This window comes from Mobula birostris, chromosome 17 (assembly GCF_030028105.1).
Source record: "Mobula birostris isolate sMobBir1 chromosome 17, sMobBir1.hap1, whole genome shotgun sequence".
Taxonomy (NCBI): domain Eukaryota; kingdom Metazoa; phylum Chordata; class Chondrichthyes; order Myliobatiformes; family Myliobatidae; genus Mobula; species Mobula birostris.
In genome coordinates, this window is record NC_092386.1 from 66,506,755 (window position 1) to 66,753,198 (window position 246,444).

At 42.8% G+C, this 246,444-nt stretch overlaps 2 protein-coding genes across 3 annotated transcripts; both read right to left on the reverse strand.

Moving 5' to 3' along the window:
- Positions 1-4,793: 4,793 nt before the first annotated feature.
- Positions 4,794-134,988, reverse strand: fbxo10 (F-box protein 10). 2 transcript variants are annotated; one of them, XM_072281858.1, is made up of 11 exons: positions 134,758-134,988; positions 112,750-113,340; positions 73,968-74,822; positions 64,951-65,100; positions 64,022-64,158; positions 62,974-63,044; positions 52,459-52,611; positions 47,272-47,547; positions 27,246-27,556; positions 19,594-19,775; positions 4,794-13,331 (listed from the first exon to the last, which is right to left on the reverse strand). In XM_072281858.1, exons 2-11 carry the CDS (start codon positions 113,332-113,334, stop codon positions 13,145-13,147), a joined length of 2,907 nt encoding a protein of 968 aa, XP_072137959.1. In that variant the 5' UTR covers positions 113,335-113,340; positions 134,758-134,988; the 3' UTR covers positions 4,794-13,144. The 2 variants fall into 2 exon arrangements, with proteins under 2 accessions (XP_072137959.1, XP_072137960.1); XM_072281859.1 differs by lacking the exon at positions 47,272-47,547.
- A 17,190-nt stretch (positions 134,989-152,178) lies between these two features.
- tomm5 (translocase of outer mitochondrial membrane 5 homolog (yeast)) lies at positions 152,179-153,860 on the reverse strand. Its single transcript, XM_072281117.1, has 2 exons — positions 153,672-153,860; positions 152,179-153,010 (listed from the first exon to the last, which is right to left on the reverse strand). The coding sequence occupies exons 1-2, from the start codon at positions 153,790-153,792 to the stop codon at positions 152,976-152,978; spliced, it is 156 nt and encodes a 51-aa protein (XP_072137218.1). The 5' UTR covers positions 153,793-153,860; the 3' UTR covers positions 152,179-152,975.
- Between the last annotated feature and the right edge of the window lie 92,584 nt (positions 153,861-246,444).

Genomic DNA, 246,444 nt, shown 5'->3' on the forward strand with positions numbered 1-246,444 from the left:
CTTAAGGAAACCATGCTGACTTTGTCCTATCTTGTCCTGTGTCACCAAGTACTCCATAACTTCATCCTTAACAATTGACTCCAACATCTTCCCAACCACTGAGGTCAGGCCAACTGGTTTATAATTTCCTTTTTGCTGCCTTCCACCTTTCTTAAAGAGTGGGATGGCACTTGCAATTTTACCATCCTCTGGCACCACGCCAGAGTCCAATGATTTTTGAAAGATCATTGCTAATAGAACATAGAACAGTACAGCACAATACAGGCCCTTTGGCCCACAAAGTTGTGCCGACCCTTAAACCCTGCCTCCCATTTAACCCCCCACCTTAAATTCCTCCATACACCTGTCTAGTAGTCTCTTAAATTTCACTAGTGTATCTGCCTCCACGACTGACAGGTAGTGCATTCCATGCTGAGTGAAAAACCTTCCTCTAATATCCCCCTTGAACTTCCCACCCCTTACCTTAAAGCCATGTCCTCTTGTATTGAGCAGTGGTGCCCTGCCGAAGAGGTGCTGGCTGTCCACTCTATCTATTCCTTTTAATATCTTGTACACCTCTATCATGTCTCCTCTCATCCTCCTCTCCAGAGAGTAAAGCCCTAGCTCCCTTAATCTCTGATCATAATGCATACTCTCTAAACCAGACAGCATCCTGGTATATCTCCTCTGTACCCTTTCCAATGCTTCCACATCCTTCCTATAGTGAGGCGACCAGAACTGGACACAGTACTCCAAGTGTGGCCTAACCAGAGTTTTATAGAGCTGTGACTCATTACCCTGTGACTCTTAAACTCTATCCCTTGACTTATGAAAGCAAACACTCCATAAGCTTTCTTAACTACCCTATCTACTTGTAAGGCAACTTTCAGGGATCTGTGGACATGTACTCCCAGATCCCTCTGCTCCTCCACACTACCAAGTATCCTGCCATTTACTTTGTACTCTGCCTTGGAGTTTGTCCTTCCAAAGTGTACCACCTCACGCTTCTCCGGGTTGAACTCCATCTGCCACTTCTCAGCCCACTTCTGCATCCTATCAATGTCTCTCTGCAATCTTTGACAATCCTCTACACTATCAACAACACCACCAACGTTTGTGTCATTTGCAAACTTGCCAGCCCACCCTTCTACCCCCACATCCAGGTCATTAATAAAAATCACAAAAAGTAGAGGTTCCAGAACAGATCCTTGTGGGACACCACTAGTCACAACCCTCCAATCCGAATGTACTCCCTCCAACATGACCCTCTGCTTTCTGCAGGCAAACCATTTCTGAATACAGCTGGCCAAACTTCCCTGGATCCCATGCCTTCTGATTTTCTGAATAAGCCTACCGTGTGGAACCTTGTCAAATGCCTTACTAAAATCCATGTAGATCACATCCACTGCACTACCCTCATCTATATGCCTGGTCACCTCCTCAAAGAACTCTATCAGGCTTATTAGACACGATCTGCCCTTCACAAAGCTATGCTGACTGTCCCTGATCAGACCATGATTCTCTAAATGCCCAGAGATCCTATCTCTAAGAATCTTTTCCAACAGCTTTCCCAACACAGATGTAAGGCTCACTGGTCTATAATTACCCAGACTATCCCTACTACCTTTTTTGAACAAGGGGACAACATTCGCCTCCCTCCAATCCTCAGGTACCATTTCCGTGAACAACAAGGACATAAAGATCCTAGCCAGAGGCTCAGCAATCTCTTCCCTCGCCTCGTGGAGCAGCCTGGGGAATATTCTGTCAGACCCTGGGGACTTATCCATCCTAATGTATTTTAACAACTCCAACACCTCCTCTCCCTTAATATCAACATGCTCCAGAACATCAACCTCACTCATATTGTCCTCACCGTCATCAAGTTCCCTCTCATTGGTGAATACCAAAGAGAAGTATTTATTGAGGACCTCGCTCACTTCCACAGCCTCCAGGCACATCTTCCTATCTTTATCTCTAATTGGTCCTATCTTCACTCCTGTCATCCTCTTTTTCTTCACATAATTGAAGAATACCTTGGGATTTTCCATTACCCTACTCGCCAAGGCCTTCTCATGCCCCCTTGCTCTTCTCAGCCCCTTCTTAAGCTCCTTTCTTGCTTACCTATATTCCTCAATAGACCCATCTGATCCTTGCTTCCTAAACCTCATGTATGCTGCCTTCTTCCTCCTGACTAGATTTTCCACCTCACTTGTCACCCATGGTTCCTTCACCCTACCATTCTTTATCTTCCTCACCGGGACAAATTTATCCCTAATATCCCGCAAGAGATATCTAAACATCAACCACATGTCCATAGTACATTTCCCTGCAAAAACATCATCCCAATTCACACCCACAAGTTCTAGCCTTATAGCCTCATAATATGGAGAATCCATTCCTGCCCTGGTGCCAGCCAAGTCTCTGTAATGGCCACTACATCATAATTCCATGTATGTATCCAAGCTCTCAGTTCATCACCTTTGTTCCTGATGCTTCTTGCATTGAAGTACACACACCTTAGCCCTTCTAACTTACTACCTCTACACCCTTTCTTCTGTTTCTCTTTCCTCAAAGCTTCTTTATATGTTAGATCTGGCTTTACTGCATGCACTATACTTGCAGTTCTCACATGACCTTTATCCTCCTCCACCTTACTATCTGCTCTAACAGTCTGGTTCCCCTCCCCCTGCAAATCTAGTTTAACCCCCCCTGGAGCAGCACTAGCAAACCTTCCCACAAGGATGTTAGTCCCCCTCCCGCTCAGGTGCAACCCGTCCCGTCGGAACAGGTCCCACCTTCCCTGGAACAAGCCCCAATTGTCCAGAAACATGAAGCCCTCCCTCCTGCACCAACTCCTTAGCCACATATTTAGCTGCATTATCTTCATATTCCTAGCCTCACTAGCACATGGCACAGGTAGCAATCCTGAGATTGCAACCCTGGAGGTCCTGTCCTCAACTTTGCACCTAACTCCCTAAATTCTCCTCCTTCTAATGCCTCCACAACCTTCACCACCACCTCTTTCAGAACCCTAAGGTGCAGTTTATCTGGTCCAGGTGACCTATATACCTTTAGGTCCTTCAGCTTTTTGAGCACCTTCTCCCTTGTAATAGTAACTGCACTCACTTCTCTTCCCTCACACCCTTCAATATCCAGCACACTGCTAGTGTCTTCCACAGTGAAGACTGATGCAAATTACTCATTTAATTCATCTGCCATCTCCTTGTCCCGTTATTATTTCTCCGGCCTCATTTTCTAGCAGTCCTATATCCACTCTCATTTCTCTTTTATTTTTAACATACTTGGAAAAAGCTCTTACTATCCACTTTGATATTGTTTGCTCGCTTGCTTGCTTTCATATTTCATCTTTTCCCTCCTAATGGTACTTTTAGTTGCTCTCTGTAGGTTTTTAAAAGTTCTCCAATCCTCTACCTTCCCACTAATTTTTGCTTTGTTATATGTCCTCTCTTTTGCTTTTACACCAGCTTTGACATCCCTTGTCAGCCACGGTTGTACTATTTTGCCATTTGAGTCTTCCGTTGTTTTCGGAACACATCTATCCTGCACCTTCCTCATTTTTCCCAGAAACTTACACCATCTCTACTCTGCTGTCATCCTCGCCAGCATCTCCTTTAATTTATTTTGGCCAGCTCCTCTCTCATACCACTGTAATTTCCTTAACTCCATTGAAATACTGCAATGTCAGACTTTACTTTCTCCCTATCAAATTTCAAGTTGAACTCAATCATATTTTGATCACTGCCGCCTAAAGGTTCTTCTAACTTTAAGCTCTCTAATCGCCTCCAGTTCATAACACCGAGTCCAGTATAGCTGACCCCCCAGTAGACTCGACAAACTGCTCTAAAAAGCCACCTCACAGGCATTCAACAAACTCACTCTCTTGAGATCTAATACCAGCCTAATTTTCCCAATCAACCTGCATGTTAAAGTCTCCCATGACTATCGTAACATTGACATTTTGATACACCTTTTCTATTTCCTGTTGTACTATACAAAGGAAACTAAGCAAGTGGTGGGGATTGAGGAGAAATTGATTGGGAAAATGTATTCCGTCCATTGTGACAGCTTTCAAAGGTCAGCCTTTAAAGAAATAATTGGCAATATCCATGGCTGACAGGAAAAATTAAAGATTGCACTTATTCCAAGGAAGATGTTTATAAAGCTGTCAGACATAGTGGTAGGCCTGAGGATTCAGACCACTTTACATCTCACCAAAGGTAGAGAGAAGAGTAAACTGACAAGAAATAAATAAGCTTCCATTTATGTAAAAATAAAAGACCATGGGGGATTTCAATATGCAGGTAGATTGGGTTGGTGTTGGATCCCAAGAGTAGGAATTTGTAGAATGTCTACCAGATGGCTTTTGTAGAGCAGCTTGTGGTTGAGCCCACTAGGGAAAACTTAATTCTAGATCGGATGTTGTGTAATGAACTATATATGATTAGGGAGCTCAAGGTAAAGGAGCCCTTAGGAGGCAGTGATCATATGATAGAATTCACCCTGTAGTTTGAGAGGGAGAAGATAAAATCAGACATTAAGTATTAGACAGAGCCTGATTAGAGATAGGCAACATAGCTTTGTGTGTGGTAGATCATATCTAACAAATTTTATATAGTTTTTTGAGGATGTTACTAGGAAAGCTAAAGGCAAGGCAGTGGGCATTGTCTAGCAAAGCCTATGACAAAGTACCACATGGGAGGCCGGTCAATAATGTTCAGAGTCCAACAGGCCAGATACGGGGAGGATAATTCCCCTGGCTAAGAAGTCATGAACCAGGATCCAAATCAGTCAAATTTGAGTTTATTGTCATAGTGCACAAGTACATGTATGCACAGGTGCAATGAAAAATGTGCGCTTCATATAAATTAGGTCCACATTTACAAGTACATCACATTCTGTGGATTTTCCACTGAATATTATAACTTTATTGTCCTTAAAGGTCTCTGTCCTGATTAATAGCAGATAGATAAAATGATCATTAACTTCTCTCCAGCTTGTGTTTTCATAACATTTCAAAAAGAACAGTAAAAAAAACTACTTTGTACACCTAGATTGGATTATAACTGATACCTTTTTTCTTGAATACATTCATTCAAGCCAGATCATGCTGCTCCTCTGAATTTCAGCAATAGAGCAATTGTGTGGAGGGAGGGTCCGTCAGGAGATACATCTCAAAGGGGGTTGTTTACCCCTTCCTTATCAATGGTAATATTGCACATCTGATTACTCACTGATTTCAGTACTGCTGTTTGTTGGGGTTTTTCAACAGGTGGATAGAGTGGGAGTGAAGGTGGGGGGGGTGGTCAGCAGCTGTTAGTAAAGATTGAGAGTTAGTCTTTTGATGTGTCATAAGAAACAAAGGTGTTTCATTTCTCTACCTGCTACCTTCAACTGCAAATTATTACACATCAAACTTGGCATCGCCTACACAAGGTGTTGAATTAAGTCACACTACAGCATTTATTACTAGTGAGAATGTGTAATATGCCAATTGGTTCCTATACATGCACAGTTTTATCAACTTTTAACTGAAATTTAGGGTGTCATTAAATACTCACAAAATAAATAAATCCATGGCTTATAAGTTTCAATTTAGCAATTTTGACCTCTCTTAAAACTTTAGTGTTTGATTTGATTTTGTGTATTTTATCTGATTTCATTTGTGTAATTCATCAGGTATTCAATAATGAGTTTTAAAGCAAGTGTGAAGCAGAATGAGAATAAATGCTTTGATTACACCTGTTTATTTGTTTAAAGTGCATTACACCGAGGAGAGAGAAGCAGAAAATAGTGCGTTAGTTAGATTTTGAAGCTGATTAATCTTTCTGACCATCAATAGATAAATAATGTCATTTAATACTCTTTGAAATAAGACCACAGACTCTGGGTTTGCAAGGAAGACAGCTAATGGTTTTCCTCAGTCTAATTTAGTACATCATATTGAATTAAAAGCAAGTTTAAAATATTCTAACCTTTTCAAAGTTTAGTCTTTGGTTCCTGCAGAGCTGACCTTACACTAAACTACAATTAACAGCAACTTCACCGATCCAACATTCTACTTTACCATCTGTTCATTAACCTAATAAGTTAACCTTCCATGGTGTACCTTGTAGATACACCCAGTTAAGCTTAGTACTGTGCTTCTAAGGATACATAAAGTACATACACATGAACAGTTTTGGCTTTAGACTGCAAGTTTTCTAATTATTTTTAATTTACTGAAAGGGCAGTGAATCCTTTGATGATGGGTCTTGTGGGAATTGGAGTAATATCTCTTCACTGGCACACCTCAAGATACGTGCTTAGCCCACTGCTCTACACCCACTGGCTAGGCACAGCTCAAGCACCATCTATAAATTTGCTGACAACTGAACTGTTGGCAGAATTTCAGATGATGAGGTGGAGCCATATGGGAGTGAGATGGATCAGGTGGTTGACTGGTGACACAGCAACAACCTTGCACTCAACGTCAGTAAGACCAAGGAATCGATTGTGGACTTCAGGAAGGGGAGGTCGGGGTGTCAGAAATGGAAAAGGTGAGCAGTTTCAAGATCCTTAGTGTCAACATTTCCGAGCATCTATCCTGGGCCCAACGTAGTAATTCACAAAGAAAGCAGCTATATTTCATTTGGAGTTTGAGGAAAATTGGTAGGTCACCAAAGACATTTGCAAATTTCTACAGATGTACCGTGGACAGCATTCTAACTGGTTGCTTCGCCATCTGATATGGGGGGCCCACTGAACAAGGTCATGAAAAGATGCAGAAGTTGTAACCTCTGCCAACTCTACCATGGGCACTAGCCTCCCAAGCATCCAGAACACCTGCACAAGGTGATACCTCAAAAAGATGGCATCCATCTTTAAGAATCCCCATCACCCAGGACCTTCCCTCTTCTCATTGCTACAAAAAAGGATGGTACAGGAGGCTGAAGACACACACTCAAGATTATAGGAACAGCTTCTTCCCCTCGGTCATCAGATTTCTGAATGGACATTGAACCCATGAACACCAACTCAGTATGTTTTTTTCCTTTCTTTTTGCATTAGTTTTTAGAATTATGTATTGTAATGTACTACTGCCACAAAACACATTTCATGACATATGCCAGTGATATTAAACCTGATTCTGAAGTTAAACATGATTCAGATATTCATTTCAAATGAGCTTCTCAATGGTGTGGTTCCCTCAGTTACAGCCTCTTGAGATGGAGTTGCAATCTATTTTAGAGCAATATTAAGGGGTCTGGTTATTAGGGCATATATTCTTCCATAAAATGTATATTAATGAATTCACATTTTAACAAAATAAGCCTTCTGTGAAATTTGTGGAATAGTATATACACTGAGCAGTCAATTCATGTCAAACTTGATTTCCAGACATTCGTTATTTATTATTTTGCCTTTCTTGTTCATCATGAATGCAGAATTATACACCTGTGTTCATAGAACAAACAAAAACAGATGTTGCAACTTGTAAACGCAAGATATTCATATTCTACTCAAGTTGCTGGGTTCTCCAAAATAAGATACAGATTTTGGATCCAACTCTAACTGACATTTTCTTCACTCAGATGAATTAACTGCTTGTATTTTAAGTAGCCTTTATATACATAACAATTTAACATGCCGCTAGGGGCTGTGCAAAGTATAATTCTGAAGCTTCTTTGTTCTACATTAAGTGGATGTGTTTTCTCATTGGTTTACTCTTATCTATAGATTTGAATGGAATTTTTCTTTTCTCTGGGTATAAAAGAAGCTAGATGCCATCTTTAGATTCTCTCTTCTTTAAGTAGTAAATCTCTCTCCCTATTTATTTCAGGTTCCCTTTGTTCTACCAACTCTTAATAAAACAATCATGAAGCAACAAATGTTGTGCCTCTTTCCTGACTTCTAAAAGTATTTTGGATTAAAACACCAGAATCCATCACAGATGAGCAACAGTCATCTCGTGAAATATTGTAGATTCCAGATGCCGGAATTTGGAGTGAAATTTACACTCAGTGGCCACTTTAGATACCTCTGGTTATTAATGCCAGTATCTAATTAGCCAATTATGTGGCAACAACTCAATGCATAAAAGCATGCATAGTCAAGAGGTTCAGTTGTTGTTCAAACCAAACATCAGAATGTGGAAGAAATGTCATCTAAGTGACTTTGACCGTGGAATGACAGTTAGTGCTGGATGGGGTGGTTTGAGTATCTCAGAAAATGCTGATTTCCTGGGATTTTCACCCACAACAGTCTCCAGAGTTTACAGAGAATGGTGCAAAAAACAAAAGCACCTTGTTAATGAGAGAGGTCAGAGGAGAATGGTCAGACTGGTTCAAGCTGACAGCAAGGTGACAGTAACTCCATAAACATGTTATTAACAGCAGTGTGCAGAAGAGCTTCTCTGAATGCACATATCGAACCTTGAAGCTGATGAGCTGAAGTAGCAGAAGACCATGAACATGCATGCAGTGATCACTTTAGTAGGTACAGAAGGTATCTTGCTGTCAGAACTCAGCAAGAGAAGAGTCATCTGTCGATAAAGGAGATATCTGACATTTCTTGTTGAGTCACTGCATCAGGGATCAGAATGGAGGTAGTGATCCTGGGCTCTGCAAGGTGACAGACGGAAATGCATGAACATGAGATGACAGATGGAGCCAGGTGGAGAATTGGAGAGTGTTGAGATAGTGATAGGGAATTGATCTACCTACCAGTGTCACTAACTCCCCTCTCCCCACCTAGCTCAATGTGCCCATTCTCCCTTGCTCAAATGTTTCCACCTATCACCTTCCAGTGCCTGTCTCATCTCTATCGCAGACCCCCCCTCCCATTTCAACAGGCTATCTTTTCTTTACAAACTATGTTCTGATGAAGTGACTTGAAAAAAATCTTCAAACATCCCTTTGCATCCACTGATGAAACTTCTGCTGAGTTCCTACAGCAGTTTATCTTCTGCAATGGTAAAAAGTCTTTACTTCTTCTAAAGGGGTGAGGGTAAGTGTTTTCACTGTGATTTACCATAGTTGAAGAGCTATATAATTAGAAAAAAAGTAGCTGAGTCACTGCATGCAATAAGGGAAATTAATGTGGAAACTCTGCTTTAGTCAGTAACCTTTACATTTCTGGAATCCCACATAGTAAAATACAGCTTCCCACGGCAGATTAGAAACATCCAAGCCCAAGCAAAAATCAAAGTACTTTCTGCATATTGGCCCGGAATTTAAATGACAGATTAAATTGGTAGTTTATAAGAAAGCACACTGTGCTTCAAAACCAGAACTTTGATAAGGTCACACTTGTATTGGACGGCTGGTCCAAGTGGAGCTTGAAATTATAGAAACCATAGAAACTACAGCACAGAAACAGGCCTTTTGGCCCTTCTTGGCTGTGCCGAACCATTTTCTGCCTAGTCCCACTGACCTGCACACGGACCATATCCCTCCATACACCTCTCATCCATGTATCTGTCCAATTTATTCTTAAATGTTAAAAAAGAACCCGCATTTACCACCTCATCTGGCAGCTCATTCCATACTCCCACCACTCTGTGTGAAGAAGCCCCCCCCAATGTTCCCTTTAAACTTTCCCCCCTTCACCCTTAACCCATGTCCTCTGGTTTTTTTCTCCCCTTACCTCAGTGGAAAACGCCTGCTTGCATTCACTCTATCTATACCCATCATAATTTTATATACCTCTATCAAATCTCCCCTCATTCTTCTACGCTCCAGGGAATGAAGTCCTAACCTATTCAACCTTTCTCTGTAACTGAGTTTCTCAAGTCCCGGCAACATCCTTGTAAACCTTCTCTGCACTCTTTCAACCTTATTTATATCCTTCCTGTAATTTGGTGACCAAAACTGAACACAATACTCCAGATTTGGCCTCACCAATGCCTTATACAACCTCATCATAACATTCCAGCTCTTATACTCAATACTTCGATTAATAAAGGCCAATGTACCAAAAGCTCTCTTTACGACCCTATCTACCTGTGACGACACTTTTAGGGAATTTTGTATCTGTATTCCCAGATCCCTCTGTTCCACTGCACTCCTCAGTGCCTTACCATTAACCCTGTATGTTCGATGTTGGTTTGTCCTTCCAACGTGCAATACCTCACACTTGTCAGTATTAAACTCCATCTGCCATTTTTCAGCCCATTTTTCCAGCTGGTCCAAGTCCCTCTGCAGGCTCTGAAAACCTTCCTCACTGTCTACTACACCTCCAATCTTTGTATCACCAGCAAACTTGCTGATCCAATTTACCACATTATCATCCAGATCATCGATATAGATGACAAATAACAATGGACCCAGCACTGATCCCTGTGGCACACACTAGTCACAGGCCTCAACTCATAGAAGCAATTCTCTACCACCACTCTCTGGCTTCTTCCATCGAGCCAATGTCTAATCCAATTTACCACCTCTCCATGTATACCTAGCGACTGAATTTTCCTAACTAACCTCCCATGCGGGACCTTGTCAAAGGCCTTACTGAAGTCCATGTAGACAATATCCACTGCCTTCCCTTCATCCACTTTCCTGGTAACCTCCTCGAAAAACTCCAACAGATTGGTCAAACATGACCTACCACGCACAAAGCCATGTTGACTCTCCCTAATAAGCCCGTCTATCCAAATGCTTGTAGATTCTGTCTCTTAGTACTCCCTCCAATAACTTACCTACTACTGATGTTAAACTCAACGGCCTATAATTTCCCGGATTACTTTTCGATCCTCTTATAAACAACGGAACAACATGAGCCATTCTCCAATCCTCCAGCACTTCACCCGTAGACAGCAACATTTTAAATATTTCTGCCAGGGCCCCCGCAATTTCAACACTAGTCTCCTTCAAGGTCCGAGGGAACACTCTGTCAGGTCCCAGGGATTTATCCACTTTAATTTTCCTCAAGACAGCAAGAACCTCCTCCTTTTTAATCTGTACAGTTTCCATGGTCTCACTACTTGATTCCCTCAATTCCATAGATTTCATGCCAGCTTCCTTAGTAAATACAGACGCAAAAAACCTATTTCAGGTCTCCCCCATTTCCTTTGGTTCCGCACAAAGCCGACCACTCTGATCTTCAAGAGGACCAGTTTTATCCCTTACAATCCTTTTGCTCTTAATACATTTGTAAAAACTCTTTGGATTATCCTTCACTTTGACTGCCAAGGCAACCTCATGTCTTCTTTTAGCCCTCCTGACTTCTTTCTTAAGTATTTTCTTGCACTTCTTATACTCCTCAAGCACCTGATTTACCCCGTTTCCTATACATTTCATACAACTCCCTCTTCTTCTTTATCAGAGTTGCAATATCCCTTGAGAACCAAGGTTCCTTATTCCTATTCAATTTGCCTTTAATCCTGACAGGAACATACAAACTCTGCACTCTCAAAATTTCCCCTTTGAAGGCTTCCCACCTACCAATCACATCTTTGCCAGAGAACAACCTGTCCCAATCCACGCTTTTTAGATCCTTTCTCATTTCTTCAAATTTGGCCTTCTTCCAGTTCAGAACCTCAACCCAAGGACCAGATCTATCCTTGTCCATGATCAAATTGAAACTAATGGTGTTATGATCACTGGAACCAAAGTGCTCCCCTACACAGACTTCCATCACTTGCCCTAATTCGTTACCTAACAGGAAATCCAATATTGCATCCCCTCTAGTTGGTCCCTCTATATATTGATTTAGAAAACTTTCCTGAACACATTTTACAAACTCTAAACCATCTAGACCCCTAACAGTATGGGAGTCCCAATCAATGTATGGAAAATTAAAATCCCCTACCACCACAACTTTATGTTTCCTGCAGTTGCCTGCTATCTCTCTGCAGATTTGCTCTTCCAAGTCTCGTTGACTATTGGGTGGTCTGTAATACAGTCCCACTAATGTGGCCATACCTTTCCTGTTTCTCAGCTCCACCCATAAGGACTCAGTAGACAAGCCCTGTAATCTGTCCTGCCTGAGCACTGCTGTAATATTTTCCCTAACAAGCAATGCTACTCCCCCACCTTTCATTCCTCTGCCTCGATCACATCTGAAACATCGGAACCCTGGAATATTAAGCTGCCAGTCCTGCCCCTCCTGTAGCCGAGTTTCACTAATTGCTGCATCATAATTCCACGTGTCAATCCACGCCCTCAACTCATCCGCCTTCCCCGCAATACTCCTAGCATTGAAATATATACACCTCAGAAGATTTTTACCACCACTCACAACCTTTCTATCAGCGGATTTGCTTAAACCTTCAACATCATTTATTTTCACCCCAGCCACACTGTCAGCCCTGGCACTCTGGTTCCCATCCCCCTGCAAATCTAGTTTAAAGCCTCCCCAATAGCACTAACAAACCTCCCTGAAAGGATATTGGTCCCCGTGGTTCAAGTGTAACCCGTCTCTCTTGTACAGGTCCCACCTGCCCCGGAAGAGGTCCCAATGATCCTGAAATCTGAAACCCTGCCCCCTACACCAGTTCCTCAGCCACTTGTTCCTCGTCCAGAGCATCCTATTCCTACCCTCACTGGCACCTAGCACAGGTAGCAATCCTGAGATTACCACCCTTTATGCTTTTTGTTCATTTGATTATATTCTATCCAAGGTCACCAATGAAGTTTAGCAGCTTTGGGTCTGTACTCACTGGAATTTAGAAGAATGTGGGGGGATCTCAATGAAACCTACGCAATGTTGAAAGGACTAGACAGGGTGGATGTGGGGAGGATGTTTCCTATTGTGGGAGTATCCAGAACTAGAGGGCACAACCTCAAAACTGAGGGGCGACCCTTTAGAACAGAGGTAAGGAGGACTTTTTTAAAACCGGAGAGTAGTGAATCTGTGGAATGCTCTGCCACAGACTGCGGTGGAGGCCAGGTCCGTGGGTATACTTAAGGCGGAAGCTGGTCGGTTCCTGATCGGACAGGGCTTCAAAGGATATGGCAAGAAGACAGGAGTATGGGGTTGAGTGGGACCCAGAATCAGCCATGATGGAATGGCAGAGCAGACTCGATGGGCTGAATGGCCCAATTCTGCTCTTATGTCTTATGGTCTAGGTACTGAATTAATAAAAAGTGCACACAAGCTTTGTTCATTACTGAAAGTGTGTGAGACATATTGAGGCTAATTTTATATCAAAGGTAACTTTAAATTATTAAAGAATGCAACAGAAGATGCTTCCATTGTCATGGCAACCCCTTTCAACTCTTGCAGCTATTCGAGTTGTCATGGATGCAACTCGCTGACTGGTCTGTACTATAGAGAAGGGTCGATTTGATCCATCGACAAGCGGCCTTGATGGAGGATTGTCCAACTTCCAAACTATGCCTGATCTGCAAGAACTAAGAAAAAAATATTCTGTTATGGACAAGGATAATAAATACTGTTTACTGGCCATTTATATCATAGAACATAACCAATAACATTCATTTCACAATCATTAAATCACCTGTAGAAAAACTATATAACACATCTTACTCTTCCTTAAGGCTGACACTTAAGAATCTATCGATTTTTTTTAAAGCTTTAATGAGCAGGAACACATATGACCCAGTAACAAATACAGCAAGAATGAGTCTAAAACAGATAAAAACGCTTTGCCTTGTTCACAGATTTGTATTGCACCATCAAAATTCAATAAAAAAAAACATGCCTGTAGATATATGGTGGCCACCCAGTCTACACAATCCCCAAATCTACAGCTCCATCCTTGTTGCCCTGACTTCCATGCATCACATTGAATTTGCAGTTTGAAGAGGGTAATCACCACTCCAAGGAACAGCACACAAAAGCAATTTCTATATTTTAAAGCTCAACGAGAACCTGTTCCTTCCAATAAAACAATCCTATTCACAGAAAATCAGATTTATTCCATCCAGACGTGTGTATTTGAACTCATTAGCGTGTATAATAATGGGCTGTCAATGGAAGTGAAGTAAATAACTACATAATTCAGTTCTTGCTCACAATGCAATTGTTCCTTTCATGTTTTCTTTATTCAGCTTTTCTACCCAATGTCACAGAAACTGGTTTACTTAAGACAAATCCACCATCTGGCACTGTCAATGGGGCTCTGAGCTCAAAAGGAGCATGGTCTAGGTTAAAAAGCCACACTGTTCTTGGGCATCTTTTCAATGCACATCATTACAAGGAACATCAGATCAGTGGACAATGAGACGTCACACCAAAGAGAGCCCACAGTGTTGAAATTCAGTATTAATTAGTTCTCCACTTCCGATAAGGAAATGTGAAGTTCAGACTACTGCACCCAACTAATACTCCACTGCCTGAATTTCTCACTTATACAGAATCACCAGCAATTTAGGATTCTGCAAACTGTGGTCAGCATGTGCATTCTTATCTGCTGAATTTTAGATGAATAATTAAAATTTTAATCTCACTCTCAAGCTAAACCATATAGAAACACAGAAAACCTACAGCACAATACAGGCCAGATGGCCCACCGTGCCGTGCCGAACAGGTACTTACTTTAGAAATTACCCAGGGTTACCCATAGCCTCTATTTTTCTAAGATCCATGTACCTATCCAGGAGTCTCTTAAAAGACCCTATCATACCCGCCTCCACCACCGTCACCGGCAGCCCATTCCACGCACTCACCACTCTGCGTAAAAGCTTACCCCTGACATCTCCTCTGTAGCTACTTCCAAGCACCTTAAAACTGTGCCCTCTTGTGCTAGCCATTTCAGCCCTGGGAAAAAGCCTCTGACTATCCACATGATTAATGCCCCTCATCATTTTAAACACCTCTATCAGGTCACCTCTCATCCTCCATCACTCCAAGGAGAAAAGGCTGAGTTCACTCAACCTATTCTCATAAAGCATGCTCCCCAATCCAGGCAACATCCTTGTAAATCTCCTCTGTACCCTTTCTTTTTTTTTTAATTTTATTTTTATTTGGATAAGGAATTCACAAGTATCATGTACTTTTTCCACACTTATAACCTTTTCCATTTTTTTATATGTATAAAACTATAATTATTTATACATTCTTAAGTACACATTGAGATGATATAAAAGGAAATTAGACACTAAAATAGATAATTATGTACAGTGGTAATTCTAATCTATTAGGCTAAGTAATGGTATTAATTGTTAAGAAACATAGTAACAATAGTTTCCATAAATCTCTTCTGGACCATTTCTTCTGGTCCAAAATTTTGTATGTAAGCCTATGTAACAACCATTGTAGGTGTTTATATCCTAACTTGTTCATGCTTGCTCCTGCCCCCAGACATAATTATCCAATCCCTATGTACTTATTTACTTAATTTTATCATTTTTTTTATCCATTTCCCAAATCTTTTCCTTTACTTGTATTAATTCTCTATTTTCCAAAAGAAAACAAAAACAGTAAACATTTAGACTAGGGGTGCTTACGTTAGCAATATTACTGTGTTGATGAGAAGAGCAGTATAAATCATTAAGAGAGTCATCTAAAGTCTGCTCGCATTGGGGTTATATATTCAATCCATTTATTCCAGATTTGGTAAAATTTTCTTTTTGAATTCTCAGGGAGTAAGTCAACTTTTCCATTTTAAATATTTCCAAGATAATTTCGTGCCAATCTTCTAATGTAGGTGGTATTGGATTTAGCCACTTTCTAGTGATTGATTTCTTACTTGCCGCTAAAAGGGCCTGCAGCAACTTTATATCTTCCTTCTGTTCAAGAAACAATACATGCCCCAAATAGAGCGTCTCAAAGTTCAGAGGTATCTGGGACCTAAGTACCTTAACTAATGTTCTATGAATACCTTCCCAAAATAGACTTAATTTAGGGCAATCCCAAAAAATATGAAAATGATTTGCCTCCTTGGAGCCGCACCTTCTCCAACACGTCACGTTTGTATCTCTGTATTTTTCCTGATATGGGGTCTTGAAGTATCTTATAATGTTTTTCCAACAGTGTTCTCTCCAAGTCAAAGAATTAGTCGAGGACCACTGAAAGCTGCAGATTTTCTCCCAAGCCTCCTCTGAAAGTACCAACCCCACTTCTTTCTCCCACTTCTCTTTAATATACAATGTGTTTACATTTTTAGCATGGGAGAGTGCATTATATAATCGAGAAACTGATTTACTAGGTATTGAACTGCAAGCCGAATTCAGGATCTTGAAAAATTCTAATTCTACTGTTGATAGGTCTGTATATCTACAACTCTGGTTAACATAGCTTCGTAATTAAAGGTACCTAAAAAAGTCATTGTGTTCTAGGCCATGTTTGTCCTGCAGGATTTGGAAACTTTGTAATACTCTTTTATCTATAAATGAGAGGTAGGTTGTAAGACCTTTCTTTATCCATAATTTAAATATTTTATCTCCTCTGTTGGGAAGGAATTCGGTATCATATGCACACCATCTGAAGAGTTTTAACATGTTATTAATTCCACACGAATTAATCACCTTCTGCCATACTTTTAATGTAAGATTTATCCAACTGTTTTTAAATTTTTCCAATTGGGCCATCAATCCTTTGTCAGCTATTGAGGCCTGTAGAGGAAAACTGTCAACTGATCCAAATTCTATTTCCTTCCATCTAGTCTTATATTCCCTATTACACCAATAAAACAGAGGGGTTATCTGTGAGGCATAAAAATAATTTCTCAGGCAAGGAAGAACCATACCTCCTCCTTCCTTCCCTAACTGTAAGGTGTTATATCGAATTCTAGGTTTCTTTCCTTGCCAAATGAAGCGGGAAATCCATTTGTCCCATTCTCTGAATTGATTATCATCCACCTCCACAGGTAAAGTACGGAAAAGATACAGTAACCAAGGAAGAATATTCATTTTTATAGTACTTATCCTTGAATTTAAACCTCTGTACCCTTTCTATGGTTTCCACATCCTTCCTGTAGTGACCACAGTACTCCAAGTGGGGTCTGACCAGAGTCCTATACAGCTGTAACATTACCTCTCAGTTCTTGAACTCAATCCCATGGTTGATTAAGGCCAAAACACCATATGCCTTCTTAATCACAGCGTCAACCTGCACAGCAGCTTTGAGTGTCCTATGGACTCGGACCCCAAGATCCCTCTGATCCTCCACACTGCCAAGAGTCTTACCGTTAATGCTATATTCTGCCATTATATTCGACCTACCAAAATGAACCATCTCACACTTGTCTGGGTTGAACTCCATCTGCCACTTCTCGGCCCAATTTTGCATCCTATCGATGACCCGTTGTAACCTCTGACAGCCCTCCACACTATCCACGACATATCCAACCTTTGTTCATCGGCAAATTTACTAACCCATCCCTCCACTTCCTCATCCAAGTCATTTATAAAAATCATTAAGAGAAGGGATCCCAGAACAGATCCCCGAGGCACCACTGGTGACCAACCTCCATGCAGAACATGACCCATCTATAACCACTCTTTGCCTTCTGTGGGCAAGCCAGTTCTGGATCCAGAAAGCAAAATCCCCTTGGATCCCATGCCTCCTTACTTTCTCAATAAGCCTTGCACGGGGTACCTTATCAAATGCCTCGCTGAAATCCATATACACTACATCTACTGCTTGACCTTAATCAATGTGTTTAGTCACATCCTCAAAAAACTCAAATCAGGCTCATAAGGCACGACCTGCCTTTGACAAAGCCATTCTGACTATTCCTAATCATATTATGCCTCTCAGGATCTTCTCCATCAACTTACCAACCACTGATAATTTCCTGGGCTATCTCTACTCCCTTTCTTGAATAAGGGAACAACATCTGCAACCCTCCAATCCTCCAGAACCTCTCCCTTCCCCATTGATGATACAAAGATCATTGCCAGAGGCTCAGCAATCTCCTCCCTCAACTCCCACAGTAGCCTGTGGTATATCTCATTCGGTCCCAGTGACTTATCTAATTTGATGTTTTCCAAAAGCTCCAGCACATCCTCTTTCTTAATGTCTATCGCAAAAACTACTTGGGTAAACTAGAAAAGTGGTTAAACACCACAGAACCTATTCTCGAAGCTCTCTCAATAGTTTCAGCAAGTGAAACTACCATATCTGATAACTTGGCAAAATGACAACTGATTAGAGATGACACAGAAACAGAGGTGCTGGAATTTGGCTCAGAATGTATTGGTCCTCAGTCTAAAGCCATGGAGGTAGAAAAAACAGTTGATGACGTGTAATAAAATATTAGTGTTCCAATAACATTGACAGTGCCGATGTGGATAGTAAGGGCACAGAGAAGGCCCATCTTACGTATTTTGTTGAAAACCTCATATGTTAAAGCCACTATTCCCTTTAAGCAAATGCATAGCTGTGCAGTAACTGAAATACTCCTGTGCACAGCTTTTGTTGCTGCATAGGTGGAACTGGATGCAGCTAGAAAACGTTTATGAAACATAAGATTTTCTTAGTTGAACAGTATTTTGTTTTACCCTTCAATTAATAATTCAGAAGTACATGATTTTTCAATTTTCTCTATAATATAGTATGTATATTAAAAAAAATCCAAAGTGCTGCGCAGTTTTCAGGCCGTGTAAAAATTTCCTGCTCAGAGCAATGGTTGGTCTGTGCAGCCGGAAATAAAAATTAGAGGGAACATCGGAAGCTGCAGTTCCAACAACTACCTTCACACCTCAGCTGCTGATGGGCTGCCACATGTTCCACAACTTTGACATCCACAGTTCCAATAACCAAGGCTGCCACAAACAGCACACTTATACTTCTGTCTCTATCCCAGAATCTTGATGTTTTTGAAAATGCAAAGTGAGTGACTAAAATATTCTTCAAAATGCAACAAAGAAAATAGCACTTCTCTGACATTGTTCTTGAATCTGGCTGGCTGAAGACAGCAGAAGTCTTTTTAAAGTTTTTTTTAAACCAATATTTATTCCTTGGCCAATATCATTAAAAATGTTAAGTTAATTTATCTCATTACCTTTAGTAAACTTTAGCCATGTACTAATAGGCTCTTGTGCCCTTTGCCTTTTCCATTTATCACCTCCCAGCTTCTTTCCTCAACCTCCCTCCCCTACTCACCTGGCCTCACCTTTCACTTAACTTGTTCTCCTTGCCCTTTGCCCATTTCCTTATTCTGGTATCTTCCCCCTTCCTTTCCATTTCTGATGTAAGATCTCAGCCTGAAACTTTGATTACCTATTCATTTCCATAGATGCTGTCTGATCTGCTGGGCTCTTCCAGCATCTTGTGTGACTGACTATAGTTCATTAGTAGCTATGGATCTGAGAATTAAAAGCAAACCTATTAACTGAATGGCTGTTTTTTCAACCTTTAGTACACAGTCTGTGTTTTTCACCTATTATCTAAAATTCGGATTGTGGGAGAGCATACCATTTTTCACAAGGCATCATACATGCTGAAATCTGCAGCAGCGATCTGTTGGAGGAACACAGTGAGCTGAGCAGCATCTGTGGGAGTAAATGACTGCTCAACCAGCCAAGTTGCTCCAGCTGATTGTTTAGTAGCCCCAAATAGAAGACACGTAACACACACCTAAAAAGATATATCAGCACAGAAATAAAAGTAAGATGAGGAATATAATTAAACAAATGGAGCCAACTAACCCATCAGGATTGTGCCCAAGAGAAATTTATATAGTATAGAGAAATACAAACTGCATACCTTTTGCTACATGTTAAAACTTCATTGCTCTGGACAGTACATTCCTCTGAATTTTCAGATTTTTCTAAAATGGTCTTTCCTAATTTTCCCCGGAATATTTGATTTTCTTGCACCAATCCTTTAGCCTGGTCCAAGATTGCAATCCCAAAGTCGTGAAGAGATTGGATTCTGTTCTTTGTCACCTGCAGCAAAGTAGATTGAAGAGATATTTCACAGCCTCTGTCTGTCTGTATCTTGTTTTACGGCAGTTGGCATCCAGCTTAATGGTGCATTACCGCCACCCTCTGCTCCAGAATGTGCACTAGACATACATTCTAAATCCCTTCACCCAATCGCACGCGCACACCCCCCCCCCACACTTCACCCTCCCATCTTTGACCATCCTAGTATCCTATTCCTGTTTATTCATCATATTCTATAAAAAACCCCTGTACCCCTTAAAAACGCTAAAAATACCCGGACTTGTGCTCTCTCACTCATGCCCAGCAACCCTTTTAATGTGAATTCCTGCATCCCCAACTCCCTTAATTTATTTCTCATCATCTCTCTCTGTATCCCATACTTCCTGCAATACAAAACTACATGTTCTACTGACTCCTCTTCCTGACATTCCTCACACAATCCTGTCTGGTGTTTCCCTATCATTTTCAATGTTTTGTTTAATGCACAATGCCCCAGCCTTAACCTAGTCCACACAATTTCCTCTCTTCTGTTTCCATTACCTAACCTAGTACCTGCAACACTCTTTTGTATTTGATATAAATGCCTCCCTTTCCCCTCCCTATCATTTCACAGCCTCTTCCCAATCCTAACAAGCCATTCTCTCTTCAATCAGCTATATTTACAAAGCTTGCTTGGTTAACAGGAAGCTGTTAACTCTCTTAAATTGCTTAACTCAAAGAACCTGCTCAATTGAATTATGTTCAATCAAACTAAAATTGAAGAAAAACAGTTCTTTTTCACTTTTATTTAGCGTTTAAATTTTAAATGAATACGTCACTGTAACATCAGGTAATTGCTTATGGAATGTTAAACACAAAAATCTGGAGCCTATGTTGATGTACAGCAAGGAAAGACTCTAGCTGAATGATTTTACATGTTCCACTCATATCATGATTTCAAATCTCCCTCCACAAACTTGTGCATGGAATTTAGACAGTGTAGTCAGAGGTATCATTTTTTGTGCAAAAGGTACTAAAACCAAGTATGTAGGATGGGTATAAAAGATCCTTTGGTACCATTCAAAGAGAAGAAGGCAATGTTTCCTAGGCCCAACTGCTCTCTCAACCAACGTAATTTGGATTATACTTTTATACTTTATTGTCGCCAAACAATTGGTACTAGAATGTACAATGATCACAGCGATATTTGATTCTGCACTTCACACTCCCAAGATTACAAATATTAAATATTAAAGATATTAAAAATAGTTAAACTTAGTAAATATTAAAAACTTAAATTATAAATCATAAATAGAAAATAGAAAAATGGGAAGTAAGGTAGTGCAAAAAAAAACCCGAGAGACAGGTCCGGATATTTGGATGGTACGGCCCAGATCTGGGTCAGGATCCGTTCAGCAGTCTTATCACAGATGGAAAGAAGCTGTTCCCAAATCTGGCCATACGAGTCTTCAGGCTCCTGAACCTTCTCCCGGAGAGAAGAGGGACGAAAAGTCTGTTGGCTGGGTGGGTCCTGTCCTTGATTATCCTGGCAGCACTGCTCTGACAGCGTGCGGTGTGAAGTGAGTCCACAGACAGAAGATTGGTTTGTGCGATGTGCTACACCGTGTTCACGATCTTCTGCAGCTTCTTTCGGTCTTGGACAGGACAACTTCCATACCAGGTTGTGATGCACCCTAGAAGAATGCTTTCTACGGTGCATCTATAAAAATTAGTGAGGGTTTTAGGGGACAGGCCCAGTTTCTTTAGTTTTCTCAGGAAAAAAGGCACTGGTGGGCCTTCTTGGCAGTGAACTCTGCTTGGTTGGACCAAGTCAGGTCATTTGTGATATTGACCCCGAGGAACTTAAAGCTTTTGACCTGTTCCACTTGCGCACCACCGATGTAAATTGAGTTGTGTGGTCCACTACTCCTTCTGAAGTCAACAACCAATTCTTTCGTCTTGCTGACGTTGAGGGATAGGTTATTGTCTTCGCACCATGCCACCAGGTTCTTAATTTCCTCTCTGTACTCAAACTCATCATTACCCGAGATACGGCCCCCAATTGTTGTGTCATTAGCAAACTTATATATTAAGTTTAATGGAAACTTGGCTACACAATCATGGGTGTACAGTGAGTACAGCAGGGGGCTGAGTACACAGCCTTGTGGAGCACCGGTGCTCAGAGTGATTGTGGAGGAGAGCTTGTCCCCTATTTTTACAGCCTGGGTCCTGTCTGTGAGGAAGCTGAAGATCCAGCTGCAGATCTCAGTGCTAAGGCCCAGGTTCCGGAGCTTAGGAATCAGTTTATTTGGAACGATGGTATTAAAGGCAGAGCTGTAGTCAATGAAAAGGAGCCTTACGTATGCGTCTTTATTCTCCAGGTGTTCTAAGGAGGAATGTAGGGCCAGAGAGATGGCATCTGCCGTTGACCTGTTGCTCCAGTAGGCAAATTGCAAAGCGTCGAGGTTGACCGGTAGGCTGTGGTTGATGTGTGCCAAAACCAATCTCTCGAAGCACTTCATAGCAATTGATGTCAGAGCCACAGTTCGGTAGTCATTCAGGCATGCCACCTTGCTCTTCTTCGGCACTGGGATTATCTTTGCCTTCTTAAAACACAAGGGGACCTTAGACTGAAGCAAGGAGCAGTTGAAGATGTCAGCAAACACTCCAGCTAGCTCGCTTGCACAGGCCCGGAGAACCCGTCCTTGGACGCCATCTGGGCCCGTCGCCTTCCTTGGATTTATCTTCAGGAAGGCCTTTCTAACGTCCTCCTCGGTGACGATGAATCTCGATGCCACCAGGTCTGGTTCATCCGGAGGGAGCAGGACACTCCTCTTCTGTTCGAATCTTGCATGGAATACGTTAAGTTCGTCAGGAAGAGAAGCGCCACAGTTATTGATATTTCCAGCCTTTTCTTTGCGCCCAGTGATCTCATTTAGACCCTGCTATAGTCTACTGGCATCCCTTTGGTTAGCCTGGGCTTCCAACTTGGCTCGATATTGCCTCTTGGCACCCTTAATGGCTTTCTGGAGTTCACGCCTGGATTCCGTGTAGCGACTGGTATCCCCGGACCTAAAAGCCACAGCTCTAGCCTTTAAAAGGGACTTGACCTCATAATTCATCCAAGGTTTCCGGTTAGGGAATACCCGGATCGTCTTGCGAGACACACAGTCCTCCGTGTATTTCCAAATAAAGTCCGTGACAGCTGAGGCATACTCATCAAGGTTAGCTGCCGAGCCCTTGAATACTAACCAGTCCACCGATTCAAAGCAGTCACAGAGGACCTCATCCGTTTCCTCCGTCCAATGTGACACTACTTTTGACACTGTGACCTCCTGCTTTAGTTTCTGTTTGTAAGCTGGAAGGAGGAGTACGGCCTGATGGTCCAATTTTCCGAAGGGAGGTCGTGGGACGGAATGGTAAGCATCCTTGACTGCTGTGTAGCAGTGGTCAAGTATATTCGGGCCTCTAGTGGGGCAGGAGACATGTTGGTGTAACTTTGGCAGCGCCTTTCTGAGGTTGGCCTGGTTAAAGTCCCCGGCTGTAATGAGCAAAGCCTCCGGATACCTGGTCTCAAGTTCACCGATGTTGGCATACAGTATGTTCAGAGCAGCACACTCCACAACCGCCTGCTGTCCGGACAGGTGTTCCAGGTATGGGCTGCAGGAGCTTGTCAGTGCCACTGTGTCTGAGCACCATGCAGTGTTGATCAGTCGGCAAACACCACCTCCCCTCGTCTTGCCCGAAGACGCCGTGCGGCCCATCCGATGGATCGAAAATCCCTCCGGTCGGATTGCATAGTCGGGGGTGGCAGGGGAGAGCCAGGTCTCGGTGAAACAGAATACACAGCAGTTCTGCATCTCCCTGCAGTAGGCGAGTCTCCCTTTAAGATCATCCACCTTGTTCTCTATGGCTTGCACATTAGCTAGCAGGATGGTGGGCATAGGGACCCTGAAGCCCCTCAACTTCAATCTGACCAGCAGCCCAGCTTTTTTCCCATGCTTCCTCGGTAAGTAGTGCATCCTTCCAGGTCTCCATCGATGCAGTGAGTTGTTGTCAGCTCTTTGCGGTTGGTGGACGCATCCTGCGGGGATTGATCGGTGGGTCACGTCGTTGGACCCTCTGGGTTGGGCCGAGTAACAAGGGAGGCTCCGCTGCCACTTCCAACTGCCGGGGGCCCAGGCCCCGAAGCCGACACTTAATCCCGGAGGGCTGGGCTCCTGGCTGAAACAAGTCCGTAAACTGAGTCGCGGTTGCGGAGGCCTCCGCTCCAGCCAAGACTCAGGCTCGATTTCTGAGGTCGGCGGCGGAGGCCTCACTTCTGGCAGCTGTGGATGGCCACCAATGGGGTTTTACAGTGCAAACAACAGGAATTCTGCAGATACTGGAAATTCAAGCAACACACACCAAAGTTGCTGGTGAACGCAGCAGGCCAGGCAGCATCTCTAGGAAGAGGCACAGTCAACGTTTCAGGCTGAGACCCTTCGTCAGGACTAACTGAAGGAGGAGTTAGTAAGAGATTTGAAAGTGGGAGGGGGAGATCCAAAATGATAGGAGAAGACAGGAGGGGGAGGGATGGAGCCAAGAGCTGGGCAGGTGATTGGCAAAAGGGATATGAGAGGATCATGGGACAGGAGGCCCAGGGAGAAGGAAAAGGGGGAGGGGGGAAAAACCCAGAGGATGGGCAAGGGGTATAGTCAGAGGGACAGAGGGAGAAAAAGGAGAGAGAGAGAAAGAATATGTGTATATAAATAAATAACAGATGGGGTACGAGGGGGAGGTGGGGCATTAGCGGAAGTTAGAGGAGTCAATGTTCATGCCATCAGGTTGGAGGATACCCAGACGGAATATAAGGTGTTGTTCCTCCAGCCTGAGTGTGGCTTCATCTTTACAGTAGAGGAGGCCGTGGATAGACATGTCTGAATGGGAATGGGATGTGGAATTAAAATGTGGGTCTCGGCCTGAAACGTTGACAGTACCTCTTCCTAGCGATGCTGCCTGGCCTGCTGCGTTCACCAGCAACTTTGATGTGTGTTGCTGTCCCATTCTGTGTGATTCTGGTCCTGTCCCGATCACGGTTGTGGAGGCCTCCGCTCCAGTTGAGCCTTGGGCTCGATTTCCGAGGTCGGCTGCAGAGGCCTCACTTCCAGCAGCTGTGGATGGCCACCAAGGGGGCTTTACGTTGGTCGCTCCGGGGAAGCGTCTGGGGTACCTTGAGGTCTCCGCCATCACTTCTGTGTGGTCGTCTGCTCCGGAGAGGTGCTGGTTGGACTGGGCCGTGTCTCCAAGTGCTCTGGTACGGTAGCAGGCCGCGGGTCTCCGGGAACGTGGTGGGCCTCGTTGGTCGGGTCCAGCTGCGGTCCGGAGTTTAAGAAGCAGATCTGGCGCGGTGGTCTCCAGCTCAGTCAGTTGCTTCGCCAGGGTGTTGTTGATCTTTACCTTGCTAAATTGAAGGTTTCGGAGGGTTTCTCGGGCATAGGATAGTGGAGAGGGCAGTTTGCTCGGGAGAGCACGTGCAAAGTCGCCAGTTACCGGCGCCATCTTTAACGTATATTACCTGTTCACTTATGTAGTTGTGCTATGCGGCTGCTTTTTTATGTACTTAGAACTACATACAGTACTAACTACACTTCAATAAACCATGTTGGTTGTGAAGTTATTCAATTCCAGCATAATTTCCTTTCATTCTAAATCACAAGCTTATAGCAAGTAGCCTTGATCTTAGATCACTGCAATTTAAAAAAGGTAAATGAAAGTAGTTCTCATTCATCAAAAGGCTTTTGGGTGTTGCTCCTGTAAAAGGCATTGAAACACCCTTATTTCAATCCATCCTAACTGCTGGTTTTAGAAAATGCAACACATGAAGCTCCTTAATGATTGACTCAGGAAAACTCTGTTAACTTGATCTCCTGGCAACAGCCTTCACTGCAGATAAACAAGTTACCAAACGAACACCCCAAAATAAATTCTGGAAGATATCCTACAAACTGTCAGCTGACCAGCACTTCCTTTCTTGTCTCCAACTCTGCTCTAAGAATCAGTCATCTCTCTACTCTCAACATCCATCAGCAGGTGTATATTGTACATCTACCCTTCTGACCCAATACTACAGTCAGTTTCCACTATGAGTTCTTACCCAGTGAGAGGTGGTGTGGTCATGGGACACAGTATTTTGCCAGCTGTGACCTAAAGTTTAAGATGTTCATTTACAACTGCAGTTGTTACAGTGAGGATTATTTTCCAATCACCAAACAACACAATGTAGTGCTACGCAGTGAGGCGATCTAAAATCCGGGCTAGTGGACCCTCCCCACTTCAGGAATGGAAGAGTGTTCCTCTCGCATTGCATGATGGGATGTTTAGCTTCCTGTGGGTGTTGAACTTTTCTAGCAACACCTGTGAATACAGGTGTGGCTCCGTAATGGCATTTATATTCATCTTATGGCCACGAGTTCATTCTAAGACTTGAAAGAGCATAAGCTTGGCTGACACTTCAATGCAATTCTGAGTTCAATTCCTGACAGATGCCATCTTTTAGATGCAACTTTAGGCACTATTTGCCATTTCAGGCAAATGGAACAAATTTGTTGGCACTATGGAAAATATAACCTCATTCTCCCCAACGCATAAGTTGGCTGGTGGTGTAGTGGCATCAGTGCCAGACTTCGGGGCGAAGGCTCCCGAGTTCAGACTCAGCCGGCTCCCCAGGCACGCTTTCCATCCGTGCTGGGTTGGGTGTCGAGCTAGCAACTCGGCCTCGTAGAAAAGAAATTCCCTGCTACAGAAACATCAACAGCAAAAAGTTGATGGCCTATGTTCTCTCGTGAGTTTAAAAGGCAATTTCCTTTTCTCCATTCCTCCCCAATGCATCCTGGCTTATATTTAATATCTATTGTTACAAGAAGCAAAAGTGGAATTCAAGAGACTTTGAGATGGGCACATGAATATTCATGAAACAGAGTGCCATGGATCACATACATGCTGAAAGCATCAGTTTAATTCAATAGTATGCTCGGCACAGACATCACGGGCTGAGGTGCCTGTTTCTATACCATACCGTTCTGTGCTCTGAGCACTTCATTGCCGCAATATGACATTTTGTGTAAAATAGAACCCCCCCACTCCCCCCGATTCTCTGTAAAACACAAGAACTACATTTCAGAATGAAACTGTTCACCAGAATTCTGAGGAGCCAAAATCTGATGTTTAAGTTACAGTGTTAGTGCAAAATTCATATACTGTAGTGAAGGACACAATCATATTGTACAATGCAACCAAATTAAAAGTGAACAAATAACTCTGGATTATATTCTACAACCAAAAATTGCACCTGTAAATACAATGTGTATATTATTATTATTAGACAATATATTACAATTATTACATATATTACAATATTTTATATTTTGAATATGTACAGCTATAAATTTTTAAAGTAGAAAATACTCTTTTCTATGGGTGAATAAAGATCTATTATAATGGAGTACCAACCTTCATATCTGCACTTTCGAGTAGCTGTAGCCCATAGCCATGGTTTCCCAGAATGTCATTCTCCAAGATGGCACCTTCTCCCTTCGAGGTAACACCATGGCTGTTGTTGTCATAGATACCGTTACCCCGAAGTTCAACTTTGCATCCTGCTTCTACAAGAATGCCACCTATGCTGTTACAGGTGATGCTGTTGTTTGTGATGTGGGTGAACTGACTGCTCTGATATACTGCAATCCCATTGTCATGATTGGCATGGATTGCGTTGGCTATAATGTTGAGTGTCTCATTGCTTTTTATATAGATACCAGCAGCTGATGTGAAAATAATAAAAAAAGACAGTTAGCATATCAAATACTGTTTATGCTGAAAATACACAGATTTGCAGTTTTTCATATGAAATTACATTAGTGATAGGCACATAGACTGAAAAAGCAATAAATAACTGGCTATGCAATTTGTCTCAACTGCATGAACTACTATCTAATTAGCATGGGAGTGCTACTTCCACAAGAATTGTTCAAGCCCCCCTACTAAATTCATTAGGACAATGAGAGTGGGTGAAAAGTGTGGCACCATCCACTATTTATCTGCCTTTACTTAAATCACTTGATACCCTCAGGCAAAGAAATTTTTATCAATTTCAATTAACTCAACATCTAGTCTTTTGCAAGACCGCTCCAGACTTTTTCATGAAAAGTGGCATAAAAACCAAGCCTGAAGAAATTTTTGAATACTTTTGGAACAAATTAATAGTAGTTATTATGCAACAACTGTGAAGCAGGTCACTCAAGAACAATAGTCAAATAACTATCCATGTACATTACCACAATATTAAAAGTTATCTCCAAGTCCACTGAAGAATTTTCAGTGAAATCAGTGAGGAGAGCCCTGATAAAACCAGTCTGACGTTGCTCAAGTTTAGAGTAGAATTCCATTTCAGCCCCATGGTTTGCTTCCAGGATCAGGGTCTATGAAAAACTGCACAATCATCTGACTGCAAACCTTCCACATCTCTACCAGAGAAACACTTAGCAAAAATATTCCTTAGCCACCACCTCCTGGTAGCAGAAGAGGTCCTCCCTGAGCTAAGATGCTGATTTGTTTTATCTAAAGACACAATGGACAAAATCAATGCTGCACAAAAAAATTTTAGGGACACCAACGCTGGAGAATCATACAACTTGGAAATAGGACAGTTGGCTCACTGTATCTACGTGGAGCATCAAGGACTCATGTATTAGTCTCACTTTCCAGCACTCAGCCCATTGTTATGATGCTTCAAAGTCATTTCAACTGTATACTTCTTAAATGCTGTGATGGTTCATGCGTCCACCAACCCTTCGTGCTGTATGCTCCAGATCTCAACAGCTCAAGTGAAAATTTCTTCCTCAAATCCACTCTGAATTTTTTCTGCCAGATTTTAAACCTATGTCTTTCGGCATCAAGATCATAGACATCTCCACTCAGGGGGACATATTTTCACTGACAACCCCATCTATACTTCTGAACACAAGACCATAAGACAAAGGAGCTGAATTAGGCTATTCAGCTCATCGAGTTTTCAATGAGATCCCTCCCCCCACATTCTTCTAAATTCCAGTGAGCATAGGCCCAAGGCTGCCAAAAGCTCCTCATATGGACTCTCTACAATGACAACACATCTTTTCTGAGATATGGGGCCCAAAACTGTTGACAATACTCCAAGTACGGCCTGACTAGTGTCTTGTAAAGCCTCAGCATTATTGCGTTGCTTTTATATTCTATTTTCTTGAAATAAATGCCAACATTACATTTGCCTTCTTTACCACACTCAACCTATAAAGTCATCTTCTATGAGTCTTGCACAAGGACTCCTAAGTCCCTCTGCATTTCCAATATTTGAACCTTCTTCCCATTTAGAAAGCAGTCTGCACTATTGTTTTTACCAAAATGCATTAACATACATTTCCCAACACTGTATTCCATTTGCCATTATTTTGTCCATTCTTCCAATATGTTTAAGTCTTGCTACAATAGCATTGCTTCCTCAGCACTACCTACCCTTCCACCTATCTTCGTCTCATCTGCAAACTTTGTCACAAAGCCATCAATTCCATTATCCAAATCACTGACAAACAATGTGAAAATCAGCGGTTCCAATACTGAGCCCTGAAGAACACCACTAGTCACTGGCAACCGACTGGAAACAGCCTCTTTTATTCCCATTCATTGTCTCCTGACTGTCAGCCATTCCTCTATCCATGCCAGTATCTTTCCTGTAACGCCATCAGATTTTATCTTGTTAAGCAGCCTCATGTATGGCATCTTATCAAATTCTTTCTGAAAGTCCAAGTAAATGACATCCATTGCCTCTCCTTTGTCCACCCTGCTTCTTCCTTCCTCGAAGAACTCTAACAGATTTGTCAGACAAGATTTCCCTTTACAGGAACCATGCTGACTTTGAGTTATTTTTATCATTAGACTCCAAGTACCTCAAAACCTCATCCTTAATAACATACTCCAACACTTTCCTAGCCACTTAGGTTAGGCTAACTGGCCTATAATTTCCTTTTTCTTTTGCCTTCCTCTCTTCTTAAAAAGTGGAGTGACATTTGCAATCTTCTAGTCCTCTGGGACTATGCCAGAAGCAAGTGATTCTTGAAAGATCATAACCAATGCATTATCTCTTCAGCAACCTCTCTCAGAATTCTGGGGTGTAGTCCATTTGGTCCACCTTATCCACCATAAGACCTTTGAGTCTGCCTAGCACTCTTTCTTTTGTAATAGTAATGACAATCACTCCTGCTCCCTGACACTCACAGACCTCTGGCACACTGCTAGTGTCTTCCACAGTGAAGACTAATGCAAAGTACCCATTAAGTTCATCTGCCATTCATTTGTCCCCCATTACTACTAGCATTGTTTTCCACTACCCCTAACACTAGCATTGTTTTCCAGTAGTTCAATATCAACTCTCACCTCCCTTTTACTCTTTATATAACTGAAGAAACTTCTGGCATCCTGCTTTATACTATTGGCTAGTTTGCCCTCATATTTCATCTTTTCCCCTTTGTATGGCTTTTTGGTTGCCTTTTGTTGGATTTTAAAAGCTTCCCAATCATCCAACTTCCCACTCACTTTTACTACCTTATATGCCCTTTCCTTGACTTTTATACAGTCCTTAACTTCCATTGTCAGCCAATGGCCTACCCCTGCCATTTGAGAACAACTTCTTCTGTGAGATATAACTATCCTGCACCTTGTGAACTATTCCCAGAAACTTCAGCCATCTCTGCTCTGCCATCATCCCCGCCAGTATCCTCCTCCAATCCACCTGAGCAAACTCTTCTCACATGCCTCTGTAATTCCCTTTATTCCATTACGATACAGATACATGTGAGTTATGCTTCTCCCTCTGAAATTGCAGTATGAATTCAATCATATTATGATCACCACTTCCTAAGGGTTCCTTTACATTAAGCTCCCTAATAAGATCTGGGTTATTACACAACATGCAATCTAAGATGGCCTTTCCCCAAGTAGGCTCATCCACACGCTGCTCTAAAAAGCCATCTCGTAGGAATTCAACAAATTCCCTCTCTTGAGATCCAACACCAACCTGATTTTCCCAATCCCCTTGCATATTGAAGTCCCCCATTCCAACTGTGACAATACTCTTATTACATGCCTTTTCCAGCTCTCTTTGCAATCTCAATCCCACATCATGGCTATTATTCGGAGGCCTATATATGATTCCCATAATGTTTTTTTTTTTACCCTTGCAGTTTCTTAACTCCACTCACAAAGTTTCAACATTCTCTGACCCTACGTCACCTCTTTTTAAAGATGTAATTTCATCTCTTACCAACAGAGCCACACCGCCACTTATGTCTTCCTGCCTGTCCTTTCAATACAAAGTATATCCTTTGATGTTAAACTCCCAACTATGCCCTTCTTTCAGCCACAACTCAGTGATGCCCACAATGTCATACCAAACAATCTCTAATTGCACCATGAGTTTGTTCACATCTCAGACAAATCCCAACCCCACCCCCACAAACCTACCTTCTCCTATCTCTTTTCAGGCAACAACCTAATGAATCTCCTTTGAACCCTCACCAGTCCAATCACCTGCATGATAACTTTTAGTACTTCATGCAGAAGAAAAATAGATCTCTTAGTACCATGCTCATTTGCAAATCCTCTTCAATTAGATAAGTCTGCCTCTTAACTGCTCCTACTGCTCTTCTTACTTGCTTAACTTAAGTTCCATTTGATTACTTTCACCTAGGACTAAACCCATTCATATCCAATTGAGGAGATCAAAAATCCTTAACGCAACATACCCTTGTCAGCAAATTTGCTATGAATATTGTAGTGTCTCCTTAGCCATTTTATCTACTGTACTGCAACTTTCAAGGATTTTTAAACTCAGGCACTAATATCCCATGGTTTCTTGATGCTTCATAGAGTCCTATGATTCATTGTGCATATCCTAGCCATAGATGTCCAGACAAAATGCATCACCTCACATTTTTCAAGATTGAATTACATTTAACTTTGCACCCATCTTACTAACTCTCCAATATTATTCTGCAGTCAAAGACTAACCGCCTCACCATGAACATTATCAATACATGCGTTGTCTGCAAAGTAGTAAAGATTTGTCAAGGTAGACTGGTCCCAAAGGTCAGAGGCTTTGGGAAATTTACCTATCACCACAATAGGTCAACAGCAGATGCAATCTCAATGGCTCTCCACACGGCTTTAGACCACCTGGACAACATAAACACCTATGTCAGGATGCTGTTCATTGACTATAGCTCAGCATTTAATACCATCATTCCCACAATCCTGATTGAGAAATTGCAGAACCTGGGCCTCTGTACCTCCCTCTGCAATTGGATCCTCAACTTTCTAACCAGAAGACCACAGTCTGTGCAGATTGGTGATAACATCTCCTCCTTGCTGATGATCAACACTGGCGCACCTCAGAGGTGTGTACATAGCCTACTGCTCTACTCTCTATAAACACAAGATTGTGTGGCCAGGCATAGCTCAAATACCATCTATAAATTTGCTGACAATACAACCATTGTTGGTAGAATCTCAGGTGGTGACGAGAGGTGAGATATGCCAACTAGTGGAGTGCTGCCGCAGCACCAGTAAGATGAGAGAGCTGATTGTGGACTTCAGGAAGGGTAAGACGAAGGAACACATACCAATCCTCATAGAGGGATCAGAAGTGGAGAGAGCGAGTAGCTTTAAGTTCCTGGGTGTTAAGATCTCTGAGGATCTAACTTGGTCCCAACATATCGATGTAGATATAAAGAAAGCAAGACAGTGGCCATACTTCATTAGGAGTTTGAAGAGATTTGGCATGTCAACAAATACACTCAAAAACTTTTATAGATGTACCGTGGAAGGCATTCTGACAGGCTGTATCACTGTCTGGTATGGAGGGGCTACTGCACAGGACTGAAATAAGTTGCAGAGGGTTGTAAATCTAGTCAGCTCCATCTTAGGTACTAGCCTACTAAGTACCCAGGACATCTTCAGGGAGCAGTGTCTCAGAAAGGTGGCGTCCATTATTAAGGGCGTCCAGCATCCAGGGCATGCCCTTTTCTCACTGTTACCATCAGATAGGAGGTACAGAAGCCTGAAAGCACACATTCAGCGATTCAGGAACAGCTCCTTCCCATCTGCCATCTGATTCCTAAATGGACATTGAACCCCTGGACACTCTTTTTTTAAAATATACAGTATTTCTGATTTTTGCACGTTTTTTAATCTAGTCAATATACGTCTACTGCAATTGATTTACTTATTTAATTATTATTTTTTAACATTTTATTTATTATTTTTTCTCTTCTATATTATGTATTGCATTGAACTGCTGCTGCTAAGTTCACGTCACATGCCAGTGATAGTAAACCTGATTCTGATTCAAACATTGGCATGGTAGGAGGAGGCAGGTAGTGGAGCATAGTTTTTCTGATTGGATGTCTGTAACCAGTGGTGTACCAGAGGGGTCAGTCATAGGACACTTGCTGTTTGCTTTATACATTAACAGTCTGGATACGAACATATAAGGTATGATTAGTAAGTTCTGAGATGACATGAAAATTGGTGGTGTTGTAGATCGCGGTAGTATTTAGGCTATGATTTTGATCAGCTAGGTAGTTGATTGGAGTAATAACTGATGGAATTTAATCCTGATAGGTGTTCAGTGATATATTTTGGAAGGTCAAATGAGATGAGGACATGCACAGTAAATGGGAGACCCCCTAGGCCAGGGAATGTTGACCTCAGAAAGTGGCAGCACTGATAGATAGAAAGAATGTGATTGCAGTGCAGAGAATGTAGGAGACTCACCAAAATGTTACCTGGATCAGAGCATTTCAGTTATAAAGAGAAAATGAATAGGCTGAGTTTGTTTTCCCAGAACAGAGGAGGCTGAAGAGTGACCTGACATTATGAGGGGGATAGATAGTTAAGATAGTATGAGTCTTGGTTGAGGTGTCTGGAAGAAAATGGGAGGCACAATGTGAGAGGTAGCAAATTTAAAGTGGATCTGAGAGGGTTGTTTTTCACATAGTGAATGGTTGGAGACTAGAATGTGCTGCCTGAAGAGGACTTGTGCAGGCAGACATTCACAATGCTTAAGCAGAATTTGCACAAGCACTTGAATCACAAGACATAAGAGATTAAATCCAAATGGGTAAGTACAATGGCCAGTATAAACATGATGGGTCAAATAGCACAAATCACCACATTTTTAGACAACCCTCTCAGAAACCTTCTACTTTGTCAACTTAGGCTGCCATTAAAATTCACCACCATCCACTGTTCTATTAAGACGTGTAAACTATGATCCTCACCAACAAACTGGCACAGACCCAACACCAGTGCAAACTGCAATCAAGAAAAAACTATGTCATTGCATCTGTGTGGTAACACTGCATTTTGCATTCAGCAAGAATAGAGGTGGTCTACAAAGGGAGAGAGAACTGTTCAACCCTTGCTGCCTTCTCATCAGAACCAAGATCACTCCAGTCTAATACTACAACTCAGCCTGCAGGTGACAGAGAGTACATGTACACTCGAACGCTGAGCTCCAAACCACACTTATCTTCCGCACAGCTGCAAGAGGATAGATCTTACATTAAACACCCGGAAGGCAAAGGTTCCCCAGATGCCTATTGCCAATGTCATTCTGACAACCAAGATCCACAAAAAGCCAACTCTCACAGGCACTGACAAAATTTGCCACTGCACACCATTTATCTGTCTTAGGGAAAAAGTGTTCAAAAATCAAGACCTCAAACATGACCCAAACTTGCAGTTTAGAATGTAGTAGTGATCACTGCTCCCACAACTGCTTCAGGCCATGGATAACTTACAGTTGACATCTCGAAGCGATGGTGGTATCAACTCTACTGCAGCACAATAGAAGTAATGAGTGGATCTGCAGGGAGCAGTTTGCAACAAGCTGTTACGCTCTGGCACGATAAGATGCACTCTTGATCTTATAAGCTATCCCATAATGATCTTGCACCTTATTATCTACCTATACTGTACTTTCTCTGTTGTAGCTGTTACACTTCATTCTGTATTGTTATTGTACCACCTCAATGCACCGTATAAAGAATTGATCTGTAGGAACAGTATGCAAGACAAGCTTTTCACTTTACCTCAGTATGTGACAAGAATAAACCAATTCCAAAATCCTTCGAATACAGCGGCAAGACAGATTAACCCACACTGGTGCCTCCTTCTGAATTTAATTCTCAACATCAAGGCTGAGATCACGCTCAACCCGCTCATACCCTAGACAAGGGTAACCGGATGCCTGAACAATAAATCCACTAGCAATGGTCCTGTGCCACCACTAATGTGGAATTTAAAACCTAATCCTTTAAATCTCACACTTACAGCTTTCTGATGCTGACTTAAACATACTTCCAATAGTCTGCAAAACACTTAAATATTTAAGGAAGGAAACTGATTAAAGAACTTTGAATGCTGTTGACTCATACAGGGTCAATTGAAATTAATGGAAATAAAACCTGCGGAAAGTGAAATAGATGACTGAAGGAATAATGTGTCTTACAGATCAGGATTATCTTCCACCAGACTGAAGGACGTGAGCAGATCTTAATTCAGAATTCATTACAGAAAGGGATAAAAACCCTGGGTTACATCAGGGTTCCCAAGAATCGTCATAACCTGAACTGTTTATAAGTTGAAAATAAACAAAAACAGTATTGGGGAGAGAATCACAGGAAAGCACGCAGATGTGAAAAGAGCAACCACCAAGCGGCCTCACCAACTGACTAGGTCTGCTCAGCTCTCTCAGCTTTGCTTGGTTCAGTCCCCAGTTTATGGGACTCGAGGAGAAGGCACACGGAAATGCCCTGCAACCACCAGAAGATGCCTGCAACACCCAGCAACTCCAGCACATTGGCCTCCCAAAGCCCAATCGTGTGTATTCGTCGGCTGCTCGTAACCTGATAAGGACCTGCACTGTGTTTTACACAAACTAATATCACTATTTTTGCAGCAAAGTCATCTTTAGATGCACAATAAGCAATATGTGACAAATAATATCGAAGGCATCTCCACATTTGAAAAAAAATGCTGCACAGAGTTAAGCAGAAGTTCAATGGATGGGCAGGTGTACACAGAATTATATACCTAGGGTTGATAAACATGAACAGAGAATTTGGACAATATTATTGCCCACGTTCATGCTGCACCCAAGCTTTCCCCTCCTCATTTCAAATATCCTTCTATTCCATCTCCCTTACACACTTCTCCAGTTTTTAAAGCCATCTATGCAATTTGGTTCAACTTCACCTTCTAGGGTTTTCCAGGTTCTAACACTGTTTCTGTAACAAAATCATTTACAGCACAGGACGTAGGAGAAAATTAGGCCATTTGGACCATCAAGTATTCCATCATGGCTGACTTATAAACCCTTCAAACCCATTCTCCCTGTAACCCCTGACTCCCTGGTTAATCAAGAACCTATCAAGTTCTGCCTTAAATATACCCAATGACTTGGCCTGCACAGCGTCTGTGGCAATGAGTTGTATAGATTCACCAGCGTCAAGCTAAATAAACTTCTCTCCCCATCTCTATTTTAAATGGATGTCCTCTGTTCTGAACCTGAGCCTGATGAAACTCCCCTGCTGTAGGAAACATCTTCTCCACATTCACTCTGTCTATGCTTCACAGTATTCAATATGCTTCAGTAAGAACCCCTCTCATTCTTCTAAACTCCAGAGAGTACTGGCCCAGAGCCAAACGCTTCTCATATGTTAACCCTTTCATTCCCAGGATCATTCTCATGAACTTCCTCGAAACCCTCTCCAATGCCAGCACGTCTTTTAGATAAGGGGTCCAAAAACTGTTCATGATACTCTATGAGGCCTGACCAATGCCTTATAAAGCCTCAGCATTACATCCTTACTTTTGTATTCTAGCCCCCTTGAAATGTATGCAAACATTGCATAGGCCTCCCTTATCATCGACTCAACTTGCAAGTTAACCTTTAGAAAATCCTGCACGAGGACTCCCAAATCACTTTGACCTCTGATTGTTTAACTTCGCCCTATTTAGAAAATAATCTATGCCTTTATTCCTTCCGCTGAAGTGCTTGGCCATACACTTCTCCACAATATCTTCCATGCCAACTTCTTTACCAATCTCCTAATCTGTCCAAGTCCTTCTGCAGACACCTTACTGACCCCTGCGGCACACCACTAGTCACCGGCAGCCAATCAGGAAAGAATCCCTTTATTCCCACTCTTTGCCTCCTGCCAGTCAGTCAATCTTCTATCCATGCTAGTATCTTTCCTGTAATATCATGGGCTTGTATCTTGTTAAGCAGCTTCGTGTGTGGCACCTTGTCACAGACCTACTGAAAATCCAAATAAACACCATCCACTAACTCTGATTTGTCCATCCTGTCCGCTATTTCCTCAAAGAATTCCAATGGATTTATCAGGCAAGATTTCCCCTAAAGGAAACCATGCTGGCTTTGGCCTATTTTGTCATGTGCCTCCAAGCAATGTTCCCTCTAATTTGTAATGACCAGTGTGCCGAAAAATCTTGTGCTGTGCAATTTCTTGCCCAGTGACAACATGTGCACACTGAATTTTTAAGCCGAAGTAAACCTGAAGCTATTCTGAAGATAATAAGCCATTCTGCTTTAAGTGAACTAGAAATTACTTTGTGCTTCACACCCTTTGCTTCTTTGGAATTCGACATAGTGAATCAATATTTTCTTCAAAACCGTACAAATAAGCCAATTCTGAAATTTGCAAACAAATCACAAACTCCAAGTTGTCAACACCATCCGCACCAGAAACTGGAAAAGGAAACGTGATTGTGTAATATACTGTACTTAAAATATTAAGTACAGTTCAAGAACTTGGTGGTTGAGGGGTAATAGCTTTTCCTGAACCTGGTGGTGGGGTCCCTGATAAAATTGTGAAATATACTTAAAATGCCAATGAGGTAGAGGGTGACAACCTTTTGTGTGTTAGTAGCAAAAGATGTGGGGGCACACACACCTTAGAGGGAACATTGTTTCAAGACCTTGGCCTCAATACCCCCTTATGCAATTGGATCCTCAATTTTCTCACTTGCAGACCCCCATCAGATCGGATTGGCAACAATACCTTCTCCACAATCTCCATCACCACAAGGCTGTGTGCTTAGTCCCTGCTTTACTTGCTTTACATTTATGACTGTGAGGCTACGCACAGCTCCAATGCCACATTTAAATTTACTGATGACATCACTGTCATGGGCTGAATCAAAGGTGGTGTTGAATCAGCATATAGGAGGGAGATTGAGAATCTGGCTAAGTGGTGCCACAGCAACCTCTCACTCAATGTCAGAAAGACCAAGTAGCTGATAAGTGGCTTCAGGAGAAGGAAACCAGAGGTCCATGGGCCAGTCCTCATTGGAGGACCGGAGGTGGAGAGGGCCAGCAGCTTTAAATTCCTTGGTGTTATCATTTCAGAGGATCTGTCCTGGGCCCAGCATGTAAGTGCAGTTACAGAGAAAGCACAGCAGTGCCTCTATTACTTAGTAGTTTGTGAATATTTGGCATGACATCTACAACTCTGACAAACTTCTATAGATGTAGTGGAGAGCACGTTGACTGGCTGCATCACAGCTTGGTATGGAAACCAATGCCCTTGAATAGAAAATCCTACAAAAGGTAGTGGATATGGCTCAGTCCATTACAGGTAAAGCCCTCCCCACCATTGAGCAGAATTACACGGAGCGATACTGCAGTAAAGCAGCATCCATCATCAGGGACCCCCAGCACCAGGTTCAGGAACAGTTATTACCCCTCAGCCACCAAGCTCTTGAACCAAAAAGGGTAACTTCACTTGCCCATCAATGAAATGTTCCCACAATCTATGGACTCACTGTCAAGGTCTCTTCATCTCATGTTCTCAATAACTCAGGGTTGTGTACGGTGACATACATGTACATAATAAATTTACTTAGAACTTAGACTCAAACGTCTTTCCAACCACTAAAGTCAGGCTAACTGGCCGAGAATTTTTTTTTCTTCTACATCCCTCCCTTCTTAAAGAGTGGAGTAACACTGCAAATTTTCCAGTCTTCTGAAACTATTCCAGAATCGAGAGATTCTTGAAAGATCTACCTTCAGACTTTTCAACTTCCCGAACACCCTCTTAGTAATAGCAACTACACTTACTTCTGCCCTGACACTCTTACATTTCTGTCATTCTACTAGTATCTTAAGTCCTTCCACCATTTGTCTCACATCAGTAGCTCTCCAGCATCATTTTCCACTCTCGACTCTTTCACTCTTTATATATTTGAGAAAACTTTTTGTATCCTCTTTTATACTATTGTCTAACTTACCTTAATATTCCATCTTTTCTCTCTTTTTTTTTTTGGTTGCCTTCTGTTGGTTTTTAAAAGCTCCCCAATCCTCTACCTTGTCAGGAATGTTTGCCTCAAGCTCCTTTTAGAATACTTCATCATCTTTGGAATGCATCTTTCCTGCACATCCAAATTGCTCCCAGAAACTCTAGCCACTGCTGTGCTGCCATCATCCCTGCTAGTGTCCCCAATCAACTTTGCCCACCTCCTCTCTCATACCTCTGTAATTCCCTCTACTCCACTATAATACTGATACATCTGATTTTAGCTTCTCCCATACAACCAGCAGGGTACATTCTAATACATTATGAACACAGCCTCCTAAGGGTTCCTTGTTATATAATCAAAACTGGTTCATTACACCTCACCCAATCCAGAATTGCTATTCCCCTAGTGGGCTCAACCACAAGCTGCTCTATAAAACCATCTCATAGGCATTCTACAAATTCCTTCTCTTGGGATCCAGCAATAGCTTGATTTTCCCAGTCTATCTGCATAGTGGAACCCCCATGACTATTGCAACATTGCCCTTTTTGCATGCTTTTTCATTCCCCCGCCGAAATTTGTAGCTCATATTCCAGCTACTGTTTGGAGGTCTGTAAATAACTCCCCATCAGGGTTTTCTTACCCTTACAGTTCCTTAACTCTACCCACAAGGGTTCTACATCTGATCCTATGTCACCCCTTTCTGAGGATTTAATTTCATTTTTTACCAACAGAGACACCCCACCCTCTCTGCCTATCCTTTCGATACTTTGTTTATCCTTGGATATTAATCTTCCAACTACTTTCTTCTTTCAGCCAAGACTCAGTGATGCCCACATGATATCTGCCAATCTCTAACTGCGCTACAAGATCATTTACCTTATTCCAAATATAGCGTGCTTTCAAATATAACACCTTCAGTCCTGTATTGATCACCCTTTTCCATTTTGTCTCCCCCCATTACATTTTATCTCATCCCACTGAGTGCAATTTTGCCCATCATCTTCCTGTTCTTCCTCACCGTCTCAGTACACACCCTGTCTAGTTGTATACCAAGTGCCCCATCCTTAGCTCTTTCCAATTCTTCCCAACATCCCTAGCAAACCTGCCCACAAGGATATTGGTCCACCTTGTTTCAGCTGTAACCCGTCCATTTTGTTAAGATCATACCTTCCCCAGAAGAGATCTCAATAATCCAGAAATCTGAAACCCTGACCCCTGCACCAATTCTTCAGTCACATGTTCATCTGCAATATTTTCTGTTAATATGATGTTTATTCCAAATTATCAGTATAGTGCTCGACCAGCCTTGGTAATTTAATGAATACTTATATGCTATTAATCTTTCAAACTTTGTTTACCCATTCTGGATATTTTACATGCAAGTCTAGCTTCATATATTCCTAATTACTTACGAATGTACGACTTAATTGCTGCATTGAGTAATTACAGTATTTTTCTGGTTAGTTCTCAGTTTTACTCTTACACAACTGTATGTGTGCATGCTGCCCAAAAAGCACCTGGGGTTTGGACAGTACATCCTGACTCCTGTGGAGTTGGGCTTACTTTTGAATTGCGTACTTCCCACTTCACACACAGGGAGAGCAATGCAGTAAAATGGTGAGAGCACAACTGGCCAAACAGTGTATGAACAGTCATCGGCCGTGAGTAAGAAGCATTATAGATGCGAGCCACTGAAAACACACACCACGGAAAGACAGAGCTCACCAGAGCATCTGACAACAGTTCTCACTGCAGTTCATTGTGATCGTGCAGGTCATCAGTTGGTGCCATAGCAACACGAGCCAGATCGAAAGCAGAAGCTGTGCGACCATGGGCTACGTTTGCAGAGAGGGAGATTCGTAAGGCCGGTGATGTTGTGGGGATGGAACTGGACTCTCTGACGGTGGTGTCTGAAAAGAGGATGCTGTCCAAGTTGCATGCCATCTTGGACAATGTCTCCCATCCACTACATAATGTACTGGTTGGGCACAGGAGTACATTCAGCCAGAGACTCATTCCACCGAGATGCAACACAGAGCGTCATAGGCAGTCATTCCTGCCTGTGGCCATCAAACTTTACAACTCCTCCCTTGGAGGGTCAGACACCCTGAGCCAATAGGCTGGTACTGGACTTATTTCCTGGCATAATTTAAATATTACTATTTAACTATTTATGGTTTTATTACTACTTAATTATTTATGGTGTACCTGTAACGAAAACCAATTTCCCCCGGGATCAATAAAGTATGACTATGACTATGACTATTAAAACAGCCAAAGCCTGGCTAGAGGCTCATTTGGAAGCCCTTCACCTTCTAAGAGGCTTCAGCTGCTATTGCCCAGGCAGAGATTTTGGAGGCAGCAGCAGAGCAAGAGGGTGAGAAGCTTTACAGCAGACAAAGCCACCCATACAGGGCGAACATATGTGTCAGAGCAATTATATCAAGGACCAAGCTAATCACGTTAGCCAGCAGTCTGAGTCTGCTTGCTACACAACACTCCATTCAGTTTACCTCTCACACTTCACCTAACCCTTTGGAAAAAGGCAGCAATCAGCACACTACAGCCAACAGTCAGCCCCCAGTAAGTTGCTTACAGAAAAGCTCAGAAATATTTAATTGTTCACATACGTTATGCAACTCTTACTTACCTGTCCAGCACCACACAAGGAATTCCCCAATGGTTAAAACTGAGGAGACAACAGCAAGATTTGACAGTAATGATCCACATTTACAGCCAAGGTTTAACATGCCTGAAAAAGGTAGTTTATCAGAAGGTTGTACAGAGTCTTCAGTCATGATGAACACGGCAAAGTATCTGGCTCACAAAGAACTCACGAACACTGGCCTATCACACTTCGATGACTGCCCAGAAAGTTTACAGAGCACGGAAGTCAAAAATTCATTTACAGGACGTGGACGTCACCAGCTAAACCAGCATTTATTGCCCATTCCCAGTTGCCTTCAGAACAATCAAAGACCAGGATCTTACTGCTGGTGAAGAATTGGGCTTGCTGTCAAAGCAAGTCAAGTCCCAAGACTACATAAGGTGCTTTAGAGCAGTTCATATAAGTGACCCAGATGCAACTTTAAGAATGACCTGGGACAGACTCAGTGAATGTCATAATGCGCTGGAGCTAACAGCACACTTCTCAAAAAGCTGGATGGCTTTCCAAAGATTTCAAATAAGGATAACTTAAAGTTAAGAGAACTTAGGGATCTGTAAAAATTGAGCAGCTTTCAGCAAAGGAAGATGGTTATCTGCCTGACTTAGCTCATTCAGACACTGCCAACAGCATTATTCCTATTGTTGAAAAGCTGCCACATTCCTTTCAAGAGAAATGGATTTCTCAAGGTTCAAAGCATAAAGAGGAGAATGAAATCACATACTTCTCTCCCCTGCCCCTTTTCTTTCTTCACTGATTTCGTCTGCCATCAAGCTAAAATAACAAATAAACCCAGTCTTGCTCTGTGCAGCCACAGCTTATCTTCGAGCAAGAAGACTCCTCTGAAGCAAACATCTGGATTCTAGTTTCAGTACATAAGACCAGTGTCTCCACACCCTCAGCTCAGAACGAATCTTGAAGAGGATGCAGCAAATCATTGCCCCTTTCATAATAAGCCTCACCCATTGTGAAAGTGCCATGGCTTTAGGTTAAAGGTCATTGAGGAACAAAAGGCTTACCTGAAAGAGCAAGGGATTTGCTTCAGATGCTGTTCTTCATCATCATCTCTCACAAGTAACTGCACGGTCACATTAAAGTGTGAAGAATGCCATGACAACATTCATATTACAGCCCTACATCCAAGGTTTCAGATCACACTTCAAAGCATGGCGGGGAGGTAGAGGAAGAAACTTTGCTCTCTGTAAACTCTTTATGCACAGATGATGGTAACAGCAGTGTAGTCACTAAACCCTATTCCAAGATATGCTTCGTTAAAGCACATCCTAAATACCATTGTGAGAATGGTTTCAAGAAGTATGCTATGTTCAATGACTATAGCAACATATCCTTAGCCCGATCAGAGTTATTTGATGACCCAAGGCAATTCAACACCCCACATCTTTAAGACCTCTGCTGGTATAATGGAGAGATCAGGTAGAACAGCAACGTGCTATCAGGCTGAAGCGTGGAATGGTGACACTAATTGAGCATAATGACATTCAGACAATCGCGAAGAAACAGCGACTCCTGAGGCTGCCCTCTATCACACCCACCTCAAGTGCCTTGCTGAACAGATCCCACCACTTAATAATAAAGCCCAAATCCTACTTCTGTTGGGAGATATCTTCACAGCATACAAGGTCCTGGCAATGAACACCTCACACAGAAGCTGCACTTAGGGTGGGTCCTTGTTGGTGATGTTCAGGGAAATTCTACAGGTCTACTATTCACAGCTCTAAAACAAACATCCTGGAAAATGGGAGGACTTCACTGTTTAGCCCTTGCACAAACCATGTTAACTGCAAAGAAAAGGTAAACTCCAGTTCACAGCCTCAACACGGTCTCTTGCAAAGCATCAGGATCAACCAGAATAACCTGCCTCCTGACAGAGATGTGGGGAAGGCATTGGACTTGGGCAGAGAAAAGAAATAGATAAATGCAGTTTCTCTAACCAACACACAATTGCTAGGTAAAACTGCAGGGTATGGTGGAAAATCCTGAAATCTTGAAAGACTAGGAACTGATCCTAGAAGGAAAAGACATCTGGGCAGCCACCAAGATGCAAAAGGCATGTAGAAAAACTGTGTGATCAGACAGCAGTGAATGGAGAGAGTGTCAACGCAGTGTCTTGTGTTCCCAACAACTTACCAACTGTATGAAATGCAGTGAAGGACTAAGGTGCAGAGCTCTATCAACACCAAGGTTACACTTGGGATGCTAATTCACCACACTCCCTACATATGGGCAGTGCATGGGAGCGCATGATTGGAGTGTTCAGGAAAATCTTGGATTCTATGCTGACGTGTAGAGGATCTTCCAGCTTGAATGATGACATTCTGTGCACTTGCGTGGCAGAAGTAATGGCAATTATCAACTTAAGGCCAATAGCTCCAGATGCAAGTTCACTTCTGATTTTTATTCCTGCTATGCTTCTCACATAGAAACACTGTGCAGCACACCCAACTGGAAACTTTACAGAAATGAACCTCTATAAACAGCAGTGGTGTCAAAAGCAGAATTTAGCTCATCAGTTCTGGAGGCAATGGAAACAAGAATATCTGCAGACACTGCAAGTTCGCCAGATATGGTGAGAGTTATGCTCTAACAGATGTTGTGCCTCTGAAAGACAGCAGAGTAGCCCAAAATGACTGACCCATGGCATTAGTAACACGTACCTTTCCAAGTAAATATGGGAGAGTTTGCAAAGTAGAGCTGATGGTGACAAAGCAAGAAATTCTTCAGGCCTGTGTCTGAGATTATTGTCGTTCTCAAAAAGTAGGACTGAACTTTGAAACTGTTCCATTAACTTGTTTGTGACATCTTTATAGATGGCAGGTAGGGAGCATTTGAAGTATAGCCCTGCCGACTTTAATTTTGAGTGTGCAGCTGCCCTTAAATTTGAAGGTCAGTTGGACCAAGTGAGAAGAGCAGCCATTTTGTTTTGACTGAAGCACCTTTACACAATCCTGCATTGTCTTTGCTTTACTTCCACCTTCAGAAATCATTGTCTGTAAGTGTTGGTTCAGTTCATAAAGGAGAACATGATCTGAGCAACACTTAGATTAGATTACTTTGTATTAATATTACCAAAAAGTTTATTTGTAATTATCAGCATAGTGTTCAAGCATCCTTGGTAACTTAATACTTACATGTATTATTGCATACTTTAAAACTTTGTTTACTCATTTTGTGTATAATTTTTGGATATTTTATATGCAAGTCCAACTTCATATATTTTTGATTTCTTATGACTGTGCGACTTAATTGTCATAAGTTTGCTGCATTAAGTACTTACAGTATTTTTCAGGTTCGTTTGCAGTTTTACTCTTAATTGTGTGTGTGTGTGTGTGTGTGTGTGTGTGTGTGTGTCTGTGTGTGTGTGTGTGTGTGTGTGTGTGTGTGTGTGTGCGCGCGTGCGTGTGTGTGTGTGTGTGTGTGTGTGCGCACGCGCGCGCTGCCCAAATAAAGCACCCGGAACATGGTCACAGTAACCTGACTCCTGTGTTCAGTTGAGTGGAGTTTGGCTAACTGCTGAATTGTGTACTTCCTACTTCACACACAAAGACAGCAATACAACCCTATTCTGAGGCTGTGCCCTCTGATCCTAGACTCCCCACAACAGGAAACAACCTCTCCACATCCATTCCATCTTGGCCTTCCAATATTCGATAGGTTAATAAGATTCCCCCCTCCCCCATTCTTCTAAACTCCAGCGAGTACAGGCCCAGAGCCATCAAACACTCTTCAAACAATAATGTTTTCATTCCCGGAATCATTCTCATGAACCTCCTCTGGACCCTCTCCAATGCCAGCACACCTTTCCTTAGATAAAGGGCTCAAAACTGCTCACAATACTCTGTGCAGAATGACCAAGCAAAATACTTGCTGATTTCAGATAGTTATTTAATTCCCATCATGTGCTCAATCAGCCAAAATTGATTAGTTTTTAAAAATTAAGCCATCCTATCCTAGCTTTGTGACTGATTGGCATACCTGTTGATATACAGTATTATTTCAAAATGAATTGGTCAATCTGGTAGATTCTTGGACCTTGTGGGAAACCATAGGCAAGTAAATCTGACATTGGTGGTGCCTAAGTTACACAAGGACGTGATCTATCAACATTTGGAGAAAGGGTCTGATTTGGGACAGTCAACACAGCTTTGCATATGAAAGTCATGTCTGACAGAACTCTTGGAGTTTTCACGTAGGTAACCAAGAGGATACACAAGGATAGGATAGGGCAGTGGCTACTGGCTATACGGACCTTAGCAAGGTCTTCAACAAGGTCCCTCATGGCAGGCTGGTCTGACTGTTAGATCACATGGGATCCGGGGGGGGTGGGGCTGGGCAGTGGAGTGGGGAGATAGCAGATTAACTTCTTAAATGGCTCGGTGATAGGAGGAAGAGTGTGATGGTCGAACATTGTTTCTCATAACAGATGGTTAGGTCTAGTCACAGGGGTCAGTGCTGGGACCTCTGTTGTTTGTAATTGAGACAAACGATCTGGATGTGAATGTACAAGACAGTTAGCAAGTTTGAAGATGTTTCTAAAATAAGTGATGTTGTAGACTGTGTAGAAGGTTCTAAGAACATAAGACATGAAAAATTACAGGGGGATCTTGGTTAGCTAGGTAGATGGGTAGAGGAATGGTAAGTGATTTCATTCCAGATAGGTGAGGTATTGTAATTTGAGAGTTCAAACAGGGTAGGACTTATTGAGCGAATGGTAATGGTAGGGCCCTGGGAAGTGTTATGGAATTGAAGGACACAGGAGCGCCAGTGTGTTGTTCCCTGAAAGTGGCATGGCAATTAGATCGGGTGGTGAGAGCCCACATCAGTCAGAGCACTGAGCACAGCAGTTGGGCATTATGATGCAGTTATATAAGGCTTTGGTGAGGCTGTATGGAGTGGTTTGTACAGCTTTGGTCACCCTGCTATAGGAAAGATTAAACTAGAAAGAGTGCAGAAAACAAAAGCACCTTGCATGGACCTGGGGGTCTGATTAACAGGAAGAGGTTGCATACACCAGGACTTTACTCACTAGAAACTAAGAGATTAAGGAGTGACCTAATAGAAGTGTATAACAACATGAGAAGCATAGACAGGGTGAAAGCACACAGTTTTTGTTTTACCATGGAGGGGGTGCTTTAAAATAAAAGGGCATAGGTTTAAGATCAGATAAGAGACATATAACAGGCAGCTTCTTTGTGCAAAGGTGGTGTTTATTTTGTAATGAGCTGCCAGTAATAGTGTTTGAGGCGGGTAAACTCCATCAAGGTAGCTGAATGATAGGAGAGCTTCAAAGGCCTATGAGCCAAAAGCAGGCAGATGGGATTAGCTCAGTAGGCAGCACAGTTGGCGTGGATGAGTTGGGTTGTGGGGCCTTTCCACGCTCTATGACGCTCTCCGAAGAGTTACTTTCACAGATCGCTGTAACTTTGATCATCCACTTACCACCATTGTGATTGATGTTGTTAAATTCAATTAGTGCTACAGTGATTGGCTTGTGCGAGGTGTGTCGCTCCTCATCACTGTCAAAGTCATTTTCCCAATTGACAATCTCCCATTCATCACTGAAATTCTCATTGCCTCCTTGGTCATTGAGGTAGTCGTTTGTGTCATCCTTACGACAGAAGACAGCCACTCCATAGATGTTGTTGCTGCTGATCTGGTTATTAGCAATGTGTGGGAGACTAGAGGACATAACCCACACACCGCAGCCCTTATTACCTGCACAGACATACCAGAATGAAATAAAACTCTTATCAGGTAAAGAAAATCCAAAAATACATTGTCCAAAATGCACTGAACTTTTGAATTTTATGCTCTCCTTTTTGTCTCTGAAGTCTGCTCCTGCTAAAGCCCTGCTTTTCCAGTATTTCATCTGGCAGCTGATATAATTGCAGACAGATCCTATTCACGGACACAAAAGATTCTGCAGATGCTGTAAATCCAGAACAACACACACAAAATGCTGGAGGAGCTCAGCAGGTCAGGCAGCATGTAGGGAAACAAAAAAACAGTTAATGCTTTGGGATGCGACCCTTCACCCCATTCCCATACACTCTCATGGCTGTTCTCTATTGCTATTCCACTGCATCAGTTGCTCTGCTACTAACAGCGGGCAAACACTAAAGGAGTCTGGTCTCTGTATTGGGGTAGGGAATGGTGGGATTTAAATTCTATCCATCAAGTTCAACAACTTTACAGGACAGTGGAAATCTGACAACGATAGGACATTACTGACACACAGATTTTGATGACTGAATCAGAGAGGATTTATCAATATGAAGCACCAAAATTATGACTATAATGGACAGATAAAAATTACCACCTGAAGCTTCAGAATAAAACGGATTTAACACAAGTTATTGTCAAGGGTTGAAAAGATTATCCAGAATCTAAATCAAATGCAGATGCAGGGCCTCATTATTTTGTAAACCTGAACGCAAAACAAATCAACAGATCATAACGTGCCAATACTCTCTGATCAAACAGAAACTCAATGTACAAATTCAGATATATTCAGATTCAATTCAGCATGATTATAAGTTCTCAGCATACTAGCCCCGATATTCACTGAGGTTAATTTCCAACTGAGATTACCTTGGTGTGAAGGATACTGGTAACAGAACTGACTCATTTAGAAACCAAGCTTTGCATTTGCAATGCAGTTATAGATTTGAGCTGTTCATGGTGGGTCTAATTGCATTAATTTGCTGCAATTAAACGAGCAGTGTAATAGCTGAAGTTGATGTGATATGATCACAAGATTCTGATTTAATATTCCCATTGGATTAGTTTATCAGTCATTAGTTTGTCAAAAAGGAGCGGGGGGGAAATACAGGCCAGTTTTGAGTCAGGTCTTGATGTTACCAGGTAAGGTACAGGACAAAATTAAAGGACTTTGTTCTATCTTATGGAAATAGCTAAAATATTCCCAGAATAACAAAATTTTACAGTACAGAGTGGGTTCATAGTTCCTGTGCCAATTCTTCAAGAGAGCAATACAGCTGCTTCCACCCCCCTATTCTATTCCCATAGCCATATAGTTCTTCTTACTTAATGAATCTGTGACTAATACTTTTGTTCCTTCCCCCCGCTGAGCAAATGTATGTCTTTATCATTTTCCTATTCACATGACTTACTTTGAGACTATTCTCCAATCTCTTGTCTACAATTCTGAGGAGATTTACAAGGTCTCCTCCCAAGATGCCTCCTTTCCAGAAAAAAATTTTCCATTATTTTGCTTTAACTTATATAGTACTGGGGATTAGCCTTGTAGGTTTCCTTTGCACTGAATTCAACTACTGTCAGTCTTAACTGGAACGCTATGCAATCATATCATTAACTCTTGGCTTGTACCCTTAAAGAGTTTGCAAGGTAATTTAACTTCAGGTCTTGACCCAGAACATCAACTGTTTACTCTTTTCCATAGATGCTAAGTTCCTTCAGCATTTAACATCCTATTGGCTTCACTGATCCAACATTTGCTTTGGAATGTTGAATGATTGTATTGTGGTGTATTAAATTTTGTAAAAATATTAGATTGAAGTCTGAAAAGTTCCAAGTGACACTTTAGCTCTTTGTGAGCTTGCAGCATGTAAGGTATCTGCACAAGTTAAGCACTGTAAATTTGTTAAATGTTTGTTAACAGTGGTTGTATTCTTCCATTATGGGTTTGTTAAATGTTTGCTGATAACCTCCAGATTCTTTCTCAGCCTCAGACATGACATGAAAACAAAAGACCAAAGAATGTATCTGCCTCTGTGTGTCTCTCAATGCTTATGGATTGAAGCCCTCTTTATTGAGGCACCTTTCACTCGGTTCTTGAGACTTCAACTAGACCAAGGATCATGATCGATAGGTGCCTAGGACAGATCCAGGGTGATTTCACAAGTCAGAATTTGCAGTTCCGCTGACAACGGTGACCATCAAATGGCGACTGAGAATCGCGAGCCCTGAAATCTTTGTGGAAATCTTCGTAACTTACTACGTAGCAGTTAGTGTGGTTCATTTACGCTTTCTCTTTTATGATAATAAATTTGGCTGAAGTTACTTTGTTGTGCTTGTATGCTTATTACCACATCTCCTGGACACTCAAATTAGTTTGAGTCTTTTGGGCCTGAACAACCCAGCCCATTACAATGAGGCATTTCAAGATCTCACAAAGACTTCCAACATATTCAAAGCAACACGGGGTCCTCCAGATTACAGTAACATCTAGAAATGAAATCAAGACTAGATAAATGTCTGAGCAACACACACAAGATGCTGGAGGAACTCCAGTAATTTTTGTGGTACTTTGGATTTCCAGCAACTGCAGATTTTCTCATGTTCAAGATAAATGACTGTTTCAACAGCAGTCGAGGTATCTGAATTGAAGACAGCTGAATGGGAGGAAACAATTAGCCTGAGAGCAACAGGGTAACATAGCCAGGAATGGGATAGATCAGAGAGACAGACTCAATGGATCAAAGTGCTTTCCGTCTATAATATTTGGAAATACAGAAAGTTCATGTGAAAAGAACTGATGCAGAGGCAACTTTAACCAAATGGACAGCTGCTGAATGTAAATTATGCCTAATTCTGCTTTGCATACAGTAAACCCATCTGCATAAATCCATTTATAATTGTGTATTATTATGCCATTTATACAGTCATAGAACACAGAAACAAGCCCTTCCGCCCACGCGTCCATGCCAAGTCATTAATCTGTCCAGTCCCATCGACCTGCGCCGAGACCATATCCCTGCATACCTCTCCCATTTACGTACCGCTTCAAATTTCTCTTAAATGCTGAAATCCAACTTGCATCCAACCATTTGCACTGACAGCTTGATACACACTCTCGCCACTCTGAGTGAAGATCCCCCTCATGCTCCCCTTAAATATTTCACCTTTTACCCTTAACCCATGACCTCTAGTTGTAGTCTCACTCAAACTCAGTAGAAAAAGTCAGCTTTTACCTCTATCAAATCTTCCCTCAATCTTCTACATTCCAGGGAATAAAGTCATAGCTTATTCAACCTCTCCCTATAACTCTGGTCCTCGAGTCCTGGCAACATCCTTGAACATTTTCTCTGCACTCCTTATTTACATCTTTCTTGTAGGTAGGTGACCAAAACTGCACACAATACACCAAATTAGGCCTCACCAACATCTTATACAATTTCAACATAACATCCCATTTCCTGTACTCAATACATTGAATTACAAATGCCAATGTGCCGAAAGCTTTCTTTACAACCTTACCTAACTGTGACTCTACTTTCAAGGAATTATTGATCTGTGTTCCCAGATCCCACTGTCCTGCCGCACTCCTTAGTGTCCTACCACTCACCGTTCAAGTCCTACTCCAGTTTGTCCTCCCAAGGTGCAATACCTCACTCTTGTCTGCATTAAATTCCAACTGTCATTTTGCAGCCTATTTTTCCAGCTGGTCCAGATCCCGCTGCAGGCTTTGGCAGTCTTCCTCACTGTCCACTACAACCCTAATCTTGGTGTCATTCCCAAATTTGCTGATCCAGTTTACCACATTGTCATATGTATCAGTGATCTGGATGATAAACAACAAAGGACCCAGCACGGATCCCTGCAGCACTCCACTAGTCACAGGCCTCCAGTCAGAGAGGCAATCATCCACAACCACTCTCTGGCTTCTCTCGCAAAGCCAATGTCTAATCCAATTTACTACCTCACCTTCAAAGTCAAGTGAATGAACCTTCTTGACCAACCTCCCATGTGGGACCTTGTCAAATGCTTTGCTGAAGTCCATGTAGACAACATCCACGGTCAACTTCATTAACTTTCCTGGTAACTTCCTTGAAAAGCTCTATAGGATTGGTTAGACACAACCTACCATGCACAAAGCCATGCTGACTATCCCTAATCAGTCTATCCAAATACTTATATATCGGGTCCCTTAGAATACCTTCCAATAACTTTCCCACTACTGATGTTAGGCTCACCAGCCTATAATTTCCTGTCTTATTCTTACAGCCTTTCTTAAACAATGCAACAACATTAGCTACCCTCCAATTCTCTGGCACTTCACCTGCTGCTAAGGATGTTTTAAATATCTCTGCTAGGGCCCTTACAATTTCAGCACTTGCCTCTCACAGGATCCGAGGGAACACTTTGTCAGACCCTGGAGATTTATCCACCCTAATCTGCCTCAAGAAAGTAAATGCCTCTCATCTAAAATCTGTATAGAGTCCATGAACTCGCTGCTGCTTTGCCTCACTTCTACAGACTGTGTGTCCATCTTCCAAGTAAATACAGGTGCAAAAAAGTCCATACTATACCGTAGCTAGACATCCCAAGACACAAAGATGAAAAATCATAACACATTTAACATTATTAAACATATCTGTTGCTTTACCACAAAAGTGGTATTTGGCTGGTGGTCAAAGCTTGGTTAGAGACGTAGATTTCAAGAAGCCACTTAAAGGAAGAAGATAGAGAGGTGTAAAGACAGAACATAATGGCTTTGGGTCTTAAATATATCATTAGAAAGGATATCTTAATTCAATAAACTTAAGCAACTTGCAATCAAACCAGTGTAAACCTAGTTGAAGGTTTGACTGCACAGGCCACTAAAATTTAATGAGCTGAAATACAACACTCCACACTCCTTACCATATATGTTGTTCCCTTCGATCAATCCTTTCCCTCGTTCACCCACAACAACGCCATCAGAATAACCATAGCAGATGAGATTGTTTCTCAGAATAGGATCTCCTCCTCGTCGTATATCTGCACCTCCCCAGTGATTTTCACGTATAATATTTTCTAAAATAGAAGTGAAACACATATAATTACAATAGCTACAAGACTGGATGAAATAATAAACCACTCCGTAGGAAAACCTATCCATTCATCAATTGAAAATCATCTTCTGTCATTTGATAATGGAAGAAGCAATGTTTAACTGTTGACATCCATCTGTAACAACAAGGGTTGAGACTCAACATAAATTGGTATTGTATCACCATACAGAACTATATATTACATCAAATTAGGAATGGTTTAGTAATCAAGGTGCATAGCACAGCACTGTGTCATTTATACATCCAAGCTCATCTCGGTAACTTTTTATGAAATCTCTTACGTTCTTCAAAGTCTTTGCTCCTTTCCCGAAGGTTGTGACCACTGCATGGACACAAGGCCACAGCAATTCTCCCTTTCCAAAATCAACAGTTTGTAAAATTGCAAACAGAAAGGTAAACCCCTATAACTGTGAACTGTTCCAAATCTCTTTGCAGCTCAGATCCTACCCACCCCACCTGCAGTCTCCTAGTTTCATGTGCTCCATCACCAGTAATTACCTTCACCCTGGACCTTGCAAGTTTTTCCCATCAGATATTGACCCAGCTTCCCTTTGAACATTACAGCTGCATGCACCACCACTGCTATCTTGCAGTGCATTCCAATCACACTCTGAGTAAAGATGTTTTCCCTCACTTTTGCCTTTTTTTATACCCCTTAGTTTTTGATCCCTCTGCCAATGGATTTTCAGAAGGTCTATGACAAGGTGCCATACATGAAGCCGTTAAACAAGATAAAAGTCCTTGGTATTACAGGAAGGATACTAGCTTGGATTGAAGACTGGCTGACTGACAGACAGACAGAAGGCAAAGAGTGGGACTAAAAGAGGTATTTTCTGGTTGGCTGCAGTGACTAATAATGTTCTGCAGGGGTTGATGTTGGGGCTGTTTCTTTTTACGTTATATATCAATGATTCAGATGATGGAATTGATGGCTTTTTGGCCAAGTTTGTGGATGATACGAACATAGTGGAGGGGCAGGTAGTGTTCAGAAAGGACAGAGGAATAGACAAAGAAGTGGCACATGGAATATCTTATAGTGAAGTACATAGTTATGCACTTTAGTAGAAGGAATACAAGCGTAGACTATTTTCTAAAAGGGGAGAAAATTCAAAAACCAGAGGTTTAAAGGGACCTGGGAGTCCTTGTGCAGGAATCCCTAGAGGTTAACTTGCAGATTGAGTCAATGGTAAAAGGAAGGCAAATACAATATCTGCATTCATTTTGAGAGGACTAGAATATAAAAGCAAGGATGCAATACTGAGAATTTATAAGGCATTGGCTAGATAGCACTTGGAGTATTATGAGCAATTTTGAGCCCCTTATCTAAGAGGATGTGCTGCCATTGCGGAGTGTCCAGAGGAGGTTCATAAAGATTATCCTGGGAATGAAAGGGTTAACATCTGAGGAGCGTTTGATGGTTCTGGGCTTGTACTCGCTGGACTTTAGCGAAATGAGATGGGGACATCTCAGTGAGGAATGTAAAGTATAAATGGAAGTAGTCTGGGGAAAGAGTACTACACACAAAATGCTGGAGGAACTCAACAGCTCAAGCAGCATCCATGGAGAGGAACAGTCAACATTTTGGACTAAGGCTCTTCATTAGGAGACAAACACCAGAGAATCTGCAAGATGCTGACTATCTTGAGCAACACATAGTTCTAATGAATCTAGCTTTTGAAAAGTTTGTGAATATCGAATGGGAACACGGCATTTTGTAATTAAGTATAGTTCATAAACTGGATTTCGGAATGCTTTCCAGTATTAAGCCAGATAAATTTATCTGTTTTATAATACTGCAGAAAGTACCCAATTCCTTACCACAAACATTGCACCAGGGTGCTTTATTTAAGTATTTACAGTGCCTATAAAAATTATTCAATCCCCCTTGGAAGTTTTCATTTTTTATTGTTTTACAACATTGAATCACAGTGGATTTAATTTGGCTTTTTTGACACTGATCAACAGAAAAAGGCTCTTTCATGTCAAAGTAAAAACAGGTCTCTACAAAGTGATCTAAATTAATTAAAATTATAAAACACAAAATAATTGATTGCATAAGTACTCACCCCCTTCGAGTCAGTATTTAGTAGATGCACCTTTGTCAGCAATTACAGCCTTGAGTCTGTGTGGATAGGTCTCTATCCGCTTTGTACATCTGGACTCTGCAATGTTTCCCCATTCTTCTTTACAACACTGCTCAAGCTCTGTCAGATTGCATGGGGATTGTGAGTGAACAGCACTTTTCAGGTCCAGCCACACATCCTCAATTGGATTGAGGTCTGGACTCTTGACTTAGCTACTCCAGGACATTAAGGAGTGACGTGGCATGTGACGTAACAGGACAGCGCGGAGAGTTTAAAAAGGAAGGTTGCTTCCAACGGCTTTCTTTTGGATCAGGACTACAGAGCGGCGTGGAAGCTGAATTCTAAAGGAAGGCAGCTTTTAAAAAACTTCTTCGAGTGCAAAAAGGACGAGACTGCGCAGGCACGTGACGTAATAGGACAGCACGGAGAGTTTAAAAAGGAGACCACCCTACAGCGGGCAGCAGAGTGTAAGGCTTTGGCTTCAAAGGGCTTCGGCAGTAAACGGGAAGAGACGAGAGCGAAGCACCAACTCTTTCCGCCCCACCCCCCAGGCGAATCGGCCCGGACAGACAGGAACAGCAGGGCTCACACAGCTAACGTTTTAAAAAATTCGTCTGTTTGGCGAGGTAAGTGGGTGAGTAGACCTGTTTCATTCCTGTAGAATTAGATAGCATGCCTGCAGGGTTAGTGCTTTGTTCAGGGTGTCAGATGTGGGAATCCTAAGAGACCTCCAGCCTCCCTGATGGCCACATCTGCGCCAGGTGCACCGAGATGCAGCTCCTCAGAGACCGTATTAGGGATCTGGAGCTGCAGCTTGATGACCTACTGCTTATCAGGGAAAGTGAAGAGGTGAGAGACAGGAGCTACGGGGAGGTAGTCATCCCTAGGCTACAGGAGTCAGAAAACTGGGTCACTGTCAAGAGAGGGAAGGGAAATGCCCGGATAATGGAGAGCATACCTGTGGCTGTCCCCCTCAGCAACAAATATCTTGTTCTGGATGCTGTTGAGGGGGATGACCTGACAGGGGATGCCCACGGTGACCAGGTCTCTGGCACTGAGCCTGGCACTGTTGTGCAGGAGGAAGGAGGGAGAAGAGGAATGTGGTAGTCATAGGGGATTCCATAGTCAGGGGAACAGACAGGAGATTCTGTGAGCCTGATAGAGATACCCGCATGGTGTGTTGCCTCCCAGGTGCCAGAGTACGGGATGTCTCGGATTGGGTCCAGAATATTCTGAAGGGGGAGGGTGAGCAGCCAGTTGTCTTGAACATGTTGGTACCAATGACATAGATAGGAAAAGGGAGGCGGTCCTGAAGAGAGATTTCTGGGAGTTAGGAAGGAAGCTGAGAAGCAGGACCTCCAGGGGAGTAATCTCGGGATTGCTACCTGTGCCACGTGCTAGCGAGGGCAAGAATAGTAGGATCAGGCAGATGAATGCGTGGCTGAGAAACTGGTGCAGGGGGCAGGTCTTCAGATTCTTGGATAATTGGGATCTCTTCTGGGGGAAGTATGACCTGTTCAAAATGGACAGGTTACACCTGAACTCGAAGGGGACCAATATCCTGACGGGAAAGTTTAATAGAGCTGTTAGGGAGGGTTTAAACTAATTTGGCAGGGGGATGGGAACCAGAATGATAGAGCGGAGGAAGGGGAAAACAGAAATAAATCTATGATAGTGAAAAGTAAAGATGTCAGGAAAGGCAGGCAGGTGATGGGACAAATTTGTAGCCATTGGGATGAGTTGCAGTGAAATTAAAGTGAAAAGTACCAAATACTGGTCTTAAGGCGTTATACTTAAATGCACACAGCATAAGGAATAAGGTGGATGATCTTGTTGTACAGCTACAGATTGGCAGGTATGATATTGTGGCCATCACGAAGACCTGGCTAAAGGATGCATGTCTCTGGGAGCTGAACGTCCAAGCTGTATTGGAAGGATAGGAAGGTAGGCAGAGGGGGAGGCGTGGCTTTATTGGTAAGAAATGATATTAAATCATCAGAAAGAGGTGATATAGGATCAGAAGGTGCAGAATCTTTATGGGTTGAGCTAAGAAATCACAGGACCCTGATGGCAGTTAATATCAATAATATGCAGTGATGTGGACTGCAAATTACAACAGGAAATAGAAAAGGCTTGTCAGAAGGGCAGTGTTATGATAATTGTGGGGGATTTTAACATGCGAGTAGATTGGGAAAATCAGGTCGGCACTGGATCTCAAGAGAGAGAATTTGTAGAATGTCTGCGAGATGGCTTTTTAGAACAGCTTGTTGTTGAGCCCACTAGGGGATCGGCTGTACTGAATTGGGTATTGTGTAATGAACCAGAGGTGATTAGAGAGATTGAGGTGAAGGAACCCTTAGGAGGCAGTGATCATAACATGATTGAGTTCACTGTGAAATTAGAAAAAGAGAAGCTGAAATCTGATGTATCGGTATTTCAGTGGAGTAAAGGAAATTACAGTGGCATGAGAGAGGAACTGGCCAAAGTTGACTGGAAAGGGACACTGGCGGGAAAGACGGCAGAGCAGCAGTGGCTGGAGTTTATGCGAGAAATGAGGAATGTGCAAGACAGGTATATTCCAAAAAAGAAGAAATTTTCGAATGGAAGAAGGATGCAACTGTGGTTGACAAGAGAAGTCAAAGCCAAAGTTAAAGCAAAGGAGAGGGCATACAAGGAAGCAAAAATTACTGGGAAGACAGAGGATTGGGAAGTTTTTAAAAGCTTACAAAAGGAAACTAAGAAGGTCATTAAGAGGGAAAAGATTAACTATGAAAGGAAGCTAGCAAATAATATCAAAGAGGATACTAAAAGCTTTTTCAAGTATATAAAGAGTAAAAGACAGGTGAGAGTAGATATAGGACTGATAGAAAATGATGCTGGAGAAATTGTAATGGGAGATAAGGAGATGGCGGAGGAACTGAATAAGTATTTTGCCTCAGTCTTCTCTCAGGAAGACATCAACAGGATACTGGACACTCAAGGGTGGCAGGGGAGAGAAGTGTGCGCAGTCACAATTACGACAGAGAAAGTACTCAGAAAGCTGAATAGTCTAAAGGTAGATAAATCTCCCAGACCAGATGGAATGCATCCTCGTGTTCTGAAGGAAGTAGCTGTGGAGATTGCAGAGGCATTAGCGATGATCTTTCAAAAGTCGATAGATTCTGGCACGGTTCTGGAGGACTGGAAGACTGCAAATGTCACTCCGCTATTTAAGAAGGGGGCAAGGAAGCAAAAAGGAAATTATACACCTGTTGGCTTGACATTGGTGGTTGGGAAGTTGTTGGAGTCGATTGTCAAGGATGAGGTTACAGAGTACCTGGAGGCATACGACAAGATAGGCAGAACTCAGCATGGATTCCTTAAAGGAAAATCCTGCCTTACAAACCTATTACAATTTTTTGAGGAAATTACAAGTAGGCTAGACAAGGGAGATGCAGTTAATGTTGTATATTTGGATTTTCAGAAGGCCTTTGACAAGGTGCCACATGAGGCTACTTAACAAGATAAGAGCCCATGGAATTACGGGAAAGTTACATACGTGGATAGAGCGTTGGCTGATTGGCAGGAAACAGAGAGTGGGAATAAAGGGATCTTATTCTGGTTGGCTACCGGTTACCAGTGGTGTTCCACAGGGGTCCGTGTTGGGGCCGCTTCTTTTTACATTGTACATCAACGATTTGGATTATGGAATAGATAGCTTTGAGGCTAAGTTTGCTGACGTACGAAGATAGGTGGAGGGGCTGGTAGTGCTGAGGAAACAGAGAGCCTGCAGTGAGACTTGGATAGATTGGAAGAATGGGCAAAGAAGTGGCAAATGAAATACCATGTTGGAAAGTGTATGGTTATGCACTTTGGCAGAAGAAATAAACGGGCAGACTATTATTTAAATGGGGAAAGAATTCAAAGTTCTGAGATGCAATGGGACTTGGGAGTCCTCGTACAGGATACCCTTAAGGTTAACCTCCAGGTTGAGTTGGTGGTGAAGAAGGTGAATGCAATGTTGGCATTCATTTCTAGAGGAATAGAGTATAGGAGCAGGGATGTGATGTTGAGGCTCTATAAGGTGCTGGTGAGACCTCACTTGGAGTACTGTGGGCAGTTTTGGTCTCCTTATTTAAGAAAGGATGTGCTGACGTTGGAGAGGGTACAGAGAAGATTCACTAGAATGATTCTGGGAATGAGAGGGTTAACATATAAGGAACATTTGTCTGCTCTTGGACTGTATTCCTTGGAATTTAGAAGAATGAGGGGAGACCTCATAGAAACATTTCGAATGTTGAAAGGCATGAACAGAGTGGATGTGGCAAAGTTGTTTCCCATGATGGGGGAAGTCTAGTACGAGAGGGCATGACTTAGGGACTGAAGGGCGCCCATTCAGAACAGAAATGCAAAGAAATTGTTTTAGCCAGAGGGTGGTGAATCTATGGAATTTGTTGCCACGGGCAGCAGTGGAGACCAAGACATTGGGTGTATTTAAGGCAGAGATTGATAGGTATCTGAGTAGCCAGGGCATCAAGGGTTATGGTGAGAAGGCGGGGGAGTGGGACTAAATGGGAGAATGGATCAGCTCATGATAAAATGGCGGAACAGACTCAATGGGCCGAATGGCCGACTTCTGCTCCTTTGTCTTAAGGTCTTAACTTTGTTGTTTTTTAAGCTATTCCTGTGTAGTTTTGGCTTTATGCCTGGGGTCATTGTCATGCTGGAAAACAAATCTTCTCCCAAGTTTCATTTCTTTTGCAGACTGCATCAGGGTTTCCTCCAGGATTTCCCTGTATTTTGCTGCATTCATTTTCCCCTCTACCTTCACAAGCCTTCCAGGGCCTGCTGCTGTGAAACATCCCCACAGCCTGCTTCACAGTGATGTGTAGTGTTTGGCTTTCACCAAACATAGCATTTAGTCTAATGGCCAAAAAGCTCAACTTTGGTTTCATCAGACCATAGAACCTTCTTCCAGCTGACTTCAGAGTCTCCCACTTGCCTTCTGGCAAACTCTAGCCAAGGTTTCATGTGAGTTTTTTTTCTAACAGTGGCTTTGTCACTCTTCCATAAAGCTGTGACTAGTGAAGCACCCAAGCAACAGTTGTATGTGCAGTCTCTGGTATCTGAACAACTGAAGCTTGTATGGTGACCTCCCTCTTCCTGCGCGGTCATTCAGTTTTTGAGGATGGCCTGCTCTGGGCAGATTTACAGCTGTGTTATATTCTTCCCATTTCTTGATGTTTGCCTCAACTGTACTATAAAGGATATTCAGCAACTTGGAAATGTTCTTGTATCCATCTCCTGACTTGTGTCTTTCAATGACCTTTTCGCAGAGTTGCTCAGAGTGTTCTTTTGTCTTTATGGTGTAGTTTTTGCCGGGATACTGACTCACCAGCAGTTGGACCTTCCAGATATAGGTGTATTTTTACTACAATCAATTGAAACACTTTGACTGCACTCAGGTTTATATATAGCTAGGACACTTTAACTAATTATTTGACTTCTAAAACCAATTGGCTGCACCGGTGATGATTTGGTGTGTCATATTAAAGGAGGTGAATACTTAAGCAATCAATTAACTTTGTCTTTTATATTTGCAGTTAACTTAGATCACTTTGTAGAGATTTGTTTTCACTTTGACACAAAATAGAGACATTTTCGAATGAGGTTGGAGGCAACATCGGATGCATGGCAACTCTAGCAGGGTTTGCAGGACATTACTTCCTACAAAGTGAAATCCAATAGCATAAATGACAGTGATGCTTCACTACCAAATTAACTTAACGCCTTCTATGCCCGCTTTGAAAGGGAGAACACAACTACAGCTGTGAAGATCCTTGGCTGCACCTGATGACCCTGTGATCTGTCTCAGAGGAAGACGTCAGGCTGTCTTTAAAGAGAGTGAACCCTCGCAAGGCGGAAGGTCCCGATGGAGTACCTGGTAAGGCTCTGAAACCCTGTGCCAACCAATTAGCAGGAGTATTCAAGGACATTTTCAACCTCTCACTGCTACGGGCGGAAGTTTCCACTTTCTTCAAAAAGGCAACAATTATACCAGTGCCTAAGAAGAATAATGTGAGCTGCCTAAATGACTATCGCCCGGTAGCACTCACATCGACAGTGATGAAATGCTTTGAGAGGTTGGTCATGACTAGATTAAACTCCTGCCTCAGCAAGGACTTGGACCCTTTGCAATTTGCTTATCGCCACAAGAGGTCAACGGCAGACACCATCTCCATGGCTCTCCACAAGGCTTTAGACCACCTGGACAACATAAACACCTACGTCAGGATGCTGCTCATCGACTATAGCTCAGCATTTAATACCAACATTCCCACAATCCTGATTGAGAAGTTGCAGAACCTGGGCCTCTGTACCTCCCTCTGCAACTGGATCCTCGACTTCCTAACCGGAAGATCACAGTCTGTGCAGATTGGTGACAACATCTCCTCCTCGCTGATGATCAACACTGGCGCACCTCAGAGGTGTGTGCTTAGCCCACTGCTCTACTCTCTATATACCCATGACTGTGTGGCTAGGCATAGCTCAAATACCACCTGTAAGGGGGTTTCGATTTTTATGTTACTGCGGAGGCTAATTAAAATGGCGTTTTTGTTATGTTAATCTGGGGAATGCGGCTTTGTTGTGCTTTAACGCTGAGAAAGTTTGCGCTAGCAGCTTGTTTTGGTTTAGAGGGTGATAAGAGGGTGCTATTAACCAATTGGGATAGTTGTTATGGTTTTGGTGTATTTGAAGATACTGTATGCACGGGGTTTTGGGGGAGAAGGCGGGAGAGCGAGACAGAGGATGGACCAGGTGCTCTGAGTCCGCTAACGGGGTCGGACCCCGAGCGGGACGTTCGGCGAGGAGACGGAGACGGACTCGTGTGGAGCGTCTGGTCGACCACCATTGTTGGTCCCAGGCGGCCTGTCGAGGTGGTCCGAGGGGTCGTAGGGTGAAGAAGAAGGTCCTTGAGCTCCAACAGTTTTTGTGCACGAAGAGATTGAACTTTGATAAGTGTGGCGCCTTTTATTTTCCTTTTATATTTTATTCTCTTTTAATTATATAGTTCCAGTAATATCTATAAACTGTAAATCATTTAATTGCATCTGGTGTAATGTCTGTTATTTGGGCGGGGTGGGGTACCTCACACAGCATCCACACAAACGAATTACCCAGTTTGGCGGGGCTGAGGCTGTTTCCCTAGACGACAGCGAGCTGAGCGACCCTGAGGGTGGCCAGGGGGGCTGCACATCTATAAATTTGCTGACAAAACAACTGTTGTTGGTAGAATCTCAGGTGGTGACGAGAGGGCGTACAGGAGTGAGATATGCCAACTAGTGGAATGGTACCACAGTAACAATCTGGCACTCAACGGCAGTAAGACAAAAGAGTTGATTGTGGACTTCAGGAAGGGTAAGATGAAGGAGCACATACCAATCCTCATAGAGGGATCAGAAGTGGAGAGAGTGAACAGTTTCAAGTTCCTTGGTGTCAAGATCTCTGAGGATCTAACCTGGTCCCAACATATCGAATCTTCTATAGATGTACCGTGGAGAGCATTCTGACAGGCTGCATCACTGTCTGGTATGTGGGGGGGGGGGGGGGGGGGCTACTGCACAGGACCAAAAGAAGCTGCAGAAGGTTATAAATCTAGTCAGCTCCATCCTGATTACTAGTCTGCAAAGTACCCAGAATATTTTCAGGGAGCGGTATCTTAGAAAGGTAACATCCATTATTAAGGACCTCCAACACCCAGGGAATACCCTTTTCTCACTATTACCATCAGATAGGAGGTACAGAATCCTGAAGGCACACACTCAGCGATTCAGGAACAGCTTCTTCCCCTCTGCCATCTGATTCCTAAATGGACATTGAACCCATGGACACTACCTCACTTTTTAAAAAAATATACAGTATTTCTGATTCTTGCACGTTTTAAATCTATTCAATATACGTATACTGTAATTGATTTACTTTATTATTATTTTTTTTTCTCTGCTAGGTTTTGTATTGCATTGAACTGCTGCTGGTAAGTTAACAAATTTCACATCACATGTCGGAGATAATAAACCTGATTCTGATTCTTCTTCTGTTGATCAGTGTCAAAAAAAAAAGACAAATTAAATCCACTGTGATTCAATGTCGTAAAACAATAAAACATGAAAACCTCCAAGGTGGGTGAATACTTTTTATAGGCACTGTATGTCTGGTTAAAAATGTCCAGTGCTTTGCAAATTGTAAAGTGTCATACTGACCTAATATTTGGCCCCTTCCATTTTCATTCACTGCAACACCTGCAGCAAGTCCTTGATAGATGTGATTTCCACTGTAATAAGATAGATGACCAACTAAATACATACAAAATTAGTTAGTGCTTATTTTATTTGCTTGGAGAGACAGTGTGGAATTTTCTATTTCACCTGCATAGTAACTACTGGAATATACCTGGATTCCTGTCATAGACACTTTTTTCTTCTCCTTTAGATGTTTCTCATCTGAATCATGCATTTCAAAGACACTGGGCAATTGACTGAGCAAGTGAATGACGAAAAAAGCATCCATCTACATGTCACCTTTCCAAAACTGAGAACATCTTAGAAGCAATGATGTACTTCAGCCCCAACCCAGGCTGCAGGAAATATGGTACTGAACAAACTTACCAGCTGCACAAATTTCTAGAATGCACTCATTATTTTCTTCATATCACTATTTCTGAAGGAAAATTTTATGACTTATGATTATGTTATGCTTTATTATCTCAAGAAATAATTCGTCGTTGTTTTTTTTTAATAAGTAACTATTCCGTATCCAAGTCAGAACTCAGTTTGGGAATATACCATTGCATCTTTTCCAAACAAGAAAACATCAATGCTTTAAACCATCCAACAAAATTCAGTGAAATGGCTATCATCAAGACTCCCAGACTTTGCCACAGGTCTAAATGCACATCGCACCTTTACTCTGATACTTGAACAGTAGGTAAAAGAAAACAAGAACACATCTTGTGCAGATTACGTTTAACTATTTATGATGTACAGAAAACAGGTAATACAGCTGGAGATTTGTTGGTTTAGTATTTATTTGCAAGAAAAATATGATATTGATATTTGGACACTAAGTACTAAGCAATAAGAGAAAATTCTGAAGTACTGTAAATTTGCTTTAAAAAAACTCCAGATCAAGCAAGAACATATCTGCAAGCATAATCGGACACTACACAGACTCTGGGATCAGAGCAGTGTTCAAGAGATCAGGATCAAGTTGAAAGAAGCTGCAAGGGACACATATTACTGGATTACTCACCTTACCACTGGGTTTCCATTATACAAAATGTAGATCCCAGCTTCTTTATTTCCATAGATACGATTACTGCGAATAATGCCTTTTCCATTCCCAAGCACAACAATTCCTGAACGATGGCCACTGTGTATCTGGTTGCACTGAAGAGCAAGTTAAAAAGGGGTAAACACCATAAATGAGAAGCATTGGTTGAATAGTATCACTTTGAGCTCTCTGTGCTGTTTCTTCCAAAGATACAAAACCTTAATTAAATGCATTTTGGTCATTACAAATTAGTTCTGATACGGGTCTCCAAAAGCTCTTTGATTAAATCTTCACAAAGAATCATTGAAAGGCACACTGTCAACGCCAGAATGGAACACATTTAGGGAACACATGAGACAAGGAATAATGGTGGGAGAACAGGGATATTAGAATGTACCTAGAGTGTGCATTTAAATTAAAAGCAAGCAAGTAACAACATGCTGAAGGAACCCAGTGAGTCATACAACATCTGTGGGAGGAATGAAACTGTTGACAGTTTGGGTCAAAACCCTGCAATATGACCAACTGAGCTCCTCCAGCTCTTGTTTTTTATTGCTCCAGGTTCCAGCATCTGCTATGTCTTATGTCCCCATTATACAACACAAGCAAAATTGTTTTTTAAGTCAGTTTGTGAAAGTGTTAACAAAGAGCCTCAAAGCCTATTGGTTCCTGTGGCCAGTCACTATCCAGGGTAATTCTTCCAAATATCATATGATATAGAATTAGATTTGTCTGCAATCTAGCACCACACAAAATCATAAATAACAATCAAAATATTCTTACATACTTGAAAATAAAGCTGACAAAACAGGTTAAATAATTTCTGCTTAAGATCAAATATTATTAATATTGATTCAAGACGAAAAGCAATGGAAACAAAGAATAGCACAAAATCAAGTATTAATTACCAATATCAATGGATTAGCTCCCTTCCGGATATCAATGCCAGCCTCTGAATTGGAATGGATGTTGTTGTCTGCGATTAGACCTCCTGCCTCCAGTCGTAAAAAGATTCCTGATGCTTTGCATTGACTAATTTCATTCCTTATCATTATAATCTAAGGAAGAAAGTCAGGATTATTGCTAGCCACTAATATGAGGATATTTTATTAACAATAAGACACAAGAATTATCATGATAACAAGTTATTAACTGCATACTGTATCAAAACATTAATTTTGTGAAAATCCAGCAGTCAGTTTTGACTAAATGAAAGTCCTCTCACAGCCAATTCAGAAGGTTATTGTTTCTTGTGCCAGTAATTTAAGCCCGTGATCCAGGTTGGCATCAGTGCCTTACTGTGCTGAACTCCAACAAGAACCATCTCTTACATAATATTTCAAACCAAGGTCCCCTCTGCAAAACCATTTCAGTCTTATAACCCAATGAGAACTCATATTCCTCCTATATAAAAAGGCCGATTTAAGATGATGCTGCAAAAGCACAGCGACTACTTATTGGTGGCAAATACAACAAAGGAAACAACTAAATACTTTATTAACACCATTTCTGGTAAATGATCACTGAAAACAATCTTCCCTTTGGACTTGGGAGAGCTTTGATGAGGCAGAACCAAGGCGAGGCAAGGCAGAGTTGAGGCAAGCAGAGACAAGGCAGCATGCCTCTTGCTGAGAGCAAGAAAAGACCCAAGGTTCGATCGACTGAAGCGCTGGGCCAAATTGGAAAGGTTGGGTCCAGGCCAAATTGAGGCAGCAGGGTCCAGCGTATCGAAGCGACAGAACCCGATGTCCGGATGTTGATTTAAGTAACAGGCCAGATTGAAAGGTCAGGGTGTCAGGGCCAGCGGTGATATGGGCCGGTTCAGCTAGCCGCTCTGCAGCACTTACTTGGCTCTGCGCTGAACTGAGGCTGTGGCTTCGAGCCTGGATGGACTGTCCTTCATGAACTTCAGTCTTGAAGGCCATTTACTTGCTTTTATTGTTTGCACGATTTGTATCTTTTTCTCTGCAAATTGGGTGTTTTTTTTAAATGGGTTCTTTTGGGTTTCTTTGTTTAGAGGCTGCCTGTTAAGGAGACGAATCTGAAGAACACAGAACAGCACAGTGAAGGAACAGGCCCTTCAGCCCACAATGTTGTGCCAAACAAGCTAAAAAGTGAATCAAAACCCCCCCAAATTTAATCCCTCCTACCTACTCAATATCTCCCCATCTTCCTCACATTCATGTGCCTATCTAAACATCTCTTAAAAGCCTCTAATGTGTTTGCTTCTACCAGCAAACCAGACAGCGCATTCCAAACATCTACCACTATCTGAGTAAAAAACTTAACCCTCTCATCCCCTTTGAACCTACCCCTTCTCACCTTCAATGTATGTCATCTAAGTATTAGACATTTCAACCCTGAGAAACAGATACCCCCCATCTACTCTATCTCATTATCTAATAAATCTCTATCAGATCTCCCTTCAGCCTCCACCACTCCAAAGAAAGCAGCCCAAATTTGTCCAGCCTCTCGTGATACCCCATGCCCTCTAAACCAGATAGCATCCTGGTAAACCTCTTCTGCACTCTCTCCAAAATCTCAACATCCTTCCTATAGTGTGGTGACCAGAACTGTGTACAATACCGCAGATGTGACCTAACCAGAGTTTTATAAAGTTACAACATAACTTCCTGACTTTTGAACTCAGTGCCCTGACTAATAAAAGCGACCATTCCATAAGCCTTCTTAACCATCATCGACCTGAGTAGCCACTTTCAAGAAGCCATGAGCTTGGATCCCAAGATCTCTCTGCTCAGCAAAACTGTTAAGGATCTTGCCCTTAACTGTGCAGAGTCTCCTTGCATTTGCCCTACTAAGGTGCAATGCCTCACATTTAACTGGGTTAAACTCTATCTGCCATTTCTCTGCCCACATCTGCAATTGATCTATATCACACTGTATTCTTTGCCATTCTTCTGCACTATTAACAATTCCACCAATCTTGGTATCATCTGCAAAATTACTAACCCACCATCTACATTTTCATTCTGGTCATTTATATACATCACAAACAAAGGTCCCAGCACAGATCCCTGCAGAACACCACTAATTACAGACCTCCAGCTTGAACAAGCATCCTCTGTCTTCAAACCAGTTCTGAATTTAAACAGCCAATTCCCCACAGACCCTGTGCATCTTAATCTTCTGGATAAGCCTCCCCTGAGGGACTAAAATCCATCCACTGCCCTACCTTCATCAATCTCATCATCTTGTCAAAAACAAAGGTTGTATAATATATACATACTTTGATAATAAATGTACTTCGAACTTTAAACATCAAAAACTCTTCCTTTATGTATGGCAGCTGCTCCTTCAAATGTTAAACTCTCTTCCTGATGAAATACTCCTCCTTTCAGACCTTCTTTAAAGCCACCTCTTTGGTGTAGTCTTTGCTTATCTATCATAATAGCTATTTCTTTGGATCATCTGTAATTGTTATGTGATTATCGTGCTGTCAAACACTGGGAATAGTTGGGATAATAAAGTACTCTTCCTATTCAGACTTGCCAAACCCCCTTCCTGCACACATTAGCAGCTGTAGCTTCAAAGTGCTGTTTCTGGGTATTGGCAGCTTGCTGGATAAAACTGACCTGAGATGAGAATATCTTATGTATGAAAAGAACATATAACAGTGCAAAGGGCCGTTCAAATCAGCTGCAAAGAATGCCTCTGTAACCAGGATTGTTGTAAAAATTTTGTAATAAGCATAATTTTTTATTAAACCTCAACTGTGCCATGGTATCCTAAAATTACCAGTGAACAGTAAAAAGCTCTTTTAATGCACACTGATGAGTTATAGACTTGTGTACAGTACATAATTTCAAATTATTTAGAAGATATAAAATTTCAAAAAACAATTACTGCAAGGCAGTAAAAAGAGGAATAACGAATATGAAGCAACACACATAAAAGTTGCTGGTGAACGCAGCAGGCCAGGCAGCATCTCTGGGAGGAGGTACAGTCGACGTTTCGGGCCGAAGACCCTTCGTCAGGACTAACCGAAAGAAGAGCTAGTAAGAGATCTTGGCCCAAAACGTCGACTGTACCTCTTCCCAGAGGTGCTGCCTGGCCTGCTGTGTTCACCAGCAACTTCTATGTGTGTTGCTTGAAGTTCCAGCATCTGCAGATTTCCTCATGTTTGCAGTTTTAAAATAACAAATATGAGATAGTGACGAGGATGAGTACCTGAATGAGAAAAGATCAGTAGGAGTTGCAACCACCTTGCACTGAACTTAGTTGGGACTGAGGAATTGATTGTGGACTTCAGAAAGGGGAAGTTGGGGGAGCACATATCAATCCTCAGCAAGGGATCAGAAGTGCAAAGGATGAGCAGTTTCAAGTCTCTTGGTGTCAACATTTCTGAAGATCTATTCTGGGTCCAACTTATTGATGCAATTACAAACAAGGCATACCAGTGGCTATATTTCATTTGGAGTTTGAGGAGATTATCTCCATTATGGGCACTTACCTCCCCACTATCGAGGACATCTTCAAAAGACCATGTCTCAAGAAGTCGGCATCCATCATGAAAGACTCTTACCATTCAGGACATCCCCTCTTTTCATACCACCAGAAAGATAGTACAGAAACCCAAGATGCACACACAGTGTTTTAGGAACAGCTTCTTCCCCTCCACCACCAGATTTCTGAACGGCCCATTGCATGCCAACTCACTGTTTTGCTTGCTTTTTGCACTGTTTATTTGTTATATATTCTTGTTAGTGAATTTTATGTATTGCACTGTACTGCTGATGCAAAACAACAAATTTCCTGAAATATGTCAGTAATAATAAGCCTGATTCTGATATTATTGAACAATGTTGAGTTTGGCACCTTGTCAGAGGCATCTGGATAGATTGACGGATATGGGGCTTTGGGGTTCTAACATTGTTCTGTCATCCATTCTTTGGTTTCTTTTTCTCTCTGTTTCGTGGATGTCTGCATAGAGTAAGAATTTCAGGTTATATACAGGTCGACCTTCTAAAATCCGGCACCATTGGGACCTGAGGAGTGCCGGATTAGTGAAAATGCCGAATTACAGAAGGATCAAATTAAGCATAATCAGTGCCGGATTATCGAAGGAACTGGATTACAGGTAGGTGGATTAGTGAAGGTCGACCTGTACTATACAAATTCTCTGACACTAAATTCAACCACTGAAAAATAGCCACTGTTGAGCCTTCATTGTAATTGCATCAACGTGTTGGGTGTAGGACAGATCCTCAGAGATGATGACACCAAGAAACTCGAAACTGCTCACCCTTTCCACTTCTGATCCCTGATGAGGAGTGGTGTGTGTTCCCTCGACTTCCCCTTCCTGAAGTCAATAGGATTTACTGGCAACCATCAACTATTAAATTAGCTGATCACCCGTACAGTGCTGCTCCTGAGATACTGCTGGTAAAAACTGGCTGCAGTTATCAAGATTACCTTATAACAGTCACTGTACTACAAAAGTATTCCAATTACTTATGTGGCAAGAGAGACCATGAGACTATGATACCATGAGAGAAAGAAAGAAGTTTGATCAATTCATTTAATAAATACACTGCTAGTTTTAAAATTCTAAGGCTACGTCCACACTACGCCGGATAATTTTGAAAACACCGGTTTCCAGTAAAACCGACAGGCGTCCACACTAAACGTTTTTCAAAATATCTCTGTCTTCATTAGAACGGATATTTGGGCGAATCTCCTCCTAATGAGCATGCGCAGGACACACAGAAAACAAGCGAAGGGGAAACAGTATACTTGGTGCGCGTTTGTCCAGTTACAGAGTAGAAAAACTTAAAAAGGAATTGCTCTTGGCTCTCGCGGAGGACTTAAAACTGAAGAAAAAACAAATACTGGAGCGTATGGAGGCAACTGACAGGGAGTTCACAGACAGTATGACCCGGCTGACGACGAACATTTAAAAACTGACTAACTCTGTTGCATTAATAAAGCACCTTGTTAAATGTATAAAACATGTCTGCATCAGTGTTACCTTGTAATTCCATACAATGTTACATTAGGTTGTTACACATCTATTGTCAGAGAAGTACTAGCATAAATAGGTAAACCACCTTCATACAAGCAAGGACAGAAAACAGGGCAAAGTGAGTATACTTATTTATTCAGTAAGCTATGGGTCAAAGTATTTGGTGAGTACATTTCTAACTCTTCTGGCTTCAGTCTCGTTGCCGTCTGTTCTGAAACTGTTAGGTTCTGTGAAGAGCAGAATCAAATATCGCTGTGATGATTGTACGCTCTAGTATCAATTGTTTGGCGACAATAAAGTAATAATAATAATAGAACAATGAAATGCCGTGCTGCCGCCATCTGTTCCGGCACGTCATGACAGCGGTTTTAAAAAGCTCCGGTTACCCTGTCCACACTGCAATAGATATTAGGCGTTTTCAGATTTATTCACTCTGGAGACCGCTTCTGAAAATCTCCGTTTTTGGGGGATGGAAACGCCGTTTTAGTGTGGACGGAGGATCAAAACGAAGAGAAAAAACTTCGTTTTCAAAATTATCCGGCATAGTGTGGACGTAGCCAAAGTCACAGTACACATTAACCTTTTGAACTTATCCTCTACCAATGTAGCACTGAATGGACCATCTCCTCAGATTATCAACAGCTGCCTTTTGCCATTAAACCATATGCTCAATGTTTGGTACAGATCAGACAGACAAAATCCTGGACTTTAGAAACACCTTTCCTAAATGTATTAACCTATTAAGTTTCTTTAATGTCAATATAATTCACAACCCTGTTCATCTGCTCGTAACACACCACTTTAAATATTTCTCAAGTGCTCCTTAATGCTCTTTCCAATTTTCTTAATTCTGCATTGCCATAATATTTTCAACATACAGTAAGTCCCTGGGTTAAGAACGTCCGACTTACAGACAACTCGTACTTACAAACGGACTGCCATAAAGCCTATTATATTAAAAATCTGAAAACTGCGCAGCTTCAGCAGTTTGTCGGCTCGAGGAAGGAGAACACCATCCACCATTTTAAGTCAGATCATGTTGCCATTAACACTGTGTTGATTGTGTAACTTTGTATTTGGCTTAAATTTTTCTCTTATTTACCCTTGTAACCATGCCTCCAAAGCGTAAATCTGATGCACGTGCTGGTGATGCATCAAAGAAAAGGAAAACGATCACAATTGAAAATAAAGTGGAAATAATAAAGCAATTGGAAAGAGGTGAAACGCCATCGGTCATTGGAAAAGCGTTAGGCTACAGTCGGTCAACGATCGGAACTATTTTAAAGGATAAAGTGAGAATAATGGAGCATGTGAAAGGCCCTGCCCCAATGAAAGCTACAATTATTACTAAGAATTACTATGTTTAAGATGTTTTAGTGTATTTCGAAGTGTTTCTTAAGTGTTTTATATGCATAGAAAGGTAAAATATATACTATATACTAAGACAAACATTTGACTAACTGACACTAAATAAGAACTGTATGTATCTGTTCCAACTTACCTACAAATTCGACTTAAAGACAGACTTAGGAAAGGATATCGTTCGTAAGCCAGGGACTGCCTGTATTTCCTCATTTATGATATCAAGCCACTCAATTTCAAATGCCTCAATTATATCACCTCAGCCTATTCTAAGAGAAACAACCCCAGCTTTTCTCGAGGTGTGCAGCACAGAAATGGGCCCATTGGCCCACAACATCCAAGCCGGCCTTTTCATCCTTCTACATCAATCGCATTTGCCCATATCAGGTACAGATCCTTCTATGCCTTGCCTAATCAAGAGCTTGTCTAAACGCCTGTTAAATGTATAATTGTATCTGATTCAACCACCTTCTCTAGCAGTGTTCTCAAAATCAACCAATCTCTGTAAAAATAAAACTTACCCCTCAGATTCCCTTCAGAACTCTTTCCTTTCACCTTAAACCCATGTCATCTGGCTTTGATACTCTTACCCTGTGAAAAAGACTTTGACTATCTACCCTCTCTATGCATCCTATAGTTGAGAGACCTCTATCAAGTCATCCCTCAGCTTCCTTTGCTCCAGGGAAAATAAGCCCAGCCTATCCAATCTCACCCCATAACTAAGACCATCATTCCAGGCAACATCCATCTGAAACAATGACATACATGACCAAGAAAGTGCACCAGTGTCTCTATTTCCTCAGGAGACAAAAGAAATTTGGCATGTCCCCATTGACCCTCACTAATTTTTAATGATTAACCATAGAAAGATTCCTACCTAGATATATCATAGCTTGATATGGTAACTGTGCTGCCAAAGACCACAAGAAACTACAGAGAGTTATGGACACAGCTCAGCATAGTCATGGAAACCAGCCTCCCCTACATGGTCTGTGTCTACACTTCTCACTGCCTTGGTAAAGGAGCCAACATAATTAAAGACCTCTCTCATCCCAGACATTCTTCTCTCCCTTCCCATTGGGCAGAAGATACACCAGGTTCAAGTACAGCTTCTACCCCACCATTATAAGGCGACTGAATTGACCTCTTGTATGTCAAGATGGACTCTTGACCTCACAATCTTCCTTGTCATGGCCTTGCATCTTATTGCCTGGCTGTACTGCACTTTCTCTGTAACAGTAACTGTTCTGATTCTGTTATTGCTTTTCTATTGTACTACATCAGCATACTCATGTAATGCAGCAATCTGTATAGGTCAAATGCAAAACTGTATCTTGGTACATAACAACAATAAATCAATATAACAATCCTGGTGAATCTCCTCTGCACTGTCTCTCTAGACCACCACATTCCTCCTATGGTGTGGTAACTAGAAATGCACACAACAGTCCAAGTGTGATCTAACCACTATTCTGTAAAATTCCAATGTCATGTCCCAATTTTTATTTTATATAGTCTGAGCAATGAAGGCAAGCATGTCATATGACCTCTTCACTACCTCATGTACTTATTCTGCTTTTCTGCAAGAAACCCGGATCTTGAACTCTAAGGTCCCTCTGTTCATCAATATCCCTTAATGAACACTCAGTACTTCCACTACCTGCCCATTCTCAGTTCTTCGGATCAGATCAAGTGCTGCCCTATCTATATTAGGACTATCTCTATATTGTGCCACAAAACATTCTTTGAAGGGCTTAACAAATTTTGCCCTGTCTAGCCCCCTGCACTAATGCAATTCCATTCAATACAGGGATAAATAAAATCCCACACTATAACCACCCAATTGATCTTACACCTTTTCCCTCCTCACCACATAACTTCAACACCTCATTAATAATGTTCAACTAAATGCCCTTGGAACTTTTTCAACTGTTTTACGTTTGGTGTAAATTCCTTTGCTTTGTATTCTACTCTTGTACTAACAAAGTTAAAAACGCAATTTGATTTTCTTTAAAATCAATTATGTGTGACATGCTCAAAGATTTGGATATACAATTCCTTTTATTTCTTACTTTCCCTTCTGTTCTTTCACCTCACTTTCACCAGGACACCCCCTCTGTGGTATTTTTTCTCCTTCCTCCTCGCTGTTCACATTGCATTTTTTGTGCCATTAATACATGCCGAAATTTGTAAATAGCAAGTATTGACGATGGCCTCATGCATCCATAGCTTCATATCAAATTAAATTTTTTTCTTGTATCTCCAGAGTAACGAAATGAATCTTGGCCATTCAGTTGATGTTCTAGCACTAATGTAAAACATCACATCTGAATCATTTCCTGACCTGCAGACAAGAATGGGTACATTCTATCTCTTCCCAGTACAGGTTTAAAAGCTGTGTGTCCTTTCCTTCTTAAGTAAAAGGAGCAAAATCTATCAAATGACTTGAGATGAAAAGACTAGAAGCAGACTGTTAAATTGTCAAAACATTAATAATATTGATTTAAGAGCTGGAGAATCAAGATATCAAAACTTACAACCTTATCCAGCTGCTCTTAAAGTCTTTACTCTCAGTCATACCTTAGCATTTTGGATGCCCCGCACAGCATAGCTGAGGTTTCTGAAGATGTTGCATTCCAGTCTAGCTTGCCCTTGACTACAAATAAACACTCCACCCTTTCCATCCCGAAAAAGGCACTTTCGGATTAAACAGCCCTGCAGGGTGCTGGCAAGAATCTGCGCCTCTTTATCCTTCTGCAACTCCTTCTGCAGAGTTTTCAACTCTAAATCCATTTGCAGAAGATCTGTTCCCTTCTTCTGAAGTCTGGGTGGATTAGTCCTTGACAACAAGCGACTCAGGCCATGGGACTGGTAAGAAAGTTTATACACAGATTGCTCCTCATCTTCATTCTCGCTGCTTGTGCTCATTTCACTGTCACTGTAATCAGTGTCCATGGTTACCACCTCCCCATCACAATGATTTCCTTTCAGAATACATCTTTCCCTGTTGTAATGACCATCTTTTGTGTAGGACATCTGGAAATTTTGAGTGGAGGTCTGCTGTAAACCAGTCACGTTCTCGTTGGATTGAAAAGTTTCAAAATTGCTTGGTGGATTCTGACAATGATTTGTGGAGTTACAAGTAGCTGATTGAGCCTGGCCTGGCGAATTCAAAACAGATTTGGATTTGGCAGCCACTGCCAAGTGTTTGCAGGCCCAATTTCTGTCAGTCGCACCAGGACCTGCCACACTCACCGATGTACTCTCACTCCCAATGAACTCCGAGTTTTCAATTATGCTAAGGGCTACATTGTGGAAATTGATGCTGGACTGGCTAAAAGTACAAAACTTCACCTGGCAGGTCCCGGGTGCATGGATATGTAGTTGCCCATTCTCTACATTGCAGTTATCAAGTTGGACGTGGCCGGAAAATGTCTGTTGATTAAAAAAAATGACAGTCAGTGTGTGCATATCAGTCATTTCATATTAAGTTACTAAGATTGCTCTTCTCAAATTTTTTTCTGTTCTCAGAATGAGGTGACACAAAGCAACAATCCTTGCCCATGTTTGGCTGTTTTGAATTAACCACACTAGATGCTGCTGAAGCCATGCTAGTCCATAATTTATTGGGGTGGCAGGCTGCCCTTCCCAAAGGGGAACCCACTTGTTTTCTAAACAAACTGGCATCTTTGGACACTTTCGAGGCTCACACCCACAGAGGATAATGTTTAGAAACACTGAAAACCTGCAGCACAATACAGGCCCTTCAGCCCACAATGCTGTGCTGAACATGTACTAACTTTAGAAATTACCTAGGGTTACCCACAGCCCTCTACTTTTCTAAGCTCCATGTACCTGTCCAGAAGTCTCTTAAAAGACCCTTTCATATCCGCCACCACCACAGTTGCTGGCAGCCCATTGTACGCACTCACCACTCTCTGCATAAAAAACTTAACTCTAACATCTCCTCTGTACCTACTCCCCAGCACCTTAAACCTGTGCCCTCTTATGCTAGCCATTTCAGCCCCGGGAAAAAGCCTCTGACTATCCACATGATCAAAGCCTCTCATCATCTTATACACCTCTATCAGGTCACCTCTCATCGCTCCAAGGAGAAAAGGCCAAGTTCACTCAACCTATTCTCATAAGGCATGCTCCCCAGTCCAGGCAACATCCTTGTTAATTTCCTCTGCATCCTTTCTATAGTTTCCACATCCTTCCTGTAGTGAGGTGACCAAAACTGAACACAGTACTCCAAGTAGGGTCTGACCAGGGTCCTATAAAGCTGCAACATTACCTCTCAGCTCTTGAACTCAGTCCCACGATTGATGAAGGCCAATGCACCATATGCCTTCTTAAGCACACAGTCAACCTGCGCAGCGGCTTTGAGTGTCCTATGGACTCAGACTCCAAGATCCCTCTGATCCTCCATACTGCCAAGAGTCTTATCATTAATGCTATATTCTGCCATCATATTTGACCTACCAAAGTGAACCACCTCACACTTATCTGGGTTGAACTCCATCCACTTCTCAGCCCAGTTTTGCATCCTATCAATGTCCTGTTGTAACCTCTGACAGCCCTCCACACTATCCACAACACCCCCAACCTTTGTGTTATCAGCAAATTTACTAATGCAACCCTCCACTTCCTCATCCAGGTCATTTATAAACATCACGAAGAGAAGGGGTCCCAGAACAGATCCCTGAGGCACACCACTGGTCACCGACCTTCATGCAGATTATGTCCCATTTACAACCACTCTTTGCCTTCATGTGGGCAAGCCAGTTCTGGATCCACAAAGCAATGTCCTCTTGGATCCCATGCCTCCTTACTTTCTCAATAAGCCTCACATGGGGTATCTTGTCAAATGCCTTTCTGAAATCCATATACACTACATCTACTGCTCTACCTTCATCAATGTGTTTAGTCACATCCTCAAAAAATTCAATCATGCTCGTAAGGCACGACCTGCCTTTGACAAAGCCATGCTGACTATTCCTAATCATATTATGCCTCTCCAAATGTTCATAAATCCTGCCTCTCAGGATCTTCTTCATCAACCTACCAACCACTGAAGTAAGACTCTCTGGTCTATAATTTTCTGGGCTATCTCTACTCCCTTTCTTGAATAAAGGAACAACATCTGCAACCTGCCAATCCTCCAGAACCACTTCCCTCTTCAGTGAAGATGCAAGGATCATTGCCAGAGGCTCAGCAATCTCCTCCCTCACCTCCCACACTAGCCTGGGGTATATCTCACCCGGTCCTGGTGACTTGTCCAACTTGATGCTTTCCAAAAGCTCCAGCACATCCTCTTTATTAATGTCAATATGTTCAAGCAGTACATTTTTGCAGTACATTTCCCTGAGAACATCTGTTCCCAATTTATACTTCCAAGTTCCTGCCTGATAGCTACATGACCAGGTTCATTTCCCAATACCAAATCGAGTACAGCCTCTTCTCTTGTAGGCTTATCGACATGTTGTGTCAAGAAACCTTCCTGAACACACCTAACAAACTCCACCCCATCTAAACGCCTTGCTCTAGAGAGATGCCAATCAATACTGGGGAAACTAAAATCTCCCACCACAACAACTCTTATTATTGCACTGTTCCAGGATCTGTTTCCCTATCTGCTACTCAATATCGCTGTTACTATTGGGTGGCCTATTAAAAAAAACACTATACTATATTAGTGGTAGTTTAACTGAACACAACTGCTAAGTAAATAAAGCCAGTGTATATAACAACACAGCATCAATTATATTTTATAGTTCCTCTTACCATGGCTGTGTATGACAGGAATATCTACTGGAATTGGGTGGAAAATTCAAGTGTGCAGTACTGTATGTACAATGTCTCTCTTTTCTGGTGGATAATCCCAGTTTTGGAGGATCATCATAATGACTGTTCAATCAACCATTGTTCTTCACCATCCCCCACTCCGAAGAAGTACAAAATAATTATCTTAATTTCTATTGTAGAAAAATAAGCATTTAACTGTTTCTTTCCATTTTTGATTAACTCTGGTCTTCTGGCATCATACATCATTTAAAAGAGGTGTCTTCCCACAAATATGGAGCTCTCAGGCTCCAGAAAACCTGACTGTGGACATCCGAATTTACAAAAATTTTCTCATTTCAAAATAAAGGTTGTTCATTCTCTCAAAACAGATCACTTCAACCATTAATGGACACTGAACTTCTACTCCCAAATCAGAAATTCCTGTATCAGTAATAGATATTACAGTGAAGGGAAACTGTAATTGTTTGTACAGAATTCTAAGGATACTGTTAATTCTTTCTTAGCTCACATAAACAAGAGAAATGATAATATTACCATCACACAAGAGAACAATTTGATATTTTCTCCCCCAGAGCAAAAACATCCCCAGAGTTCAAACATCAACTAAGAATGTAATTCAGAAGTTAAAAGTCTAACTCAACTATGGAAGACATTTAAAATGGAAATACCATTAATCAATTAATAACTGTTTACATTATACGTCAAACGAAACTTTCTGCCAAGGTTGCTCACTCCTATTGATTGCATGATTCATTTTGTTTTGTTTTCCCTTTTGTCTGTGGGCACTGAGGGTTGGTCTTATTTTCTGGGGGATTTTGCGTGTTCCTAGCTTTGTGACTGCATCTAAACAAATAAATCTCAAGATTGTATAATTTGTACATTCTTTGATAATAAGTGTACTTTGAAACTTTGAGGTACTTTAGTGTACTTAGTCTATACTAGACAATGGGGTGACCCCTTGGGCACCCTTTGAGAGAAGGGTAGTGCAGTATGATGTGATCAGAATGTACATTATATTTTCCTGAATGCTATTGGTATCGCTTTAGAAACTGAAGTAGAAAACCTCAGTTTATTAAAGAAGAATGACGGGTAGCAAGGTAAATATAGCTCCTCCTCATTTAACGAAGGAATCTTCCGATGGCATCATTTCTGGTTTATCTGCCGCCCTTGTGTCTCTCGTTGTCATTCTGCAGACGTGCAGTCCTTTCATCCACCCGTCTCTTCATCTCTTCTGCTGTTTGTTCTTTGTCTCTGATCTTGGAGATGTGAATTTCTCAGCTCCTTTGTCCCTTCCTCTCTCCTCCTTCTGTGCCTGAAGGAGACGTGCAGCCCCTTCATCCCGTCTCTTCATCTCTGCTGCACTGTCCCCGTTCTCTTACCACGTGGCCTAATTAGGCTGACTATTTTTATTTTACCCTAATGTTGGATAAAAGATACCAAGTAGTAACATCAAAGGATGCTTATTATTCTTGATGATGTGGTTGGTGCTCTCCTAAATGGACGTGATATAGTTACCACTGTCCTTTGACTGCAGCAAAGGGTTTTATGGGTGTCTCGAAGTACGTCATTACAATAAGATTTAATTATCTCTTATTGATGGGTGGCAATCAGATCTGTCCCAATCCTGCACATGCTGATGGTGATGAGAAGAATGTGACCCCTCGAAATAGAGCTGCCCTGCCCTTTTGCTCCAGTAGGTGTCGCTGCTGAGGCTGGCCATGCGCATGCGTTGGGCTGTCGCATCCCGATTTCCATGATGGCCAATCGGCTCTCGGGTTAAAAGGGAGCCTGCTGATTTTTGCAAATGAGCAATTTTATACAAATATATAACCCTGAATTCTGTAAGTTAACGCATTTTAATTCGATTGAGCAAAAAAAAGTGCCGCCGTAATGCACCGTTTGCACTAATTGGAGGTCACAAACAGACAGACAGAGCATGAGAGTTTTAGTAGTATATAGATATCAGATTGTAATATCTACACATATCTTGACTTCAGGAAAAATTACTTTGTCTTGTAGAAAATTCAATCTATGGACTGTTCTCAGGAACAGAACTGGGCACTTCTGTAATCACTAATGCTGTTAATGCCATTTGACCTTTTCCGTTATGCGCAAGGGTAGGATGGGGAAATAGAGAGAGGACAGGTTCCGTCCTCCTAAGTAGCATAGAAACAGGGACAGACGTGTACTATTCACCTAGTGATGCCCAGCATTGAACCCATGCCTTTTGCAATAATAAACAGTATTTAACTTTGAATAATTATCTGAAGCACCGTGCACTTTGTAAAATAATTTATAAAGTGAATTACAGTACAGAATTCTTTTTGGCCAATTATGTATATGTGCTGTATTTAGGTTTCTCCTATCCTTCTTCATTTAACCCAATAATGACCCAAAGACATAGGAGCTGAATTAGGCCATTTGGGTCACTGAGTCAGATTTGCCATTTAATCTCGGTTGATTTATCATACTTCTCAATCTCATTCCCCTGCCTTCTCCCTGCAACTTCTGACACCCTCACTGATCAAGAACCCATCAACCTCTGCTTCAAATATACCCAATGACTTGATCTCCACAGCTGCCTGTGAGAATGAACTCCACAGATTCACCAGTCTCTGGCTAAACAAATTCCTCCTCATCTCTATTCTAAAGTCATTCTTGTATTCCTAGGCTATGCCATCTGGTCCTAGACTTCTCTACTACAGGAAACATCCTTTCCAGGTCCACTCTATCTAGAAATTTCAATATTAGAAAGGTTTTACTGAGATTCCCCTTGCCCCAATCTTCTAAATTCCAGTAAGTACAGGCCCAGAGCCATCAAAACACTCCTCATATGTTAACCTTTTCATTCCCAAGATCATTCTCATGAACCGCCTCTGGACCTTTTGAAATGCCAATACATCCCTCATGAGGGGCCAGGACTACTCACAGTACTCCAGCTGCAGTCTGACCACTACCACAAAAAGCCTCAGCATTACATCCTTGCTTTTATATTCTAGTCCTCTGGAAATGTACTCATATTTCATTTGCTTTTCTTACCACTGACTCAACCTGCAAGTTAACCTTTAGGGAACCTGCACAGAACTCCCAAGTCCTTTTGCACTTTCAGAACTTTCTCCCTGTCCAGAAAATAGTCTACACCTTTACTCCTTGTACCAAAATGCATGACCATATACTTCTCTACACTGTATCCCATCTGCCACTTCCTTGCCCATTCTCCTGATGTGTTTAAGTACTCCTGCAGACCCATGCTTCCTCAACACTACCTGCTCCTTCACCTACCTTTGTATTATCTCCAAATGTGGCCACAGACCCATCAATTCCATTATCCAAAGCAGCAATCCCAACATCCTCATGATTTTCTTTTCAAGAGAAAAAGCTCTCTCTTCTTAGGAATTTCAGTACTACTCTATAAAGAATATTTATATCTTCTCCTTGGGAATAAGGACATCCATAGATCTTTAAGTGAAGTCTAATCAAGGTTGTGAAGAGTTTTAAAATGCCTTCTCTTCTCTTCAAGCTTATCCTTCTGGAAATGAGCACAACCCTTTTAAGAAATCAATCAACTTAAAATTCGTCTTCACTGCCTTTATTGGCAATACATTATTGATGTAGTGTGTCTGAAGATCTTGCTTCCTGTTCCTCTGCTTCACTTTCTTAGTATGTTGCCTCATTCTTCCACTGAAAATGAACCACCTTACACCTAGTTCATTTACCACTTTGTAAATTTATTAAAATATTCTTTTATGTCATTAACACATAATGACTACATTCTCCCAATTTAGCGTTAATCTCAAATTTTGAAATTTGCAGTTGCAAGAAGATGTCAGAAATTGCAGTGATCAACTCAAAAAAGACACACAATGCTGGAAACCTAGAGTACCACACAGAAAATACTGGAGGAAATCAGGTCAGGCGGCATCCATGGAAAGGAATAAAGGGCCAGTGTTCTGGGTCAAAACCCTTTATCAGTCCTGTTGAAAGATCTTGCCCTGAAATGTCGACTCTTTATTCCTTTTCAAAGATTGACTGAGCTTCTAATTCCCCAACCTTCTTCCACCATCTGAAGGGCTTTAACAATACTCAAAGATTTAAACTAACTGTGGGGGGGGGGGGGGGGGGGGGGAGGGGGAGCGGGAGAGGCTTTAAGAATGAGATCTTAAATAAATCTTGGCCGGCTGATGGTGTAGTGGCATCAGCGCCGGACTTCAGAGCAAAGACTCCCGAGTTCGAATCCAGCCGGCTCCCTTGCAAGATTTCCATCCGTGCTGGGTTGAGCGTCGAGCTAGCAACTCAATATGAAAGCCTGCTAAAAAAAAACGCCATCATGACGGCGTCCCGATGACTCCACTCGGAGTTAAGGGCTTTCTTCTTCTTCTCTTAAATAAGTGAGAGAGCAGTGGCATGGGATATTGAGAAGGAAATTTGCAAGCAATAGCATGAGCAAATGCAGGGTTAGTAAAATCTTTAGTAAAATCTATAAAAAGTGTAAACATTTTATGGCTTTCATCTGAATGCAGTGGCATCTGCAATAAGATAGATAGCAACATTCAAATATAATCTAATAGCCATTACAGAAATTATTGTTGCAGTGTGACCAGGACTTGGTGCACAATATTCCAGGCTATAAAGTATTCCAAAAGAACAGGGGGGAGAAAGGGAAAAAGAGGTGGGGTAGCGTTCCTAATTAAATAATGTACCAGAGCAGTGCTGTGTTGAGATAACAAAGGTAGAGGATAGTAACATGCAACTGGTTGGGTTGAAATCATGAATAGCGGGGGAAGACAACACAGGTTGAGGTAACCTATAGGCCCCTAAAGTGTTATATTATGGAGAAATGGCGCAAAGAATAATGGGAAATACACAAGATATGTTTGAAGAAAAATGTTGTGAAAGAGTTTAATCTACATATTAATGAAACTGGCATGGGGTATCACAGAAAACAAATTTATGCAGTGCGTCAGGGATTGCTTCTTAGAATAGTATGGTATGGAACCTACTTGGGAATAGGCTGTTTTAGATTTGGTCATGAGTAATGAGGAAGGATTAATAAGATTGTGTGGTTAAAGATTTCCTAGTAGAAAATAGTGACCACAATTTGAAAGAATTCCAGATGCAGTTTGAGGGCAAATGAGATAAGACCAAAATCACTGCCTGCAAGTTACATAAATGAAATAATGATTTTATGAAGAAGAAATTGTCTAAGGTGGACTGGAAAAATAAACTAAAAAGACAGGTCAGTAGATGAACAGTCACATATATTCAAAAGCTGGTCTATAATGCTCAGGAAGGGCTTTATCTTAATTAGGAAGAGGGATTCCATGAGAAAGAGGCACACCCATGGTTAACAAAATAAATCAAGATTTAATTAAGAGTTGAGATTTGGTATGTCACAAAGAGTTAGTCAGGGACTCATACAGCATGGAGACAGGCCTTTTGGTCCAACTCATCCACGCCGATTTGTGTTGCCCAGCAGGTTAGAGCCATCTCACCAAGCATTCCAATTGGTTAAATCATTGTCTGATATAGAGGTGCCAATCGTAGGAATCTAAGAGGCTTTAAAATGCTGTAGGCTCAGCCAGCTCCATTACAGGCACCAACTTCTCCATCATCAAGCGCAACTTCAAATGGCGGTGCCTCAAAAAGGCGGCATCCATTATTAAGAACCTTCACCATCCGGGACATGCTATCAGTATGGAGGTACAGGATCCTGAAGACCCACACTCAACATTTAGGAACAGCTTCTTCCGCTCAGATTTCTGAACAGTCTATGAACTCATGAACACCACCTCACTATTCTTTTGCACTAATTACTGCAACTTGGAGTAATTTGTTATGCTTGCGCTGTACTGCTGCCGCAAAGCAACAAGTTTCACAATGTATGTCAGTGACAATAAACCTGATTCTGAAGAATTGTGTTATATCATTCTTGCAGAGATAAAGGAGAGGTTCTGGTCATTTCTCTTTCGTTCTTTACTAGTGCACAGTTTTTGCAGTGGGAAAGGCAGTGGTGTGAAGTCAGGGAATCCTCCTGTGGCCCCGATGACTACATCTGCGAGAAGTGCATCCGGCTGCAGCGCCTTGCAGACCATGTTAAGGAGCTGGATGACCAACTGATCATTCGACAGACTGAGATGTTGATAGACAAGAGTCAGGGGTTGCATCATACAGAGCAATCTGGGTAAACATCAGAAAGGACAAATAAGCAGATGATGCAGAGTACCCCTCTGGCCATTCCCTCAGTAACAAGTATAACGCTTTGGATACTGTTGGGGGGGGGAGGGGGACAAACTACCAGGGGAAAGCCACAGCGGCCAGGTGTCTGGCAGTGGGACTGGTTCCGTAGCTCAGGGGGAGAGAAGAGGAGCATGATACTGATAGGGGATTCACTGGTTACCGGAACAGACAGGAGATTCTGTCAATGAGAATGTTGCCTCCCAGGTGCCAGGGTCAGGGGCTCGGATTGGGTCCACAGCATTCTTAAGGGGGAGGGTGAGCAGCCAGAAGCAGTGGCTAAGGAGATGGTGCAGGAGGAAGATAATTGTGCTCTCTTCCAGGGCAGGTGGGGCCTGTACAAATGGGACTGAACTGGAGGAGGACCAATATCATTAAGGGAAGGTTTGCTAGTACTGCTTGGTGGAATTTAAACTAGAGTTACAGGAATCAAAGTGGCACAGCTGCAAGTGGAATGACTGTGGGCAAAGTAGATGATCCACCTACATAGAGTGGGCAAAGTAGATGATACGCCTACATAGAAAGGCAGGAATCGTCTGGTTAATAAGCCTGGTGGGACTAATTTCCAGAGATGAGTCTAATTCAAAGCAAGAGTTATGTAGTGAAGGCAGATGGACTTTGAGCATAGATCAGTACATGGAATGTTTTTGCTTTTAGTGAGACTTGGCTGCAGACTGGCAGCTCAATGTTCCAGGATTCTGATGTTTCAGACATGATAGAGGGTGGTGTATTAAAGAGGAGGGGTGGCATTACTCATCAGAGAAAATGTCACAGCAGTGCTCAGACAGGACACACTGGAGAGCTCATCTATGGAGGAATAAAGCAAAGATGTCCATACTATTCAAACAGTCAGTAGAATTTAGTGAACCAAATTTATAGAAAGATAGCAGATAATTGCAAGAAACACAAGGTTGAGATAGTAGGCTATTTTAACTTTCCACATATTGACTGGGACATACTGTAAAAGGATTGGATGGGACAGAATTTGTCAAATGTGTTCAGGAAAGTTTCCTTAAGCGGTATGTAAAGGTTCCAACTAGAGACAGCACAATATTGGATCTCCTCAGGGAATGAGACAGAAATGTGTGTAGGGGAACACTTTGGATCTAGTGATCATAATTCCATTAGTTTCAAGACAACTATGTAGACCGAAAGGGCTGGTTCTCGGATTGAGATTCTAAATTGGAGTAAGCCAATTTTAATGGCATCAGAAGGCAAATGGCAGGGATACACCGGGATGGGCTGTTTTCTGGCAAAGAGATGCTTGGAAAGAGGGAGGTTTTCAAAAGACAAACATTGAGAATACAGGATCTGTATGTTTTTGTTGGAATAAAAGGCAAGGCTAACAAGTTTTAGAGAACCTTACTACAGAGGGATATTGAAGTCCTGGTAAAGAGAAAGGAGGCATACATCAGGTATAGACAGTTAGGATCAAATAAAGGGCTTGAGGAGCTTAAGAAATACAGGATAACACACAAGAACAAGATCAGGAGGGCTAAAAGAGGACATGAAGTTGCTCTGCCAGATAAGGTGATTGAGAATCCCAAGGGTTTCTATAGCTATATTAAGAGCAAAAGGGTAGCAAGGGACAAAATTGTTCTTGAAGATCCGCATGTTTATCTATCCATGAAAACAAAAGAGGGGTAATAGTACTGTAAACGTGAAACGAGCTACCAGTATAAGTGGTAGATGTGGGCACAACTGTAATGTTTAAGATAGGTCTGGATAGGTAAATGAATGAGAGGGGTTTGGTGAGATATGATCCTGGTGCAGGTAGATGGGACTACGGAGAAGCCAGCATGGACCAGTTAGGCCAAAGGCCTGTTTCTGTGCTGTAGTCCTCTAGGACTCTAAATTGAAAAGGATGGGTAGATCTGGTGGTAGACTAGACAACTGGAGTTTACAGCATCTAGAGCAAAAAGAATAAAGATGCTCAATAGGGTGGAACAATAAAGAGCAATACCAAAACAAATACTAGAGTTTCTAGGGATATACAAATAAGGCGCAGTGAAGGGAAGTGTAAGAACTCTAGAGAACAAGAATGGCGAATTATTAACAGGAAATGAAGAAGTGGCAGATACGTTACCTAAACTCAAGAGGTTCTGCAGATGCTGGAAATTCAGAGCAACACACGCAAAATGCTGGAGGAACTCAGCAGGTCAGACACATCCATGGAAATGGATAAACAGTTGATGTTTCGGGCCAAGGCCCTTCTTCAGGACTGAGAAGGATGGGAGAAGAACGCAGAATAAAAAGATAGTTGGGGGGGGGGGCTAGGAGGACTAGCTAGATGATAGGTGAAGCCAGCTGAGTAGGAAAGGTAAAAGGTTAGAGAATAAGGAATCTGATAGAAGAAGAATGGACCATGGGAGAAAAGAAAGAAGAGGCACCAGGGGAAGGTGATAGGCAGGTGAAGAGAAGAGATACTGTAAGAGGCCACAGTAGGGGACAGAAGAAGGGGCAACAGGGAGGGAATTTTTTACCAGAAGGAGAAATTGATGTTCATGCCATCAGGTTGGAGACTACCAGGTGACTATGAGGTCCTGCTCCTCCACCCTGAGAGTGACCTTGTGACAGAGCAGGTCTGCCACAAGTAATTTCTTCCTCCGTACCCCCCTGCCCCCAGTAACCCCGTAATTCACAATTCTCATTATCCCTGTATGGCAATGCTGAGATTATGCTTATCGGGTATACTTGCCAGGCTAATGCCAGCATGGACACTTCTGTCTGTACTTGCACACTCCAGGACAGTGAGATTGATGCGCCCTGTTTACTGCTGCTTCGGGGTGGGGCATCTTAAAAAGGTGCCTGTTTGTGGTGGCACATGTTTTGTGCTGGCTCAGCGGCAGTGTTCATTTTGGAAGATGGGGAAGAGTGCTGGCTAGTGGAAAATGGTTAATTGTTGGTTGACTTTGTTGTGGAATGTCACTGTGAGGAGTGTATTATGGACATTTGAGAGTGTGAAGAAGGGTGCGAATTCCTGTGTTTTGGTTTTTGTGTAATTATTTTGGGCTCATGGTAACAATTCCCCCTGCATTCCAAAGAATGGACTACCTCTCTCTCCCAGAGTAAGGAGATCTTTACTAAAGAGTTCATTTGGTGTAACTGGGGAGGAACCTGCATTTTCTTTTTTGTCATTTTGCAATTTTTTTGTACTTTTCCCAAAAAGTTTTCTACCACTGGCACACAATAAACACCACTGCACTGACTGTGCTACTTGATCTTTAAAGTCCACTCCTTCGTAAGGGAGGGGTTTATCTGTGTCGTCTGACTCGTTGCAGAAAGCTGAATCTGGCAGCATTGTTAGGCTTTCATGCCCTGTGTTAAACCAAGCTCAGAGCAAGGCTGGCTTGAACCTTTACTTCTTGTTTGTGACAGCTTGTCTGGGGGAGGTACGAAGGGCCCTCGGAAAGCACGTAGTCAGCATCACCTGGAGAAAGCTTTCAGTGCACCCACCCTGACACATGACACCAGACACCTCAGCACTGGTCCACTTCAGGATTCCAGTACCATAAGTGAACCCCTAAAAGCTGACTTGTCTCTATTCAATAGTGTACGGTGGTGGAAGGAGGGGAAGTAAGGGATAATGCCTGGGAACAGATAAGTTATTGACAACAACGTACTCTATCTTTCCAGCTCCCCTGAAAACCGCATAGTGGTTCCAACGATGTGCAGACCCCTCGTGCTCCATCTAGCCCATACCTCCACTGGGCAGGCCATATGGGTCAACAGAAGATCTACTCAAGAACTGGGCGACAGTTCTAATGGCCCACCATGAATGCTGATGTGCATAAGTACTGCCACACCTGCCCCAAGTGTCAAAAGACAAGTCCAGCCTCAAAGTCCGACCAAGCCCCTCTTCAGTTGAGGCCCATCGTCACAACACCATTTAAACACATCACCATGGACACTGTGGGTCCCCTTGAGAAGAGCAGCAGTGGGTTCAAGTACATCCTTGTGGTCTGTGATTATGCCACCAGATTTCCGAAGGCATTTCCTTTATGCTCCATAACTACTACTAAGATAATCTCTGCCCTCATCCAGTTATTTTCCAGACGAGATCAAGGCACCAATTTCACTTTTTGGCTGATGTCCTGGCTACACAGACAGCTTGGCATCAGTGGCATCGCTCAAATCTCTGCCATCTCCAGACTGATGGACTTGTAGAAGGATTTAATCAAAACCTGAAGTCCACGTTGAGAAAGTTTGTTTATGACACTGGGAGGGACTGGGACAAATGGCTGCCGTTTCTCCTTTTTGCTTACCGGAGGTTCCTCAGGCCTCCACTGGGTTTTCATCTTTCGTCGACTGTCCAAGGTCCTTTGGATCTGCTCTGCAGCAACTAGGAGGAGAAGAGCCAAGATACAGTAGAAGGCGTTGTCTCCTACATTCTACAGATGCAGGGTGGTCTTGACCAGCATAGTGAGAGAGCCTACCAGAACATGGTAAAGGCACAGAACAAAACAGAAGCTCTGGTTTGATGTCACAGCTCCACAAAGGGAGTTCTGGCCAGGTCGAAAGGCCCTGCTTCTTCTACCTGCCTCCAACAACAAACTGCTGGCCAAATGGCAGGGTACTCATGAGGTTTTGAAGAAGATGGTTCCTGTGACGTATGAAGTGTCCCATCTCCAAAAGGGCAAAGAGTCCTCGGTCTACCATTTAACCTCGTGAAGGAATGGAAAGAGAGAGAGGAGGCCAAGATGTCCCTGATAATCCTAAGGCTGGAAGCAGAGGAAGATGGTAATCAAGATCTCCAGCCATGGGAAACCTCAACTCAAGCTCATCTTGGCCACCTTGAACCTAAAGATAACACCAAAAGATAGCCCTAAAAGGTCTCTTCTCTCAGCATTTGTCCTTGTTTAAACTATAGTCTGGTGTACCAACTTGATCAAACACACCATCCACATAATGGATGACCAACACATTCATCAGAGACCATACAGAGTGCCCGAGCATCTTGTCAGTGCCTTGAAGGCAGATACAAACCATATTGAAACCAAGTATCACTGAGCCATCAAACAGTGAATGGTGAAGTCCTTGAGAGTCTATATTGACTTTAGTAAGATCAATGCCATCTCCAAGTTTGATGCTTATCCTGTGCCACAGATAAATGTGCTACCGGAGAGGTAGGGACATGTTCAGTATATGGCCACACTGGATTTACGTAAAGGTTACTGGCAAGTTCTGCTGGATGAAAAGACAAAAGAATACACTGCTTTCCTGACCCCACTTGGCCTTCTCCATTTCACGGTCATGCCATTTGGCCTGCACAGAGCTCCAGAAACATTTCAGCACTTCATGGACTCTGTATTGAGGGGGTGTGAAGAGTTCAATGCAGCCTACCTAGATGATGTAGTGATTTTCAGGAGTTGGGAAGACCATCTCCAGTGTGTCAACCAGGTCCTCGGTCAACTAGCCTCAGCAGGTCTCAAGCTTAACCTAAGGAAATGCGAGTGTGCAAAGACAAAGACCTGGTACTTGGGGTATCAGTTTAAGAATGGGCTGATACGCCCTCAGGTGGACAAGGTACAAACAACTTGAGACAGCCACCGCCCTTGCACAAAGAAACTAGTCAGGTCTTCTCTTGGAGAGGTTAAATGGTATCAACGTATCATACCACTGTTTGCAGTTTGACCTTAAAGTCTGCTAAGAATCCTGTACATTGGACAGAGGAGTGTGAAAGGGCCTCTGTAAATTTAAAGGGGGCATTCTGTGAAGAACCGGTACTCATTATTTCTGATTTCAACAAGCTGTCTTGGCCCAAGAAGAAGAGGGCAATGAGAGGCCCATCTTATACCTGAGAAGGAAGCTGCTACTCCAGGAAACTCAGTATTCGACTGTTGAGAAAGAGGCTCTGGCTATCATATGGGCCCTAGACAGTCCATGCTATTACCTCCTTGGCCAGGAGTTCATTTTGGAGATAGACCTCTGTGCCTTGACCTGGATCCACACCATGAAGGAGCAAAAAGGCTCCCATTACCAGATGGTATCTAGTCCTGCAACCCTTCCCCTTCAAAATCTGTCACAGAGCAGGCAGCCAAAATGTCATTGCAGATTCTCTCTCTTGTTTAGCCAACTTAGAGAAACTAGAAGAGAGGGGAGGATACAGTGACAGACCAGGTGTGCACAAGTAATTTCTTCCTCCCCAAGTAGTACCGTAACTCTCATTATCCCTGTCTGGCAGTGCTGATGTTATGCTCATTGGGTGCACACACTAGGCTAACGCGCAGCACGGACACTCCTGTTTGTACTTACTCCAGGCAGCGGCATTTTTTGACATGTTCTGTTTGTTGTTGCTTCCAGTTTCAAGGAGAGGACCTGACAACTACTTCTCCTCACTTTTAATGGCTGTTGGCAGTCCAACGTAAAGCTGCATTACCGCCACCAATTAGACTGGAGTGTAGTGTAGAGAACTGGGAAATAAAACCTTTACTACTTCTTTTCCACATGAAACAAAATTACCCCAAAAAGCCCTATAGACTGTAAGTAGTGAAAGACAACATTGTGAATTAAAATCACTCCCATAACTTAATAAATTTTTAAAATTACAACCATCAACCACCAAGGATTGTAATGAAGCCTGCATGATTTCTTTCAACTTTATATTATTCACACTGTAATAATGTTAAGCTGTCTCATAATGATGATAAAACCTGCACACCCCAGAGTGATGTTTTCCAACGAGTTACAAGGAAATAATAAGCAAAGAATGTCCAATTCTAAATCGAGCCAATATAATTCCTTCCCTTCTTGTCTTACCCCTTTCTCCCATCAATCCAACAGTTTTATATATTCTATAAAGGTCTTATGCCCATTAACCCACAGGTCTTGTCAAAACCCCCTAATTCTTAACCCTACAATCCCCTTAGCTTCTGATTTGCTAAGTGGAAGGTTTATATCTACAGCTGAACTTTTAACAGCTTTTTAGCTAAACAATCAAACCCACTCATTCCCCTCAACACCCCTATGTGCAGGAACCCCTTAAGAAGCAGAAATATAACCAATCCTTTGAGTACGAAATAAAGTTTGAAGAGCTTTATGACCTACTGCTAGAATGACTCATTTAAAGACTCAAAACCGAAAAGGAATCTAAACAAATTACAACTTTGCAAGGACAGATTTCCTCCACCCACTGTAAACCCAAAATGATGGCAGCCAATTCTGCAGTATATACTGATAAATGGTTAGTAAGAAGTTTCTTTATTGTTACCTGTAATTCAGGCACATAACCAGCCACACCAGCATTCCCAGTTAAATTATCTTTTGTTCCATCTATGAACACAATTAACATATCATAATAATTTTCCTTAATACATTGATGGACCAACAGACTCTCAGGCATATCAGAATCCTTAGACTTTGTTAAAACAAGTAATCTAAAATCAACTAAAGCCATTGGAAAAAACCAAGGTGGGGTTACCGAGAAAGCTACAGTGGAACATATTGCATAATCCAGCAAACCCATAATCCTAGCGTGACAAGAACCCAGCAACTCAAAACTAAAAACACTCTCCTTGTGATGTTGCTAACAGTCCTGCAGCACACCTTTAACAGGTAATCACTTCTTTGCCCCTCTAATTATTCTTTCTTTATCGCTGATTGGACGTATTAATTCTATTAAAATGTATATTTTGCCTAAATTTTTATACTTATTTCAAGCCCTACCTGTCTTTATTTCCAAATCCTTTTTCGACTCTTTAGATTCGATTATATCTTCTTACTTATGGAAGAATAAAACCCCCCGATTAAACGAAGTTCGCCTTCAGAAAGCTAAAATAAAAATTGGGGATTAGCCCTACCCAATTTTAGGTTTTACTACTGGGCAGTCAACATACGCTACCTTACGTCTTGGATATACTACATTAATCGTGAAGACTGTCCGGTTTCTTCAGAAGTCAATTCTGTTAATAAATTTTCCATTATTTCTCTTCTTGGTTGTTCAATTTCCCTATCTTTAAGCAATTTAACTGATAATTTTGTAGTTAAACATTGTTTGAGGATTTGGTTACAACTTAGAAAATTCTTTGGGTTATTTGGTTTTTCACTCTCTAGTCCCATTTTTTCTAACTTTTTTTAAACCTTCTTTGACTGATGTAGTTTTTAAAGAGTGCAGTAGACTAGGTATTAAATGTTTTCATGATCTGTTTGTTGGAGGTAGTTGATCAAATGAGGAAAGACTATCTATTAAATATAATCTTATAAATATAAAAAATCACTTTTTTAGATATTTACAAATTAGAGACTTCTTGCGTTCTCAACTTTATACATTTCCTAAATGTCCAGATAAGAATTTAATGGATACAGTTTTTACTTTGAAACCTTTTCATAATGGATCTATATCTAATATTTATAATATGTTGTTGGCATTGAGAAACATTCTGTTAGACAAAATTAAAAACCTCTGGGAACATGACCTACAGATTTCAATTGATGAGGATACTTGGAATGAAATTTTTAAACTTGTTCACACCTCTTCGTTATGTGCGCATCACTCTTTTTTACAATTTAAAGTGGATCATAGAGCCTATATGACTAAAGATAAGCTCTCTCGTTTTTACTCTGATTTTTCTCCATACTGTAATAGGTGTAATGTTGAAGAGGCTTCTCTAATTCATATGTTTTGGTCTTGCCCGCGGCTTGATAAATTTTGGAAAGAAGTATTTCAAACTTTCTCAGAGCTTTTTAAAGTAAATTTTAAACCCAACCCTCTGACTGCTTTGTTTGGCTTTGTTGGAGGAAATGATTTTATTCTTAAGCTGAATGATTTGCATATTTTGGCTTTTATTTCTCTTTTAGTCAGAAGAGTTTTGTTGCTTAAATGGAAAGATGCCGCTCCGCCTACTCATGCCCATTGGTTGATTGATGTTATGTCATGTTTAAATCTAGAGAAGTTTAGGTGTTCTATTTCTATACCTAGACAAGTTTTTTTTCACATTATGGGGACCTTTCTGGAACTACTTTCACAATTTTCGATTTGGTCAGCAATGATGATGGCTATTATATGTTTGAATTTACCACTATATGTCAGAGATTTTTTTTTCTTTTCTTTTAACCAAACAGCTTTTTTTTCCCTGTTTTTTTCCTCTTTTTTTCTACTTTGTTATGGGGTTTTGATTTTGCTTTAGATTAGAATAAAATATACCTTTTCAATATTATGGTTAATTTACAATACATAGTTATGGGGAAATTCAATCTTATTTCTGTTTCCATAATACCATAATGTATTTTGTATTCGTCTATGCAAGTAATTAATAAAAATATTGAAAAAGAAATTAATCTAGTATGTTAACATCAACCTCAACCTCCGCAACTGTAAGGGTAATTGTCCAAATTCAACCAGTAAAGCTGAAACAGAAGACGACCTTGCTACACCACAACATAGCCTTAAAGCCTGTGCTTGTATCACATCCAAACATGTTAAAGTTGAAGATAAAGCTGATCCATAACCCACAGTCATAATTATGCACAGATCTAGTTAAATATAAATGGTCAACAAAGATTTTTGTGAAGCACCCCAATAATACCCACACAGATACCAGAGGATATTTAATGCCCCTTTACACTTATCAATTATTTTACTAATATGGTGCTTCCATGTCAGCTTGTTATCCAGCCACATGCCGAGAAATCTTAGCACTGGCACTTCTTCCAGAGTTTGACAATACAAATTCATATCAAGTGCAGGTCTATGGATCCTCTTTGTAAAACTTGTGTTTTAGCTACTGAAAGCTTAAATCCCAATCTATATGCCCACAGTTCGACCTTCTTAATTGCTAACTGCATCCTATATACAGTTAAATTTGAGAGTTCTACCTTTGACCCATAAAGATCCATCATCTGCAGAAAGTGATTTACTCACCCAGCACCAATCTCAGAGGAAATATCATTACTCATAATAGTAAACAACAAAGGGCTACAAATACTGCCTTGTGGGGTCCCATTCTCTATCTCATAGAACAGGGGTCCCCAACCTTTTTCGCACCGTGGACCGGCTTAATATTGACAATATTCTTGCGGACCGGCCGAGTGGGGGAGTGTTCAAGTAGGGTTAAACTCACCTCAACATGTCTTTTACAGTTAGGGTTGCCAACTTTCTCACTCCCAAATAAGGGACAAAAGTAGCAGTCAAATCCCAGGACACTTCTGTTTACCCCAGGAAAGATTACTATGACCATGAAGCCTTGCGTGGGCACCTGTGTGTGCATGCGTGACGTGCGCATGCTCATACGTGCTGATTTTTTCCCCACAAATCGGTTTTGGCTTAATCTTCCCGACTATACTGTACATACATTATTTCTACTTTATATAGGCTTTGTATTTATCATATCATTCCTGCTTTTACTATATGTTAGTGTTATTTTAGGTTTTATGTGTTATTTGGTATGGTATTTTTTGCATCTGGGAACGCTCAAAAACTTTCCCCATATAAATTAATGGTAATTGCTTCTGCGCTTTACTCCATTTCGGCATGAAAGGTTTCATAGGAACGCTCTACCTTAGCAGGGAAAATACGGGACAAGGGCGGTCCCGTATGGGACAAACCAATTTAGCCCAATATACGGGATGTCCCGGCAAATACGGGACAGTTGGCAATCCTATGTTCAAGTTCAACAGTGCGTGACAGGGAATGAGAAAAGGTGCAGCTGACTCGTATCGTTTCCTCGCAGCCTGGTAGCACATGCTTTGCGGCCCAGTACCGGTCCGTGGCCTGGTGGTTGGGGACCGCTGTCGTAGGATTCAGAATATACCTTACCCACTCTTAGCTGCACAGACCACCCAAATAAAAAACTCAAAAAAATTATACAATCTTCTTTTCACTCCTAATTTCCATAATTTAATCAAAAGACCCTCCATTCACAACATATCATGCTTTCCTATATCAAAGAACACTGCTGTTCCAACATCTTTATTTACCTGTGCTTTCCTAATATCATCTTCCAAATATATTCTGCCCTTCTGAAATCCACTCTGATGAAACACTATATCACTTTCCTAAATGCAAACAAATGCTCTATCACCATATGTTCCAGAAGTTTACTTAAATGGGACGTTAATGATAGTGGTCTATCTATAACTAGAAAGACCCAACGGGGGTTTCCCCAGGTTTTAGAATAAGCACTACTACTGCCATTTTCCACCGGGGGAAAAATGGCCCAACCTCCAAATATGATTCAAAAATTTTATTATCTTGAGAGTTGTTAGTTTTGTGACGAGAATACACATAAATTAAGATGTTTGCTGGCCTGGGTTAGCATCAGTGGCATCAGCAGTTGGTCTGCCACCTGTCCTCAGGGGAGGGAGAGATAAGGAACAATGAAGCAGCATTTGGAGATGTTAATGAAGGAGCCATCAGTCTGGGTATTGTCAAGATCGGCTCCCCCTTTGAACCCTGAACTGTTTGAAGTGATGAACAGGCGATCTGGAGATGCGTAATGAAGGGACGGGAGAGAGAGCTGTCTACAGCGGCTCCCCCTTTGAACTCTGAACTGTCTGAAGTGATGGACAGGCGATACTCCAGCAGGGGGATAAAAAGGGACAGGTTCGCTAAGGCAAGACACACACGACACCCGAGGTAACGAGACTCTGGAAGCGGTGCGCCTCTCACAAGTCGGTGGGAAGTACCGGGCCATAAACGCACAGGGTGGAAAGGTACGATCAGCGGGAACCTGGTGTGTGTCCACCCTCGCTTGGGTGCCGGGTTCACTGCAGAGGATCGACCGCATCTGGAGGAGGGGTCACAGTCGGTGACCTCAGGTGACATCACAAAGGACCCGCCTGAAAGCTGCTTGTGAACAAAATGGTGGAAGCCGTTCTGAATGATCAGTCGTTCTCGTTCTCTCTCTCCCTCCCCCCACCTTGTCCATCGCCATGGCAACGATTACTGCGAACTGAACTAAATTGAACTGGACTTTGTGTGTCACTTTGAAATTGGTCATTTACTCCTAGACAACGATAGAGCTTGATTGATCCTGTTTTCTTAATTCTGTGTACATGTGTGTTTATCATTGCTGAACTGTTGCATTTATTATCCTTTCGATTACTGTGTTGCTTGCTTCTTTAATAAAACTTTCTTAGTTCTAGTAATCCAGACTCCAACTGAGTGATCCATTTCTGCTGGTTTGGCAACCCAGTTACGGGGTACGTAACAGTTTGTTTAAACGTACAATAACATATCATCCTTTCTTGCAGTTGTCGGACCTGTATTATTAATAGCCTTCTTAAATTCACACAAAGAAAACTTGACATCACTAATACGATCATGGCTACAGCTAGCTTCCAAGACATCAGGGTATTCACTGAGAACCCTGTCCCTACATGGCTTAGCCTCTTCACTTATATTGCCTTGATTATGAACTGCAGCAAATGCCCGTGCCAGTAACTCAACCTTCTCCATTTCAGTAACAATCATATTACCTTCTTTAATCAATACTGGAATGCTATTAACCCTATAGCAGATTTCAACTCTTGTTATTTCAATGGGATTGATGGAAGAAAGCTGTTCCAGGTCAAATTTAAACAATATCTTGAAGTCTCCTATCCTTTTTCTTTCCCAAAAATATCCCGTCCTTCCTGCCCATCACTTGAAATCACTCCAATATTATGCTTCTTTTTTCATTTTCAAGATCTAGATTCAACTTCATTCCAACCTCCTCCCGCCAACCCACATTTACCCACACCCTCCATTTGTAGTTCGTTTTCCAGGTCCTCCCTCCTATCTGAACCTACACTATTTCCAATATCTCCACACCATTCACAGTCAATACCACCAACCACCACTCCTCTATTTCCAACACTGAGCAACCGGGGCAAGACCAGCCCTCCATAACTTGTGTTTTAGCTCCTGAAAGCTTTAGATGCCCATCCATTTGCCTGCTGTTTGACCTTATCAATCACTTCTTGCATCCTATATACAGTAAAATTGAAATTTCTACCCCTAATTAGGGGACCTGACTGATGGGTAGGCGTTTTAAAAGCTGCCTGTTTGTGGTGGCTTATGCTCAGTGGGAGAGTTCATTTTGGGGGATGAGGAAGAGTGCTGGCTCTTGGAAAATGGTGAGTTGTTGATTGATTTTCATGTGCAATGTCATTGTGATTTCACTGTGAAAATGTCTTTGTGGACATCTGTAACTGTGAAGAAAGATGTGAATTCCAGTGTTTTGTTTTTTGTATAATTGTTCAGGCCCCCCATTCCAAAGAATGGGCTATCCCTTTTCTCCTCCAGTCAGGCGATCCTTACGTAAAGGTTCATTTTGGTGAAAGTGGGGAAGGAGAGGAGTATTACTTCAGACTGAGGGTTTTGAGCTATAGTCTTAAATGAAAACGGCCAGTGAAGGAGTGGAGCTTTGAGGCTCTGACTTGAGAGATTCTGGCAGTTTTGGCAGTTGGTCTGTGCAATCAAGTCAATCAAGATTTGAATAGATCAGCAGAAAGCCGTTGATCAGACAATCAAGATTTGAATAGCTTAGACTCAGCAGAAAGCAGCTGACTGGGCAATTGAGGTCAGGTGACCAAGCAGTTTGAAAAACTCAAACAGATAAATAGAGAGATAGCTCAAGTGAAGCAGCCAGCCAGCGAAGCTTTGACCCGAGAGGCTTTAATAAGAAGAGGCGGAGGACAAGCTTGTTCCCAGTTAGTCTTTACAATGTCTCCTAAGACGGTGATGTGCCTCTCATGTGAGATGTGGCAGTCTTGGGGGAACGCCCCTCTCCCACAGAGTCACATCTACCAGAAGTGCATATGGCTGGGCGATCTGGAAGACCATGTGAGGAATCTGGAGCAGCAACTGGATGACCTTTGACTCATAAGGGAGAATGAGGCAGTCATAGATGAGAGCCACAGGGAGGTAGTCACACCTAGGCTGCCGGAAGCAGGTCGTTGGGTGACAGTCAGAGGGGGGAAAGTGAAGTTGAGCAGACAGGTAGTGCAGAGTACCCCTTTAGCCATCCCCCCTGAATAATAAGTTTACCGTCCTGGATACTGTTGGTGGGGACGACCGACCAGGTGTGAGCCACGGTGACAGGGCCTCCGGCACTGAGTCTGACCCTGTGGTGCAGAAGGGTGGGACGGAGAAGAGGAGAGCTGTCGTCTGGAGACTCTATAGTTGGGGAGCAGACAGGAGATTTTGTGGATGTGAGAAGGACACCCGCATGGTTTGTTGCCTCCTGGGTGCCAGGGTCCGGGATGTCTCTGACCAGGTGCATAACGTCCTGGTATGAGAGGGAAAGCAACCAGAAGTTGTGATACATGTTGGGACCAATGACATAGGCAGGAAGAGGGATGAGGTCCTGAAGTGTGAGTTTTGGGAACTAGGCAGAAGGCTGAAGAACAGGACCTCAAGGATGGCATTCTCAGGATTGCTGCCAGTACTACGTGACAGTGATGGTAAGAATTGGAGGAGATGGCAGTTGAATGAGTGGCTGAGGAGTTGGTGCAGGGAGCAGGGTTTTAGATTTTTGGATCATTGGGATCTCTTCTGGGGAAGGTGGGACCTGTACAGATTGGATGGGTTGCACCTGAACTCAAGGGGGAGCAATATCCTTGCAGGTAGGTTTGCTAGCATAGTTTGGGAGGGTTTAAACTAATTTGCAAGGGAGATGGGACCCAGAGTGATAGAGCAGTGAAAGAAGTGCATGGAGTAAAGCCAGATCTAACATAAGAGAGGCTTTGAGGAAAGAGAAGCAGAATAAATGGTGTAAAGACAGTAAGGTAGAAGGGCTGAAATGTATGTATCTCAATGCAAGGAGCATCAGGAACAAAGGTGATGAACTGAGAGCTTGGATACATACATGGAATTATGATGTAGTGGCCATTACAGAGACTTGGCTGGCACCAGGGCAGGAATGGATTCTCAATATTCCTGGATTTCAGTGCTTGAAAAGGGGAGGAGGGGGCAGAAAAAGGGGAGGAGGGGGCAGAAAAAGGGGGGGAGGGGTGGCATTACTGGTCAGGGATACTATTACAGCTATAGAAAGGGTGGGTAATGTAGCAGGATCCTATTTTGAGTCAATATGGGTGGAAGTCAGGAACAAGAAGGGAGCAGTTACTCTATTGGGGGTATTCTGTAGGCCCCCTGGTAGCAGCAGAGATACAGAGGAGCAGATTGGGAGGCAGGTTTTGGAAAGGTGCAAAAATAACAGGGTTATCATCATGGGTGACTTTAACTTCCCTAATATTGATTGGCACCTGATTAGTTCCAAGGGTTTAGATGGGGCAGAGTTTAAGTGTGTCCAGGACAGATTCCTATCACAGTATGTGGACAGGCCGACTAGGGGGAATGCCATACTAGATCTAGTACTAGGTAATGAACTGGGTCAGGTCACAGATCTCTCAGTGGGTGAGCATCTGGGGGACAGTGACCACCGCTTCCTGGCCTTTAGCATTATCATGGAAAAGGATAGAATCAGAGGACAGGAAAATTTTTAATTGGGGAAGGGCAAATTATGAGGCTATAAGGCTAGAACTTGTGGGTGTGAATTGGGATGATGTTTTTGCAGGGAAATGTACTATGGACATGTGGTCGATGTTTAGAGATCTCTTGCGGGATGTTAGGGATAAATTCTTCCTGGTGAGGAAGATGAAGAATGGTAGGGTGAAGGAACCATGGGTGACAAGTGAGGTGGACAATCTAGTCAGGTGGAAGAAGGCAGCATACATGAGGTTTAGGAAGCAAGGATCAGATGGGTCCATTGAGGAATATAGGGAAGCCAGAAAGGAGCTTAAGAAGGGGATGAGAAGAGCAAGAAGGGGGTATGAGAAGGCCTTGGCGAGTAGGGTAAAGGAAAACCCCAAGGCATTCCTCAATTATGTGAAGAAAAAAAGGATGACAGGAGTGAAGGTAGGACTGATTAGAGATAAAGGTGGGAAGATGTGCCTGGAGGCTGTGGAAGTGAGCAAGGTCCTCAATGAATACTTTTCGGTATTCACCAATAAGAGGGAACTTGATGATAGTGAGGACACTGAGTGAGGTTGATGTTCTGGAGCATGTTGATATTCAGGGAGAGGAGGTGTTGGAGTTGCTAAAATACATTAGGACAGATAAGTCCCCGGGGCCTGACTGAATATTCCCCAGGCTGCTCCACGAGGCACGGGAAGAGATTGCTGAGCCTCTGGTTAGGATCTTTAGGTCCTCGTTGTCTGTGGGAATGGTACCAGAGGATTGGAGGGAGGTGAATATTGTCCCCTTGTTCAAAAAAGGTAGTAGGGATAGTCTGGGTAATTATAGACCAGTAAGCCTTGTGTCTGGTGGGAAAGCTGTTGGAAAAGATTCTTAGAGATAGGATCTATGGGCATTTAGAGAATCATGGTCTGATCAGGGACAGTCAGCATGGCTTTGTGAAGGGCAGATCGTGTCTATCAAGCCTGATAATTCTTTGAGGAGGTGACCAGGCATATAGATGAGGGTAGTGCAGTGGATGTGATCTATATGGATTTTAGTATGGCATTTGATGAAGTTCCACATGGTAGGCTTATTCAGTAAGTCAGAAGGCATGGGATCCTGGGAAGTTTGGCCAGGTGGATTCAGAATTGGCTTGCCTACAGAAGGCAGAGGGTCGTGGTGGAGGGAGTACATTCAGATTGGAGGAATGTGACTAGTGGTGTCCCACAAGGATCTGTTCTGGGACCTCTACCTTTCGTGATTTTTATTAACTACCTGGATGTGGGGGTAGAAGGGTGGGTTGGCAAGTTTACAGACGACACAAAGGTTGTTGGTGTTGTAGATAGTGTAGAGGATTGTCAAAGATTGCTGAGAGACATTGGTAGGATGCAGAAGTGGGCTGAGAAGTGGCAGATAGGGTTCAACCCAGAGACGTTTGAGGTGGTACACTTTGGAAGGACAAACTCCAAGGCAGAGTACAAAGTAAATGGCAGGATACTTGGTAGTGTGGAGGAGCAGAGGGATCTGGGGGTACATGTCCACAGATCCCTGAAAGTTGCCTCACAGGTGGATAGGGTAGTTAAGAAAGCTTATGGGGTGTTAGCTTTCATAAGTCGAGGAATAGAGTTTTAGAGTTGCGATGTAATGATGCAGCTCTATAAAGCTCTGGTTAGGCCACACTTGGAGTACTGTGTCCAGTTCTGGTCGCTTCACTATAGGAAGGATGTGGAAGCATTGGAAAGGGTACAGAGGAGATTTACCAGGGTGCCGCCTGGTTTAGAGTATGCATTATGATCAGAGATTAAGGGAGCTCGGGCTTTACTCTTTGGAGAGGAGGATGAGAGGATATGTGATAGGTATACAAGATAATAAGAGGAATAGATAGTGGATAGCCAGCGCCTCTTCCCCAGGGCACCACTGCTCAATACAAGAGGACACGGCTTTAAGATAAGGGGTGGGAAGTTCAAGGGGGATATTAGAGGAAGGTTTTTTTTTCCTCAGTGGTTGGTGCGTGGAATACACTGCCTGAGTCAGTGGTGGAGGCAGATACACTAGTGAAGTTTAAGAGACTGCTAGACAGGTATATGGAGGAATTTAAGGTGGGGGATTATATGGGAAGCAGGGTTTGAGGGTCGGCACAACACTGTGGGCTGAAGGGCATGTACTGTGCTATTCTATGGTATTCTATTCTGATGGTGTGTGTGCGTACTCACACATTTACATTTTCCCTTTCTCATTTTGCTATTTTTTGAACTTTTTCTAAAGTTCTCCATCTTTGGTACACAATAAACACCTTTGCACTGAATGCCTATTGTGGCCTGCCATTTGTTCTTTAAAGTCCACACCTTCATAAGGGTACGCGACCCGCACCAAAACCCAAAGGTGTGCCAAACCTCAATGTGGCCAAAGAGGCGGCCGTGGACTGACATGTTGGAATGGGAATGGGAATGGGGATCGGAATTAAAAATAGTTGGCCACTGGGAAATTCTGTTCTTGGCAGATGGAGTGGAGGTGATTGTCAAAGTAGTCCCCCAATCTATCTTGGGTTTCACCCGTGTAGAGGAGGTTGCATTGGGAGCACCGGACACAGCAGGTGCCCTCAACAGATTTGCAGGTGAAATGTTGCCTCATCTGGAAGGACTGTTTGGGACCCTGAATGGAGGTAAGGGAAGAGGTAAGTGGGCATATGTATGTTACATGTTGTCTTCCACAGCAAGTGAACACATGCAAAACAACGTAAATATTCACACCCAAGGTAACAAATAGGCTAATTTCAAGTATCATGGAGCAATTTGTTTTTTTAAAAAAAAAAAGAAAAAAAATTACCACTCATAAGGGATAAAGCATTAGAGAAACTCATGGGGCTAAAAGGTGAACAATTCACTTGAATTCAATGACTTGCACCTGGGGTTTTAAAGGAGGTGGCTTAAGAGATAATGGTTGAATTTTTCAACATTTGTTACATTCCAGGAGGCTAGCTGAAATTTAATTGTCAGCCATTATAGTTCCCTTTTCAAAAAGCAGGAAGGCAAATACTAGAATCTACCTGTCACATGTACAACAATGTTCTGTAAAATATAATCTTAATTACATTGTACACCAGGATCGTCAAATTCCAGGTTTCCTGGACTTGCACATCAAAGTTCCTCTATACCAGGGGTTCCCAACTTGTTTTATGCCATGGACCTCTACCATTAACTGAGGGGTCTGTGGACCCCAAGGTGGGAACCCCTGCTCCATACCCAAGGATGGCATGGTGGATCTCCTCAAGTCATTAGTACTACCAAAGTGCACATTTCACATTTATCAGGATTAAAGTCCATCCACCATTTCTTAGTATTCCATTTTATTGAACACTTTGATATCACCCCTGTTAGCTACCACCACCAATCTTCATGTCCTCTGCAAATGTGCTACTCCTTATGCAATCTGTATCCATATCCAAACCAGTCACACATTACAACAGAAAGGAATGCAACACCAGCCCCTGTGATATACCACTAGATGCAGGCAGACATCCAAACAGAAAACTATCACTCTACCATCACCCACTATCTCCTATTGCATGAAGTTTACCAATCTGCCTTGGATCCCATGGGCTCTTGCTACTGGACCAGACTTCCATGTGAGAACTTTTCCTTGCTGCTAATATTAGGCTTGCAGGACGGAAATTCCCAGGTTTTACTCCTGCGGCCGTTCTTGAAAAGGGAAACCACATTTCCTGTCCTCCAGTCATTTGGTACCTTATTTGCGGCCTGCAAAGTGTTCAGAACCCCAACTAAAGCCCCGGTGATCTTTTTCTCTTGTCTCCTATAGCAGCCTAGGACAAATTTCATCCACCCTAGGCTTTTATCCTCCTTTAAGCTTGCTAAGATACTAAGTACCTCTTTTTTTTTTAAAAATTGAGACTTGCACTAGAATTTCACCTTCTCCTTTGCAGAATTCTCCAGCTATCAGGCCTCTTTCCCACATGAATACCAATGAAAAGTGATTATTTTGAAACTTGTACCTTAGAACCACACACTCAAGGGCCCTAATCATCTCCCAATATTTTGTGCTCTATATCCTTACAAAATGCCTTAGACTTTCCTTAACTCAATCTCCCCAGTGACATTTTTTAGCCCATCTTTGCCTTCCTAATTTATTTCCTATGTGTATTCCTACATATTTTATACTTGACAAAATTTCCCCCTTCTTTTGTTATCAGTATCTGCCATATGCTTCCTTCCCCCTCCCCTTAACAAATCCTCAGATTTCATGATTCCCTGCATGCTATCCTTGGTTTCACCCTTACGGGAACTCTTGTCAATTCTCCTTTGAATGCTCTCCCTGTGGAGATGTACGGTTACTTGTAAGTGGATACTCCTAATCTAACGTTTGTCAGCTCCTGAGAAATAGCCCTTCCCCCATCCCCTATTCAACTTAAGATGTTTATTCCTGGTCTATCCTCATGTTTTTCCATAAACACTGAAATTTATGGAGTTCTGGTCACTGTCTCCAAAACATTCCAACCCCCTGACCAGCGATATTATTGGAAAATGTGAATGCATGCATTGTATTTTCTATGTATTGCAGTATTTACTCAAATGTACATATTGTATTTTCTATATTTACTATGTAACCACTGCTAGTTCAATAGAAGGTATTCACTATGTAGCCATGACTTTTGAATCACTATTAATTCATGAAGAGAACTAGAATGAAACCAAGTAGAAAGATAACGGTGGCGAGTAAGGTGATGAAATATGTGGCAGTATGTCAACTTAAGACTAATTAAGAAATAACTGTGGTTAGGGATGAGAGGACATATGGTCTAAAATGTAAACTAGGACATAATTAAGTTGGGGAGTAAAACAATAGTGGAAAGTCGAGAGTGGATATATTGATGATATGTAATCACAGGCCGACTGGATATGAGAATGTAGCTAAGATAGGAAAATTGCTATAAAAAATGCTGTATACAAGCCTCAATGGGCAGTCAGCTACTAGCTTTCTGATTGTCTCAGCTTTGATTTGCAAATTAAAGTTTAAAATGTCTTGTGTTTTCTGCGTCTCCTTGTCGTTTGTGAGAAACGAGAAACCGTGACAAAATTGGCGTCACAAACAGGATCGGATAGAGACCCGCAAGGAAGGGAACGGCAGATTGGGACGTTTCCCAGTCCCTCGGGGACCCTCACGGGGCTAACAGAATTAAGGGTGCACCCAAAGAAAAAAGGGGAGCGTTTTTTGCGATAATTCGGACTAAGAATTCTGTTGGTTTTGGGGGGGGGTCTCGGGGACTCAGAAGTGTGAAGCAACTGCCGAAGGGTCTCTCCGATCCAAAGAATCTGGCAGAATTGGGGATAACAGGAGGCTCAGAGGATTAATCAAGAGCACGGCAGTGGGGGTAAGTACGAATAAAGTAATAATAAGTAAGAAAATTCCACGTGGTGTTGGTAAGTCCCTGTGGATACCACTTCACACGAAACAAAGGTCTGAACAGGCAGGGAAGGAGAATTAAAAATCCTTGTGAATACTGCCTTAAGAAGTGTAAGGGTCTGCATAGGCGAGGTGTAAAAGGAAAAGGTTCTGTGGATACCGCCCTAAGTAGGGGTCTGCACGGGCAGAATATAATAAGAGATAAAGATAGTTTAATAGATAATTCAGACGCTGGTGAGATAAACCATAAGGCTAGGCATAGAAATAGAGTTAGAGAAATAGTATTATTAAATAGGCAAGTCGTGAGATTCTAAAAATACCATAATAGAAAAAGGAAAAAGAGAACAACATGACAGAGAAAGGAACAGCAGTAGAAATATTGAGCAGAAAATTCCTGGTCTGTCAAGGTAAGATCGTGGAAATTTCAGAAAAATGGGAAAAAAGAACTAAAAAAACTGGTCACGAAATGGCCAAGAGAAGGAACGTTTGATGTAAGCTTATGTGAGGAAATGGAAGCGCTAATTAAAAATCACAAACCCAAAGATAAATCCAAGAGGGGAAAAAAAGGAACAAGAAATGGAAGTGTTAAAACTCTTTAGGATGGAGGGAGAAAGGTTAAGAAAGATGGGAAGTATATTAATAGTAAGTAAAAAAGACACTGAGAAATGAAAAGAGCAGTCTGATAAAGAAAAGGAAAAGCATAACAGGGAGCCGGCTTCGGCTCTATACCCAGATCTGAAAGATGTAGAAAAACCTCCTCCCTATTATGAGAAAGAAACCCTTAAGCAGTGTCTGATGATAACAGAAAGAGTGGATCTAAATGGAGAAATTAAAGGCTGGGATACTGAGGAGGAAAGAATGAAACCCCAAAAGGAGCAGGAGGAACTATGGATGGTAATAGAAGAAGACAGGGCAAAGATAGAACAGGAAAAAAGGGAAATAGTAGAAGAGATCAAAGGGTTACAGGAATTAAAAGCGAAAAGGGATGAAGAGAAATCTTTGTTATATGGGCACGGAACTGAACAGGCCAGAGCAGAAGGTAACTTGTTGGGAGAGCAAGAGTTAAGTAGTGAAAGAGAGGGTGCAGGAGAGTGTAGCCAGAGGATAGGAGATAGGAGCCTTGAAGGGGAAAAAGAGAGTGAAAAGGCAGATATTAGAAACAGAGGGAGAGATTAGGGAATTACAGCGGAGACTGAATTTCCAACGGGAGTTTGAGGATTTCATATGGGCCCAAGCAAATGCTAGCTCAAGGCAGAAAAGAAGAACTCCACGAGGAGGCCAAGGGAGAAAGGAAACCCTGGAAAGAATCATGTGGCCGCCAGTAAAAATGTGCTCAAACAGATGGGGAGTCAGGTGAGGAGGAGGGTCAGGAGATGTGGGAAAGGAAAGGGAGAATGATGCCATTGTTAGTAAAAGGATTGGGACAAGTACAGTATATTCTTTGGGGATCCCAGGACCTGGAAGGGCTGAAAAACACCCTGCCCAGCCTACATGAGGGTGCAGGGAAATGGATTAGGGCCTTTGAGGAAGAGACCACGGGACAAATGTTGGCTATGGGAGATTTGAAGGTGCTGCTAAGGCTGATGGGAACCTCCAAACTACAAGAGCTGATGGAAGTGGCTGGCATACAGAATGTGGACAGTGCACTGATTGACGGGGCCAGATTTGACACAGTGAGGCAGAGGGTATGGGGGACCCTCAGGGAGCTCTATCCACCCAAAATGGACCCCAAAGCCATGAAAGGGGATCCACTGGGAGACACTGAAAATCCAGCAGCCTATATAGAAAATCAGTTGAAAAGGTGGAGACTGGAAACTGAACAGGAGGTGGAAGGCAACCCATTTATGACCTTGATGTTCTGAAATACCATTTTGGATGCAATGCCTCCCCAAGTTGAGTCTAAACTTGAGGAAGTGGTTGGACTGATATCAATGACCCCACAGGAATTCAGGGACCATGTAGTCCATGCGGTCGAAAAATACCGAAAAGACAAACTAAAGTTGACTGAGCAGCAAGAAGTGCAAAGAAAGCTGATACAAATGCAGCTTGAAGAACTTAAAAAGGAAAAAGAAAAAGGCAAGAAGATGCAGCCAGCAATGACCGATTTAAGCACAGCCGTTGAAATGAATGAAATGCCATTATATGGAGGGGCCAGTCGTGCCATAAGACAGAGCCCAGAAAACCCCATGCCAATAATAAATGTCCTTGGGGGAGCTTTTCTGCAAATTCCCTATCAGGGACAGGTTAAATTTAAACAGCAGCACAGACAGGACTGGAAATCCCAAGGAGGGGGGCAGAGAGGTTATGGGCAGGAAGGGCCAGTAAGGAAACAAGGGAAAAGAGATACAAAGACTGTGCTGGGGATGTAACCAGCCAGGACCCATGAGAAGGGACTGCCCACATAAGCCATGGGCTGTCACGTACCAGCAGGAACCAATGAGATGGGAACCACAGTCTAGCCAAGGACCAGTCCCCGCAGGGCCAAGTGGACCCATGAACCCCTATGCAAGACATTAGGGGTGCCCAGAGAACCCAGGTGGGAAGGGACACTACCCAGTGATAACAAGGGAGGCAGCAGAGGAACCCATTGTTCAGGTTGTGTTAGAAGGGCAGCTGACAGTACAGCTTGGGTACAGCCGCAGTATGCCCTTCACCTTCCCATGTCAGGAAAATTTATCAAGACTGTAGGGTTCTCAGGAAAAACACAGTTGACACAATGTACAGCTACAGTGAGATTAAGGATGGGCAGCAAAGGAATAGTTTTGCTGATATTAGTGTCCAAAGGAACTCTGATGAATTTGCTAGGCAGAGATGCCCTATTAAAACTAGAATTAAAATTAGAATGTACCAGAAGTGGGCTGAGTGTGGAAAGAGTAATTGCTCAATTACTAGTGCGGCAAGTCAAGAAAGCTAATGTCTTCTGGATAGGATCTGGGAAACCTGGGAAAAATGGAAAAAGGGCGTGCAGGCTATACTGCCCCAGGCTGTAGCACCCAAACCCGAGTTACACTGCACAGTGATTTTTGACGAAACTCAGAATGAAGAGCTAGAGGAGAGATGGCACAAGGAGGCAGGCAACCAGTGGCACCTAAGAGGAGAAGCTATAATAATTGGGAGACGAGGGGCAGCCCTGCAAGTCCGGTGGAATACCTTCTTGGAGAAATGGTACAGGATACCGGAAGCTGAGTCCCTCATAACGCTGCTGGTAAATGAGGGACATCAGTCTAAAGACCTGGGACCCTTAGTAAAGCATGCTGGAACCGTAGCCGTGTGGAGGAAAATTATGCCACAGGTGTGGGTATCGGGAGACAAAAACTATTTTAAAATAAATATAGATATAGTAGGAACAACAAAGGAGGTCGAAATAACTCCCCAACCACACCTGATGTTATTGGGAAAGGAGGAAGGCCAGCAGAGAGATAACAGGCTGGATAGGTTACCATCTATACTGTGGTCACAACATAACACGGATGTAGGAGAATAAGAACAGCCAGTCTGGTAGAAATAAAGCCGAAAAAGGGAGTGAGGGCGATAGTGCCGGATCAAATTGAGGCTATAACTAAAGCTTCCAAGCCCCAGACAGTGAGACAGATGATGACGTTTCTGGGACTGACAGGATATAGTTCAGATTGGACTGGGGAATATGCTGAAATTGTAACACCACTGAGGAAAATAATGAAGGAAGCAGGACATGCAAGCTTGAGGAGTAATCTACAGTGGAATGATGAGGCAGAAGTGGCTTTCAATACTATAAAGCAGGACTTGCAGTCAGCCCCAGCATTAGTTTTGCCTGACTACGAGAAGGCCTTTCATCTGTACGTATCCAATCGACAGGAAGGTTATGCCGCAGCAGTTCTAATGCAGGAGACTGGCACAGGTAAAGCAAAGCAACCGATAGCGTACTACAGTGTGAAACTGGATGAGGTGGCTCAGGGGTACCCACCTTGTTACCAGGGATTGGCGGTACTATGCATATGAAAAGGCATCATCCGTAACCATGGGCTACCTGTGATTCTGTACACACACCACAAGGTAGCAGAATTACTGGAAAGAGGGAAATTTCTGTTGACACCAGCCAGGATAGCCGCATATCAGATGCTACTGACATTTCCAGGTATAACTATACAGAGATGCACCACCAGTAATATAGCCGATTATGTCCCTTTAGGGTATGAAGGAGAACCCCATGATTGTGTAGGGAAAACAATGACATTCGCCAAACTAAGAGCAGATTTATAATCAGAACCTTTAGAGGACGAAGATAAAAAGGTCCTGTTCGTAGATGGCTCTTGTTACAGGGATCACGATGGGAATCACGCAGGGTTCTCAGTAGTGCAACAGAATCAGGCAGACTTCAAGGTCATCAGAATAGAGGCATATTCCCAACCGTGCTCCGCCCAGCTAGCGGAAATCAGAGCTTTGACAGCAGTGTGTGAAATGATGGAAGGAGAGAAAGTAGATATCTATACAGATTCAGCATATGCTCATAGTGTGTGTCATTTGTTTGGGACAGTGTGGAAACAGAGAGGTTTTAGAAAGAGCAATGGAGATCCCATACCGCACTGTCAGCAGATTTTAGGTTTAATAAAAGCGCTGATGAACCCTAAAGCACTGGCTATAGTAAAATGCCAGGCACATAAAAAAGGAAATGATGCAGTAACAAAGGGAAATCAAGCTGCAGATGAAGCAGCCAGGAAAGCGTCTGGGTGTACATCCGTTGTCAGCGCACCCCAGGTAAGTCTAGAGCCGGAACCTATGGTAGAGGACCTAATTGAAATACAGGGAAAGGCAACTTTGCCAGAACAAACACTGTGGAGACGAAGGGGGGCCAAACAGAACCCAGAAGGCCTATGGACCACGGAAGATGGCCTACTGGTAGCTCCCACCCCTTTACTGACTATCCTGATCTCAGAAGCACATGGGATGGATCATTGTGCAAGGGGGGGGAAGTAATAAGGAAAATAAAAAAGGATGGATTTTGGTCGCCTTATTTACAGGCTTCAGTAGACCATGTATTCTCACAGTGCGAGGTATGCGCGCAGAATAATGTTTGGAAAGGAATTACAACCCCAATAGATCATATACCCGTACCTGAAGGGCCATTTAAACTCCTAGTGATTGACTATGTAGACATGATAAAAACAGTAAGAGGAAAAAGATACGTGTTGGTGGTAATCGACAGATTCAGCAGATGGGTAGAGGCAGTACCCTCGAAAGATCAAGGGGCAGGAACAGTGGTGAAATTCCTGACAAACGAAGTGATCCCAAGGTTTGGGATACTGACAGAAATTAGCTCTGACAATGGTTCAGCTTTCATCCAAAAAGTGGTCAAGTTAGTACTGCAAGCACTGAGAGATTCGGATGTGTGTATCACCCTCAGTCGCAGGGTATGGTGGAAAGAATTAACGGGACCTTAAAAACCAAACTAAACAAAATCTGTGCAGATACTAAACTCAACTGGGTCGATGCACTACCGATAGCATTAATGAGTTACCGCATGCAGACTAATTGGATGACGTGTGTAACATCGCATGAAATGCTAACCGGAAGGCCCATGCCAGTGCCCCAGTGGAGAGAGCCTAGTTTGGAACAACTGGAATTGGAATTAAAACAATACATGCGGCAATTAACTATGATACATAAGTCTATTTATGCACAGGAAAAACAGAAAGAGCCAGAGATTGATCGAGGGGAAGGACCAATCAAGCCAGGCGATCAGGTCTACGTGCGAGCGTTTCGAAGAAAGTGGAACGAACCCAGAAGGGAAGGGCCCTTTACAGTAACCAAAGCATCACCCATCGCAGTTCAAGTGGAAGGACGCTCCACCTGGTATCATCTCAGTCACTGCACTAGAGCAATCCCGCAGGTACAGTCAGGTGGGCCACCCGAGGTAAGTGGTGAAGAGGAACAAACAGTAGGGGGCAGGCAAGAGCAACAAGAAGCTGACACTGAACCGCAGGAACTTGACCAAGTAATAAGGGAAATTTTTGGTCCTGAGGACAGGCCCGAAGACCCTAAGGATGGGGTTATGGATGGTAGTACTCTTTCAGATAATGGGGATGACTTGGGGGCGACCAGTCCCGCCCCCCGGGGATGATACACTCAGATACTCTTGTGCAGATTTGGAGATCATTAATTTGGCAGATGTGGCATGGGACTGTTAGGATCCCACAAAACCTGAGAGAAAGGAGTAAGAGGAGCACAACGATTACCTCCGTACCATGGTACCAGAACATGTGGTACCAATGGGCAAATTATACAGCAGGGATGATGAAGAGACAGAATTGTTATCTATGCTCAAGGGCAAGTCCAGTGCAACACGTAGCCCCCATGCCATACAACTCCTCCACCTGCATGCAATGGCGAAAGGAGCGGAGGGGGCAGTGTGCGCGGCAGTGTCCAAGTGTAGTCAAGACCTGCAGTATGGGAATTTGTAGCGGGACGGATCCTTGTTATCAGAAATGTATTGATAACACACCAATGTGCCCTTATTGGTGTATGTTATACCAGGCTTCCTCGCAGTTTGATCAAAACAAGCTTGCCTGTAACTGTAATTACAGCAGACCGTGGGCTATAAAGAAAAATCTATGCAAAAGAACAATCTATGTTCCGTGCCTATTCTGGTATCTCTCCCCCACTTTTCCTTCACTACATCGACGACTGCATTGGCGCTGCTTCCTGCACGCATGCAGAGCTCATTGACTTTATTAACTTTGCCTCCAACTTTCACCCTGCCCTCAAGTTTACCTGGTCCATTTCGGACACCTCCCTCCCCTTTCTAGATCTTTCTGTCTCTGGAGACAGCTTATCCACTGATGTCTACTATAAGCCTACTGACTCTCACAGCTATCTGGACTATTTTTCTTCACACCCTGTCTCTTGCAAAAACGCCATCCCCTTCTCGCAATTCCTCCGTCTCTGCCGCATCTGCTCTCAGGATGAGGCTTTTCATTCTAGGACGAGGGAGATGTCTTCCTTTTTTAAAGAAAGGGGCTTCCCTTCCTCCACTATCAACTCTGCTCTTAAACGCATCTCCCCTATTTAATGTACATCTGCTCTCACTCCATCCTCCCGCCACCCCACTAGGAATAGGGTTCCCCTGGTCTTCGCCTACCACCCCACCAGCCTCTGGGTCCAACATATTATTCTCCGTAACGTCCACCACCTCCAACGGAACCCCACCACTAAGCACATCTTTCCCTCTCTTCCCCCCTCCCCCCTGCATTCTGCAGGGATCGCTCCCTACGCGACTCCCTTGTCCATTCGTATCCCCCATCCCTCCCCACTGATCTCCCTCCTGGTACTTATCCGTGTAAGCGGAACAAGTGCTACACATGCCCTTATACTTCCTCCCTTACCACCATTCAGGGCCCCAAACAGTCCTTCCAGGTAAAGCAACACTTCACCTGTGAGTCGGCTGGGGTGATATACTGCGTCCGGTGCTCCTGATGTGGCCTTTTATATATTGGCGAGACCCGACGAAGACTGGGAGACTGCTTTGCTGAACACCTATGCTCTATCTGCCAGAGAAAACAGGATCTCCCAGTGGCTACACATTTTAATTCCACATCCCACTCCCATTCTGACATGTCTATCCACGGCCTCCTCTACTGTAAAGATGAAGCCCCACTCAGGTTGGAGGAACAACACCTTATATTCTGTCTGCATAGCCTCCAACCTGATGGCATGAACATCGACTTCCGCCATTGCCCCACCTCCCCCTCGTACCCCATCTGTTACTTACTTTTATACACACATTCTTTCTCTCACTCTCCTTTTTCTCCCTCTGTCCCTCTGAATATACCCCTTGCCCATCCTCTGGGTCTCCTCCCACCCCCTCCACCCTCCTTGTCTTTCTTCCCGGACCTCCTGTCCCATGATCCTCTCCTATCCCTTTTGCCTATCTCTTGGCTCCATCCCTCCCCCTCCTGTCTTCTCCTATCATTTTGGATCTCCCCCTCCCCCTCCAACTTTCAAATCCTTTACTCACTCTTCCTTCAGTTAGTCCTGACAAAGGGTCTCGGCCTGAAACGTCGACTGCACCTTTTCCTATTGATGCTGCCTGGCCTGCTGTGTTCACCAGCAACTTTTATGTGTGTTGTTTGAATTTCCAGCATCTGCAGAATTCCTGTTGTTCTCTACCTTTATCAATCACTTTTGACTGGCCATGGGAGAGTGAACTGCATTGCATTACACAGACTATGGAAATTGGTACAGCGTCACAAAGTACCCCAGGATCAACTGAGTTTTTAAGACATGTTTTTATGAGGTGAAAGGGTTATTTTTATAACAGATACATAAACCTTGCTTAATCCATGACAAATCAAACATCTGAAACACAGGTCATGCCAAGAAAACCTATGATTGCTGAAGTTCCAACGCCTTGATATTTTTCTTCATCTGTCTGGATCAACTATTATTACTGTATCATGCAACTATAGAAAGTAAGGTACCTGATGGAACTTGGCAATTTTTCATCTAGAATTTTCCCACATTCCTGCTAAGCATTTTAGAATAAGTACTCACCTTGTACACAACAGGTGTGAACCACGCAGGCATGAGGACCAAATTGCACAACCGTGCTGTTGGACAGTGTTGATCAAAGCTCACAAGGAGTGCCACATCCCCTAGCTTTCCAAGTCCAATTATTTCTACAGGGACCTTTAAAATCACCTCATTCTGCTCTTCATAGACACCAGGGCAAACAAGAATCTTATCATACACGTTGGCAACAGACAAGGCACTCCTGAGGTTCAGATGCTCACTTGTTGGACCGACAAAAATAGTTTTTCTATCCTTCTTCCGCCGAAATAAATGCAAACAGTTAGAAGATTCCACGTCCTGGGCATTTTTGGTCCAAATTTTAGAAGCTAAGTGATGTTGCCTAAATGCTTCCCTCCAAGAATGTGGTTCAACGTCAGGTTGATTTGGCCAGTTTGGGTGTTTGCAATCATTGCATCCAAGACACAGCTGCCTCCATCGAGTATTATCCAGACTGATTACCAGTTCGTACCAAGCCCTGCACACCACACAGCAGCGACCCAGATCTGGGAGAGGCAAATATGCAAGGATCAGGCGCCACAGCTCCAGTGGGAGACCGCTGATCTCCATTGTCACCTATGAATTAAAGAAAATATTAGGCAAAGATTAAAATCTGTGAAGGAGGAAATATTTTGGTGCAAGTGCTGTCTTTATTTTCAGAATACCATTAATGTCAATAAATTACTCAGAAGTGCAGTCAAGATTTTAATTCAGCATGAATTAAACAAACATGAAAATTAGGGGCAAGGGTAGACTACTTAGTTCATTCAACTTAATTCTACCATTTAATATGATCACGGTTTATTTGACAGTAATCTTATCTCTAAGATTCTTCTAACTCTGGTAACCACTCATTCTCTTGCTGATTATGAATTTAACTTGGTTGAAAATATTCAAGAACTCCACTTCCACTGCCATTTGAATAATGCCAATGACTTATGGTTCTCAGGGGAAACACTTTGCCTTAGCTGTCTTAAATGTTTTTAACAGTGAATCCAAGTGCTATATTCTTCAACAGAGGAAATATTCTCTCTATACTTACCCATCCAAGGCCCCTCAAAATCACACTCACTTTTTTGAACTCCAGTTGATATAAACTGAGTCTTCATTTCCTTTAATCAGAATCAGGTTTATTATCACTGGCATATGTCATGAAATTTGTTGTTTTGCAGCAGCAATACAGTGCAATGCATAAAGAATTACTATGAGCTATAAGAAATATATGAAAAAGAATAGTGCAAACAGAGAGCAAAAAGTGAGGTAGTGTTCACGTGTTCCAAAATCTCATAGCAGAGGGGCTATCAGGCTCCCATAGCTCCTTCCTGATGGTGGTAACGAGGAGAGAGCATGTCCAGGATGGGGAGGGTCCTTAATGATGGACATTGCCTTCTTGAGACATTGTCTGTTGAAGATGTCCTGGATGGTAGGTGGGCTGGTGCCCATGATGGACTTGGCTGAGTTTACAATCCTCTGCAGTGTTTTCCCCAATCCTGTGCATTTGTTAGTCCATGAGTAATGTGCAACCAGTCAAAATGTTCTCCATGGTACAGTTGTAGAAATTTACTACAGTCTTTGGTGACATACCAAATCATTTCAAACTCCTAATGAAATATAGCCACTGGTATGCCTTATTCATATTATCAGTATGTTGGGTCCAGGATTGATCTTCAGAGATGCTGACACCCAGGAACTTGAAGCTACTCACCCTTCCCACTGTAGACCCTTTGATGAGGACTGGTGTGCATTCTCCCAATTTCCCCTTCTTCAAGTCCTCAACCAGCTCCTTGGTCTTACTGACATTGAGTGGAAGGTTGTTTTTGCAACATCACTTATCCAGCTGATCAATCTCACTCTTGTACACACCCTCGTAACTATCTGACATTCTGCCAAGAACAGTAGTGTCATCAGCGAATTTATTGATGGTGTTTGTGCTGTGTATAGCCAGACAGTCACGAGTACAGAGAGAGATCAGCTCAGGGCTAAGCATGTATCCTTGAGGTACAGCTATGTCAATTGTCACCGAGGAGGGATGTTATTTCTGATCTAGACTGACCAGGAGTTCCCAACCTGGGGTTCATGGACCCCTTGGTTAATAGTAGGGGATCCACAGCCTCCTCTACTGTAAAGATGAAGCCACACTCAGGTTGGAGGAACAACACCTTATATTCCATCTGGGTAGCCTCCAACCTGATGGCATGAACTTTGACTTCTCTAACTTGCATTGATGCCCCACCTCCCCCTTGGACCCCATCTGTTATTTACTTACTTATTATTATTATAAACTTTATTTTTTTTTCTCTCTCCTTTTCCTCCCTCTGTCCCTCTGGGTCCCCCTCCCCCGCCCTTTCTTTCTCCCTAGGCCTCCTGTCCCATGATCCTCTCATATCCCCTTTGCCAATCACCTGTCCAGCTCTTGGCTCCATCCTTCCCCCTCCTGTCTTCTCCTATCATTTTGGATCTCCCCCTCCCCCTCTCAAATCTCTTACTAGCTCTTCTTTCAGTTAGTCCTGACGAAGGGTCTCGGCATGAAATGTCGACTGTACCTCTTCCTAGAGATGCTGCCTGGCCTGCTGCGTTCAATGTCAGAAGAATTTCAGTACTTGATCAGAATCTTGCCTGTAATCAAATTCATTACCAAAGTAATTTAACTTGGGTTGGTATAATACATGGGCCTGCAAGGAGAACTCACACTTTTGCCTCAGTGTCAAATATATAGTCTGCTTCACTTGATACCAGTGTCCAGATAACAGCTGACTGATAGAAACCTGAAGAATTGCTCGCTCATTTCCAATTCAATGATCAATTCATGAACTGATGGGTCACAAAGTGATTAAGAGGCATAAACTAGTAGTCTGGGCTCCAGAGCAACAGAAATGGTTTACAAAAAAAATTCTTTTTAGACAGCACTTACTTTAACGCAAACCACTCCACACCAGAAAGAATTACACAGTGCTTTTCACAGCCTCAGCAAAAATTACTTTTATGGAAACTTAATCTGACATATGATTTGAGCAATAACAACAACTCCATATTTATCAGCAACCTAATAAACACATTATCCATACCTCCTTTAACTTTTCCATTGTTATCTATCCAGTACGGCCACATCAGTACCTACAAAAGCTTCATTATCCATTTCCTTCCTGCAACATCCTAGGTTCCTATGATCTATCATTGGATCACTATTTATTACAGACACGATCGTTTTAATGGACCCAACCAAAAAGAACTTTAAGATTTCACACAATGACATCACCCCACCAGCCTTCTGCCCATCTTCCCCAATAATGCTCATTTACGAGAATACTTACTTCAGTAATAACTAAAACTTAAAGCAGTCAACATCTGTTCAAATTTCTCTCTGGTTTCACACCTCCCGATTTCTGTAAACTCACCAAGCATACATAGAAACATAGAAAACCTATAGCACAATACAGGCACTTCAGCCCACAAGGTTGTGCCGAACATGTCCTTACCTTAGAACTACCTAGGCTTTACCCATAGCCCTCTATTTTTCTAAGCTCCATGTAGCCATCCAGGAGTCTCTTAAAAGACCCTATCGTTTCTGCCTCCATCACCGAAGCTGGCAGCCCATTCCACGCACTCACCACTCTCTGCATAAAAAAAACTTACCTGACATCTCGTCTGCATCTACTTCCAAGCACCTTAAAACTGTGCCCTCTCATGTTAACCATTTCAGCCCTGGGGGAAAGCCTCTGACTATCCACACGATCAATGCCTCTCATTATCTTGTACACCTCTATCAAGTCACCTCTCATCCTCCGTCACTCCAAGGAGAAAAGGCCAAGTTCACTCAACCTATTCTCATAAGGCATGCTCCCCAACCTAGGCAACATCCCTGTAAATCTCCTCTGCACCCTTTCTATGGTTTCCACATCCTTCCTGTAGTGAGGCGACCAGAATTGAGCACAGTACTCTAAGTGGGGTCTGACCAGGGTCTTATATAGCTGCAACATTACCTCTTGGCTCTTAAACTCAGTCCCATGATTGATGAAGGCCAATGCACCGTATGATTTCTTAACCACAAAGTCAACCTGCATAGCAGCTTTGAGTGTCCTATGGACTTAGACCCCAAGATCCCTCTGATCCTCCACACTGCCAAGAATCTTACCATTAATACTATACTCTGCCATCATATTTGACCTACATCAACTGAAAATTCTTCCAATTCGAGCTTAATAAGCATCTGCAATTCCTTTCACGCCACCAATTGCAGCCCTACCATTAGGTTCCTGGCCTCAAGCTTTGACTTTCTCACTGTACATCTTGGTTAAATCACTTCGTAAAACTTCTGAATCTTTCTTACTCTTTGGTGTCAAGTTGGCAAATATTTCTGCAACAAACTGTACTTGTAAACTTCCTATCATGTCAGTTAAAAGCCTTGCAAAATGCATACTGTTTTACTGGTTGAGAGGACAACTGGCTGTTCATCTAACCTTCCACCTAAAGTAGGAGCAGGAAGAGTATGAAAATACAAAAACTATCTTGATATTTACCATCTTGTAAATAGTCTGTTAAGATCCTTGCAGTACAGAAAACCTTTAATGGGTCCCAAAAGGCATTATATAAAAGGGCAAACTATTCAACAGCAACTGAACAAAAGTGGTTAAAGATAGCCTGGATTGTTCATTTGGGAATTACGTCAGAGAACTTGTGATTTTCCCCTCCCCCGCCATCATTCCTGGAAAATATGCTTTCACAAGACTGGACGGGGTGGACAGATAGAAATGGTCATTTCAAACATCGATAGCCTGGGCACGGCTGTCAATAACAGAGCAATTTTAACAGGACATGTACTGGGATTTAGAAATGGAGATGGAGTGCAGAGAATACAGAGCTTTGCAGGCCTAGGAGAGGTTGCAGAGAAGGAGGCATGATGAGGCAGGAGGCTAAAGAAAAAAGGATCAGAATTTTAAGTGAAAGTGTTGCTTAACCAGGAGCCAGTACATATCAGTAAGCACAACTGGTAGTGGCTGAACAGAACTTAATGCAACAGAAGCAGCAGAATTTTTATCGAGCTCCTAATTACTGCATGGAGGATTAAGGTTAGCCTGGAGTGTCAGCCAATCTTAATCTTATAAAGGTATTGAAGGAATGGATGAAAGTTTTGGTAACAAGATGAGGCAGGTGGTGTCAAGTGATGTTCAAGGGTGAAAGAATCAACCTTGGGTTTTGCACAGATAACAGAACCAAAAATACTAATTCACATTACTGCTGACTTAGTCACAATTTAATGTTATTGTCAATTTGTGAGCTCAACTTCACTTTTCCACCCGATCTTCATAATCTGATTCTTTAAATGTCCTAGCATTTATTAAACTTACCTTTGGATATATTTAAGAATTAAGCATCCACAGCCCTTGGGGTTAGAAAAAAAAGGGAAACGTATGCTCCAGTTTTTGGCTTTCCCCTTAAGGCAACAGCTTCTCTGTGAATATTGTTAACTACCAAGCAGTTTAAGAATTCTATGCACTTCACCGTTTGTTTGTAAAGCAGCCACTTTTCAATAATTCCTCATTGAGAAAAACCTGGTATTTGGTGAATCTTCCTTTGAAATAGACACTAAAACAGAACATACTTTTCAGATGTGGTCTTGCTAAGACTCCATATGTGGCAGCAACGCTTTTCATGCTCTGATTAAACCAGTGATTTGCTGCAAACTTCTTGATGCATCTACATTTTAACTTTACATACTTTATATACCAGTACACCCAAATCACTCAATAGACCAATATTTATTAGTTCCTAAATATTTAAATTCTATTTTTCATTCTTCCTACCAAAATGAATCTCACACTTCCCCTCATTGTACACCATCCGTAATCCATTACTCTCTTTTAACCTGTCTTTCTATATTCTTTTATACCCTTTACATTTTCCTCAAATATTACTTTCAAATCACATTTGGAAGCATGCTACCTTTTCCTTTCAGTTGAAGACTGTGGGTAACCCAGGCCCCTGTACTCATTGTTGTTTACTTCTGCAATGAACAGCCAAAAACTTGAAAATGACCCAATTATTTACTTTGGTTAAAAAGTTTGATCCAATCCTCTAGTGACCACAAGACCCTATTCTCAATCTCATGACCTTTGGATTTGTGTAACCACTTTTTTGTGTAGGACCTTATCAAAAACATTTTCAAAGTTCAGGTATGCAATATTCCATGGTTCCTCCCTACCTGCCCAATAAATGCACCCTCAAAAACTATTGCTTCTCAATCTCTATACACTTCCCATAACTTCCACCCCCCCACACACACTACTTAATGATGATTTTCTAAATGTCCTGTTACCACATCCTTAATAATATTTTTGAGCATTTTCCCCACTCCTGCAGCAATCAATGAATCTACACTCGGTGGCTACTTTGAGTTACCTCCTGTACCTAATAAAGTGGCCATTGAGTGTATGTTCATGGTCTTCTGCTGCTGTAGCCCGTCCTCTTCAAGGTTCGACATAGAATAGTACAGCACAGTACAGGCCCTTCGGCCCACAATGTTGTGCCGACCCTCAAGCCCTGCCTCCCATATAGCCCCCCCACCTTAAATTCCTCCATATACCTGTCCAGAAGTCTCTTAAACCTCACTAGTGTATCTGCCTCCACCACTGACTCAGGCAGTACATTCCATGCACCAACCACTCTCTGAGTAAAAAACCTTCCTCTAATAGCCCCCTTGAAATTCCCACCCCTTACCTTAAAGTCATGTTCTCTTGTATTGAACAGTGGTGCCTTGGGGAAGAGGCACTGGCTATCCACTCTATCTATTCCTCTTATTATCTTGTACACCTCTATCATGTCTCCTCTCATCCTCCTTCTCTCCAAAGAATAAAGCCCTAGCTCCCTTAATCTCTGATCATAATGCATACTCTCTAAACCAGGCAGCATTCTGGTAAATCTCCTCTGTACCCTTTCCAATGCTTCCACATCCTTCCTATAGTGAGGCGACCAGAACTGGACACAGTACTCCAAGTGTGGCCTAACCAGAGTTTTATAGAGCTGCATCATTACATCGCGACTCTTAAACTCTATCCCTCGACTTATGAAAGCTAACACCCCATAAGCTTTCTTAACTACCCTATCCACCTGTGAGGCAACTTTCAGGGATCTGTGGACATGTACCCCCAGATCCCTCTGCTCCTCCACACTACCAAGTATCCTGCCATTTACTTTGTACTCTGCCTTGGAGTTTGTTCTTCCAAAGTGTACCACCTCACACTTCTTCGGGTTGAACTCCATCTGCCACTTCTTAGCCCACTTCTGCAACCTGTCAATGTCTCTCTGCAATCTTTGACAATCCTCTACACTATCTACAACACCAACAACCTTTGTGTCGTCTGCAAACTTGCAACGCACCCTTCTACCCCCACATCCAGGTCATTAATAAAAATGACGAAAAGTAGAGGTCCCAGAACAGATCCTTGTGGGACACCACTAGTCACAATCATCCAATCTGAATGTACTCCCTCCAACATGACCCTCTGCCTTCTGCAGGCAAGCCAATTCTGAATCCACCTGGCCAGATTTGCCTGGATCCCATGCCTTCTGACTTTCCGAATAAGCCTACCATGTGGAACCTTGTCAAATGCCTTACTAGAATCCATGTAGATCAAATCCACTGCACTACCCTCATCTATATGCCTGGTCACCTCCTCAAAGAACTCTATCAGGCTTGTTAGCCACGATCTGCCCTTCACAAAGCCATGCTGACTGTCCCTGATCAGACCATGATTCTCTAAATGCCTATAGATCCTATCTCTAAGAATCTTTTCCAACAGCTTTCCCACCACAGACGTAAGGCTCACTGGTCTATAATTACCCGGACTATCCCTACTACCGTTTTTGAACAACGGGACAACATTCGCCTCCCTCCAATCCTCCGGTACCATTCCCGTGGACAACGAGGACATAAAGATCCTAGCCAGAGGCTCAGCAATCTCTTCCCTCGCCTCGTGGAGCAGCCTGGGGAATATTCTGTCAGGCCCCGGGGACTTATCCGTCCTAATGTATTTTAACAACTCCAACACCTCCTCTCCCTGAATATCAACATGCTCCAGAACATCAACCTCACTCATATTGTCCTCACCATCATCGTTCCCTCTCATTGGTGAATACCGAAGAGAAGTATTCATTGAGGATCTCGCTCACTTCCACAGCCTCCAGGCACATCTTCCCACCTTTATCTCTAATCGGTCCTACCTTCACTCCTGTCATCCTTTTTTTCTTCACATAATTGAAGAATGCCTTGGGGTTTTCCTTTACCCTACTCGCCAAGGCCTTCTCATGCCCCCTTCTTGCTTTTCTTATCCCCTTCTTAAGCTCCTTTCTGGCTTCCCTATATTCCTCAATATCCCATCTGATCTTTGCTTCCTAAACCTCATGTATGCTGCCTTCTTCCACCTGAATAGATTTTCCACCTCACTTGTCACCCATGGTTCCTTCACCCTACCATTCTTTATCTTCCTCACCGGGACAAATTTATCCCTAATATCCTGCAAGAGATCTCTAAACATCGACCACATGTCCATAGTACATTTCCTTGCAAAAACATCATCCCAATTCACACCTGCAAGTTCTAGCCTTATAGCCTCATAATTTGCCCTTCCCCAATTGAAAATTTTCCTGTCCTCTCTGATTCTATCCTTTTCCATAATAATGCTAAAGGCCAGGGAGTGGTGGTCACTGTCCCCCAGATGCTCACCCACTGAGAGATCTGTGACCTGACCCGGTTCATTACCTAGTACTAGATCTAGTATGGCATTCCCCCTAGTTGGCCTGTCCACATACTGTGACAGGAATCTGTCCTGGACACACTTAACAAACTCTGCCCCATCTAAACCCTTGGAACTAATCAGGTGCCAATCAATATTAGGGAAGTTAAAGTCACCCATGATAACAACCCTGTTATTTTTGCACCTTTCCAAAACCTGCCTCCCAATCTGCTCCTCTGTATCTCTGCTGCTACCAGGGGGCCTATAGAATACCCCCAATACAGTAACTGCTCCCTTCCTGTTCCTGACTTCCACCCATACTGACTCAAAAGAGGATCCTGCTACATTACCCACCCTTTCTGTAGCTGTAATAGTATCCCTGACCAGTAATGCCACCCCTCCTCCCCTTTTTCTGCCCTCTCTATCCCTTTTAAAGCACTGAAATCCAGGAATATTGAGAATCCATTCCTACCCTGGTGCCAGCCAAGTCTCTGTAATAGCTACTACATCATAATTCCATGTATGTATCCAAGCTCTCAGATCATCACCTTTTTTCCTGATGCTTCTTGCATTGAGGTACACACATTTCAGCCCTTCTACCTTACTGTCTTTACACTGTCTATTCTGCTTCTCTTTCCTCAAAGCCTCTCTGTATGTTAGATCTGGCTTTACTCCATGCACTTCTTTCACTGCTCTATCGCTCCAGGTGCCATCCCCCTTGCAAATTAGTTTAAACCCTCCCAAACCATGCTAGCAAACCTACCTGCAAGGATATTGCTCCCCCTCGAGTTCAGGTGCAACCTATCCAATCTGTACAGGACCCACCTTCCCCAGAAGAGATCCCAATGATCCAAAAATCCAAAACCCTGCTCCCTGCACCAACTCCTCAGCCACTCATTCAACTGCCATCTCCTCCAATTCTTACCATCATTGTCACGTAGCACTGGCAGCAATACTGAGAACATCACCCTTGAGGTCCTGTTCTTCAGCCTTCTGCCTAGTTCCCAAAACTCACACTTCAGGACCTCATCCCTCTTCCTGCCTATGTTGTTGGTACCAACATGTATCACGACTTCTGGTTGCTTTCCCTCTCGTACCAGGATGTCGTGCACCCAGTCAGAGACATCCCGGACCCTGGCACCCAGGAGGCAACAATCTTCTCATGTTCACGAAATCTCCTGTCTGCTCTCCTGACTATAGAGTCTCCAATGACAACAGCTCTCTTCTTCTCCGTCCCACCCTTCTGCACCACCAGGTCAGACTCAGTGCCGGAGGCCCTGCCACCGTGGCTCACACCTGGTCGGTCGGTCGTCCCCGCCAACAGTATCCAGGACGGTAAACTTATTATTCAGGGGAATGGCTACAGGGGTGCTCTGCACTACCTGTCTGCTCACCTTCGCTTTCCCACCTCTGACTGTCACCCAATGACCTGCTTCCGACAGCCCAGGTGTGACTACCTCCCTGTAGCTCTCATCTATGACTGCCTCATTCTCCCTTATGAGTCGAAGGTCATCCAGCTGCTGCTCCAGATTCCTTACATGGTCTTCCAGATTGCCCAGCCGTATGCACTTCTGGCAGGTGTGACTCTGCGGAAGAGGGGTGCTCCCCCAAGACTGCCACATCTCACGTAAGAGGCACATCACCGTCTCAGGAGGCATTGTAAGGACTAACTGCAAGCAAGATTGTACTCCGCCTCTTCTCGTTGAAGCTCCACTCCTTCACTGGCCCACTCACTCACTGGCCGCTTTCCAGACTTTTTGTACCCGATTTCTTCACTCCCTTCTTCTCAGCTGCTTGCTTTGACTGAAACAAGAACCGCTGAAAATTCCTCTTTTTAAACCTTGGCGCGCTACGTCAATTCAATTCCAGGAGCCGAGGCCAGTCAAGTCCAGGAGCCGAGGCCAGTCAAGTCCAAGTCACGTCCGGGTCACGTCCAAGCCAAGTCTGAGTCAATTCTAAGCCATGTCGGTGTTCTTGTCAAGAACTAGGTCTAGACCCAGGTACCCAGTCCCTGCCAAGACCCGAGTTCCGAGTCATGACCTGAGTTCCATGTCCAGTTCAAGTCCCTAGCCAAAGTCTAGGTTTTCTGGTTTGTTTCTCTTCGTGTCATCATTTTGTCCTCGTTCCTTGGTTTACCTAGCATCCTTAATAGACATAGACCAGTTCCTAGTACTTTCAGTGCCTGTGTCTTGCATTTGGGTCTGCTACCAATGCCCCTACTCAGGTTGGGTGGAAATAGAATTAGGAGTCATGGGTTAAAGATGAAAGGTGAAAGGGAATATAAGGGAGTATTTCCTCGCTCAGAGGTTGGTGACAGTTTGGAATGTGCTGCCATCGGAAGTGGTTGGTGTGCATTCGATTTCAAAATTTAAAGGCAATTTGGTTAAGTACTTGGATGGGAGCAGTATGACATTTCCAGACTGGGTGCAGATCAATGGGGCTAAGCAGGATATTAGGTCAATGTGCACTAGACTGGACGAAAAGCCTGTTGCTGTACTGTGGAGTTCAACTACTATGACTAGGTCGGACTGTAATAGGGTCACTGCCGATTTTTCCAGAGGTAATTTCCTGGTGAAAAGCTTAACAATTCACTGCCAGGAACCATGAGAGTCCAGTGTCAGTCTACAGATAGGAACTGACAGTGAAGTGCAGGCAGCAATCACAAGACTTTTGTGCATGTGTGTGAGACGAAAGCCAACTGTTAATAATACCGAGAAGGAATTTTGGAATGAAACTGTCAGCTGTCTCATGGAAAATGTTATGGCCTGGTACAGTTTATATTCAGTTTGGGTGGCAACAGGTGAATGTGCCTGTGTTATCTATGGATGTTTGGAATATTTTCAATGATTCTAATTTTTGCAATTCTCAGTGTTAACATTACATGCTGTGGTAATTACAGACGCAAAATGGAGCTGTCACATGGAACAGAAGGTTACTGAACCACGAGGCATGATTGGATATTTGATCAAATGAAAGAGATTCAGTCGGTCAAACTAGAGATACTACTCAAGTACTGTCTGTTCAAATGATTCTGTGGCATCCCATGATGGGTGAAGGCAGACCTCAGAGATGGGTGGAGAATGAACACAATCAGATTGTGGGATCCCGGGAGTCTTCAAGGCAACACTGTTACACGGTCGCTGAGGTCCAGCAATAGGAATGTTGGGAAGTTGAACAGAGTAATATAAAGCCTTTTTCTGTCCATTTGCAGACTGATCACGTGTCATATCACGAATAACCTTTCAATCATTGACTGTATCCTAACCCAACTAAAAGTGCATGTGTTCAGATAGTTAGACTCCGGTCACATCTTGTATCTGCCAAATAAAGGCTCAGCGTGGCTGCAGCCCTGGTCTGCCTTGTTTACCACACAGACCTGTTCCCTTACATCTGTTCAGACAGTCTGTCGAAGAATCTGCTTTCAATTGGTATCTTTTTCACTTACTGATACGCTCGTCCAGGGAATTGATCCTCGCCTGTTAACATGGCGCAAGTCCCTCCACACCCTCTTCAATCGCCTGCTCCAGTCGCTCTATGTAGAATGTCGTCAACTGCAGCAGCTGGTGATCGGAACAATTTGAAAGGAAGGTGGAGATAGCGGAATTCAGATCTGTAGCCATTCTGATTCACGTTGTGCGTTCAGAGATGCTCTTCTGCACACCACTGTTGTAACACGTGATTATTGAGATACTGTTGCTTCTTGTCAGCTTGAACCAGTCTAGCCATTCTCCTCTGACCCCTTATTTACAAGGTATTTTTGCCCATCAGAACTGCCACCCACTAGATGATTTTTTTTTGTTTTTTGCACCATTTTCTGTAAACTCGAGAGACTGCTGTGTGTGTGAAAATCCCAGCAGTTTCTGAGATACCTGACACCAATTCCACAGCCAGTCACTTAGGCTGCATTTCTTCCCCATTCCAGTCAGAACAACAACTGAACATCTTTATTTATAATTTTATTTTATTTTATTTAGTGATACAGCGTGGAGTCAGGACACACAGCAACCCCAATTCACCATAACCTAATCACCAGACAATTTACAATGACCAATTAATCTACACGGTACATTTTTGGACTGAGAGAGGAAACCACAGCACCTGGGAGGATGTACAGAGACTCCTTACAGACAGTGTCGGAACTGAACTCCGAACTCAGACGCCCCGAGATCTAATTGTGTCGTGCTAACCATTTCACTACTGTCACCATGTCTGCACTGAGTTTCTGCCACATGATTTGCTGATTGGATACTTGCATTAATGTACTGGTGGACCTAAAAATGTGGCCACTCAAGTGTATTTTACAACCCTCAGATATAGATCCGAGATCCAGAGAACTTCACAGGTTTTAGTGCTACCTAGTCAGAAGCACATCTACAGCACATACAGTATGCAGCAAACCTGAATGGACTGGTTCAGTCTCAAATATTTGCAATGTAAATGCCGACAAGGGAACAGACCTCATGGTGGGAATTTAAAGGCCATAACCTGGGCTTTATCAACGTGTATTAGCAACATAATGGCAACTCTTCTACTACTAGTTAACAATGCACAGTATGAGAGGAGTTTAAAAAAAGTTCAAAGTAAATTACCTATCCAAGTATGTCACCATAAAAGTGAATTTATTATATAATTATCATATTACATGTCACAATATACAGACGAGATTCTGAGATACCCTGAGCAGCAGTGAGATGCAGCTAGAAATGTTCACCCTACATGCAAAACTAGTTTTTCATTGATTATATTGTATTTCTCTCTTCTGAAGTGAATGCCTGCAAGAAAATAAATCTCAGGGTAGAATACTGTGGCAAATACATATTTCAGACTTTGAAAATAGATATCCTAGATCATTTTGCTGAACAATTACATGTCGCTAATGTAAAAAAATAGCCTAGAATAAACCTTAGAATCAGAATCGGGTTTCATATCACTGGCATATATCATTAAATATGTTGTTTTGCGGCATTATTGTAATCAATAATAATAAAAACTATAAGTACATAGATTAAAAAAAAGAAAACTAAATAAGCAGTGCAAAAAGAGAGGGAAAGAATATTGAGAGTGTTCATGGGTTCCTCGTTCATTGAGAAATCTGATGGCAGAGGGGAAGAAGCTGTTCCTGAAATGTCATGTGTGTGTCTTCAGGCTTCTGTATCTCCTCCTTGATGGTAGCGATGTAAAAAAGGCCACGTTCTAGCCCTTAATAATGGATGCTGCCTTTTTGAGGCATTGCCTTTTGACGGTGTCCTGGATGCTGGGGAGGCTCCATGATGGAGCTGGCTGAGTGTACAACTTCCTGCAGCTTTTAATCTGATTCTGTATAGTGACCCCTCCATACTAGATGGTGATGCAACCAGCTACAATGCTCTCTAGATCTGTAGAAATTTAGTGACATACCAATTCCCCTCAAACTCTGAATGAAATATAGTCACCATTGTAAATGCATCAATATGCTAGGCCCAGGATAGATCGACAGAGATGTTGACAGCCAGAAACTTGAAATTGCTCACCCTTTCCACTTCTCATCCCTCTGTGAGGACTGGTGTGTGCTCCATCGACTTCTCCTTCCTGACGTCCACAATCAATTCCTTGGCCTTACTGACATCGAGTGCAAGGTTGTTACTGCAATACCACTCAACCAGCTGATCTATCGTGCACCTGTACACCACCTCGTCACCATCTGAAATTCTGCCAACAATATTTGTGTCATCAACAAATTTCAAGATGGCCTTTGTGGTGTCCCTAGCCACACAACTGTGGGTGTAGAGAGTAGAGCAGTGGGCTAAACACGTGACCTTGAGGTGTGCTACTGTTGATTGTCAGCCAGGAGGAGATGTTACTTACGATCCGCACAGACTGCGGTCTCTCGGTGAGGAAATCTGGAACACTGGTGGTAATGTTACAGTGGATAATATAACATTAACATCAATGGGTAAAAAGCAGCTGTTGGCAATTTGCTGGTTAATGAATAGATTAAAGTGGAATATGCAAGTGTAACCCAAGATAACAGGATGGGAGAAGCAGTAAAGATGAACCACACCGAAGGTTGCTTGACAGATCAAGAACACTCATATCAAACATTATTTGCAATTCTAAGTCCTGTAGGAGGGATGAAAACTGATTAAGAGAAAAATAATAGGCAGAATTGAAATTGAAAGTGGAGTTCGTTGTCATATGCACGAGTACATGTACACACAGGTGCAATGAAAAACTTACTGCATCACAGACACATAAAACATCAAATAAGCAGCATTCACAAATCAAAAACATAAATTATACAGAATTTTTAACCGTAAATACAATTAGAACACAAAAGATTCATTTTAATGCAGTGTTCCTAGTGCTAGTGATCTGTCGTGCCCGAACGTTAAAAGTCTGAACGGTAGGAAAATAGCCATTCTTAAACATGGTAATGTGGGACTTCAGGCTCCTGTAACCACTACCCAATGGTAGCGCAAAAGGATGGCATGGTCCAGGCGGTGCGAAAACAGAAAAACAAAAAATGGATTGTAGTAGATGGAAGATGGGTTTGAGCGAAGACAAAACAATTATCATGGATATGATCATCTCAAAAGTGGGCAGGGCAAGATATAGGGTGGAAACTGGAGAACTACGTGGGGTTTGCTCTGGAAAGCTGAAGAGAAGGTTTGGCTTGTGCAGGTAATTTGTGGCAGCCAGTGCTATCATGTTTGCTGTTGCGTGCTGGGGCAGCTGGCTGAGGGTAGCAGACACCAACAGAATCAACAAACTCATTCGTAAGGCCAGTGATGTTGTGGGGATGGAACTGGACTCTCTCACGGTGTCTGAAAAGAGGATGCTGTCCAAGTCGCATGCCATCTTGGTCAATGTCTCCCATCCACTACATAATGTACTGGGTGGGCACAGGAGTACATTCAGCCAGAGACTCATTCCACCGAGATGCAGCACTGAGCGTCATAGGAAGTCATTCCTGCCTGTGGCCATCAAACTTTACAACTCCTCCCTTGGAGGGTCAGACATCCTGAGCCAATAGGCTGGCCCTGGACTTATTTCATAACTTACTGGCATAATTTACATATTACTATTTAACTATTTATGGTTCTATTACTATTTATTATTTATGGAGCAACTGTAACTAAAACCAATTTCCCCCGGGATTAATAAAGTATGACTATGATTATGACTAATTTTAAACAGCAATTTTGATATTTATTTCAATAGCTGCTGAAATTAAGAGGATTAGTCTAAAAAGTAAATGAGGTCACCTAATATTACTGAGGTAAACACAAACCACATCAACCATGATTGTACAACAGTTGTACTGTATTTGCTGATTCTAATCTCACTTGCCTCCGGGCCCAATGGGACAGTTAGCAAGGATGCACATTGACCCAGTTAAGACAATGTAATTAGCCACCTTATTGCAGAAGGTAATTCATATCATTTGCTGCCAAGTTTATAATAGCTTGTACATGCTTCAAATGAATCGCCTTTCCCTTGACTTCATCTCAGTCTATCAGCTCAACTTCTGATAAGAACATAATATCATTGCCCCTTGTTTATCAAGTATCTCTTGACATTTGCCTTAAAAATAATTGATGACTCTGTTTCCATGGCTCTTTGAGGAAGAGAATTTCAAGATAAAGTCCCAAGTAAGAATTTTGCTTCACCAGTCTTAAGTGGGTGGCAACTTATTTTTAAAACAAATCCTCTCCACATTGATCCTGTTGTTTTTAATCACCAGTCTTCTAAATTCAAGCAAAGCCTCTCAACTTTCCCTCATAAGATAACCTACCTATTCTACCTACCAGTGTCTTTACTGAACCGTTTCCAACAATTCAAACACGTCCTTAGAGAATGTTGCATGTGGTGCCACCATAGCCCCACCTCCCTACTTTTGTATTCAATTCTCTTCTTGATAAATGATATTCTTTCAGCTTTTATAATTATTCTTTTCATGAATCAGCACGAATAACTATAGACGCCTCTGCATTTTAGAACTCTACAATCTCTCACTATTTAGATAATTATTTTTTGAAATTCTGTCAAAAGGGATGATTTCATCTTTTCCCACATTATAATCCTTACCAATTCTGTGCCTACTCACTTATCTTAGCTATATCTTTGTGGCCAATTTAATGTCCAGTTCAAAACTTACTTTCCTATACTTCTGTGCTACTAAAATATTTAACAAACATTGCCACTCGTCTTAAAAGTTGAGGCCCAACACCAATTCCTGCGGCATAACACTTGATACAACTTGCCAACTGACAAACCATTTGTGCCTACACCCTATCCTCGTTATATGTGTCTTCAGATAAAGCGGATTCACAGTTATACGAGGAACCTATTTGTACCAACGCCTCCTTATATGCGTCCAAAACTCACAGTTATGCGAGGAGCACTGCTTTCCCGCCAATACAAGTCAGGTGCGCGTGCCTCACATGCTCATTCCCGCCACTCTCGCACTGGTTTTGGCAAGGTGTGGATGCACGATCTTAAACTTCTGTTGGTTTTACCTACGGTGCAGTGATTTTGCGCTTAAAATATTTAACTATGCCTCCTAAGTGTCCGATGTCATGTCCTGGGCCATCAGCCGAGCGGCAGAGAACCACTTTAACACTTGAAAAATAGTTGGAAATTATAAGCAGCGCAGCATCATCTGAAGGTAACACAGTTCTGGGACGCTACTGCCGGGAACAGAATCTTGCCTTTAAAGTTCTTTTGTTGCTTGACAATGCGCCAGGCCATCCTAAACATTTGGACAGCATTCATCTTAACATAACAGTGCGTTTCCTGCCGCTTAACACAAGATCGCTGATTTAACCATTCGACCAAGGCATAATCCACATTCAAGGCGTACGTTTTTTTTTTACAGTGAACTATCTCTCAGATGCTGCAAGCAACAGACGATTTTGAAAATCCCGGGAGTTTACCAACAGTGAGGGAATGGTGGAAGTCGGAACACTTGGCATAAATGGTGACATGGACCCAAGTTTAGAACGGAGTCAGCACTGCAGTCATTCCCTGCTGTCAACCCTTCTTCCCTACAAGCAAATTTATGCTGAAAAATAAAATGCTGCCAAGCAAACAACCCTCACCACTTTCTTCAAATTGGTGTCATCTGCTGCCGGCAGTTCTAAGAGTTCTGTGAGTCTTCCTTCACGCCTTGCTGTGCTTAATATTACCCTGATGACCACAACCATCCCCCTTATCCATGTAAAGTTGCCCGACACCACAACCACTCATCTCCCGGAGCGAACACACCTGCCACTGTTGGTAAGTACTGTACACCAGAGGATGTTAACTTTCTATGATTTATTACATTGAATATTGCCTTAAATTGATGAAATATAATACAAATGTTGTCTTGTGGTACTGCTTTTGTGTCGCATTGGTATGAAAATGCGAATAAATTACAGATAAAATATATTTAGGAAACCCTCTGGAACGCATCCCTATTTTCTCCATTTAAATAATTATTCACGTTACGCAATTTCACATTATGCGTCAACTGCGAGGAACGTACCCCCGCATATAACAAGGATAGGGTGTATTTTCCTGTTGCCAGTTAGTCTTTTACCCGCACCAATAACGTTAACACAAATTAAATTAAAACTGCAAATACTGGAAATCTGAAACGAAATGAAAAAGTACTCTCAAAACCCCACATGTATGACAGTCTCGAACTCTTCATCATTCCTGAGGAAAGGGAGAAGGTGCAACACTCAACCTTTCCTCTTCCTGTCACACTGTGCTGCCCTTAAGGCATTTATTTGACTTTGTTGGGTCTACGTTTTAAATGATTTGTTTGTAACTATTTTCTAGTTAAAGTTAAAGGTTGACAATTAAGTTACAGTGTAACAAAGGTAAATTCATTGTCTACGGTATATCACGGCATGTGATGACATCACTTCCAGTTTCACCGCGTCTTATGTGTAACCTCCGGTTCGGGAAGGTGTGAAGGTGGGTGCCATGCGTGCAGCATGATCGTGAAGAGCTCCATTTCTACCCACAAAGAAACATTATAGAAGCAACGCCGTAAGTTCATAAGAATATATTTGAAGTAAAAATATTAACGCGGTTGCTGTTAAGGAAGTGGCAGTTGGGGCGGTGCACGTGCCGGCTTTTCAATTTCAAACGCAGGTTGGGCTCGAGCCCGATGGCGGTTTGACGCGACCCCCTCGCCTGCTACTCGGGGCGACCGGAGACATTCGCTAAAAGAAGAGAGTGCCCGTGGTCTCCAGAATGAAACAGACACTGTATATGTTTGTATTTTTTTATCAACAGCTTTCACCATACGACGTTCATGTGGAAGAGTGCACAGTAAATGGTTAACCTTACTACGACTCTGTCTTCATTGGCTCCAGTTTAACTTGGTGTTTAGTCAGAGTTTCAACACACTGCACAAGAACACTACGCACACCATCCAGGGAATAAACTATCTTTCCAGATAAGGCAGTAGTTCACTTGCTCTTCTTCCAATCCAGTACAATGGATTTCACGATGTATCTTCCACTACATTAAAGAAATCAAGCATAGATTCGAAAAAAGATAACCTTATGGAGCACCAAGGTTTCAACTGCTGGACTGCGCACGTGCGTGCGCGTGTGTGTCTGTGGCCTCCGTCGGTTATGGTCGACCACGGGTACTGCGCCTCTGGTAGAGTCTCCAGGGTGCAAGCCAGGGCAGAGTTGATATGGAGATCCGTCTGTTGCCCATGCAGTGGGACCCCCCCCCCCCCCATGCTGATGACAAGTCCAAAGGAACGACGAAAGTCAATACAGTTTAGTGCCAGCAGCCTTTGGAACTCCAGCTCTAGATTTTTCCTCGGGGTTTACTCCCAGAGCCCTTCCCGTGAGCGGAAATAGCCGCAAGGCAGCGAAGGTTTGAAATTGGAATTTTCCCTCTCCTAGGTGAGCTACCTCCTGTCGTGAAGACGCATACCATGATGAGCATTTGTTTAGCAGTGGGAGCTCGTCCCCACTACCACCCTTTGGCTATGACTACCTTTGGAGCCAACTCCTGGACCAAACACTTTTAATTCACCCACCCACTCTGACCTCTCACTCCATGGCCTCCTGCACTGTTAAAACAAAGCCCAATATGAAGTCATGAACGACATTTCATTATTCAACTGGGCCTGCAGAACTCCCTATCAGACTCTCCAACTTTAGAAAACTCACTCTTTTTCTACTTGCATCAGGATTGGCCATTCCTGCTTGCCATCCTCTTCCTCCCACTGCTTTTTTCTTTCATTTCCGAGCAAGCTAAGCTATACATCTATGCTCAACATTACACAGAGATTTGCAACACATCATACAGATAAAGCTTAACTGCCCTTCAATGTCTAACATTATTTTGCAGAATCTGAGAAATTCCCTTTATTCCACCCATTGCCCTTCCTCAAACCTTCTATTAGCTTGATTAATTTCTCTCACTCTTTCTCAGACCTGAAGGGTTCTATGCCTGAAACATTAACTATTTAAATTTCCACAGATACTGTCTTACTTGCGTAGGGTTTCAGCATTTTCTGCTTTCATTTCAAAGTTAACTCTTACACCATGAGCTACTTCCAAATACCTTCTAGAACATTAATTGTTGCTTTTAATCCACACAAAATATTACTTCAAAAAATTCAATAAACTGCTTGACTAGCTTGAATTTTTCCCTAAGTCCCCTATCTTTATTAATAGCTCATAACATGCCCCCAATGACAGATAATAAGCTAACCAGATTGTAGTTTCAAGCTACGTCTCCCTCCATTCTCAGGAAAGAAGTTACATTTTCTATTTCACAAGCTTGGAACCTTCTCCAAATACAAAACAAACACCACACTGCTCACTTATTTTAAAATGTTGGATAACATCCCCCAAGTGCTGGAGACTTGTCTGCCTGCAACTCTGCCAACTGCTCAGTACCACTACCCTGACGATTGTAATTCACAAAGTTCCTTCCTCTCTCGCAATTCCACGTTTACAGCCATCACTCTTTTTCAGCCATGCCTTCGCCTTCTCTTAGATAGAAGCACCAACAAGGCTTTATTGCAAAGAGTCCTGATGAAGGGTCTCGGCCCGAAATGTCAACTGTTTATTCATTTCCATGGATGCTGCCTGACCTGCTGAGTTCCTCCAGCATTTTTGTATGTGTTTTGTTGCAAGAAGAATAATTGGCCATATCATCCACAAACAAGCAGTAAAGTGATACAGTAAATTATTCAAATCAGGACAGTGCCAGATTGCATTGTAGTTTGAAAGATACTCATCTCTAATGCTATAGTCAAATGGAGAAGACAGATACATTACTTTAGATATCTAAATGACAATGGAAAGCTTGCACTGTAAAGTATCACTCAGAACATGCCAAGTCACAACTACTGCAACTAATTGCTACCACAATCAATATTTTACATTGGGAATTCATAAACTGACCAATAACTCATTATTGAGATGACAAAGGTGTTTAAAAGTTCTCAATTTGTGAAGGCCCTACCTGTTCCCTTTTCAAACTACCTAACGAAATTACCGCTCTAAGTATTTGGACAATATAAATGAATATTATTCCCAACACAAAACAAAAAAAACGTATTTCTGCAAACAAATTTTCTACCCAGACTGTTTTTTTTTAAAAAAAGGAAAGATCTACGGCTGATCAAACATTGTGAAACACTATTTGGGTCTAACCTAGAATACGGCGTTAAATTGTGGAATAGTATGGAATCTAGAGTCCATGCCTCAAATGGGCGTAGCTCCTGTAAGAGTGAAGAAACTGAGATAGCAAGTTAGGAGATTATAGTATACAAAGTGGTTCAAATAATAAAAGGATTTACCTTAATAAATAAGGAGAACATGTTCGCTATAACAGAAGATGAGGCGGATTAAAACTGATACCGGAGGGATCCCAGGAAAACACACTAAGTTGTGATCTGAAATATTCTACCGACGGGGAGGTTAGAGCAACAGCGAACTGGAAAATATTTTTGAGGGAGAACATTTACAGTGCCTCGGGGACTGAGAGGAAAGTGGGAACAGCCAGAAACAAAACGGACCCAGCGATCTGCCATTCCGTTTATGAAAACTATCGTCAAAAGGAAAAAAAGAGCAGAAAATGCGCGCATTGTAATTTAGGTTTAATTATTCAAACACCTCGATTTTCCAAAAGAAGGGTTCTAAAAAGCCCGAGAACGTTTGCATCACTTTGCGGTGGTCAGCCCGAGGTAGGTTTTCACGCGTACGGGAGAGAGCTGCTGGCACTCCCCGGGGAAAGGAATAACTTTACCGCTTACCTTCTATATCTTCAGCGCTGCTGAGAGACAAGCGTCCGCAAGCACAGCTCGAGTCCGCGGAGTTCCACTCTCCGTTCGGTCACATTGCAGCGCCGGGGGCCTGGCCACGACCAGCGCGTCCCGCCGCTTCATCGAGCCCGAAAACGGCCTAACCTCCGGCCGCCACGGTCCACCAGCGTCCCGCGCCGTCCCGCGCCGTCCCGCACCGCGCGCCGCGCGCCGGCCGGAGCCCGGGATTACGTCACGTAGCAACCGCACGGTCGTTAGGGAGGAGAGATGCTAGTCTGGGAAGCAAGGCATCGCTAGGATAACCTCCTGTAAATTCGCTGGAAGCAAAGAGGAATATAATGCGTACTGCAGGTTCGTCACAACTTGAAGACCAATAAAATGGCACTTTAATTCCAACAGTGAAAATTAGAATGGACATATTTCCCAAGTAAATAATACTCCGATGTATAGTGAACCTTTTCCCCCCAAGAATATTAATAGATTCAGAAGTTCCTTTAGCCTTATCCTAAATGGAAAACGAAAATTATAAGATTGAAAATCCCCCAGCGAAACAAAGTTACAAATGTTGTTAAATTGGAGATTACGTAACTGGACGCAGCAATTTGTTCCACTACCTGGCGTGTTTCAAAGTATTAATTATGCAGCATTTCATGCAAAGTTATGCAAGTAGCATAGGACATAATTATCTTACTGTATATTACACCTGAAAGTTGATTGATTTCAGAAGCGGGTTTATAATCACTGACATGAATTTTGTAATCTTGTGGCGACGGTACGGTGCAAGACATGAAATAAATAGCGCGAAAGCAGAATATTGAGGTACCGTATTTGCATTCATTCAAGAAATCTGATGGCGGAATGAAGATGCTGTTCTTAAAACGTTGAATGTGTGCGTTCCTGTACCTCCTCCCTGATTGTACTAATGAGAAGAGGGCATGCCCAGATGATGAGTGCTCTTAATGATGGAGGACGCTATTTGAAGATGCCATGATGGTCGGCAGGGTTGTGCCAGTGATGGAGCTGGCTGAGTCAACAACCCTCTGGCAAAAGGCGTTCCCAACCCTTTTTACGCCATGGACCCTCACTATTTACCCAGGGGCCCACGGGCCCCAGCTTGGGAACCCCTGCTTTGCAGCCTCTTTCAATCCTGTGCGTTGGAGCTCCACACCAGACGGTGATGCCCAGTCAGAATGCACACCTGTAGAAGTCTGCTAGAGCCTTTGGTAACATACCAAATCTCCTCAAACTCCTAATTTGCCGTATTACTTGGAGCTCCACCTACTGCTTCAAAAGAAGTTCTCACAATAGAAAAAATATTTGTCAGAGTACAGCTCCCTTAATTTCAACAAAATAATTAAGAAAAGAGTGGAGGAACAAATTTTGGGATATTTATTATAGGTAAATTTGCTCTGTTGGTTCCTAGAATAACAGGGTCAATGACAGGGCATTTACTTCTCATCCTCCTTCATGCAATACATTTATAGCTCTTCAAATTCTGCTTTCTAGTTTTTACTAGTTGGTAAATTGCTGATGACAGCAAAATTAATAGGAAAGGTGGATGGTGACAAATGTTATTTATGGTTACAACAGTATATTAATCAATTGAGAAAGCTGGTGATGCAATGCAGGAAATTTCTCAGACAAGTACAAAGTGATGCATTTTGGGAAGTTAGACCAGGTCAGGGCAAACACAGTGAATGGCGGGGCCCTTGGGGGTGTTGTTGAACAGAGACCTTGGAGGTATATGCATACAGTTCCCTGGAAATGGGAACACAGGAATGCAGCATGGTGAAGAAGGCATTAGCCATGCCCGCTTTCATTGGCAAGTTACTAAGTAAAAGATTTGGGATGTCAGGTTATGATTGAACAAAATGTTGGTTAGGAAGGGCAGAATTCTGCTAGAGAATGTGCAGAGAAGAAGTTGCTGGGATTGGAGGGTTTGAGTTATCAGGAGAGACTGAATACATTACACTGGAGTGAGAAAGACTGAGCATGATAGAGTAGGTAGCCAGTATCTGTTTCCCATGGTCAGGACATCTAAAACCAGAGGACATACATTTAAGGTGAGAGGGTGAAGATTTAATGGGGACCTGAGGGATACATTTCCACACAAGGAGTAGTTAGAATCTGGAATGAGCCGAAGTGATAGTGATGGCAGAAACAGTGGCAATATTTATGAAGCAACTTGATGGGTCCTTGAATGAGTAAAGAATAAAGGAATAAGGATTTAATACTGACAAGTGACTTTAGTATAGACAGGCATTAGAGTCCATCACTATCACTCTTTCTGTTCTCAAAGCCTGATACATGTAAGCGTGCAAGCAAAGAGAATATGTCAGAAAAAGCTCAACTGGTCAGAAGGTCAACACTAATGAAAGATTTATGAGCTGCAACATTCCTTTCCACTAATGCTACTTGACCTGCTGAGTTTAAAAGCATATTTTAAAAAAAACTTTGGATATAAGAGCAGTTTTGTTCATTGACAGCAAACATGTTTCTGGAAATGGATGAGTCATCAACAAGTATACAAAAATACAAAATCAGTTTGTAACGAATTCTCATTGCTGCTATCAGGAAGAAGGTACAGGATCCTCAGGACCCACCACAAGGCCAGGAACAGGCCATCAGGCTCTTGACCAGAGAGGATGACTTTTCTCAATTTCAGTCAGCCCAACAATGAACTGTTCCCACAACCTATGGACTCACTTTCAAGGACTCTTCATCTTTTTTTTGTACTTGCACAGTCCTTTGCACAGTGGTTGGTTGTTTGTCCATCATGTTGCATGTTCATCGATTCTATCGTGTTTATTTGTACTGTTATGTACCCCATAACTGGGTTGCCAAACCAGCAGAAATGGGCCACTCAGTTGGAGTCTGGATTACTGGAACTAAGAAAGTTTTATTAAAGAAATAAGCAATACAGTACTCTAACAGTAAGGATATAAATGCAACAGGTTAGCAATGAATAAACAGACATGTACACAGAACTAGGATAATAGGATCAATCAAGCTCTATCGCCGTCTAGGGGTAAATGACCAGTTTCAAGTGACGCAAAGTTCAGTTCAATTGAGTTCAGTTCAGTTCACAGTAATCACTGTTATGCCGTTGGGGGCGGGGGGGGAGGAGAGAGAACGAATGAATATTCAAATTGGAATCCAAACAGACCTTCGATATTCCTCACAGTCAGCTTTCGGGCGAGCCCTTTGTAATGTTTTCTGAGGTCACCGACTGTGACCCCTCCGTTCCAGACACGATTGTTCTTCAGCGGTGAACCCGGCACCCAGGCAAGGGCGGACACACACCAGGTTCCCGCCGACCGTATCTGTCCACCCTGTGCGTCTATGGCTGGTCCCGCGACCAGACCTCCAAAACTCCCACCGACTTGTGGGGGGGGGGGCGCACCGCTTCCAGGGTCTCGTTACCTCATGGTGTCGTGTGTGACTTGGCGAACCTGCCCCTTTTTATCCCCCTGCTGGGGTATCGCCTGTCCATCACACTTCAAACAGTTCAGGGTTCAAAAGGAGCCGGTCTTGACAATACTCAGACTGGTGTCTCCTTCCGTTAAACTCTCTCGTCTCTTCATTAACATTTCCAAATGCTGCTCCATTGTCTTACTTATCTCTCTCTCCTGAAGACAGGTAGCAGATCAACTGTTGATCCCACTGGTGCTAGCACAGGACAGTTAACATCTTAGTCTATGTGTACTTTTGTAACCCTCTTTCGTCACAGTACTTACTGCGAATGACTGCAAGTAAATGAATCTCAGTGTAGTATATGGTGACATATACTGTATGTACTTTGATAATAAATTTACTTCGAACTTTGCCTAAGTAAATTTACAAGGAACTTGCCAGTGGGGGAAAATTTCAATTATCACAAAAATTACACGCGACTCTTTTGTCTGAAACACAGGAGACTAAGAGGAGATTTAACTGATATGTACAAATCTAAGAGCCGTAGAGAAAGGAAAAATTTACATTCTGTAGCGGGGAGGTCATTACCTAAGGTGCATATAGATTTATGATAATTGGTAGAAGAATTATCAGGAGGGAAGAATAAAAATTGTGATAGTTTGAAAGGGCAGTAGAGCCAAAAATCCTATCACATTTAAAAAATGGTTGGGTGAACATATGATATGTTGTAACCCACTGGTCTCCAAAGGGTGAAGTAGGATTAGTCTAAATAGCTTTTTTCTTGGCTTCTTTAAGCCAAATTACCTAGACCTGTGCTTAAGGTTTCCAGCATTCTATGAACATAAATAAAGAAAACAATTTAAAGATCAACATCAAAGAAGGAATGAGATTTTTCTAAGATGTATTGGCTTCAGCATTCACTATTATTGCAATAAATTCAGCAAAACAACTCTCTCCTTAATTTTTTAAAATAATTTTAAAACTAAAATCTCCACGCCAGAGAGTGAGCCTATGGATTAGGAGAGATTTGGAAACCAGTAAAGGATGACAGAAGTGTAAGTAAAGAGAGATCAAATTTGAGAGGCAACCGAAATTACAGTGAAATAAGGAGATACCTGGCATCCATCTATAAAGTACAAAAAAATTATAATGGACACTATGGGAACGTAAGGATATAAAGAGACACAAGAACTTCAAATAATTAGTAATAATTAGGAAGATTACCAGAGGGTTAAGCGAACTAAAAGCAGAAAGATGCAATGGTTTCAACCTCGGAGTCCAGAGAGAGAGGCTGAAGGTGCATTCCAAGTTCTGATTTTGGAAACCGCCCCATTCGATTAGTTATGTATCATGCACAACCTTGAGGGATAACATAAAGCTCTATCTATTGGTTAACCTGACGTCCGATGTTGAAAAATTGTTAGATGTTAGGGTAGTGTCAGGAAATGTAGAGGAGACTTCACTCAAACACAGGAAGAGATACAGCATAGTGGTGAATGATAAGTTTAATAACAAACTGCAAAATAACAAGCCATGAGAGGCCACAAAACAAATGAGAACAGATACTAAACGCCACAGGCAACAAGGTAACTGAATGCTAGGAGCAAATGGTTGAGGATGGCCGGTTTAATGTATGAACAAGGACAGTGAATGACAGCTGGGTTTAAATAGGCTGCAGGTGATGATTTGGAAATGAGTGGGAGGGGACACATGTTAGCTGGGTGGAGACTGGGAGGTGCCTGCCTGTGCAGGCCAGACAAGATAGTCCAACAAGGAATTCAGAAAACCATAACATGATGAGTTGGAATTGACCTGATTTTATGAAGGGGCAATTATAAGACCATGAGAGCACAGACATAGGAGCAGAATTAGGCCATTTGGCCCATCAGGTCTACTATATTATTGCTGATCCATTTCCTTCTTAGACCCAATCACTGACCTTCTCCTTGTATCCATTCATGCCGTGACAAATCAAAAAGTGATCAACATATGCCTTAACTATACCCAACAACTTGTTCCCCATAGCCACATGTGGCAATAAGTTCCACAGATTCACCACTTCTAGCTAAAGAAATTCCTTCTCATCCTTGTTCTAAGTGGACATCTTCTATTCTGAGTCTGTGTCCTCTGGTCTTAGACCCTCCACCATAGAAAACATCCTCTCCACATCTGCTCTGTCAAGGCCTTTCAACATTCCATAGGTTTCAATGAGATCCTCCCCTCATTCTTCTGAATTCCAGTGAGTACATGCCCAGAGCCATCAACCACTCCTCATATACTCCTCCTTTTAATCCAAAATAATTTTCATGAACTTCCTTTGAACCTTCTCCAATGTCAGCACATCCATTCTTAGATAAAGGGCCCAAAACTGCTCACAATACTCCAAGTGAGGCCTCATCATTGCTTTATAAAGCCTCAACATTACATCTTTTCTTTTATATTCTAGTCCTCTCAAAATGAACGCTAACACCTCATTTGCCTTCCTCATCACCGGCCCAACCTGCAAATTAACCTTTAGGGAATCCTGTACAAGGACTCCCAAGTCCCTTTGCACCTCATATTTTTGAATTTTCTCTCCATTTAGAAAAGACTACACACTTTTATTTCTTCTACCAAAGTGCATGACCATAAACTTTCCTACACTATATTCCATCAGCCACTTCTTCGCCCGTTCTCCCAATTTGCCTAAGTCCTTCTGCAGACTCTGTGCTTCCTCAACACCACCTAGCTCTCTTTGTATCTCCCACAAATCTGGCCACAAAGCCGTCAATTTCATCATCCAAATCATTGACATACACATGAAAAGAAGTTGTCCCAGTACCGACCCTTGTGGAACACCACTAGTCACCGGCAGCCAATCATGAAAAGACCCCTTTACCTTTATTGCCACATTTAGGCCTCCTGCCAGCTGGCAATCTTCGATCCATGCATGTGTGGCACCTTGTCAAAGGCCTTCTGAAAATCTAAGGAAATAATATTCACTGACTCTCCTTTGTCTATCCTGCTTGTGATTTCTTCAAAGAATTCCAACAGAGTTGTCAGGCAAGATTTCACCTTAAGGAAACCAAACTGACTTCGACCTATTTTATCATGTGACTCCAAGTACCCTGAAACCTCATCCTTAATAATGGACTCCAATGTCTTCCCAACCACTGAAGTCAGGCTAACTGGCTTATTTCCTGTCTTTTGCCTCCCTCCATTCTTAAAGAGTGGAATGACATTTGCAATTTTCCGGTCCTCTGGAACTATTCCAGAATCTAGTGATTCTTGAAAGATCACTACTAATGCCCCTACGATCTCCTTAGCTACCTCTTTCAGAACCCTGGGTGTAGTCCATCTGGTCCAGGTGACTTATTTACCTTCAGACCTTTCAGCTTCCGAAGAACCTTCTCCTTAGTAATAGCAACTACACTCACTACTGACCCCTGAAACTCTCAAATTTCTAGCATACTGCTGGTGTCTTCCACAGTGAAGACTAATGCAAAATACTTATTGAGTTCTTTGTTTCCCATTGCTCCCTCTCCAGAGTCATTTCCCAGTGGTCTGATATCCACTCTTGCCCTTTTTACTCTTTAAATACCTTTAAAAAACTTTAGGCATCCTCTTTTATACATATTATTAACTAGCTTACCTTCATATTTCCTCTTTTCTCCCCTTTTTGCATTTTAGTTGCTTTCTGTTGGTTGCTAAAACTTCTCAATCCACTAGTTTCCCACTATTTTTTGCAGTACTATATACCCTGGCTTTTGCTTTTATGCAGTCTTTAACTTCGCTTGTCAGCCACGGTTGCCTCATCCTCCTCATAGAATACTTTTTTGGAATGTATATATCCTGCACCTTCTGAATTGCTCCCAGGAACTACAGCCATTGCTGTTCTGCCATCTTCCCTGCTAGTGTCCCCTTCTAATCAACTTTGGCCAGCTCCTCTCTCATGCCTCTGTAATTCCCTTTACTCTAGAGTCTACTACCCCAACCACCGGGCCGCAAAGCATGTGCTACCGGGCTGCGAGGAAACAATATGATTTGGCGATGTGAAACGATACGAGTCAGCTGCACCTTTCCTCATTCTCTGTCACGCACTGTTGAACTTGAACGCACGCGAGGTCATCAGTCGGTCATTAACCTACAACTACTCGATAAGTAAAAAACAAATGCCGCCTGAGAGTTTCTTTGGAAGAGATGGTAGGGGACATAAAAGGCCTAACGATGATAATAACGCAGAGACAGCTGAGGCCGAGCCTGCAAAAAAAAAGAAAGCTTCCTTCAACAGAAAATACAACAAATCGTACATAAAATATGGCTTTATTGCGACCGGTGACTCGCACGCTCCAAGCCCGCTGTGTGCGATATGTGGAGACAAGCTGTCTAAAGAGGCAATGAAGCCCTCAAAACTGCTTCGGCACCTTGAGTCCGAGCACCCTGCACTTAAAGACAAACCCGTTGAGTTTTTTGAGCGGAAAAAACGTGAGCAAGCGGGACAGAAGCAAGTGCGACAGAAGCAAGTGCTGAGAGCCACCACCTCCACAAATGCTGCTGCTCTGAAAGCATCGTACTTAGTGGCTAGCCGTATTGCTAAGGCTAAGAAGCCTTCCACTGTTGGTGAAGAATTAATTCTGCCTGCTGCCAAGGACATGTGCCGTGAACTGTTGGGAGAAGCTGCAGCTAACAAGATGGCACAGGTTTCTCTTTCAGCTACCACAGTTTCAAGGAGAATCGATGGCATAGCGGAGGACATCGAAGCACAGCTGTTGGAACGGCTTAACAAGACACCATGGTATGCTATCCAGGTCGATGAGTCTACCAATGTCGACAACAAGGCAATACTGCTAGTTTATGTGCGATATATATTTCAAGACGATCTGCACGAGGATACGTTGTGTGCACTGCCGCTGCCAACTAACACAACCGGGGCAGAACTATTCAAGTCTACATGTCAGGCAAACTGGACTGGTCATTCTGTGTTGGAATATGCACAGACAGGGCTGCAGCTATGACTGGACGACTGTCTGGTTTCATTACCCGAGTCGAAGGGGTTGCTCCTGAATGCCAGTCTACATACTGTGTCATACACAGGGAAATGCTGGCTAGCCGAAAAATGTCACCTGATCTTAACAGCATATTGAGTGACGCTGTTGAAGTTATCAATCACATCAAAGCACAAGCCTTTAACTCACGTCTGTTTGAGCAGCTTTGCGAGGAAATGGATGCAGAGCACAAACGCCTTCTCTTACACACTGAAGTCAGGTGGCTATCAAGGGGAGAGCCCTGGCCAGGGTTTTTGAGTTAAGAGAGCAGCTACAGAGATTTCTTTCAGGAAAAAAGTCACCGCTGGCAGCACACATCAGTGACGAGGAGTGGATAGCAAAACTCGCTTATCTGTGTGACATCTTCAACTTTACTTCCATTTCCAATATCATATCTCTGAGAAGCAGGGTTTTCTGCAATGAGTGCAACGAAAACTAAATTGCGGAACAGACTGGACATAAGGAACCCCCTTCGAGTGTCGCTGTCTCCCATCACCCCTCGATGGGACCGTCTTGTTGCAGGGAAACAAGCCCAGGGCTCCCACTGATTCAGCGATATTTGTGTGTTGCAATAATTTTACATGTTCATATGAGGAAAATATGCGCTGTGTTTAATATCCAAATGTTACTTAAAATGTTATGATGCTATTGACTTATAAGTGACTTATAATTGACTTATCACTATATTCATGCGAGGAAAATATACGCTGTGTGTTTAATATTAAATTCGTTAGATAAACCCTTTTAGAAACGAAATTGAGTGTATTAGCCACTTCTAAGTGACTTATAGTTGGCTTATCACCTATATTCCGCTCGTGATTAATACCTCCTCCCCATCCCCGGTCGGCCAGTCCGCAGGAATATTGTCAATATTAAACCGGTCCATGGTGCAGAAAAGGTTGGGAACCCCTGTTCTAGAGTAATACTGACACATCCGATTTTAGCTTCTTCTTCTCAACCTGGAAGGTGAATTCTATCCTATTATGATTACTGCCTCTTAAGGGTTCCTTTAGCTCTCGAATCGAATCTGGGTAATTTCATAAAGTGCAACCTAGAACTACCATTTCCTAGCGGACTAAACCACAAGCTGCTCTAAAAAGCCATCTCGTAGTCATTCTACAAATTCCCTCTCTTTGGATCCAGCATCAACTTTATTTTCCCAATTTACCTGCATATTCAAATCCCCATGACTATTGCAACATTGCTCTTTTTACATTCGTTTTCTATCTCCCATTGTAATTTGTAGCACACATTCTGACCACTGTTCGGAGGCCTGTATATGCTGTAACTCCCATCAGGGTGTTTTTACCCTTACAGTTTCTTAACTCTTCCCATAGGATTCTACATCTGACCCCTATGTCACCTCTCCCTGAGGATTTGATTTCATTTTTTACCAGCAGAGATAACCTACCCTCTCTGCCTATCCTTTTGATACTTTGTTTATCCTTGGACATTAAGCTCCCAGCTATTATCTTTCTGCCACAACTCAGTGATGCCCACAAAGTCTTACCAGCCAATCCCTAATTGCACTAGGTCATCTTTAGTCTGTATACTGAGTGCAATCAAATATAACACCTTCAGTCCTGTATTCATCCTCCTTTTCAATTTTGCTCCCATATTACCAGAAATTAAATTCTTATCCCTTTCTAAACTACACATTGCTAATATTTGTTTACCAACAGCCCCATGCTCTGCCTGATCACTCCAGGTCCCATTCCCTTGCCTATTAGTTTAGACCTTCCCCATTAACTCTAGCAAAGCTGCCAGTAAGGTTATCGGCCCCCCCTCAAGTTCAAGTGTAACCTGTTCTTCTTGTGCAGGCCATACCTTTCCCAGAAGAGATTCCAATGATCCAGAAATCTGAAACCCTGCCCCCTACACCAATTCCTCAACCATGAATTCATCTGCTAAATCTTCCTATTCTTACCCTCACTGATGCATGGCACAGGCAGCAATCCAGAGATTACTAACCTGGAGGTCCTGCTTTTCAGTTTTCTACCGAACTGCCTATATTCTCTTGTCGTGACCTGATCTCTTTTCTTACTTATGTTGTTGGTACCAATATGTACCAGAATCAGAATCAGGTTTAACATCACCAGCACATGTCAGGAATTTGTTGTTTTGCAAAAGCCACATCTTTTGTCTGCTCACCTTCCCCTTTTAGCATACCGTAGACCTCGTCTGAGAATTCCCTGATACCATCGGGGCATCTCTTTCGCATTTACAGAATCTTCTGTCTGCTCCACTAACTGTAGAATTCTCTGTCACTACTGCACCTCGCTTCTGTGGCCTTCACTTCTGAGCACGGAGCCAGACTCTGTGTCAGAGGCCCAGCCACTGCAGCTTTCTCCCAAACAATATCCAAAATGGTATACTTGCTATTGAGGGGAATGGCCACAGGGGTACTCTGCACCTTCTGCCTATTCCCTATCTTTCTGACAGTCACCCATCTAACTGCATCTTGTCTACCTCCTTGTAGCTCCCATCCATCACCTCCTCATTTTCCCTAAAGAGCCAAAGGTTATCCAGCTGCAGCTCCAGTTCCCTTACAAGGTTTGTAAGGACCTACATCTAGATACACTTGTGCAGATGTCATTATCAGGGAGTTTGATGCTATAGATCATGTTGCTAAAACCCTAACCTGACCCCTACCTCCTTTCTCTATCCCTAAAACCATCCCGACGAACCCCTAAAACACTAAAAAAGTTAGAGGAGAGCTGCGACCTCAATGAGATCGCAGCTTGTCGCTATCTTGAGCCATATTTACACATGATCAGACATGTTGCAACATTATACATCTTCACCCAATTTGAAGCTTCGAGTCAATCAGGTAGAAATGAGCTTGTGATTTACATTGTCCCTCCTGTCTTGAAACCATCATCTTGCTTGTTTTCTGCAGTCCTTCTTGGACTAATTGCCAACTTACTGAAGACAGTGAATAAATCCCATCAATGTCTTTATTCAGGCTAACATTTAACCCTTTACACATCCTTGTATATTTACTATTCCCTCTAAAGACACACATAATTCTAAGGGGGATCAGGAGCATAGGCATTGAGAAACTTTCCTCCATCTGGAGGTTCTGAAACAATGACAGTCTGTGTTTAAAGTATTGATCCTCCAGAGCTGAGACTAGGAGAAACTTTTTTACGTACAGTCAACTTCTGAAATTCTCCAACCACTGGTGTGGGATTGCTCATCATTTAATATATTTTAGGTTGAGATTTTTTGTTAATGAGGGAATCAGGGCGAAGGGGTTTTGAGTAGCAATGGGCTTGAGGCACAGTGTTAAAGTGACAGTGAAGTAGGCTTGACTGGGGCACTGTGCAGCATGCTCCTGCTTCCTCTGCTCTAGTGAGAGAATATGATTCAACATGAAATGACAAATACAAGCTATATTTAAACTATTGCTTTGTTTTATATCTTTGATATTAATGGGCTTGTCTTGTAGGACTGTACCAAGTGAACTATTAATAAAATCACCTTACAGAGTTACTAATTTGAATTTTTCACTGTAGATGGTGGGTGTTTGGAATGAGCTGTCAGTGGAAACAGTGGAGGTAAGTACAGTACAATCACATTTAAAAGGCATTTGAACAGGTTTGTGGATAGGAAAGAAGAGAAATGTGGGACAACTCACCCAAGCAACTTGGGTGGCATGGATAAATTAGGACAATTTGCCGTGTTTCCACGTCGTATATCTCTATGATTCCAGTTGTCCTCTTTCCTCTTTTTGATAAACAAGCCGAAGGGATTTACTTACTCCAAACGGAACAAAGTGCAGGACCTGCTGTCCTATGTCTAGACTAATGCAAATTTTGACATGGTTATTACTGTCTTGCCCAGTATCTCTAATAATGAACCAGGGAAGCAAAAGGAACCATTAAATGGAATGATTTGTTTGTTAAATACATTTCAGACTATTGGTTTGATTGATGAGGATAACCAAAGAAAGATCACATAGACTGAACCCCTTCAGGCTTTAAATATGGGAGCAGTTTCAATTCAGCTCAGCAAATGCCCCACAAGGTTGACAGTTCAGTCATAGTGAAAACTCCTCTTCTCATTCCCAGACTTGGTAATTTGTTAATATCTGATCATTTATTAGGTCAGTTTTATTTTACTACAATTTTCACTTTAGTGCAGTACAATACCTCCAGTAGGCAATAAGTGAGACACCAAAACATACAAACTCATGGTCCGAAATATATTTTGAGCATCTTAAAGGAGGAAGTGAAGTACCGAGAGAGGGAGGGGAGGTTCCAGGATGGAATTCCAAAATTTAGGTCCAAAGCAGCTATTAATGATGGAGTGATTCAATTTTGGAGGTACAAGTGACCATAAATGGAGGAGCACAAATAAGTCACTTGCATGTAATATTGTAGAAGATGGGGCAGGGGGCGGGGTGTGGAATTAAAAATAAGGATGATCACTTAAAACTGAGGCATTTTCACACTGGAAGCCAGTAAAAATGATGGACAAAGAATTGGTGTTAATTTATACAGACAATACTTTATACTTTATTGTCGCCAAACAATTGACACTAGAACGTACAATCATCACAGCAACATTTGATTCTGCGCTTTCCACTCCCTGGATTACAAATCGATAGTAAATATTAAAAATTTAAATTATAAATCATAAATAGAAGATAGAAAAATGGAAAGTAAGGTAGTGCAAAAAAACCCAGAGGCAGATTCAGATATTTGGAGGGTACGGCCCAGATCTGGGTCAGGATCCGTTCAGCAGTCTTATCGCTGTTGGAAAGAAGCTTTTCCAAATCTGGCCGTACAAGACTTCAAGCTCCTGAGCCTTCTCCCGGAGGGAAGAGGGACGAAAAGTGTGCTGGCTGAGTGGGCCGTGTCCTTGATTATCCTGGCAGCACTGCTCCGACAGCGTGCGGTGTAAAGTGAGTCCGAGGACGGAAGATTGGTTTGTGTGATGTACATGAGCTTAGTTGAGCAAAAGTTTACATAGGATAGGTGGATGGAAAACTTCCTTAAGAGCACTGGATTAAGCAAATTTAATGATAGTAAAGAGATGAATAAGGATGTCAGCTGAAAGATGGAGTTTACAATTATCCTGAAAATTATCAGGGTCAGACACAATACTTTGGTTAGGACAGTTTGGTTATGCCTTATTTCCTTCTGGCATAATTTACATATTATTTAATTATTTATGGTTTTATATTCCTATATTTATACTCTATTCTTGGTTGGTGCAACTGTAATGAAACCCAGTTTCCCTCGGGATCAATAAAATATGTCTATGTTGTAAGATCATTAGTGAACTAGGAATAGAGTTAATGGCAGGGACCAAGGATAGTTGTGGGGGTGATGGTCATACTGCGAGAATGTTGAAACAAAAGAATGGAATAACTCTCTGGACCTTATCTAGCATTTAACAAGATCATGGCTGATTTGAGATCACATTTTTCCTGATAATGTCTTTGGTTAACATTATCTGTCAACTCTAGATTTAAAATTACATTTCACCTAACATAAATTGCTATTTGGATTGATTCCAACCTTCACTATTTTGTCTGCAAAAGTTTTCTGATTTGATACAAAGACCAGGCTCAAAAATTCTGGCTCCACCTGGTTCTAACCATTGGAATGTTTCTGCCTATTCAATCTATCAGTTACACTTATTGAATTGAAAAATTCCAGCAATTATCTTCTAACTTCCAGGTGATATAAATCCGGAGTATTTAACCTGTTGAGATCTTATGCAGATTCATGTGGGATGCTACTCATCACACTATATATTATATATTATTTATTTTATTTGCTATATATTATGCACATGAACCAATTTTCCAAACAAATAAATAATCGGACATAATTCAATACTAGAAAATTAGTCTCATTAAGCGCAACCTCGCTGTTTCTAAACTTTGCAGGTATTTGGTAACATTACATCTCCTCAAAGTCATGCCTTCTGCAAGACTGTGTCAGTGTGTTGGGCCCAGGATAGATCCGCCGATATGATGATACCCAGAGACTTGAAGCTGCTCACCCTTTCCACTGCTAATCTTTCAATGAGAATCCAATCTAATCTTCAACAATTGAGATATACTTCCTGTTGTGCAGACCGAGGGACCTAGTTTCCTTGCATAGCTTGACGGCATACAATGGCCAATTAACCTTTATGTAAAAAAAATCTTAGTTCTTGATCCTCCGAAATATTCCGCATGGAATTTAAACTGGAGGTGGCGAAAGGTGGGCTTAAGAAGGAGATTTTTGAAGAAGAAAGGCTGCTTAAATTTAATTGGGTTTGGTTGTGTGACTGTGTTAGGAATAAGATTACTCCATGCTTTAATTGTGTGGGGGAAAATGAATTGCTGTACATATCTGACTTGGTAGTTAGTATTTCAAATTGAATTGAGTGCCCTCGTCTGCTCCTAATAGGCTTGGGTTTGATGTGGGATTGGTAGTCTATGTCGAGTTGACCATTTAGCATTTTGTAAAAACAGGTCAGGCGGTGTGCTCCACGTCCATCTTGGAAAGAGTTCCACCTTAATGAATTTAAAAGTTGAGTAACACTCGCTGCTCTCTCACAGGTATTTGTGACAAATCGGGCTGCCTGTCTTTGGCCTCGCTCGATCTAGCCATCAAACTTTACAACTCCTCCCTTGGAAGGTCAGACACCCTGAGCCAATAGGCTGGTCCTGGACTTATTTCATAATTTACATATTACTATTTATGGTTCTATTACTATTATTTATGGTGCAACTGTAACGAAAACCAATTTCCCCCGAGATCAATAAAGTATGACTATGCCTATGACTAGTGCTTTCCTGGCGTATATGGCAAGTAAATTTATCACTGGTTTCCAGCCGAGTACAGGTACTGTATCGATTTTAACTGACGTTTTGATGACAAACTCTGCCATCTTCATCAGGGTTGATGGCTGGGCTTATCTAGTCTGGTGGCATTTATAACCCCTTGCCATCCCTCGATTGGCTAGTCCTCCTCCAAGCAGGTTTCCGCTGCCCCACCTTGTTTACAGTCAAATTCCAGTTCTTACCTAGAGCGAGACTCTGTTAAAATTTTTTTCCTCTCCTTGTATTTCAATGGCTTTCAGTGGTACAAGTCCACGTCAGTGGGTTTATCGGAAACCCACTTACAGACTTGTAACTCAACAATGACAGCCAGCATCATAGAATTTTTTTTTCTACTTTGCTTAACCGTGCGAAAACTATTTCGTGAGTCTCCTCAAGGAAATAAGGCAATTACGCACGACGTTCCTACAGAATGGCTACAAGTTGAAGGAAATCAATCGGGCCCTTAAAAGGGTTGACGGAAAATCCAGGGAACATCTCCACGCGGAAACTCTCACTACCGCCTGTCCACGGTTTCTGGAAGTATCACCAGGATCCTGAAGAAATACCGGATTAATACTATCCACAAACCCGTAAGGAAACTCGAATCAGTTTATGCAGGACAAAGATGACATGGGACTCAGAACGGCTGGCGCTTACTGGATTCTCTGTGAATCTGGAGCCGTGCCTATCACCCAGACGGGACAAGGAGCACAGGAGGTGTATCCGTTTGGGCTACCCAGAGAAATCGGCAGTAGCAGAACACTGCATCATAATGGCTTTAGAATTGACTTCAATGACATTAAACTACTGTGCCGCACCAATGGCATTTGGGACTCTCTGGGTCTGAAATGGTTTTCAAATGGTTAATCAAAGTAGAAAAAAATTCTATGATGGTGGCTGTCGTTGTTGAGGTACAAGTCCGTGAGTGATTTTCAGATAGGCCCACTCACGCAGATTCCTACCACTGAAAGTCATTGAAATAAAACTAGAGGAAAAGAGCTTTAACAAAGACCAAGGTCTCACTCTAAGAACTGGAATTTGATTGCAAACAAGGTGGGACAGCAGAAGCGTGATTGGATGTGGACTAACCAATCAAGAGGGACAGGTAACAGGTGTATAAATACCATCGAACTAGACATGCCCAGGCATCATCTCCGATGAATATGGCAATTTGTCATTGAAATTGATACCTGTATTGAACTGGAAGCCAAAGAGTTTATTAACCATAATGAAATTTACAGAGTAAATGGCAGAAATATGAGGGGATATGATTGGTAACAAGTTGCAAAACTACTGAGAAAGTAAAGCCAGAACTGATATGATTGGGCAAGTGTAAGATCTCATAGACCCAATGGCCTGACTGGCATTCCATCATCAGTTAAGATATTTATCACCTACCTACCTCCACTACACTGCAGCTGTTTAGGGAAGCAATGAAGGTCTTCCATCTCTCACGGTCTTTATGGCTTCTGTCATGTCTATGTGGAGAATCAGGAAGACTGTCACAATCAAATGTAGACGGAGTTTTCACTGCTGTTTCCATAACAATTTTGGTTTACCAGGCAGGGTTGTTAGCCCTGAGCTGAACCAAGATATTTGTCAAGTTATATTTAAAGTAGATTTTGGTAGTTTTACAATGAGTAAACTTTGTGGCCGGTCAAAGTAAAAAAAAAAAATTCAGTCTTAAGTCCAGAAGATACAGGACAGCAATTCCATCCAATACTTATTCTACTTAATCCTTTAGCCTTGTCAATGACTGCACATTAACCAGGAAGCCTGTGAGGAATCTATTTAAGAACTGCATGGTAACTTCACTAGCACCAAGGTGTACACATTTTGAATGAAAATAATTCAAACTTTCAAACTGACACAAGATTTGAACCTGGCAATCTGTATTATAGTCCTGTAGTCCTGCAAGTACTTTAGCTGGAGGAACAAGAATTGGATGTAGTGCCTCTTCTATTGAAACAATATCTTACTTCCTCTCCATATGATCAAGAATTTCACATGGGGCTGGTATAACTCCACACAAGAAATCCATGATTTGTTCATCAGGTTGAAACTTGTCCCCATACATACCCGACCCAGATTGTCCAGTTCTTAAGTCATCAGCCAATGAAGTGGTTGAATGTCAACTAAAACCTGTGGTTCAGTTCAAACAGGCCAGCTGAGCTTTATTAAGTTGTTTCCTTTGAAACAATACTGTTTAAACAGAACATAATCCAATTTATATTCTTCATAAGGGAAACGTAAATGTAACCAACAAAAATCTAAAGTTCTTCACACTAAACCACTGCACAATTTAACTTTTTATAGTTTGAGGAGGAGGAAGATTAAAATGTCAGTCCATAGCTTAGACAAGACAATAACAAAAATAGAAAAAATCTTAAATGCTTAAAAATTTCAGTGATATATTACCCAAATTCAAGTAATACAAGATCATACAATCTTTAACCGAACTGAAAATGTAAATTTTTTTAATACAGATCATCCAGTATGGGAATCTATTTAAATCTTTTCATGCAAGAAAGCAAGCTTCAATTGAACCCAGTCAGGTACTAACCTAAGGTTCAAAACAAATTATGCATTATTGAAACATTAAACAATTGTTACAGTAAATCAAGAGAAAACTCTTCTGTAAACAAACTGGAACATAAATCACATTGAAATTCAGAAAACAAATATAACAAATTATACAAAGCAAACAAGTTTTTAAAAAAGATTTGTAAATAAACTTTGCCCTGTAAATGAATAGCTAATATATATCAATACCAAAAGAAATGCATATTTGAAACAAGTCATTGAAAAATCAATTGTAATAAATCCACTTGTATAAATAGAACAGCTTTGAAATATGAGCGTTGAAATTTTGTCCATTAGCCGAATATAAAAAATCTTTATGATGGTGGCAGCAGCATCTTCTAGGAATCCGTCCGCAACGAAGCTCAAATACTATCCAATTTTTTTAGGATAAAAGGGGCTGGAAAACAATTGACAGAATTTAGTACAACTTGAAGGCTAAAACATAAAACAAGTAGCATGTAGATGCATATCAGTACCGCTAACGTATAGGTTACCAACTTAATGTAGCCGCATAGAATTAGTGTAAAATGAATCAATGGATATGGTGCGGCAGAAGGGTCGGTTTCTGTACTGCACCACTCTGGAACTTAAATATATGTGGGTCTTTAACCTGAAAGTTTACTGTTTCTTTTTTTAGATACATGGCCTGCTGAACGTTCACAGTATTTTGCTTTTATTTCAATATAATATTCCGCAGGACTCACAGACTTCGAGACTGCATAGGACTCCGTTTCTTAACCGGGATGCATGGGAGGAGGGAAGGGAAAAGACCTTGCAACTTTCAAATAATGTAACGCCGTCTCACATTGCAAGGTCGGTCGATAGATAATCGCTCCAGACCTAACTCCCGCGTACATCTTTTCGGTCTGGAACAATCCGCAAACTTACAGCCCAGCTCAGGCCCCCCTGACACCCTCCCCCTATGTGGCCAGCCTGTACAGCGGAGCGGACCGGACCGGACCACGTCCACGTGTGAGCGGTTCAGTGCGGGTAACCAGGCAGGCCGAGCACGGGGACGGCAGGCCTCCCCGTTGTCCTGTTCTAGCTTGGTCACTCACTCGCCCGCAGGATGGCGACGTAAATGAGGAAGTAGCGGAGGGAACGCCATACGTCTGCCCTCATCTTCCTGCGCAACTCCTCCGGATCCATTTTCGGTCCTAAGGCTTCCATCCTGAACATGGCGGCGACCACACAGCTGCAACCGGGACACCTCCGTCTGCCGCACACACGCACAAACACGCCCCCTCAAAACCACATGACCGCTTCCACCTGATCATCAACCATCGGCCCAATCAGAGACCCGCTTATCATCAACCGGGCGGGGCTACGTTCCACCACTGAACCAATCAGCGACCAGCTGCTCATCAATAGGGCGGGGCCACATCCCACACACACCGAACCAATCAGCGACCCGCTGTTCATCAACCAGGCGGGGCCACGTCTACGCAAATACGTGACCACTTTCCACCAGCGATACACTTCTTATTAACTGGGAGGGGCTACGTCCCACCAGCGAACCAATCAGCGTTCCCCACTAATCAACCGGACTACGCCCCTCCCTGCCCCGCCCCATCGTCGTCATGTGACCAGCATTCTCGTTTGAAGCAGCACTCACAGCACGCTGGGTGAACTCAGCAGATCGGGCAGCATCCGTGGGAAAGATCGGTCGACGTTTCGGGCCGGAACCCTTCATCAGGACTGTAGAGGGAAGAGGCAGAGGCCCTATAAAGAAGGTGGGGGGAGGGTGGGAAGGAGAAGGCTGGCAGGTTCCAGGTGAAAAAAACAGTAAGGGGAAAGACAAAGGTTAGATTAGATTAGCCTTAACATTATTGTCATTGTGCCGAGTACAGATACAAAGCCAATGAAAAGCATTTAGCATCTGACCAGAAATGCAAAGAATAGTATTATTTACAAAATAACTGTGAATAAAAAAAGTGCTACAGTGCACAAATATAAAAGTACTGAGATAGTACAATACGGGTGCAATACTGCTAAGCACTGTGATGACAGGTACAGCAGGGTCACAGCCTTGGGGAAGAAGCTCTTCCTGTGCCTGCTGGTTTGGGAGTGAAGGCTCCTGTAGTGCCTACTGGATGGGAGGAGAGTAAAAAGTCCATGGTTAGGGTGAGATGCATCCCTGATAATGCTTTTCGCCCTGCCCAGGCAGCGTTTATGGTAGATGTTCTCAATGGTGGGCAATTGGGTGCTGATAATTCACTGGGCAATTTTCACCACACACTGGAGTGCTTTGCGGTCCGATACGATACAATTGCCATACTACACTGAGATGCAGTTGGGATGGGGGAGGGGAAGCAGGGAGGTGATAGGCAGGAAAGGTGAAGAAGGAATAGGGGAAAGCACAATGGGTAGTAGAAGGAGGCGGAACCATGAGGGAGGTGATAGGCAGCTGGGGGAGGGGGCAGAGTGAAATAGGGATAGGGGAAGGGAGGGGGAGGGAATTACCAGAAGTTGGAGAATTCTATGTTCATAGCAAGGGGCTGGAGACTACCTAGACATTCATTTCTAGAGGAATAGAGTATAGGAGCAGGGATGTGATGTTGAGGCTCTATAAGGCGCTGGTAAGACCTCACTTGGAGTACTGTGGGCGGTTTTGGTCTCCTTATTTAAGAAAGGATGTGCTGACATTGGAGAGGGTACAGAGAAGATTCACTAGAATGATTCCGGGAATGAGAGGGTTAACATATGAGGAATGTTTGTCTGCTCTTGGACTGTATTCCTTGGAGTTTAGGAGAGTGAGGGGGGACCTCATAGAAACATTTTGAATGTTGAAAGGCATGGACAGAGTGGATGTGGCAAAGTTGTTTCCCATGATGGGGGAGTCTAGTGCGAGAGGGCATGACTTAAGGATTGAAGGGCGCCCATTCAGAACAGAGATGCGAAGAAATTTTTTTAGTCAGAGGGTGGTGAATCTATGGAATTTTTTGCCATGGGCAGCAGTGGAGGCCAAGTCATTGGGTGTATTTAAGGCAGAGATTGATGGGTATCTTAGTAGCCAGGGCATCAAGGGTTATGGTGAGAAGGCGGGGGAGTGGGACTAAATGGGAGAATGGATCAGCTTATGATAAAATGGCGGAGCAGACTTGATGGGCCGAATGGCCGACTTCTGCTCCTTTGTCTTATGGTTTTAGACGGTATATGAGGTGTTGCTCCTCCAACCTGAGTTTAGCCTTATCATGGCAGTAGAGGAGGCCATGTATGGACATATCTGAATGGGAATGTGAAGCAGAGTTGAAGTGGGTGGCAACCGGAAGATCCTGTCTGCTGTGGCGGATGTAGCAGAGGTGCTCGACGAAGCAGTCCCCCAATCTGCATCGGGTCTCACGGATGTAGAGGAGGCCGCACCAGGAGCACCGGATGCAATAGATGACCCCAACAGACTCACAAGTGAAGTGTTGCCTCACCTGGAAGGACTTTTTGGGGCCCTGAATGGTGGTAAGAGAGGTGGTGTAGTGACAGGTGTAGCACTTACGCTTACAGGGATAAGTGCCAGGTGGGAGATCTGGGGGGAGGGACGTGTGGATCAAGGAGTCGGGGAGGGAACGATCCCTGCAGAAAGCAGAGAGGGGTGGAGAGGGAAAGATGTGCTCAGTGATGGGATCCTGTTGAAGGTGGCAGAAGTTGCGGAGGATAATGTGCTGGATTCGGAGGATGGCGGGGTGGTAGGTGAGGACAAGGGGAACTCTATCCCTGTTGTGGTGGCGGGAGGATGGGGTGAGAGCCGAAGTGCGGGAAATGGAGGAGATGCGGGTGAGGGCATCATTGATGATGGCAGAAAGGAAACTATGATCCTTAAAGAAAGAGGACATTTGAGGTGTCCTGGAACGGAAAGCCTCATCCTGGGAGCAGATGCGGCGGAGACGGAGGAACTGGGATTAGGGAATGGCATTTTTGCATGTGGTGGGGTGGGAAGAGGTATAGTCGAGATAGTTATGAGAGTCAGTGGGCTTGTAGAAGATGCCAGTGGACAGTCTGTCTCCAGAGATGGAGACCAAGAGATCGAGAAAGGGGAGAGAAGTGTCCGAGATGGACCAAGTGAATTTGAGGGCTGGGTGGAAGTTTGAAATAAAGTTGATGAAGTTGACGGGCTGGGCATGGGTGCAGGAAGCAGCACCAATGTAGCCGTCAATGTAGCAAAGGAAAAGTTCTGGTTTGAAGGCGTCCGGTCAGTGGGTACATTCGTGGAGTTTGCAATGGGGGTGTTTCAGATTGCGTACAGATGAAATATTTTTGTCACAACTGGTTTTCCTGCTCAAAAGTTGATAGTGACCCTATCATTTTCTCTCTACTCAGGATAGGGATATAGAAACATTGAAAACCTATAGCAAAATACGGGCCCTTTGGCCCACAATGCTGTGCTGAACATGTACTTATTTAGAAATTACCTAGGGTTACCCATAGCCCTTTATTTTTCTAAGCTCCATGTACCTATCCAGGAGTCTCTTAAAAGACCCTATCGTTTCCGTCTCCACCACTGCGGCCAGCAGCCCATTCCACGCACTCACCACTTTTGGAGCAGGTGTGACCTGTATGAAAAGGACGGGTTGCACTTGAATCCCAGGGGGACCAACATCCTGGCGGGGAGGTTTGCTAAGGCTATTGGTGAGAGTTTAACTTAGAATTGCTGGTTGGTGGGAACCAAACTGAAGTGACAGAGGAAGAGGAGGTTGGCTCACAAATAAGAGAAAGCTTGGAGACAGTTCAAGAGAGGATAGGCAGGTGATAGAGAAGGGATGCACTCAGACCGATGGTTTGAGCTGTCTATTTTAATGCGAGGAGTATTATGAACAAAGTGTGAATCAGCACTTGGAGCTGTGTTGTTGTGGCCATTACAGAGACTTGGATGGCTCAGGGGCAGGAATGATTACTTCGACTGCCAGGCTTTAGATGTTTCAGAAAGGACAGAGAGGGAGGCAAAAGAGGTGGGGGCGTGGCACTGTTGATCAGAGATAGTGTCACAGCTGCAGCAAAGGAGACAGATTCTGGAAAGGAGTAATAGTAACTGGGTTGTTGTGGTGGGAGATTTTATTTCCCAAAGGGTGATTGGCATCTCCCTTGAGTGAGGGGTTTAGATGGGGTGGAGTTTGTTAGGTGTGTTCAGGAAGGTTTCTTGACACAACATGTAGATAAGCCTACAAGGGAGGTTGTACTTGATCTGGTATTGGGAAATGAAGCTGGTCAGGTGTCAGGTCTCTCTGTGGGAGAGCATTTTGGAGATAGTGATCACAATTCTATCTTCTTTACCATAGCATTGGAGAGGGATAGGAACAGACAAGTTAGGGAAACATTTAATTGGAGTAAGGGTAAATATGAGGGTATCAGGCAGGAACTAGGAAGCATAAATTAGAAACAGATGTTCTCAGGGAAACGTACATAAGAAACACGGCAAATATTCAGGGGATATTTGCGTGGGGTTCCAGTGAGACAGGGAAAGGATGGTAGGATACAGGAACCATGGTGTACAAAGGCTGTTATAAATCTAGTCAAGAAGAAAAGAACAGCTTACGAAAAGTTCAAAAAAACTAGATAATGATAGAGATCTAGAAGATTATAAGGCTAGTAGGAAGGGGTTTAAGAATGAAATTAGGAGAGCCAGAACAGGCCATGAGAAGGTCTTGGTGGACAGGATTAAGGAAAACCCCAAGGTATTCTACAAGTATGTGAAGAGCAAGAGGATAAGACGTGAGAGAATAGGACCTATCAAGTGTGACAGTGGAAAAGTGTGTACGGAACCGGAGGAGATAGCAGAGGTACTTAATGAATACTTTGCTTCAGTATTCACTATGGAAAAGGATCTTGGCAATTGTAGGGATGACTTGCAGAAGACTGAAAAGCTTGAGCATGTAGATATTAAGGAAGAGGATGTGCTGGAGGTTTTGGAAAGCATCAAGTTGGATAAGTCACCAGGACTGGATGGGATGTACCCCAGGCTACTGTGAGAAGTGAGGGAGGAGATTGCTGAGCCTCTGGTGATGTTCTTTGCATCGTCAATGGGGATGGGAGAGGTTCCGGAGGATTGGAGGGTTGCGGATGTTGTTCCCTTATTCAAGAAAGGGAGTAGAGATAGCCCAGGAAATTATAGACCAGTGAGTCTTACTTCAGTAGTTGTTAAGTTGATGGAGAAGATTCTGAGATGCAAGATTTATGAACGTTTGGAGAGGCATAATATGATTAGGAATAGTCAGCATGGCTTTGTCAAAGGCCGGTTGTGCTGTACGAGCCTGAATGAAATAAACACATTGATGAAGGTAGATGTAGTGTATATAGATTTCAGCAAGGCATTTGACAAGATACCCCCATGCAAGGCTTATTGAGAAAGTAAGGAGGCATGGGATCCGAGGGGACATTGCTTTGTGGATCCAGAATTGGCTTCCCCACAGAAGGCAAAGAGTGGTTTAGACGGGTCATATTCTGCATGGAGGCCGGTGACCGGTGGTGTGCCTCAGGGATCTGTTCTGGGATCCCTTCTCTTTGTGATTTTTATAAATGACCTGGATGAGGAAGTGGAGGGATGGGTTAGTAAATTTGCTGAAGACACTAAGATTGGGGCTGTTGTGGATAGTGTGGAGGGCTGTCAGAGGTTACAGCGGGACATTGATAGGATGCAAAACTGGGCTGAGATGTGGCAGATAGAGTTCAACCCAGGTAAGTGTGAAGTGGTTTATTTTCGTAGGCCAAATATGATGGCAGAATATAGCATTAATGATAAGACTCTTGGCAGTGTGGAGGATCAGAGGGGTCTTGGGTTTCAAGTCCATAGGACGCTCAAAGCAGCTATGCAGGTTGACTCTGTGGTTAAGAAGGCATATGGTGCATTGGCCTTCATCAACCGTGGGATTGAGTTTAAGAACCGAGAGGTAATATTGCAGTTATATAGGACCCTGGTCAGACCCCACTTGGAGTACTGTGCTCAGTTCTGGTCGCCTTACTACAGGAAAGATGTGCAAGCCATAGAAAGGATGCAAAGGAGATTTACAAAGATGTTGCCTGGATTGGGGAGCATGCCTTATGAAGGCAGGTTGAGTGAACTCAGCCTTTTCTCCTTGGAGTGATGGAGGATGAGAGGTGACCTGATAGAGGTGTATAAGATGATAAGAGGCATTGATCGTGTGGATAGTCAGAGGCTTTTTCCCAGGGCTGAAATGGCTGCCACAAGAGGGCGCAGGTTTAAGGTGCTTGGTAGTAGGTACATAGGAGATGGCAGGGGTAAGTTTTATACACAGAGAGTGGTGAGTGCGTGGAATGGGCTGCCGGTGGTGGTGGTGGAGGCGGATACGATAGGGTCTTTTAACAGACTCCTGGATAGGTACATGGAGCTGAGAAAAATAGAGGGCTACGGGTAACCCTAGGTAATTTCTCAGGTTAGGACATGTTCGGCACAGCTTTGTGGGCCGAAGGGTTTCTATGTGTCTATGAGGAGTAAAAATCTTTACGTTGCAATGTGCAATCATAGTAATTTAATTTATAATAAATAGAACAGTCAATTCACAATGTATTCTCCTCTGTACTGTGGAATGTCAAAGAAGAATGGGTAGAACATCTTAACTGAGATCACATTTAGAAACGGTAGTTGTTTGTGTGCCTTCTCATGCTTGCATCACTACTCATGAGATGATTTCTGATTCTCAGTGTCACTTTCTAGCTCTAGTTCCATGTCTCAGTAGTCTGAATATTGAAAGCCTGTCGATCTCTGAATGCATCACGGTAGCCTAGCGGTTAGAGCCCAGGGCAACACACAAAATGCTGGAGGAACTCAGCAGATCAGGCAACATCATGATCATCATGAAGGGTTTCGGACTGAAATATCAACTGTACTTTTTCCATGGATGCTGAGTTCCTCCAGCATTTTGTGTGTGTTGCTTGGATTTCCAGCATCTGCAGATTTTCTCTTGTTTGTTACATGTCAGGGCGATCTTTGGAAGTGCGTTCAGCTCTACTCCTCATCAATGATGGAAGACCTTTCTCCCCATTCCAAAGTGTGGAATGCGTCATTGTAAGGGGGCCTAAAGGGATGTTAGTGTGCATCATGGCGGAGGAAAACAAACGAGGTGGAATGTAGGTCAACAGGAAGACAAGAGTGTTGTACGCCAGGATGGGAGTAGGAACAGGTGCAAAGGAATTGAATTTACTGAGAAGGGGGGAATGCTGTTGAGACGCCGACAAGGCAGACGTGGCATCAGGAATAAAATCACCTGGCACTCGTACCGGCTGCCCGTGTACCAACTCAGCCGCAGATGGCTCCAGGTCCTCTTTTGGAGCTGTTCTGAACCCCAGCCTAACGCTGAGATTCTGGGCCATCGCAGCCCAGATGTCTGATATGAACTGGGGACCGAGGTCAGAGGAAATATCAGATGCCAGACTGAGCAATTACGTACAGATGAATGACCAAGCCACGTATGCAGCTATCGTTGATGCAAAAGGGATGAACTCTGGCCACCTGGAGGTACGGTCCACCATGGCAGGGAGGTTTGTGATACTGCAGGAAGGGGAAAGAGGACCGACATTATCCACATTGACATGGTCAAACTGTCACTCAGGGACCTCAAAAGGTGCCAATGACACCTAGACGTGACAGTTAATTTTTGCCCACTGGCTGTCCACACAGGCTGCAGTGCTAGCACACCGTCCTTTCTGAGGCCGTGCCACACAAACTTTAGTGCAACCAGTTCCTGTGAGGCCTTCTGGCCTGCATGCGAGAGGCCATGTATGTAGTCAAAAGCAGTCCGTCTCCAGTTTGCTGGCACAATGGGGGAGGGTGACCAGTTGAGACATCTCACAGGAGGGAAGCCCCAGCTTCCAGAACTTAATGTCAGCCAACAACATGACTGCTGTTCGGTAAACCTGGACCTCTGGGTCAGTAGCTTGGTTGCCTGCCATTCCTGCATAGTCAACCCCTGTGTGTATGGCCTCATCGGCTGGCCTTGAGAGGCAATCTGCCACGGGATTATTTTTCCCCTTGATATGTTGTATATCAGTTGTGAACTCTGATATGAGGGCCAGTTGACGTTGGTACTGTGCAGACCAAGGATCTGATATTTTGGCCATCGTGTGCATGAGGGGTTTGTGGTTAGCGAATGCTGTGAAATGGCAACCCTCTAGAAGAAGATGAAAATGGCATCCAGCCAGATAGAGACCCAGAAACTTACGGTCAAACGTGCTGTACTTTGTTTCGGGGGACGGAGCTGGCAGCTGAAGAAGGTGAGCAGCTGCCACAGGCCTCTGACCAACTGTTCGTGCACAGCACCCACAGCACAGTCTGAAGCTTCAGTACTGATGGCCATGGGTGTGTTCGTGCACAGCACCCAGAGCATACTCTGAAGCTTCAGTAGTGATGACCGTGGGTGTGTTGGGGAGTGGGTGCACCCATACCCATCAGTACTGATGGCCGTGGGTGTGTTGGGGAGTGGGTGCACCCGTACCCATCAGTACTGATGGCCGTGGGTGTGTTGGGGAGTGGGTGCACCCGTACCCATCAGTACTGATGGCCGTGGGTGCGTTGGGGAGTGGGTGCACCCATACCCATCAGTACTGATGGCCGTGGGTGCGTTGGGGAGTGGGTGCACCCGTACCCATCAGTACTGATGGCCGTGGGTGTGTTGGGGAGTGGGTGCACCCATACCCATCAGTACTGATGGCCGTGGGTGTGTTGGGGAGTGGGTGCACCCATACCCATCAGTACTGATGGCCGTGGGTGTGTTGGGGAGTGGGTGCACCCATACCCATCAGTACTGATGGCCGTGGGTGTGTTGGGGAGTGGGTGCACCCATCAGTACTGATGGCCGTGGGTGTGTTGGGGAGTGGGTGCACCCATACCCATCAGTACTGATGGCCGTGGGTGTGTTGGGGAGTGGGTGCACCAGTAGGATCGCATCGAAAAGAACTTGTTCGGTATCATCAAATGCCCTGGTCATGTCCGCTGACCAGTCAAGCTCGTGATTAGAGGTATTGCCTTTAAACGCAGTATGCAGGGGCAGCACAAGTTCAGCAGCTTGCAGAATGAAACAGTGATAGAAATTCACCATGCTTACACACTCATTTAGTTTTTTAGTAGTGTGGGTGGTGGGAAATCAATAGTCGTGACTACTTTTAATGGGAGGGGTTTCACACCTTTTGTGGAGATTTGATGGCCGAGAAAGTCAATGGTTGACAACCCAGACAGGCATTTAGCAGGGTTAATAATCAACCCGTGTTGCCTTAAGCAGTTGAAAAATGTGCAGGGTTGGAATACATATTCAGATTTGGATGCACTGGCAGCAAGGTAAACAAGTGAAAACCTGAGTCTTTTAATACACAGTCATCAGCTGTTTGAAAATCTGTGCTGCATTTTTCAGTCCAAATGGCATGTGCAGAAACTCAAAAAGGCCAAATGGGGCTATCACGTCTGCTTTGGGAATGTCCTCCGAGCACACAAGCTCCTGACTGTAGCTCCTAACTAAACTGACTTTGGAAAAAATTAACTTCATGGCTAAACGTGCTGAAAAGTCGTGGATGTGTGGGACCGGGTAACGACTGGGGATGGAGACCTTGTTGAAGCATCAGTAATTGCCACAAGGAGGGAAAGGACCATCAGGCTTAGGGATCATATGGAGGGGGAAGCCCAGGGGCTATTCGACAGGTGTACAATGCCAAATCTTTCCATGTTGGCAAACTCAGCCTTCGCAGTTGCCAGTTTTTCTGGGTCCAGTCTATACGCGGGTATAGACTGGCAGGCCAGTTGTGAAAATGTGGTGCTCAACCCCATGTCTTGTGACTGTAGTGGAGAGTGTGGGCTTGGTGAGGTCAGGGAATTCACCCAGCAGTCATGTAAACTCACATGGGGTAATGACTGTGCTTGACAGAGTCATTGTGGGGAACTTACTGGGGGAGCAGGTTAACGACCCAAATGTTCTTGACATCCACAAGCTGTCAATTCTTAAGATTGACTAACAGTCCTTGGGCACACAGAGAATCTGCACTGAACAGAGCTTTAGCCAGTTTATCCAGAACGAAGTTCCATGTGTAACGTCACCCACTGAAACAGAGTGACACCCGTCAGGTCCCATAGGGCTGGATCCTGTGGCCGTTGGCGGCCTCCAGTAAGGTTTCATCACTCTCTGTCTGCTCATCAATAGGCAATGCTGGCTGAACACTCACTTGAGCCCCCGTGTCACATGAGAAGCGTCGCCCTGTAAGTGTGTCTGTAATGAACAATAGAGCCCTGGCAGGTGGAACCCACAGTGTTCACAGACCTCTGATGTCCTGATGCAGTGGCACTGTCGAAGCTGCAAGGCGGTCGGCACTTCCTAGTGTTCGTACCGAAATGAGCACGGTAAAAACACAGGTCTGGTGTCTGTTTCACAGCCACAGGCTTCGTTATGTTGAGGGCCTTACTGACCGGGCTTATTAAGGCAGAGAAAAGAGGAGAAATTATGTACCTCTGCCTGGCCCAGTGTAGTCTTTCAGCCATTTTAGCGAGCTTCCTATAGTTCTTCACGGGTGCATTGGTGAGGGCTATGCAAACTTGATCAAGCATTTGCTACATGAAGAATTCTTTAAAAATAAAACTAGGATGGTGATTACCTAGGAGAGACGGCAGGTAGTCCATTAGCTCCAATGTCTTAACATTGCCGAGGCCAGGCAACTGTTTGCTGCACTCTGACTCCGATAGTTCAAAAGTCTGTAAAAGGCAAGTTTTCAGCAGTCGGTATTTATTGTGTTCAGGTGGGTGTTCAAGCAGACTCATAACTCCCACAGCTGTGGAGTTACTGAGTGAAGCTACCACACAGAAGTATGTGGTGGTGTCAGCGGAGATTCCTCGAAGCGTGAATTGGGTCTCAGCTTGTACGAACCAAGGAATGGCATTTTGCTGCTAGAACTCTGGTAGTTTCAAAGCAACTGCATTGACCGACATACTTAATAACTCTGGAATTGTCCTAGAGCATCAGGGTCACCAACGTAGGTTTTCACAAATAAAACCAAGTGAGGCATTTCATGTTTAAGAAAAACCGTAACACGTTTTATTGAACTGCAAAACTTGAACACAAAAGCACCCTAAAGAAACTCTTCATGTAATTATGTCATCATATCAGACTGGCCTCTTAAAGTGAAACCTCAACTCAATGTCGGTGGTTGTGAATTATGTACATTTCCACCAATCACATCACCCTACAGGGGTGTTCCAGAGTTCAGAGTTCAATTCCAGTGTAAGGAGACTCTGTACATCCTCCCTGTGGAATTTTTCTCAGGTTCTTCCCATTTCCTCCCCACAGTCCAAAGGTAATTGGTCATAGTAAATTGTCCTGTGATTAGGTTAGGGTTAATTAGGGGTTTGTCAGGCGTTGCAGCAAAGGGCCTATTCTGTGCTGTTTCTCTAAATAAATAAGTATACCTAAAACTTGGCTCTGCAGCCATCTAGAGTAAAGAATTGCAAAGACATAAAACCGTTTGGGTGAAGAGATTTCTTCTCTCTGTGATCCCTCTGACTCTGTAACCCCAGTTCCTAGTTCCCACAGACTGAAACATCTTTCCATTGTCAATGTCCATTCAGAAATCGATGACAGGTGGGAAGAGGTTGTTCCTGAATGATTGAGTATGTACCTTCAGGCTCCTGTACCTCCTGGATACTACAGAGGCTAGTGCGCATGATGGAGCTGATTAATTTTACCACTCTCTGCAACTTGCTTTGATCCTGTGCAGTAGCCCCACCCCCATACCGGACAGTGATGCAGCCAGTTAGAATGCTCTCCACAGTACATCTGTAGACATTTCCCATTTCACATGAGCACCTCTTATTTTTCTAAACTTTAGAGGGTATGTGGGCCCAACCTGTTTAAGCACTCCAAATTAAAATGAACCATTTAGCTGACTTTTTGTTTTGTTCTTACCCCAATGCTCAAACCATGCCTGAAAATTATAGTGGGAATTTTTAAAATAAGTTCTTGCGTGGCATCTTATGTTAGAGGAATGAATTGGTTTGATCTTATCTATTACATTGTTTATAATATCATACAGATTTCTCCTTCCTAAATCCATGTTAACACTGCCCAGTTTTATCATTTACCACATGCACTTTCACGACTTGCACAGTAATGGATTCCTGCATTTTCCTACTACAGAAATCTGGGGAGTCAGTCTGTAATTCTTTACTTTCTCCCTTCTTCCTTTATACAAAAGTGAGATTACTTGTGCTAATCTGTAGGCATCTATCAAATTTTGTAAAATGACAACTAGTGCATCCATTATTCCAAAACCAACTCTTTTAAAACACATAGGTGCAGGTCAAGAGTTCTTGAGGATTTATTAGCGTTCAGCCCCATTAATTTCACCAGTTTACTTTCTAATGCAAATGTCTCTGGGCTCCTCGTTCCTCTTGACCTTTAGAATTCTGTTAATTCTACAAGATTTTCTGTGTCTTCTTCCTTGGAGGCAGATGCAAAGAGATTTTTTCATTTTTTTCCATTTCCTAATTTTTCAATGTAGTTATCCCATCTCTGTTTGTAAGGTACTAACATTAAGTTTTACTAATCTTGTTCTTTTTACATATCCAGAAGCTCATAAAAATCAGTTTTTCATGTTCCTTACCACCTTATTCTCATGCTATAATTTCCTGTTCCTCATAAACTCCTTGGGTTAATTCAGCCTTTGTGCAGAATCCCAAAATTTTTCCCATCCTCATTGGGCAATGTTTTGTGTCTTACTTTTCCCCTCTCCTGATAGCCATGGCTGGATCTCTTTCCCTGTTTGTCTCTCATGACTTAAAGGGATATCAATATGGTCTTTGAATGTTAGCTATTGCTTGTCTACTGTCCTGTCCTTTAACTTAGATTCCTAGTCCACTATAACCAACGTATGCTTCAAGCTTTATTTTCAGGCCTAAGGTTCAGACTGAACAAAATTACTTTCAATCTTTTCAAAAATAAATCCATATGATTATCATTGTTCCCTTAAGAGGCCATTAACCAGGTTACTAACCTTTTTTCATTACATAATGTCAAGTATAAAAATAACCTTTTTCCTTGTGTTGGTTCCTTATTGTATTGATCTTGTAAACCATTTCTTTTACCCCTAGTGAACTCATCCTCCACAGTATTTTGCTCAGTTGGTTTTGCCAGTTCATATGCAGCTTAAGGCAATTGCAACCCTTTGCAACTGGGTTCTTGACTTCCTAATCAACATGCCACAATCAGTAAGCATAGGCAGCAACACCTCCTCCACGATTATCCCCAACATTGGTACCTCAGCCCTCTACTCCATGTATACCCGTAACCGTGTTGCCAGATTCTGCTGTAATTACATCTACAAGTTTTCAGATGGCACCACTACAGTGAGCCAGATCTCAATTAGCAATGAGTCTGAATACAGGAAGGCGGTAGACATGATCATGGCAACAACCTGTTCCTCAGGCATATCAAGGAGTGAACTGGATTTGCTCCAATTTGCCTCCCATCACAATAGGTCAATAGCAGACATCATTTCATTGGCTCTTCACTCAGGTCTGGAACACCTGGACAATGAAGGTACACACATCAGGATGTTCTTCATTAACTGCAGCTCAGGATTTAACACATTCATCCCCTTGGAACCCATCACTAACGTCCAAGACCTGTGCAACTGGATCCTTGATTTCCTCACTTGCAACCCCAGTCAGTACAGGTTGGTACCAAAATCACCATCATCACAGGTGCACCACAAGTCTGTGTGCTTAGTCCCCTGATACAGTCCAGTCCATCACAGACAAGGCCCTCTCCATCATTAAGCATATTTACATGAATTGCTGTCATGAGAAAGCAGCATCCATTATCAAAGACCCCTACTGTCCAGGCCATGCTCTCTTCTCACTACTACCACCAGGCAGGAGGTACAGGAGCCCAAGGCCCCACACCACCAGGTTTAGGAACAATTATTACCCTATGATCATCCGGCTCCTGAACTAGTGTGGATAAATTCACTGACCACAACTCTGAATTGATTCCACAACCTTCAGATTCACTTTCAAGGATTCTACAACTGGTTTTTAAGTAATATTTAATATTTTTTTATTTACTATTTTTTATTTGCACAATATGTCTTCTTTTGCATGTTGGTTGTTTATAGTTTTCATAAATTAGAAACATAGAAAACTTACAGCACAATACAGGCCCTTCGGGCCCACAAAGTTGTGCCGAACATGTCCCTACCTTAGAAGTTACTAGGGTTACCCCATAGCCCTCTATTTTTCTAAGCTCCATGTACCTATCCAAAAGTCTCTTAAAAGTCCCTATCGTATCTGCCTCCACCACTGTTGCCGGCAGCCCATTCCACGCACTCACCATTCTCTGCGTTAAAAACTTACCCCTGACATCTCCTCTGTACCTACTCCCCAGCACCTTAAACCTGTGTCCTCTTGTGGCAGCCATTTCAGACCTGGGAAAAAGCCTCTATTGCATTTCTTTATTTTCCTGTAATTGCCTGAAAGAAAATAAATCTCAAGGTACTATATGGTAACATATATGTACTTTTATAATAAATTTAGTTTGACTTTTGCATTGACTCAGTGTTTGCAAAACCGAAGAGCTGGTCATTGACTTCAGGAAGGGGGTGGTCCACACACTCCTGTTTACATCAGCAGAGCTGAGGTTGAGAAGGTAGAAAGCTTCAATTTCTTAGGAGTGAGCATCACCGATAGCCTGCCTGATCCAACCATACGGACAAGAAAGCTCATTGGTGCCTTTACTTCCTCAAGAAGCTAAAGAAATTTGGCATGTGGACTTTGACTTTCACTATTTTGTGACAATACACCATAGAAAGCATCTTATCCAGGTGCACCAAGTCTTGGTATGGCAACTGCTCTGCCCGCCCGAAGGAAGTTGCATAGGGATGTAGAGACAGCTCAACAGATCACAAAATATTGTGGGCAGAGCTGGAGGGCGACTTCTCCCAGCTCATCGGAGAAACAGTTAAGACCCCTACTCCTATTCTAATGTCTCTGGTTTCTTTTTCAGGGTGACTGGGTTTCTGCCAGGATCTTTGATCTACACTGGCACTCAAACTGTGGTTCTGCAGGACAGCATGTTCCCGTTCTTGGAGCTTGCCAATTGGCCGTGTGGCGATATGTCCAAGTTCAGCCTGAAGTTGGGCGCCTTTGGGGTGTGGCCCTGTGGAAACAAATTCTCGGCAGTGTTGCGAACTGAAGCATAGCGGGAGCTGGAGTGTCGAAGACAGCGAGAGTGGCTGTCAGAGGGCTCTGCACTTGATGATCAATGGCTCTCTATCTCTCTCTTGATGGATTGCTTTCTCTCTCTCATGATGGTGAGGGAGAGTTTGCTGCTGATTCTCAAGTTGGGAAACTCGAAATAAAAAGCAACAGACTGACTGTAATATCAAAATAGCGACTGTAGTCTTCCCTCTCGCTGTGGAAGGAGCGACATCTGTTTCTCCTTTGTTGGAGTGAACAGCTAGCTTTTGATGGACTGTAGACCATGGTCTCTCTTTGGGGGCTTTGCTGTTGCTTGCATGGTGGGTGGTGGGAATGCTGATGCTTTATGCCAGAATAAGTAGGGGGAGGGGGGAGGGTTGATACTGCCTACGGCTACATGTGCATGGGAAGGGGAAGGGGGCTTTAGGGTTCTTATGTTTTTTTCTGTCATTGGGGTTTTGCTGTTTCGAGAATGTACGTTTTCGGAACCAGTGGACCATCGGAAAACCAGCCTCCCCTTTATGGACTCTGCCAACACTTCTCATTGCCGCAGTAAAGCAACCACCCCAGACAGTCTTTTCCCCCTGTCCTGTCAGGCAGATGATAGCACGTTACCACCAGACTCAAGAACAGCTTCTATCCTGATATTTTAAGATCATTGTACAATAAGATGGATTCTTGACCTCACAACCTGCCTGGTTGTGGCCTTGCAACTTATTGCCTGCCTGAACGGAGCACTTCTGTAACTGTAACACTTTATTCTGCATTCTGTTTTTGAATTCCCTTGTACCATCTCAGTGCACTGTTGTAATGAAATGATCCACACAGTTGGTATGCACAACAGATTTTCACAGTACCTCTGCATGTGATAATAATAAACCAGTTTACCAACTTACCAGTTGTGATTATTATGTGACCCTTGTTACATACATTTCTAATTTCCTGACTATTACTATGTAGCAGCCTACATTCAACTCTGCCTATATTGTCTCTTAGTTCCAAACTGATTTTGTTTCTTGGTTTTCTGAACTAAGATCCTTTCTCTTCATTGCTTTTAATTCACCTTTGGATTCAAGTGTAGACTGCCTCCTTTTCTAGAAACATAGAAAACCTACAGCACAATACAGGCCCTTCGGCCTATAAAGCTGTGCTGAACATGTCCCTACCTTAGAAATTACTAGGGTTACCCATAGTCCTCTATTTTTCCAAGCTCCATGTACCTATCCAAAAGTCCCTAAAAAGACCTTATCGTATCCGCCTGCACCACAGTTGCCGGCAGCCCATTCCACGCGCTCACCACTCTCTGCGTAAAAAACTTACCCCTGACGTTTCGTCTGTACCTACTCCCCAGCACCTTAAAACTATGCCCTCTTGTGGCAGTCATTTCAGCCCTGGGAAAAAGCCTCTGACTATCCACACAATCAATGCCTCTCATAATCTTATACATCTCTATTAGGTCACCTCTCATCCTTCGTAGCTCCAAGGAGAAAAAGCTGAGTTCACTCAACCTGTTTTCATAAGGCATGCTCCCCAATCCAGGCAACATCCTTGTAAATCTCCTCTGCACCCTTTCTATGGTTTCCACATCCTTCCTGTAGTGAAGTGACCAGAACTGAGCACAGAACTCCAAGTGGGGTCTGACCAGGGTCCTATATAGCTGCAACATTACCTCTTGGCTCCTAAGTTCAATTTCATGATTGATGAAAGCCAATACACTGTATGCCTTCTTAACCACAGAGTCAACCTGCGCGGCTGCTTTGAGTGTCCTTTGGACTCAGACCCCAAGATCCCTCTGATCCTCCACACTGCCAAGAGTCTTCCCATTCATACTATATTCTGCCATCATATTTGACCTATCAAAATGAACCACTTCTTACTTATCTGGGTTGAACTCCATCTGCCACTTCTCAGCCCAGTTCTGCATCCTATCAATGTTCTGCTGTAACTTCTGACAGCCCTCCACACTATCCACAACACCCCCAACCTTTATGTCATCAGCAAATTTACTAACCCATCCCTCCACTTCCTCGTCCAGGTCAGTTACAAAAATCACGAAGGGTAAGGGTCCCAGAAGAGATCCCTGAGGCTCACCATTGGTCACCGACCTCCATGCAGAATATGACCCATCTACAACCACTCTTTGCCTTCTGTGGGCAAGCCAGTTCTGGATTCACAAAGCAATGTCCCCTTGGATCCCATGTCTCCTTATTTTCTCAATAAGCCTTGCATGGGGTACTTTATCAAATGCCTTGCTGAAATCCATATACACTACAACTACTGCTTCTCCTCCATCAATGTGTTTAGTCAAATCCTCAAAAAATTCAATCAGGCTCATAAGGTAGAACATGCCCTTAACAAAGCCATTCTGACTTTTCCTAATCATATTATACCCCTCCAAATGTTCATAAATCCTGCCTCTCAAGATCTTCTCCATCAATTACCAACCACTGAAGTAAGACTCACTAGTCTATAATTTCCTGGGCTATCTCTACTCCCTTTCTTGAATAAGGGAACAATATCCGCAGCCCTCCAATCATTGCCAGAGGCTCAGCAATCTCCTCCCTCACCTCCCACAGTAGCCTGTGGTATATCTCATCTGGTCCCAGTGAATTCTCCAACTTGATGCTTTCCAAAAGATCCAGCATATCCTCTTCCTTAATATCTACATGCTCAAGCTTTTCAGTCCACTGCAAGTCATTGCTACAATCACCAAGATCCTTTTCCATAGTGAATGCTGAAGTAAAGTATTCATTAAGTACATCTGCTATCTCCTTCAGTTCCAAACACACTTTCCCACTGTCACACTTGATAGGTCCTATTCTTTCATGTCTTATCCTCTTTCTCTTCACATACTTGTAGAATGCCTTGGGGTTTTCCTTAATCCTGCCGCCAAGGCCTTCTCATGACCCCTTCTGGCTCTCCTAATTTCCTTCTTAAGCTCCTTCCTGTTAGCCTTATAATCTTCTAGATCTCTAACATTACCTAGCTCTCTGAACCTTTTGTAAGCTTTTCTTTTCTTCTTGACTAGATTTATTACAGCCTTTGTACACCACGATTCCTGTACCCTACCATAACTTCCCTGTCTCATTGGAACATACCTATGCAGAACTCCACACAAATATCCCCTGAACATTTGCCACATTTCTTCCGTACCTTTCCTTGAGAACATCTTTTCCCAGTTTAAGCTTCCAAGTTCCTGCTTAATAGCCTCATAATTCCCCTTACTCCTATTAAACGCTTTTCTAACTTGTCTGTTCCTATCTCTCTCCAATGCTATTGTAAAGGAAATAGAATTATAGAACATAGAACATAGAATAGTACAGCATAGTACAGGCCCTTCAGCTCACATTGTTGTGCCAACCCTCAAACCCTGCCTCCCATATAACCCCCCACCTTAAATTCCTCCATATACCTGTCTAGTAGTCTCTTAAAATTCACTAGTGTATCTGTCTCCACCACTGACTCAGGCAGTGCATTCCACGCACCAACCACTCTCTGAGTAAGAAACCTTCCTCTAATATCCCCCTTGAACTTCCCACCCCTTATCTTAAAGCCATGTCCCCTTGTATTGAGCAGTGGTGCCCTGGGGAAGAGGCGCTGGCTATCCACTCTATCTATTCCTCTTATTATCTTGTATATCTCTATCATGTCTCCTCTCATCCTCCTTCTCTCCAAATAGTAAAGCCCTAGCTCCCTTAATCTCTGATCATAATGCATACTCTCTAAACCAGGCAGCATCCTGGTAAATCTCCTCTGTACCCTTTCCAATGCTTCCACATCCTTCACCTAGTGAGGTGACCAGAAATGGAGACAGTACTCCAAGTGTGGCCTAACCAGAGTTTCATAGAGCTACATCATTACATCATGACTCTTAAACTCTATCCCTCGACTTATGAAAGCTAACACCCCATAAGCTCTTAACTACCCTATCTGTGGACATGTACCCCCAGATCCCTCTGCTCCTCCACACTGCCAAGTATCCTGCCATTTACTTTGTAGTCTGCCTTGGAGTTTGTCCTTCCAAAGTGTACCACCTCACACTTCTCTGGGTTGAACTCCATCTGCCACTTCTCAGCCCACTTCTGCAACCTATCAATGTCTCTCTGCAATCTTCGACAATCCTCTACACTACCTACAACACCACCAACGTTTGTGTCATCTGCAAGCTTGCCAACCCACCCTTCTACTCCCACATCCAGGTCGTTAATAAAAATCACGAAAAGTAGAGGTCCCAGAACAGATCCTTATGGGACACCACTAGTCACAACCCTCCAATCTGAATGTACTCCCTCCACCACGACCCTCTGTCTTCTGCAGGCAAGCCAATTCTGAATCCACCTGGCCAAACTTCCTTGGATCCCATGCCTTCTGACTTTCTAAATAAGCCTGCCATGTGGAACTTTGTCAAATGCCTTACTAAAATCCATGTATATCACATCCACTGCACTACCCTCATCTATATGCCTGGTCACCTCCTCAAAGAACTCTATCAGGCTTGTTAGACACGATCTGCCCTTCACAAAGCCATGTTGACTGTCCCTGATCAGACCATGATTCTCTAAATGCCCATAGATCCTATCTCTAAGAATCTTTTCCAACAGCTTTCCCACCACAGATGTAAGGTTCACTGGTCTATAATTACCCGGACTATCCCTACTACCTTTTTTGAACAAGGGGACAACATTCACCTCCCTCCAATCCTCCGGTACCATTCCTGTAGACAACGAGGACATAAAGATCCTAGCCAGAGGCTCAGCAATCTCTTCCTTCGCCTCGTGGAGCAGCCTGGGGAATATTATGATCACTATCTCCAAAATACTCTCCCACTGAGAGATCTGACACTTGACCAGGTTCATTTCCCAATACCAAATCAAGTACAGTCTCTTCTCTTGTAGGCTTATCTACATATTGTGTCAAGAAACCTTCCTGAATACACCTAACAAACTCCACCCCATCTAAACCCCTTGCTCTAGGGAGATGCCATTCAATATTTGGGAAATTAAAATCTCCCATCAGGGCAACTTTGTTATTACTACACCTTTCCAGGATCCGTTTCCTATCTGCTCCTCGATATCCCTGTTACTATCGGGCGACCTATAAAAAACACCCAGTAAAGTTATTGACCCTTTCCTGTTCCTAACATTTTCTATGTTGCCTTTTCCTTTAAAAGACAAATTTCCTCAAATACTACAAAGCTTACGTTAGTCACCTATTAATCACATCACATTGGAATAATCTAACACAAAAGTATTAGATTATTGCCATGTATTTCTATTGATGCCTTTAATTTACCCAAATGCATTCAATTAAAGGTACTTTAAAATTTTCTTTTCTCTGCTGCAGTTATACTCTCATGTGTTTATGCATGATCTATTCCTAAAATACTCTAATTATAATCACCCATTTTCCTATCTCTTTGTGCTTTCTCTTTAAACTTTACATCAACAGAATGCACCTCTTTACAATTTAAAGCCTTTCGTATAACTTCATTTATTCAATTTGCTAAGAAGCTGGTCCCAGTTCAATATAAGTGTAACCAATTTGAATGGAACCACTCCCTCCATGCATAGTACAGGTGCCGAAGCCTCACAAACTGGTAAACAGGAGATCTGTGGGTGGGGAGGCACGGTAGTGTAGTGGTCAGCACAACGCTTTACAGTACAGGTGGCCCAGGTTCAATTCCCGCTGCTGACTCCTGTAAGGAGTTTGTACGTTCTCCCGGTGACCGCGTGGGTTTCCTCGCACAGTCCAATTGTGCATTGTAAATTGTCCTGCGATTAGGCTAGGGTTACCTCTGGTGTGTGCTGCAGCTCAACAGGCTGATTCCACACCGTATCTCAATGAATAAATAAACTGAAACCCATCTCACCCACAGCAGCCTTTGAATCGTGTATTTGCCCTGCTCTAAACTGCACAGTATTCAGTTAATAACCCAGTAATTCATCCATGTCTCCATGTGCCTGCCTTTTAATTTGGACCCTGTTTTACTTCTAATTCCTTCAGAAAGTTCTCTTATTTTGTTTTATCAGTGGCAGTAGTTACCACATAGACTATGACAATTAGCTATTTCCTCGTTTCTAAATTCCTTTCCTGCCCTGAGGATATGGCACCCGCCAAGTAGCACAGCCTTTGGGAATCACGTACACTATTACCTATTATTACAACATTCTTTTCAATCCCCCAATTTGAATAAAAAGAGACATATGAATTTGGAGCAAAAATAAAGGCCACTCAGGCCTGTGAGCCTTCCAGGCTGTTCAGTAAAATTACAGCTGATATTACAGCAGGCTGGGAGACCGTTTCGCTGAACACCTACACGCTGTCCGCCAGAGAAAGCAGGATCTCCCAGTGGCCACACATTTTAATTCCATGTCCCATTCCCATTCTGATATGTCTATCCACGGCCTCCTCTACTGTCAAGATGAAGCCACACTCAGGTCGGAGGAACAACATCTGGGCAGCCTCCAACCTGACAGCATGAACACTGACTTCTCTAACTTCCGTTAATGCCCCTCCTCCCCTTCTTACTCCATCCCTTACTTATTTATTATTTATTTATTTATTTATTTTTCTCTCTCTCTCTTTTTTCTCCCTCTGTCCCTCTCACTATAACTCCTTGCCCATCCTCTGGGCTCCCCTCCCCCTTTCTTTCTCCCTAGGCCTCCTGTCCCATGATCCTCCCCCTTCTCCAGCCTTGTATCCCTGTTGCCAATCACCTGTCCAGCTCTTGGCTCCATCCCTCCCCCTCCTGTCTTCTTCTATCATTTCGGATCTTCCCCTCCCCCTCCCACTTTCAAATCTCTTACTATCTCTTCTTTCTGACGAAGGGACTCAGCCCAAAATGTCAACTGTACCTCTTCCTCTTGATGCTGACTGGCCTGCTGTGTTCACCAGCATTTTTTATGTGTGTTAGCTGATATGATTGTAGCCTTAATTATCAATAATCTATCTCAAAGCTAAATATTGACTACAGGAAGAAGAAGCTAGAGGTCCATGAGCCTGTCCTCATTAGGAGATCGGAGGTGGAGAGGGTCAATAACTTTAAATTCCTTGATGTTATCATATCAGAGAATCTGTTCTGGGACCAGCATGCAAGTATCATCACAAAGAAGGCACGGCAGCATGTCTCCTTGCTTAGAAACATAAACATAAATAGGTGCAGGAGTAGGCCATCTGGCCCTTCGAGCCTGCACCGCCATTCAGTATGATCATGGCTGATCATCCAACTCAGAACCCTGTACTGGCCTTCCCCCCCAACACCCCCTGATCCCTTTAGTCACAAGGGCCAAGAAGTTTGTGTGGATTCAGCACATCACCAAAAACTTTGACAGACTTCTGCAGGTGCGCAGTGGGGAGTATCCTAACTGGTTGCATCATGGCCTAGTATGGCTAAGAACAGAAAGGGCTACAGAAAGTGATGGATACAGTCCAGTCCATCTCAGGCGAATCCCTCTTGACCATAGGGTACGTTTACATGGGGCTCTGCCACAAGAAACAGGTATCCATCAACAAAGACACATGCCATTGATTGAGTGATTGATTGATTGATTGAGAAGTGGTGCATCTTCTGGCACTTTGAGCCACACTGCCCAGCAATCCCTGGATTTAATGCTGATCTAATCATGGGAGAATTTACAGTAACCGATTAACCTACCAACCAAGACATCTTTGGACTGTGGGAAGAAACCAGAGTTCCCAGAGGAAACTCACATGGTCACGGGGAGAATGGACAAACTCCTTACAGGCAATGGTGGGAATTGAACCTGGGTCGCCTGTACTGTTAAGTGTCTGTGGAGAAGAATAAATACCCTCTCATCCAGGCCTTGTGGTCTTCTCACTACAACCATTGGGCAGGAGTTACAGAAGCCATAAGCTTCCACACTACCAGGTCCAGGAACAGTTAACACTCTACAGCCATCAGCACCACTCTGAACTGATTCTGCGACCTTCTGACTCACCTTCAAGAACTCATGTTCTCAGTATTATTTTTATTTGCACAGATTGTCTTCTTTTGCACATCGTTCGTCAGTCTTTGCTTATGTGCAGTTTTTCATAAAGTTCTACTGTATTTCTTTTTCCCTGTGAATGCCTGCAAGAAAATGAATCTCAAGGTAGTATATGGTAACATATAATAAAGTTACTTTGAACTTCAAAGATATGTATTGTAGCTCTGCATTCATATGACTTCAAAAAGGAAGGATGCAAGGACACATGAATGATGCTGAAAAAAAATCTCATCCCTTATCTTTAAACAGTGACCTCTAGATTCTTGATTGTCACACAAGAGATACTATCCTTTTTGCGTATCTACCCTGTCATGACCTTCTAGAACTTAATACTTTTCAAGTCAAGTTTAGTTTATTGTCTTGTGCACAGGTACAATGAAAGACTTACTTGCAGCAGCATTAGAGATTAACGGCAAATAATTCATAAATTATGAATTAGTTATTCTTAAATTATTCAAGAATTGTACAAGAGGGAACACAACCGGAACAAAATAAAATGAAGTTTTTTTGTAGTGCAAAGTGGTCAAAGAGGTTATAGTGTTACTATACTGAGTGTAGTTTAATTCAAGAACTGAATGGTTGAAAGGGAGTAGCTGTTCTTGAACCTGGTATTGTGAGACATAATTTTCTGTGTCTCCTGCGAGGAGATGCATGGCTCAGGTGCTAACACCACTTGTGGTCTCAGCCCGATCAGAAAAAAAACTTGCCTTCCGTACTTTCTTAGGCTTCCCAATTATTCAACAAATTAAAACTTGTTTCATTTATAAATTCTCTCATTTTCGTTGAGAGGATATTGAGCTGAAACATTAACTCTTTTTCTTTCTTCACAGATGTTGCCTGTCTGCTCAGTATTTCTAGCACTTTCTGTTTCCCCCGAAGGACAGACGAAACCCAGCTGGTTGATGCCAGTATTCAACTTCCTCGGGTAGCACCTCAGGGTCAGGGATGACTTACTCTACCTCTTCTGCAGCTTTGTGGGTTCTGGGGTGGCTGAAGAGGCGAATGTGGGACCTGTATATATTGTCATAGAGGGACAGGAGTTACTTGAGTGTATGAGTGGTGGGTGATTTACGTTTCTTCTGCCGTCTCCCCTGACCACCTGGCAACCTTTATGTCAAGGTAGAACTTGGAACATAGTGTCTTGTGTCTCTGTGCCAGCAATGCAGTCTGCCAATCAAAGTTTACAACTACTGCCTCAGGTCCTTTATCATATTATACCATTACCCTCTGCTGAGAATTTGAAGTAATTGCTGTAGCATGTACATGAAACTACTTTTCAGTGAAGTGTAATTTTATTTTGGTGTGGTCCACGTGCATCAAGCGTTAGTACATGATCATTTACTGATGGGCAGCTTTGCTTACCTACCATTGTTGTTGGTGGTTAATGGGACTTTGAAAACTCACACTCATTCCTCAGATTTTATTTCATTGTGCACAAGGAGAACAGCCTGACTCTTGTCACCACACTGTTCTGAACCCTGAACAAAAAAGTGCTATTTTTATACAGAGAATGACTAGTGAATACAGATATTGACCACTTGGTAACCTTGTGTATGTTTGACTTACTTATCTGCATAATCAATCACCACTCACACTATGATAATACAGGTATTAATAGCCAAGAGAGTCGCCGTGTTTAAAGACCAATAATACTTCAGAATTAGTAAAATAACTGACCAATAGGAAGTGTCACTGCAGAATCCTTTGGTTGCATCCTTATCTCATCTTGGTATGCCAAATGGCTCCAGTCCCCTGCTGAGCAAAGGAAAGCTATACTCTTCAAAAGCCTCTCTTCAGTGATTGCACACTATCTGTAAACTATCCTTGTCTGGATATGACCTTATCCCAGTTGATAAGATGTATTTTTGTATTGCACCAAGGAAGGAATTAAAAAAAAGGTTTAGAGCAGGTTCTGACGAAGGGTCTTGGTCCGAAACGTCGACGGTACCACTTCCTATAGGTGCTGCCTGGCCTGCTGCATTCACCAGCATTTTTTGTGTGTGTTGCTTGAATTTCCAGCATCTGCAGATTTCCTCGTGTTTGCGTTTAGAGCAGGTTCTCAAACTAGTCCAGGAAAACTGCACTGGTTAATATTTTACCTCGGTGTCTCTTTGCTGCACGAACCCCATTTTTTCCTTGATTTCGTTAATATCTAAACTCCTATTGATCTTTGTTTTGCATATAGTCAGTAATTGTTCCTCCACAGCTCCCATAGAACATCAATTTAAAAGATTCACTACCTCTGGGTGATGAAATTTCCTGTCATTTCTGTCCTGAATAGCTGACATTTCATTTGAACAGAGGCTCCTTGTTTTAGACTGTCCAGCCAGGAGAAACATCAGCTCCATATCCACCCATCAATTTCTTTATGGGTGGAAGTGTTATGGTCACAGCAACAGTGACATCCTGTACCTACCAACAACAATGGATCAGTGAAGGAGAGTCGAAAATTAACTTTCCCCAGTCCATTTTATTTGTTGAATTTCAATTACCTTAATTTTTACTTGGACTATGTCAATAGCTACTTAACGTGAACTCCCATTCAATATACATTGGATTTTAAGTTTGATTCCTCTGTTCTTTATGTCACCAGAAGACACAGTTCTTACACCATTTCATGGTATCATCTATCCCATTGAATTCATTAAAATTTTTAAACACCTATCTCAGATTATTCTTCGTTCAGCAATACTCAAGGGAATGGAAGCCAAGGTTATGCAATATCTTCACACTAGTCAATCCTCTGAAGTCTTTGTATCATCAAAAAAAGATACTGACTGTGGTATGGCTAATGAGTACCATGATGAGCTTGCTCGCAAGATGGTGACTAATGATCTTTGAGAACTTTAGTATAAATTGATCACAGTTTAATGAAACTAACTGGCAAATTATCCCATAAAACACAATTTAATGAATTTTTTGCAGAGGTCAATGGATCCCATTTCTCTATAAACTTAGAAAATTGAATAAATAATTGGAGGCCACCAATAGAACTTCACAGTCTTTGAATGAGCTGCAGTAAGGAAGTCATATTCCATGCATAAGCCGAGGGCAGGACAAGACAGTACCTGTATTTGTATCCTGCAGCCCAGGAAGTGAGGGAAAGGGGGAACTAGAGCTGAGATTATTTGAACTTATTGGTTCAACTTCAACTTGAATTTATTTGTTATGATCAAATTCACAGCTGTATTTGATACATCATAAACATAAATTGTCACAGTTGAATGAGCACAGATGCAACAGAGTGGATTTTGGTTACCATCTCTTGTAAAACATAGGGTTTCAAACCCAACCCTTGTCCAAAGCTCCCAGAGACATAACACTGGCCTGGCTTTATGTTAAGGAAATATTGCTGAAGGGGCTAGTGTGTTGACCAGATGGTACACATTTTAACAACACTTACCCCGTCCTTTTCCTTCCAATTTGCTTTGAAGCCAAAGGTATTTGGAAGGAGCTAATAATTAAAAAAGCACTAAGTTTTCACTGAGCTGAAATAATATCGCAGACACAGCAAACCTTCAATAGTCAGTGAATTGTTTTTTTTTGCTCAGCATCATTAGGGATATGCATGAATATCAATTTGGTTTATTTTTTTAATCGATTGCTTTTTTTCAGCATTCTTTAATGTGCTCATAATTGCTTGGTAAGTGCTGTATTGGGAGGAATGTTGGCTTTTATCAGAATATATACTCCAACTCCTAAATCTATGAGTTAGTAAATGGCACTTTCTGAAAAGAAATCATACTTGGGTTGAGGATGCTGAGAACAGGTTCAAAAAGATATTGGGAGAAGTGACCTATTAGTCATCAGGGTTGCTCTGCTATCAGTCAGTTTGTGGACAATCTGACAACTCCATTTGTGTACTCTTGATCCATATCCCTTGAAGCAACCACCACCCAACAACAATCAGTTGATACCAGTTTTGAAAATTTCAGTTGACTCCATAACACAACATTTCAGGGGAGAGAGTTCCATACTTACAAACATGGTGAATGAAAACAATGCCTCTAGATTTTAGTCAAAATAAGCCCAAAATTGTGTTCCTATTGTTTTCAATCTCCCTCACCAGAGAAAACAACTTCCAACTTACAGTATAACCAATCAATTGCTTCCATCTTTTTAAATACCTTTGATAGATCACCTCCAACCTTCTAAAGATACTGACCTGTAAGTTCAATTTTGCAATCTGAACACAAAATTTAACTAATTAAGCTTGAATTTAAGCAACACACATCAAAGTTGCTGGTGAACGCAGCAGGCCAGGCAGCATCTGTAGGAAGAGGTACAGTCGACGTTTCAGGCCGAGACCCCTCGTCAGGAGTAACTGAAGGAAGAGTGAGTAAGAGATATGAAAGTGGGAGGGGGAGGGGGAGATCCAAAATGATAGGAGAAGACAGGAGGGGGAGGGATGGAGCCAAGAGCTGGACAGGTGATTGGCAAAGGGGATATGAGAGGATCATGGGACAGGAGGTCCGGGGAGAAAGACAAGGGAGGGGGGAATCCAGAGGATGGGCAAGAGGTATATTCAGAGGGACAGAGGGAGAAAAAGGAGAGTGAGAGAAAGAATGTGTGTATAAAAATAAATAACAGATGGGGTACGAGGGGGAGGTGGGGCATTAGCCGAAGTTAGAGAAGTCGATGTTCATGCCATCAGGTTGGAGGCTACCCAGACGGAATATAAGGTATTGTTCCTCCAACCTGAGTGTGGCTTCATCTTTATAGTAGAGGAGGCCGTGGATAGACATGTCAGAATGGGAATGGGATGTGGAATTCTCCAACCTGATGGCATGAACATCGACTTCTTTAACTTTCGCTAATGCCCCACCTCCCCCTCGTACCCCATCTGTTATTTATTTTTATACACACGGTCTTTCTCTCACTCTCCTTTTTCTCCCTCTGTCCCTCTGACTATACCCATTGCCCATCCTCTGGGTCCCCCCCCACTTGTCTTTCTCCCCAGACCTCCTGTCCCATGATCCTCTCATATCCCCTTTGCCAATCACCTGTCCAGCTCTTGGCTCCATCCCTCCCCCTCCTGTCTGGATATCCCCCTCCCCCTCCCACTTTCATATCTCTTACTAGCTCTTCCTTCAGTTAGTCCTGACGAAGGGTCTCGGCCTGAAACGTCGACTGTACCTCTTCCTAGAGATGCTGCCTGGCCTGCTGCGTTCACCAGCAACTTTGATGTGCGAAGCTTGAATTTAATTTTGGATAACTCTGCACTCTCACTGTTATTAAAGATGCATTACCATTTCTTCTTTTAGCCTGACTCAAAACTGGTAGAAGTCAAGTAGCTTGGTGTCACATGTTAATATGTTACATGACTGCTTCTGGATCAAGTGCATCAGAGGGGAGGTCAATGCAGAAAGTGCATTTTTGGAACTCAGACATACTGAAGTGAAGAATAAAATTGTTGCAATCAACTTGATTATATTTCAGTTTAATAGCGTTAAGTCAGAAGTTTAATAGTGTAAAGTCAGAACTTAATGGAAATCTTATTAATAAATATCATAGCCTTGGTTTGGAAAAAATCTTGCTAATTCTTACTGGTCATTTGATTACTGATAAGGACAACACCAAAGCAATGAAAATCAAACTCTCTTGTATGCTCCCATAAAGAGATGAGGAGGAATTTTTTTAGCCAGAGAGTGGTGAATCTGTGGAATTCTTTGTCACAGGCAGCTGTGGAGGCCAAGTCCTTATGTATATTTAAGGCAGAGGTTGATACATTCCTGACTGGTCAGGGCATGAAGGCATACGGGGGGGGGGGGGGCGGGGGGGGGAAGGCAGGAGATTGGGGCTGAGAGGAAAATTGGATCAGCCATGATGAAATAGCTGAGCAGACTCGATGGGCCAAATGGCCTAATTCTGCTCCTATATCTTATGGTCTAAAGCTTATTTGCAATTATCTCTAGATGCTGAGGCTATTCTGACTGTTTATAACCCAATCACAATTTTACCTGGTATTTTAGACATCATAAAATTATTATGAAAAGTCCTTCTGATCTTTGTGGAAGAGCCACATGTTTGAAAAATATAATTATGTTTTCAGCATTTTGTAATTGAAAATTATTTTTCCCATTTGGCATCTTTGGAAATTTGACCGTGCACATCTGGGTGTTGTCCATCATTGTACTCGATGCAATTTCCACATCACAGGGTGCATGGTATGATATCATCAACCATACAACACTTACTTTGAAGCATGCAAGAAAACATGAGCCACTTTGTTCTGGCAGTACCTATCGATGGCCAAATCAACAGAGTCTTTCTGACACAGAAAGCCAGTCAAGTTAGTAAATTACTTACCTTCACTAGCCTCCCACATCCACAACTTCACCCCAATCCCAGCTGACATCCTGATATCATGAGCACTGGGTCTGAGGTAGCAATCTGCTGCGGGCTCCAACCTTCACCCCTGTTAGTGAAGATAACCAATCCATTGTTACTTTTCCTTAGTATGCTAATTCTGATTCTTTTTTCCCTTCGTCCCATCCAAAACCACAAAGCAAATGCTAGCCCCTAACATCCCTCAGCTTCCAAATTAGAAAGCTCAAATCCCACTGCAAACACCCACCCCCAGCTTAGCCACGGCACAAACCATCCCTTAAATTGCCTGCTCCATTAAACACAGATTCAGAGAGTAGGATTGATGACATATGTTCAGTTCCAAATATGCAGCAATCAATTCTTTACATCCAAGACTCAAGCTCTAAGTGCGGAGCCAAGAACTGAAACAACCTTCCTCTTCAGCTATTTTCTGAACATACTAAAGTCTCACAAAGGTGAAGTTTATTCCATGAAAAAAACCCACTGTGTCTGTGTTATTAAACCAGTTTGGAGTTATCCTGTGATTAAGATCAGCAAGTGCTCATACCCTTTGCAGACACAACCAGCAGGTATAGTCCAGGTTTAGGATATCATCTGCCCTACCACGTAGTGGTGTGACTTTTTTTCCCACAGGATGAATCTTACCTGAGTTACTCATCTTGTAAATGGGATAAAACAATGAACAAGTAGTTCAAATAAGAAAAGGGAAATATTGGCTTATGTTCAGCAACCAGCCTTCCTTCCATGGACTCTGTTTGTCCTTCTCACTGCCACGATAAAGCGGGCAGCATAATCGAAGACCCCATACTCTCCGTATATTCTCTCTTCTCCCCTCTTCCATTGGACAGCTTGAAAAGCACTCATCACCAGGCTCAAGGACAGCTTCGACCCATCTGTTATAAAGCTATTCAATGGTTCCATTGTAGCACAGGATGGACTCACAGTCTTGCACTACGCTCTTTATCTGCGCTGCACTTTCTCTATAGATGTCATATTTTGTTCTGTATTTTATTATTCTGCCTCAATGCACTGTGTAATGATTGAATCTGTATGAACAGTATGCAAGATGACCTTTTCACTGTACCTCGGTGCCTGGGACAACAATAAACAATTCCCATTCCAATACTGATGAGAACATTAAACAGGCAACCACCAAGGCAGTGTAACATCTTAAGAGATGTATCAACCAAGATCTTTCAATTGTCAGCATCCTCAAAGGTATTACTAATCAACTCTCTTGGATGAATACTATGCAGGGAATAAAACTAATGAGCAATAAAATGACTGAGAAAACATTGATGCCTTGCGTGTGCAGATGTATGCTTGACTTTTAGCATTCATTAATAGCATGAAGCATTCGTTGGTCAGGCATGTCATGAGTGACAAAGAATATTGCTCCATCTAATTAGTTGTGAACAGTATTCCCAAGACCAAAAGGCATCACCATTGTAGTCAAAAAGAACAGCTGGTTGGCATGGACAAAGTGGGCCACTAGTTTTTGTATGGTACTAGAACTTGGTGATTCTAGTTGTGCCACTGGGCTCTACCATCCATCCAGAACACCTATAGAATGCAGCAAAGTTCATGCAAATATATCTGTACTCACAGGTTTCTGAGGAGTAGACAATTCCAGAGGTTTAGAACCATCTGAGAAAAGAAATTAGTTTCCGAGCAAAATGATTGGCTCGTTATCTTGATTTCTGCTGAATTTGCTCTGTCAAGCCCTCAGAGTCTCTTAATTCATCTCTCAATCTTCTAAATGCTGAAAGTTATTGATTTACTTTGCTTTATAAAAAGGACACTTAGTTCAGTTAATTTCTGAGATGTGGGTGTTGTTGGTAAGACCAGAACTTATTGCCTGTCCTGAATTCCCAATGAGAAGATGATGGTGAACTGCCTTCTGAAACTGCTGCAGTCCTTCTGCTGAAGGTTTCTTACATTGCTGCTGTTTGGAGAGAGTTCCAGGATTTATTTTATTTTACTTAGAGATACGGCACAGAATAGGCTCTTCTTGCCCTTCAAATCGCACCGCCCAGCAACCACCATTTAATCCCAACCTAATCATGGGGCAATTTACAATGGCCAATTAACCTACCAACCGGTACATCTCGGGTCTGTGGGGAGGAAACTGGAGCACCAGGAGAAAACCCAAGCATTCCACTGGGAGGACATGCAGTCTCCTCACAGTCTGAACTTTGAGCTCCAACGCCCCGAGCTGTAATAGCCTCATGCTAACCGCCACACTGCTGTGATGGCCAAGAACAAATGATGATGAAAGGCTAGCAAAGTACTTACAAATCAAGATGATATATGAGTTGAGTGAGGGGGCTGGGGGACCTGCAGCTGATGCAGTTCCTATTTGTCTATATGATGCTCTTATTCTGCTTTGTGAAAAGACTGTGGATTGCAGCAATGCAGGAGAGTGGCAGCAGTGCATTTTGTAGATGGTGAACACTGTGCTTGTGAAGGAATGAATGCTGAGAGTTGAGGTTGGGCAGCCATCAATCTGACCATTCAGTCATTTCATCACATCCTTGACCTGTGTCATGTGATGACCGAAAGGTCATGAGGTGCAGAAACTGAATCATTTGCATACCCAACCTCTGGCTTGACCTTGTAGCCACAGTTTTCCGAAGCTCTTGTCACTGATGACCCGCTAAGATATTGATGGTGGGAGATTTGCAGTCAAAGATAAGCGTTCAGATTCCCTCTTGTTGGAATAAATGCCAGACATGACCATTTATGTGTACAAATGTCACTTGCCATTGATTAGACCAGGCCTGAATGTTATCTACACTTTGCTGAATGCAAACATTATCGTCTTCGCATCAAAAACAAAAAAAATAAAATTTGGTGATATTTTTACATATCAATGTAGCCCACCAGGCCAGCCTTAGGGTCGCTCGGCTCGCTGGCGTCTAGGGAAACAGCCTCGGCCCCGCCAAACTGGGGAATCAGTTTGTGTGGATGCTGTGTGATGTACCCCACCCCGGCCAAATAACAGACAATATACCAGATACGATTAAATGATTTACAATTTATAGAAATTACTGGAACTGTATAACTAATAGAGAATAAAATATAAAAGGAAAATAAAAAGGTGCCACACTTATCAAAGTTCAATCTCTTCGTGCACAAACATTTAGAGCTCAGGACCCAACTTCTCCTTCACCCTGCGACCCCTTGGACCACCTCGACCGGCCGCCTGGGATCAACAACAGTGGTTGACCAGACGCTCCACACGAGTCCGTCTGCGTCTCCTCTCCTCGCCGAATGCCCCATTCGGGGTCCGACCCCTTTAGCGGACTCACAGCACCTGGTCCATCCTCTGTCTCTCTCTCCCGCCTTCTCCCCCAAAACCCCGCACATACAATATCTTACAGTCACACCAAAATCATAACAACTATCCCAATTGGTTCGTAACATCTCCTTATCAGTAACGTGATCCAAACAAACTGCTAGTGGGACGACTTTCTCAGCAGTTAACATAACAAAGAAGCCCTTTCAATTATAACATAACAAAGAAGCCATTTTAATTAGACTACGCAGTGACATAAAAAAAAGAAACCCCTTACATCAATATACTGGTGGTGTCGTATGCATCATTTGTGCAGAAGTGAAAATTGGGGTAGAAGCTCAGTAGTTGAAAAAAAGGGGAAGAACAGAAGTTAGATGGCTTAAAATGACATCTTAACTAGAGAATTCACACAGATGCAGTTACCAAATTAGGAAATGTGGAATTATGCACATATTAACTGAAACTTGAAAAGAGCGGGAAGCAAGAGTAAAACAAGGTGTGTGAAAGAAGTCCAATATGGTCAAAGTGGTAACTGACAACATTATTTTTGCAATTAAAATTAATTCTCCTATGCATTCTGTGAAAGAAATTCACGTACGTGGCCAGATACATAAATATAGCAGAGAGCTGGTGCCGTAAGAACCATGGGTTTGAATTTGATGAGTGAATCAGCTTTGTGCTTCAGAAACAGATCATTAAAGAACTGTGTAAATCTCATTTCCATATGCTAATTGTTAACAGATGTACAGACATTTCTGTACAGGCAATGTTAATTTTGTACTTTAAGTTTTGACCAGAAAATGAAATTTCCCAAGAGACTGTGTTTGTGGGTATTTTAAGACTATCTGAATGTGACAGTGTCACTATTGTTAAAGCACTAAGGAAGTTTTACAGTATGTCAACAACACCCTTGATGCTCAAAAGACAGGGCAAATGTTTGGAAAGAGCAATGATGTGGCAGTAATTCTTCGCCAAGTAATAAAGCATCCGTCTGAGCAACATTGTGTTGTACACAATGAAGACCTGGGATCAGAAAACACATGAAACAGTATTAATTATGCAGGTGTTGCAATGAGCGAATGAAGTGAACCGAAGTGTAGGACACAGGCACGGAGATTGAGTTAGGATGCTTACCCGGACGTGAACGTAGAACAGCAAACAGGAGGGATCTGGACACACAGCCTTGACACAGAGAGACAGAGTTTCATAGGTAAACCTAGAAACTGGAGCAAAACTTGGAACACACGGTCCCAAGTGGCCGGGAAAGGTTAATCACCACACAGGCAAAACCAACGATCTGGCGACTAGTGGTTGTGACGCCGGGGTTCTTATGCTGCAGCTCTTGATGGAAACCAGGTGTGCCGTCATCAAAGAGAATTAGAAGCAAATAGGAAATTAACGGTCGGAACTGTGGCACAATCAAAGGAAATTAGGAGAAAGGGAATTAACGATCGGGACAGTGACAGTACCCACCTCTCAACGGGTGCCTCCAGGCAAACCACCAGGCTTGTCCGGACTGTCTCAGTGGAAATCACGGATGAGGAAAGGGTCCAGGATGAAGGAGTGGGGAACTCAGGAGCATTCCTTAGGGCCACATCCCTCCCAATCGACCAGGTACTGGAGGCCCCTGCCTCGGCGGCGCATGTCCAGTATTCGCTGGACGGGGTACACTGTGTGGTCGTCAATGATCTGGGCGCGAGTGGAGGAGGTTCGGCAGGAGGGCACAAAGGGCTGACAGATACAGGTTTCAATTGGGAGACGTGGAATGTAAGATAGATGTGCATAGGTCTGGGCAGTTTGAGTTGGACTGCCAAGGGGCTGATGACACACTCAATCTCGAATGGTCCCAGGTAGCGAGGGGCAAGTTTCTTGGGTTCATTCTTGAGGAAATGTCTTTTGATGGGAGCCAAACGTTCTGCTCAGGCCGATAATTTGGTGTAGGAATCCAATGGCAATCGGCAATCCTCCATTTGCGGTCGGCTGAGCGGAGCAGGGCCGTGCGCGCATCCTTCCAGACCTTGCGGCACCGGCGGAGATGGGCCTGAACTGAAGGCACAGCAATGTCATCTTCATGAGCAGAGAACAGAGGGGGTTGGTAACAAGTGCATTGGCTTACCATGCATGCTGCCGGGCTGTCTCCGTCTACTCCACCACGTGCGCACTTCTGTGCCCCCCAGGACCCCTCAGCTGCCCAAATGCCTGTATAAGCTTTGCCCCTTGTAACCAACAACCAACCCACTAAAATATTACCGTTGCTAGTGCAACTGAACATTAATCAAATTGTGAATGAACAAAATAACAAGCCAAAGCAATAAAAAATAATATGAACATAATATAAGAAAATTAGGGGGGTATCCAGTGTCCATTAATATGCTTCACATTACTATGGGTCCCACAAAACCTATATGGAGTACTGCAGTGTAGCTGTATTGACTAAATCCATGTCATTAGCAATTTCTCCATATCTGATATAGGTCCCTCTCGCATTTTCGTGAGCTTTGTAGTTTTCAGTGAAGCCGGTCCTTTAACAGCTTCCAGAATTTTTTCTTTGTTTTTCAGGATCGTCGTGATTGTCGAGTGTGACATGCCTAAATCCCGAGCAATAGCATTCACTGGTTTTCCACCTTCATACTGTTTAATAACCTTTTGTTTCACTTCCAAATCAATACTTTTCCTTTGCCTCTTGCTGCTGCTATCACTAGGAGTGGGTTTTGCTGTGTTTGGAAGCCATGGTGTATTTTACGGTTATATTTTCGAAAGAAAGTTAAACAGAGAGATAACACTACTACACTCAAGAGACGCGCGATACACGAGATTGGTTACGTCCGCTACGTCACGTTCTCCGATCGGGACTACAGACGTATATGCGATCAGACATTGTCTGAATGGACGTTAAGCGGCGCACACCTGTAGAACATACTGTTAGACTTCGCTGTGCAATTACAGAATTGTCCGTTGCATTTCAGACTAAGTATCTGTCCAAATAAACATCTGCAGATGCTGTAAATCTGCAATAAAAACAGAAGTCAGGCAGAGTTTGTGGAAATGAGATCAGAGAGTTAATGTATAGCTCAGAGGCTGGTGTGAGAGAAGTGTGTTTGAATTCGCGAGATATTAGCTCTGGCATTGGGGAAGTATAGGTGTTCCGATGGGACGCGCTTCACCTGAACCATGCTGGGAACAAAGTTCTGGAAAACCGCATAACTAGGGCTGTGAATATGGTTTTAAACCAGGTGTTCCAACCTTTTTTTTTAATGTCATGGACCAATACCATTAAGCAAGGGTTCTATAGACTCCAGGTTGGGAACCCCTGCTTTAAACTAGATCGTAAAGAGTGGGTTCAACAGCTTGGAAAATATGGATAATGTCAAGGGGAAGGGGAGTGCAAGAGGGGTATTGAATTCTCCAGAATGAGGAGTTACAGCAAAATGTTTAGAAAGGAATAGCAATTTAACTTCAGGCAAAATAGAGACAACTTTGAAAAGAAGGGTAATGAATACAGGGCTAAGGGTGTTATATTTGAATGCATATTGAAATAGGGTAGATGATCTTGTAGTGCAGCTAGAAATTGGCAGGCATGATGTCATCACAGAGTCCTGGTTCAAAAGTCACAGCTGGGAGCTGAACATCTAAGGACACACATCTAAATGAAAGGATAGGTCGGTGGGCAGAGGGGTTGGGGTTGCTTTGTTGGTGAAATAATGAATTCAAATCCTTAGCAAAAAGTGACATAGGATCAGAAGATGTGGAATCCTTGTGGGTAGAATTAAGGAACTACAAGGACAAAAAGACGCTATTGGGAGTTATATACTGGCCTTTAAACAAAGAAATTTTAGGTGAACAGCAGAAATATTTTGTGTCCATCTTCACTGTGGAAGAAATCAGCAGCATGCCAGAAATTTGAGAGTGTCAGGGGCCGGAAATGAGTGTTTTTCGTTATTACTAAGGAGAAAGTGCTTGGAAAAGTGAAAGATCTGAAGGTGGATAAGTCACCAGAACCAGATAGGTTACACCTCAGGGTTCTGAAGGAGGTAGTTTAAGAGATTGTGGAGGCATTAGTAGTGATCTTTCAAAAATCAATAGATCTGGAATGGTTCCAGAGGACTGGAAAATGACAAATGTCATTCCACTCGAAGAAGGGAGAGAAGCAAAAGACAGGAAATTATAAGCTAGTTAGCCTGACTTCAGTGGTTGGCAAAATGTTAGAGTCCATAACTTAAGGATGAGATTTTTGGGTACTTGGAGGCCCACGATAAAATAGGCTGAATTCAGTATGGGTTCTTTAAGGCAGGGGTTCCCAAACTTTATTTATGCCATGGACCCCTACTATTAACATGGTTAGGAACCCCTGCCTTAAGGGGAAATCTTGCCTGAGAAATCTGTTGGAATTCTCCATTTAAAGCAAAGTTTGATAAGTTCTTGATTAGTAAGATTGTTAAAGGTTATGGGGAGAAGGCAGGAGAATGGGGTTGAGTGGGAAAATAAATAAGCCTTGATAGAATGACAGAGCAGACTTGATGGGCTGAATGGCCTAATTCTGCTCCTATGTTTTATGATCTTATGAGACAGATGAGAAAAAGTTTATGGAACGTGATAGATTTTCTTTGTTGTATTGTTTCTCATTATACCCTTCAAATAATAAATAAAATCAAAAGTATGTGATTTTTCATTTCCATTCTAACTATTCAGAGTATACATATTTCAAAACAACATTTAAAGAGCCGCACAGTTTTGACCATGTAAAAGCTTCCTGCACGGGAACGTAGAGGGAACGCTGTTGCCTGCTGTATCTAGTACTTTCCACCATTTTAAAATATCATATGGAAACAGTCAAGTTGGTTGGAAATTGTCTTCTTTGATGGTGGGGATCTCAGAGAAAGCCAAGGTGCCTATTCAGCAAAATTAAGCTGATAAACCTTTTCTGCTGTACCTCTGAGCCTAGTCTGTCCTTCCAGATCTGAAATGTTAACTGTTTCCCTTTCCACAGATATTAGTTATCTGCTCAGTGTTTCCAGCACTTTTTGTTTTTATGTTAGGTTTGCAAGTTTATCAATTTTCTTAAGTACCTTCTGTACTAAATAAAGTGGCCACTGAATGCATGTTCATGGTCTTCTGCTGCAGTAGCCCATCCTCTTCAAGGTTCAACGTGTTGTGCATTCAGAGATGCTCTTCTCACGCCACTGTTGTAATGCGTGATCATTTGAGTTACTGTCACCTTCCTGTCAGTTTGAATCAGTCCAGCCATTATCCTCTGACCTCTGTCACTAACAAGGCCTTTTCCCCCTGTTAGAACCAATGACATTCACAGGAAACTCATTGGACTCCAATAGGTTTCGTTTTAGTAACTGGGGAGGTAACTAAAAGTAGGGTTTCAAAAATAGTCATCTCTAAATTATTTGGTTGCCAGGTGCCTGGGACTACAGGAGGAGAAAGATAAAACAGATTAATGAGTGGCTGCAGAATTGGTGCAAGAAGGTGAGCTTCAGAAATGTAGGGATTTCAGTCTATTCCCGGGGCAGGGGTATGTAGAGAAATGGGCAATGTAGCTTCGAGCCACCAATGATAATGACTGTGGAAACAGGTAATACTGAGAACACCACAACCTGTGTGTTAACTTTCTATTATAGATTAATAGCAATTACCAGGCGTGTTTCTGTCATGTGAAACATACTTAGAATCACAGGCAGGCTGAGATTAATCTTCTCATAGTGAAGTTAGTTATTGGTGTGGAGGAGGGTTGAAACAGTTATCAAATTATGAGGAAGCAGAATGAAACATTAGGAAAGAGATTACAAAATGTGCAGAGGACAATTTGCATTAGTGCTTTGGAAATGGGAGAAATCGAATGGGGAAGTGCAACGCTGATTAAGATGGTTTGCAGTTTATCTGTGTAAATGTACAGCAACTGGTAAGTAAAGTTGGTGAACTACCAGAACCAATCCATGACAACATGGAATTATACTATATGTGGCACCATGGAAACTGGCTCAGGCAAGAAATGGGCATAATATTCCTGGCAATACAGGAAAGAAAGGGAAGGGAAAAAAGAATGGGTAAGGCATTACTGAAAAGGAGTTGAATTGAAAAGATACATCACCCTTGTGATTAAAGACTGACGGATGAAAAGAAACTAAAAAAATGGAAATCTTTTGCAAGATGAGATAATTTGACTGGATGCATTGCTAAGGAGGATGGGGGATGGACGGAAGGAAGAAAATCCAAATCTAGAGTTTCCCAGTGGACTAGGAAAGTTACAGAGGTTAAAATGAAATTGAAACTATTGGTTTTTGATAACAACCAAATACATACAAAAATTCCAGAGGTGAAATGGAAAATGGAAGGAGAGGCAGAAGTGTGTATGAGAATAGATGAGTGGATAACAGAGGAAATGGCAAAATCTTTGAAAATACACATAATTTCAATGGATATTCAAAGAAATTGGAGTGAGAGTCAAAGGAACATTTTTCAAAGGGTCAGGGCATTTGTTTAAATACCAACTTAATAGTTTATATAGTGCCTATCAACCCCGTCCTCCTCACAATGTTTCAAGAAAATTTATTCTAAATTCCAGTGAATGTAGCACCAACTCAATCAACATTTCCTCAGAAGGAAAACTCCTTCCCAGAAATTGACTTGGGTGAATCTTCTTACAGAATGTTGTAAAGCAAATTCACAGCCAATGAGTTACTTCGCCAGACGTCATTTGTAGGAAACAACACAGTCAATGTACTTTCCATCAAAATTGTTGATTGAGGTTTAATCAATAATGGCAAGGAAAACATCCCCAATTTTTCTTTGAAAATTGGGGCATGGAATTGCAAAGATTCTTGCTACGATATTTTGGTCTTTCTTGAACATGGGAATGGTGCAGTAATTTTCATTCCCCAGTCAGAAAGCTAATGGCTGCATGTGTGCAAAGGTTGTCGGGAACCTTTTAAAGGGAACAATATGAGAAAAACAATAACCACTTTAAGAAATAGGAGTCAATAAATGAAAAGTGATTTGTGAGTCCTACTTCAGTGGTGGGCAAGTTGTTGGAGAGGCAGAATTTATGAATGTTTAGAGAGCTATAATCTGGTTAGGGATAGTCAGCATAGCTTTGTCAAGAGCAGGTCAAGCCTTCCAAGCCTGATTGAATTCTTTGAGGATGAAAGTAGAGCAGTGGATGTAGTGTATATGGATTTCAGTAAAGCATTTGATAAGGTTCCCCATGCAAGGCTCATTCAGAAAGTAAGCAGGCATGGGATCCAAGGAGACCTTGCTTTGTGGATCCAGAATTGGCTTGCCCACAGAGGGCAAAGGGTGGTTGTAGATGGTTCATAGTCTGCATGGAGGACGGTGACCAGTGGTGTTCTGCAAGGATCTGTTCTGGGACCCCTCCTCTTTATAATTTTTATAAATGACCTGGATGAGGAAGTAGAAGGGTGGGTTAGTAAGTTTGCTGATGACACAAAAGTTGGGAGTGGTGTAGATAGTTTGGAGGGTTGTCAGAGGTTACAGTGGGACATTAATAGGATGCAGAACTGGGCTGAGAAGTGGCAGATGGAGATCATCCCAGATAAGTGTGAAGTGGTTTATTTCAGCAGGTCAAGTTTGAAGACAGAATATTATGTTAATTGTAAAGCTCTTGGCAGTGTGGAGGATCAGAGAGATCTTGGGGTCCGTGTCCATTGGACACTCCGAGCTGTTGCGCAGGTTGACAGCATTGTTTAGAAGGCATATGGTGTGTTGACCTTCATCAACAGTGGGATTGAGTTCAAGAGCTGTTAGGTAATGTTACAGCTATGCAAGAATTTAGCAAGACCCCACTCGGAGTACTGTGTCAGTTCTGGTCACCTTGCTACAGGAAAGATGTGGAAACTGTAGAGGGAGTGCAGAGGAGATTTACAACAATGTTGCCTGGATTGGAGGGCAAGCCTTATGAGAATAGGTTGAGTGAACTTGATCTTTTCTCCTTCAAGTGACAGAGGATGAGAGGTGACCTGATAGAGGTGTATAAGATGATGCCAGAGGCTTTTTCCCAGGCTGAAATGGTTAACGTGAGGGGGCATAGTCTTAAGGTGCTTGGAAGTAGGTATAGAGGGGATGTCAGGGGTAAGTTTTCACACAGAGAGTGGTGGCTGCATGGAATGCACTGCTTGCGACGGTGATAGAGGCAGATACAACTGGGTCTTTTAAGAGACTCTTAGATAGGTACATGGAGCTTAGAAAAATAGAGGGCTGTGTGGTAGGGACATTCTAGGCAGTTCGGAGAGTGGGTTACGTGGTCAGCACAACATTGTGGGCCAAAGAGCCTGTAATGTGCTGTAGATTTCTACGTTCTTTGTTCTAAATCAATTTTTGACTAACTTTTGATGAAATATTGGGGTGAGTTAACAAGACTGATGGGGTTGATCTAGGCTGTATACATTTACATCAGAACTACTGCTTTCTGGGCTCAAATCAATCTTGTGGTGTTGATACACTTTCTACATCAGTGATATATCTAATGATGACAACTCGATAAAATACTTCTCTAGATGAATTTGATATGCAATTCAGTTGATTCCTCTTTAATGCCTGAACTGCATTCCCTTATGTTGCCACTCACCCAGCTTATGGTTCATTGCTAATCGCAGTTGTTCACTGATATCCCACCTGCCCACCCAACAATCTCTCCACTCCCAGCCCTACTGTGACGGGAGACCGAGGCGAGGATGGTTATAACTCAAGTGCTAGAGTATCCAAGACTAGAATGGAAACAGTTTACGAGACTGAAATAAGGACAGGGTTCTAAACTAGATGCTAGATGAAAATCTAACTTAGAGCTGACAACTGAGCACTGAACCTCCGTTCAGGTGCTCTTTAAATATTAAAATCCTGGCACCAAAACATGGCTGCCAATTAGTGGGGCAGGCCCGAGTCTTTAAAGGAGCCTCACCTGCTCTCCATATCCTGGAGAGTTGGAGTGTCTGAACCCCAGAAGATGGCATGGTTGAGTGCATATCATAACAACGTACAACCCTGAGATTCTTATTCCTGTGGGCATACTTAGCAAATCTATAGAACAGAAAACAGGATCAATGAAAAACTAACTGTGAAAATGCAAATATAAATAAATAGCAATTAACGTGATGTAAATTGAGGACCACAATCCGATACAATGGCCACCGGAAATCCATGGATCCTGAGGACCAGCTGATGGACAATCTCAGCTCCTCTGCCGTTCATGGTAGTTTGTCCAATGCAATGGATTTCCAAGCTTTCAGGAAGCAATCCACAATCACCATAGTGACGGCCTTCCCCTTGGAAGGTGGAAGGCCTGTGACCAAGTCCATGGGGATGTGCACCCCTGGTCTGCCCAGAACAGGTGGAGGGTGAGGAGCCCCTGAGGTAGGGTGTGTGGCTCCTTGTTCTGGGCGCACACCTCGCATGCCTGCTCGTATTGTTGGACCACCAGCATCTAATAAACTCAAGATCTCTGGCAACCCCTGGGTGAGCAGTCATCTTAGATGCATGTCCCCATTGAGGTACCTTAGATCTGACAGAACTTGGGATGAACAGACAACCGGAGAACCATTCTTGGGAATCTCTCCTTTCACCTGGCCCTTGTGTCAATTGTGTCAACAAGTGTGTCAATTCCCCGGTGAATGGTCACAAAATGGTGGTAGGCTGCTCCTCTCTTTCGGCTTCGTCAAACTGACAAGACAAGGCTTCCAGTTTCTAATTCTTTGACCCTGGTCAATGGGTCAGTACAAAATTGAACAATCTATAGAAAAGAGGCCACCTGGCCTGCCTGAATTTAGTCTTTTGACCTCCTGAATATAAGCCAGGTTTTTGTGGTCTGTCCATTCTATAAAAGGGTCCTTGGCCCCCTCAAGACAGTGACGCCATTCCTCCAATACTTACCTGACTGCGAGCAGCTCTCTATTTCTGATGTCATAGTTCTCCTCTGCTGCAGACAGTCACCTGGATGCAGTTTATTGTCCGAAGGTGTTCATTGAGACAAAACTGCACCCACTCTGATGTCCAACATGGCCACCTCCATGACGAAGGGAAGGTCCAGGTTAGGGGAGACCAAAATGGGAGCTGTCATGAGCCACTGTTTGAGTTAGGTGTATAAGATGATGAGAGGCATTAATTGTGTGGATAGCCTGAGGCATTTTCCCAGGGCTGAAATGGCTAGGACAAGTGAGCATAGACTTAAGGTGCTTGGAAGTAGGTACAGAGGGGATGTCAGAGGTAAGTTTTTCACACAGAGTGGTGGGTGCATGTGTAACACCTGTGTAGCACCAGTCTTATCGTGTGTGACTAGTCGCTGCACTCTTTAGAGAAAATCAAATTACACTAGGTACTAATAGGCCATCAGGAGAGTTCAAGTATTGGAAGGAGGCAGTGAATAGAAACCAGACACTTCTGGAAATAGGGTTTTGTTTATAAGAAAAAAAAATGTACGAAATGTTTACATGAGCGAGAACAATTCAAAATTCAAATATTCTGTTTACATTCCAAATCTTAGATATCAACAAAAGCCAAATTCCTGTTTAGTTACAATCAGTGATATTCATTACAATAACCTTTGTTACTCCAAATTCTCTAACTAATTAGATCTAGTGTTATTCCCTATTTAAAAGTTTACAGACTAAACTTTCCTTTTTACTTAACACTAGTTAGTTAGGAAACCAAATATAATTCCTATTCTCAAGTATTATTGTTAATGTCAGTTTCAGTTCCAGGCAGTATATCTATGTTCAAATTCAAATTCAGAGATTATATATACACAGTTTAACTCCTTTCATGACAATTGTTCAATATCACAACTGTTAAACAAAGTAAATCTCATTCAGTAACTTATCAAAGTCTTTGCAAAAATAATCAGTTCTTGCAGAAAATTAAATTCGGATCCTGCGAATGAAAATAATTTATACATCTAACCATATTAAATCCTCTGCGTCATGAAACATTTTATTCCTACACTGGTTCTTCATCTCAGGTGGCTTGCCATCTTGTTTCTTGTTTCGTGGATGAAATAGTTGATCATCCACAGAAAATTGATTCACAAACTTAACAAAAAAACCCCTGACCAAATCCCTTGGTGCGATTTAACAGAACTACTTCCCAGTTACATGGTAGAGATCTTGGACACTCGTCTCTACCGATATTGTCTCGTTACAGCTGCTGTGTGTTATAGCTGCAGCTTCAATAAATCTTTTATCGCTATTGTCTCACCTCCAGGGGTTTCACCCTGAGGGTTTCAAGTAAGCAGGGACTTTATGTCAAGCTGGAAAAATCAAAATTTCACATAACAACGTGTAAACGAGGTTAATTAAACCCAAAGATGTATGTTAAAAAGCTCCACCTGTGGAGGGATGAAAACGAGGTTTACCAAATTAAAACAAAAGAACTTGGAAATGAAAAAAAGCTATGTGAGAAAGAGGCATGGCTGATGCAGCACGGGAAAGAGAGGGAAATGCAGCAAACTATTAGAATCTAAAGATATAAATGGTTAATGGAATTAGTAGTGAATATCTCTTTTATGTACTCCTCCCTAGCGCTTCTCTTTGGGCCTGAGAACACGTATAATCAACCAGGCAGTAGATCCATTGCACAGTCATGGAGTTGGTAGGGTGATAGAGTCCAGGCTTTTCCCTTGCTGAAGGCCTCTTCCAAATCCTTGTATACTGAGGGGATTTTGACTGACTTGGGTGTTGCAACCATCCCCAGACATCCCTCTGAGGACAACTCCTGAGGCTCCTTAGGTAGCGGAGGTAATTCAGCAGATCTCAGAGTCTCCTCCATTGGTTCACTAGAGTCTTTAGTTGAAACAAATTCCAAATCCTCAACCATTTCCTCAGATGACGGCAACGAGGCACTATGAGCAGTTTTTGTCCTCCTGGGACTTGGCTCCAAGGGTTTACACCTTCGAGCCTTTCACTTAGACCGAATCTGGTGAATGGTTCCCTTAGGCTTGACTGCTTGGGCTCCAGAATCTTGGCCACATCCTGGTGAGCTTTTTGGCTTGCTCCTGAACTGGAGACCCTCTCTCTCCAGTTCCAGCACATCCCTGACTAGACAGAGTCAGGACTCTCACGGTCTGATTGATCGAAACTGGCTTGCCTGCCTGTGGGGGTAGGACTGGGTCTCCCGAAGGCTCCAGGTTACTCGTACAGAAGTCTGCCTCCTTGACAGTTGCAGGTCTCGGGAGAGACTGGGGGGGTCGGAACACCAAACTGAAAACATTTACTCTTGCAATAACCTGATTGTGATGACTCTCCTTTCCTTCCAGTTCACGGAAGGATTATGCTTGGACAGCCAAAGGTGTTGAGGATCAAGGAGGAGAATCCTCTGCATGTTCCCCTATCCTCATTTGCAAAACCGACGTCTAGAACATAGAACATAGAAAATCCACAGCACATTACAGGCCCTACGGCCCACAATGTTGTGCTGACCATGTAACCTACTCTAGAAGCTGCCTAGAATTTCCCCATCGCATAGCCCTCTATTTTTCTAAGCTCCATGCACCGATCTAAGAGTCTCTTAAAAGACCCTGTTGTATCCGCCTCCACCACCTTCACTGGCAGTGCATACCACACACCCACCACCCTATGAGTGAAAGACTTACCTCTGACATCCCCCTTGTATCTACTTCTACTGCAGGATCTGCCCGGATCCAAGATGGAGACCAACCAGGTCAGTTAGGGTCATGTGCTAGCTCAGCTCCTGCAGGGGTACATTGAGCTGGTGGGCCGTCCCCAAGTCCAGTGATTTAGTAGCTGCTCTAGGGTACACAAAGGCTCTCAGCTCTCGCTGGTCCTGTCCCCAGGAGATCTCTGCCCTCAGCATGGCCCCAGAATCAGTAGTGTTGGGAGTAATGGCTGCCCCCGTCACAGTCCTCCCGACACTGGACAGCCCTAGCAGTTTCCTGACAGCTGCAGCTTCGGACATTCGGCCCACAGGTGACCTGCTTCCCCGCAGTAATAGCAGCAACCTCGACTCCAGCACTGGCACCTCTCATCAGCACGGAGTCTTCTGCAGCTGATTTGCATTGGCTCAACTTGAACTTGTGCAGGAGACGGGCTGGTCAGTGTCCAAGGTTGGGACATGGAACTGTGATGCGTTGAGGCCCAGCTTGGGCCCGCCCTCTTCAATTTCCTGAGAGAGTCTCACTTAAGCTCCAGCAAGCAATTATCAAGGCGGGTAGACTGATCAATCAGAGCTTCGGAGTCCTATACTGGCTCTTGCATGGCAAGAGCATTCTTTATTCAAATCCATGACAGTACAGAGTGGCCAAGGCATCCCCGTCCCAGCCAAACGCCTTGGCCAAAGTCCGAAACTCAACAGTGCAGTTGGCTGCTGACCAACTGCCTTGACACACCTTCATCAGGCAGTCTGAAGCTCTGTTTGCTCCAGTGGGAGGATGGAACAACCTCTTCTTGGCATTCATGAGTTCTTCCAGATCAGAGCAGACCTCCAACCTCCACTCCCAATGTGCAGTGTCCTGGGCCAGGGCTCTCCTGGTCAGGGGAGGGACCTTTCCACGCTCTGAAGGAAACCAGGACAACTGGAGTTCAAACACCAATGAACACTAAGTGAGGAAGCTGTGGCAAGAACCTGGGTCACCACTGAGTCTTGCCAGGGTGAGACGATGGACTGACTCTGCAGAGCAACCAACAGCCGCACCTGAGCGATGCTAGCTTCCTTCTAACAACAGCTTTGCTCGTGGTCACCTGGAGAACATGTATCTCCCAGCTCTGTCTTGAAGCTTTCTTGCCATGACTGCCCACAACTGGCAAAAGCTCCGATACCCCACTGGGTCCATGTTAAGTTTAATTGTACTGTGACAAGAGACCTAGGCAAGGACGATTGGAACCCAAGTGCTGCAGTATCCGAGACTAGATTCGAGACACAGTCCGAGACTGAAATGAGAACAGGGTTCTAAACTAGATGCTAGACAAGAATCCAAAGTGGAGCTGACGATTGAGCGTCAAACAACACATACAAAATGTTGGGGGAACTCAGCAGGCCAGGCAGTATCTATGGAAAAGAGTACAGTCGACGTTTTGGGCTGAGACCCTTTATCAGGTGGTCTTCCTGAAATGCCACCTTTTCCTATTTTTGGCTATCTCCATTTGTTTTTGTGTGCTCTTTTGTAGTTATGGTTCTGGTAGCTTTTCTAGTGTTGGTAGTGAAGTTGACCAACTCATAAATCTCTGCACAGGGTTGGGATATTGCACAAGGTTGATCAACCCTAAAGGGGGTTGGACGCTAATGACTTACCCTTCTTCATTAGCTTCTTAGAAGCTCTTTGTGTCTTATGCCTTTCTATTACTCTGTTTAAAGTATGGATGCTTGTGGTCTAACTGTCAGTTCTTTGAGAACCTCACAAATCCCCTTTGTGAACTGTGGTCCATTATCTATGATCATAGTTCAGGTATGCCATCACTGGCAAACTGATATTTGAGTTTGTAAATGATCTCTATCTCTCAGGAGTTTTGACAAATAATCAGAGGTTATCAGATACTGTATATTCTCACATCTAGGTGGAGCAGATCTGACCTGACATGTTAATGAGAAAATACTATTTATTTTGGTTGGGTCTTTTCTAGAGAATCACATTATTGTGCATGGTTCTTGAGTTCCCCATTTATCCTCAGCCACTGGATACTTTGTGGGACAATCATGCATTTTTGGATGCAAAGGGTCTTAACATATCATTCCCTTAGGTAATTAATCTTTTATCTCTGAATGTCAGGTCATGTTATCTCTCCAGTTCATCTCTCACATGGGTGAATTGTCTGAGGGAAGGTTCAACTCCACTCTATGTTTCTTTCCATCCTGATATAATCACTGGATTTAGGTGCTGAATTGCATTAGCTTGTTTGGTTGCATCCCAAATTAATGGAGTATGAAGCACCATGATGATTGTCTCAGGTTCAGTAGGTTTGACATTTCTTGCATCCTTGAGATAGGCTTGGATGAACATGTCATCTATATGCCTTCCTTTGCTTGGATGGTATCAAATTTTCTTATATTGTATGCCTGCATGCTCCCTAGCATTCTCTGCATCCACTTGATGCTCTACAGACTTCATTAAAACCTGTGTGGATGAGTGTGTGCCTATAACAACTTACTGTACATTCCCAAACCAAAAGCCGTCGATGAACCAGAAGGCATGTTGTCTGCTGAAGGCTAGATCTGTGGCATTCAAGTCTGGTGACCCAGGCCTGTACCAGAACACCAGGTATGATTTGTGGAGGGCTATTTTAAGGGCAAAGAGGCAATTTCTTATGAGGTTGGATGTGATATCGGATGCACGGCAACTCTGTTAGGGTTTGTAGGTCATTACATCCAACAAAGCAAAACCCAAAAGCCTGAATGGCAGCGATGCTTCACTACCAGATGAACTCAACACCTTCTCTGCCCGCTTTGAAAGGGAGAACTCAACTACAGCTGTGAAGATCCCTGCTGCACCTGATAACCCTGTGATCTCTGTCTCAGAGGCCGATGTCAGACTGTCTTTAAAGAGAGTGAACCCTCACAAGGCAGAAGGTCCCGATGGAGTACCTGGTAAGGCTCTGAAAACCTGTGCCAACCAACTAGAGGAAGTATTCAAGGACATTTTCAACCTCTCACTGCTATGGGCGGAAGTTCCCACTTGCTTCAAAAAGGCAACATTTATACCAGTGCCTAAGAAAAATAATGTGGGCTGCCTAAATGACTATCCCCCAGTAGCATTCACATCGACAGTGATGAAATGTTTTGAGAGGCTGGTCATGACTAGACTGAACTCCTGCCTCAGCAAGGACCTGGACCCATTGCAATTTGCCTATCGCCACAATAGGTCATCGGCAGATGCAATCTCAATGGCTCTCCACACGACTTTAGACCACCTGGACAACATAAACACCTACGTCAGGATGCTGTTCATTGACTATAGCTCAGCATTTAATACCACAATCCTGATTGAGAATTTGCAGATCCTGGGCCTCTGTACCTTCCTCTGCTCTACACTCTACATTCACATGACTGTACACTTATACAATTCTTATGTGTACCAGCAAACTTCTTTGATAAGAAGATCACAGCCAATGGCTCTCTCAGAGCTTTGCCTGTATATGTCGACAACTGACTCACTTAAGTGATAGTTTCTCCAAGACCTATTTCTGAGCTGTTGACTTAATAATTAATGTGTCACAATGTGGCTCTGATGTGGTTGTTATTTAATAGGTTTGGCCAATTGCTAATGAGCATCCAGCAAGCATCATCCCACATCTTTCATGAGCAGCTGCTCAGATGGATTGCACATGTCACTCAGACTGTGCAGGAACTTGCTCAGATCCTTGAAGAATCCCAGATGAACTCAGGCTAGTGAACCCAGGTGTGGATAATTGGAGACTCGCGTGTAAAACACTGAGAAGAGCGCCAGGGTCAGGGGCCTTCGGGGACCTCTCACTGACAGTTTGTAGTCCCACAAAATCCATTGCAAACAGTAACTCCTTCTGTGTCCTGACAATAGCTGGGTTTGGCTTCAAGTGACCTTGAAGGACACCTTATGAGTAACAAACTTTTTTTCTTGTTCATTTTCGTTCTTCTCCCTGCAACTGTCCATCAAGGGCCCACAGTTTTAGTTCATGGTATTGCTCAGTTTCTGTACCACTTTTCCTTCTCCAAAGTCACCTCCTATAGCCTTTCTCCCACTAAAATCTTCGAGTGCAACATCCAGTTTTTGCTGAAATTCCTGTTGCAACACTAGCTAATAGTTTGTCAGTAAGAGCACACAAAATTGTAGGAGAAGTAGGCCATTCAAACTCTCCCACCTGTCCCATATGTTCCTTAAGATCACACATTAGGTTCTTTTAATATCTAAATATCCATCTCTCTCTTGATTATACCAGGTGATTAACCCTCCCCCCCCCCCACAGAGCATCTGGATAAAGAATTCTAGCAACTTACTATGCTTTGCATGAAGAAATTTCTTCTCATCTCTTTTCTCCACATCATTGAGCATATCTACAAAAAGTGTTGCCACAAGAAAACAGCATCTATCATCAAGGACCCCATACTCCCCTGTCGCTGCTACCATTGGGCAGGAGACCCACATCACCAGCCTCAGAAAGAGTTATCATCACACAATCATCAGGCTCCTGAACCTGTTTGGATAACTTCATGCTGAACTTTCTCAACAACCTATGAACTCACTGTCAAGAACTCTACAACTCATGTTCTCAGTATTATTTATATATTTCTGTTTGTGTTATTTGCATGATCTGACTTCTTTTGTGCATTGTTTATTTGTCAGTTATTGTTACTTACAGTTTTTCATAAATTCTATTGTATTTCTTTATTTTCCTGTAAATGTGTCGGCTGGTGGCGCAGTGACATCAGCGCCGGACTCCGGAACGGAGGTTCCCGGGTTCAAATCCAGTCAGGCCGCTCCTGAGTACGCTTTCCATCCGTGCAGGGTTGAGTGTTGAGCTCACAACTCGACCTCGTAAAAATAAAGAAAAATACTGCGAAATGTCTGTGTGAGGAGTGACGCGCCACACAGTCTCTTGTTCTGTGCCTTGTAAGGCATGAAAATGCCCGGTGCTGGCCTTTGGCCTGAGTCGACATCATCATCTTTCCTATAAGTGTGTCACAACCATGGATTCGGCAGCGGATTCCACGGATCTACGGATACGACAATTGCGCTTGTGAATTTGCACGTGTCAGCTAATTATTATTTAATCGTGATAGTATTTAACTCCATACTTGTCATTGTAGTGCTTATTGAGACTTGGACAGAGCACGGCAACGCTTCGCTGCCTGTTTGCATTCGGCCTAGCCTCAGAAATTTCAAGTCAACTGACTCTGAAGACTAGCAGCTTAATGTTTCGATGTTCTTTGCAGCCGCAGTGTAGGCTTCGTGTTCCTTTTGAGAGTTTTAGTTAATGACCCTGTTTGGCCTAGCGTTTATTATTTATTTTCCCTTTAACACTGTTCATATTAAAGTCTGTGAACTATTGACCTGCTTCAGTGTCTCTCACTCCGCACTTGGGCCATATCCTGGTAACCTGGTAACAAAATGCCTGCAAGAAAATGAATCTCAAGGCAGTATATGGTGATTTATATGCACTTTGATAATTAATTTACTTTGAACTTGAGTGATTGGTGCCTTGTTTAATTCTGGCAATTCAAGTGTTTGTCCAAATACTTTTGAAATGAGCTGCCTCCACCATCTTCTTTGGTAGTGTATTCCAGATCGCATCCTCTGGGTGAAAGAAATTCCCCCAGAGCTCCCTCTAACCCTCTTACTCTCTTACTCCTCACCTGGAACCTATATCCTCTAGTTTTAGATGTCTCTGACATGGCGAAAGATTTCTCATTATCTACCCTATCTACGCTACTCATAGTTTAGTTTACCTCCATTAGTTTCTCCTCATCCTCCTCAGCTTCAAGGACGACAAATCTATGTCATTTAGTCTCTCCTCATAGCTGCACCCCAGACAAGAACCTCGTAAATCTCCACTGCTTTCTCTGCAGTATCATCATGCCTTTCCTATAGTGTGGTAATTAACGCACACACACTACTCCAGTACCATTCAAGGTGTCTGCCCTATCCTTATTAGACCTCCCAAAATGCATCACTTTGTACGTATTGGAATTAAATTCCATCTACCATTGCTCTACCCGATTTATAAAATGATCAGTTTGTAATTTAAATCTATTTTCCTCACTATCAAAAACACTTGCAGACTTTTGCACCACCTGCAGATGTACGAAGCATGCTGAATGCATTCATATCCAAATCGTTATAACAACTAGTAAAGATCCCATAACTGATCTTTGGCCACAGGCTTCCAAGCACAAAGGAAACCCACCACCATCTTTTTCCAAGCAACTTTGGATTCAATTTGCTAACTTGTTTAGAATTTCAAGGGCTCTAAACATTTTGACCAGCTGTTCACGTGGGACTTTGCTGAAGGCCATGTGGACTCCAAAAGGATATCAATGTCAAAAGCATTGTGTCTTTGCAACGACTATCAATTAAATAAAAGCATGCATGCGGGAGATGGCTTTAACTGGTGTATTCACATTGCAGCGAGAAAGAAAAGGGGATCAATGTGCGTGCATAGACAATAGATCATATGTAGTGCTAAGGGAAGTCGTTGCTCCAAAAGCAATAGATCCACATATTACACCCCCTTTAGATTAATGCAATATAAAACGGTATATGTACAAAACATTCTATTTCCCCTTCACAAACCATATTCAGATAAACGTGCTTTCACAATAACAGTCCATAACTAATTTTACTGTTCTAAAGATTCAGTCTTTTGGGTGGCGCTCTGTTTCTTTCAGGATAGCACTTTTGGACCTGTGGAGTGGCATCGGGTTTGACCAGTGTCTTGTCTAAGACAATATTCTCATTTGCCGTCTTCACATTGTTGTCAGTGACATGATCATCACTGAGAGTAGGTCTGGTGACTGTAATGTGTTTGTCTTGTTGGATGCATTCGACTCAGGTGTGCTCTTCAGTTTACGCATCCTGTACCTGGTCCACACGACATCTCCATGCCCGATCTCCAACATCCACTGTGTACATCACCGGTCCAGTTCTTCTAGTTATCCCACTGGGTGTCCACTTGCCTTCTTGGTAATCATGCGCTAGGAATTCCTGTCCAATCTCGAAGCTCCTTGCTGCTTCACTTGGCAACTGACTGAACTGTTTATTCTACACTTCCCTCCGTTGGTCTGTGCGAGACCTCAGATTCCAGTTCATGAGCAGCATTGCAGGTGTTTAATTTGTCGTTGCATGAACAGAGTTCTGATACACAAAAGAGAAATTGTCCCCCTTGTGTTATAGAGAAGTGTCTTCCTTGTCCATCAATTTAATGGACTTCTTGAAGGTTTGGATAAACCTTTCAGCTAACCCATTCATTGCTGGGTGGTGAGGAGCTGACTTGAAATGTCTGATGCCATTTTTTTTTTTATGAAGAGCCTAAATTCTCCTGACATGTATTGTGGTCTGTTGTCACTCACAAATGTTTCTGGTAAGCCATTTCTGGCAACGATAGTCCTCAGGGCAGAGACAGTCTTTGCTAGGGTGGTTGACTTCATCGGTATAACCTCTGGCCACTTAGAATGAGCATCCACAACAATCAGAAACACGGAGTCCATGAATGGCCCAGCAAAGTTTCTTATATATACTCTTTGTCATGGTGACGATGGTCACTCTTATGGGTGTAACAGTGCCTGTGTGGTGTGCATTTTGAACTTTTTGGCATCCCAAACAGCTTTTTGACAAGTCTTCAATCTGTTTATCTATTCCTGGTCACCACATGCAGCTCTGGGTGAGACTCTTCACCTTGACTGTATCCAGGTGTCCTTCATGCAGATTCTCTAACAGTCTGGGGCACAGTTTAGAAGAAACCACAACACGAGATCCACACACCAGCGTTCTTTGACATACAGACAGTTGGTCTCGTCTCACTGAGAACTCTGGAAACACAGGATTACCATGACTGGCCACCGTGGTGATGTCATTGGCTTTTGACAATGTCGTCAAAAGAGGTCATTCCTCATTCCTCTTTGTAATTCAGAATTTGTTACTGGCAACTGCACCACCAATGCTGTGTGGAACACTCTGTTGGGTCACAGTATGAAGACTTTTCTTCTTCATTTGCCAACAATGGACGGTGTGATAAACCATCAGTGTTGCTGTGTTGTTTAGTGCCCTTGAACTCTATGTCATAAGAGTCAGCTTTGAGGAACAATATCAATGTAGTAACTAGGTAGCAGACATCACTGGAATTCCCTTCCTATGATTGAAAGTGGACACTTTTGCCTGTAGATGTAGTGGTGGAACTTCTTTATTCCCCACACTAGGCTAAGGGCCTCTCGGTCGATCTGTGCGTAATTGCGTTCTGTGCTCGTCAACGATCTTGAAGCAAACACAGTTGGGCATTCAGATCCATCTTTTATAATGTGTGACAAAGCAGCTCCAATGCCATCAGGGGATGCATCACCCGGCAGACTAACGGGCAGGGCTGGGTGCGCAGTTCATCTGATGTTATTAGGTTCTTTGTTTCCTCAAATGCTCTTTCACATCTTTCTGACCATTCCCACTTTGCTCCTGTCTGCAACAGTGTCCAATGGGTGTAGCACTGTAGCAATGTTTGGAAGAAACTAGTGGTAGTAATTTACAAGGCCCAAGTATAACCTGAGTTCTGACACATTTTCTGGTTTGGGTGCCTGCAGCGCTGTTTTAGTCTTCTCTTGTGACTTATGTAAGCCCTTCTTGTCTATGACATGTCCATAATATGAGATTTTATTCTTGAAGAACTCACATTTCTCTCTCTTTGTGCACAGACCAAACTCACCCATCCTGGTAAGCACTTTATCAAGGTTCTGGAGATGCTCTTCATCATTCTTGCCAGTCACGATGATGTCATCAGGGTGACCTTGGATTCCTGGGATATCTTGGAACACTTGGTCCCTTGCTCTTTGCCAAATTGCTGGAGCTGATGTGACACCAAAGACGAGACGATTATACTGGAACAGTCCTTTGTGAGTGTTGATTGTGAGGAGCTTCCTGCTTGGTTCCTCAATCTCCATTTGCAGATAGGCTTACACCAAGTCAATCTTTGAAAACCTCTCCCTGCATACCAAAGATGCAAAAATATCTCCCATTTGTGGCAGGGATTGCTGCACAGTACACAGCACCAGGTTGATGTTCATTTGAAATCCCCACATATGTGAATAGCTCTGGCCTTCCCTTTCTTTATCATTGGGACAATGGCCGTGGTCCAATCACTTCACTCAACCTTGGAGAGAATTCCAGACACCGCCAAGGTCTGCAGTTCAACATCCACTTCAGGACATAATGCGTAAGGTACTGGGTGTGCTTTTTGGAATCTTAGTGTTGCTGCTTCATTCAATTCAATTCCGGCCTTCATGCCTTTGAGTTTACTAATTCTCTTCTCAAACATCTTCTCATTAGCATTAAGCAGCTGTGCCAGTCTCTGGTTAGTGGTACTGTTTGGGCTGCCGTTGTCTGTTGTGAGCTTTGATTAAGTGCCAGTCTAGTTGGATTCTTTTCAACCATTCATGTCTGAAAAGTGCTGGTTCTCCAATTTTCAATACATAAAGCTCTAACAGCTGTGTTTGGCTTCTGCACGTCACATTCACCTTCAGTTTGCCTTTGGGAGACACTTCTTTCCCCTGTGTAAGTCTTTAGCACCACTGAGGTCTTTTCTAATGGTATCTTAGAAAACATTCTGTTGTAGTCAGCCTCTGAAATTATAGACAAAGCTGACCCCGTCTCCAGCTCCATTTTCAGTTTTACACCAGACACGTCTATTGTGATCCAGATGATTTTGTGATCTGCTTCAGTAATACCATGCAGTCCTAGGCATGACAGTTCACCTTTGTCAGACTCTGCATTGTCTGATTCTGTTCTACATTTGGTCACTTTATATATTTGTTTAGCTTTGTGTTTGAAACTTTTTACTTGGTTGTGCTTTTGGTCTGATTTGTATACTCTCTATGTGACCTTGTCTGTGACAGTTTCTGCAAACTTTTTCCTTGAACCAAAGGTCACTTGCATCATGGGAGGATTTGCCACATTGATAACATTTTTGACTTTTTGCAACGTTCAGGGACATTTTGTTTGTTTCACATTCTAAACTCTTTTTCTGTAGTTCTGTTGTGTCCTTTGCTACAGTCTCTAACGATATTGCAATGGTCAATGCCCGTTCTAATGTTAGGTCTCTCTCTGATAGCAGCCTCTTTTGAGTGCTTTGACTATGCACACCTCATACAAGCCTGTAACTTAATGCATCAGAGAGTCTATCTCTCAAGTCAGTAGTAGGAAAGTTTGTGCAGTTCTGCAATGTATTCAGAAATGCTTTTATCCTTTGACTGCTTCCTTTTGTAAAATCTAAATTTCTCAGCTATAACCAACGGTTTAGGGCTCAAGTGAATTTGTAAAATTGTAACAATTTAGTAGACCATCTTGCTTGCTGGTTATACAGGGGTTACGAGGTTGTGTAAGAAACTGTACATCTGAGGACCCATTAAGCTAAAAAGCGTGGGAGCTTTCTTTTGTTCCTCCACGTTTTTCACCTTACAACACAGTTCCTCACTCTCAATATATGATTCCCAGCCTTCATTCGCGCTATCACATTCATTGACTTTCCCGACTAAAGCCACCACCATGTTATTTTCACTTTAACTTTGCTAGTTGTGCTTCTTTCACTGTGTACTATGCACTGTTACTCATGTGTCCCTTTGTTAGCATCCGTGATGGCCTTCTCTGTACTGTTTAACTCTTTGCTCTCACGGTTTCGTCCTGTAACTGTCGATGCAGTTGGTGATATTTTCTGACATTCAGATTTGTACTTGTCGCCAACTTGTTGTGGCTTTGTAACTATGTATTGATTAAATAAAAGCACGCACGCAGGAGATGGCTCTAACTGGTGTGTTCACATTGCAGCGAGAGAGAGAAGGGGCGCGAACGGTACGTGTGGGTACACAATGGATCAATATTGCTACGGGGAGTCATTGCTCTAAGAGAAGTAGATCTATACATTACAGCAAGAATAATTCTTCTTCAGGGTCTGGCATTACCTATGATATGTGTGTTATGGCCACTCCTTCCTCTTTGATGGAACCTAGTACTTTCCCAATCATGGTTGTTAGGTTGGTTAGCCAGTAATTTCCTGTTTTATGCCTCACACTGTTTGGAGTGGAGGTGTTATAGAGTCACAGAAAAGTACAGCACGTAAACAGGTCCTTCTGGCCATCTAGGAGGCTATTAAACTGCCTAGTTCCATCAACCTGTACCCAGATCATAGCCATCTATGCCCTCGCCATCCATGTAACTATCCAAACTTCTCTTAAACATTGAAATTGAGCTCCCATGTCCCACTTGTGCTGGCAGCTTGTTCCACACTCGCAACCCTCTGAGTGAAGAAGTTTCTCCTCATGTACCCCTCAAACTTTTCACCTTTCATCCTTAACCCATGACCTCTAGTTGTAGTCCCACCCAACCTCAGTGGAAAAAGCTTGCTTGCATTTGCCCTAGCTATACCCCTCATCATTTTTACATACCTCTATCAAATCTCCTCTCAATCTTCTATGTTCCAAGGAATAATGTCCTAACCTATTCAATCTTTCCTTATAACTTAGGTTCTCCAGTCTTGGCAACATCCTTGAAAATTTCCTCTGTACTCTTTAAAACCTTAATTACATCTTTCCTGTAGGTTGGTGACCAAAACTGCACACAATACTCCAAATTAGGCCTCACCAACGTTTTATACAACTTTAATATAACATCCCATCTTCTGTATTCAGTACTTTGATTTAGGAAGGCCAATGTGTCAAAAGCTTTCTTTACAGCCATAACTACCTGTGCTGCTATTTTCAGTGAATTATGGACCTGTATTCACAGATCCCTTTGTTCTACCACACTCTTCAGTGCCCTACTGTTCACTGTGTAAGATCTACCCTGGTTGGTCCCACCGAAGTGCAACACCCCACACTTGTCGGCGTTAAATTCTGTCTGCCATTTCTCATCCTTTTCCAGCTGGTCCACATCCCATTGCAAGCTCTGATAACCTTCCTCGCTGTCCACTACAACCCCAGTCTTAGTGCCATCTGCAAATTTGCTGATCCAGTTAACGATGACGAACAACAATGGACCCAGGACCGATCTTTGTGGCACTCCTCTAGTCACAGGCCTCCAGTCAGAGACTACTTCAACTCTCTGGCTTCTCCCACAAAACCAATGCCTAATCCCATTTAACACACAAAATGCTGGAGGAACTCAGCAGTCCAGGCAGCATCTATGGAAAAGAGTACAGTCGATGTTTCAGGCTGAGACCCTTCACTGGGCTATGGAAAAGAGTACAGTCGATATTTCAGGCCGAGACCCTTCACCTGGCTATGGAAAAGAGTACAGTCGATGTTTCAGGCTGAGACCCTTCACTGGGCTATGGAAAAGAGTACAGTCGATGTTTCAGGCCGAGACCCTTCACTGGGCTATGGAAAAGAGTACAGTCGATGTTTCAGGCTGAGACCCTTCACTGGGCTATGGAAAAGAGTACAGTCGATGTTTCAGGCCGAGACCCTTCACTGGGCTATGGAAAAGAGTACAGTCGATATTTCAGGCCGAGACCCTTCACCTGGCTGTGGAAAAGAGTGCAGTCGAGGCTTTTGGGTCCTGATGAAGGGTGTTGGCTTGAAACGTCGACTGTACTCTTTTCCAGTGATGCTGCCTGGCTTGCTGATTTTCTCCAGCAGTTTGTGTGTGTTGCTTGGATTTCTAGCACCTGCAGATTTTCTCTTCATTGGGTCTAATCCCATTTACTACCTCATCTTCAATGCCAAGCAACTGAACTTCTTGACCAACCTCCCATGTGGGACCTTATCAAATGCCTTACTAAAGACAAAATCCATTGCCTTGCCTTCATCAATATTCTTGGTAACTTTCTTGGAAAACTCTCTAAGATTGGTTAGACATGACCTACCACACACAAAGCCATGCTGACTATCCTTAATCAGTCCACGTCTATCCAAATACTTATATACCTGGTCCCCGAGAACACACTCCAATAACTCCCACTACTGATATGAGGCTCACCAGCCTATAATTTCCTGGTTTATTTTTAGAGCCTTTCTTAAACAGCGGAATGACATTAGCTAGCCTCCAATCCTCTGGTACCTCACCTGTCACTAAGGATATCTCTGCTGCTGGGGCCCCTGCAGTTTCTGCATTTGCCTTCCCTGGGGTGCGACGGAACACCATGTCAGGCCTTGGGGATTTATCCACCCTAATTTGCCTCAAGACAGCAAACACCTCCTCCTGTGTAATCTGTATGAGGCCCATGACTTCGCTGCTCCATTGTCTCATTTCTAAAGACTCTGTGCCCATCTCCTGAGTAAATACAAAGCTCAAAGTACGGTTATTATCCAAGTATATATGCGTGTACAACCCTGAGATTCATCTTCCCACAGACAGCCATGAAACAAGGAAGAACCAGGGAACCAACCTGTTCAGAGAAAAACATCAAACTTCACAACACGCAATGGCAACAGAAACAGAGAATTTAAAACACAAAAGGCCTACTTCAGCTCAGTGTTCATTATTTACAGCCCACCCTGATTCAAAAATTGCCCAAAAAGTAGCGACAGAAAAGATTGGTCAGAACTAGAACTAGAAATAGAACACATCATTAAAACTGAATTGGAATCCAGATCTACAATTAGACCTTTCTCCAGCCCCATCTGCCAACAGCCTCGAGGGAGAGGGAGAACACTCGAACGCAAAGACCTTCCTTTAGGAGCAGTGAGCGAGAGACCACCACCTTCTCTGACAGATGCAAAACATCCATTTAAGATCTTCCCCATCTCTTTTAGCTCCACACATCGATTACCATTCTGATCTTCCAGAGGCCCAGTTTTGTTCCTTGCAATCCTTTTGCTCTTAACATATCTGTCAAATCCCTTAGGATTCTCCTTCATCTTGTCTGCTAGGGCAACATCATGCCTTCTTTTAGCCCTCCTGATTTCTTTCTGAAGTGTTTTCTTACTCCATAAATACCTCATCAGTTCCTACCTGCCTTTACCCGCAATGCTCTGCCTTTTTATTTCTTAACCAGAGCCACAATATCGCTTGAAAACCAAAGTTCCCTAAACTGTTATCTTTACCTTTTATTCTGACAAGCTTTATACTCTCAAAATTTCAATTCTGAAGGCCATCCCACTTACTAAGTATACCTTTGCCTGTTCCAATCCACACCAGCCAGATCTTTTCTGATACCATAAAAATTGGCCTTTCTCTAATTTAGAATCTCAACCCCTGGACCAGGCCTGTCTTTTTCCATATTTACTTTGAAATTATTGACAATATGATCACTAGATTCAAAGTGTTCCCCTACACAAACTTTTGTCATGTGCCCTGTCTCATTTCCCTAATGGCAGATCAAGTATTGCATACTCTCTCATTGGGACCTGTATGTACTGATTAAGGAAACTTTCCTGAACACATTTGACTAACTCTATCTCACCTAGTCCTTTTACAGTATGGGAGTCCCAGTCAATATGTGGAAAGTTAAAATCATTTACTATGACAACCTTATGTTTCTTGAGCAATCTGTGATCTCTCTACAGATTTGTTCATCTAAATCCTGCTGACTGGTGTGTGGTCTGTAATATATTCCCATGGTTATATCTTCCTCATTCCTCAGTTCTACCCATAAAGTCTCACTAGATGAGGTCTCCAGTCCGTCCTGACTGAGCACTGCCATAACATTTTCCCTGACTCCAACCTCTCCCTCTTTAATCTTGCCTGCTCTGTCGTGTCTAAAACAACTGAAGCCCAGAATATTGAGCTGCCAGTTCTGTCCCTTCTGCAGCAGAATCTCACTAGTGGCTACAATATCATAATTCTCACTAGAAACAGGGATGGTGCCGGAGGACTGGCGTATTGCTCATGTGGTTCCATTGTTTAAAAAGGGTTCTAAGAGTAAACCTGGCAATCATTGGCCTGTGAGTTTGATGTCAGTGGTGGGTAAATTGATGGAAAGTATTCTTAGAGATGGTATATATAATTATCTGGATAGACAGGGTCTGATTAGGAGCAGTCAACATGGATTTGTGCGTGGAAGGTCATGTTTGACAAATCTTATTGAATTTTTTGATGAGGTTACTAGGAAAGTTGACGAGGGTAAAGTGGTGGATGTTGTCTATATGGACTTCAGTAAGGCCTTTGACAAGGTTCCACATGGAAGGTTAGTTAGGAAGGTTCAATTGTTGGGTATTAATATTGAAGTAGTAAAATAGATTCAGCAGTGGCTGGATGGGAGATGCCAGAGAGTAGTGGTGGATAACTGTTTGTCAGGTTGGAGGCCGGTGACTCAGGGATCTGTACTGGGTCCAATGTTATTTGTCATATACATTAATGATCTGAATGATGGGGTGGTAAACCCTCTCCATGAACTGTTTGTTCTTCTGCCATCAGGCAAGCGTTACAGGAGCATCAAAACTAAAACCCACAAGGCTACTAAACAGCTTCCTCCAGACTGCTAAGTAGCTGCTCCACTTGACTCTGCTTTGGACACTTTTAACTTGCACTGGACACTTATAACTGATTTTAACTGACTGTTGTGTTTTACTATTTATTGTTATGTTTAGTATTTAGCGTTGCGTTTGTTATGTTATGATTGCACTGCCCCTGAGAAACGCTGTCTCATTCTGCCCTGCAGAGCTGACGTATGGTTAGAATGACAATAAAGTTTTTTGAATCTTTGAATCTTGAATCTTGATACTAAGATAGGTGGTGTTGTGGGTAATGAAGTAGGTTTTCAAAGCTTGCAGAGAGATTTAGGTGGGTTAGAAGAGTGGGCTGAAAGATGGCAGATGGACAAGGCTTTGGCAAGGCCAAATTTGGAGAATTGTGTACGGTTCTGGTCACCGAATTATAGGAAAGTTGTCAACAAAATAGAGAGAGTACAGAGAAGATTTACTAAAATATTACTGGGGTTTCATCTCCTAAGTTACAGAGAAAGGTTGAACAAGTTGGGTCTTCATTCTTTGGAGCATAGAAGGTTGAGGGGGGACTTGATAGAGGTGTTTAAAATTATGAGGGGGATAGATAGAGTTGACGTGGATAGGCTTTTTCCATTGACAGTGGGGGAGATTCAAACAAGAGGACATAAGTTGAGAGTTAAAGGGCAAAAATTTAGGGGTAACATGAGGGAGAACTTCTTTACTCAGAGAGTGGTAGCTGTGGGAATGAGCTTCCAGCAGAAGTGGTTGAGGCAGGTTCGATATTGTCGTTTAAAGTTAAATTAGATAGCTATATGGACAGGAAGGGAATGGAGGATTATGGGCTGAGTGCAGGTCGGTGGGACTAGGTGAGAGTAAGCATTCGGCATGGACTAGAAGGGCCAAGATGACCTGTTTCCGTGCTGTAATTGTTATATGGTTATATAATTCCATGTGTTGATCCATGTCCAGAGCTCATCTCCTTTGCTATAATACTTACAGTTTTGCATTGGCTGGGGAATGATGGAAGATAACAGCAAAAGCTATTAAAAAGACAATGGATTCTTGGCTTTATAAATAGAACAATAGAATAGAAAAGCCTTGTGAAATATTGGTGAGTCTCTAATTATGACAGTTGGTAAAGTTTAACCTTCCCCAGAATGTACTGGTGAAATTCTACACTGCCATCAAAGAGAGCATTACTGTCTGGCTTGGTGCAGCATCCTCTAACAATAAACAGAGACTGCAGTGAACTGTCAGAACAGCAGGAAAAGTCAATGGCTACAGGCAAGCGCTGCAGGAATTGTCTGTGTCCAAGATAAAGAAGCAGGCGGGAAAAATCATTGTGGACTCTACCCACCAAGTAAACTGCTTTTTCCTAAAGCTTCTTTCTGGGAAGTTCTATAGGGCTATTAAAACAAAAAAACACACTATCTTAAAAGTTTCTTCTCCCAGGCAGTTAATCTGATCAACTATTCTAGTTAAACCCTCACCCCCCTCTATCTATTACCTCAGTCACATTAAACTATTTTTTATAATGCTGTTTACACGTTAAATACACGCTTGTACTTAAGAATTGATGCACATTTTATTCCATATGCTTCTAACTTTTTATTATAATTCTTTATACTTTTATGATCGTTGAATGTTGTTTATTTGTTTCATGTCACATCAATGCACCATTGCAAAGTTTTAGTACATGTAAATATATATGGTGAATACAGGTGATCTTTGATCCTTGATTCTGGCCTGCATGCTTTAGGAAGGATAGACTGTAATGTTTTTCTTAGGGTGCAGGGGAGATCTACTGATGTGTCACTGGAATGAAGGTCTTAAGATAAGACATAAATCCAGAAGGGTTTTCAAAGGGTAAATGAGCAAAATCTGATTCTAGTGGCAGAAGGATTGGAAATCCGAGCTCCCAGATTAAATATAATTGGCAAAAGGACAGAGAGGACAAGTGGATGCAGTGATTTGTGATTTGGAATGTACAAGTTGAGATATTGATGGAGGAATATTCAATAATGATCTTCAAATGGAAGTTGTATAAATACTTGAATGGATTATTTAGAAACCATGGGGAAAGAGTAGGGGGAAAGAGGATGAGTTGGATAGCCCTTCCAAAGAGTTAGTACAGGCACAATGACCCAATGGGCCTCCTTCAGAGATTTGTCATTCTACAAATAAGTATTTCACTTCTTGGAGTCAAACTGAAATTTCTCATGAGTTTTAATCTGAAGAAAAGAGTCAAAGGAGAGGTACGGCTTTGCAGAAAGATAGCTGGGACATCCCTCGGGAGTTCTCAGATACCTATTCAAGCCCTGAGCCCACTAGGTTCCTACAATATTCTTATATTCTTGTAAAGATTTTTGTTATCTGTTGTGGCCTGAGGACGATTGGACATTGATTCATCAGGAGAATCCTAGCAAATGAATGAAGCGATGGGAGCAGATGAGGAGTGTCATTATGCATCTGCATATTGAGTGGGGACAGTGATTTGATTACAACTTATACAAAGAGTTTTTACTAACTGTCTCACTGGTCTGAATATGGAAAAAAAATCAACTTCTCATCCTAAATTGACATTAGGCCTCCTGTCCCATGATCCTCTCATATCCCTTTTGCCAATCAACTGTCCAGCTTTTGGCTCCATCCCTCCCCCTCCTGTCTACTCCTATCATTTTGGATCTCTCCCTCCCCCTCCCACTTTCAAATCTCTTACTATCTCTTCTTCCTGACGAAGGGTTTCGGCCCGAAATGTTGACTGTACCTCTTCCTAGAGATGCTGCCTGGCCTGCTGCGTTCACCAGCAACTTTGATGTGTGTTGCTTGAAATTCCAGCATCTGCAGAATTTCCCCATGTTTACATTGCTTTATTGCTCTTAATATACTTTAATTCATCTTCCTGCATTTGTTAAGTTTGCAAATAGCCTTTATAAGTTAGCTTGGTTTATAGCATTCACAATGATTTACAATTGTATTTGTTAACTTTACAGTTTATTAAACTTTTAAAATATCTTTAGAGGATTTTACACAAATTGCAAATTGAATGCAAGTTTCTACCCATTTCCTTCTGCATCTGTTATTCCTAGAGAAATGTAATGCTGTTTGTACCGACCCCTTCAATAATTTAGAACAGGAACGAAGAATCACTTACCACAGTAAAAGCACTAAAAATGTAAAAAGTCATGAGAAGCAGTGAGGTCGATGAGGTGCTCCTGCTCACAGTATCACGTCATTAGACAGCACTTTACATAATGGAACAAAAGATTCCCATAATTGGATCATTTCTCTTTTCTGTTGCTGTCGAAAAGCTTTTGTATATAAGCTTCTCCCTTCCCTCTCAGCTTTGTGATCCCCATGCACGCAGTTAAGAGCCGCCATCCTCCACTCTCTGGAGTTTGCTTTCTTTTCTTTCAATATACAGCGTACCCGGCCCTGGAGTCCTCCTCTGATATTTTATGGGCATGTTGCAGGAAGATGCGCATTTTGTTCAGTTGTTAAACTCTGTTGTGAGAGCTCTCCAGAGTAGTTGGCCCTGATTCCGGTGCGAGAGCAGCTCGTTCCAGGAGTGAGGATTTGTTGAAATGTTTGCTGACCTTGCCAGGACAAGGATCCCTGAGGGCCAATAATCAGAGGTTTAGCCGTGGAGATTACGCAGTGAAGTACAGAATACCCTGCTCAACAGCTGCAGCTCTACCAGCCGATGGAAAGTCAGCCCCCACTTATAGCAGGTAAGACAATTTCATTTTGATACTGAAGAGTACAAACTAAATGTGCTGTTAACTTATTAAAGGCACTAACTGCTAAACTCTGTCAGATATTAGTATGGACTACCTGGTTAAAATGCTTGGAAAGCTTGTGTACTGAGCTTAAGAGCTTTTCATTTCTGAATTAATATGGAAAATCATCAAACAGTTTTTCAAAGAGATTTTTAAAAAATGATACTGAATTCTCCCTTATGCTAACAGTCTAGGTTTAACTCTATTGTACTCTTATGATATTCGTGCCAAATTAATGAACGCAGTTGAAAATCCTTTGATTTTTTTGTGCATAATGATGACACGATGGAGTGATGAAAAGGAAACTAAAACTGGCTCGGTCGCGTTGTAAAGCAGCTTCCGTGCCGTAGAGCACAATGTCAGATTCTGGAGGCCGTGGGAGGAGAATGGCTTCATGTAAGTGGAAAAGGAAAATGGTCTGGGTCAGCATTTACAGTATAAACTGAGGTGCAGTTCATTGGAAAAATATTTCAAACATCATTTGGACTGGAAAAGAAATAGCACTTTAAGTAGTTTAGTATTTGTATATACTATATTTTATTCTCTTAAAATCACGAATTACTTCAAATGTGTTAATGAAGGAAACTTTCAGATGATAGAATAAAATAACATTCAATGTAATTTGGTCCAGGAGTAGACCATTCAGCCTCTTGACCATGTTCCTCGATACTCTTGTTAACAGGGAACCATTGTAGCTATTGAAACCTTAATTGGAGCAAGAATGCTTGATATCTAAACATAGCTGCATAAATTCAAGTGTAAAGTTTGCTGCTCATGTTAGATCTGGTGTCCCCAGGGGTTTTCATGTTACTGGTGGGTCAGAACATTAGCTGTCTCCTTCCTGTGAGACAAACTCATGCCTTTCAGATTCTGTGGCTTTGCACTGAAACACACCACCATCTGCCTCACTCTGGACTACTGCCTTCTCAAAGCCCCAAGAGAAAAATAAATCGATGGCTGCATTATTAAATTATAACTGCATTTATTTTCAATGCTTAGTCCCTTTTAACAACAATCAGGTAAGGAAAAGTTGAGGCAGACTGCAGATCCACAAAATGTAATTTAATATATCGACTGTGGGATTAAGGCAAATAAAACTACACACGCAAAGCTCTCAACACAGCCCATAATGCTAATCCACATAGTTTTAAAGAGAGTTGATTAAATATTTATGACAGAGGTTAGGAGCTCATGTATTTTACTACTGCATATTTAAAGTGTCCTCTGATTGGCTTTGATCCAGTGAAGTGTTTACTTCAAATGCAAGACAAAACTTATACTTAAGAATATTCATAAAATAATGAATCTTTTGCTTGTTATTTAACAATAAATGCATTAAACTGCTTTCGTTTTGTAACTAGCAACTAAATCCGTGCCATATGCACTGATCAAGATAAGTACTGCTGGTCACTGGGGCTAAACCCTTTCAGGAAACCCTGTAATCTTATTATTGGGATTTTAATCATCTGACTATGTATTCATTTGTGTTGAATGGACAGCTAGAGAGGTGAGCTTTACAGAATAAATGAGGCATCAGTAATGGAAAAAGTGCTAAATGAGAGCAGATTCCCATCATTTTCTTTCCCTCATTTAAATTGCATTGAAGGTGAAGGCTCTGTGATGAAAGAAAACTGACTAATTACACAGCAGTGAAAGGGAAATAAATTGACAGGCATGAAGTATCAGAATCAGGTTTATTATCACCGGCATGTGTCGGGAAATTTGTTAACTTAGCAGCAGCAGTTCAACGCAATACATGATAATATAGAAAGAGTCAATCAACCAATCACAGTAAATATGTATATGTATATTAAATAGTTTGAAAATATTGCAAAAACAGAATACAGTATATATTTAAAAAAAGTGAGGGGGTGTTCACGGGTTCAATGTCCATTTAGGAATCAGATGGCAGAGGGGAAGAAGCTGTTCCTGAATCGCTGAGTGTGTGTCTTCAGGCTTCTGTACCTCCTACCTGATGGTAACAGTGAGAAGAAGGCATGTCCTGGGTGATGGGGGTCCTTAATAATAGATGTTGATTTTCTGAGGCACTGCTCCTTGAAGATGTCTTGGGTACTACAGAGCTTAGTATCCAAGATGGAGCTGACTAATTTTACAACATTTTTCAGTCTTGTACAGTAGCCCCCCCACCCCCATACCAGACAGTGATGCAGCCTGTCAGAATGCTCTCCACGGTACATTACACGGTAGTGTAATTAGTCAAACTTGTGACACACATTGCAGAGCCTGAATAGTTAGTTTCTCAGCCTTCTCCCTCATAGCATTGACCAGTGCTGCCTGGTATGATGGATCAAGCTAGGCTACCTGGGGTACTCGGAAGGAGACAAGTCACCTCATTTAGTTACTCCAGCAAGACCATCAGATGCATTGGGGGCATGTCAGAGCACCGGTCCAAAAGGACACAAAGTTGCATTAGATGAAGTGAGGCCATGTTGGTAGGTTAGGCTGAGTAGCCTGGATTGACTGAGGTAGTTTGTTTAGATCAGACCAAGTGAATCTATGTGAGTAGCTTGGATCGAGTTATATTACCCGAGCTGATTGAATTGAGCAAAGTGTTTCAGCTACATCATGCCCAGTTGCTTGGATTGAGTGAGGCTGAGTGGTTGGCTGGATTGAATAAAAGTGCCCAGTTAAATCAGACTGAGTGATATAACACAGTTGCTTCAGACTGAAGAATAGCCTCTGGCTGTAGCTGATTGAGTACGACAACCTGGTAGAGGATGTTGGTGGATTAATACTTGATGGAATGGGGCAATACCAATTGGCCAGAGTCGGGTGAGCATTGATACAGTGGATAAGGGTGGAGCGATTCTGCCCAGGTATAGCCAATTGTGTAAAGGTGCCTGGGTATAACAGATAAGGATAAAGATTATCTTTATCTGTCACTTGTACATAGCAAAATGCTCCATTTTTGCGTCAAATCAAATCAGCAAGGATTATGCTGGACAGCTCCCAGGTGTTGCCACGTTTCTGGTGCTAACACAGCTACTCACAACTCACTACCCATAACCCATCTACCTCTGGAACGTGGGAGGACACTGGTCCACCCAGAGGAAACCCACTCGCACATGGGGAGAACGTACCAGCTCCTTACAGGCTGCAGATGAGCCAGTGTTGGATTGAACAATGCCATCTCCATAGGGCCGAGCGAGTAACACTGCCCGGGTGTGTTTGAAAGAACAACGCCTCCTGGGTGCAGGTGACTGTGTGGGGCCACTGAAGTGTATTAGACGGACCTGCGGTGCCTGTGTGAAGTTATTAGAGCAATGCTGTCTAATTGAAAAGGATTGAGCAATTTCGCCTATGTGAATCAGATGGAAGAGTGCATCCAAGCATAGCTGACTGAGCATTGCCACCAGGTAGAGCTGAGTCAAACAATGACACTGGCATGTAGCTGGTCACGCAATGGTACCTCTGTGTAACTGATTGAGCAATGTTGCTCAGGTACTTCAGATGGGACCATGCTGTCTAGATAGCTTGGATTAAGTAATGCAGCCCAAGTATAGTTAACAGAGAAATATCACTAGGATGAAGATGACTATGCAGATAAGACCTTGACACATAGGTGCAGAATTAGGCCATTTGGCCCATCAAGTCTGCTCCACCATTCAATCATGACTGATCCTTTTTTTCCCTCCTCAGCTCCATTCCCCGGCCTTTGATGCCGTGTCCAATCAAGATCCTATCAATCTCCACCTTAACTACATCCAACAGCCTGGTCTCCACAGCTGCCTGTGTAACAAATTCCACAAATTCACCACCCTCTGGCTAAAGAACTTTCTCCGCATCTCTATTTTAAATGGACGTCCCTCTATCCTGAGGCTGTGCTCTCTTGACCTAGACCCTCCTACCATGGGAAATGTACTTTCCACATCTACTCTGTCTAGGCCTTTCAACATTTAAAAGGTTTTGATGAGATTCCCCCCTCATTGTTTTAAATTCCAGTGAGATATACTGGATGGAGAAATACCTCCTGGAGAAAAGTCGTCAGGGTGTAGACAATGGAGCAGTGCCAGCTCTGTAAGCCCTGTGGATCTCTTCCGGCCAGGTGTACCCAATGAAGCCTTCCTGTAGGGTGTACCTGAGGGAGCAATGCTGCGTCAGTGTATCCCCCAAAAGAACACTGAATCAACTTTGTTGACTAGGTGTAGTTGTTGGAGAAATCCTGTCAGGGTGTGCGGGTTGGAGAAATGCCACTTGGTTGTGAGTAATCGGGCAATGCTGTTTGGGTAAAGTGGACAAAGTAATTCACCACAGGTATACTGTACTGCCTGGGTACCGTTGTTGGACCGATGCTGCCTAGATGCATCAGATGAAGCAAGGCTGCATGTTTCTAGCAGTAATGCATGAATCAATGCTGTCAAGATGGAGCTGAGTACTGAATACCACAATGGTGTATCTGACACAAGTGTGATACAAAGCGCCACCTAATCATCTAGATCAAATGTCAACAGAACAATCCCATCTGAACCATTCCTGCCTCCTTCATTTCCTGCAGCCCAATAACTTATTCTCTTTCAAATACTTACAAACTCTCATTTAACTTGCCACCTACCTTCACTAAGAAGCTGTTTAACCTATTAGCACTTTTCTGAGACGTGAGAGAAAACTGAAGCAAACCACCCCTTCATGGGAGAATTCACAAGCCGTTCACACACACAGATCTCTCGGAGAGTATAAGAGATGCAGGAGTACATTTAAGAGGAAATTGGGAGGACAAGGGTGAGCGAGGGAATTGAAAAGAGAACATGAGAGCTTTGGCAGATAGGTAAAAGAGAATCCGAAGAGATTTTATGAGTACATAAAGAGCGGAAGGGTAACGGGGAAGGAATAGTTCACTTAAGTATCATTAGGATCATCAATGTGTGGAGACACAAGAAAAAGGCAAGGTGTTAGTGAAGGCAACCCTCACAACATGCTGGAGGAACTTAGCAAGTCGGGCAGCATCCATGGAAATGATCAGTCAACGTTTCGGGCTGGAGCCCTTCGTCTGGACTGTAGAGGGAAGGGGCAGAGGCCCTATAAAGAAAGTGGAGGGAGGGTGGGAAGGAGAAGGCTGGTAGGTTCCAGGTGAAAAACCAGTAGAGGAGGCCATGTATGGACATACCCGAATGGGAATGTGAAGCAGAGTTGAAGTGGGTGGCAACCGGGAAATCCTGTCCGTTGTGGCGGACGGAGCAGAGGTGCTTGACGAAGCGGTCCCCCAATCTGCGTCGGGTCTCACCGATGTAGGGGAGGCCGCACAGGGAGCACCGGATGCAATAGATGCCCCCAACAGACCTGCCCCCTCCCCCAGCTGCCTATCAGCTCCCTTTTGGTTCCGCCTCCTTCTACCACCCATTGTGTTTTCCCCTATTCCTTCTTCACCTTTCCTGCCTATCACCTCCCTGCTTCCCCTCCCCCACCCCTTTATCTTTCCCCTTACTGGTTTTTCACCTGGAACCTACCAGCCTTCTCCTTCCCACCATTTTTATAGGGTCTCTGCCCCTTCCCTCTTCAGTCTGGACGAAGGGTTCCGGTCCGAAACGTTGACTGATCGTTTCCACGGATGCTGCCCGACCTGCTGAGTTCCTCCAGCGTGTTGTGAGTATTGCTTTGACCCCAGCATCTGCAGAGTATTTTGTGTTTAAGGTGTTAGTGAATATTTCTCATTGTATTTACTTGGAAGAAGGTCATAGAAACTAAGGAATTAGGGAAATGAATAGTGACGTACTGGGATATATCCACATTACAGTAGAGAAGGTGGTGTCAGTCTTAAGGCATATTAAGTCTGATAAATCCGTTGGGCCTAATCAAGTGTGTCCTTGGACATTGTGCAAAGGTACGGAAGAAAATACAGGGACCCAAGCAGAGACATTTGCATCATCTTTGGTCATGGGTGAGGTACTGAAAGGCTGAAGAGCCAGGACGTATTGTTGCAGCTCTATCTTCTATGTGGTGGTGTGCTGGGGCAATGGCATCAACACGGGTGATGCCTCCAGGCTCAATAAACTGATTAGAAAGGCTGGCTCTGTTATAGGAGTCAAAATGGACACATTGGAAGCTGTGGTGGGACAAAGGACCCTACAGAAAATCCTGGCAATTCTGGACAATGTTTCTCACCCTCTGCATGCCACCTTGGCTGAACAGAGGAGCACTTTCAGTAATAGATGAAGACAACTGTACCACTCCAAAGAACGCGATATGAGGTCATTCTCACCCTCGGCCGTTAGGCTCTATAATGAGTCAACCTGTAGCCGGGGAAGTGATGACCCCCTCCCGTTAGACTGTTATTAACCTTTGTTTAGCTCTGTTTACCATACCCTGCTATCACGGACACTCTGTGCAATACTGAGCAATATCACCTCTTTTCTGGATGGTGTGAATGTGCATCCAGTACTGTAAAGTATTACAGAAATTATTGCACTACCATCCTATCAGTGTGAACTTGTAAATCGTGTAATCTTTGACTTACAAATCTTGTGCATCTTATTTTTAAGGTAAATTATTCTTTTATTTTTCTTACTTCTCCTCTAGTACTTGTATATCTGTGCACTTGGAATGCGACTGTGTCACTGTCATATCCTTTGGGATCAATAAAGTATCTATCTCACAGAATTCTGGTGAGACCACACTTGGAGTATTGTGTTCAGTTCTGTTTGCCACGTTATAGGAAGAATGTGCAAGCAGATTTGCCAGGATTCTGCGTGGATTGGAGAGCATGTCTTATGAGGAAAGGTTGAGTAAGCTAGAATATTTCTCTTTGGAGCGACAGAGGATGAGAGGTGACTCGACAGATATGGGGCATAGATAGAGTGGACAGTCAGCACCCTTCCCCGGATGGCAATGGCTAATTCGAGAGGGCATAATTTTAAGGTGATTGGAAGAAAGCGTTGGGGGGATGTCAGAGGGAGTTTTTTACACGGAGAGTGGCGATTGTCTGGAGTGCTCTGCCAGGCCTGGTGGTAGAGGCAGGTACATTATGACATATACTGTACAGTAAGAGATTCAATGATAGGCACACAGGTGAAAGAAATGTGGAGGGCGACGTAGGAGGGAATGGTCAGATTGACCTTGGAGTACCGTGTGTTGAAAAGTCAGCTTAACAATGTGTGCTGAAGGGCCTGTACTGTGCTGTAATGTTCTATGTTTATTGGTGGGAAAGTTACTAGAGGGGATTTTGAGGGACAGCTTCGATCAGTACTTGGAAAGGCAATGACTGAAAAGGGATAAGACTTTGTGCATGAAAAATTCTGCATGTGAAATTTGACTGAGTTTTTTTGAAGAGGCATCGAAGGGGTTAAAGAGGGCATGATGGGAGACATTAACAAGTTCCTGTATGATAGATTGGTCAGGAAGGTTAGATACAGGGTGAGCTAGTCAATTGGATACACAATAGGTGTAGGAGGTAGAGGAGAGTTGTTATTCAGTTTGGAGGACTGTGAGCACCCTCTGCCAACAGGGGTTGGTGCTGGGCCCACTGCGTTGGAACATAGAACTGTACCACTGGAACAGTTCCTTTGCCCATGATGTTTGTGTTGAGCATTGTGACAAATTAAACCAATCCTTCAGGCTGCATATTATTAATACCCCTCCATTTTCACGTGTTAAACCTCCATGGATGCCATCAGGGTGCAGGCACATACCACTCTCTGTATAAAAACTTGCTCTGAATATCCCATTTAAATTCTCCCCCTCTCACTAAAGCTACACCCTCTAGTATTCAACATTTCTATTCTGAAAAAAAAAGATTCTGGCTGTCTACCCTGTCTTTGCCTCTCTTTTATGACATGTCCCCTCAGTCTCCAACACTCCAGGTTTGTCCAGTCTCTCCTTATAACTAATGTCCCCTAATCCAGGCAATATCCTAGTAGGCCTCTTCTGCACCCTGTCCAAGCCTCCACACCCTTCCCATAATGGGGCAACCAGAATTGCATGGAATACGTACTGCAAGTGAGGCCTAACCAAAGTTCTATGTAACAGTATGACGACTTCCTGATTCTTATACTCTGTGCCACTTCTGATGAAGGCAGGTGTGCTATATTACTTCTGCACCATTTTGTCTACTTGCCTTGCCACTTTCAGGAGGATATGTGCTTGAACGCTAAGATCCTCGGTATATTAAAGCTGTTAGTACTCCTGCCATTAGCTGTATATTTCCTTTACACTTGACCTCATAAAGTACAACATCCCACACTTGGCTGATTGAAGTCCATCTGCCATTTCTCTGCCCATATCTGTAACTGATCTGTATTCTGCTGATAGCCTTCTTCATTACGGACGCTCACCAATTTTTGTGCCACCTGCAAACTTACTAACCACCCCATGTACAGTTTCATCCAAGTCATTTATAAATATTATAAACAGCAGAAGTCCCAGCACTAATCCCTGCAGAACACCACAGGTCATGGAACTCTGGGAGAATGGTACTTTCCAGCACTAACCCCTGTCTTCCATGGGTACACTAATTCTGACTCTGAACTACCAAGATTGAAGTCTCAAGCACCTTAATCCTTTTCATTAACCTACAATAAGGGACCAAGTCCATGTAGGCATTATCCAGTGATCCACCCTCGTCAATTATCCTTAAAAACTCAATGAAGTTTGTGAGACCTGACCTGTTCCACAAAAAGCCATGTTGACTGTCACTAATTAGCTCATGTTCTTCCAAATGCGGATAAATCCTATCCTTAAGAATCATCTCCAACAGCTTCCTGACTACTAATGTGAGGCTCACCAGCCTATCATTTCTTAGATTATCCCTATTTCTATTCTTAAACAAAGGGACAAGATAAGGTACTCTCCAGTCCCCCAGGACCTCGCCTGTTGCTAAAGAGGACATAATGATCTTCATCAAAGCCCCAGCAATCTCCACTCTTGCTTCTCTTAATAGCCTATATAGATCAAATCATGCCCTGGTGATTTATTTTCCTAATACTTTACAAGAGAATTAACACCATGTCTTCCTTGATCTCAAAATGCCCAAAGATATTAGAATAGCCCACACAGCCATTGCTGTCCTCCATGTCTTTCTTAGTGAACACTGACACAGAATATTTATTTAGTACTTCACCAGCATCCACCAATTCCAAGCATAAATACCTTGCCTTATTGTTGAGCCATAAAACCAGAAGATATAGAAGCAGAATTAGGCCATTCGGCCCATCAAGCCTGCTCCGCCATTCAATCATGGCTGATCTATTTCCCTCACAACCCCATTCCCTTACCTTCTCCCCCTAGCCTTTGACATCCTCACTAATCAAGAATTTATCAACTTCCACTTTAAATATACCCAATGACTTAGCCTCCACGTCTATTTGTGGCAATGAATTCTATAAATTCACCATCCTCTAGCTAAAGAAATTCCTCTTCATCTCCATCCTAAATAGATCTCCTTGCATTCTGAGGCTGTGCCCCCTAGTTCTAGCCTTCTCCATTATTGGAAACATATTCTCAACATCCACTCCATCTTGGCCTTTCGATATTCGAAAGGTTTCAATGAGAGCACTACTCATTCTTCTAAACTCCAGCGAGTAAAGGCCCAGAGTCATTAAGTGCGCCTCATACATTAATCCTTTAATTCCCTGGATCATTCTCGTGAACCTCCTCCGGACCTTCTCCAATGCAGCACATCCTTTCTCAAATAAAGGGCCCCAACTTGCTCACTATATTCCAAGTGTGGTCTGACCTTTATAAAGCCTCAGCATTACATCCTTGCTTTTATATTCCAATCCTCTCAAAATGAAGTCTAATGTTACTTTTGCCTTCATTACTACCGACTCAACCTGAACATCCATCTTTAGGGAATCCTGCAGTTTGACTCCCACATCTTTTTGCCACTCTGCTTTTTGAATCTGCTCCCCATTCAGAAAATAGTCTATGCCTTTATCCTTTCTATCAAAGTGCATGACTATACATCTCCCCACATTATATTAAATCTGCCACTTCTTTGTCCATTCTCCCAAACGGTCCAAGTCCCTCTGCAGACTCCCTGCTTCCTCAACACTACCTGCCCCTCTGCCTATCTTTGTATCATCTGTTAACTTGGCCACAAAGCTATCAATTCCATCATCCAAATCATTGACATATGACGTGAAAAGAAGAGTGGTCTCAACACTGACCCCTGAGGAACACCACTAGTCACCAGCACCCAACCAGAAAAGGCCCCCTTTATTCCCACTCTTTGCCTTCTGCCAGTCAGCCAATCTTCTATCCATAGTAGTTTCTTTTCTGTAATACCACAGACTCTTACCTTGTTTGGCAGCCTCACGTGTGGCACCTTGTCAAAGGCCTTCTGAAAATCCAAGTAAACACCATTCACTGACACTATCCTGCCTGTTATTTCCTCAAAAAATTCCAACAGATTTGTCAGGCAAAATTTCCTTTTTTGGAAACCATGCTAACTTTGACCTATTTTATTATGTGCCTCCAAGAACCCTGAAACCTCATCCTTAATAATGGTCTCTTTCATTTTGCCAGTCTAGCGTACTAGCCTGTTACACTGCTAGTGTTTAATAATGGTCTCTTTCATTTCGCCAGTCTAGCGTACTAGCCCGTTACACTGCTAGTGTTTAGGAAGCAATGAAGGTCCTTCAGCTCTGGTGGGGTTCATTGTGCTAGTAGCTTCCTCTCAGTTTTCACTATTGTCAGCCATGCAAGTCCTGGATTGCTACTCAGGAATACCGTCACAGTCAGATAGAGAAGGGTTTTCATTGCTGTTTCCGTAACAGTTTTGATTTACCAGTCAGAGTTGTTAGCCCTGAGCTGAACCTGGAGGACTGGTGAACCACTCTTAGTCTAGTGTCTACCCTTTGACCTGTTTGGTATGGGGGACCCTACCAAGAGCCAAAGCATAAAGCCCTGACACTAGCCAACATAGTTCTTCAGATCATTGAGGCACGCAAGCCTCCAAACCATGATAAGGTTGTGTTCCTTTTGGGGGGAAGTCAGGCTAAATGTCCTCTAATTTCCTGTCTTTTGTCTCCCTCCCTTTTTAAAGATTAGGGTAACATTTGCAATTTTCCAGTCCTCTGGAAACATGCCAGAATCTAGTGATTCTTGAAAGACCATTACTAATGCCTCCACAAACTCTCCAGCTACATCTTTCAGAACCCTGGGGTGTAGTCCAAAGGTCCAGGTGACAAATATACCTTCAGACCTTCCAGCTTCCCAAGCACCTTCTCCTTAGCAATAGCAACTGCACTCAATTATGCCCTGTCGCTCTTGAATTTCTGGCATGCTGCTGGTGGCTTCCATAGTGGAGACTGACATGAAATGTTTATTAAGTTTGTCTGCCATTTCTTTGTTCCCCAATATTTCATCCCCAGCATCATTTTCCAGTGGGCTGCTGTTCATTCTTGCCTCTCTTTTGCTCTTTATATATGTGAAAATTTTTTACTATCCACTTCTATATTATTGGCGAGCTTGTCTTCATATTTCAGAGTCATAGAACACTACAACACAGAAACAGGCCCTTTGGCCCATCTAGTCTATGCTGAACTGTTTACTGTCTAGTCCCATTGACAAACAACAATGGACCCAGCGTCAATCTCCGTGGCACTCCACGAGTCACAGGCCTCCAGTCAGAGGCAGCCATCAGCCACCACTCTCTGGCCTCTCTCACGAAGCCAATGTCTAATCCAATTTACCACCTCATCCTGAATGCCAAGTGACTGAACCTTCTTGACCAACCTCCCATGTGGATCCCCGTCAAAGGCTTTTCTGAAGTCTATGTAGACAACATCCACAGCCTTTCCTTCTTCAACATTCCTGGTAGCTTGCTCCTTTTTCATCTTTTCTCTCTTCATTATTTTTTTAGTTGACTTCTGCTGGATTTTAAAAGCATTCCAATCCTCTAGCTTCCCACTAATTTTTGATCTCTCTTTATGCTGTTTTTATGCTGTCTTTGACTAGCCCTCCTCTTACTTTTAGCGTATGTGAAAATTGCCTCGGGATTCTCTTCAATCCTGTTTACCAAAGGCATTTCACATCCCCTTTTGACTCTCCTAATCCCTTGCTTGAGTACTTTCTGGCCCTATGTAACTCCTCAAAGGCCCTATCTGATTTCACCTATACCTTAAGCATGCTTCTTTTTTTCTTTTTGACTAAATTTAGAGTTCTTGAAAGTGAATCCATAAGCTGTGGGAACATTTCAATGATGGATGCTGCTTTCCTGCAACAACGCTTCATGTAGTTTAACCCTTTAAGTAAGCAAACTCCAATTTTAAATTTCTCGGTGCTATCATTTTGCAGGAGCTGTCCTGGGCCCAGCATGTAAGTGCAGTTATGAAGAAATCACACGGTGCCTCTACTTGCTTAGGAGTTTGCCAAGATTCAGCATGACATCTAATACTTTGACAGGCTTCTATAGATGTGCAGTGGAGAGTATGTTGACTGGTGCATCACAGCCCTTGAACAGAAAGTCTTACAAAAAGTAGTGGAAACATCCCAGTTCATCATGGGTAAAGCTCTCCCCACTATTGAGTGAATCTACACAAAGTGTTTTTGAAGGAAAGCGGCTTCCATCATCAGGGACCCCCACCATCCAGGTCATGCTCTCTTCTCACTGTGGCCATCAGGAAGAAAGTACAGGAGCCTTAGGACTCACACTGCCAGGTTCAGAAACAACTATTGCCCCTCAACCATCAGACTCTTGAACCAGAGGGGATAACTTTACTCAACTTCACTGGCCCCATCATTGAAATGTTCCCACAATCTATGGACTCACTTTCAAGGACTCCATCTCATGTTTTCAATATTTATTGCTTATTTATTCATTATTATTATTTTTTCTTTTTATATTTGTGCAGTTTATTGTTCTTTTTTTGCAATCTAGTGGAATGCCCAAGTTGGTGTGATCTTCCATTGATTCTATTATAGTTACTATTCTATCGTGGATTTATTGAGTATACCCACAAAAATGAATCTTAGGGTTGTATATGGTGACATATATGTACTTGGATAATAAATTTACTTTGAACAGAAAGATAACAGTAGGAATAAAAGTGAGATTCTGCAGATGCTGGAAATCTTGAGTTCTGATGAAGAGTTTCAGCCTGAAGTGTTGACGATTCATAGATGCTGCCTGACCTGTTGAGTTCCACCAGCGTTCTGAGTATGTTGCAGCAGGAATAAGTATGGCATTTTTGAGTCAGACAGTTGTGAGCAATGGGTTCTCTCAGGGATTGGTGCCAGAGTCCTATAACAATGATTCAAATGAGAACAAATGTAGTAAAACTTGTTAGTAATGATACAAAGATAGGGATTCTGTACAGTGAGATGCATGCAATGAACCTTTGGGATAAGAATGGATTAAAGAGACAAAGAAATGATGAATGGTGCATAATGTAAAAATATGAGGTTAGAGTTATCCAGTTTGGTGGAAAAATGAGAATGATGGAATATTTGTCCAAATGGTGAGGAATTATAAGATGTTCAGAGGGATGCAGGTGTTCTTGCAAAGAATGGAATTGGGAGGGAAAAGTGATATTGCCTTCTATAACACAAGGAATGTCTTCAAGGTGAAATATGTCTTGCTTTAATTATATCGGCCACAGGTGAGAGCATGTGAATGATTGTGCTCAGATCTGGTTGACCTTGCTGAGATAATCGATGCACAGAAAAGTGTCATGAAGGTCCTAGATGGCAGCTGCTGTGGCGTGGATGAAATCACTGGAGAGAGAGAGTTAATAGTAGAGACAAAGCAGCTTCCTTATTTGACAATACAAGGTACAGCTGGAGACGCTTTTGGTGGAAAGGTCTGCTGGCCCTGTGATGGGGCTCGACATTCATTTGCTAAACACAAAGGACAATTCATATTTACAAATATAGACAATGTTTTCTTTTGAAGCGACATACAAAACATCACACCTTCTGACTTCATCCTTTCCTCCCGACACCAACATGTCTGGGCTGTTAACATGCAAGTTAAATCCACAATACATTTATTTGATATTTTACCTGCTAACATAGAGGACAGTTCATATTTACAACGTACAGATAACGCTATCTTCGAAACTACCTGTAAACTTCACACTTCCATCCGCAGTGTCTTGGCTAGTATTCCGGTATTCACAGCTTTTAGGAACAGCATTGTTACAAATGAACTGGGTTCACAGCTTTTAGGAAATGCATTGTTATGAACTCAGTCCACAGTACTTTGTCAAACAGAAGATTGGTGGCCAAAGTCATTTAAGTGTAAATGAATCATCTACCCAAAAACTCACTCTAACAGCAGCAAGCAGGAGAGTCAGGACAAGTCACCAATCCTGGAAGATCTGACAGGCTCCATCCATCGATATTAATCAAACTCCTGGAAGTGATTGGTCTGTTGGATGTGGATGAATTCTGACCTGTTGTAAGATGCTTTTAGACTGCAGCATGTGAGAACCCACGAGAAAGGTCACCAGCGCTCCCATCTGCAAGCAGATGGCGAGAAACTTGCCTTCATCAACTGTAGACCTATATCATTGTTCAATTGGACTACAAGATCCTATCCAAGGTCAAAGGTTACAAAAAAAAATCAAAGATCAGCAAATGAAATTCAAAGATCTAGTCTATTCTGGGACAAATTCTATGCTGTAATGGCTAACAAATTTCAGACAGCCTAGTATCTTTCAGGGATAGTAATGGCTATATGATGGGCAATGGGCGAATACTTGCTTGGTGAACTTTGACCAGGGGAACGCCTTTGAAAGAAGATCACGCATGTATGTGATAGATTTCTCCAAGATGGGCTTTAGCAAACTATCAGGAATTGGATTCAACCGCTTTGTAAGAATAGTGCGGTGCAAATCAATAAGTGGGAGACAGTTTCCTGTGATGTGTTTGATCTGCTTTAGGAGACACCAGTTTACTGTAGGAAGAGTGAGACTGTACTTTTTTGGCAAGTGACATAAGTGACTTCTATTGCCTTCACCATCAAGTCTGACTACTGAGAGGTGTTGGGATTCTGGTTTGAAGGCTCTGAGGAGTGTGGTAAAAATTGGGAGCATGGGAGCTGTGCTCCTTCTCAGTGGCAGGCAAGAACCTGGTCATCAGGTGCAGGCAAGTGGCATTTTGTTTGTGGGCTTTGTGTTAGCAAAGAAGGTCTGGAAATGCTCCCTTTCCTGAGCAGCTGCATAAGAGGACTGTCCGGTCTATGCCGTGTCTTCCAGGGAGGCACGCTGAAACAGAAATAGAGTGTTGCTGGGAGATCAACAAGATAGTTAAAGATGCATGTTGGTCTGTCTGAAACTTGTTGGTCTTCCCTGAGGAAATGTTTCCACCTGGCTCATTCAGGCTGCACGAGTTGGTGCTAAGGGACGTACTGCAGCTCGGTACAGCCAGTAGGAAGGCGCTGTGGAAGCACTTTGTGCCACCACTGGATATTGAGGGGCTGCACCCATGTAACACCCCCTCAGACACTTCATGAATTTATTACTTAAAGAGAGCACATGGGTGGAATTAATAATAAACTAGTAACCAAGTAAATCTCAGTTTGCGTCTGGGTTCATTGCAGTTACAGGACTCAATACTGAATTTCTGTCTTTATCACTTTGACTAGTTTTTTCTCTTTTCTATCTTTCTTTTTCCGCAGCTATAACATTAACAACACATTAGAAAGACAAAGAAATCTAATCTGATCTTGTTCACTATTTAACTGTAGGGTTTCAACCTGAAACCCAACAATTTCTTCCCCCTCACACGTGCTGCTCGACCTGCTGAATGTTGCCAAGTAAAGTAATCTGGTTTTGGAGATATTCCCTTTGTTCTACCCATTGATCTCCCACCTTTTCTGCTTCCCAAAACTAACCTGTATTCCCTTTCCCTGTTATAATGAAGGGTTCTGAATATGAAACATTAACTGCTTCCTTTTCCTGACACTGCCTGACATGCTGAGTATTTCTTGTCTTTTCTGCTTTTATTTAAACATTTCCAGCAACTACAGTATTTTGATTTCCCATAATTTGTCTGTGCTTTGAGTAAATCAAAGAGTGCTGTAGGTTAAAATGGAAATATACTGAAAGATGGAATGAATTCCTGATTAAAAGACTGACACATTTTCAACAGCAGATAACTCAATCCTCTATTAAAGTTAATGTATTAGCTGTTATTAATATAGCATCGTGTGGACTGGGACAGGCACAGTACTGAGGCTGCACTAATCAGACTGCAGGCTGAGAATGCATCTTTAAACCATTGACATCAGATATATCAGACAGAGTCTTCACTGGAGTACTTTTCTTCCCCAGAGATATCTCTGAGCACGCTGAATATATTAAAGCAGTTTTACTGTATTGTGGTCATGCAAACTTCAGGAGAGTCATCTTGGCAAGCTCTGTAACTCAGAATGGATAGTCATCCAGTGTTAATGAGGGGGCTAGACAGCAAGTAACTGTTAATGCAGTGTAGAGTTTCATGTAATTAACTGGTCTTACATACTGAATATACCAAGCTAACAAGTTCCAGTCCACCTTATTCAATGTGAAACTGAATTCAATCAAACTTGTAATTTATAATTTCTAAAAATACCCTCAGAAGCTGCAGCAAGTCTGGTGAGTCCCTGCTTACATTTCCAACAGGCTTGTAACTGAATCATCACTGGCTGCATAGAAACCTCAGTTCCTTATTGCTGGCAAACTCAAGGCAGAGATACAAGCTGATGCAGGAAAAATGGGCTGAAAAATGGCAAATGGAATTCAATATTATTATTAAAGTTATCACTGTAATTTTTAGTTTTGATTATTATGCTGCCACAAAACAGCAACGTGCCAGTGATGCTAAACCTGATTCTGATTCGAATTCTGGCTCTGGGACTCTTCCCTGGCTTTGCTGGCCTGTGTTCTAGTTAGAACCAGGTTTAATATCACTGGCATATGTGGTAAAATGTGTTGTTTCATTGCAACATATAATAATAAATTACAGTGAGAAGTATATGTGTGTGTATGTGTATATATATAATGCCCTGGTTCTGTTATGCTGTGTGTATGTCATTTAGCAGTTCTGTACGAGATGTCTGTTCTGCTTTCAGCCTGTTTGGGTTACTGTTGCAGATAATGTGTGCCATCCAATTAAGATGGTCCAATTAAGGGGAGGTTTCCCTGTTGAGGGACACTAAGGTTGGGCTTGGGGCTTTTGTTTGAGAGGAGATGAAGAGAGAAGGCACTGGGGAGAACCGGTTGCAGCGTACAATCTGGTGGGAGACCCGTTTGTTCGAGATGGATTGTGAGTGACCTTCGGAAGGTGGTGTGTGCTTTCACGTTGACCGAGGGCCCAGTGCGTGAGTGACTGAGAAGTTCAAGATGATTCCAACTTGTGCACATTTGACTGTTTAATTAGAATGGAACCTTTTCTTTTTGTTATTCTTTAATAAGCCTTCAGTTAAGATTCATAAATATAATTCCTTTAATCGTATGCACTGTACTGTCTGATGTTTTGCGGCATTAATTTGTAACGGTGGCGAATTACGCAGCAGTCACACGATCCGAGGTTTGGGGTGGGATCAAGCACGCCTGATCTCCCGAGTTTGGCGGGGCGGAAGGTTGTCTACCCCAGACTTACGCAGCCAAGGAAACCAGATTGTTTCATATATATAATTAAAATATATATTAACTTAAATAAGTAATGCAAAAAGAGAAGAAAAAACTAGTAAAGTAGTCTTCAAGGGTTCAATGTCCATTCAGAAATCTGATGGCAGAGGGGAAGAGGCTTTTCCTGAAACATTGGATGTGTGTCTTCAGGCTCCTGTACCTCTTCCCTGATGGTAGCAATGAGAAGGGGGAAGGTTCTGAGTACTGGGGATCCTTACTGATGGATGGCCTTTTTGAGAAATCCCTCCTTGAAGAGGTAAAGACAAAATACTCTGCAGATGCTGGGGTCAAAGCAACACTCCCAACACACTGGAGGAACTCAGCAGGTCGGGCAGCATCCGTGGAAACGATGAGTCGACGTTTCGGGCCGGAACCCTTCGTCAGGACTGTAGAGGGAAGGGGCAGAGGCCCTATAAAGAAGGTGGGGGGAGGGTGGGAAGGAGAAGGCTGGTAGGTTCCGGGTGAAAAACCAGTAAGGGGAAAGATAAAGGGGTGGGGGAGGGGAAGCAGGGAGGGGATAGGCAGGAAAGGTGAAGAAGGAATAGGGGAAAACACAATGGGTAGTAGAAGGAGGCGGAACCATGAGGGAGGTGATAGGCAGCTGGGGGAGGGGGCAGAGTGAAATAGGGATAGGGGAAGGGAGGGGGGGGAATTACCAGAAGTTGGAGAATTCTATGTTCATACCAAGGGGCTGAAGACTACCCAAATGGTATATGAGGTGTTGCTCCTCCAACCTGAATTTAGCCTCATCATGGCAGTAGAGGAGGCTATGTATGGGCATATCCGAATGGGAATGGGAAGCAGAGTTGAAGTGGGTGGCAACCGGGAGATCCTGTCTGTTGTGGTGGACAGAGCGGAGGTGCTTGACGAAGTCTCCTTGAAGAGGTCCTGGATGCTGGGGAGGCTCATGATGGGACTGAGTGAGTTTACAACTCTCTGCAGCTTATTTTGATCCTGTGTAGATACAACCACCACCCCCACCCCCCACCATACCAGACGGTGATGCAGCCAATCAGAATGCTCTCCATGCTACCGCTGTAGAAATTTACAAGTGTCTTTGATGACATACCAAACCTCCTCAAACTCCTCAAAATTGCTCACTCTTTCCACTTCTGATCCCTCTATGAGGACTAGTTTATGTTCCCTCATCTTACCCTTTCTGAAGTCCACAATTAATTCTTTGGTCTTTCTGATGTTGAGTTCAAGGTTGTTGCTGAATTACTTGATATATCTCGCTCCTGTACGCCTTCTCGTCACCATCTGAAATTCAGCAACAATAGTATGCCTTGAGCAAACTTATCAATGGTGTTCAATCTACACCTAGCCTCACAATCATGGGTGTAGAGAGAGTAGAGCAGTGGGCTGAGCACACCTGCCAGTGTTGATTGTCAACAAGGTGGAGATGCTGTTTCCAATCCACACAGGTTAGCAAGTCGAGGATCCAGTTGCAGAGGGAGGTACAGAGGCCCAGGTTTTAGAAACATAGAAACATAGAAAATAGGTGCAGGAGTAGGCCATTCGGCCCTTCAAGCCTGCACCGCCATTCAGTATGATCATAGCTGATCATCCAACTCAGAACCCTGTGCCTGCCTTCCCTCCATACCCCCGATCCCTTTAGCCACAAGGGCCATATCTAACTCCCTCTTAAATATAGCCAATGAACTGGCCTCAACTGTTTCCTGTGGCAGAGAATTCCACAGATTCACCACTCTCTGTGTGAAGAAGTTTTTCCTCATCTCGGTCCTAAAAGGCTTCCCCTTTATCCTTCAACTCTGACCCCTCATTCTGGACTTCCCCAATATCGGGAACAATCTTCCTGCGTCTAGCCTGTCCAATCCTGTTAGGATTTTATATGTTTCAATAAGATCCCCCCTCAATCTTCTAAATTCCAGCGAGTATAAGCCTAATCGATCCAGTCTTTCATGATATGAAAGTCCTGCCATCCCAGGAATCAATCTGAACATTCTTTGTACTCCTTCTATGGCAAGAATGTCTTTCCTCAGATTAGGGGACCAAAACTGCACACAATACTCCAGGTGTGGTCTCACCAAGGCCTTGTACAACTGCAGTAGTACCTCCCTGCTCCTGTACTCAAATCCTCTTGCTATGAATGCCAGCATACCATTCGCCATTTTCACCGCCTGCTGTATCTGCATGCCCACTTTAAATGACTGGTGTATAATGACACCCAGGTCTCGTTGCACCTCCCCTTTTCCTAATCGGCCATCATTCAGATAATAATCTGTTTTCCTGTTTTTGCCACCAAAGTGGATACCTCACATTTATCCACATTAAATTGCATCTGCCATGAATTTGCCCACTCACCTAACCTATCCAAGTCACCCTGCATCCTCTTAGCATCCTCCTCACAGCTAACACTGCCGCCCAGCTTCGTGTCATCCGCAAACTTGGAGATGCTACATTTAATTCCCTCGTCTAAGTCATTAATATATATTGTAAATAACTGGGGTCCCAGCACTGAGCCTTGCGGTACCCCACTAGTCACCGTCTGCCATTCTGAAAAGGTCCCATTTATTCCCACTCTTTGCTTCCTGTCTGCCAACCAATTCTCCATCCATATCAATACCATACCCCCAATACCGTGTGCTTTAAGTTTGCACACTAATCTCCTGTGTGGGACCTTGTCAAAAGCCCTTTGAAAATCCAAATATACCACATCCGCTGGCTCTCCCCGATTCACACTACTAGTTACCATCCTCAAAAAATTCTATGAGATTCGTCAGACATGATTTTCCTTTCACAAATCCATGCTGACTTCATCTGATGATTTCACCGCTTTCCAAATGTGCTGTTATCACATCTTTGATAACTGACTCTAGCATTTTCCCCACCACCGATGTCAGGTTTACCAGTCTATAATTCCCCGGTTTCTCTCTCCCTCCTTTTTTAAAAAGCGGGGTTACATTAGCCACCCTCCAATCCTCAGGAACTAATCCAGAACCTTCTTAACATATTTTTTATTTTCCAATTGCAGACCAAGATGCACATTTTCACATGATTTTAGAGAAGCATGTGACTCTTGTCCAAAATGTTGTGGGGCTGGGTCATTTGGATATTACAAGACTGAGATTGATGGACTTTGTTAAGTCAGTGTATCGAAGGCAGATAAACAAAGAGGGGTTGAATAGTCTACTTCTGTTCTATCTGAGAAACTTGAGGAGCTGAATGGTCCTCTTCTGGTTGTGACCAAGACCAGCACTTATTAGCTGTCTCTCATAGCTCTTCTTGTCATCATGGTGATTGGGCAATCTGTCATAATGTGCACTGTCAATGTCGGAATCCACGTGCGGAGGAAAGAGAGACTCTGATGTAAAGGCAGTGAACAGAGTTTATTCAGAAGAAATCCAAGAGAAGTTTGGTGGCTCGGCCAAGTGACACCACAAGACATAAAATTCTCAAAACTAGGACCTAAAATCCTAAAGGGATTGGACAGGTTAGATGTAGGAAGATTGTTCCTGATGTTGGGGAAGTCCAGAACGAGGGGTCACAGTTTGAGGATAAAGGGGAAGCTTTTAGGACCGAGATGAGGAAAAACTTCTTCACACAGAGAGTGGTGAATCTGTGGAATTCTCTGCCACAGGAAACAGTTGAGGCCAGTTCATTGGCTATATTTAAGAGGGAGTTAGATAAAGCCCTTGTGGCTAAAGGGATCAGGGGGTATGGAGAGAAGGCAAGTACAGGGTTCTGAGTTGGATGATCAGCCATGATCGTACTGAATGGCGGTGCAGGCTCGAAGGGCTGAATGGCCTACTCCTGCACCTATTTTCTATGTTTCTATGTTCTGACATGTTATCATCAAAGGGCAATAGTACTGAACAAATCTCATTATGGGAAAGATATGGAAACTTTAGAGACAGAGCAGAAGAGATTTACCAGGGTATTGCCTGCATTAGAGAACATGACTTATGAGGAAAGGTGAAGCAAGCTAGGGCTTTTCTCTTTGGAATGGAGGAGGATGAGAGGCCACTTGATAGAGATGTATCCGATAGTGAGAGATAGACTGGTGTCTTTTTTCCTGCTGGCGATGACTAATTTGAAAGGATTTACATTTAAGGTGATTGGAGGAAAGTATGGGGGGGATTGTTGGAGTAGGTATTTTGCACAGAGAATGTTAAGTGCATGGGATGCATTGTCAGAGGTGGTGGTAGAGGCAGATACATTAGGGACCTTTCACTTAGATAGGTATGTGGATGATGGAAAAATGGAGGGCTAGATTGATCTTTGAGTAGATTAGAAGGTCAGTACAACATCGCTGGGTGAGGGTCCTGTACTGTTCTGTGTTCTGTGTTCTAAATCTCATGACATTAATTAGGAATTGCAACAAGAGAAGTGCCAACTTTTAATATCCTACTACTGCAATATTGATGAAGATCCAGCTGAAGGTAATTACTGAAAGTTGTCCAATTTTTAGAGCTTTTAAAAAATGTTAAGGTGCTTGTTCAGCCAATACCCAATAGAGAAAAATTGATGGTGAATTTGTTTTGACAAGAATATCCTGCTCGCCCATTATTGTGGTCTGAGATGTAGACAATATAAATTATTTTTTATTATCTTTTACACCATAATGGTACAAAAAGCTTTGGCAAACTTTCCTTCAACTGCTTTTAGTTGCAAACGGGAAATGGGATAAAGTAGGAAATGGTAATATTAATGATAAACAATTGCGGCAGTGAAAGAGATGTATTTCAGTAAGATTGATCCGGTAATGGAATTATTGTCTGTCTACACTGCACTTTCTCTGTAACATAACATTTTATTCTGCAATCTGTTATTACTTCCCCTTGCATTACCTCAGCACACTGTTGTAATGAAATGATCTGTGTCGATGGCACACTAAACAAAGCTTTTTCACTGTGTCTCAGTATACATGACAATAATAAACCTATTTAGTTTACTATTGGCAGTGTTCAAGAACAGAAATCTGTAGGGTTTAACTACTGTAATGGTTAGGATGGGCAATGAGGGCTGGCATTGGTGGAATTATGCTCACAGGTAAGAAGAAAGTTTGAAACAAAACTAATGTGATCACAGTAAGAGATTTACATCCTGTAGATTTGGGGAGTAGGACAGTAATAAAAGTAATGATTTTCAAGAATGCTTTCAGGAATTATTTTTGATACAATCTCCTCAAGGTGCGTTTGTTTTTTGCCGGTGTGCAATGGATGCCAAGGCATTCAATGGGTGGGCAGTATCCTTTGTCAATGAGTAGCTAAGGGACATCACCAGGGCCACAGCTGGTCACTTGGATACAACTGAGGACTGCAGCCCAGTATAAACCAGATTTTTGGGCACACCTGTCAGAATGTTGGAGATAGGTCTGTTCACTGACAAATGCAGTGTTCAGCTCTATTTGCTCCTCAGATCAAAGTTCAAAGTAAATTTATTATCAAAGTACATACAGTATTTGTCACCCACCATATACAACCCTGTGATTCATTTTCCTGTGGGCATACTCAGCAAATCTATAGAATAATAGCTATAAAAGGATCAATGAACGACTGCATCAACTTGGGTGTTCAACCAGTGTACAAAAGACAACAAACTGCAAATACAAAAAGAAAGAAAGAAATAATAATAATAAATAAATAAGCAATAAATAATGAGAACATGAGATGAAGAGTCCTTGAAAGTGAGTCCATAGGTTGTGGGAACAGTTCAGTGATGAGGCAAGTGAAGTTTGGTGAAGTTACCCTCTCTGGTTCAGAAACCTGATGGTTGAGGGGTAATAACTTTCTTGAACCTGGTGGTGTGAGTCCTGAGGCTCCTGTACCTTCTTCCTGGTGGCAACAGCGAGAAGCGAGCATGACTTGGGTGGTGGGGCTCCCTGAAGATGGGTGCTGCTTTCCTGTGACAACAATCTGTGCTGATATGCTCAATGGTGTGGAGGTCTTTCATGCAAAAGATAGTTCATGCCTGCGGGACCCGGACAACAAGACCAGGTGGATAAGTGGCAGGTTAAAGCCACATTATACGCTGTCATGCAATGAGAAGCTCAACAAGACTTTAACCATCTTGCCAAGACTGTTTTTCACTGAATGTAGGAGAGAGAGAATGACAATTTGCATTCCTCCAGCTTTTGCATGAATTGTCTTTGAGAGACCAAATATGAAATGTACAGACTAATTAATCAGTTGGAACAGCTACTGGGAGAATTAATGCCACAATAACACAGTCTTAATTAAATCTTGCTGATAATTTATCTTCCTTACTGTGAAAGCATTTGCATATGCTGAATAGCTGCTGTAATTACATTTCCATTATAGGTTAGAAGGTTATATGCTTTGTTCGCTCAAGTTGATCATCTTGAAAGATCTGCATCATTTGGCAGCTTAATTTCCTCCTACTCTGTGGAATATTTTATTTAGTGATTGTTGACTGGCACAGAGGAAAGAACACACCATACTTTAAATAAAACATAGCACCCTCCCTTTGATAAAGTTGAATTTTGTCTTGTTTAAACCCTGGCAGCCTGAAGTTGGTAGACTGGAGGAATTTGACATGAAATTGGACAATCTGTTCTCATACGATATAAGCAATAAGTTTAATCCTCTAGGGCGCTGAATCATGGAGAAGTAGACACATCAGGGAAAGAAAACAGGGTAAAATCCAAGTAGTTCTATGCTGAAAGAGCATGGAGTCAGAGATGAAATATCTTATTTCAGATCTCGAACATTCGCTGTTCTTTGTGTAACACTGATTGAGATTTCAATATTAGCTCAAAAAAGGAGAGAGCACGAAAATCAAAAAACAACTCTGGATACTGAAGTCTGAACTGGATACAGGAAACTCCAAGAATACTCGGCAAGTCAGGCAGCATTTGCTCCAATTCTGATGAAAGACTTGAAATATTAATTGTGTTCTTCTCTCTTCTTGACCGACTGGCTGAATATGTCAGTACTGGTTAAAGCTCAGGTCAGACTAGTTAAAGTTTCAGCTCAGACTGGCTGAGCTTTTGTTTGGGTTTCACAGGGAGAATTTCTGTACTTTTTCTTGAGCTAGTTCCACAAGATCTTGTAGGCCTGTCTGATTCACACAGAAGACAGCATCTTAGACAGTGTATGTTTCCCTCTACATCACATTGGAGTGCCCGTCTGGAATATGTGGTCATGTCTGGTGACTGTGCTTGAATCTCTAACTCAGAAGTAAGAACGTTACTGAAGATTTGATCCCACTGTGTTCACAACTTCCATTGTTTCAAGCTTTATGCAGACTAAGTCATAAGCTCTGATATGCTCCCAAATTTCCATGAGTTGTAGAACGACAATAGCAGAAGCCATTGATTGTAATTATTGGTTTTAATACAATTTCCAGTGGTTGGGGATGATATAGGAGCTATCAATGTACTGGGGTACTTGAATCAGAATCAGTACATAAAATACTATACATTAAAATAAGAACCACACACACATAAGTTGCAGCCCTATGTAGCTTTTCACCACCCCGTTTTGCCGTGTTGTTGGAGTGTGGATGATCAGTATCTTAATCCTTCTTACCCACTTCACTTTGTATCCATCACCCAGCAAAAACTTCAACTGCCATGATAGAAAATTCATTGACACAATCCCTGTCGCCTTTCAAAGGTTCATTTTATTATCAAAGAATGTACGCAGAATACAACTGAGATTTGTCATCTCCAGACAGCCACGAAATACAGAAAAACTAGAAAAAGGAAAAGAAACAAGACTCACAAACCTTAAACCCCCCCCAACCACTCCCTTGCACAAAAACTAACAGATCACCCACCTGGACACGGCAGCTAAAACATCAACCCCCAAAGCCCCTCCCATGCAAAAAAAGGTGACAGTAACATCTAATTCCCAATCCCTGTCACGGACACAAAAAAACTAACAGATCGTTCACATGGAAAAACACCAACAAGAACATTAAAGCCCAAATCCTCAACCCCTCCCTCACCCTGAAAAGTAACATATTGCCCACCCGCCTATCATCAACAAAAAGGAAAACCACAGAAGAACTGAAGGAGACCAGTTTAAACTACAGTCCACACATATGTCTCAGAATTTCAAAAACATCCCCTGTTGGCATTAAGGAGAACGACAGCTTGAACTCAGTCCTTCTGTGGGGAGCAACCACCGATCTGCGGCCTTCATCTGCCGACCTGACACAGCCTCCTGACCTCTGGCCCAATGCAGCCACCTGTGGAGAGCGATCAGTGACCCACCTCCTGTGAAGAGTAACTGCCGATCCGGCCTGCTGAGGGGCGTGACCGCTGACCTGGGCTCCCATGGAAAGCGACCGCTGAATCAGCTTCCTCTGCATTCGCCTCAGTGTTTCAATCTTCCTTGATGCTTTGATCAGCGAGATATGGAGTTGATCACGGCCATACACCCTGTTTGTGGTCTTCTGCTGGAGACAACTCCTTCTCGCAGTCTTCTCTTGGAATTTTCTTGGGGAGAGCAGAGCGCTAGATCACTTGATTGGACTTCAAGCTGTAAGTCGCAGGCTCCAACAGTTTCTGAAACCCAATTAAGATAAAAAGAATAAGTAGAAGGCATAGAAAAAGTGACTATCTGGAAAATGTCACCTGAGGAATTGTTGTTTGCTGGCACCATTTTGATTAGAACATCCAGTGTAATGTTTTCGGTTGGAGATATTCAGACGTTCACTGCCTTTTAAATGTAAGCATATTTCTTTATTTAACTCCTTAAAGAAAACAGGTAATTGACAGGGAGAATGATGAAAGGAAGCTTCTCCTTGTAGTGGCTTCTAAAACTGGGAAGTATGATTTCAAGATAAAGAGAGGTCCATTTCATATGGAGATAAGGAGGAATTTCTTTTCTTAGTGGGTTGTGAATCTTTAGAATTCTCTTTCCCAAATGCAGAATCTTAGAATATATTCAAGGCAGTGATGAACAGATAACTGAGCTACAAGGGAGTCAAAAAGTATGAAGAGTGACCCAGAAAGCGGGGTTGAGGCTAAGAATGAGTCAGCAAGCTCGAGGAGCAGATCAGCCTATTTCTGACCTGTTTCTTAACTTGCATTAAATTTTCTGTTCCAACTGCATGCCTTTTTTCACTGTTTAAGTGTCCTGCAAGGTTGTTGACCTAAGATTGAAAGAGTTGACAGCAACCCTATCCTCATTAGCAGAGGAGCTGTAGAAATGGTCGACAGCTTCAAACTCCTAGGCATCCATATCACCAGTATCTCCTCCAGCTCCCTTCACACTGATGCAGAGGCAGAGGAAGTACATCAGCTTATGTACTTTCTTAGGCATCTGAGAATGTTTAGCTTTTCCATGAAGATTCTCTCAAACACCTACAAATGTGCTATTGAAGGTATCATGACAGACAGTATCTCAGCCTGGTATGCAATTGCTCTGCACTGGACCTTGGAACTTGTAGAGGGTGGCAAACACTGCCCAGTCTAACACAGGCTTATCACTTCCTTCCATCCAGTTCATTTTTATGGTGCATTACATCAGGAGCCAAGAGTATCACCCCTGGCCTTTCCCTTCCCTTTCTTTTTTCTTCTAGGACAAGGTACAAGAGCTTGAAAGCCTGGTTGACCAGACTCAAGAATAGTTTCTTCTCCATTGCTATCAAACTTTTGAACCAATCATGTCTTTTACTCTCTTTCCCAGTGATGCTGCCAAGTTCTCAAACCTTCCGTTACTGTAGCTTTAGCATTTATCTTTTCACTGCCTCAGTTTGTACTCCTGCACCTTGCATCTTTCAATCATTGCCACACTTGTTGCTTTACTTATTCTTGTATTTATTATTACAATGTATGCTTGTTCAGTGAACTTCATGCAATCAAACAATTTCCTTGCACCCTTGTGTATTTGACAGTTTGCTGTACCAAATGGAATTTTATGGATGTTCAAAATACCTCTCTAAGGCACAGAAATGTGTGAAAAAGTGATGGAAACTTTGATTTTTTGTGATTCATTCTCAAGGTGTAAATGGTATCAGCATTTATTGTATAACTACTATTGCCCCTGAACTGAGGATACAGTAAGAGTTGATTACTTTGCTAGGTTTCAAGTCAAATATAGGTCACACCAAGTAGGACACACTTCAGTTGCTTCGTGGTTATCATTACTGAGACTAGCTGTCTAATTTTTTTTATAAACTGCAAGTATATTTAATTACTCGTACTTAATTTCCCAGTGGTTGGAGTGGATTTACATCTTGGCTCTGCTTCAGTGGTTTAGAATTCTAGTCCAGTTGTTAGTCTACTAACCTAATTATCATGCTACCATGCCTACCAGAGGGAGAGGCTTATCAATGTCAAAAATTCTCTCTTTCTGCCCTCTTGATAAGACAAAGACCAGAGGTATATGAAGGATATAGATCTTGATCCTGTCCCATTGACCTGCCTTCCCTAGGAAGCAGGTTGGTCATGAGTCTTTAGATGGTATTGGTGATAAAACATTGATTTATCCAACAGAAAAGCTCAGTTGGAGGCCTCCTCATTTCCTAACTAATTTCCAGCCCTCAAGGCTGAATCTGCACTCTTATTTTCATTACACTTTGCCCTTTGAGATGCCCCTTTACACCAAGCACAAGAGGTTTTAATTCTGAAGAATTAAAAGGCTGTTGTGCTGAAAATTACCTTGACCAAGAAAAATGAACTGCATTTCGCATGAAATATGGCACAAAGATTTCCTCTGTCTGCGGTCATTTT

What these genes read in the sequence shown, in the direction of transcription:
- fbxo10 (XM_072281858.1), bottom strand. Translation starts at nt 113,334, where the DNA reads ATGGAGATCAGCGGTCTCCCACTGGAGCTGTGGCGCCTGATCCTTGCA. An exon ending in TCACACCTGTTGTGTACAAG is followed by an intron (nt 74,823 to 112,749) that starts GTGAGTACTTAT and finishes TTTAATCAACAG; the next exon opens with ACATTTTCCGGCCACGTCCA. An exon ending in AATGGAAACCCAGTGGTAAG is followed by an intron (nt 63,045 to 64,021) that starts GTGAGTAATCCA and finishes ATCTTATTACAG; the next exon opens with TGGAAATCACATCTATCAAG.
- tomm5 (XM_072281117.1), bottom strand. Translation starts at nt 153,792, where the DNA reads ATGTTCAGGATGGAAGCCTTAGGACCGAAAATGGATCCGGAGGAGTTG. An exon ending in CGTCGCCATCCTGCGGGCGA is followed by an intron (nt 153,011 to 153,671) that starts GTGAGTGACCAA and finishes ATTGTTTTCCAG; the next exon opens with CCCCTTTTATCCTAAAAAAA.